Genomic DNA, 288,358 nt, shown 5'->3' with positions numbered 1-288,358 from the left:
GGGGGTGAATACATATGCACGCACCACTTTTCCGTTATTTATTTTTTATAATTTTTTGAAACAAGTTATTTTTTTCATTTCACTTCACCAATTTGGACTATTTTGTGTATGTCCATTACATGAAATCCAAATAAAAATCAATTTTAATTCCAGGTTGTAAGGCAACAAAATAGGAAAAATGCCAAGGGGGGTCAATACTTTTGCAAGCCACTGTATGCTTTGCAATTATCCATTGTTGATATTGCATACTCAAAACAATCAAAAGGTTAGTTAGACACAATCTCCCTTTCCTAAAACCATGCTGACTGTCTCCCAGGATACTGTTACCATATAGGTCATTTTGAATTTTGGATCTTATTATAGTTTCTATAAGTTTACATATAATAGATGTCAGGCTTATTGGTCTGTAGTTACTTGGTTCAGTTTTGTTCCCTTTTTGTGGATCGGTATTACGTTTGCAATTCTCCAGTCTGTCGGTACATCCCCTGTGTCAAGAGATTTTTTCATGATCTTGGTTAGTGGTTTGTAAATAACTCCTTTCATTTGTTTGAGTACTATTGGGAGGATCTCATCCAGCCCAGGGGATTTGTTTATTTTAAGAGCTCCTAGTCCCTTTAACACTTCAAACTGGATAGGAACAGGTCAACATGTGGGGCATGTTGTTCGTATCCTCCTTTGTAAAAACATTTAATATATTTTCTATTTGTTTTTCTTTGTCTGTGATTTTGCTATTTGTATCTCTTAGAAATGTAACCTCCTCTTTGAATGTTCTCTTGCTGTTATAATATTGGAAAAACTTTTTAGAATTGGTTTTAGCCCCATTAGCAATGTTTATTTCTGTCTCTCTTGGCCTTTCTAACTTCCTTTTTGACTTGTGTTTGCAGTTCCAAGTACTCTTTCTATGTACTTTGTTTTTGGTCCTGTCACAAAGACGGCCGGAGTGGGGGACATCAGACCAGAAACAGGAACCAGGAAATAAACAACAGAGAGGTGGAGTTTGGTGGAGCTGAGCGAATTGTCTCATTTAGCATTTAATAGTGCACAGACAGAAAACATACGGTTGTAAGACAAACAAAAAACACAGGACACGGCACTGGTAGCCAAAATAAAGAGACAAACAAAATGGACTAACACTAAACAAACACGGTGAGCTGGTATTTTACTGAATTGTTACTGTTATTATTATTACCTCCGTCTCCAATCCTGTTCTCCACTCACCGAACACACAACCTCGAGTGAGTAAAAACATGCAGCTTTTATGCAGCTGTACCGAGTCTCGATTGCTAATCAATCATTCAGTTGGAGTCGCGGTACAACTGCACATGAATTAATAAAGTGCAATTCCCCGTGCTCCTATATTGTTACTTTTTACTTGCATGTGAAGTGCTGTGCAATCCTCGTGCCTAAATACAAATATACATTTTAAACACTCGCGTTACACAGACCCGTTTATATCCTGTGTACCAATGACTATACACCAACATTAACACATAACACATAACACAAAATAGACACAGGGGCGGTGCACTTTGCCACAGGTCCCTTTTAAATGGTCTGTAAAATGCCTTTTTTCACGTTAATGAAGTTAGCAAGCAGTTCGCAGTTTGCACTTTGCAATTCACTATTCTGGCTCACGTTAACGCAGCTCCCTATTCCAGCCTGCAGTTCGCTATTCCGGTTTGCTATTTGTTTCTATGCCTTGCTATTGATATTTACATGGTTTTTTTTTTTTTTTTTTTTTTTGCTTTTTTGCAAATAAAAAAAAAACACGATTGTGGAGTTTTACCGTGGTTTGATGTTTGTTGGTTTTGTTTTCAATTTTCAAACAAAATTGAAAAATGAAAAGAACAAATAATATTTTCAGTTTTCTAATTTCTGAAAACGATAAAAAAAAGAAGAATAAATTGGGGGGGAAATGTAATGAGCTGATATCTATAAAGTGTACACTAAAAAAAAAATATATGGTGCAAATATTAGGAACACTTGATTTTGCTTAACTTTACAATTATTGAGGACAAAAATAAATATATATTGTGGAAATGATGAGCGGCTCACCTCTTACTAACTTCAGTCTATCCCATCTGGTAACTTGCCTGTCACTGAGGCTACAGAAGGTGCAACCTATATAGGGGCACTGTGGCGAGTACCTAACTGAGTAGCTAATTTACTTTTTTGACCTATTTCCCGACCAGCTAGAATCACCAAACTTGGCATGTGAGATTGTGGCAATGTTGCCCTGCCCCTGTGTATTTCTGTATGTTGTGTGTTTGGCAAGTGGAAAACGGGATTGGAGATGGAGGTAGTAGTAAGTATAATAGCATCTCACCGTGTTTGTCTGTATTGTTCATTTTGTTTGTCTCTGTTTTAGCTGCCAGTGCCGTGTCCTGTGTTTTGTTTGTCTTTACAACCTTTTGTTTTCTGTCTGTTCAATTACTAAATGCCGAGCGAAAACAAGCGCTCAGCTTCACCAAATTCCACCTGTTTATTTTGTGTTGGTTCCTGTTTCTGGTCTGACGTCACCCACTACAGCCGTCTTTGTGACAGAGATGTACTCGACGTCACCTGCATTCCGGTAGGGGCGCTGCAGCGAATAGCTGACCTTTTTGATTTTCTGTTTATTTTAGCAGACATCTCACTGAGAGAGAGCACAAGGAGGTAAGTGACATGGTCATACAACTGAGCTGAGATTTGAACTGGTGTCCTGCTGGTAACAAGCCTGTATCTTTAACCACTGGACCACCTATTATATCTTTGGATTTATAGATAGGTTTTACCCTAACTTGCTGCATCTTGTATTGATTTTATACCTTGCACATCCTGTAAACTTACTGCATTTAAATATTGTTCTTGTATTGCCCTGTAACACTTGTAAGTTGCCTTGGATAAAGGCATTGGCCAATTAATAATAATAATAATAATAATAATAATAATAATAATAATAATAATAATAATAATAATAATAATAATAATAATATTATTTTCAAACCACTGAGGTCAACCGAATGTTATGTAAATGTTACTGCAAAATCTATATGTAAAACTAGTTAGTCTTCAGGCAGGCAAGCACATTAAAACCTGTCTGCATACAACAGATAAAACCTAATCAAATTAACAACAACAACATCTTAAAGAATGAGCTTCAATTACACGAAAGCTCGTAATAATTAAAATCTTATCCGTTACATTCATGGAATCAGTATATTACATAGGTGGGGCAGGAAGAATAGCGCCAGGGGGAGTTACACTACAAACTACACAGCAAACAACAAAGTGCAACCAAATTGTTCATAAACTGAAATGCCTATATTTCAATGCAAGAAGCATTAGAAATACATTTCTAGAATTAGAAGCCGTAGTCAACGTGGATAGCTATGATATTATAGGGATAACAGAATCCTGGTGAACTCCAAATGATGGAGACGAGTTTAACATGGAAGAATATAGGTTAGTTAGGAAAGATAGACATGATAAAAGAGGGGAGGGGTCACAATATAAATTAAAACAACTTAGAATGGGAAGGTAATGATAACAACAATGAATCAATATGGATTAAATTAAACAAAATCTAATCTAAAGTCTTAATAGTAGGTGTCTATTATAGGCCCCCAAGTTCTGATGAATCACTAAATGAAAACAAAAAACAAAAAAGTAAGGAAGGGTTCAGTCTAATTATGGGAGACTTTAACTTCTCAAACATAAACTAGGCCCACCTGGCCTCAGACAACAGTTGAGACATTGGAATGATAGAGTTAGTGTAAGATTGCTTGTTATCACAAATGGTGAATGCCCCGACTAGATACAATTCATGTCTAGATTTGGTATTAACAAACAATGAAGAAAGGATACACAACTTACAGGTAATAGAACCACTAGGAATAAGTGACCATAATATGATAGAGTTTGTGACAAATAAAACAAGGGCAATACATAAATCAAAGACAATGGTTTACAATTTCAGGAGAGCAGATTACAAAGGCATGAACAGGAGCTTCTAAACATAGACTGGGATAGAGTACTAATAGATAATGAAGCTGAAAACAATTGGATTATATTTAGGGATATAATGTTAGAAATGCAGGATACATTTATCCCAAAAATGAGAAAAGGTAAAATTAAGAAAAATAAACCATGATGGGTAAATTCATTTATTAAGCTGGGTATTAAAAATTTTATAAAATAATATATTTCTATTAAATCAAAGGGAGCAGCCTCACAAATAGAATACATAGAGGCCTGTAGAGACTAGGAAAGTTAAAAGGGGATTAGAGAGACACGTGGTGTCAGATAGTAAACTTAATCCAAAAGGGTTTTTTCTGTATGTTAATGCTACAAGGAAAGAGGAAGTCAGTATTTTACGTGACAGCAGTGGTAAATTAGTAACTAAAGACAACCAGATGTACTTAATCAACACGGTACAAGTATTTACAAAGGAGGATTTTTACAATATACCAAGGTTCACAGAATGTACATAAACATCATTACCAGAGTTTGTTAAAGAGAATGAAGTACTAAGGGAGCTAACAGCACTTAAACAAATCCATTGGAATCTGTCCAGGATTCATATATGTTATATATTCAATAAATCTTTAAATAATGGAGCCATCCCAATGGACTGTCAAATTGACAATGTGGTTCCTATATTTAAAAAGGGAGATGAATTTGACCCTGGGAAATAAAGATCTATAAGTTTAAAATCAATAATTTGTAAAATCATGGAAACTATAATAAGGACCAAAATGGAGGAATATTTATAAAGTAACAACATAATATAAGTGAGAGCCAACATGGCTTCAGGAAGGTTCGATCTTGTTACTAGATATCTTTCAGGAGGTGACTACTAGCATGAACCAGGATAGCGCGTATGACATCATCTACTGAGATTTTCAAAAAGCATTTGACGAAGTACCGCACGAAAGGCGATATGTAAAGATTAAATCAGTGGGAATAAATGGTAAAGTAGCAGCATGGATTCATAACTGGTTATAAGATAGAAAGCAGAGAGTTGTAATTAAAGCCAGGCACCAAACTGAAGTAACGTAACAAGTGCGGTACCACTGGGATCAGTATTGGGACCATTGCTGTTCTTCATCTATATAAATGACTTGCACCAAGACATAATTAGTAAACTGTGCAAATTTGCAGATGACACAAAACTAGGAAGGGTAGCCAACTCCCAATCAGCAACTTTAATAATACAAAGAGATTTAGACAAGATTGAAGCTGTGAATAAATGCAAAGTCTTGCACAAAAGACATTAGAGGCAAGTACAGCATGAACAGTAACGAAATAGAGGAGGCTGTGTATGGGGGTAGTACATAAGGGTAGTAGTGAATGAATCACTTAAGCCAGTGGTGCACAACTCAGTCCTGGAGGGCCAGTGTCCCTGTAGGTTTTTATTCCAACTGCACCCTAAAGTATTTTATTGGACCTTATTAGAAGCTTAATTGGTCCAATTAACCAATTTAGGGTATGGTTAGAAAGAAAACCAGGAGGGACACCAGCCCTTCACGATCTGAGTTGTGCACCACTGTCTTAAGCCAACTAGACAGTGCAGACAAGCTATAAAAAGGCAAATATAGTGGATTTTAATGTAACTAGTCATTAGTTTCACATTCTAATAGAAAAGTCAGTAAGCTATTCAGTTAGCTATTCGCCACAGCGCCCCTACAGGTGGAACAGCAATATGAATGGTTCTGAAATGCAGCGGACGTCAAGTACATTTCACTTGCCAAATTTGGTGGTTCTAGCTAGTCGGGAAGTAGGTCAAAAAGGCCAGTTAGCTATTCGGTTAGCTATTCAATGAAGTGTCGCTATAGGTGCCACAGCAATGAATAGCAAGCTGGAAACACCAATGGCAAGATGGTCAGGAAGTAGGAAGTTTAAATACCCCGGGTGGAAATACGTTCCATGGTGATGTGGGCTGGGGCAAACCTGAAAACCCTCCTCTAAATCAAAAAAGCAAAAAAATGAATAGCAAGCTGGAATAGCAAACTGGATTAACGAGAGCCGGAATAGCGAATTGCAAACTGCAAACCACATCTAACTTCACGAACGTCCTTTTTTCGCTAAATGTTTTTTTTTTTTTTTATTTATCTAGATTTAGAATTGTCTACTTTTGGGATGTAACTGTTTTGCGCATCTAATACTAAATTTAAAAGAGCAAAAAAAAAAAACAGCCAGAGTTTTTCCGTGGATGTTTACTCTATTTTATTCCAAGCTACTTCTGTTAGTCTCTGTTTCATTCCTTCATAGTTTGCCTTCCTAAAATTGTGAACCTTAGCTTTAGTCATTACTTTGGGGGTTTAAAAAAGCACTTCAAATGAGACCATGTTATAGTGCGAGTTTGCCAATGTTTCTCTCACCTCTGTTTTAGTTATTCTGTCTTTGTTATTTGACTAAATAAACACTCCCCGAAGCGCACCTGATGCATTTTCCGTGATGTTCAGATGCCAGAGGATGGCCTGTTTGACCAGGTCATAATGGCTGGCATCATCACCGGAGGGGGAGGCTCAGATTTTAAGAATAACGACATTAGGAGAACCGTGCAAAATTGCGTAAGCTGCGTTCTCCCACTGAGAGCATTCAAGAAATGTATTATTTAAATTAGCGAAGTGCTCCCCAGTGCTTTCTTCCACAGCAATGTGTAAGAATCTAAAACATGATATCTTAAAAACCAAAGCAATACCTGTACATTGTAAACATCCGGTTCACACACCATATAAAGGAGCCGAGTGCACTTGCAAACTGCATAGTGAACACAAACAGACTCAGTCCTGAATTAAAATGGAAACGGACCAAAAAAAAAAAAAAAGATCTTTAGTTCTCTTGAAAACGAACCCGGTCCTTTTGCTCGCAGGTAAGTGTGAACAGCAAGCACGTTGATATTGTTTCAAACTAAACGAACCAGACCGAGTCCGTTTGAAATGGACCCAGTCTGAATGCAGAATGCTTCGAAGAGTCGTCGCCCCCTTTTTTTTTACTGGCACTTTTTTTTTCTCCCCCTGAACGTAAATGACTGTGAGGTTTATGTCAGCAGGTGTTTTTCTTCTTGTATTTCATTTTCGTGTTAAAAACGTTTGTTCAGATTCTTCTCTTATTGGTGTGAACCTCGTTTGCAGCATGCAGACTCCACTAGAATGAATGGCAATGAATGAATGATGATGATTGCAATTGCGAATGATTTATGAACAGTGAAGAGCGCTCAGGGCCCAATGACTGTGGAGGGCACTCACAGCCCAAGTCAAAGACAAATTTGTCCGGAGGCCTAGTCCGTGGGTGCCTGACGTCTACCTGCATGAGACCGGCTAAAAAAACACGAACAGTTACATGCATCCTAGTGCCACCTCCCCCGAAACATGAATGAATAATAATAAATAATTAACGCGCTCCACAGTGGCACCCTGCCTAGACACGGCCCGTCCCCCAGGGCATGTCTGTGCCAGGGGGGAGAGAGCCCAGCCTCTCCAACCCGACCACTCACCCCGCAGAACTAAATACGAACTGCTCAGCACTCAGGTACGGAAAACCCCTATTCACATATTTATTTATTTTTTAGGTGGAAACCTCAGGAAATCCGTGATCCAGGCTCTAAGCGGTTGTGACAGGAACTGGCGTTGCGGTCAGTCAGACCAGAAGAAAGCGCACAAAGGTTCCAACAGAAAGACGCGGCGTGCGCCGTTTTGATTAAAGAGAACAAAAATAAATAACATATTTAAACAAAAGTAACACTGTGCTCATAGAGCACAAAAATAAAATAATAAACAAGTCACAAACACAAAAATAACAGATACGAGCCAGGTCAGGATGGGCAATCGCCTTCACTGATCCTAGATCGTTTATAGATTTATTTTCCTGTCTCACTTCTCGCTCGCTCTCGTTCCTCCTCTGAACACCCACCTGGAGTGCAGAGAGCTGCAGGTATTTATACAGGTGGCCATCTCCCGATTAGCAACAAATGAATCACTTAATTAATTTGGGAGATGGCCACCTTCTGCGCAAGTTTTTAATGTGGATGGGGCTTCCCATCCACGCTGCAAAACAAAATGCACAGCGGTTCGCCGTCATCTATATACACAAATATAAAATGATAAACAAATACAAAATAACACAGGGGTGGAGGGGGAGACGCCATTCTAAAAATAAACGATACGTTTAAACAACAGGGCTTTCCTACCGCCCTGCTACAGCGGTCAACTCCTGTTTGCGCTTCCCAGCGCTTGACCGAAACAAAAAGAAGCGACTAGAAAGAATAACACACAGAGCTTGTATGTGCTTTCTGATTACGTATTGGTTAGGGGCGGATTCTCCTTCCAGAAAAGCAACCAAGTTTATATTTTTTTTCCCCGAGTTGTCCGTATCTTTGTTTTGAATGTAGCCTATTATTGTCCACTTTACAGTGCTTGTTGTAATTAGTGTGATACAAATGGCACTGAAGAAGGTGATGACGTAAGAAGGAGTATGACAAAAATATTAGTCATGTTCTTACATATGAAGATTTATTTTTTTATAGTTTAAGGGTCTGTTGCAATGGTAACAGAAACTGAGCACATTGCACATGAAAAAACATAAACAAAGAAATCCTGATATAAACGTTCTTTACCTTCAATGTCATCAGATGGAATTCTGAATGCAGCACAGTAACATTGATGTAAATTCCATGCTTAATAATAATAATAATAATAATAATAATAATAATAATAATAACAAAATGAGTCGAAACATTTAGTAAATGAGGCTGTTAATTTGTTTTAAGATTAGTTTGTGTCATTAAGTGTTGATTTTTAGTTTTAAAACTGATTCCCCAATATTGTATTCAATTAAGTTTAGTGTTTATTCTTCAGTGCAGGTACATAGCCTTTTGAAGAAGTGTAAATGGGAATGTGTGTTTAAAACAATTACACCTGTAAACAGAACGTGGATATTGCTTTTGGCATTCTATTTTCCTGCACGAGTAGGCCTATATAAATACACAGTGAAATGCGGATTAATGCAGAGAGGTCAAGGTTTGATGATCTCAAATAGCGGGCCTTTTTCCGAAGGGGTTGTCAATGTTGAAGGTGCATGGTGAGATAGCACAACCATACAGTCAATAATACTGAAGCAACAACAAATAAAGTACTTAACTATGACTTTACTCCAATTGCATCTCGTGCTTAAAAAATAAAAATAAGTTAAACTTGACTAAAATTGTGAAAGTCGTATTTATATTTATTTTAAGTGCCTTTCACTGACGCGGCGCGTAGGCGCAATTGAACCCGGCCGGTCCCGTTTGAGATCCTGTAGGAAGTTTCAGGATGTAATCTGAATGGGGGTCGGCCTCGGGACTTTCCAACTCTTCCCCTACCTTTTGCGAAAACAAAGTTAGACGCTTCTGGTTTCAGTTCGTAGGCGGCGCATTTTGAAAGGGACCCGTTGAAGCTATATATGAAGGGTCTCAATGAGAGCGACAAGTTAAACCATTCTCGCATTAATCGTGCTGTCTTGTACATGTTACGTCAGGCATATAGAAAGTCATGGAATTCAGGCTTGATTGTATGCCGGAGGAGGAGAAAGCCACGATGACAGACCAGGGATTGTTAGCTGCTCTAATTATACGGGACAGGAATGAAAACAAGAAAATACTGTATTGTGTTGCTTGCAGCATGGTTGCAGCTGTGGTGCTGATCACCCTGCCGTTTTATTTGTTTTTTTTCATCAAACTGGATGCAGCAGGGGCAGCTTTGGTAAGATGTGTTTAATTAACTAGAAGGGATTGTAGTGGAAACAACATTGTCAAGAGTTACGGTTGGCACTGGGGGCAGTTCAGACCAATATAACAAGCTGTTTTAGCTGGGTGGTATGTGTAACGGTGGTGGATGTGCACTGTCCACAGGATGTTTGTAAGCAAGTGCATCTTTACTGTTTAGATAATTGCATTATCATATTTTTAAAAGGGTAAACCCTTCATTCGTGTCTCTTAGCATCACAATATATACAGTAAATCAGTCTGATTTTTCAGAGGGGTTATAAGTAGCTGGTATCTTGTAAAAATAAATCCGATACTTGATGTGTGTGGATTCAATGGTTGATTTTTTTTTTTAACAGGTTCCTTTAAATATTGCTGAAAACAGTAAGTTTTTTTCATTCTTCGTTGTAAATTCTAAATGCATTGTTTTACCAAGATAATGGTAAAAATAACATGGAAGAAAAGGAAAATGTATATAAAAACTAGAAATAATAACTAGTATTTATTTAACACACACACACACACACACACACACACACACACACACACTATATATATATATATATATATATATATATATATATATATATATATATATATATATAATATATCTCATTCTCATGAAAATAAACAAGAGGTAAATGGCTCTGGTTAAAAACACTTATTTTATATTGAACGCATCATATAAAACCCTGTTGCTCTAAATATTGTTCTATACATTAACTGGCACATAGGAACTTATTTTGTATGACTTGTTTATGTTCATTGCGTCATTCATTGGTTCTGTTTGCCTTCAATTTAGGTGCACCCAGTTCTAGGATTTCCCAGCCTCGCGAGATACCGGTACCCAAAGCTCATCTGACCGGTATGAAGGAAGCTTTCACTTAATGATAGAAAGCACGTATTAACCCTTTACTGCATGCTTCATAGTCGCTCTTAGATGAGTGTTCTGCGTTATTAAAATACATTTTTAAAGCTTGCTTTTAATATGCATTGAATGATTTAAACGTGTTTGTAAAATGAGAAGTATTAGTGATATTGATCACAGCTGAGACATATTGGACAGGCCAGCTGATTAAAATTAAATTAAAATAGCAGCAAGTATTTAGGCAGGATGTATTGTTTCATGAAAGGTCTCTTGGGGATGAGAAATTCCCCTTATATCCTACAGTCCTAGATAGATGAATAAGCCAGTGTAAGAAAAGGGAAGCAAGGAGTAAATGAAAGGGCAAAATAAAGACTGGGACTGTCCCTTTGACTTTTACAGACAACATGGTCATTTTCCTGCTTATGAAATAGATATTTTGTGTATGTTTTTATAAAAAAAAAACACGAATCTCCCAGAGGCTGCAAGTTTTTTTAAATTGTTTTCTCAACAGATTATTCTGTAATATTATTATAATATATGGTGAATGACAATTTTCCTTTAAACTTTGTGTTTCAGTCTCGTTATGCGCGACAAGACCCATGTATAAGATTGCAGGTGTATAATAAGATTGTCTGTGTATAATAAGATTGCAGGTGTATAATAAGATTGCAGGTGTATAAGATTGTCCGTGTATAATAAGATGGACCTTGTAAAATAAGATTGCCTGTGTATAATAAGATTGCAGGTGTATAAGATTGCCCTGTATAATAAGATTGCAGGGATATAATAAGATTGCCAGTGTATAAGGTTGGTGATAAAGCTGCTAATCTCAACTCTGCCACCGGTACATGAACACATGAAAGTACATGAAAGCACAGCCAGTACCGAACCAAAAAACAATGGCCTGCTATGGCAAAGTGGTTAGTAGTGCGCATGTGTGTAGGTGATGCAGTGCTCCAAACAACGACAGACAACAAAGTTCATGGTCCAAATAGTTGTTTAATCTTCCTTATCACGGTTTCTCTCCGTTAAGTAATAATACTGGCTTTTCACAGCAATGTGTATCGCTAGTAATGAACCACAGGTTCAGTCCCGAAATAATACAATAACAGTAACAGTAACACCCAGGGCTCTCGAGTGGCGCATCCAGCAAAGGCGCTCCGCTTGGAGTGCAGAATGCGCCCTATAGCCTGGAGATTGGAGGTTCCAGTCCAGGCTATGTCATTGCCGACCGTGATCGGGGATTCCTAGGGGGCGGCGCTCAATAGGCCGAGCACTGCCCGGGTAAGGAGGGCTTAGGTTGGCAGGGCAATCCACGGTTCACCGCGCACCAGTGACCCCTGTGGCTGATAGTGCATCTGTGGGTCTGCAGTGGAGCCATTCAGATCTGTGTTGTCTAACGGCACTATAGGTCTGGTGGCTTCGCTGTGAATTCGCAGTGCTAAAAATGACAGATTGGCAGGAACACGTTTGGAGGACAAGTGTTCCAGCCTCTGTTTCCCGGGGGGGTGAACCGAGATAAAAATAATAATTGGGCATTCCAAACTGGGGAGAAAACCGGGGTAAAAACCATTGGTGATGACTAAATAAAACCAAACAAACAAACAAAAAATAAATAAATAAAACTCAACATGGACACGGCCTCTTCTCCAGACAGTGCGTGCTCTTGTGCAGGTGTGGTGAAAGACAACAGTAGTGGTTCAGTGTAGTGCTAGCCTGTAGCGACAGCTCCCGGTACATTTTAGCCATCTAATAAGAACAAGCAGTAACAGACAAACAAAACACTAAACACTCACGATACGTTTTTACTTTCGTTTCCTTATGGGTCCTTTCAGTAACCATAGCCAAGGAACAGACTGCATTCCCAAAACGCCCCCTGTGATAGCTTCAAATACAGATAATAATAAATGATATAAAGAAAGAAAATGCATAATACATTAAATACAGAGGAAAGTGCATAATACATGATAATAGCATGATACTTGATAAAACTCCAAATGTCCAGTTGTCTGACGTCAGCTTTTCAAAATGAACTCTGTTACTACCAGTAAATGTGTACACACACACACAAAGAAAAACCAAAACAAACAATAGCCTGCAGATTTCAAGTTTTATCGGAGGAAGACAGGAAGAAATTTGTGGAGCAGAACAATACAATTTGACACTTTCAATTTATGTTGCCATGCACTATAACAAATAAATATGCCCAAACTGTACACAAGTCTGTAATCCCATCTGTGTTCTGGTGATATTGATAAATCTTGTATGTACCTATATGTCATCAGAAACCCTCAAAGGAATTAAAGGCTTATTATGTGCTGACAGACTACATTATTATCATTATTAATTATATATATATATATATATATATATATATATATATATATATATATATATATATATATATATATATATATATATATATATATATATACACACACACATTACTATTGACTTTATTCAAGTAGAATAAATTTCCTGTAAAGGGGACTGCCTGACGTATAATGAACATTTTAGATCACCACATATAATAATATATTCTGATAATAGGTGGCTTGGAGTCCATTGTCAGAGCTTTCTTAATAGTCTATAATTGAAGAAACATGCATTTATTTTAAACACACTGTTCTATTTAAAGCACATGTACATTACTAAACTCTTATTCTAAACTAATCCTGGATAAAGGCTGAAAAGTGAGTCAAAGGTGTTACTAATAGTTTATTTTAAATTGACTGTATGCAAACAAAATCTTTTTGCTTCATTATAGCGATGGCACGCAGTTTAACAAGTTCTGAAGAAGTTGAAAACCAATTTCTACTATGGGAACACCAACATGGACAGGCTTTCCTGAAGAATGGCTTGGATTACCAGGACAATGCACTGGTCTTCCCCATAAGTGGAGATTACTTTGTTTACGCTCAAGTCACATTTCGAGAGATTTACAAGAAAGAAAAATGTGAACCTAGGATGCTGAAACAGACCATCACCAAAGTGACTGATAAGTACCCAGTACCCACAGAGCTTGCGACTGCCAGCAAGTCTGTGTGCGAGACTGGTATGTGGGTAAAGACCATCTATGTTGGTGCAATTTTTCACCTTGATAAAGGAGATAGGCTGAAAGTTAATGTCAGTAGCATTAGCTTGGTAGATTTAACTAGTGAGAAAAAAACATTCTTTGGTGCGTATTTACTGCAAAGCAGGCAGCTTGATTAAATGGCAATTAAAAACTCTTTGCCTCTTCCCTATTTCACAATTTCAAACTGTATTTTAAACATGGATGTTCAGATAATGACACATTTAGTAAATTGCTCCCAAGCTGTACTTGATTCTTATGAAGCTCAAGATTATAAAGAAGATATGACCATGCATACATATATAATTATTACATAGGCATATTAAATTTACTGTTGTTATACAACAAGTATGTAGTGTACTACATTTATCTTTACCAATTCATTTGGATAGAACAAAAACACTATTTGTATGGTATGTAAAAAAAAAACACAAATTGCATACAGATCCGAATCGTAAATGATTACAAAGTGCTTCTTGTTTTAAAGCAGCATTTAGTTGCTAAATTTGTGTGGAATGTTCTGAACTGCAGCCTGAGGGTATGGATGGGTTACCTAGCCATTACCGAGCCTTTAATACCCAACTTGACAAAGTTGTGAGGGCAGTCAGCTAGGAACTGGACGAGCACAGATGGGCGGAAGATCTTGTTTGTAAATTTTCTGATGTTTTTTTTATATGTGGTCATTTGTTCTCTTCTAACAAGTTAAAGGATCTTTAAACTTTGGATGTGAATTCTTACTTAACTATATTTATTTTGTGAATACATTAATGTAAAAAAAGTTATATTTAAAAGAGGAAATTAATATCCAGTCTACCAAACAATGTGAGGAACACATTGCTAAACCCACATGTTCTTAGTCTGGCATTCTCAATCCTAAAATGTCTATTGTCATATTGTAGGGGTGAATGATTTAAAAAATAAAAATGTAACTTGATATAGGGGTTCCACAATATACTTTGTTCCTTATAGTTTGAAAACAGCATGCACTAAACAAAGTCACAGCATTCCCTATCGGATGCCACAGTTAGACCAGTCTGTTGTGTTTTATGAATATGCAGTTCTTTGTTTGGTAGACTTGTATAAGATGTGCCAGTGCAGATACGACATCTCATCATTGTAATTATTATGTTGAGAAACAGACCCCTGGCAAATTGTGGGTTAGCTTATCTGTGGCTTTATGGTTGCATGGTAAAAAGAAAAAAAACTATTTATTATATACATATACTGCAACATTTTTTTATAAAATTTGAAGCCATGTACAAGACGTGCTTACATATTTAAGAGGATTCCTATCCAGCAATCTCTTTAGCTGAAAAGATTCTTATTTAACTTGTGAGCTTGAATCTGAGCAGTTGAAACTCAGCTATGGTGTAATAAACTTATTTGTGATATATAAACTTGTTGTGTGTGATGAACTTATTTGTGACACTATAAAAGTTAGGTTTTACAAAAATAAAACCATGATTATTTTTCAAGCCATTCCTGAGTACAATGTTCATTTGTATGATTTATAATGTTAATACGTCATGTGTAGGGGGACTCTTATTGTATAAGAAATGTCATTTCACACCGTTTGAGCAGCCAGAACTGCTCCGCTTTGCAGTCCTCTCATCTAAACTGCATGAGACGACATCTCTTAATCAATGAGACACCCTGCACACAATATAATAACTTCCATTATAAATTATTGTTATGGTGATGCTATGAACGTCACGCCATAGTGATGAAGATGATAAACGTGTGCTTCTACTGCTAAAACCCTTGTAGGTTTAATACAGTATGTAATTGTAAAAACTAGGGATGGGTCAGTGTAGTGGAATACACAATTACATGAAAATAAATTTAAAAAAAAAACTGTTTGAATAGCCTTACATATTTGAGTACATGAAAAAGCCTTCTATATTAGCTACTTGTAGAATAATTGATCTAGCAAGTGCTAAAAGATGGAAGCCAAATGTGGGTAACATTGAAATTAGAAAGCTAATTTAACTTTATGATGAATATACTAAATGCTAAATAAAACAACACAATGACCAATAAGAAAAAGGACAGTACTTAAGAACATAAGAACATAAGAAAGTTTACAAACGAGAGGAGGCTGTTCGGCCCATCTTGCTCGTTTGGTTGTCAGTAGCTTATTGATCCCAGAATCTCATCAAGCAGCTTCTTGAAGGATTGCAGGGTGTCAGCTTCAACAACATTACTGGGGAGTTGATTCCAGACCCTCACAATTCTCTGTGTAAAAAAGTGCCTCCTATTTTCTGTTCTGAATGCCCCTTTTTCTAAACCCCATTTGTGACCTCTGGTCCTTGTTTCTTTTTTCAGGCTGAAAAAGTCCCTTGGGTCGACACTGTCAATACCTATTAGAATTCTGAATGCTTGAATTAGGTCGCCACGTAGTCTTCTTTGTTCAAGACTGAACAGATTCAATTCTTTTAGCCTGTCTGCATATGACATGCCTTTTAAACCTGGAATAATTCTGGTCGCTCTTCTTTGCACTCTTTCTAGAGCAGCAATATCTTTTTTATAGCGAGGTGACCAGAACTGCAAACAATATTCAAGATGAGGTCTTACTAGTGCATTGTACAGTTTTAACATTACTTCCCTTGATTTAAATTCAACACTTTTCACAATGTATCCGAGCATCTTGTTAGCCTTTTTTATAGCTTCCCCACATTGTCTAGATGAAGACATTTCTGAGTCAACAAAAACTCCTAGGTCTTTTTCATAGATTCCTTCTCCAATTTCAGTATCTCCCATATGATATTTATAATGTACATTTTTATTTCCTGCGTGCAATGCCTTACACTTTTCTCTATTAAATGTCATTTGCCATGTTTGTCTGCCCAGTTCTGAATCTTGTCTAGATCATTTTGAATGACCTTTGCTGCTGCAACAGTGTTTGCCACTCCTCCTACTTTTGTGTCGTCTGCAAATGTAACAAGTTTCCTTACTATACCAGAATCTAAATCATTAATGTAGATTAGGAATAGCAGAGGATCTAATACTGATCCCTGTGGTACACCACTGGTTACCACACTCCATTCTGAGGTTTTTCCTCTAATCAGTACTTTCTGTTTTCTACATGTTAACCACTCCCTAATTCATGTACTTGTGTTTCCTTGAATCCCAACTGCGTTCAGTTTGAGAATTAATCTTTTGTGCGGGACTTTGTCAAAAGCTTTCTGGAAATCTAAATAAACCATGTCATATGCTTTGCAATTATCCATTATCAATGTTGCATCCTCAAAAAAATCAAGCAAGTTAGTTAGACACGATCTCCCTTTCCTAAAACCATGTTGACTGTCTCCCAGGACCCTGTTACCATATAGGTAATTTTCCATTTTGGATCTTATTATAGTTTCCATATGTTTGCATATAATAGAAGTCAGGCTTACTGGTCTGTAGTAATCTGGTTCAGTTTTGTTTCCCTTTTTGTGGAAACGGCTTTATTTTCCCTTTTTGTGGACACGGCTTTATTTTCTTTGTCCAGGTTTAACACCTGGGCTTCAAGACTGTTTCTTATGTATAGCGCTACCCCTCCTCCTCTTCTGTCCTGCCTGTCTTTCCTATACAGTGTATACCCACAAATATTATATTCGTCCCCATCACTCTCAGACAACCAAGTTTCAGTAACACATATCATACCATACCACATCATAGTTACTTGTTAGTGCAGTAGCTTCAAGTTCTAGAATTTTGTTTCTGATACTTCTAGCATTTAGATAAATACATTTAATGGTTGTCTTACCTGAGTTGTTGTCCTTGTTTTGATGCGGTCTCCCTTCTGTTTTTTTGTTGATTTCTCCCCCCTTCCTTTCTAGTTTAAATGCTTCTGAACCTGCTTGAGGATCTTTTCTCCAAGTAGACTGGTTCCCTTGTTCTTTAAGTGCAGTCCATCCCGTCTGTACAGATAGTCCTCGTTGTAGAATGTGGTCCAATGATCAAGATAGGTGAAGCCTTCCCGTGTGCACCACATCTTCAGCCATGCGTTTTGATTAATTATTTCCAGCTGTCCATATGGTCCTTTGCAAGGTGCAAAAGTTTTTTTTATCACTGGACTGCAGTTCAATGTAAAACATCTACTGTTGACTCTGTGAGTTGATGAAGTAATGCCAACATTTGTACTGACCATTTAACACTAGAAGGACCGGAGATATACTCATGCCCAGAAACCCCACAGCAGTCTTTCTGACGGCTGTGTTCAAAACACAGTCAGATGTAATTTGTTATTGTTTTTTATTGAGTACACCACCAACATCTGAACAAAATTAGCTTTGGGCAAACATATATGCTATATATATATATATATATATATATATATATATATATATATATTTTTTTTTTTATTTTTTTTATTTTACAAATAACCAGTACGTAGCAATACATTTTTTACTTTTTACTTTTCAACAACAATCGGTTTATTATCAGATGAGCAAAAGCAACTGAACAACGTAGATATATAAACTTAGAAAAAAACATTTTACAGAAGCGCACAGCACAGAAGTTATAAAAAACAAAAGTTTAACAGATTTTTCTTTTTTTCGATAAAAGGGTATTCCCTTACTTGAGTGTAAGGCTGTTCACAATCAACACAGATAATGCGCTTCTCCATGCTGCCTTTCTGCACAGGGCACTGCTGTCCGAAGTTTTATTTCTATTGCACTTGCCAACCTGGCATTGGTGTCTCTTGCAGCTCTCAGCGGGGTTGCCAGCTTCAGCTGTGGGTGCACGCTTGGCAGTCTCCCTCTGTTCCAAATGCTTCTTGCGAAGTTCCTGTGCTAACTGTAAAATATATTCTCTCCTTGGTAAATTCTTCTCTGTGCATTCTTTGTAAAGTACCCAGGAGTTGATGGCTGCTAGGTCCAATACATTGTAAAACATCTGAACAGACCGCGTTTAAAGTAAATACAGTATAATCGAAAATCTCGAAAAACTACTCACTTTAAATCCTTTGCAGTCATTTTTGTATTACTTTAGTATAAATACATGTTAATTTGGATTCATATGTTGTTTTTTTCTGACTTTATGTGAATGAAAAGACACACATTTGCCCGTTTTACCCATTGGAAATAGTGATATTTTGAAATATCACTGTCCTGGTCACAAAAGCAAAGTTTGTAGGGAATAATAGCCATTTTCTATACTTTTGAGGCATAAGCAATTAGGAAATAACACTTACTACCCAGGAACAAAAAATAAATAAAAATGTGTTACACGGTGTTATGCGACACTGCAGCTTTAATGAATATATGCAACCATGTTTTATGTTAAAACATTTCTAGAGTTAGGCACTGTACGTCTGTACACATGTATGCTTTTGCAATGTTGGATTGTATTTGTGGAAGTTTAATAATTTATGTTGATTCCTATTTTGTAAGATATTTCTATTTCGGAAGATATGTAATTCCTAGCATGCTATAGGGTAGGAACTCTCTTATTGCATTACATACCCAAGCTGAGTCAGCGAGGATGTTTATGGAGGGAGAATTGTGTCAGGTTTACCCATGCAATGGCAGCTAATTCGGCACCTTCTGTGGATGATCATAGAAATTAAACCCTTGTTTGGTTTTGAGGGCTGTATATGCCGAAACCAGTGTATCTTATACCCTCTATACAGCAGATAGAGCCGTCCACGTAAACATCCTGTCCTGTGGGATCATGTTTAGTTCCAAATGGGCCCAGATCGTGTGGTGTGGTGCTGGGTTCACAGGTCTGCGGGATACCTTGGTAAAATATACTCCCGGCCAGTATCACGGTCCCGCTACGTGTTTTACTTGTATGTCCATATCTTGTAACATTAGGCTCCACCTTGTCGCTCTGTTACTAGAAACAGCACTGTCATGTGCTCTGTCTCAGAGCAGTAGCTCAGCTGGTGAGTGGCAGGTCTTTAACACAATCTTATTAGACCTGTCATGTATACAAAGTGTTTGACAGACCAAAATATGGCTAAGAAGTGTTTTTCACTTGAGCTATAAATTTGCTCTGAGCATTTTGGATATGTAGGAGACCAGCACTGTCAGACAAATAATCACATTGAAAATGCTCTTGAATCAGGCACTCGTGTAATGGGAGTTAAAGGGCCCTCAGTTTTATCACTTGTGTCAGGTATCATTGATGGATGCATTCCAGATTACATGCACTGTGTTCTTTTGGGTGTAGCTCTAAGCCTGCCTACATTGTGGTTTGGTAGTGAATACCATGAAATGGCATTTGCGGTTATGCAATTTAATGATGAACTTTCTGTTTACTGTGCAGCACAAGCTGGGTACATTTGCTCCGTTTTTTGGGTGAGACGTTGTTGTAAGTGACTCTGCAGCTGATCTTGTAACGCGCTTTGTGATGGTGATCCACTATGAAAGGCGCTATATAAAAATAAAGATTATTATTATTATTATTATTATTATTATTATTATTATTATTATTATTATTATATTATCATCATCATTATTATTATTATATAACATTGTTTAAATTATTCTGAAGTGTAAGACTTCTTCTCATCATAAGCCTTCCGAAAACAAAGGATATATATATATATATATAATATATATATCTTATAATATATATATATATATATATAGATATCTATATCTCAGAGAATATATATATCTCACATATACTTTTAACAAGTCCCTAGGCACGGTCTCTGTTGTTTACACAAAATATTTTATCGAGAAGACAACAAAAGCGTAAAAAAAGTATTTTATTTTTTTACACATTCTCTGAAATAACATTGCATAAAACTATTACTAACACATGTATAATTAATGTCAGTAGCCACCTACAGCGCTCTGTTAATCAACCTGCTAATACATGTACTTTGTTGCATGACTAACTGAGATGATTAAAGTAACATCATAGGATGATTGTTTAATGACGGCTCGATAGTGGCTTATTGTGAAGGCTATATTGGCATCTTAAGTCTGGGGGATGAAAATAAGGTTAAACAACAAGTCGTGGACAACAAAGACAGGACCTTAGCTATACAACATATGCATGGATGGGTAAAGGGCTGATTGCTTGTATGGTGTCAAGAAAAAAATACTGATAATTTGCAGTGTTCAACTTTTTATGTCAAGTAAAATAAATCAAAACTGCAATATTCAAGTGTGCCTTTGCTTTCCTATATTTGCACAAAAATATATACAATTTCTTAGCCTTTAAAATGTGTTCCAATATATTTGATGAAATCCACATTCTTGTAGGAATGTACTGCAATATATTTTGAAAGTGACAATATATTGCCACGTATTTTAAATATATTTTTATTGCTTTGACATATACTGCAATATATTATTTTTCCGTATGGGTTTCCTTCCACAGTTTGCCTCCACTACGCCACCTCCTCAAAAAGGATATACCATGGGAGTGGACTACAGCTTGTCGCCACGCCATGCAGACTATTAATCATCAGCTCACTTCCGCCCCCACGCTGGCACACTTCAGTCTTGCACCACCCACGGTTGTTACCTGTGATGCCTCTGCAGTGGCACTGGGTGCTGTACTGTCACAGCTTCATGACGGTGTAGAGAAACCGGTGGCATTTGCTTCCTGTTTCCTCACTCCAGCTGAACAAAGTACAATGTGGATGAGAGGGAAGTGTTGGCCTACATTTGGGCAAGTGAGTGCTGGCATCTCTACCTCTACGACAGAGCTCTCACAATTCAAACAGACCATCAAGGTATCACTGCAGTTTTGTCCACTAGCGGCTCGGGACGTAAACCACTACTTAGATGGGCTGACCACTTATACCAGTACAATTATACTCACCAGGCTGACAGAACACAGTTGCTGATCTTCTGTCAACAGCAGTCGTTCCACCATCAACAGCCCAGCAAGTAACAGACACCGAGCCTGATCTAGTGCAAATGCTTCAAGCACGCCTGTCTGCGGTTGTCTCCATGGTACTGCTGAACATAAGAAAGGCTACAAACAGAGGAGGCCATTCGGCCCACCTTGCTCGTTGGTTGTTAGTAACTTAATGATCCCAGAATCTTATCAAGCAGCTTCTTGAATGATCCCAGGGTGTCAGCTTCAACAACATTACTGGGGAGTTTATTCCAGACCCTCACGATTCTCTGTGTAAAAAAGTGCCTCCTATTTTCTGTTCTGAATGCCCCTTTGTCTAATCTCCATTTGTGACCCTTGGTCCTTGTTTCTTTTTTCAGGTTGTAAAAGTCCCTTGGTTTGACATTGTCAATACCTTTTAGAATTTTGAATGCTTGAATTAGGTCGCCACGTAGTCTTCTTTTTCAAGACTGAACAGATTCAATTCTTTTAGCCTGTCTGCATATGACATGCCTTTTAAGCCCGGAATAATTCTGGTCGCTCTTCTTTGCACTCTTTCTAGAGCAGCAATATTTTTTTTATAGCGAGGTGACCAGAACTGCACACAATATTCAAGATGAGGTCTTACTAGTGCATTGTACAGTTTTAACATTACTTCCTTTGATTTAAATTCAACGCTTTTCACAATGTATCCGAGCATCTTGTTAGCCTTTTTTATAGCTTCCCCACATTGTCTAAATGAAGACATTTCTGAGTCAATAAAAACTCCTAGGTCTTTTTCATAGATTCCTTCTCCAATTTCAGTATCTCCCATATGATATTTATAATGTACATTTTTATTTCCTGCGTGCAGTACCTTACACTTTTCTCTATTAAATGTCATTTGCCATGTGTCTGCCCAGTTCTGAATCTTGTCTAGATCATTTTGAATGACCTTTGCTGCTGCAACAGTGTTTGCCACTCCTCCTACTTTTGTGTCATCTGCAAATTTAACAAGTTTGCTTACTATACCAGAATCTAAATCATTAATGTAGATTAGGAATAGCAGAGGACCTAATACTGATCCTTGTGGTACACCGCTTGTTACCACACTCCATTCTGAGGTTTTTCCTCTAATCAGTACTTTCTGTTTTCTACATGTTAACCACTCCCTAATCCATGTACATGTGTTTCCTTGAATCCCTACTGCGTTCAGTTTGAGAATTAATCTTTTGTGCGGGACTTTGTCAAAAGCTTTCTGGAAATCTAAATAAACCATGTCATATGCTTTGCAATTATCCATTATCGATGTTGCATCCTCAAAAAAATCAAGCAAGTTAGTTAGACACGATCTCCCTTTCCTAAAACCATGTTGACTGTCTCCCAGGACCCTGTTACCATATAGGTAGTTTTCCATTTTGAATCTTATTATAGTTTCCATAAGTTTGCATATAATAGAAGTCAGGCTTACTGGTCTGTAGTTACCTGGTTCAGTTTTGTTTCCCTTTTTGTGGATCGGTATTACGTTTGCAATTTTCCAGTCTGTCGGTACCACCCCTGTGTCAAGAGACTGTTGCATGATCTTGGTTAGCGGTTTGTAAATAACTTCTTTCATTTCTTTGAGTACTATTGGGAGGATCTCATCCGGCCCAGGGGATTTGTTTATTTTAAGAGCTCCTAGTCCCTTTAACACTTCTGCCTCAGTTATGCTAAAGTTATTTTAAACTGGATAGGAACTGGATGACATGTGGGGCATGTTGTCCGTATCCTCCTTTGTAAAAACTTGTGAAAAGTAATCATTTAATATATTTGCTATTTTTTTTTCTTCATCTACAATTTTGCCATTTCTCTCTTAGACATTTAACCTCCTCTTTGAATGTTCTCTTGCTGTTGTAATATTGGAAAAACATTTTGGAATTGGTTTTAGCCCCCTTAGCAATGTTAATTTCTATTTTTCTCTTGACCTTTCTAACTTCCTTTTTGACTTGCGTTTGCAGTTCCGTGTACTCTTTCTGTGTACTTTCTTTTTGGTCCCTTTTTAATGCTCTGTAAAGTGCCTTTTTTCGCTGATTTTTTTTTTTTTAATTGATCTGTTAAACCGTTTTGGCAATTTAGTTTTACATTTAGATTTGTCTACTTTAGGGATGTAATTGTTTTGCGCCTCTAGTACTACATTTTTGAAGAACAACCATCCTTTTTCTGTGGATGTTTTCTCTATTTTACTCCAATCTACTTCTGTTAGTCTCTGTTTCATACCTTCATAGTTTGCTTTTCTAAAATTGTAAACCTTAGCTTTAGTCATTACTTTTGGGGTTTTAAAAAACACTTCAAATGAGACCATGTTGTGGTCTGAGTTTGCTAGTGGTTCTCTGACCTCTGTTTTAGTTATTCTGTCTTCATTATTTGAAAAGACTAAATCAAGGCATGCCTCCCCTCTAATCGGTGCCTTGACAAATTGTGTTAGGAAGCAGTCATTTGTCATTTCCACCATTTTAATTTCATCCGTCATGCTACCCACCGGGTTTTCCCATTTTATATGGGGGAAGTTGAAATCCCCCATTAGTATGGCTTCTCCTTTGCTACTCGCATTACTAATGTCATTGTATAACAGATTATTTTGCTCACCGTCTGAATCTGGAGGTCTATAGCATGTTCCTATTATTATGCCCTTTGAATTTTTGTCTGTTATTCTGACCCATATTGATTTGGCTTTTATTTTCTTTGTCCAGGTTTAACACCTGGGCTTCAAGACTGTTTCTTATGTATAGCGCTACCCCTCCTCCTCTTCTGTCCTGCCTGTCTTTCCCTTATCTGAGTTGTTGTCCTTATTTTGTTGCGGTCTCCCTTCTGTTTTTTTGTTGATTTCTCCCCCCTTCCCTTCTAGTTTAAATGCTTCTGAACCTGCTCGAGGATCTTTTCTCCAAGTAGACTGGTTGCCTTGTTATTTAAGTGCAGCCTGTCCTGTCTATACAGATAGTCCTCATTGTAGAATGTGGTCCAATGATCAAGATAAGTGAAGCCTTCCCGTTTGCACCACGTCTTCAGCCATGCGTTTAGATTCATTATTTCCAGCTGTCCATATGGTCCTTTGCAAGGTGCCGGTAGTATACCAGAAAATACCACAGTTTTGTTTTTCTCTTTTAATTTCCTTCCTAGCTCTCTGAATTTGTTTTGCAGGGATTTTGGTCTGTCTCTTCCAATGTTGTTTGTACTGATGTGGACGACTACTACCGGGTCGTCTCCTGTTTTTTCTAGGAGCCTGTCCACGTTCTCAGTGATGTGCTTGACCGAAGCTCCCGGAAGGCAGCACACTGTTGTAGTAAGGGGGTCCAAACTGCGAATTGAACTTGCTGTGTTTCTCAATATGGAGTCCCCAACAATCATGACCTCCCTTCTTTTTGCTGTCTGGTCACCACTGTCAATAGGGTCCTGGATGTTGTTCCTTTTGCTCTCTTGTTGTTGGTTTTGCTCATCAGAATTCTGAAGTGACTCAAATTTGTTGGTTGTTTTGATTTCTGGTGGTTGTGTTTGACGAAGTTTCTTTTTTTCCCTGCTTCTGCCTACCTGAACCCAGCTGTTCTGACCTTCTATCTCCCTGGTGGCTTTCATTCTGTTAGGGGTGATGCAGACTTCCATGAATTGTGAGTGTACCAGCTCCTCAAGATCCTGTTGCTGTCTCATTTCTTCCAGCTTCATTTCTAGCATACTTACTAGTTTATGCAAGTCCTGGATCGTGCGGCACTTTACGCACACTTGGTTTAGCTCCGCTGGGTTTTCTTGGATTTCCCACATCAAGCAGGTGTCACAGATTACTGGCTTGAAGACCATGTTGATGTTTTTTTTTTTGAAGTTTAGTTTCTTCTGCAGTTGTCAACCTGCTTTCAAACTGCTTCTAAACTGCTCTGCACTTTTCCACGCCTGTACTTCTCCACATGCTCCGCTCCACTTGGAAGGGAAGCTGTTGCCCTATTACAAAGTGGACAAAGTTACCCTCCTGGGAGGACGCCTGTATCACCAGGGGTCACCGCACCCTGATTCCCGTAGCTCTGCGAGCACAGCTCTTGAGAATGACATTTAAGTGACACCTTGAGGTGGTAAACTCAAACAGTGCTGCAGGGACATTGTCTAGTGGCCAAACATCGACCAAGACATCAAGCTGATGGTCAAGGATTGTACGGCATGCCTCTTCAGCCGCAAGTGCTCTCCACCAACTCCTGCCCCTCTGTCTCCTGAGCAGTGGCCGTCCGCACTGGAAACATCTCCAGGTGGACCTCTGTGGAGAATTGTATGGCGCTCCAGCTCATGCTCCTTACCTCTTGATGGTGCATGACATGGAATATCTCTCAGCTGCGTAGTGGGTATTGAGCTGTGTAGACTGTGCCTTGGATGTATCCAGAGTAGCGAACGGGTTAGCAAGGGGCTCAATAATACCTGTCTCTGTGACATGTCTATTATAAAATGGAACTGTGTAACTAGGCTATGTATGGTCTGAAGCATTTGACTACTATAATAAATGTGCATAAAAAACTTTTTTACACAGAGAATTGTGAGGGTCTGGAACCAACTCCCCAGTAATGTTGTTGAAGCTGACACCCTGGGATCCTTCAAAAAGCTGCTGGATGAGATTCTGGGATCAATAAGCTACTAACAACCAAACGCGCAAGATGGGCCGAATGGCTTCCTCTTGTTTGTAAACTTTCTTATGTTCTTATGTTCTTATGCAATGGGGGCCTCAGAAATTTGAAACTAATGTTGACAAACACTTTCCTTTTTATCAGTTCAATGCCAGTACAGGTACTCTTTATTTACGCAACAACTAGTGGGTGGAGATGCAACATAAACGCCTTTACTAGTGAAGAACAAAGGATAGTTTGTTGGAAATCCATGTGTAATGAATGTTGTTGTTTGATAGGGTTCTGTTTAATCCTTTCTTGTCAAATTACATTTGCGTGGGCACTTGTAATATTCCCTCCAGTTTTGTTCCTCTGTATTTGGAAGGATTAAGCCATGGGAATTCCCTTTCTATTGTTTTGTTGTGTCTTTCTGTATTAATGCTTCATGCTGGAGCATGTATTGAACACACCCCAGAGACAGCGGGCCAACGGTTAATAATACCATATACTTTGAAAAATACCCTGCATCCCAGTGGGTGTTTGACTGAGCAAAGTGGTATTTAAGTTGTTTTTAAAAGACCTGCACAAGACTTTGAAATGATAACTACTGTACATTGTCATACTCAACTTAACATTGTTTTATCAGCTAAGCTGAGTATCATTTTGGAATAAAGCAGCATTTTTTAAATTATATTATGTTTTTACTAGCCTATAAGTTATGTAAATAAAAAACGTTTTTGCTGCTGCCCATGAAGTCTGCTTTGCATTTCTTTATTTCTTAGACAGCTTACAATTACAACGTGTGCGACTAGGTGTATTCCTGAAATACAGGTTGGATATAGCTGGCTAGGAGGATAAATATGGGTTAAGAATGAAAAATGGTACATGGATTAAAAAACACACCTTAAAGTACCAAGTTTGTCAACATGGCTGTGAACTCGGAGCAGCTGATTCAAATTCAGCGCTGATCTGAGACACGGGGGGGGGGGGCAGCCAACAGCACAACAGAACAACACAGCTATAAACGAGGCAGTCTTAACAGCGACAGCTGCAGAAGATAAACTAAACTTCAAGGACTATCTATAGATGGGATGGTCTGCACTTAAATAAAAAGGGGACCAGTCTACTTGGAGAAAAGATCCTCGAGCAGGTTCAGAAGCATTTCAAATAGAAAGGAAGGGGGGAGAAATCAACAAAAAAACAGAAGGGAGACCGCATCAAAACAAGGACAACAGCTCAGATAAGACAACCATTAAATGTATTTGTCTAAATGCTAGAAGTATCAGAAACAAAATTTTAGAACTTGAAGCTACTGCACTAACAAGTAACTATGATGTGATAGGTGTTACAGATATTTGGTTGTCTGAGAGTGATGGGGATGAATATAATATTTGTGGGTATACACTGTATAGGAAAGACAGGCAAGACAGAAGAGGAGGAGGGGTAGCGCTATACATAAGAAACAGTCTTGAAGCCCAGGTGTTAAACCTGGACAAAGAAAATGAAGCCGAATCAGAAGAAATGTACTTTACAGAACGTTTAAAAGGGACCAAAAACAAAGTACACAGAAAGAGTACACCGAACTGCAAACGCAAGTCAAAAAGGAAGTTAGAAAGGCCAAGCGAGAAATAGAAATGAACATTGCTAAAACCAATTCCAAAATGTTTTTCCAATATTAAAACAGCAAGAGAACATTCAAAAGAGGAGGTTAAATGTCTAAGAGATACAAATGGCAAAATCATAAATAGCAAATATATTAAATGATTACTTTTCACAAGTTTATACAAAGGAGGATACGGACAACATGCCCCACATGTCATCCGGTTCCTATCCAGTTTTAAATAACTTTAGCATAACAGAGGCAGAAGTGTTAAAGGGACTAGGAGCTCTTAAAATAAACAAATCCCCTGGGCCGGATGGGATCCTCCCAGTAGTACTCAAAGAAATGAAAGAAGTTATTTACAAACCGCTAACCAAGATTATGCAATATCTTTTTTATAGTGAGGTGACCAGAACTGAACACAATATTCAAGATGAGGTCTTACTAATGCATTGTACAGTTTTAACATTACTTCCCTTGATTTAAATTCAACACTTTTCACAATGTATCCGAGCATCTTGTTGGCCTTTTTTATAGCTTCCCCACATTGTCTAAATGAAGACATTTCTGAGTCAATAAAAACTTCTAGGTCTTTTTCATAGATTCCTTCTCCAATTTCAGTATCTCCCATATGATATTTATAATGTACATTTTTATTTCCTGCGTGCGGTACCTTACACTTTTCTCTATTAAATGTCATTTGCCATGTGTCTGCCCAGTTCTCAATCTTGTCTAGATCATTTTGAATGACCTTTGCTGCTGCAACAGTGTTTGCCACTCCTCCTACTTTTGTGTCGTCTGCAAATTTAACAAGTTTCCTTACTATACCAAAATCTAAATCATTAATGTAGATTAGGAATAGCAGAGGACCTAATATTGATCCCTGTGGTACACCACTGGTTACCACACTCCATTCTGAGGTTTTTTCTCTAATCAGTACTTTCTGTTTTCTACATGTTAACCACTCCCTAATCCATGTACATGTGTTTCCTTGAATCCCTACTGCGTTCAGTTTGAGAATTAATCTTTTGTGCGGGACTTTGTCAAAAGCTTTCTGGAAATCTAAACAAACCATGTCATATGCTTTGCAATTATCCATTATCGATGTTGCATCCTCAAAACAATCAAGCAAGTTAGTTAGACACAATCTCCCTTTTCTAAAACCATGTTGACTGTCTCCCAGGACCCTGTTACCATATAGGTAGTTTTCCATTTTGAATCTTATTATAGTTTCCATAAGTTTGCATATAATAGAAGTCAGGCTTACTGGTCTGTAGTTATCTGGTTCAGTTTTGTTTCCCTTTTTGTGATTATACAGGTGTCACAGGGTTTTTTTTTTTGAAGTTTAGTTTCTTCTGCAGCTGTCAACCTGCTTTCAAACTGCTCTGCTCTTTTCCAAGCCTGTACTTCTCCCATGCTTTTGCTTCCACTCGCTGTCGCTGGGAAGACTGCCTCGTTTCTAGCTGCACTGTTCTTCTGTTTTCGCATTGCGAAAAATGAGAGATTGGCAGGAGTGGGTTTCGAAGGACGTGTGCTCCAGTCACCGTCGATGGGGGGGTTGCAAGTGGCGAGCCAAGGATACAGATAATAATTGGGCACACTGAATTGGGGAGAAAACCGGGGTAAAAAATTGGGGAAGACTAAAATTAAAAATAAAAAAATAAATTAATAAAAAAAAAAAACTTCAAAAGATGAATAACCTTCATCAATTTCCTGTTTGATTCTAAGTTCACTACGGGAAACAGCAGCAAGTCCACCTCCCTGCCCAGTAGAGCGAGCTTTCCGGAAAAAAGAATAGCTAGGTGGAGAAGCTTAATCAGGGAAACACTGTCCTTCTGTCCAACCCAAGTTTCAGTTAAGCAGAGAATATCAAGGTTGTAATCCTGATTAACATAGCCTTCTTAGACAGAGACCTGACATTAAATAAACCTGGGTGTAAATTGTTGCAATCAAGAGCAAGTGACTGAGCAGGGATTAATGGGAATTTGACGAATGTTACTGTAGCACACGCCTCTGTGTTACTCAGCGGGTAGCGGGAATGGCAGGATAATTTAACCTGCATTTGACATGCCTCTTTAGATTCCCTCCCCTCCCCGATTCCTAGTTTAAATGCCTTGCTAGGTGGTGTTCAATGTTATCAGCTAGCCTGCTTGCCCCTGACCTATTTAGGTGCAGTCCATCTTTCCTATAATATCTCTTCTCTAAAAGCAGTCCCAGTTGTTTATAAATCCCAGCCCTTCTTGCACACACCAACCACCCAGCCAAGTATTTAAGGCCCAAATTCTACTGAATACTTCATCCTCACCACCAACAGGCAGTAGACCTGAGAGAATAATTCTGCATCCTAATTTTTTCAGCTTTCTTGTTAAGGATTTAAAATTCTCTTTCAGAATCTCAGATTTTCTGTTCCTCATGTCATTTGTACCAGCTTGTACAATGACCACAGACTCTTTCTTGTGATTTCATAATCTGTGTTCATCCAGCACGGGCTCGTCATTTCTCAGTGCTTGGAATCTGTTAGCTAGATCAATCTCCTCTCTATTTTGATTGCTCGGTGTCATCCTCCCTTTTTAAACAGTTACCCAGTCCCCACTCATGTCCTGCCTTTCATCCATATGTACCTTCTTAGGTCCCTCTACACATACAGTTCCACAGTCATGCTGTGACACTGAAGTGTCACATGGAGCAGGCCATTTATAAAGTTAAAATCAGAGTTGCTTTCAGTCTACACTAGTTACTGTTTAATTAGTGCAAATGAAAAACACTTTATTTTAGAAACAGTAAAGTCTCTTTGTAGTAGTTTGAAATGTTGCAGTACAAAGCTGAGGTATTTGTGACCTTGATTCTAAACAGGATGGAAATGCTGCGTTGGATAGCAGGAACATTTTCACATGCAGCACGAAAAGAAAACAGCTGCATTTCGGAGAAACAAATTCTATGTATTTTATTATAAAGGGTATTTTTTTCTAATCCATGTCTATGTAGTGATAAAGGATTACAGTTTTGTTTTCCTATACTATCATAATTACTTTACGCCATCTATTTGCTATTTTAGTTTCTTTGGTTTAAAAATAAGCAGTGTTTGTTCTTATCTAACCCAATACATGGTCAAAATCAATTCAGAACACTGAAGATCTAACAGTGCAAGATATAAGGACCCTCTGCATGCACTAGTTTTGCAATTTCATGCAATGAGTTGCAAAAAGCATTAACTGTTTCTGTGTTTCTGAAATGTTTTGTGTGACTGTCACTGTGTGGGTCACATCAGACCAGAAGCAGGTAATAAAACGACAGAGAGGTGGAGTTTGGTGGAGCTGAGCGAATGGTCTCACTCAGCATTTAATGAAAGAACAGACACAGAAAATAAACGGTTGGAACAAACAAAAACACAGGACACGGCACTAGTCGCCAAAACAAAAAGACAAACAAAACAGACTATACAGACAAACACGGTGAGCAGATATTTAACTACTATTCTTATCACAAGTATCACCTCCATCTCCTATCCAGTTCTCCACTCACCGAACACCCAACCCCCGGGTGGGTGAAAACATGTTGCTTTTATGCAGCTGTACCAAGACTCGACTGCTAATCATTCATTCAATTGGAGTCTCTGTACAACTGCACATGAATTAATAAAGTGCAATTCCCCGTGCTCACATATTACTTTTTACTTGCACGTGAAGTGCTGTGCAATCCTCATGCCTAAATACAAATATACATTTTAAACACTCGTGTTACACAGACCCGTTTATATCCAATGTACCAATGACTATACACCGACATTTAACACACCACACGCAACACATAACAGATAATATACACAGGGGCGGGCACTTTGTCACATATCTGCGTTCCATGTTAGTTGACATGCAGGTGTCTCACCTTTGTTATTATTATTTGCTTATTTATTATTATTATTATTATTATTATTATTATTATTATTATTATTATTATTATTATTATTATGTTTATTTAGCTAGACACCTTTATCCAAGGTGACTTACAAAGACTAGGGTGTGTGAACTATGCCTCAGCTGCAGAGTCCCTTACAACGTCTCACCCAAAAGACAGAGCACAAGAAGGTTCAGTGACTTGCTCAGGGGCACACAGCGAGTCAGTGAGTGACCCGCGGACCTGCTGGTTACAAGCCCTTTTCTTTAACCATTGGATAGCCTAGTTTAATATGAAGTTCTTAAAAGAAGGAATGAAAAGTTCAGCCAGTTTTAGTAGGAACCTGTAGCCTCTCAGCACCCACTTACATGTTGACTCAAACTACTTAGTGAGTTATACAGTAACAATAACCCGCTTGATTACCAAATCAGAAATAAACAGCCTAACCCAGAATCACTTTCACTTCCACAGTGGCACAGGTGTTGCATACAATGTTTGGATTCTTTACAACAAAGATTGCATATGTAACCCATCTGAGAAACTGATAGATGGCATAGCATATACACCTAAGAGTCATGAAACATGACAAAATAATGCAAATGCATTAGGATACAAGTGACAGTAAACCCACTGCGTCTTAACGGAACACAATCAGCACTGTAACTGAAATTTAGAGCACCCAGATTACACTGAACTAGTAGCTCCACATTCAGGTTTATTACAGTCTTGGTAAAAGGTTATTGATTGTTGTAGTTTCACAGAGTATTGGGAAATTAACTATAGCATTAAGTAGTGATTTTTTTTTTTTTAAAAGAATAGTGTATTGCATGTGCATATGTTAATACAATTATTGTATACAGTTTAATTAGGTTTAGTTTCAGTTTAAAAAGGTAACAGTTTACATTAAGTTCCTCTAATTACCGTGTTGTTAAATACATCTGTAATAACACATAATTCTACACTCAGATTTTTTTGCACAATATAATCCTTAACATAGCTTTCAAAAAGATGTACACATTAAGTCCATTGTCACTATGACCAATAGTAATTATGTGTAAGTACATGTGTATGAACTCAGTAACTGCTATGTAAATACACATTAGAGATACTTCATGTAAAGTGTTATCTTGTGGCCTTCATTCTAAACGTGATGGAAAGGCTTTGGATTTCAGACGCATTTTCACATGCGTCACAGAAAACAACAGCTGCATTTCGGAGAAACTAAATGTATTTTAATGTGAACGATTTTTTTTTTCAATCGCTGTCTATATAGTTATAGAGAATTACCTAACATCCGCATGTTCCGTTTTGACTTCTTAATGACATCGTCACCACTCCAGCATGCGTCATGGGAGCCAGGATGTTCGCCACAATGACAAAAAGGCATCGGTAAATAGGTATTTATAAACATACATTGTGAGTTTTCCCAAAACATTGGCCAGCCATTCTTTCCAGCACTGCAGCTGGTAATGACCTTCTAAACCACATGTGAGAAATTCATGAAGATGTCACATTTCCGAAATGACTGGCTGTGCTTAGTCAGATCAAGCTTGTTGGCTGCATTAGTCACAGTCTTGCATCTACCAGCTTGTGTGCACCTTGCTTTTGTGTGAATGATGCATTTGATAGTGTTGCCTTACTGTTATCTGAAATACAAACTAACCGAGGTTGTACTGACAGACTGGAGAATTGCAAACATAATAACGATCCACAAAAAGGGGGATAAAACCAAACCAGGTGACTACAGATCAATAAGCCTGACTTCTATTATATGTAAACTTATAGAAACTATAATACGATCCAAAATGGAAAATTACCTATATGGTAACAGGGTCCTGGGAGACAGTCAACATGGTTTTAGGAAAGGGAGATTGTGTCTAACTAACTTGCTTGATTTTTTTGAGGATGAACATCAGCAATGAATAATTGCAAAGCATATGACATGGTTTATTTAGATTTCCAGAAAGCTTTTGACAAAGTCCTGCATAAAAGATTAATTCTCAAACTGATCGCAGTAGGGATTTAAGGAAATGCATGCACATGGATTAGGGAGTAGTCTACAGGTAAAAACAGAAATTATTGATTAGAGGAGAAACCTCAGAATGGAGTGTGGTAACCAGTGGAGTGCCACAGGGATCAGTATTAGGTCCTCTGCTATTCCTATTCTACATTAATGACTTAGATCCTCGTATAGTAAGCAGACTTGTTAAATTTGCAGACAACACAAAAATAGGAGGAGTGGAAAACACTGTTGCAGCAGCAAAGGTCATTCAAAATGATCTAGACAAGATTCAGAACTGGGCAGACACATGGCAAATGACATTTAATAGGCCACATGTGTTCCACTATTATACCTATGAGAATATATCCTTTGTATGAAAACATTAATAGGGTGAGTGAACAAATCCATCCAAAAGTCTATTTTAGAGTTACACTGATGGAAATGTAATCAAATCGGGAGGCTGTGGGTTTCCAGGCAAGATTAAAGCCACGCTGTAGATTTTAAGAAATGTGTTTAGTTGTTTCCTGCCTATACATTTGAAGCTGAAACATTAATTAAATATGGATCAGTGGCACCATCTAGAGGTAAAATAGTGTTGTATTAATCCTTTAGTGTCTTTTATTTTATGTATTTATTTTAAATTTAGTCGTTGCCAATTATTTTTGTTATTTTCTCTCAATTTGAAATGCCCAATTATTATTTAGGCTCAGCTCTCTGCTACCACCCCTGCGCTGACTCGGGAGCGGCGAAGATTAACACACACTGTCCTCCGAAGTGTGTGCTGTCAGCCAACCACTTCTTTACACATTGCGGATTCACCATGCAGCTCCCGGGCAGCTAACAGGCAAGCCCACAGGCGCCCGGCCAGACTACAGGGGTCGCTGGTGTGCGGTGAGCCAAGGACACCCTTTGACACCGCCGACCAACCCCCCCAAGTGACGCTTAGCCAATTGAGCGCCATCTCCTGGGAACTCCCGTCCACGGTCAGCTGTGGAATAGCCCACACTCGAACCGGCGATGTCCAGGCTATGGGGCGCATCCTGCACTCACGCAGAGCGCCTTTACTGGATGCGCCACTTATATGATGCACACCTTTGAGGAGCAATTTGCTGTGGGTATGTGTGGCAGGGTAGAGCACTGCATGTAAAAAGTAAATGTATTATTATTGAAATGTATTAGTTGTATTGGGATGCCTTGTTTTGTGTTTGTGTGTAAACAATGTTTCTTATTGTTTGGCAGCATGCATGGGGTTAAGCCCCACCCCTATAAACGCGTGCAGAATGTGTCCCTCTCCGAATTGATGAAGGGATTACTAACTGGGAGATGGCCACGTGTATAAAAGCGCAGCAGCTGCTCCAGGAGGGGCAGGCTGTTGAGAATGGAGATCACGAACGAGAGAGCAGAGAGAGGAAGAAGGAGGCAAAGGATTTAAGACAAATGCTACACGTGCTGGCAGCAGCACGATCCTGGTTTTGCTTTTGTTTGAAGCAGTGTCTGTTTATTTTGGCCGCCGTGCCGTTTTCTTTTGTGAAGTGTTTGTTTCTGTTCAAATATTTTATTTAGTAAAACAAAGGAAAGAGCGCACTGGAGACTCACCGACAATACTGGTGTGTATCGCCTTCCTGGTCTGTGACGTCACCCACTCAGCCATCCTGCCGCAGTGTGCAATATCAGAGAGATCTTAACAATGCTCTTGTTGTTGTTTAAAAAAAAAGCTGAGGTTTAAAGAACCCATTTGGCATCAATTGAGCTCTCATAATAATGTCTAAACACCAGAAACATCTGAGAACATGTGGAACTTCTACATCAGCTACGGGCAAAGAAACAGGTTAATGGCTGCACTCTGTGAACCAATCAAAAAAGCAAACAGAAAGCTTGGCTATATAGCCAAAAGTGTAGAGTACAAATCTAAGAAGGTGATGTTGAGGTTGTATACTGCACTGGTGAGACACACCAGTACTGTTCCAAAGAAAAGCAACAAGACTAATCCCTGGGCTTAAAGGATTGAACTACAAAGACACAGTTGACACAGTTAACCCTAAATGATGCAACATGAACACAACACAATAATGTAACTTCCTTTAATACATTTATTAGACAGCACCTGAGCCTACATTCTGTCATCCATAACTATTAAACAAGTAATAGTGCTGAATTTAGAAAACTAAAAGAAACTTCAATTCAATTCAATTCAATGACAAATGCTTTGACTAGATGTCTTTTTCAATGTCTTCATGTCATTCTGTGCTGTAGATATGGGTTCAGATACGGTGCAATGAATAGTTTTATTTCAGTAGCCTCTGGAGCAAATTCTATGAAAGTGCATACAGACTAGTACACCACACAGAGAGAACACTTCATACCTTTCAACCCTGGACTTTCTTCAAGCCAGGTGTCCTTTCTGTACTACAGGGACCAGAATTTAATGTTCAATTCTACGTCAGGTCTGACCAGTGCGCTGTTCATGTTCACCATAACCTCCTTTAACCTGAACCAACACTTCTGACTATATCATCAAGCACACTGTTTGCCTTTCTGATTGCTTCCCTACACTGCCTGGTTGCCGTCAGGTACAAGTCTACTGCAAAGGTCTTTCTCATAACGGTTATAATTCTGTTTATATTGATGTTCATTATCATCACCTTATTACACAATATTTATATGCTATGTATAAAAGAGGAAACAACAGCTGGAAAATACATAGCGAACGAATGGCAGTATTAAATCTATAGTGTTGATCCTTTAGATAGGCAAAGTCTTAAAACCCTGTTGAATATATTCCAATGATGAACGGTGAACACTGGCACGAGCTAAGCTGATTTGCTTTAATATTATTTCTGTAAAATGTTGTTGCCAATGTTGATGTAGATGTCATGTTATAGCTATTAATATTTAACATCCTGTTAACAAGATTTTCAGTTATGATACGTTGCATTTACCTTGTATTTAAAGCCAAGGGGACACTAGTTTACATGTTAGGGTTAGGGTTAGGGTTAGGGTTAGGGTTAGGGTTCTGCAAAGTTGATTCTACTTTCATGGAACACCTTTCTACATAATTCTACAACTAATAGAAACTGTAGAAAGACATTTTGAAGTATTTTGTTTTAATACAGAATGATTACTGGTGTATGCTGTTTTTTTATTTTTTGCTAAAATGACAAATGTTGCTTGATTTTTTTCTGAACTGGTTTCTTTAAGAGTTAAAAAGATCAGCATTCAGCTAGGAAACCTAGAAAAATACTAATTGCCCCTTTTTACAGTTCTAGACACCACAAACCTTTACCCAGCATCAACAATTATGAAATACAATTTTTCTAGCTAAGTTTGTATTATTTATGTACCGGAACCCCAAGCCAAAGTCATGTAAACCAAGTTATATTTAGAATTAGAAGCCCCCAAAAGAGCAATTAAAATATAAATGGCTTTATTTCATGTCATTGTTAATGAAGACGTCGTTTAATATATGACATATATATTATATATATATATATAGATATCTATATCTATATCTATATATATATTATATATATATATATATATATATCTATCTATATATATTCTGTGTTTTTGACTCGATCAGGAGATTGTCACTGATGACATCCAACACTGGCTTCGCTGACATATTTTTTCAGCCTTCTCCCGGCGAGCTGGTCATTCATATGACTTTCCTCATTAATTTTCATTGGTTGATTTATCCTATGATGTAATTTTGCTTCTACAAAATCAGTTGCCCTTGTAGTTTACAAATCACTTTCTACCAAAAATCTCCCTCTCTACAGTTTTCTGACAACATGTAGACTAGTGTCTCCTCTACTTGAAGTCACCTGAAGTCACCAAAGGAAGATATGGACAACATGCCCCACATGTCATCCAGTTCCTATCCAGTTTTAAATAACTTTAGCATAACCGAGGCAGAAGTGTTAAAGGGACTAGGAGCTCTTAAAATAAACAAATCTCCTGGGCCGGATGAGATCCTCCCAATAGTACTCAAAGAAATGAAAGAAGTTATTTACAAACCGCTAACCAAGATCATGCAGCAGTCTCTTGACACAGGGGTCGAAAAGTGCAAACGTAATACCGATCCACAAAAAGGGAAACAAAACTGAACCAGGTAACTACAGACCAGTAAGCCTGACTTCTATTATATGCAAACTTATGGAAACTATAATAAGATCCAAAATGGAAAATTACCTATATGGTAACAGGGTCCTGGGAGACAGTCAACATGGTTTTAGGAAAGGGAGATCATGTCTAACTAACTTGCTTGATTTTTTTGAGGATGCAACATCGATAATGGATAATTGCAAAGCATATGACATGGTTTATTTAGATTTCCAAAGTCCCACACAAAAGATTAATTCTCAAACTGAACGCAGTTGGGATTCAAGGAAATACATGTACATGGATTAGGGAGTGGTTAACAGTAGAAAACAGAAAGTACTGATTAGGGGAAAAACCTCAGAATGGAGTGTGGTAACCAGTGGTGTACCACAGGGATCAGTATTAGATCCTCTTCTACTCCTAATCCACATTAATGATTTAGATTCTGGTATAGTAAGCAAACTTGTTAAATTTGCAGATGACACAAAAGTTGCAGCAGCAAAGGTAATTCAAAATTATCTAGACAAGATTCAGAACTGGGCAGACACATGGCAAATGACATTTAATAGAGAAAAGTGTAAGGTACTGCACGCAGGAAATAAAAATGTACATTATAAATATCATATGGGAGATATTGAAATTGGAGAAGGAATCTATGAAAAAGACCTAGGAGTTTTTGTTGACTCAGAAATGTCTTCATCTAGACAATGTGGGGAAGCTATAAAAAAGGCTAACAAGATGCTCGGATACATTGTGAAAAGTGTTGAATTTAAATCAAGGGAAGTAATGTTAAAACTGTACAATGCACTAGTAAGACCTCATCTTGAATATTGTGTTCAGTTCTGGTCACCTCGCTATAAAAAAAATATTGCTGCTCTATAAAGAGTGCAAAGAAGAGCGACCAGAATTATTCCGGGCTTAAAAGGCATGTCATATGCAGACAGGCTAAAATAATTGAATCTGTTCAGTCTTGAACAAAGAAGACTATGCGGCAACCTAATTCAAGCACTCAAAATTCTAAAAGGTACTGACAATGTCGACACAAGGGACTTTTTCGACCTGAAAAAAGAAACAAGGACCAGGGGTCACAAATGGAGGTTAGACAAAGGGACATTCAGAACAGAAAATAGGAGGCACTTTTTTACACAGCTAAAAGTGAAGGTCTGGAATCAACTTCCCAGTAATGTTGTTGAAGCTGACACCCTGGGATCCTTCAAGAAGCTGCTTGATGAGATTCTGGGATCAATAAGCTACTAACAACCAAACGAGCAAGATGGGCCGAATGGCCTCCTCTCGTTTGTAAACTTTCTTATGTTTTTATGTATAAACAAAAACATTTAAAACACAATGCCAGAAATATTGTGACGTGGCTAGGAGACCCAGGTCACAGATTATATTTAATTAAAGGAACAAATAATATGAATACTTTTAAGTTTATTGGACAAAATCAAACATTTAGTCACATATATACTTTGGATACTCCCGGCGCTTAACATTCAAATCAAGTGAATCAGTTAATGACCTCTACTGTGGTCATTTTCCTTGCCCTGTCTGGGTCCTTTGTATTCTGTCAGACAGACCAGGAACAGCACGCTTTCCTTCTTGTAGTGAGGAAGAGTGGAAAGGGAAAGTACCAGTGAGCTGTGTGGGAGCAGCAAGAACATTAATACACCAAGAGGCAAGGGCTTAGTCATCAGAAGCCCGGAGGGGAACTACAAGCCAGTTTCAGTACAGGCGGTATGTTGTCTGTGTACAGCCTCCCAGGCTAGGGGCAGCCCCGACTTGTTCTGCTTTTCTTGAGTGTTTAAGGAAGGCTGCAGCAGGAGAGTAGTTTCCCTATCTTGTTTGCCACTTTGTTTTCTGTAAACTGTGGCAGTGCTCTGAGAAAGTGCTTTGAGTATGAATGATGTTTAGGTGCCTGAACCTAACTATGCTGACAGCAAGGCAGATAAAACTGGGAAGCATGCTATAGCTTTTTGATTAAACAAGGCACCTGAATGTCAAGGGTTAGGGCTTTACCGTTGGGACTTGATTTGAAACCAACCAGTGAGTTTAAATAGGAAAAATACAGTTAGAACTACTCACGTTGGGCTCTTAAGTTGCAGTTCAATGCTTGGGTACTTTTACATGTTTGTGTTTTATCTCACATACTGTAAGTCTGTATCAAAGGTCTTTGGAACATGTTTGTGTTCTGTACCGACTAGTAGCGGTGTAAGAGAGGTAAGTAAATGTTTCCGCATGCAGTGGTTCCAATAAAAAAAACAGAACTTTAATTTCCAGATGCCCCCAAACAGAGTAATGGAGCATGAACCAGGGACCCTGCATACCTCAAGCATCTGATACAGGACAGAATCTGTAACGCTAGCACACAAAGTACTGCCTGTTGCAACAGCAGGACACAGATGACAGACTTTAGTGCTATGACTGGCAGGAAATATATCTTAACATGGACAGTAGTAAACATTATAGTTCCCCCTGGACAGATTCTGCAAGGTCGTTGTTTAAAATTAACATTTTATTTGAGAAGTTTTGTCCTCCAGCCTCAATCTGAACATTTTTCTTGTTTGAGCCCTGAGCTCACTGTGCCTGGAATGTGAATGTTTTGCTATTCATTTTTTAATACATCTGCTTGCCAAAGAAGGGGTGAACACTCATTGGAATAGCACAGTGCATATAAACAACAGTTTCCAGGAAAGGATTAGGGTTAGGGCAGAGGAAAGGCAGATTTCGTGATTATAGCTCTTCTGGAATCATACTGCTGATACGTTACCAAAAAACCCCATTACACATCTCACTGGATGCCAGTTACATTCTCCTGACCAATAATCTGTTGCATGGCACTTTCTATTTCAGCATGCCTTTTTTATGGAGTGTGGAAGGGGTGTGGGTAATTCACTGACCAGGAGACAGACAGGTGTATTTGGAAACACCACACAGGTGCCCAGTTTTATTTTAGACCGGTTCTTATTTCTCTCTGGCAGAGGGCACTGTTGACCGTGGGCTGCCTATCAACGATGATAGACAGCACCACGGAAATACCACAGCTGGTACACGAACAGCAAATGCACTCGCAGGTGCTCAAAGAAATAATAATGAAAACAGAAGGCGAAAAGAACAAGGGAAAATAAAACAGTAATCAAACTACAAATAAAAGGTGCTGCACTCGGCAGCGTTATCCCGGTCGCCGCTACCCGCATGACCCGGATCACCGTCCTACTCTGTCGGCTATCTAGCCTGCTCTTTTACAATACGCCAGGGTCTGCCCAAGGGTTCCCCGCTCTCTCTCTTTCTCGCTGTGAATTTCTTTTCTCCCTGCTGATTCCCGGTCCTGAATCAAAGCTTCCGCACTCTTGGTGCGTCTAAGTGGGCAGACCTGAGGAAACAACAGAGCGTTATTTTATAGGACCAACAATCACCCAAGACCCGCCTCCCAGCCATTCAGAGAGGGGGAACGTCCACACACACACTTTTCCACCTCCCCGTGTCATTGCCATGACTCACAGGCGGCTGTTGGGCGACTGCCACCCTCTTCCTGCAGCCCGTGAACACGACAGCAGAGTCAGCACAGATCTCTCCCTGTTACATATCCTTCCCCTCAGAATGACACCACCGGTTCATTCGAAAATCTTACACCCCCATGCCTTCCCGAGAGAAAAAGTCTGCGTTTTGATGCAGCTTTCCTGCTCGGTGGACTACCCTGAAGGCATAGGGCTGCAAGGCCAAGTACCACCGTGTGATTCTGGCGTTGCTATCTTTCATCCGGTGAAGCCACGCTAAGGGGGCATGATCTGTAACCAGGGTGAAGTGTCGCCCCAGGAGGTAGTACCGGAGTGATACCTGCTCAGGTATACGGTACGGCCTCTGGCGAACTAGTGCCCCCGACTCAATATCAATGTGATGATGGGCTACTCGAGTCTGCCCCGGGACTGAAGAGAACACGTCAGGAAACTCCGCCACCAGACCGCGAGCCTGACATTTCTGCGTTGGTGTCAGATTTTCAGCAATCTGTACCGATCCTTTTCTTGCCAACACAGAAAGATCAGGTCCTAGGTCCGTGACGTCATCTGCATGCGCCACTAGCAACGCCTCTGGCTGTAACCAAAGCTTTAAGAGATTGATATGGTAAATGTGTTTCTCTGTCCGTCGCTCCGGCTGGCAGATCTCATAGTCCACCTTCCCAACCTGGCGTGTAACCTCAAAGGGTCCATGCCACTTAGCCAAGAGTTTCGACTCAGAACTGGGTAATAAAAGAAGTACCTTATCCCCCGGCTGAAATGTGCGCAACCGGACTCCTCGGTTATATTGTGTCTCCTGTCTGTGCTGCGCCTGCTGCAAATTGTCATGCGCCCATTTTCCAACAGACTCAAGACGTTTGCGCAGGTCCAACACATACCGGACGGTATTGGTCGAATTGTCCTGCTGCTCCTCCCACATCTCTCTGACCAGGTAGAGCAGCCCCGGGGTCTCCGCCCATACAGCAGCTCGAATGGTGAAAACCCCGTAGAAGCCTGGGTAACCTCTCTGATCGCAAAGAGAAGAGGAGGAATCAGCTGGTCCCAGTAACGCACATCACTACGAATAAATCTGCGCAACATGTTCTTAAGGGTCTTATTAAAGCGTTCCACCAAACCGTCGGTCTGAGGATGAAACACCAAGGTCCTAATGGTCTTAATTCCCAAAAGCTTACATGTTCCGCGGATTAGCCGGGACATAAAATTGGTGCCTTGATCGGTTAGTATCTCTTTGGGAATCCCCACCCGGGAGAAAACCTTCACAAGCTCGTTGGCAACAGACTTAGCGGACATAGATCGGAGGGGAATTGCCTCTGGATAATGCGTAGCGTAATCCAGAATGACAAGTAGGTGGGTGTATCCTGCCGCACTCCTTTCTAGTGGCCCAACTATGTCCATCCCAATACGCTCAAACGGAGCTTCCACTAGGGGCAAAGGCACCAGAGGGGCTCGTGGAACGGCTCTAGGGCTGGCCTTCTGACATTCCCCACAACGCTCACAAAACCGCTTAACATCGCCATCCAGCCCCAGCCAGAAGAACCGTGACACAAGCCTTGCTTTAGTTTTATCCCTTCCCAAATGACCAGACAGGGGAATAGCGTGAGCCAGCTGCAACAAATCCTCCTTAAAGGGCTGAGGAATGAGCAACTGATGACGCACTTCACCGGTCTGGGGTAATTTATCAACACGGTACAGTAGGTCTCGATCAATTTCAAAGTGGGGATACGTGCCGGCGCGTCTGGGCTCGACCACCCGACCAATAACCACCGCCGATTGGTCAAAGAGCCTGCCCAGCACGTAGTCACGCCCTTAAGAACATAAGAACATAAGAAAGTTTACAAACGAGAGGAGGCCATTCGGCCCATCTTGCTCGTTTGGTTGTTAGTAGCTTATTGATCCCAAAATCTCATCAAGCAGCTTCTTGAAGGATCCCAGGGTGTCAGCTTCAACAACATTACTGGGGAGTTGATTCCAGACCCTCACAATTCTCTGTGTAAAAAAGTGTCTCCTATTTTCTGTTCTGAATGCCCCTTTTTCTAAACTCCATTTGTGACCCCTGGTCCTTGTTTCTTTTTTCAGGCTGAAAAAGTCCCTTGGGTCGACACTGTCAATACCTTTTAGAATTTTGAATGCTTGAATTAGGTCGCCACGTAGTCTTCTTTGTTCAAGACTGAACAGATTCAATTCTTTTAGCCTGTCTGCATATGACATGCCTTTTAAGCCCGGAATAATTCTGGTCGCTCTTCTTTGCACTCTTTCTAGAGCAGCAATATCTTTTTTATAGCGAGGTGACCAGAACTGAACACAATATTCAAGATGAGGTCTTACTAGTGCATTGTACAGTTTTAACATTACTTCCCTTGATTTAAATTCAACACTTTTCACAATGTATCCGAGCATCTTGTTAGCCTTTTTTATAGCTTCCCCACATTGTCTAGATGAAGACATTTCTGAGTCAACAAAAACTCCTAAGTCTTTTTCATAGATTCCTTCTCCAATTTCAATATCTCCCATATGATATTTATAATGTACATTTTTATTTCCTGCGTGCAGTACCTTTTTTCTCTATTAAATGTCATTTGCCATGTGTCTGCCCAGTTCTGAATCTTGTCTAGATCATTTTGAATGACCTTTGCTGCTGCAGCAGTGTTTGCCACTCCTCCTACTTTTGTGTCGTCTGCAAATTTAACAAGTTTGCTTACTATACCAGAATCTAAATCATTAATGTAGATTAGGAATAGCAGAGGACCTAATACTGATCCCTGTGGTACACCGCTGGTTACAACACTCCATTCTGAGGTTTTTCCTCTAATCAGTACTTTCTGTTTTCTACATGTTAACCACTCCCTAATCCATGTACATGTGTTTCCTTGAATCCCAACTGCGTTCAGTTTGAGAATTAATCTTTTGTGCGGGACTTTGTCAAAAGCTTTCTGGAAATCTAAATAAACCATGTCATATGCTTTGCAATTATCCATTATCGATGTTGCATCCTCAAAAAAATCAAGCAAGTTAGTTAGGCACGATCTCCCTTTCCTAAAACCATGTTGACTGTCTCCCAGTACCCTGTTACCATATAGGTAATTTTCCATTTTGGATCTTATTATAGTTTCCATAAGTTTGCATATAATAGAAGTCAAGCTTACTGGTCTGTAGTTACCTGGTTCAGTTTTGTTTCGAGTCGGAAGTCACGGGAGCGAGCTAAGAAATCAGCTCCCATGGCTTCCAACTCGGGGTCAGGTTGGTCCCGAGCAGAGGCAGTCGAGCCAGACCCCTGCGCTGGCTCTGCAACCTCCCCCCCGGACTCTTCACCAACCGCCCCCACCTGAAACTTCTCCGACTCCCTCCATTGCCAGCCCTCATTCTTAGCGATCCGACGCTCCCGTTTAGTTTTACGGGGTTTAAATCTATGGCAAAACCATTCTGGATCGAGAAAGGGAAAAATCTCTCCAATTACTTCCTCTTTCTTAGGCAATCAGGAAGACGGGGCTGTCAGAGCAGCCAACCAATCTTTAAACTGCTCACAGTCCCGTCCCAGAACTACTGGTACCGGCAATCGAGGACATAATCCTACCTGCACCTGCGTCACCTGCTGGCTAATAGTCATACACACATTTATCTTGGGATAGGAGCGGACATCCCCATGAATACATTTAATATGCACCCGTCCCAATATACGTTTATGCCCCGGTGAGACTAGGGTCTCCTGTACTAGAGACTGACCACACCCTGAGTCCAGGAGAGCCTGGGTTTTTGTACCATCCACTGTCACAGGAATAACAAAACCCAGGTGCTGAAGTGACTGAGGTAATTGAACACGCCTACCTGGTCGGCTGAGGTCACACTCCATCACGGGGCAGTCCCGGGAGAGGTGGCCCACCTCCCTGCACGTCCAACACCTCGGTGGGCTGGTTTCTCTCCCCGAAGTTTTGGAAAGAGGGGAAAACACTGGAGCCATAAAAGGGGCCCGCCGATAAGGCGTCCGCGCGAGACCCCGGTCCGACACTGCAGCAGCCCGTGGGTATCCCCACCCTGCCCCATTACCCAGGCTGGGAGCTCCCGCTGACACCCCCCGACCAAATCCTGGACTGCCCCTTCCCCCCAGTCCCTTCGCCCTTTCCGGGGCCAGTTGAGGAGGCGATCCAGTACCCACACTCCTCCCGGGCAGTTTCGCAGGCGTTGGCTCCGCTGCCTGGTACTGCTCGGCCAGTTCGACCGCCCGGTCCAGCGTGTCCGGCGCCTGCCGCTGGACCCACAGCCGAGGTCCCGAGGCTAGACACTCCAGGAAGCGCTCCACTCCAATCATTTCCATCACCCTGGCTTTGGTGTTTAGATCAGGATTCAACCAACCCAAGGCGTAATCCTTCAGCCGGTGGGAGATGGTTCGTTGGTCCTCCCCTGCCGCAAATTGCTCCTCCCGGAATTTCTTCTGGTAGCCCTCCGGTGTGGCCCCCACACGATTTAGGATGGCTGCCTTCAGCCGGGGGTAATCCAGCATGTGCTCCGGGGACAGCGTCCTCGCAGCTGCTTGAGCCTCCCCGGTGAGTTGGGGCAACACATAGCTAGCCCACTGGGCTTGGGGCCATCCGGCCGAGATCACCATAGCCTCGAACACCTCCAAGTAGGCGTCCGGTCGATCCTCGGCCGTCATTTTGGTGGGTCTCTGGATGGAGTGGTCTGGAGCTGCAGGTCTAGCCGCCCCCTGTACTGCCGCAGTGAGCGTCTGGCGCAGGAGGTCCATCATTGCGGCAAGCTGAGTCGCATCCATCACTAGTCTGCTCCTTCTATAGTTGCACTGCTTGGGGCAGTGCCAGTGAATCCCACTTCTGACACCACGTGTGGAAGGGTGTGGGTAATTCACTGACCAGGAGACAGACAGGTGTATTTGGAAACACCACACAGGTGCCCAGTTTTATTTTAGACCGGTTCTTATTTCTCTCTGGCAGAGGGCACTGTTGACCGTGGGCTGCCTATCAACGATGGTAGACAGCACCACGGAAATACCACAGCTGGTACACGAACAGCAAATGCACTCGCAGGTGCTCAAAGAAATAATAATGAAAACAGAAGGCGAAAAGAACAAGGGAAAATAAAACAGTAATCAAACTACAAATAAAAGGTGCTGCACTTGGCAGCGTTATCCCGGTCGCCGCTACCCGCATGACCCGGATCACCGTCCTACTCTGTCGGCTATCTAGCCTGCTCTTTTACAATACGCCGGGGTCTGCCCAAGGGTTCCCCGCTCTCTCTCTTTCTCGCTGTGAATTTCTTTTCTCCCGGCTGATTCCCGGTCCTGAATCAAAGCTTCCGCACTCTTGGTGCGTTTAAGTGGGCAGACCTGAGGAAACAACAGAGCATTATTTTATAGGACCAACAATCACCCAAGACCCGCCTCCCAGCCATTCAGAGACCTCCCCGTGTCATTGCCATGACTCACAGACGGCTGTTGGGCGACTGCCGCCCTCTTCCTGCAGCCCGTGAACACGCCAGCAGAGTCAGCACAGATCTCTCCCTGTTACATGGAGATATGAATAAAGCTATACAATATAAAGTATAGGGTCCAGCCATAAGAAGAGGCTAAGTTATAAAGCTGTAAAGGTGTAATCATGTCAGAGTGGCTAAGTTAAACAAGACACAATTGGAGCAAACATATGACACCAAAACACAACGTCTAACTAACCTGCTTGATTTTTTTTTGAGGATGAACATCGATAATGGATAATTGCAAAGCATATGACATGGTTTATTTAGATTTCCAGAAAGTTTTTGACAAACTCTCGCATAAAAGGTTAATTCTCAGCCGTCTCCCTGTATGCTAGTAGTTTCCATAACAGTGAATTTGCTTCCATTCATTTTTCTTGATCTTGTTAACATGCATTTTGATTAACGAGTTTCCCTTATCTAGTCATTGAGACAGGAAGTGATGTACGTGACCTGCGACAATCAAGTTTTTTAACGAGAAATGCGTTCATTAACAACCTCATTGACTCAATTTCAAAGCATTAATGGATTGATTTAATTAACAAATTTCATTTGAAAATCACTTGGTACTAAAGCTCTGTTACTGTACAATGAGTTAGATACAACCATGCTGCTTTTTGAAAATCCTGCCCATTACTGCAAGAGATTACAACAGAAGAGTACCAGACACCAACAATCTCCATATATCAAACCCAAAGAAGGAATGTGTTCCTATCAGTAACTGTCCACAAGCTTGCCTTTCAGGAAATACATAGACAAAGCATAGAAACATATAAAATAGAAAACAATACTAAAACAACACATTTTTCTCTTAACATCAACAAATCAAAACTTCCCGCTCCACCCTGAAAGAAATTCTCAAACTCAGAGACATCTTATTTAGAGCCAGTACAACATTTCCCTGAATTCAATTGGTACGTAATTATTATATATATATATATATATATATATATATATATATTATATATATATCTATATATAATTTATATATATATATTATATATATATATCCCATATATATCTATATATAGTTGAAAAGCTCTACACAGCTTCAATCTAGAGGATAATGAGATGATGGACTTTATTAACAAAGCCTGTGAATTAGTAAAGTGTGTTTTTTTCTCTCTGCTTTTAAGAATAATCAAGTTTGATTTTTATTTTTATTTCTTTACTGTTGCTAATGAAACCATACTTTTCAGTTTCAGGAATATCAAACTTGATTTTATTTATAAAAACAGACTGAAAAAAACATTATTTAAATAATTCCTGAGTTAAAGCTTAGTGAATAGGGACCGGTATGTCACAATATGGTTAGTTACCTACCTAAATGTTACCTAAAATTGACATTAACTAGTACAGATCTCAGGACATCTGTCTAGTTCATAAAACTGTAAAACACTGGAATTCTGACAAAACACAAGAGAATCTCACACCAGAATGAGGCTGTGGTAATGCACATTCCACAGAACCTTCATACACAAGAGAATCTCACATCAGAACAAAGCCTGCTGTGGTAATGCACATTCCACAGAACCTTCATACACAAGAGAATCTCACATCGAACAAAGCCTGCTGTGGTAATGCACATTCCACAGAACCTTCATACACAAGAGAATCTCACATCAGAAAAAAGCCTGCTGTGGTAATGCACATTCCACAGAACCTTCATACACAAGAGAATCTCACATCGAACAAAGCCTTCTGTGGTAATGCATATTCCACAGAACCTTCATATACAAGAGAATCTCACATCAGAACGAAGCCTGCTGTGGTAATGCACATTCCACAGAACCTTCATATACAAGAGAATCTCACATCGAACAAAGCCTGCTGTGGTAATGCACATTCCACAGAACCTTCATATACAAGAGAATCTCACATCGAACAAAGCCTGCTGTGGTAATGCACATTCCACAGAACCTTCATACACAAGAGAATCTCACATCAGAACGAAGCCTGCTGTGGTAATGCACATTCCACAGAACCTTCATACACAGCGACAGCGAGTGGGAGAAGTACAGGCGTGGAAAAGTGCAGAGCAGTTTACAAGCAGTAAGGAGAAATTGCATCTTTAATTGCTTTAATCAGAAAACACAGGACATTGGGGAAACACAGCAGCTCAAAGTCAAACAGCCGCGTGTGTTTTTCTGATAACAAGCTGAAACTCGGAGCAGCTGATTCAAATTCAGCGCCGTTCTGAGACACGGGCGAGGGGAGGAGCCAACAGCACAGCAGAACAACGCAGTTAAACGAGGCAGTCTTCCCAGCGACAGCGAGTGGAAGCGACAGCGAGTGGGAGAAGTACAGGCGTGGAAAAGTGCAGAGCAGTTTAGAAGCAGGTTGACAGCTGCAGAAGAAACTAAACTTCAAAAAAAAAACCTCAACATGGTCTTCAAGCCAGTAATCTGTGACACCTGCTTGATGTGGGAAATCCGAGAAAACCCAGCGGAGCTAAACCAAGTGTGCGTAAAGTGCCGCGCGATCCAGGATTTGCATAAACTAGTAAGTATGCTAGAAATGGAGCTGGAAGAAGTGAGACAGCAACAGGATCTTGAGGAACTGGCACACCCACAATTCATGGAAGTCTGCATCACCCCTAACAGACTGAAAGCCACCAGGGAGATAGAAGGTCAGAACAGCTGGGTTCAGGTAGGCAGAAGCAGGGAAAAAAAGAAACTTCGTCAAACACAACCACCAGAAATCAAAACAACCAACAAATTTGAGTCACTTCAGAATTTTGATGAGCAGAACCAACAACAAGAGAATGAAAGGAACAACATCCAGGACCCTATTGACAGTGGTGACCAGACAGCAAAAAGAAGGGAGGTCATGATTGTTGGGGACTCCATATTGAGAAACACAGCAAGTTCAATTCGCAGTTTGGACCCCCTTACTACAACAGTGTGCTGCCTTCCGGGAGCCTCGGTCAAGCACATCACTGAGAACGTGGACAGGCTCCTAGAATGAACAGGAGACGACCCGGTAGTAGTCGTCCACATCGGTACAAACAACATTGGAAGAGACAGACCAAAATCCCTGCAAAACAAATTCAGAGAGCTAGGAAGGAAATTAAAAGAGAAAACCAAAACTGTGGTATTTTCTGGTATACTACTGGCACCTTGCAAAGGACCACATGGACAGCTGGAAATAATTAATCAAAACGCATGGCTGAAGACGTGGTGCACACAGGAAGGCTTCACCTATCTTGATCATTGGACCACATTCTACAACGATGACTATCTGTATAGACGGGACGGACTGCACTTAAATAACAAGGGAACCAGTCTACTTGGAGAAAAGATCCTCAAGCAGGCTCAGAAGCATTTAAACTAGAAAGGAAGGGGGGAGAAATCAACAAAAAAACAGAAGGGAGACCACATCAAAACAAGAACAACTCAGGTAAGACAACCATTAAATGTATTTATCTAAATGCTAGAAGTATCAGAAACAAAATTCTAGAACTTGAAGCTACTGCACTAACAGGTAACTATGATGTGATAGGTGTTGCAGAAACGTGGTTGTCTGAGAGTGATGGGGACGAATATAATATTTGTGGGTATAAACTGTATAGGAAAGACAGGCAGGACAGAAGAGGAGGAGGGGTAGCGCTATACATAAGAAACAGTCTTGAAGCCCAGGTGTTAAACCTAGACAAAGAAAATAAAACAGAATCAATATGGGTCAGAATAACAGACAAAAATTCAAAGGGCATAATAATTGGAGCATGCTATAGACCGCCAGATTCAGACGGTGAGCAAAATAATCTGTTATACAATGACATTAGAAATGCATGTAGCAAAGGAGAAGCCATACTAATGGGGGATTTCAACTTCCCCCAAATAAAATGGGAAAACCCGATGGGTAGCATGACGGATGAAATTAAAATGGTGGAAATGACAAATGACTGCTTCCTAACACAATCTGTCAAGGCACCGATTAGAGGGGAGGCATGCCTTGATTTAGTCTTTTCAAATAACAAAGATAGAATAACTAAAACAGAGGTCAGAGAACCACTGGCAAACTCAGACCACAACATGGTCTCATTTGAAGTGTTTTTTAAAACCCCAAAAGTAATGACTAAAGCTAAGGTTTACAATTTTAGAAAAGCAAACTATGAAGGTATGAAACAGAGACTAACAGAAGTAGACTGGAGTAAAATAGAGAAAACACCCACGGAAGAAGGATGGTTGTTCTTCAAAAATGTAGTACTAGAGGCGTAAAACAATTACATCCCTAAAGTAGACAAATCTAAATGTAAAACTAAATTGCCCAAACGGTTTAACAGATCAATTAAAAAAAAAAAAATCAGCAAAAAAAGGCACTTTACAGAGCATTAAAAAGGGACCAAAAAGAAAGTACACAGAAAGAGTACACGGAAATGCAAACGCAAGTCAAAAAGGAAGTTAGAAAGGTCAAGAGAGAAATAGAAATGAACATTGCTAAGGGGGCTAAAACCAATTCCAAAATGTTTTTCCAATATTACAACAGCAAGAGAACATTCAAAGAGGAGGTTAAATGTCTAAGAGAGAAATGGCAAAATTGTAGATGAAGAAAAATAAATAGCAACTATATTAAATTATTACTTTTCACAAGTTTTTACAAAGGAAGATACTGACAACATGCCCCACATGTCATCCAGTTCCTATCCAGTTTTAAATAACTTTAGCATAACTGAGGCAGAAGTGTTAAAGGGACTAAAACAAATCCCCTGGGCCGGATGAGATCCTCCCAGTAGTACTCAAAGAAATGAAAGAAGTAATTTACAAACCACTAACCAAGATCATGCAGCAGTCTCTTGACACAGGGGTGGTACCGACAGACTGGAAAATTGCAAGCGTAATACCGATCCACAAAAAGGGAAACAAAACTGAACCAGGTAACTACAGACCAGTAAGCCTGACTTCTATTATATGCAAACTTATGGAAACTATAATAAGATCCAAAATGGAAAATTACCTATATGGTAACAGGGTCCTGGGAGACAGTCAACATGGTTTTAGGAAAGGGAGATCGTGTCTAACTAACTTGCTTGATTTTTTTGAGGATGCAACATTGATAATGGATAATTGCAAAGCATATGACATGGTTTATTTAGATTTCCAGAAAGCTTTTGACAAAGTCTCGCACAAAAGATTAATTCTCAAACTGAACGCAGTTGGGATTCAAGGAAACGCATGTACATGGATTAGGGAGTGGTTAACATGTAGAAAACAGAAAGTACTGATTAGAGGAAAAACCTCAGAATGGAGTGTGGTAACCAGCGGTGTACCACAGGGATCAGTATTAGGTCCTCTGCTATTCCTAATCTACATTAATGATTTAGATTCTGGTATAGTAAGCAAACTTGTTAAATTTGCAGACGACACAAAAGTAGGAGGAGTGGCAAACACTGTTGCAGCAGCAAAGGTCATTCAAAATGATCTAGACAAGATTCAGAACTTGGCAGACACATGGCAAATGACATTTAATAGAGAAAAGTGTAAGGTACTGCACGCAGGAAATAAAAATGTACATTATAAATATCATATGGGAGATACTGAAATTGGAGAAGGAATCTATGAAAAAGACCAAGGAGTTTTTGTTGACTCAGAAATGTCTTCATCTGGACAATGTGGGGAAGCTATAAAAAGGCTAACAAGATGCTTGGATACATTGTGAAAAGTGTTGAATTTAAATCAAGGGAAGTAATGTTAAAACTGTACAATGCACTAGGAAGACCTCATCTTGAATATTGTGTGCAGTTCTGGTCACCTCGCTATAAAAAAGATATTGCTGCTCTAGAAAGGGTGCAAAGAAGAGTGACCAGAATTATTCCGGGTTTAAAAGGCATGTCATATGCAGACAGGTTAAAAGAATTGAATCTGTTCAGTCTTGAACAAAGAAGACTACGCGGCGACCTAATTCAAGCATTCAAAATTATAAAAGGTATTGACAGTGTCGACCCAAGGGACTTTTTCAGCCTGAAAAAAGAAACAAGGACCAGGGGTCACAAATGGAGATTAGACAAAGGGGCATTCAGAACAGAAAATAGGAGGCACTTTTTTACACAGAGAATTGTGAGGGTCTGGAATCAACTCCCCAGTAATGTTGTTGAAGCTGACACCCTGGGATCCTTCAAGAAGCTGCTTGATGAGATTTTGGGATCGATAAGCTACTAACAACCAAACGAGCAAGATGGGCCAAATGGCCTCCTCTCCTTTGTAAACTTTCTTATGTTCTTATGTTCTTATGATTTTTAGGCGCACATGTGGGCCTAACTTATAAATGTAGGGGCACACACAAAAAAAATAAATAAATACAATTTTGCTCAAATTTATTGTGAATATCTACAAATCTTTTTTTCTTCCTTTCTTACGTAACACTTGTACAGTGTAATACTTTTGCATCAACAAAATATAATGGACAACTTGTTTACCAAATTAAATAATGTTTAACTGCCAGGTAGCATCTTCCTTCTTGCTTGTTTATGGCAGCATGCATGGTAGTGGGATGGTCTGGCTGACTTCTGGGTGTAGGGCTCTCTGCAAATTGCATGACATTTTGAGCACTGTGATTTAATATATTATACTAAATTATACTAAAAACCTTAATACATTTGTCTCTAAGTTTACTAGGATTCAGTGAGACAATAACAATAGACCAGTAATGATAATATTCCTTGGTCAATCCTAAATTCCTATATTATTGTATGTCCTAGAATCAAAAAACCCTGATGAGGTTACGCAAACCTCCTTCAATGACATGATTTTACAATTGGGAATCTTTCTATTACTCTGTTGAATACAGCACATGGTTGACCAAGCACAAAATGACAAATTCTGTTAAAAAATACCTGTCTCTGAATATACTAGTTTACAAGTTTCAGAAGCTGATATCAGTTTGCTGTCTTTTCTTATCCAACCACAAGGTCCAGTGAGGTCACTCAGAAACAACCACAGTGTGACTTCCTGCATCTGATAACATCCCCACAGATATTTCAGCTCTAGCTAAAGAAACCACAAACAACGGAGGCCGGCCATGCGCCAGTGAAAACACTACCCACATTGAGCTTCAAAATAGCGGAACAGGGCTGGATAAGCCCTGTCGCTGGATAAAGTGCACTCCGTTCTAAAAGGAGACCGAACAGACGTCACAAGGAACTAAGAGGCTCAGACAGGGGAGGAAAGGACAGCAGTAAATTGGAAACTGATTATATTTGTATTCTTTTCTGTTACTTTAATTCAGTTTAAGTCTACTTTTTTACAATAGGGGTTTCCAAACCTTGTAGTTCTCAATCTGCATATGGCCCAAAAAACAATTATCCCCATTTCTAAATAGGGGCTTAAAATATCTGTATCCTTTCTTTTTTTTGACAGCTGAAAGATTAAAACAAACTTCAGTGGGGCTAAGAGAGGAATGGTGTAGGAGAGACTTGAATAACCGAATTAATTAAAAAAACCTTCAAATACTGCCAATGATGCTGCCGGATTGTTTTGGTTTAATAGCATCAGGCTATTAAATAGACTTATAGAATTGAAACCAATATGAAACCTGCAATAACAGTTTTATAAATAGGGATCACTGTGTGTTGGTGACCTTTTGGATTAAATGCATGTGAAACACAATTTGTGTCCACAAGGTTTACCGAATATCATTAGAAGTTTCTGCTGCTTTAAGCTATTTATTATCTAATTGGCAAAGGTATGCACTGCCTAAGGTACCTTTACACTATATTGTATTTTTTCTTGTAGCTACACATTAGTGGTATTGATATCCTAATGAGACACGCAGGAGGACTTGTGCTTTACAAAGTGTGGCTGCTATCAATCTGCAGATGATATAGTAAATACAGCCCAGAACAACAATGCTGTAAAATAACTATCCTGCCATCGTCCGTCCTTCACGGAAGAAATGTTCTTTGTTGTATTTTTTTTTTTTTTTTGTAATATAAGGTATGCCCTGCCTACCTTCACCATCATATTTTATTCTTATATAATTGGTTATTTTGTATTTTAGATGAATTGTGATGTAAAAGATGTGTGAGTCAACACAGTTGTGTTTTATAACAATTCAATTGTAAAGTATTCTTCAGTTGACTCATTGCTGTGTGATATAAACAGGGTAAAAGGTATAGTGCTTTAATAACACTGTGACTGTAGTGTACACAATAATTCCATTCTTGGTACCTATAGTGCACTTCTGTTTGTTATATAGATCTCAAATGTCCAGTTTTGAAAGAAACACATTTAACTTTTTAAAATAAAAAACATGATATCTGGTACTACAGCAGATTTAAAAATCTGTGTTTGCAAGCCATGCTTTCATTTAGTGCTGACCTGATTGGACATTTCATCTGGAAGTGAAATTGTCTCCTCCCCTTTAATGGCTCCTTTCCTGTCATTAACCAACCAGCTGCTTCTCTTATTGACTGGCATGCTTTTAGCAAGTAATGTCTGTGGCAGAGTAGGCGGAGGAAAGATATAGTCCAGGGGTTGATGCAGGACTATATCCCCCAGAATACCAGAAGAATCCATGGTATTAATTTAATGAGGAACACATGCCTGTAGTTAAGCAAGCAGGTGTATAAAAGCAGGTCAATGTCTCTGTGTTAGCTGTCTATGTTAAGGCTAAGGCCTGTGGTCCAATGTTTATTTACACTAGAAGACAGTGTAAAGTGTAGGAAAGCATACCCTCACTTTGCCACATATGGTGGACTCCAGGCATCACTTTTTGAAAAATGAAGAGGGACTCAAGCCACGCCGGGTTCCCTACATCCTTTGAAATGAAGAGGGACTCCAGCCACGCCGGGTTCCCTACATCCTTTGAAATGAAGAGGGACTCCAGCCACGCCGGGTTCCCTACATCCTTTGAAATGAAGAGGGACTCCAGCCACGCCGGATTCCCTACATCCTTTGAAATGAAGAGGGACTCAACCCACGCCGGATTCCCTACATCCTTTGAAATGAAGAGGGACTCAACCCACGCCGGGTTCCCTACATCCTTTGAAATGAAGAGGGACTCAACCCACGCCGGGTTCCCTACATCCTTTGAAATGAAGAGGGACTCAACCCACGCCGGATTCCCTACATCCTTTGAAATGAAGAGGGACTCCAGCCACGCCGGATTCCCTACATCCTTTGAAATGAAGATGCTATCGAACTTGTTTAGCTTGCCCCGCCATGAGCAAGCTGAGCTAAGGCAAACTGCACCTGAAGACAGTTTTGGAGGACGGGGAGGACTGGGTCTACCAGCACCGGGAACTCCTTCCAGAAACAGTGGGGGAGCTATTTCTGGTGCCAGAACCAGAATTTCTGCCACCAGAACAAGAGTTGCTGCCGCTGGAACCAGAGAAGCACCATTAGCCTGAAGCACCTCTCCACAGATGACCCTGGTGTGAGTATTGTGGGGAACAAGCCCACTGCTGGAAAGACTGCCCTGACGTCTCGCCGTATTGGTGCAGACTCATACCCAAAGCCAGAGCCCTGCTGTCTCCAGAACCAGTGAGAGAAGCATCGCTGTTTCCAGAACCAGTGAGAGAAGCATCGTTGTTTCCAGAACCAGTGAGAGAAGCATCACTGTTTCCAGAACCAGTGAGAGAAGCATCACTGTTTCCAGAACCAGTTCCAGAGGGTGAAGCCCTGCTGTCTCCAGAACTAGTTCCAGAGGGTGAAGCCCTGTTGTCTCCAGAACCAATGAGAATTATCGCTGTCTCCAGAACCAGTTCCAGAGGAAAAGGCCCTGCTGTCTCCAGAACCAGTGAGAGAAGCATCGCTGTTTCCAGAAACAGTTCCAGAGGGAGAAGCCCTGCTGTCTCCAGAACTAGTTCCAGAGGGAGAAGCCCCGCTGTCTCCAAAACCAGTTCCAGAGGGTGAAGCCCTGCTGTCTCCAGAACCAGTGAGAATCATCGCTGTCTCCAGAACCAATTCCAGAGGAAAAAGCCCTGCTGTCTCCAGAACCAGTGAGAGAAGCACTGCTGTCTCCAGAACCAGTGAGAGAAGCATCGTTGTTTCCAGAACCAGTTCCAGAGGGAGAAGCCCAGTTGTCTCCAGAACTAGTTCCAGAGGGAGAAGCCCAGCTGTCTCCAAAACCAGTTCCAGAGGAAAAAGCCCTTCTGTCTCCAGAACCAGTGAGAGAAGCATTGCTGTCTCCAGAACCAGTGAGAGAAGCATTGCTGTTTCCAGAACCAGTGAGAGAAGCATTGCTGTTTCCAGAACCAGTGAGAGAAGCATCGCTGTCTCCATCACTGATAGAAGAACGACCACCGTCTCTGGAACCCGAGGGAGAAGCACCTCCATCTCCAGAGCACAAAAAAAGGACCTGCCGGCTACAGAGGAGGGGAAGTTAAAGAGACCGCCTCCACCACCACTGAGTTACCAAGAGCCAGCATAGGATAGATAGGAGTGTCCTTTATCATGTTTTCTATTTGCTTCCAAATTTGGTGTTCTTCATTATATATATATATATATATATATATATATATATATATATATATATATATATATATATATATATATATATATATATATAGATCAGATAAATTGCAAGACTTTTTTCCAGCATTAGCACCTCCAAATATGAGTGAAGTCATTTGGCCCCATTAATTTTGTGTCCTTCCAGTTGATGGCAATGAGATGTTTCGCAGTCATGCACCCCACTGATATTAATCGTTTTTGAGATCTGTCCCATGGCTTGTCACTAAAATAGTTCAAAAGAATACCTTTAGGTCCAACAATATTACACTTCCAGTAATTCTAGTCAAAGAATTGACTACCAGACACCAGAATCTCACCAGTTTTGTCCATATCATATGTATAACCCAGGGGTTTTCAACCGGGGGTACGTGTACGTGTAGAAAATAATGATCTTGAATTTTTTTACCGTATTATTTAATCTCTAAACCATGACGCATACTTATTTAAGTTTTGTTTAGCAGCTCAAAGTTAACACTAATTTAAAAAAAAAACCCACATAAGCTATCACATCCACATTTTCCACCGGTACACCTGCACGATTTCAATTGCGTGGATTTCCACTCTGATAGGTGAAGCAGGCGTCTGGTGGTTGTGCCTAGAGAGTGCTCTGTGCTGTTCATGATTTTTGCTGTTTTCAACTTGTCTATCAGTGAAGCACAGTGTTTCTGCGGTTTTTAGAAGTATAAATGCTCTGGTAAACATAAAGTCATCACAATACTTGACCGGTTTTTGTTTATTATCGCAGCTGCATTTTATTAACAGAAATAACGGCTGGTTGAACACGTGTTTGGTGTTTGATACATTTCATACTTGACACAGAAAAATTAAGGAAAACTCAAGAGTCAGAAAGTGCAAAGCGACATAAAGTTATACGAGTCCCTTTGGATCATTATTATGCAGGCTTTAATAAAAAAAAAAAGTGCATTATTGTTAGTAATTATAGTTTTATCTTGAGGTTAATGTTTTTGATGCTGTAAACATTTTAAACGGCACACATAATTATGCTGAGGTGAGATGTAAATAGTAACGTGATAAACATTTACATGCAGACTATTTTGTATTATTTATAATGACTTTGTCCAATAGAAAATAAATACGAGTGTTTCCAAAGATTCATAAATACTGCCTTTTAATTCTGTGCGTCCAAAGACATGTAATTAATCTTCAGCCAAGCCCTAGCCCTTGTTCGCTGTATTTTTCACGTACCTCTTCATAGTCGTGCATACTGATAAATCCTCTCCTGATCACTCGTTTTATCACCAAACTCCTCAATAATGCGATCCAAGTCATTATTTTATTAATGTAACATCTCAAAAAGCTCTGCAAATGTCTGTGATATTCTTTGTGCTCTGGATGCGGAAGCAGCTGTCTTCTTTGTTTGTGTCCATGTTATCTTTGTGGTTCAGGGGCTATGTGTATTGATCAGATACGCCCCCTTTTTTCGACCTCTCAGCTCCAATCGGTCTCGCTCGGCCATTGAAAGGTTTTCTCTGCTTTTTCCGGAGAAAAAATGACTAAAGACCTTTGCTTGACATATTTTTGATGATGTCTGACAGGGTCCGACATCAGACTGGGGAAAGGAAAATTGTAATGTCTGGCCTGGTCCAACATAGGACCGCAGAGGGTTAATGCTTTGTAAGTAATAAGAATGACCTTAAAATCAACCCTAATCTTACAAGAAGCTAATGTAGGGCTGCCAATACTGGTGTAATGTGGTCATGTCTTCTACTTCTTGTTAAAACCCTGGCAGCAGTGTTTTGCACAAGCTGTAGTCAGGATAACACAGATCTGGGAATGCCAGATAACAGACCATTGCAATAATCCAGTCTGGATGTTATGAAAGCATGCATCAGTGTCTTCCATCGAAAGAAAGCATCTTAGTATACCAACATTTCTTAAATGAAAAAAAGACACTTTAGTTATTTTTTCTAATATGAGGTTCGAATTAGAGATCTGGTTCAAAAATAACACCCAGATTTCTCATTTGCAGACCTCAACTTAAATGGTAAGCTGTCAACAATATCTGAATTTGTATTTTTAATTGATTAGTTTGTTTTCCACAAATTTTGAGATTTTATGCATATCCTTCCACACAGTGGTCCACATTTCAGAGGGCAACTGTTCTTTAATGTCTCTTTCCTATACTTTCTGTATTGGGCTACAAATTGTGGAGTTTGTGTTATTCAGTTTTTTTATAAATACTGGATGTTATATGGGAGATTTTATCTATAATTTCCATAAATTATTTTTCTATTGTTGTAATTTTGGGGGTGCCTGTTCTTTCTCCAAGAAATCTTGTAAGGTGAGACTAATTTGTTAGTATATTAAGTAGCCTTTGTTTGGTTTACTATATTTATGTTTCCTGTTGAAATGACATTATTGTTTTATTGTTTTATCAACAAAAAGGTGTTTTAATTTGGTGATTCCTTTGGATTCCCATCTAGCATTCTTTAAGGGCCTGCCTGCCATTACATACAATACCTCCATGTGACGAAGTGCCCACCCCTGTGTGTATTTTCTGTTATATGTTGCATGTTGTGTGTTTAATGTTGGTGTATAGTCATTAGTACACGGGATATAAACGGGTCTGTGTAACACGAGTGTTTAAAATGTATATTTGTATTTAGGCACGAGGATTGCACAGCACTTCACGTGCAAGTAAAAGGTAATATGTGAGCACGGGGAATTGCACTTTATTAATTCACATGCAGTTGTACCGCGACTCCAATTGAATGATTGATTAGCAGTCGAGTCTCGGTACAGCTGCATAAAAGCAGCATGTTTTCACTCACTCGGTGTTGTCTGTTCGGTGAGTGGAGAACGGGATTGGAGACGGAGGTAAAGATAATAAGAATAGTTAAAAAGGTTTAGTAGTAAAATATCTGCTCACCGTGTTTTGTTTAGTGAGTTTTGTTTGTCTGGTTATTTTGGCGAATGTGCGTTGTCCTGTTTTTGTATTGTTACAACCGTTTATTTTCTGTCTGTTTGTTTATTTATTAAATGCTGAGCGAAAGCATTCACTCAGCTCCACCAAACTCCACCTCTGTTGTTTATTTCCTGGCTCTGGTCTGACTCCACCCACTCCGGCCGTCTTTGTGACACTCCATTACACCACAGTGGGGTAATGGGGATTGTGTAATCTATGGATTTCCAATACTTGAGGGTGAACCATAGGGAGTCTAGGGATAAATCACATTTATTTACCTCCAAAACCCCCTGTTCTGTAATCCTCCATAGATATCAAAGATATCTTGCATTGAATGAAATATAATATTTATAGGTATCTCGAAGGCCTCCCCCCTTTCCATAGAAATGTACTAAAGAACACATTCATTTTTGTAAACCAGTTCCCATGTAGTGATAGTGGGTAGGGGGGTGGCTCACATAAGACTCATGTACTGTTAATAGCATATACCCTGTGTATAGACTCATTTTAATAGCTGATTTGAGTGCCTTTATTCCTTTAATATTCAGATTGGATCATTTTATGCCAATGGTTCTAGGTATCGTACAAAGAGCTGTGGACAGAGTAGACAACCTTGATGTGTTCCCCGTTGCAAGGAGAAGGTATATGACATTAGTCCATTAGTACAAATCCTGTTTTTTTGACGATTTATACAATAATGTTATAAAGTGATAAAATCTGGGCTTAGTCCAAACTCCTCTAATGTTCTAAACAGATACGACCATTCAATGCGGTCCAATGCCTTCTCCACATCAAGAGACTGCAGCCGCAGGAAGGGGGGAGGGTTCCCAGCATAGTAAAAAACATGCATTCATTTTCTCACATTATCTGCTACTAGTCTGTGTTTTACAAACCCAATGTGATCTCTGCATGTTAGTTTTGGTAACAGTAAGTCTAATCTTTCAGCCACTCTCTTAGTGTGTATCTTTCAGTCCAGGGTTAATAATGAAATTGGCCTCTAGCTTCCACATTCCAGAGGGTCTACAGCCTACAGCCACACCACCTTGAATATGCCTGATCTCATCCGATCTCAGAAGCAAAGCAATGTTGGGCTTAGTTAGTACTTGGATGGGAGACCACCTGGGAATACTGAGTGCTGTAGGTATTTTTTTTGATTACTTTTCACAAGTTTTTACAAAGGAAGATACTGACAACATGCCCCACATGTCATCCAGTTCCTATCCAGTTTTAAATAACTTTAGCATAACTGAGGCAGAAGTGTTAAAGGGACTAGGAGCTCTTAAAATAAACAAATCCCCTGGGCCGGATGAGATCCTCCCAGTAGTACTCAAAGAAATGAAAGAAGTAATTTACAAACCGCTAACCAAGATCATGCAGCAGTCTCTTGACACAGGGGTGGTACCGACAGACTGGAAAATTGCAAACGTAATACCGATCCACAAAAAGGGAAACAAAACTGAACCAGGTAACTACAGACCAGTAAGCCTGACTTCTATTATATGCAAACTTATGGAAACTATAATAAGAGCCAAAATGGAAAATTACCTATATGGTAACAGGGTACTGGGAGACAGTCAACATGGTTTTAGGAAAGGGAGATCGTGCCTAACTAACTTGCTTGATTTTTTTGAGGATGCAACATCGATAATGGATAATTGCAAAGCATATGACATGGTTTATTTAGATTTCCAGAAAGCTTTTGACAAAGTCCCGCACAAAAGATTAATTCTCAAACTGAACGCAGTTGGGATTCAGGGAAACACATGTACATGGATTAGGGAGTGGTTAACTTGTAGAAAACAGAAAGTACTGATTAGAGGAAAAACCTCAGAATGGAGTGTGGTAACCAGCGGTGTACCACAGGGATCAGTATTAGGTCCTCTGCTATTCCTAATCTACATTAATGATTTAGATTCTGGTATAGTAAGCAAACTTGTTAAATTTGCAGACGACACAAAAGTAGGAGGAGTGGCAAACACTGTTGCAGCAGCAAAGGTCATTCAAAATGATCTAGACAAGATTCAGAACTGGGCAGATACATGGCAAATGACATTTAATAGAGAAAAGTGTAAGGTACTGCACGCAGGAAATAAAAATGTACATTATAAATATCATATGGGAGATATTGAAATTGGAGAAGGAATCTATGAAAAAGACCTAGGAGTTTTTGTTGACTCAGAAATGTCTTCATCTAGGCAATGTGGGGAAGCTATAAAAAAGGCTAACAAGATACTCGGATACATTGTGAAAAGTGTTGAATTTAAATCAAGGGAAGTAATGTTAAAACTGTACAATGCACTTGTAAGACCTCATCTTGAATATTGTGTGCAGTTCTGGTCACCTCGCTATAAAAAAGATATTGCTGCTCTAGAAAGAGTGCAAAGAAGAGCGACCAGAATTATTCCGGGCTTAAAAGGCATGTCATATGCAGACAGGCTAAAAGAATTGAATCTGTTCAGTCTTGAACAAAGAAGACTACGTGGCGACCTAATTCAAGCATTCAAAATTCTAAAAGGTATTGACAGTGTCGACGCAAGGGACTTTTTCAGCCTGAAAAAAGAAACAAGGACCAGGGGTCACAAATGGAGTTTAGAAAAAGGGGCATTCAGAACAGAAAATAGGAGACACTTTTTTACACAGAGAATTGTGAGGGTCTGGAATCAACTCCCCAGTAATGTTGTTGAAGCTGACACCCTGGGATCCTTCAAGAAGCTGCTTGATGAGATTTTGGGATCAATAAGCTACTAACAACCAAACGAGCAAGATGGGCCGAATGGCCTCCTCTCGTTTGTAAACTTTCTTATGTTCTTATGTTCTTATGTTCTTATGTCTTTATTTGGATTTAGTAAAGGGTTATTATACCAGAGTGCATGGACCCAGGGAGTCCCCCTTCTCCATTGCTTCACTGTATACCTTCAATAATTTATCGGCCAATGGGTGGATAAAGGTTTTATAAAAGTTAGCTGGGAGACCATCTTCCCCAGGTGCCTTGCCACTTGCCAGTGTACAGATTGCCTTATCACCTCCATATAGGTGATCTCTGATTCAAGTATTTCTCTGCCCTTTTCTGATATTTTAGGGAGGTTAATTTATTTAAAGAAATTACCCATATCCATTATAGTGGAGTTGGTTTCACATTTATAAAGATTTGAGTAAAATTCTTTAAATATGTCACTAATATTGTGGGGATTTTTTTAGGCGCTTTTTATCTAGTGAAAATATAACTGGTATAATTTGGGATTTTGTTGCCCTCTGATGTCTATCTGCTAATAGTCTACCTGCCCTAACACCTATTTCAAAATATTTACTTTTCAAACAGAACAATACAGATTCTAGCTTTTTACTTAATAAATCACTTCTGTTTGCATTTTTAGTAATTTAGTATAAATCTTTTTATCACTAGGATTTGCTTATGCGTTGTTCGAAATCTGTCAGTCTTAGTATGTTTGTGTATTTTCTGATTCCTTACTTTGTTTTGGCAAGCTGTATAATTTATAAACCAGACTCTGCATGTAGCTCTATACACATGCTACACAGTTGCAAATGATTCAACAGAATCAGTATTTATATTTACTTATGTTCTGCTAACTCAGGATTTAATAAAATGTAGTTATTTAGTCTCCAGTGGGAATTATTTATGTGAGTTTGAATGGGAGGGTATACTAATTGAGGAGTGATCTGAATAAATCATATTCTGAATTTTAGATTCCCAGACATTTGATAAAATATCTTATGTAACCCAAAAAGCACCAGTTCCGGAGTAACATTTATGAGGTCTGGAATAAAATGTATAATCTTTTTCTTTAGGGTTTATTAATCTCCAAACTTAAGAACATAAGAACATAGAACATAAGAAAGTTTAGAACATAGAATATAAGCAAGTTTAGAACATAGAACATGAAAAAGTTTACAAATGAGAGGAGCCCATCTTGTTTGTTTGGTTCTCATCAGCAGCTTCTTGAAGGATCCCAAGGTGTCGGCTTCAACAACAATACTCGGGAGTTGGGTCCAGACTCCCACAATTCTCTGTGTAAAAAAGTGCCTCCTATTTTCTGTTCTGAATGCCCCTTTATCTAATCTCCATTTGTGACCCCTGGTCCTTGTTTCTTTTTTCAGGTCAAAAAAGTCCCTTTGGGTCGACACTGTCAATACCTTTTAGAATTTTGAATGTTTGAATCAGATTGCTGCGTAGTCTTCTTTGTTCAAGACCGAACATATTCAATTGTTTTAGCCTGTTAGGGCATTTGAAAGTCTGAGGAGGTGGTTTATTTGACATGTCTAAATTGGGGCTAGAAATGTAATACCATCAAGATTGTAACCTTTGTGTAACTAGCAATTACTTTGGTGATCTGAGTGAAAAGGGCACTGTGTCATTATTGGTGCATTCAATATTACAATCAGTTCATTATATAGTATAACTTCTATCAATACATGGCGACCATCTGTGTCTATGTAGTGTTCCGAAATGTAAAGGGAGTATTTTAATGTATAAGTATTGCCACCCCTCTTCTCCTACTATTATAACAAGAATAAAATATTTGTCCCACCCATTTTTGTTTAATTTCAAGGTTTCGCTTTCTGTAAATTCATCTCTTGTGATGCAATTTCTGATTTAAGCTGTGCTAAATGCCACAAAATTCTCATTAGTTTGATAGGACAATGAATCCCCTTTACATTCCAGGTGGTAACAGCTGTATTTTTCAATTGTACTGGTGTCATGGGTAATTATCTAGTAAAATAAAAAGAAAAACCATTCAGTACACAGTATTGTTAGAGCTGCTTTATCAGGATGCCTCGGGAGAAGAAAAAAAATCCCAAATAAGCAGCTGTCCCAATTATAGTAGTAGAGGCATTTCAGACGACCTTAGTCTTACTGTTTTGTTTCTAAATGAAAAGAAAAATCACATCACAGTAAAATTAAATGTTAAACACATCATTTAAAATATTTTTTGTTTATTCCTAAAACAAAATGAATGAATTAGAAATGTGTGTAGCAAAGGAGAAGCCATACTAATGGGGGATTTCAACTTCCCCCAAATAAAATGGGAAAACCCGGTGGGTAGCGCGAAGGATGAAATAGAAATGGTGGAAATGACAAATGACTGCTTCCTAACACAATTTGTGAAGGCACCCACTAGAGGGGAGGCATGCCTTGATTTAGTCTTTTCAAATAACGAAGATAGAATAACTAAAACAGAGGTCAGAGAACCACTGGCAAACTCAGACCACAACATGGTCTCATTTGAAGTGTTTTTTAAAACCCCAAAAGTAAAGACTAAAGTTAAGGTTTACAATTTTAGAAAAGCAAACTATGAAGGCATGAAACAGAGACTAACAGAAGTAGATTGGAGTAAAATAGAGAAAACACCCACAGAAGAAGGATGGTTGTTCTTCAAAAATGTAGTACTAGAGGCGCAAAACAATTACATCCCTAAAGTAGACAAATCTAAATGTAAAACTAAATTGCCAAAATGGTTTAATAGATCAATTAAAAAAAATATTCAGCGAAAAAAGGCACTTTACAGAGCATTAAAAAAGGACCGAAAAGAAAGTACGCAGAAAGAGTACACGGAACTGCAAACGCAAGTCAAAAAGGAAGTTAGAAAGGCCAAGAGAGAAATAGAAATGAACATTGCTAAGGGAGCTAAAACCAATTCCAAAATGTTTTTCCAATATTATAACAGCAAGAGAACATTCAAAGAGGAGATTAAATGTTTAAGAGATACAAATGGCAAAATCGTAGAGGAAGAAAAAAAAATAGCAAATATGTTAAATGATTACTTTTCACAAGTTTTTACAAAGGAAGATACTGACAACATGCCCCACATGTCATCTAGTTCCTATCCAGTTTTAAATAACATTAGCATAACTGAGGCAGAAGTGTTAAAGGGACTAGGAGCACTTAAAATAAACAAATCCCCTGGGCCGGATGAGATCCTCCTAGTAGTACTCAAAGAAATGAAAGAAGTTATTTACAAACCGCTAACCAAGATCATGCAGCAGTCTCTTGACACAGGGGTGGTACCGACAGACTGGAAAATTGCAAACGTAATACCGATCCACAAAAAGGGAAACAAAACTGAACCAGGTAACTACAGACCAGTAAGCCTGACTTCTATTATATGCAAACTTATGGAAACTATAATAAGATCCAAAATGGAAAATTACCTTAACAGGGTACTGGGAGACAGTCAACATGGTTTTAGGAAAGGGAGATCGTGCCTAACTAACTTGCTTGATTTTTTTGAGGATGCAACATCGATAATGGATAATTGCAAAGCATATGACATGGTTTATTTAGATTTCCAGAAAGCTTTTGACAAAGTCCCGCACAAAAGATTAATTCTCAAACTGAACGCAGTTGGGATTCAAGGAAACACATGTACATGGATTAGGGAGTGGTTAACATGTAGAAAACAGAAAGTACTGATTAGAGGAAAAACCTCAGAATGGAGTGTGGTAACCAGCGGAAGAAAGTTTACAAACGAGAGGAGGCCATTCGGCCCATCTTGCTCGTTTGGTTGTTAGTAGCTTATTGATCCCAAAATCTCATCAAGCAGCTTCTTGAAGGATCCCAGGGTGTCAGCTTCAACAACATTACTGGGGAGTTGATTCCAGACCCTCACAATTCTCTGTGTAAAAAAGTGTCTCCTATTTTCTGTTCTGAATGCCCCTTTTTCTAAACTCCATTTGTGACCCCTGGTCCTTGTTTCTTTTTTCAGGCTGAAAAAGTCCCTTGGGTCGACACTGTCAATACCTTTTAGAATTTTGAATGCTTGAATTAGGTCGCCACGTAGTCTTCTTTGTTCAAGACTGAACAGATTCAATTCTTTTAGCCTGTCTGCATATGACATGCCTTTTAAGCCCGGAATAATTCTGGTCGCTCTTCTTTGCACTCTTTCTAGAGCAGCAATATCTTTTTTATAGCGAGGTGACCAGAACTGCACACAATATTCAAGATGAGGTCTTACTAGTGCATTGTACAGTTTTAACATTACTTCCCTTGATTTAAATTCAACACTTTTCACAATGTATCCGAGCATCTTGTTAGCCTTTTTTATAGCTTCCCCACATTGCCTAGATGAAGACATTTCTGAGTCAACAAAAACTCCTAGTTCTGTTTCATAGATTCCTTCTCCAATTTCAATATCTCCCATATGATATTTATAATGTACATTTTTATTTCCTGCGTGCAGTACCTTACACTTTTCTCTATTAAATGTCATTTGCCATGTGTCTGCCCAGTTCTCAATCTTGTCTAGATCATTTTGAATGACCTTTGCTGCTGCAACAGTGTTTGCCACTCCTCCTACTTTTGTGTCGTCTGCAAATTTAGCAAGTTTGCTTACTATACCAGAATCTAAATCATTAATGTAGATTAGGAATAGCAGAGGACCTAATACTGATCCCTGTGGTACACCACTGGTTACCACACTCCATTCTGAGGTTTTTCCTCTAATCTGTACTTTCTGTTTTCCAATTGTTAACCACTCCCTAATACATGTACATGTGTTTCCTTGAATCCCAACTGCATTCAGTTTGAGAATTAATCTTTTGTGCGGGACTTTGTCAAAAGCTTTCTGGAAATCTAAATAAACCATGTCATATGCTATGCAATTATCCATTATCGATGTTGCATCCTCAAAAAAATCAAGCAAGTTAGTTAGACACGATCTCCCTTTCTTAAAACCATGTTGACTGTCTCCCAGTACCCTGTTACCATATAGGTAATTTTCCATTTTGGATCTTATTATAGTTTCCATAAGTTTGCATATAATAGAAGTCAGGCTTACTGGTCTGTAGTTACCTGGTTCAGTTTTGTTTCCCTTTTTGTGGATCGGTATTACGTTTGCAATTTTCCAGTCTGTCGGTACCACCCCTGTGTCAAGAGACTGCTGCATGATCTTGGTTAGCGGTTTGTAAATTACTTCTTTCATTTCTTTGAGTACTACTGGGAGGATCTCATCTGGCCCAGGGGATTTGTTTATTTTAAGTGTTCCTAGTCCCTTTAACACTTCTGCCTCAGTTATGCTAAAGTTATTTAAAACTGGATAGGAACTGGATGACATGTGGGGCATGTTGTCAGTATCCTTTGTAAAAACTTGTGAAAAGTAATCATTTAATATAGTTGCTATTTTTTTTCTTCATCTACAATTTTGCCATTTGTATCTCTTAAACATTTAATCTCCTCTTTGAATGTTCTCTTGCTGTTGTAATATTGGAAAAACATTTTGGATTTGGTTTTAGCTCCCTTAGCAATGTTCATTTCTATTTCTCTCTTGGCCTTTCTAACTTCCTTTTTGACTTGCGTTTGCAGTTCTGTGTACTCTTTCTGCGTACTTTCTTTTTGGTCCTTTTTTAACGCTCTGTAAAGTGCCTTTTTTCGCTGAATATTTTTCTTAATTGATCTATTAAACCATTTTGGCAATTTAGTTTTACATTTAGATTTGTCTACTTTAGGGATGTAATTGTTTTGCGCCTCTAGTACTACATTTTTGAAGAACAACCATCCTTCTTCTGTGGGTGTTTTCTCTATTTTACTCCAATCTACTTCTGTTAGTCTCAGTTTCATACCTTCATAGTTTGCTTTTCTAAAATTGTAAACCTTAGCTTTAGTCATTACTTTTGGGGTTTTAAAAAACACTTCAAATGAGACCATGTTGTGGTCTGAGTTTGCCAGTGGTTCTCTGACCTCTGTTTTAGTTATTCTATCTTCGTTATTTGAAAAGACTAAATCAAGGCATGCCTCCCCTCTAGTCGGTGCCTTGACAAATTGTGTTGTCCTGCCTGTCCTTCCTATACAGTGTATACCCACAAATATTATATTCGTCCCCATCACTCTCAGATAACCACGTTTCTGTAACACCTATCACATCATAGTTACTTGTTAGTGCAGTAGCTTCAAGTTCTAAAATTTTGTTTCTGATACTTCTAGCATTTAGATAAATACATTTAATGGTTGTCTTACCTGAGTTGTTGTTCTTGTTTTGATGCAGTCTCCCTTCTGTTTTTTTGTTGATTTCTCCCCCCTTCCTTTCTAGTTTAAATGCTTCTGAACCTGCTCGAGGATCTTTTCTCCAAGTAGACTGGTTCCCTTGTTATTTAAGTGCAGTCCATCCCGTCTATACAGATAGTCCTCGTTGTAGAATGTGGTCCAATGATCAAGATAGGTGAAGCCTTCCCGTGTGCATCACATCTTCAGCCATGCGTTTTGATTAGTTATTTCCAGCTGTCCATATGGTCCTTTGCAAGGTGCCGGTAGTATACCAGAAAATACCACAGTTTTGGTTTTCTCTTTTAATTTCCTTCCTAGCTCTCTGAATTTGCTTTGCAGGGATTTTTGTCTGTCTCTTCCAATGTTGTTTGTACCGATGTGGACGACTACTACCGGGTCATCTCCTGTTCATTCTAGGAGCCTGTCCACGTTCTCAGTGATGTGCTTGACCGAGGCTCCCGGAAGGCAGCACACTGTTGTAGTAAGGGGGTCCAAACTGCGAATTGAACTTGCTGTGTTTCTCAATATGGAGTCCCCAACAATCATGACCTCCCTTCTTTTTGCTGTCTGGTCACCACTGTCAGTGGGGTCCTGGATGTTGTTCCTTTCATTCTCTTGTTGTTGGTTCTGCTCATCAAAATTCTGAAGTGACTCAAATTTGTTGGTTGTTTTGATTTCTGGTGGTTGTGATTGACGAAGTTTCTTTTGTTCCCTGCTTCTGCCTACCTGAACCCAGCTGTTCTGACCTTCTATCTCCCTGGTGGCTTTCAGTCTGTTAGGGGTGATGCAGACTTCCATGAATTGTGGGTGTGCCAGTTCCTCAAGATCCTGTTGCTGTCTCACTTCTTCCAGCTCCATTTCTAGCATACTTACTAGTTTATGCAAATCCTGGATCGTGCGGCACTTTACGCACACTTGGTTTAGCTCCGCTGGGTTTTCTCGGATTTCCCACATCAAGCAGGTGTCACAGATTACTGGCTTGAAGACCATGTTGAGGTTTTTTTTTTTGAAGTTTAGTTTCTTCTGCAGCTGTCAACCTGCTTCTAAACTGCTCTGCACTTTTCCACGCCTGTACTTCTCCCACTCGCTGTCGCTTCCACTCGCTGTCGCTGGGAAGACTGCCTCGTTTAACTGCGTTGTTCTGCTGTGCTGTTGGCTCCTCCCCTCGCCCGTGTCTCAGAACGGCGCTGAATTTGAATCAGCTGCTCCGAGTTTCAGCTTGTTTGTTATCAGAAAAACACACGCGGCTGTTTGACTTTGAGCTGCTGCTGTTTCCCCAATGTCATGTGTTTTCTGATTAAAGCAATTAAAGATGCAATTTCTCCTTACTGCTTGTAAACTGCTCTGTACTTTTCCACGCCTGTACTTCTCCCACTCGCTGTCGCTGGGAAGACTCGCCATTGCATTTCTCAAAAGGTACATGCATTTTATATTATAAATATAATGTTTCTTCTTGAAATATATGGTTTTAGAAGATACATTTCCCAAAAATATATTCCATAACATGCATTTAAATATATGTTTGAAAATTATTATTTTTAATTTACAGAATGCTACAGTGTTTTTGTTTAATGCTTTAATATGTGTTGTTTAGTATGGGTTGTTGGCTATTGTGCTTAGTAGTAGAAAAAAAAATGAAACCCCACTATTTGTGAATATTCTTATTGTCACTATTAAAAAAAACAGGCAAACTAGTAGTCTACCCTTATACATGTTTATCATAGGGATAGGCATGGTAAAGCAGAGGTAAACATTGTAAACAAGTGGTAAAGCATATTAAAAAAACATGGAAAATCATGGTGGGCTTTCGTATGTATTATGTATTATGTATTATGTAATATTTATTAGAACCATGGGAGAAGTATGGTAAACTACAGAATTACTGTATTCTGTGTCCACTCCCCTTGGTTCATGGTGCAGTTTACTGTATTTTGTTGTAACAGAAGTACAGCTCACACTGTGATTCAAAGCTGTGCTGTTATTTGATTTGAGATCAGTTCTCAGGGTGCTTCAACACATCAAAACCAGAAGAGTACTGGCCCTCTTATAAAAGTCTACCACATACATTTTCATGGTAACTGCAGTTTTCCTATGCATGGTTACACTATGAATTTCCCATAGTTTATGAAGGTCTGACATGTTTTTAAATATGCTTTACACACCTTTACAATGCTTTCACTATGCTTTACCACACCTTTTCAATGCTTTAACATGCTTTACCACACCTTTTCAATGCTTTAACATGCTTTACCATACCTTTGCAGTGCTTTGACATGCTTTACCATACATTTGCAGTGCTCTGACATGCTTTCACTATGCTTTACCATACCTTTTCAATGCTTTGACATGCTTTCACTATGCTTTACCACACCTTTTCAATGCTTTAACATGCTTTACCATACCTTTGCAGTGCTTTGACATGCTTTCACTATGCTTTAGTGCACTTTCTAATGCTTTCACTGTGAGAAGGGTCGAAATTCAATTTTCACACAGTAAAATAAATTAAAACACAGACTTTTGGCCATGTACAAAAACATACATAACTATACATGAACATTTATAGCGCAGAGCTGGTAATAAAGGAGTAAAGACTTGACTCCCGTTTTCTCCTTGAACATGCATCTCCATTCTAAGGAGGGTCAAAAACAGCACAGTCCCTCACCTACAGCAATCGAGTGAGGGAGCACTCGGGATCACACACAGCACAGTCCCTCACCTACAGCAATCGAGTGAGAGAGCACTCAGGATCACACACAGCACAGTCCCTCATCTACAGAGTCACACAGAGCACAGTCCCTCACCTATAGTAATCGAGTGAGGGAGCACTCAGTTTCACACAGAGCACAATCCCTCATCTACAGGGTCACACAGAGCAGTCCCTCACCTCTAGTAATCGAGTGAGGGAGCACTCAGATTCACACAGAGAACAGTCCCTCATCTACAGGGTCACACAGAGCATAGTCCCTCACCTATAGTAATACTTCATAGCAGTGGTAATCTAGAGGGAACATTCGTATCGTTTTTTCTTCATGACCTTAATAAATGGGTTTAATTGTCAATTACTATCTAATTTTGTAAGAAATTAAGGAGCATTCGAAAATGTACAAATGGCCCATTCGGCCCATCTTAGCACGTCCAATTACTAGTAGCTGATTGATCTCAAAACTTTGTCAAGTTGGGTCATAAAAGATCCAAGTAATTCTGCCCCAACAGCATGACTAGGTAACCAATTTCATACCCTCACCATTCTAGGTGAGAAGAAGGGTCTCCTTCCCTCTATTCTAAGTCTATCAGTTATTTTATACGACACATAAAAGTTCAAACTGTGTTTTATTTTCGTGATGAACCATAGTGAGGCTGTGAAGCTTGGTCTCTTCTTCGCCTCAACTCCACAGGGAGACAGAGGCCTGCTGTTTTCCTTTCTTTTTTCTCCATTACTGTACCTCCTTTCACCTCACCTCAGCAGAAGTAGCACCTTCACTGTTGAGCCTTGTTGGGCCTCTTGCTCACCAATTGTCTTTCTTGTTTTGTTTTATTTTTATTTTACTCTATATGTAATTTTTTGGATATACAGAACTGAAGCTGCACCAGAGTCAAACAAGCAAGCGAGAACTTAGCAAATGGTAAAGTGGTCTCTTACAAGTTGGAAACCATTGTAGAAGCAAGTAATTAAGGGCTGCATAAATCCATTCACCTTCAGAGACCTGTCATTGGCCTCAAGATGGCTGCTGTGGTACACTTACTGATGCAGCGACACTTGGCTCTTGTTGTGGACAGGCAGGAAAACCTTTGGAGGAGAACAGCACAACGGAGAAGACCAAGCATATTCAAACCCAGGGTCACTATTTGGGGTGCTGGAGGATGCGGTGGTAAGGCCTCAATCCATAGGTCATCCTAGACCTAATAGCTGAATTTCACCTTTTTATAACCTGGTTAACGGTCCTCCCGTTAACACCGACAGCACTGACTTTCTACACTATAGAGGATCATATAGCCTCTTTGGTAGCATAACTGATGTTGGTGAAGGATTTTCCAAATAACTCAATTTCATGCCGAGTGACCTCAGCTCCTCAGAAAATGTTTGTTCTTTTCCGTGCACCAAGAGGACTTTGCTGCTTTTTCTCCGGCACATTTTTTTGTTTGGTTTGATTTTCATGCTCCATAAAATCTCTTAGAGCACCTACTGCTGTCTGTACTCCTAACTCACCTCACCTCTGGGCTGTTAGTGCAGTCACTATAGCCTAATGCACAAGCGGCGCTCATTATCATGACTGCTGCTCATAACATAGCTGAAGGTGGTGAAGGAGGACCAGCCAGTTGCTTAAGAAAGGCAGGTTCAAACAGTAAATGCAGAGAATACAAGGAGCCATTTACAGTGGGATGCATGGCCAAATAGACACCAGGGAGTGAAGAGTGAATGGACGTCACCACCATGACTGCACACGAAGAAAATGGACAGTCCGGTCCAGCAGAATGAAGAATCATTCTTAATTGTTGAACTGACTCTAAAATTGGCAAAGCCTTTTTTGTATAGCATTCTGTTTTGTAAGTCTAATACAGTATTAATATTACACAGGGCTGTCAATCAATCACAGTTAACTTGTGATTAACACATTAATTCTTTGGAGATTTTTTATTTTTTTGTAAACCGCTTGACAGCCCCAATATTAAACTGACACTTGTATTGAGCAAATCATTCTGGGTTCTCCACAAAATACCAGGGATCCAATTACACCTCGTTACATTAATACCAGACCCACAAAGCCAAAAACAAGAGTGGGTGTAAAAATAAGAGGCTGATTTAGCCAGTGCTCCATCCAGAAGGAATGCGAACAGATACAAGACAACACCTCTCCGGTGTGTGGATCCCCTGTGCAGAATTCAGAATTTCTCATTTTAAGATGTCTTGTGAATGAAGATGCCTTTGTAATACACTGGGGCTGTTATGTGAGCAAGCACTTGGGGTGAAGCATTACAATCTTTAAAGCTTACCATACTTGCAGTATTTTTCACTATTAAATACCAGCATTCAATGTGCCAGGTAGGTATTAACACAGAATTAATAAAGCAATGGCCCTATTAAAATATTTCAATCAAATCGAAGTGCAGTATACCAAGCATGAATTTAGCCTGTGACAGACCTTAAATAGTGCAGGAATAAAACTAAGTGTGTAATGGAGATGCATCAAAATAAGCCACATAGAAACAGACATGAAATGCTAAAAGGTTCCAATTTTTATTTCTCCAAAACAAAAAGTACTTTGAATTGTTCCCAGCTGAAGTGAACAAGTATCCCCATGATTCCAAGAAACGAGAGACGCACTATAAAAGCACAGCTAAAATGGAGGCAACAAATTACTGATTTAAAAAAAGATTTGCACTCAGTCAAATGCCCACGATAAAATCCTGGAATACAGACTTCAGCCACAAATTAGAGAACACGTCCTCCTCCGACCGCCAATACCAACACCCATATTTTACATCACAGCCATGGAAGAGAATATTTTTTTTTTAAAGCAAGTCTGAAACACCTCCACTATTCAGCTTGGCAATGGAGATTCTGGTTTTTGAACAGGTCAAACCAGACGAGATCAGCCCCCTGGAAACGGGAGCCGACTTCGAGGCTTTGTGTTCATTTCTTTTTTGGTCCCGCCTCGAGGGGAAGCCCAACCTCCTTCCCACGAAGCTTCAAGCCTGGGGGAAAAAACACTGACATCGGCACAACACTAACACTGTATGGAAACCAAATCAGAGAGGAATTTGAGAAAAACATACAAAGCTACAGCCAACAGTATGTATAGCCTGCCTAAACAAACCTGTTCAATAACTACTACTCAAAATGAACATGCAAGACAGTTTTTCTAAACTCTGTTGTAGCCTGTATACTAAACCCCAAACAGAGAGGTTCATTTATGATGGAACCAGTGCCTTTTCATAAACAGGTTTCCAAAAGATGAGCAATATATTAAAAAAAAAATTAAGATAAATTAAACATGGCTTGGCAAAGGTCAGCATGCAGCCACCTACACCAACAACAGGGCACCAAACCCGATCCGCAAGCAGATGAGAACATGAACTGTATACATGAACTACTGTAAATCAAGGTCGTACATTAAATATATAAACAAAAATGCTATCCACTCTCAATTAGAAGATCCAGTACCTGTTTAATAACCCCTGCCCAAATATATCCCGCGCCAGCCAGACATACTGGTCTTTGCTGTGCTGTTTCTTATCTTTCCAGATAAAATAACTTTTCACTTTAAATAACTTTCAGTACTTTTTTCAGCGTTATGAAGTGCTTCAGGCAACTCCGATCTATGCCAAGACATGGTGGTACTGGTTTCATTTTTGGAATGTCTTAACTCTTTCCAGTCAGATGACCCTATTCTCATTTGAGAGTAGCTGCTCAGACTGCTTTGCTAGTCGTCTGCCTGGCACCACATGGAGCAGTGTCATCTGGGATGAATGCCTATCAGTTACACGTTTAATGATTATATTTTAGACATCTTTAAAGCTTTTGTTTAAATTTTGTAAAATGACACCGCAATGGTAATTGTACACAGTTAATTAAATACCACACTGGCTGTGAACTGAGTGCAGAACCAGTTTGGTTGCCTTGTGCAGTGTTCCAAATCAAAAGCCAAGTCAATCCAAACTGTCGTTTTGATATTTTGCATAGGTGATTTCCTCTAATTTTTTAGGTGACGTTATTGTAATAGAAGAAAAGACTTACAAACATGTTTAAAATTACTCAAATAACAAATCTGAAAAACAGCCAACGCAAGTGTCGATCTCCACCAACAAGGTGTAAGTATTTGAATGACAGATCACTTATGTTGCAGTGAGCAGGTAAATCTTGATTCCTGCAGTGTATTGAAAATAATACTTGTTTCAAGTTGCACTTTGATGGGTGGAATTATTTCCAGGATGTAGATTTAAAAAAAAAAAAAAAAAAAAAAAAAGCACAGATGCTTATTAATTAGTTACTCACCAAGGGCTCTCTCAATCTTGCCCATGACCTGATTGTTGGGAATGGCTCGCCCACATTCATAATCTGCAATGATCTGGGGCTTTTCATTGACTTTCTATCAAGAAAGAAAACAAAAAAAAAGATTACTACAAACGCAACTTGATTAAAATATGTTAAGTGCTTGCATAAAACCTTTAAATTGGTTTTAAGTTAACCGATAAAGCATATTAACCACCCCTGTAAATCAAACAAAGCCTGCAAATCAAACAAATAATCTTATTGTTATGACTAGAGATCTGATTACGAAAATATTGTTTAAAAGTTATAACACTGTGCACCCTACAAAATATTGTTTAAAAGTTATAACACTGTGCACCCTACAAAACACAGGGCTTGAAATTAACTTTTCCATGCAATAGCCACCATATAGCTTCCGAGAAGTGTTGGGCATCTGCCCTCTCCACAGACTGCATGCGCACAAACTGCAGTCACCAGCCGTCTTGCAGAGTCATATATTTCAGCTTCTTTGTGACAGCACTATCGGCTGAACCATCCGCTATCCTAAGAACTTTGCACCTTTTATTTTTTCTTTCAGCTGCCTTCTTTCTACCTCAATGTAGTGCATAGATACTCTTGCTTGTAATTCCTAGACTTAGCCCGGTCTGTTCATCAACCCTATATTAAATATTTTTTAAAACATAAATTTAAAATAACACTATTGTCACACTTTAACAAAGGATCTGCTAAGCATTAACTTACCATGTTTTTTCAAGCTTTAACACAAGTCAGTTCATGATATAATTGATTCTGGTAAATAGTAAATTCACAAATTTTACAATACCAAATTAGAGTTTGCTTCATTTAATGCGGTTGCTAGTAAACTATAATGCAATCATCTGAATCCCTTTTGAGAGTTTGTAGCACGCACATTATGTTTTGTATTATTGAAAATACTGGATGAGGAGTAATTCAAGACAAACAGACAGCACTGCCAACTTTCTGAAGTTTTGCTGTTGTGGTTGAATTTATTTGTAAAAAGTAAATCACGGAGAGGAAGGCAGTATCGCCCAACACGTCTGAGAGGGTTTGTTTCAAACCTGCGCCACTCTCTGACAAGCTGCCTGCTATGCCCTTCACACAGAGACACTAAGTTATTTTCTTGATAGGTTATCCAGCAAAATATTTAACACATACTTAAATATCTGACTATTGTAAATCAATCAGAAAAACACATGCAAACAATGCTTCAACTAATTTAGCAGTAAGCATTTACAAGTTCTCATTAACAGCAATTTACAAAGAATTACATAATATTTATACTACCTTATTAACAGAAGCTGTTTATAAAAATCCTTTTAGATTTAATTAATATCCGAAACTAACCTCAACTCTTAAATGTGATGTTGACGAACTATGGAAAACTAGTCCTATCACTTCACAGCGCAAGCACCGCCTCCTTCTCTTTTGTTTGGTTGTCAGCAACATCACTTTCATATGTGATTTGCTAAAAAAAAAAAAAAAAAAACTTGAATGACAGCATAAATAGACCAATCGAAAGCAGAAGTTGTGGTGCTTATTGTGGTAATATTTTTTCAAGTTTCTTTAGCCAATAACATCTGTTTATTAACCCTTTGCGGTCCACTTATTCAGCGCCTGTCAGGCACGTCGGGTCCAATTTATTTTCACACAAGCAGTTTATCGTACACGCACTGTTTAGAAGTAATTTTATTCACAATAAAACATGTTTAAAAGGCATTGTATATTAACAGGACATGCAGTACTGCTTCTCCAGCCCTGCCCCATTCCTTGTTCGCCGATTTACAACATCTCTTCATAGTAGCGCAAACTGATTAATCACCTCCTGTTCACTCGTTTGATCACCAAACGCCTCAATAATGCTATCCAAGTCATTATTTTATTACTATAACATCTCAAAAAGCTTGGAAAATGTCCACGATATTCTTTGAGCACTGGATGCAGAAGCAGTGATCTTGTTTAAGTCTGTGTTATGTCTGTAGAAGGGACTGAGTATTAGACAGATTTATTGCTCAGTTTTTTTTTTGTTCAGCTTCTATCGGGCATTGAAAGCTTTTCTCTGCTTTTTCCGGAGAAAAAACGGCATAGGACAACAAAGGGTTAACGGTACAGCAGTGTCACAAATTAGGCGCAAACCACTGGCACAGAGCGGCTGGCATTCAAAGTGTTAAGTGTACAAAAACGTACCCACCACTGTGGCGTATAAGTATGTGAAATTGACCCGCCACAGACCAAATTAACTTGCGTTTGGCAGGTGTTAATTTCAATTCCAGAAACATCAGCGAAGTATCTCAAAAAAAAAAAAAAAAAAAAAAAAGGCTCATTGTATAAAACATTTACTAAACAGAAAAGCGTGTCCCTCTGCCCGAGAAGCTTGTGGTTTGACACTGCCGTATACTCACAGTGGCCAGGTCTTTCTGCGTCATCCCTTTGTTCTGTCTTCCTTGCTGGATGACTTTCCCCACCTCTAATGGGACCCTCTGATGGTGAAGCTCTTCTGTTTCCCGGTCAAGCTTGGCTGTGTTTTTGGTCACCAGATGCTGTTTGTTTTGTCCTGCAGACCCTAAACATTAAGGTCATTTTAAATTACACGTATAAACAGCAAATCCTTCATGTAACAGCAGTTAGGAGTGCCCTCCCACTATTACTTTGCTGGAATTCTCAGCACCTTTCAGACTGCATTCACACTGGGTCACTTTCAAACTGACTCAGTCTGGTTTGTTTTGCTTGAAACAGTGTATCAGTGTGCTTGTTCACACTGCAGATGCAAACTACAGTATTTTTTTTTTCAGGACCGAGTCCGTTTGTGTTCACAATGCAGTTTTCAAGTGCACTCTGCTCGTTAATATGGCATGTGAACCAGATGTTTACAATATCCTGCAAGGCATATTGAAAGATGGCAGCTATTGATGTATTGCTCTGGTTTTAGATTCTTACATATTGCTGTGAAAGAAAAGCACTGGGGGAACACGTCACTAAATTAATATATGTATTGAATGCCTACAGCAGGAGAATAATGCAGTTTGCCCAATTCTGCATGGTCCCGTCGGTATTAAACAAAGTAATTTAAGAAAAGACAAATCTATTTTACTATTTTTGTCAAGTTCGGCTTGGATTTTGGTGTCTGAGTAAATTTCTGTCAGAGCTTCAGTTTCTCCCGCTGTCCAGATTTGCATAGTGAAAAACTGGCACCTTTTTGTTTCTTCAATTCACGGACGCTGTAGCGACAATGAAACATGTTAAATTTAAAGTCCAGATTACCATTTAAACATATGACATGGTTAGAAACGAACAATATTGTGCTACCAGTCCAAAGGACTAGTACTTTTTGAAACTTGCTAAACCAGATGTAAACCTACCAGTCGTTGTGAAGTTGGAATCAACAGCTTAGAAATTTAGATTTACATTTATTTTTTTACAAACGTTCATAGATCATTCAATCACCTGTTTGCACCTCGTTACTGAGCGACTACTGTACTGTGTGCTGAGAAACTGACAGACAGCACCAGATGGGATGATCAAGGAAAAAAAATTCAGCTGTGTCACCTTGCCGACCATGAAGCTCCGCCTGAAATGAAAACCGATGACACAAATAAAATGTTTATTTTAATGAACATTACATGTGTTGAATTTACAAAAATGCTGGCTACAAATTTCTATCTACAATAACTAATGTACTGTATTCACGTACACATGCAGTCCCAATTTAAAAGACAGGTCGTTTCACTGTAGTCCTCGGGATGAAATCTTTAGCTAGGTGGCTTTATTTAAATTTTTATTAGCAGTTGGACAAAGCAGCTTCAGCAAGTACAGTAGAATCTGCCACATCTGACGGACGCTGTATCTACTAGGTTTAGATACTAATGAGAGCATAACAAATACAAAAGAAACAAGGGAAATGCAGACCTTATCAAGAAAGCTGGGAGACTTTGTATAAATGGATCTTATATTTTTAAATGCCGCAGTAACAGCTCTGCTTGTGAAGCATCCACACTATAATTTGACAGAACAATTTTTGCACTGTGCGGGACCTTATCTTCCCCCCATTGGTGCTTGAGCACGGGTCATAACCCTGTATAAATCTCTACATTTTTGTAAAATGATTACACAATTTAAAAAGTTACATGTTTAAGTAAATGCAAACTATAAACTTCACATACCGCGCAGAGGGAGAACACAAACGTCATTAAGGGGAGTTGGCATTGCAGGGGAGATGAAGGGAGGTTGGTTCCGAGTAACTTTTTTCTAAGCATTATTTGTGAATGCTCATTCACTACTGCTATACCCCATTATAAAATGGGCTTTCCTGCATTTTTAATGCAAGACTGAACGCGCGAGTATGTGCGTACATTTTTTTTTTTTTTTTTTTTTAGTTTGCCTCTGCGAGCGGGAGTTTCTAATCCTGTATGGTATACACAATCAGAATAATTAAACAAAATCCATATCCATTATTTTTCTATGGCGCTAACACAACCCAATACATTACTCTGCTATTAACTTGTAGAGCACACCGTTGCAGTTTTGTACTTAACTGTGACAATTCCAGTTGTCACAGTATGTCTGGTAATCCTAATGTAGTTCCTAAAGACATTTTTTGCTCTGCTTGTTTCCTCAGACTATGAACTAAAACTACATGCAAAACATTTACTTCCGAGTCGTTACCTTGTATAGTTTGTTTCCTATTTGCAAAAGTCCAGCAGTTGTTCCCAGTGACGTTTAGCAAGCAAACCAGACTCTGTGCGTTTGCCAAACGGATTGAAACCACCTTTCTTCGGTGGGCTCAGTAAGGTTTGCCTGCCCAAGCGGACCTTCTTGTTCACACTTCAGACCAAACCGGACCGAGTGCAGACCAAACCCCCTAAACGGACCCAGTGTGAACACACCCTTAAACTGCAAACTCTGCAAAGTGTTAAGCCAGAGAATCATTCATCAGCAAACTGTAAAACAAACAGCCTTACATACAAGCCTTTTGAAGACATGCCAGTATCTAAAATAGGCAAGACAGGCTGCAGACAGTGATATTTTAGCATGTTAAGGTTAAAAATCCATTCAAACACTAATCCATATAGTATAGCATTTGTTCTTCTGTATTTACAGAAAACAGGTCCCCTGTTTATCCTGTTCTCATTCAATTCCGAATCCCTGGATGCAACAATATGCTACAGAATGTGTTTTCTCACACATGCTTTTAAAGCGTAGTAAGATAGTTATGGAAGAAATAACTCAGGACAGGACGTAAGGTAAGACAATTCTTACTGCACACCCTGGGTGCGTTGAGAGGCAGGAAGCCATTTCTCAGCTGGCTTTTGAATAAAGTGTTACTGCTTACCTCAGTTCTTTGTTCTGACTAAATACCACAGTATATTTGCCATTTTTTCTGTAATTCTTCATTACAGAGATTGAAAAAAAGGGCTTGTTGGGTTATTTAAATGCTGTTTCAGTTGTATGTTGACATTTTTACCTACACTGTTTAGATAATTGTCATTATTAAAGTGTAGTAATATTTCAGATCAAGTAAGCAAGCTGGTCTATGATGGGTTAGAATTGTCTTGATCTTGTTAAGCCAATCACAGCAATTAATTTTTCCAAGCAATTTTATAAAACCCTGTGTAACTATGCACACCAGTAATATTGGTAACACAGTAAATATTTACAAACATAAAATGAACAGATACACAATCTTAATGAAAATATAGCCTGTAGACATACTGGAGCAGTTATTTCAGTCCTGGTAATGACTACCTAGTGTAACTATACCCTTAAAAACTGTTTTTACAAAGCAATAATGTAGTAACCAGAGCAATTTACAACACTCAAATGTTTCTAGCACTGAAATGCATAATGCACTCCCATCACTGTCCACGAGTTATTTCTGGGGCAGGAAACCAATATAAATGTAATGGCTAGTCCAAAGGATAAATTAGAAAAAACAAAATCCAATTCAACAGCAGAATAAATATCGACTAGACACAACACAAGGTGTGCAAAGCCAGTACTACTGCGTGGCTGCTCTGTACACAGCACAATCTGAGAACGGTAAGGCTGCAAATGCCAGACAGGCTCTCCACTACAGAGCAGCTTTATTTTAAACACTTATGTAACCATCTCTCAGATTGAGTTCTGTCACCAAAATTAGGCTTCCATGAAGACAGGGTCGTACAATTTATTGGTCTAGATACACTTCTTGTGAAAATATTAACCAATCATTAATTTTAGCTGCTTTGTGACAGACCAATTTGTTTTGCAAACATTTGTTGGGGAGCTTGTACTTGACGTTAAATGTATAATTTTCGGTAGCTTTTCGGTTTTATTTTATTCAGAACTGTTAATCCTTTGCTGTACATATTTTGATGCAATGCAGGGTGTGAATCCAACACTTAAGTACAGTAATGGGAATGCTGCAGGCCAGGCCCATCGCCTTAACATATCCCCTTCAACTACAGTACATACATTTTTTGGTTGTTTCGAGTTCTTCCCCTCTTCTCTGTGCCGATACAACTGCCTAAAAGACAGGAAAAGAGGAATTACAAGAGTCAGCTCAATGCATACCCATGTTGATCTTCGCTTGTCTGGTTTAAGAAATCGTATTTAAAGAGTAGGCGTGTTGAAGTGTATTAAGGTCATCTTTTCCAGGCCGTAGTTCTGGCCTTTATTTTGGGAATGTTTTGGGAACACTGCAATCAAATCAAACTGGTACGTAGCCAAGACTACGTCGGACTGTGCGTGACGCAATATTGGCAACATGATGAAAAATAAACGTAAATAAATAGTATGCTAAAAATGACTCTCTGCAATGGCGTACACAGATATGAGATAGCACATGCTTTCTTCTACATTCCACGGACTTTACGCCACCGCATTTCCACACGTAGGCCTGTGTATTCATGTATTCCTTTTTTTGTTAACTCGTGTTATCAGTAAAGTTTGAATTTATCAAGTTGTAAGCAAAAAAAAAAAAAAGCAACTTGGATTCTCAGCCGATACATGCATTAACACACTCACCCTCACAATGCATTGTAGCTTCATTTGCTAAAGTCACGTCCCAAATATTCTGACATCACCCATTGTAGGATCGTAAGGCCCCCTTCTCCTAGGAATCCCCGAGCTCCAGTGAAACCTTGCAACCGAGCTAAGTGCAGTTTCCAAGCAGCGCTTATTTCATTTGTAGTCACACTGCCCCCATGTTTACCTGTTTGGACTTCGCCTGCGCTGCGGTCGGGCCCTTCTTCCTCAGGACGGTGACAGTATCCCAGTCGCTCTCTGCCATTGTAATGTATGGTTTTAATTAACTTTCAACTAAATGCGTTTATGTGACAAACACATTCACAGCCGTTACCTTCAAACCTTGGTACACGTTTCCTCTAGCTTTATTTAAACAATTTTTGTTAACACTACTAGACCACCTTAGGGGAGGGTCTTATTTTATGCGTCATTTGGGGGAGGAACTAATAGAGTGGATAGAATTGCCGTAGTCGAACCTACCAGAAACTCTGCAGCGGTGTACATATTGGCTAAAAGTACTACAGTCTCTGCACATGTGTGAAGAAATAAAATCTACAAAGTTATACCATTATTGCTAAATATCTTTGTAAATTTAAATAAGTAAATAATGTAATACAGTGTAGATCAAAAATCGACGTGTCCCCATGGTACAGATTGTATTTCAGTGCTTCTCAAACCCGGTCCTGGTTTTCTATCCAGCTCTCAATTACTTAATTAAACCCTTAATTTAACTAATAATGTGCTTAATTAGACTTTTTTTTTATTGTTCTCAGCTCCTAGAAAGTTACAGATTTCAAGATACATATACGATTTTAAAGTTAATTTGAAATATCCAACTGTTTAGAGCTGAAAACAATGAGAAAGGTATCAAGCAGATTATTAATTGAATTAAGGGTTTAAGTAATTGGGAACTCATTTGAAATGAAAAGCAGAATACAATGGGGTCCCAAGGCCCGGATTTGAGAATCCCTGATAATGCAACTGATCTCTATCAAAAAATCATAGAAAGAGGTTTAAACCTTAAATCATATCTTATAATTGCAGTTCGAAGAGTACAGTGGCACCAAATCTGTAAAATGACTGCATATTAGAAACCGTGTCATTAAAGTCAGACATCAAAACCATTATTCAATGTCTACAATTTAGAATTATTTTTTGATAAAAAAACAATCAGACATAGATCTGTAGTATATGATATCAGTCTCAAAAGTCTGTCACTCATTTGAAATAATGTAATGTGAGAAATTCTACACAGTATTTTCATGATTGTACAACCAGGTTGCTCAACATTGGTGTTATGTGTTACCTGTGGAAAAATGGGAGCCAAAGCTACATGCTTAACTATCACTACTCAGACTGTGCTTAGAGTGTGAATCGTGTAATACATACCCCCCACCCCCCAAAAAAGGTAGAACAGATTGCAATAGACAAGATGTAAAGATGGTTGCTATGGAACAATATGTGGATGTAGCAACAGATATTACTATTTTAAAGCCACAAAAATTAGGGGGAAAGAATGAACAACTATGTTTTTTTTTTGTTTTTTTTTTTTCTAAAATGATATGCAGCCCACTGTTTAACACTGTATGACCAGGGGAAAATTTCCAGAGCCGCTCCTTCTCCACCCTCGCCCCTCAGTGATGGAATGACCTACCCACGGATATCAGGACTGCTCAGTCCCTGACCAGCTTCCAGCACCTCCTCAAGGCACACCTGTTCAGACAGCATCTGTAAACCTCACAACTCTCAATTACACTGGACTGTATGACAGCCAACCATATCAGTACTTGCATCCTCTTGTAATTGCACTCAACTGCTCCACACTTTCTGTATCTTGTACTTGATTTTAGTCTTAAAGGTAACCATATTCAAGTTTTTTGTATTTGCTCGTGTTTGAAATTGTTCTTATCCATTTATTGTGCTGACTAATTGGAATTTACTCTTATAAGCAATGATTTTTAAGTTTAATTGTGCTTAGTCGTAATCACTCTCAAAGTAATTATTTACTGTGTTTCTTATTTTGTCTCATTTGAATTTGCTGTTACAGTACTTACTACTGACTTTATTGTACTATATAACTGCTATCTGCAATGTGATACTTTATAATAAATGTAGTCACCCTAGATAAGGGCGTCCACTAAGAAATAAATAATAATAATAATATGCAGCACACTGTTTAATACTACAATGATATGCAGCACACTGTTTAATAAGGATACAATTTACATAATGGAAATTACCAGGGGTACTGTTTATAAGACTACATTGTCTTTCTTCTGTATTTTATTTAGCTTTTATTTTAATTATGACTACTGATAACTCTGACATTTTTTCCGACAATAATTTTATCTGTGAAAAATGTAAGATCAACCAGACTCTAACAGAAAATATGTTCACTGGAAGAACGTATCTCCACCCTTAGAGATATCAATAAGACTGAGAAATGGATTGATAGTTTTTATTTTGAAAATAATACATGCATCGGCCCCTCTGATCCCCCTGGTAATGGTATACAAGGGATCTCAGTTATAGCAGATACTCCGAACTGTAGCGCTCCTTGCTCCACCCCAGCCAGCCATGGCCACGGAATGAACAAGCGGCTTGACCTTCACAGCCGATCAATAGAGATCACTGGGTGATCCCAGGATGCCGGGCTGCTCACTATTCCCAAAATTTAAAAACTAGTATTGGTGGCAAAGCTTTCAGTTACAGGGCCCCTAAATTATGGAACAATTGCTATAAGGGAAGCACCAACAGTTGCAGCTTTTAAAATAAGACTGAAGACACATTTTTATAATCTATCTTTTTTTATCTTAAAATGGTTTTCTTTTATCGTCTGTGGCTTTATTGTTTCGCTGATTGTTTGTATTTCCTTCTGTTTAATCTATTTATTTATGCATTTACTCTCTTGCTCATGTATTTTCATTCACTGTGATTATTGTATTTTTCTGTTTTAGCCATGTAAAGCTCTTTGAGGCATTGCATGTGAAAGGTGCTATGTTAAATAAAGGTTGATTGATTGATTGATAATACTACAATGATATGCAGCACACTGTTTAATACTACAGTGATATGCACTGTGCAGCACACTGTTTAATACTACAATGACGCACTGTGCAGCACAGTTTTGTGTAAATTGGCTGCCCTTCATATTTTTCATTTCTTACTACCAGCTGCTCTCCTGCAATCCAGCTTTGGCCACAATAGATAGGACTACAATTGATTGGCAAGATGGTACAAATTACTGATATTTCATGAGAAACTGTAGCAAAAGTGATGACTGGGGACCATTCTAGAGTACAGATTGCACTGCAAATCATTGAGCAATGGTGTTTAAAAATTTAAACACCATGCAGACTTCAAATCAGTGCTGTTCCTTTATTTCTCTAACACAACATGCAATGTGAAGTTAACATCTTTAAACATTTACTGTTTATTCTAAAAAAATTTTTTTGCTTATTTTCCTTTTTTTAATTATTTGTTATATAAATGACATGTATATTTGTTAACAAAAATAATTTGTTTAGGGGTCCACAAGTGGCTCACCCTTTAAAGGCAAGCTTGCTTGGAGTGCAGGATGAGTCATGTAGTCACATGTGCACAGGTTCATATCCTGGCTGTGTCAAACTGCAGATCTTTGCTGGGGATACCACAGGGAATGTCGCATTGGCCTGGCCCTCCCATGTGTTGGGCAGACAACCAGTAGGGACTGTTTCACCACACCATGCTACAGTGGCCCCAAGTGGCTGGTGAGCTCAAGCAGACACTTACAGGTTTGGCCTTTGTCCTCTTGGGGACGGTAGCTAGCAACCACATGTCATGCTCCTGGGTGTAAGAGGCGATTGGCTTGGCAGATCGTCCTTTAATTCTCCTGCGCTTGTGTGGGGAGTTGCTACATAACTGGACATTCTGTATTGGGGGGTACAAACAGGGGGAAATGAATCGACACTCCAAATTTTAATATATATATATTTTTAGAAATTTAGAAATATTTTAGTTGACATGAACTGCTACATTTTCTGTAGGGGTAGCTGAACAAAGCTGTTTAATAGGGGCCGTTCAGAAATTGGCTCCTGTACGATTCAGGATGGTAAGAGGTCGCTACCAGGCACAGGACATCTCGGAGGCCGCGTCACTGTTCCTGCGCGTGCGGACCGGAGACCAGCCCAATTCAGACTGCACATCATCACCAAGGAGAGGCTTTGGCCAGCGGTTGTAACGCTTGGAGGTCTGCTTGGTCTTCCAGCTCCGGGGCTTGGTGTTCATCTGAAATGAAAACAGTAAGAACTGCATTAGCTTCTACTCCACTTGTCCCACTTTGATTTGGGTTTTTTTATGCCGGTTTTTACTCCAGGTTAGATTGCAAAAGGAAAAGGTACAACATTATAGAGCAGCCTTCTGACCAATCTTCCTTTTGAATATAGAGTGTCCCTTTCTTCACACATAATGTGCCACCTTGCTGCACTGAAACTGTGGGATGGGTGAATGAGTTACTTTTATGCTCTTTCTTTCTCTCTCTTATCCCTGGGAATTCTGCCTACAAGTGAGGGCCAATAAATATTTCCACAGAAAAGAACACTGTTCAGCAAACAATCATTGGTGGAATTTCATACCTGCAGTCCAAAGATGATGAGACCAGTGGAGAGAGTACTGAAGCTTTAAGGGACTTACAGCTAATGATACATTTTGAAATTCTTTTGAATTGCTATTTTATGCATATTTTATCCACACATTTTATTTTATTGTATATGAATTGCTATTTTATGCATATTTTATCCACACATTTTATTTTATTGTATATGAATTGCTATTTTATGCATATTTTATCCACACATTTTATTTTATTGTATATGAATTGCTATTTTATGCATATTTTATCCACACATTTTATTTTATTTTATATGAATTGCTATTTTATGCATATTTTATCCACACATTTTATTTTATTTTATAAAGCAATATTTAACAACATTATTATTATTATTGTTATTATTATTATTATTATTATTATTAATAATAATAATAATAATAATAATAATAATAAATAATAATAATAATAAATAATAATTGTCGTAGTGCTTGGAGTCAAGTATCTGATGCAAATAAGTACTCATCTGATGCCTAAACCACAAAGGCTGAGGTATCAGAACTACTCACAGACAGCTGTGTGTGTGTGTGTGTATGTGTGTGTATGTGTGTGTGTGCGAGTGTGTGTCGACACACACACCACACACACACACACACCAATACACACACACACACGCACGCGTGTGGTGTGCGCGCAAATGTGTGTGTGTGTGTGTGTGCGTGCGTGTGTGTGTGTGTGTGTGTGTGTGTGTGTGTGTGTGTGTGTGTGTGTGTGTGTGTGTGTGTGCGTGCGTGCGTGCGTGCGCGTGGTGTGGTGTGTGTGTGTGTGTGTGTGTGTGTGTGTGTGTGTGTGTGTGTGTGTGTGTGTGTGTGTGTGTGTGTGTGTGTGTGTGTGTGCGTGTGCGTGCGTGCGGGCGTGCGCGCATGTTTTCAACATCTGAGCAGAGGTTTTCCTTATTGCACATCAAGTGCAATAAGACAGGCATAACATAACACAGCTAAGAAAGAATTAAGTTCTTCAAGTCCTTCTAAAGAACATAAAAAAGATAAGAACATTTAAAAACAAAAGAAGACCTATGCTCGTCCAGTTCATAGCAGCTGATTGGTCTCAAAACTTTGTCAAGTTAGATCTTACAGGATCCCAGTGATTCAACATCAACAAGGTAACCCATTTCATACCCTCACCACTCTCCTACCCTTGCACAGCTCAGATTTTTACGACCCGTTTGCAATCAGGACCCGCAACACACCTCAACAACATTTTCTTACCTGCGACCCGACCCGATCAGTCCAGACCCGGCCCACCCAGCTTTAATAAGACCTGCAACCTGATCCGAACCCGCAACCCGCTGCAACACCGTCTTCTTACCTGCGACCCGACCCGACCAGACCCGGCCCGCCCAGTTTTAATAAGACCCAAACCTGTAATCCGCTGCAACACCGTCTTCTTACCTGTGACCCGACAAGACCAGACCCGACCCGCCCAACTTTAATAAGACCGGCAACCTGACCCGAACTCGCAACCCGCTGCAACACTGTTTTCTTACCTACGACCCGACCCGATCAGACACTACCCGCCCAGTTTTAATAAGAACCAAACCTGTAACCAGCCGCAACACCCGTCTTCTTACCTGCGACCCAACACGACCAGACCCCGCTTGCCCAGCTTTAATAAGACCTGCACCCGACCCGGAACCACAACACTCTGCAACACCATCTTCTTACCTGCGGCCCGATCCGAACCCACCCGACCCGCCCAGCTTTAATAAGACCTGCACCCGACCTGACCCGGACCCACAACCCGCTGCAACACCGTCTTCTTACCTATGACCCGATCCGAACCGATCGAAAGAGTACACAGAAAGAGTACACTAAACTGCAAACGCAGACTAGAAAATTGCAAACGTAATACCGATCCACAAAAAGGGAAACAAAACTGAACCAGGTAACTACAGACCAGTAAGCCTGACTTCTATTATATGCAAACTTATGGAAACTATAATAAGATCCAAAATGGAAAATTACCTATATGGTAACAGGGTCAACATGGTTTTAGGAAAAGGAGATCGTGTCTAACTAACTTGCTTGATTTTTTTGAGGATGCAACATCGATAATGGATAATTGCAAAGCATATGACATGGTTTATTTAGATTTCCAGAATTTCTTGAATTAGGTCACCGCGTAGTCTTTTTTGTTCAAGACTGAACAGATTCAATTCTTTTAGCCTGTCTGCATACGACATGCCTTTTAAACCCGGAATAATTCTGGTTGCTCTTATTTGCACTCTTTCTAGAGCAGCAATATCTTTTTTATAGTGAGGTGACCAGAACTGAACACAATATTCAAGATGAGGTCTTACTAATGCATTGTACAGTTTTAACATTACTTCCCTTGATTTAAATTCAACACTTTTCACAATGTATCCGAACATCTTGTTAGCCTTTTTTATAGCTTCCCCACATTGTCTAGATGAAGACATTTCTGAGTCAACAAAAACTCCTAGGTCTTTTTCGTAGATTCCTTCTCCAATTTCAGTATCTCCCATATGATATTTACAATGCACATTTTTATTTCCTGCGTGCAGTACCTTACACTTTTCTCTATCAAATGTCATTTGCCATGTGTCTGCCCAGTTCTGAATCTTGTCTAGATCATTTTGAATGACCTTTGCTGCTGCAACAGTGTTTGCCATGCCTCCTATTTTTGTGTCATCTGCAAATTTAACAAGTTTGCTTACTATACCAGAATCTAAATCATTAATGTAGATTAGGAATAGCAGAGGACCTAATACTGATCCCTGTGGTACTCCACTAGTTACCACACTCCATTCTGAGGTTTCTCCTCTAATCAGTACTTTCTGTTTTCTACATGTTAACTACTCCCTAATTCACGTGCATGCATTTCCTTGAATCCCTACTGCGTTCAGTTTGAGAATGAATCTTTTATGTGGAACTTTGACAAAAGCTTTCTGGAAATTTAAATAAACCATGTCATATGCTTTGCAGTTATCCATTGTTGATGTTGCATCCTCAAAATAGTCAAGCAAGTTAGTTACACACAATCTCCCTTTCCTAAAACCATGCTGACTGTCTCCCAGGATACTGTTATCACATAGGTTATTTTCCATTTTGGATCTTATTAAGTTTACATATAATAGAAGTCAGGCTTATTGGTCTGTAGTTACCTGGTTCGGTTTTGTCTCCCTTTTTATGGATCGGTATTACATTTGCAATTCTCCGTCTGTCGGTACAACCCCTGTGTTGCATGGATCTTGGTCAGCGGTTTGTAAATAACTTCTTTCATTTCTTTGAGTACTATTGGGAGGATCTCATCTGGCCCAAGGGATTTGTTTATTTTAAGAGCTCCTAGTCCCTTTAACACTTCTGCCTCTGTTATACTAAAGTTATTTAAAACTGGATAGGAACATGTCGACATGTGGGGCATGTTGTCTGTATCCTCCTTTGTAAAAACTTGTGAAAATTAATAATTTAATATATTTGATATTTTGTTTCTCTTTATCTATGTTTTTGCCATTTGTATCTCTTAGAAATGTTATTTCCTCCTTGAATGTTCTCTTGCAGTTGTAATATTGGAAAAACTTTTTGGAATTGTTTTTAGCCCCCTTAGCAATGCACATTTCTTTCTCTTTTTTGATCTTTCCAACTTCCTTTTTGACTTTGCGTTAGAAGCAGTCATTTGTCATTTCTACCATTTCAATTCCATCTGTCGTGCTCCCCACCAGGTTTTTCCATTGTATCTGGGGGAAGTTGAAATCCACCATTAATATGGCTTCTGCTTTGCTGCACGCATTTTTAATGTCATTGTACAGATTATTCTGCTCGGTACATGAATTTGGCGGTGTATAGCATGCCCCTATTATTATGCCCTTTGAATTTTTGACCATTATTCTGACCCATATTGACTCTGAGTTGTTTTTTTCTTCCGGATTTAACACCTGGGCTTCAAGACTATTTTTAATGTACAGTGCTACCCCTCCACCTCTTTTGTCCTGCCTGTTTTTCCTATATAGTGTATACCCATTAATATTATATTCATCTCCATCCCTCTCGGATAACCAAGAGAGGATAATCAAGGCAGCAGAGTGTTGTAGTAAGGGGGACCAGACTGCGCACTGAGATTGCTGTGTTTCTCAATATGGAGTCCCCGTCAATCATGACCTCCCTTCTTTTTGCTGCCTGGCCAGCACTGTTTATGTGGTCCTATATATTATTCCTTTCGTTCTCTTGATGTTGGTTTTGATCATATAAATTTTGAAGTGGGCCAAATTAGTTTGATGTTTTGATTTCTGGTGGTTGTGTTTGACTAAGTTTCTTTTTTTCCCTGTCTCTGCCTACCTGAACCCAGCTGTTTTGACCCTCTTCTATCTCCCTGGTGGCTTAATGTCTGTTAGGAGTGCAGACTTCCAAGAATTTCGGGTGTGCCAGCTTCCTCAAACTCCTGTTGCTCTCTCCTTTCCTGCAGATCCATTTCTAGCATACTTACTCGTTGAAGCAAGTTCTGGATCTTGCAGCACTTTACACACGCTTGAAGAATTTAAGCTACAGTAATTACCCAATGAATGTATTTTCTGATTAAAGCAGTTAAAGATGTCATTTCTCCTTACTGCTTCTAAACTGCTGTGTATTTTTCCACGACTGTACTTCTCCCACGCTGTCGCTCCTCGCTGTCGCTGTATGACATTGACCTTCTAATATGTTATTTGGGAAAGGGTCGCAGATGAGTACGCTGAAAAGACAGAAAACGTTTTGGTGATTCAAATTCAGACCTGACCCGAAAATTATTTATTTATTTATTTTTACCCACACCTGAACCGCAAACCGCGAAAAATGTTAACATTCCGACCCGAACTGTTCCTGCTTTTGCGGGTCCCCAGCGGGTAACCGACCCGATGTAGGACCTCGAGTCCTGGTTTCACTACTGCGCTTAAAGTATTGGTTAGGGTTAGCTAACTAAACAGGTACAGTCCCCTTAATCATTTTTCACAGTTCTTTTAACACTAGGATTAGTCTGGTTGCACAGAAAGGCTGCTTGCTCTGTCCTTGCCATCAACATGCTCACCTGGATGAAGACAGCGGTGTTCATTTGGAGGGTCTCCATTCTCTCGTTTAGCCTGGCCAGCCACTCCAGATGGTCTGCGATTGACAGCTTCAGGTCTGCATTGTTCTGCTGAATAAAATCAAACCCAGATTCACTGCTGGGAGACAGAGCCTGAAATTCAAAGGACAAAATGAGAGATGAACAAGTACAGTATAGACACAGCGGTTTACTTACTTGGCTTAAGTGGCACAGGTTTAATAACATTGTATTTAGTAGCAACACAAATGCTACAATGACAATAGTAACACCACTATAATTAAAGCACCTTGTTATATATTGTCCAGGCTTGAACACTGACGTGAATAATAAACAAGTAGTTGTATTTCACCTAATAGAAACTATGTCCTATGCTCTGCCTAATTAACTCTACTCTCTACATACATGCATTTGTATTGTACCCCGACAATCCTTCTCCTTCCCATAATCCCACTCTCTCTTAAAGGCAAACAGAACAATAAACTCCATCAGTCTTAAAAGCAACTATGGCTACAATAAACAAAAATAACACGCCTGTTAGCTGGCAAAGGTTTCAACAAAAGCTTCAGACATTGGAAAAGACAGAAATGTCTACAAGATGAAGCAGTTTCCCTAGTTTTACTCAGATTTTATAACAGATATTAAATGAGTTGCACATAGACCTCGTAATAGTGATCGTATTGTATCGTTCCATGAATTGAATGAGAAAAGTGTATATTTTAGGATACAACATCAACGACTAAGAAGATTACTAAAACAAATGGTGAAACGTCAAAGAAATGTGTGCTTGTCACTCCTGTTCATTAGACTAGTCACCCTGCCACTGGTACTGTTCAAACCTGAAGATTATGTTAAAACATGACTAGGCAAAGGTGGGCATGCAGCTATCAACAATAAGGCACGAAACCAACAAGCAGATGAGAACCTGAAGCATATATGGAAGCTGTTGCAAATCAAGGCCAGTACATTAGGTCTAGAAACAAAAATAGTGTCCCTCTTCCTGAATTATAAGATCTGATACCTTTTTGTTTACAAATTAACCTCTGGGATAATGTATCACTAAACAACAAAATGCTCAGCTTGTCATACAGGCCGTGTACATCTTGTGTACAGGCCGCACTGTATTTGTTTCCAGTTAGAGCACTGGGCTCTGCTATACAGTACAATTGGTTGAAAAGCAGGTAGGATTCAAAGCTATAAGGATTAAAGCCACATTAATTAAAGTCACAATATCTTTTAAAATCAACACTGGGGGAGAATAATTGTGCAACTCTGACCTGAGCCACCTTAGAGCTGATTGAATTAAAAGACTCGTATGAACTGGGCTTCCTGTTTACCTGTGTGCCTAACCAACTAAGTAATACAACTGCATGGAAAAAAAATGTATGGCATCTAAAAAAAACAACAAAACAAAACAAAACAGAAAAATGCTTACACTGATTATATTGGAAAGAAAAGTATTGTATAGAGCTGGGTATCCCTGGGTGTTACATACTACAGAATCACAGCAGCAAAAGGCAGCTGTTAGACCTGGGAGTGCAGAAAAACAAGAGGTTTATTCAGGAGGGGGCCCGATTTTCCACTGCAGCCAAATAGCCCATGTCATACATTTATAATGGAAGGGGCTATTTACCTATACGGGAGTGGAAAATACAGACAACTGTCTTCATACGAGTCCAATATAAACAAATGTAAGTAGAGCCATACAGTACGTACAGATGTGATGTTGTCTTTCACCTCTGAGGCAGAAAGACGGAGGTGCTCCAGTTTATCAATCTGTTTTTTCAGGCGATCCTCCAGTTCCTTCATCAGGGCCAAATTATCGTCGACCTTTAACCCTTCCCTCAAGGACATTATGGGGTTCTGTAAAGAGGTAGGGAATTATTGATAGGTTTGCCTGACAGTTTTAAAAGACACTTACATGATCATTTTTAGCCTTCTGAAAGAAAAAACAAATGCAAATATGAATTTTCCAGTGTTCATCAGCTGCAGCGGGCCATGAATATCACTTCAGATTTTCAGTGTTCTTAACAAATCTGGACAGCTTGAGCTGTTTTCATTAAACCATTTCAGCAGAGCTGGTACATAACCTATAAATAAACTGAGTGTTCTGGATTAACGTCTGAAGAAAGTGAAAGTTTTATTTTATGGTGTTCTTTGGAGTAAGCAAAAGGGATGGTTTTATTGTATGTAATTAAACTATATGTCATTGGAAAACGGTATCTGTTTGGCTTCCAGCTGCTAGCATGTAAGTCTGTGGCACAATTGGTTCCAGCTGATTATGTGCCTAGTTCTACCAATGCAAGCAATGTTGTGTTAATTCTATAATATAAATTGGTCCATTTGTCCAGAAATTCGTCCAGAAATTTGTCAATTCATACAGTAATTCATAAACTATTTATTAACTAATCTAATAATTAATTCATTAATTTGTCAATTCATTAATACGAAAGGCTGTACGGGCGGTGTGAAGCGTTTGCTCGGCGCTTGCTGGACAAATGGGACCAATTCATGAACTGACAAAACGATTGACAAATGAATTTGACAAATTAATGGCTGGATAGTTTTGCCAAAAACGGCGCACCACATAAAACACCAGGCTCTCTAGGTGACGTCACAGCCACAAGCGCGTAGTGGAGCTCAAGCCATGCTGTATTCAAATAACAATGCAGGCTGCGATGCGCACTCGTCCTTTAATGCGCACTCGCCCTTTAATGCGCACTCGCCCTTTAATGCGCACTCGTCCTTTAATGCGCACTCCTCCTTTAATGCATACAGATTTCTTTTTTTTTTTTTTTTTTTTTTTTTTTTGCGCCTTTACAACGCCCCATAGTGCATTGCGCACCAACCAAGGCAGACAGGCTAGCCTTTTCACTGGGTCCTAGTGCCAGCCAAAGTACTGACCTAAAGTATACGAATGAATTACTCGGGAAAATATATAAATAATCAATGGCATATTTTCTCAAATTAATAAATCGATACCCGTGTATAAAATTGGAACAGGGTCGTGTCGAGTAATTTAAAACAAGACAGGTACTCAGTTTTCGGTCAACAATACCGACATGTTAAATGATATAGTCCCGATGCATGAACTAAACCCAGTACACGCCACTGCTATACATAATACATTGTTTTAAAAATGTTGTACATATCGGTCATAAACACGATAAACCATAAAGCATACAAGCATAGGTTACAAGCAATATATATATATATATATATATATATAATTATATATATATATATATATATATATATATATATATATATATATATATATATACCGATAACAAGAAACAGACAGATCTTCACAATGAACTCATACACTTATAGAAGCGATGTTGTTGCTTGCTCCTGCACCATAACCCACAACGATACGTTTATTTCTTCAAAACATCAGCAAACTTCTAATAACTTTCACCAGGGCACGGAAACACAATATCCACATAGACTTACCAAATTACAATGCTTACTATAGTTTGGAGCTTGTAAATCAGTCCTGCTAATGAACAAGTCTGGGAAAGTTTTTTTTTTTTTTTTTTTTTTCTCACAAGAATCCTTGGAATCCCACTTTGTCCTGACGTCACCATCTGGGCTGCTTCCTGAGCCCGGCCTATAGAAAGCAGGCACATCTACTGTCAGAAGTACTGGCGTGAATCTTCTTGGAGCCCCGATTCAGTTTTCCGGAGGTCTTGGCACCGAGGCTTGTCAGGTACAGCATCGCGCTAAACCACCTGGCGGCGCACGTCAACACTGGCATGGAAGATAAGATTGTTGTTACAGGAGCCACGTATCTCCAAGTTGAGAAGACTTCCAAACAGAGAAAACATTTTCCACAGTGACTGCCTATTTCTATACAACTAACAAACACGAAGATATGTTGTTGTTTGTTTTTGTACGTTAAAAGAGTGATTCGTTATATCCAGCAACAACAACAAAACTGCACAACACTCCTATTACAGGAGTCGTGTGTTTGTGTGTGTGCGTTGACAACCCAATGTTTACATTCCTCAAAGGTTATTTAGCTGACCACTTGGAAGTTGGTTACTTATTATTCCCGGTTCCTTATTCGTTTATCTCATTTACACATATTGCTCAATTAATATATTGCTACTATTTAAAAAATAATCGCTCCTTCTTAAAAAAAAAAAAAAAAAAAAAAAAAAAAACGAAAATATTAATAACAAATCTGTATCAGCAGCATAGCGGTATCTATTATATTACCCGCTAGTTTTGCCCCATTTACACCCTTAGACGTCTTGCTCACTAAATATCGAGGTATCCATAGATAGGCTATCGTCTCCTCTTTGCAAAAACACTAAATATTTCAGTGAGCAAGTCATACCCACGAGCAGCAGCACTCCAAAGTGTAACCAATAAAAACCCATAGGAATCCCTTTGCTCTTGTTGATAGACGTGGTGAAGTATATGATGCTAAAGTTGACTTATTCGGCCAGCTTCTTATTCGCATTCCAGTTTATTTGCATTCCAACTTCTTAATCGCATCCCACAAATGTAACACAAATTGAATAAGTAATTGGGCTATTGCAGGAGTTAAATCTTTTTGGACCACTTATTTCAAAGCTGATTCTCACACAAGGTGAATCCTCTATGTCACCCATATGTATTTATAACTGCCCAAAACGGATTTTGATACGAAAACAGCGGGCAAACATGGCACATATTGCAAGTTGGCATGTTATCCAATTAATGCAAATTGAATAAGTAATTGAGCTATTGCAGGGGTTAAATCGTTTTGGGCCACTTATTTGAAAGCTGATTCTCACACAGGGGGAATCCCTCGCCCACCTGTTTATCCCGGCCCAAAACTGATTTTGATACAAAAACAGCAAAAGTCATCAAATAATCCGCGTCGTCATCATTTGCAAATACTAACTCAGTTTCTGCGCTCATCCAGTCTAGTAGTAATGTGTTATAATTAAATCTAATTCTGGATCTTGTCATATATTTTCGTATGTCCATAAAGATATAGTAACATGTTTTGAGTTCACACCTAGTTACTGTAGACTAGAAGAGCGCGGAAACTCTTACTGGGTTCTTATCGTTTTGGTGCGTTTTTTCAGAAAATGCTGTTGCTGGATTACATTGAGCAGCAACATTTTCTGAAAAAACGATCCAGTAAAATTAAATTCGATCAGAAAATATGGGATTCTAAACCGGATCACTGTTATCCAGAATAAAAGTTTTTTTTTTTTTTTTTTTTTTTTTTTTTATTAAGAGTTGCTTGCTGCTCTGTTTGAAGGCTCTTTGACAAACGAGGTTTCCTCAGTTGTCATTCCGTTTAAGTCAAATTTTACTTCAGGAATTGTGTAATTTATTCTGTGTTAATGGGTTTTGTGTGTGGTTTTTTGACACCAAATGTAATTCAGTTTATTGATCTATTTTTATCTAGCAGTGATATGTTTTTGATGTTTTTTGAACACTCATTCATCCTACCCAGATCTAATAAAGATGGCAGGTAAATTATGAGTTCAGACAGGGTGGCCAAGACTTATGTCTATGGAGAGTCAGACAAGTCGGCACCCCCTGTCAACTCAGTTAAATCAACTGGAATCTTCACTAGTTCTCTCTGGGCTGAATATTTGATAAATAAGTATAATTTAATAAACTGTACAGTTAAACTAAATGAATCAGTAAATAACATTGTTTCAAATGAAGGGTGCCAATACCTCTGATAGATAGGTAGGATATTAATATTATACATTGACATAGAGGATTGAATGCATCTGATGATGATTGAATGCATCCATGAATAGCAGTTGAATAACAAAAACAAAAAATTATAAAATGCTTACATATACAATTACGTCTTAACAAAACATTTTATTCCGTGTATATTGCAGAAGACGCTGCACCAGATGTACACCCCTTCAAAAAGTAACCAAAGCAATACATTTAAAATTTTAAACGGCTATTATCAAGATTTGTGTATCTTCACTCTTGTCTTTTGAAATGGGTGTCAGTGACATTTGTACAGTAATTTTTTACGCATGGTTTATTTTCTTATAAGAACATAAGAACATAAGAAAGTTTACAAACGAGAGGAGGCCATTCGGCCCATCTTGCTCGTTTGGTTGTTAGTAGCTTATTGATCCCAAAATCTCATCAAGCAGCTTCTTGAAGGATCCCAGGGTGTCAGCTTCAACAACATTACTGGGGAGTTGATTCCAGACCCTCACAATTCTCTGTGTAAAAAAGTGTCTCCTATTTTCTGTTCTGAATGCCCCTTTTTCTAAACTCCATTTGTGACCCCTGGTCCTTGTTTAATATACAGTATGGATATGCTGCACGTAGTATTCATTAGTGTAAGGTGTTTCCCTGCATGTTTTGTTTCTCCATCACAACACAGGCTTATTTTGTTTTGGAAAAAAAAAGTGCAACAAGTCACCTTTAATTGTATGGTCAGGTGACATTTTTTTGACCGTCTTGAAGACCCCGGAAGACGTAACGCCGTCGCTGCAGTAGAACACCTACCCAATTAAATTCAGCAGAACAAACAGTTCGCAGGCTGGTTCAGAAAATATACTTTCGCATTAGGTTAATATGCGCTATACAAACGAACTGCAATAGGTGTGTGTTTTTGGAGCAGGTGATGTTTTTGTATAACCACGACACTGTAACAGATTTTGGGTGTGTTCACGACACAGGGTGCGTTCACGGAGATCAGTATGAGCAGAATCTGACCAATTTAGCCAATGGGTGTGTTCACGGAGATCATTCTTAAAACATCATTGGCTAAACTGGTCAGCTGTTTGCACAGAATATGCCCAGAATAACCCAACGAACGCACCTGCAGCTTTTCCTACATCTGCGCAGATTCTGCGCAAAACCTGTCCAAATTCGCCGTCTGTGTTGCCTCATCCGGAAAAGTCACCAGGTCACGCATCAACGGGCTTCCGCGGCGGCACGGCTGCGCAGATTCTCAAGGGGTCCTGCGCTGGAGCAGCCGCTGCTGCAAAATAATAGCGGAGCGTCAGCTGACAAAGAGGTGTGAGGCAACCATATACGACCCTCAATCCACATGCTGCTCCCACCTAGGCAGGGGGTGTGAATCGCCTCCGAGTCATGCCATTTTCCTATGAATTACAAACTAGATATGGCAAACTAATACAGATACATAAATGATTCAATTCTGAAACAGTTCAACAATAAAATACTATGCGTGGATGTTTTAGTGATATATTTATACATTATAACGTCATTATATTTACGTTGTATATGCATTTTACCTGTTCTACTGTATACAGTCTCACAATGTAAACTCTGAATAGTTCATTGTGGGAAATCTGGAGCTGAGCCTTTGAGGAGAATGCAATGGGATATACACCAGAATGAAGATGTCAGGTCACTTTGTGCTTTAATTCAACTTCTAAAAGGAAAACTTCTCAATAGCCCCATAGATATACTATTGTAAATAACACAGCAAAGCCAAAATCCAATTTGCCTTAGCCTTGCTTATTATTACTCACACCAGCAATATATGCAGAAAGCGAGTGAGTCTAAATAATGAAATGCTAAATTTGTATTATTGTTTTCCTTTCTTGTTTGGTGTGGTGGAAATGGGTTTCTAAGATTACCTTATGACCCATGCTTTATGTAAGAATCCCAGATCTGCCTGTTAGAATACCACTCATTACTTTATGCGACAGCACAACAAATACGTTCGTATTATTTCTTTATAGCAATTACCATATTTTCGGAGGATGGTGTGAAATATAAAGCAAGTGGAGCGCGAAGGAAGCTTCGATCGCATCCACTCCTGCCATTAGAATTTCTCTGTGCTTCGCCTCCATGTGTGATTCGTGTGCGGCGCAGTTACTCTGCCAAAGCTGTGCACACGCCGTGACGGCGGCTGCAGACTCAGAAGCCTGCAATCTAACTGGCGAAACAGTCTCACTAGCACGCCCCTTGTGTCAACCTACCATCAGCTGATCATTTATATCCGTTTAAACTGCAGCAGCAGTCGTCTTGGGATATAGATGAAATAAACCGTGTGTTTGTCAGCTGTTACGATAGTTGTTATTTATTTAAAACATAAATTGATGGTGATTGGCGGGATAGTAGATTATGATTCGACCACCTGCACGGCATTAACATTTCAAACACTGACGGTCAAGGCTGCTGTTTTAGCTGAACGTTTATTATTACATTTGAAAAACATGTCTGGACCAAATGGAGATCCCAACGTTTCTATAGGAGTAGACGAAGAAGAGGAGTTTAGCGAAGAAGGTAAATCTAAATTGTAGTTTTCTTTCTTGATATAATATATTCTATTGTAATATGATAAGGTTTATGGGTTATACCTTATTGATATTTATTGCTTTTGTTTAGAAATACAAGGGCCAACGCGAATGACTGACTGTCAGTCAGATGATCGCAAATTTGTCACGACTGTAGTTAGAATTCGGACATGCGCCGATTTACTTTGCATCAGCAGGGTTCCTCAAATGAAGCAGTTACATACCGTACATAATAAACAGTTATTTACCAAATAGGGTTCCCTTACGCAACGAAAATATATTGAGAAATATAATGTAATATATTGATTAATATATGTAAATATATTGAAGATTACAAAATGTATTATATAATATATGCCAATATATTTGCACAATTGTACAATATATTAAGCGTACTCTAATTTTATTTTTTCTTACATGTGAATACTTTTAAAGTAGTTAGTAGTTATACAAATGCAAAAAAAAATCCAAAACAACAAAAAACATTCAAGAATGTTAAAAACTAAAATTACAATGTATTGTTTGTCAATATATTTACAAGATATTTTTTCCTTCCATAAGGGTTTGCTTAGGCCTCCTTTTGCGTTTAAACGTTATAAAGTCATACATACTCGTACATATTTTAATTCGTGTTTTTTGTTTTGTTTTAACTTACATGTCTGTGTCGGTATTTATTTTATTCATTTAATTGTATTCATGTTTGTACAAGTGTCACACAGTGCCTGAACACAGCAGCATTTCAGTAGGACTGTGTAAATATTCAAAGAGCTTCTGCCCTGGATGTCTTGTTGAAACTGACAGGATCTAGTTCGGATTTGCCAGTCTGGATCACGGGGCTGAGCAGTAAACAGGCTAGCAGGCTGTATCCTGAGTAAACTAAATAAACCCTGGAATGGACATTCTTGAGTACTGTGTTAGACATTTTAGAATGAATTGATAGAGACCTTTGGGGTGTATGAAGTTTAAAAACATTCAATTCTGTCATATTTCCTGTGCGTTCACCCCGGTGTCTTCTCAAGAGTATGCAGCAATCAACGCCATGCTGGACCAGATCAACTCGTGCCTGGACGACCTGGAGGAGCGCAACGACAGTCTCAACACCAAGCTGAAGGAGCTGCTGGAGTCCAACCGGCAGGCGAGGCAGGAGTTCAGGCAACAACTAAACGAGGGGCTGGCCCAGACTCCGCCATCACCCCCACCACCATCATCAGAGCAGGGGGGCAGGGAGGAGCACTGAGGAGCAGCCCATGAAGCTGCCCTCTCAGCCTCCAAGGACCAGAGGAGTCAGTGAGGGAGAGCAGGACTTTGAGTAGAAGCTGGGTGAGGCACCAGCAACAGAAAAGAGCAGGGGTAAGTTAGGCTTGGTCCTGAGGTTCAGGGGGCAGAAAATACCAATATACTTGCCAAAGACAAACAAAATAGCAAGTATATGATAAATGCATTGTTAGTTCAGCAACTTCACATTCCAGTATGTGGCTAGTACTGCATCTACAGCTAGTAATATTGTTAACCCTGCTCCAAAAACAACTTTGACTTATATATAGCGCCTTGTCAAATACAATATCTAAAAGAGATGTAAACAAACCAATCATAAAATCAGGACATAAACTCCAAAACCAGATTTGGCTATAAAAGCTTCTCAAGGGCTTATACCAAATGCGAGAGTGAACAGATACAGTGCTGAGAAAGTTTGTGAACCCCTTAGGATTTTCACATTTTTCAAACCTAAAATGTTATTAGATCTTAATCCAATTCCTAATAATAGATAAAGATAACCTGATTAAACACATGACACAAAAACATGATACTTTTTCAACATTTATTTGTCGACAAATGATTCAATATTCAATATCCGTGTGTGAAAAAGTATGTGAACCTTTAGATTCAGTAACTGGTGGCACCCCCTTGAGCAGCAATGTGTTTCCTGTAACTGTTGGTCAGTCTCTCACATCAGTTTTGAGGAATTTTGGCCCATTCCTCCTTACAGAACTGCGTCAACTCGGTGACATTTGAGGGCTTCCTTGCATGGACAGCTCGCTTCAGGTCTTGCCACAACATTTCAATGGGGTTTAGGTCTGGACTCTGCAGCCATTCTTTTGACATCATTTTGTTTCAAAATACATAGAATTGGTTAATATAAACCCTACTGGATATTTAAAAAAGACTGTTTTTGATTCAAGAAGGCTATCATGGTAAAAGTGTGGAATTTCCATAATTATCATTGAGGATCACAAACTTTTTCTCGGTACTGTAAGTCTTTTTTAAACATATCAACTGACTGGCAGCTCTTGATGTCAACGGTGAGGTCATTCCCTAGCACAAGAGCTGGGGGGGATAAAGGAACGACCAGCGAGACCAACCCGTTTCACATCAGAAACAACCAGCAGGCCAGCCTGGGAGGACCTAAGGGTACGAACTGGCTGGTAAGGACAAAGTAATTCAGTGAGGTGAGCAGGACCAGTGCCATGAGCGATACGCCAGGAGAAGTAGTTTTAAAAGAGATTTGATACTTGATAGGAAGCCAATGAAGTTTAGGCAGGACTGGTGTAATGTGGTGGTACTTTTTCATACCAGTCATGATTCTGGCAACTGCATTCTGAACTATTTGTAATCTATCAGTTGCTTTGGATGGAAGGCCTGCAAATAGGGAGACAATAGTCAAGCCTAGAGGTTACAAATGCATGGATCAAAATCTCAGCATACGTGAGAGAGAAAACTCAGGCAATCTTCCATAAATGGGGAAAAAAGGATTTGACAACAGAAGAAATATGTGCCTCAAAAGACACTGGTGTCTAAGTGTACCCCAAGGCTCTTTAAAAAAGCTGAAGGCTGCAGTAGATGCCTGCACAAGGTCAGCTATACACAGTCACAAGAATAAGCACAGATTAGAAAAATTATTCTGAAATTAATAAATCCAAAGTTATTGGATACTTTTCAATTCGAAACCAAGATCTAACCAGGCCTCCCTCTCACTCCAAGTCCTTCAAATCTAACCAGCAGGCCACACTGTTCCTTAGCTCCCTCTAGGCCTGTCTTGTAGTGAACTGTCTTTGCTGTGAGAACCCCTGGAGGAGTGTCTGATTCTCAGACTTTCAGTAATTGTTCAATTCAAAACTATTAAACCGATAACGGTGTTGTGTATGAAATCCTAGTATAGGTCATATTTATTTTAAAATGGCGTCTGTTCTTAATTGTCCAGGGTTAGTTACATGTAGAGAATATATATTTTAAAATGCTTAATTAATATCTACGTTCTGTATACACAAAGTTTTGATATTACAAACCTCAGTATGTTTGTATATTACAGGAAAGGCAGCAGCTATAAACTAATCTGCTATTTAAATATTATTTAATAAAGTAAATTGATACTTAAATTTTTCTTTGTGGATCTAGATTTTTTTCCGTGGATCTAAAGTGTATGTTTTTAGCCTGCATCAATGTCTGAAAATTCCTAGCCCACGGGGGAGTATACTGTGGCATCGCTGGACATTAGCTCCTCACTTGCAGCAAAAGAAACATAAAGTGATTGTCCTCATTAAATGCAAAAGTTAAGTGTAAATGTATTGTATCAGATTACGTCAATACTGCATGTGTTCTGATTTTTTCAAAGAAAAATGAATTTGGTACTAAATGGGTTGAGGCTAGGACTTTTGAAACACCCTGTACAAGTATGAATTGTAATTTTAAGTCAAATATCTGTACTGAGACAATACCTGGCTTTTACATGTGCATAAAAGTGGTTCGGCATTGTGCTGAAAATGTCTAAGCATGCTGTTTTGAATATTAATAAAGCAATATATTGTCTGTGATTTCTTGTGACAAACTTTTTTTATAATGTTTGCAACAAAGATTATTCTGATCTATTTGTAAGATTGATTTATTGCCTGGCAGAGGACAAATGTGTTGTAATTAGTTTTAACACAAATACATTATCTGATGTTGTGTGACATTGTAATAACTGGAGGTTCATAACTCAAGGGGTAATATGACTAAATATCCATTGCCTTGAGTTTTCAATGGTATATTAAAACATATTTTGTTTGTGCATTTCTGAAAACTGTCAAGTTAAACTTCCTAAGCTGATTGTATTAGATTTTAAATGTGAATGCACTTTCCATTATCTCTTACATCTAATCTAGACAATTTAAACAGCAAACCCTCCACCCTTTTTGCTTATTGGGTCAGCAAAACTGTGTAAGTGATGTCAGACGACGAGATCTGTAGTTCTGGGGAAACTTGTAAACAATGCAATCACATAGACAGGCGCTTCCATTAGAACTACAGCTCCCATCTATCGCATTGTAAGTGCAGTTTAAGATTGCATTTAATAGACTCGCCTTGTAACTGCAGGTTAACACCAAAAAAGCAGTAAAAAACACATTGCAACTGCAGTTTAACAGTAGCCTGTAATATAATCACATTGTAACTACAGATTAACACTAGACTACAATGTAGTAAGATTCCATTGGAACTGCAGTCTAACTCCCACTGCAGTAAAAAATACACTGCAACTACAGTGTAACATTACATTTAATAGAATCAAGCTTAAAGGCCTTCCGGCCAGAATTAAAGGGGAAAAATAGACTATCTGCATGTCACTCAGGCCTTTACCACGGTTGCTACAGCACCAGTGGTCCATGATGAATGATGTCCCTTGTGTCTTCTGGAAAGAGTTGCATGTTTGATCTCTCACCTGAAGATAGCAGTCGGCAGGTGCTTGTGTTGTCAGGTTGCTTTGGCTGCTTGCGTGGGCGTGGGAATGGCGAGTTTGGGTTAAAACCCATACGCCACATTTCCTTGCTTTTGTTGTAATGAGTTCAACCCTAACTGCTATATTAACTTAGTTTTTTGCAATGTGTGTGTGTGTATATACACACACACACACACAGACACACACACACACGTGACGACAGTAACGCCAGTAGCTGTGTTCACACGTACTGGGAAGCTCCTGTCTGCCCCTGCTCTCCTAGCAGGATTGCTTAATTTGAGTCAGGCAGGTGTATGAATTGGGTCATCTGACTCGAGAATTTAGGGAAATATTTGTCACTGACTTCGGTGTATTTGGTGCAAGATAACAGGAAGTGCATCTCTGTCTCGACCTCTCCCGCTCAGTGACAGCACAGAATTTGGTTGCTCTTTTTACGTATGGGGATCATTAGGGGTAAGAGGCCCAGTCCTGCCCTACACGTGTTATTTGATGTGTTCCTGTGAACCTGTAGTATGATTTTACAACATTCTAAATGGAAAGTTTCAGTTGGGCTTTTGTCCCAATGTTGTTGATTAAAGTGAGTTGACCCCATACTTCACTGCCATAATGATGGATGTGCTGGATTATACTATACATTTTTTTTATCCATACTTTTATTGGTGGTTTGATTTTACAGAAGCTGTTCTTTATGGCATAGAAAGCCCTGCACGCTGTTTCTTTTAATGCATTTATAGCCAAGTTGAAGCTCCCCGATGCACCGACAGTCAGCCCCAGGTATGTGAAGCTGGTGCTTGCTCCAGTTTGGTGTTGCCCAGAGTGTAGCAGTACCGGTTTCCCTGACATAAGGTTTCCTTGATGTAAGACCATAACTCTTGACCAGGTTTACAAACAGTACTGCTCTAGCAGTGCCAGGCTCTGCAGGACCCCGCTCTGTGGGTGACAGCAGGACCAGGTCATCTGCATAGAGCAGGAATTTAATTTCTGTGCTGTGTAGAGCGAGACCAAGGACTGCACACTGTTCCCTGCTCTCACTCTACACAACACAGAAATTCAACTGTAGCCAACTCATCGATGTAGTGTTGGGCTCAGACTGCAGTCCTGTCTCGCTCCACGACCTTGTATGAATAATTCTCATTCATATTCTCTCTCTCAAATTTGGATCCTTCATAGGAAGCAATTACATATGTCAATAAAAAAAACAAAAAAAACATGGAAAAGAGTTAATACAAAAATTAAGGCAAGTTCGATAAAGTACATTGCCAACTTTATATCAATCCCTACAAGTATGCCAGGTTTCATGAAGATCTTCCTTTACAACAGTGCCTATCGAAAGTCTACACCCCCTTGAACTTTTTTCACATTTTGTTGTGCCAGTGCCTCACAGTTTTTCATGCATTTAAATGAGGATTTTTTTCCACTTATCTACCATACTCTTTACTGTTAAGGGGAAAAAATTAAAAATACAAAACTGAAAGATCATAACTGGATAAGTCTCAACTCCCCTGAGTTAATACTTGGTGGAAGCACCTTTGGCAGCAATTACAGCTGTGAGTCTGTTGGGATAGGTCTCTACCAACTTTGCACACCTAGATTTGGCAATATTTGACAGTTCTCCTATACAAAAAGTTCAATTTTAGTTCCGTCAGTCCACAAAACATTTTGCCACATGGCTACAGAATCTCCTGAATGTTTTTTTGCATACTTTTTTTGCAACGGGATTCAAGGTAGGATTTCTTGAGTAATGGCTTCCTTCTTGCCACCCAACCATACAGGCCAGATTTGTGGAGTGCTTGGGATATTGTTGTCACATGCACACACTGACCAGTCTTGAAAGTCTGTAGCTCTTGCAAAGTTGCCATTGGCCTCTTAGTAGCCTCTCTGATCAGTCTCCTTCTTGCTCGGTCATCCAGTTTGGAGGGAGTAACAATAATAGTGGTTCACAACTGGAAGGATGAACTCACTGACAAAGCTACACCGATCTCCGTATATACTGTACACTTTATATTTACATGCTTATTATTTAAACCTTTCTTTTTTTGACCAGGACCAGGCAGGGTCTTGGTGGTGCCATACACCTTCCACTTCTTAATAATCGTCTTGACCGTGCTCAAAGGAATATTCAAGGCCTTTGATATTTTTTTTATCCCCATCCCCTGATCTGTGCCTTTCAACAACTTTGTCCCGGAGTTCTTTTGAAAGCGCCCTGGTGCTCATGGTTGAGTCTTGCTTTGAAATGCACTTCCCAGCAGAGGAAACCTACAGGAACTGCTGAATTTATCCTGAAATCATGTGAATCACTACAATTTAACACAGGTGGAGGCCACTTAACTTGGTGTGTGATTTTGAAGGCGATTGGTTACACCTGAGCTAATTTAGGATCCTATTATAAGGGGGGTGGACACTTATCCAACCAAGCTATTTCAGTTTATATTTTTAATTAATTTTCTACAAATTTCTAGAATACTTTTTTTCACTTTGAAGTTATGGGGTAGGATGTATGTGTAGATACATGAAAAAAAAACAAACAATATTAATGCATTATAATTCCAGGCTATATGGCAACAAAAGGTGAACATTTTGAAAGTGGATATTGCTTCTATAGGCACTGTAAATGTTTCTGAAGAAGCAAACCAAAATTAATAAAATATAATTTTTAGTTACCACTATGTCCACTGTGGGCACCCAGCGACAAGGACATCAGTCACATAAAGACATCAACAAAAGAAGCCTTTTGTTTTCTAAATTTGTGGCTCAGAAATGAATAGTTCACTTGACTGAAAAACAAATATAATATGTAATAAGGTGAAAATAACAGTAGAACCCCACACACAAAAAGACAAAGAGAATATTCAAACTTTTATAAATTAAAATTCTTCAAATACAGCAAAATTAAAAATCCATACTTTACAAACTGTTCTAAAAAACACACACAAAAAATAAGTTTACAGTTATTTCCAGAAAATACATTCTAAAAAAAGAACACAGTTTTTTTTATCAGCTTCTAAATTCTCATTCTTCTACATCCCCCCCCCTCCCCCCATCCTCTCTCCTGGCCATGTCTAGGGCAGTGGCTTAGCTTTTCTGTGGACCTCTCTAAAGTCAAGTTTTACCACACCGTGCCTGACAATACAGTGCTTTTTCAACAGCAGAGCTGCACTTCAGCTGGCTCGCAGTGAAATAAGACCTCATTGCAATGCACTGTAGTCACTTGGACAGTACAGTTAGTACCCTGCACATTTTCAAAGGGTTCGTTTTCTCGTTGGGGTTGTGATCACCAATTATAGTAAACTAACAAAATTACAAATGTTTTTGCTTCAGACTCACTATTTAAAATGCAGCACTTTCCTCACTATAGGAGGAATACAGCCATTATGACATTAGTTTGAGTAAAACGCTACTTCGCAATGAAGTATATGCTACAAGAGTAAGGAAAACAACACAAATAGGAACCGTTTACATGATCTTTTAGACTTGTCTAAAGGCCCTTTTATTAATTACGATTACAAAGAACCATCTGCTTATTTCAGAAGGTGAGTTTCTCTCACATGATAGTTTTCATTTGCAAAGTGTGTTTTCTCAGGCCAAAAGGAGTACTTTGGAACAGGATGCGAACATATAGAGAGAGTGAGATTGATAAAGACATTAATTTATGACCATGTGTGTTCCAGCATCAAGTGTTGCTAGCGAGGCTGCGTTTAGTATTGCCGCTCGTACACTTGAGAATAAGCCACTTTTCTAGGAACAGCAATGTGAAATGAAGTGCAAGAATATGGAACAAGATTCATTTCATGAAAGGCACGGGATCGGCAGCAGTGGAGACTGGTTTCACAGACCCCTATCAGCACTAATTTTTGATTCTGCTATCTACAGTACAAGCAGGTAGGGGCAGGGTTACCGTAGCTACCCTACACTGCCTTGCAAGAATGGGGCAGTCTCCAAATCAACCCAATTCCTGGCCTCCCTTATCTCAAAGGCTTACGAATTAACTATACCATGTGAATGGTTTAAACCAGTTGTTTTTTCAGATTTTTAGGTTATGTTTTTTTGTTTTCAAACAAATTAAAACACCACCACTTTGGTGTTACAACACTGATATGATGCTTAAATGAGTACACTGTAGAAAGTGGACCCTGAAGTCTCGTGTGGGACGAGTGGAATATGATCTCCAGTGCTTTAGCATGTGAAGCCATCATTCTAGCTGGAAATTAATTTGGTTTTAAAATATCTAGAAATGACCCCTTCACCTGCCTCCCCATTTTCACAAAATTTATCGAGATCTCCTAGTCCGTGTTGAGCGTCTCTTGCTAACGTTGGCTCCTGCTCCACGGGGCTGCCACCCAGCTGGCCTCTCGCTCCCCTCTTCCTCCCCCTCTTTCTCTGCGCTGCTTCCCTCGCTTATCATGTTCCCTGGCTCCTCCGTTTCCCCTTTCTCCTCCACCTCAGCTTGGGGTCTGTCCTGCTCTCCCTCTACATTGTCTTCATCTTGCTCCTGCACAGGCCACTCAGTCTGGGGAATGTCCTTGCACTGTTCAGGATTTCTATCCATTTGCTCCTCAAGCACTTCAGATTCTTTGCTGATACAGTCATTAGGCGAGCTGCTCAAGTCTAAGGCTTGTTCCCCAAGTGCAGCATCCTCTTCCAACAGAAGGATGTTTTTTGTTTGAGAGAGCCCATACAGACTGGCTGTACCAGAGCTTGGTCTCTTAGAGATAGTTTTGACAATGTTTGTGCTGTCAATACCACTTTTGATTGGATCTGGACTGTCAAAGACAATTTTGACAGGATTTGGGCTTTCAGAGCCTGTTCTATCGGAAGGCATGCTGTCTGAATTAGTAGTACCATAGCCTTGCTCTCTATTGGTCCCACTGAAGTCTGCTGGGTCCATTTCCAATAGGTTGACTCCAGTTTCAGCTCCCAGTTCCTGCCCAGCCACCTGTAGTGTGTCATCTGGATTCTCTTCCACTACAGTGCCAGGCTCCCGGGCTTCGGCTGACTCGAGACTCCTCAATGCTCTGTACTTCTGTCAGGAGAAATTAAAACCAGGTTAGAAAACAAAGAAAGCACTCCAACTCAGTTAGACTAGAAGAATCTCTTATAGAAAAGCTGTAAGGTCAAAACTGCAAAATTTCAAATCCTCCTTAAATATAATATGCTTCATATTAAGTGAAAACAGAGTTTTTTTTTTTTTTTTTTTTTTTTTTTTTTTGAGTATCAGTTCAATTACAGCACTAAAGCACTGCATTTGAAATCAAAATAGAACAACTGCATGGAAAATAGTATAACAGGTCAATCATTGAGGGCTTTTCTTTGTGTATCATTGTTCAAGCTCAAAGCATAGAATAAAAAAGGCAGAAGGTTCTGACCTGCAGGTTCTGGAAATGCATCAGTGACTTGCAGTGAGAGAGCCTGGCCGTGGACTCGAAATGGTAGAATTTGTGGCACAACCTGCAGAGGAATCCAGCTACAGGGACCACGAAACTGGAGCCTGAGAAAATATGAGGGAAGGAAATTAAACCAAAACAAAAAGCCATTTACGAGTCTATCCATTCTGTTACGAAAAAAAAACAACTCTATAGCTATGGCCAAATGTTTTGCATCACTATATAATTAACTCATTTTGCTTCATAAAGTCTGAATAATACTACATTACCATATTGAATATATTTCATTATATTCTTAATAAAAAACTACAAGAAACTGAAATCTGACATTTCAAAATCTAAAATGAAGTACTGTGCTACTATTATGGCTTCCGGTAGATATTTCCGCTATCATTTTGTAGTTTCTTTGATTGCACAATGTTAAATAAAAAACACCATTAAATAAAATAATTTAGATATTTTATTTATGCTTCAATCCTAAACTCAAGGAAATGCAAAACATTTGGCCATAGCAGTATCGTGTGATACATACACAGACAGTAAGGGGTGTAAAAAACATCTGGGTGGCCAAATTCAAGATGGCCACCAAAAATCTCTAAAATGGCACATCAGCTCATAGCTGTTTGGTGTCCAAATGGGGGTTTTGAGGGTCCAGGAATTCATGTGTTATAACAAACATGTTCTTTTTTTAAGCCAAATTTGTGTGTGTGTGTGACAAAGTGCCCACCCCTGTGTATATTATCTGTTATATGTTGTGTGTGGCGTGTTAAATGTTGGTGTACAGTCATTGGTACACAGGATATAAACGGGTCTGTGTAACACGAGTGTTTAAAATGTATATTTGTATTTAGGCACGAGGATTGCACAGCACTTCATGTGCAGGTAAAATGTATAATATGTGAGCACGGGGAATTGCACTTTATTAATTCACGTGCAGTTGTACCGCGACTCCAATTGAATGACTGATTAGCAATCGAGTCTCGGTACAGCTGCATAAAAGCAACATGTTTTCACCCACTCGGGGTTGGGTGTTCGGTGAGTGGAGAACGGGATAGGAGACGGAGGTAGAAATAATAAGAATAATAGTAATCGTTAAAAAATAGAAGCTCACCGTGTTTGTTTGTTAGTCCATTGTTTGTTTTGTTTAGTCCGTTTTGTTTGTCAAATTATTTTGGCGAATGTGCCGTGTCCTTGTGATTCTCTTTGTTACCACTTGGCTTGATTCATGCGCCCTTCACAAAGACAAATCTGCCCGATTCCAGCCTTGCTGAAGCACCCCCAGATGAGTCCAATTTTCAGCTTTGCCCAACACCTGTCGTCTAATGGTTAGACGGAGACCTGGAGAGGCCTACAAGCCACAGTGTCTCGCACCCACTGTGAAATGTGGTGGAAGATCAGTGATGATCTGGGGGTGCTTCAGCAAGGCTGGAATCGGGCAGCTTTGGCATGAATCAAGCCAAGTACAAGGTTGTCCTGGAAGAACACTTGCTTCCTTCTGCTCCAACAATGTTCCCCAACTCTGAGGATTGGTTTTTCCAGCAGGACAATGCTCTATGCCACACAGCCAGGTCAATCAAGGTGTGGATGGAGGACCACCAGATCAAGACCGTCATGGCCAGCCCAATCTCCAGACCTGAACCCCATTGAAAACCTCTGGAATGTGATCAAGAAGAAGATGGATGGTCACAAGCCATCAAACAAAGCCGAGCTGCTTGAATCTTTGCGCCAGGAGTGGCATAAAGTCACCCGACATCAATGTGAAAGACTGATGGAGAGCATGCCAAGACGCATGAAAGCTGTGCTTGAAAATCAGGGTTATTCCACCAAATATTGATTTCTGAACTCTTCCTAAGTTAAAACATTAGTATTGTGTTGTTTAAAAATGAATATGAACTTATTTTCTTTGCATTATTCAAGGTCTGACAATACTGCATCTTTTTTGTTATTTTGACCAGTTGTCATTTTCTGCAAATAAATGCTCTAAATGACAATATTTTTATTTGGAATTTGGGAGAAATGTTATCAGTAGTTTATAGAATAAAACAAAAATGTTCATTTTACCCAAACACATACCTATAAATAGTAAAACCAGAAAAACTGATAATTTTGCAGTGGTCTGGGACTGGGATTTATAATTAACCAAATAGTAGTGCCACCCTTCCCACTCTCATGAATGCCTGTTCATGCTAGCAATGCAGCTGGAGTCGCTGTCCTTGGTACTGCTGCGGATGAAGCAGTTTGCATGGCTGGCACGCCTGCAGCTGCTGCAGGAGACGATACAGGCAAAGCGGCTGACACTGCAGCGTTAAGCTCAGTGGGGGTAGAGATAACAACAGGCTTCAAATTTAAAACGCTGAATATTGTAGGTTATATTCAAAATAAAAACATGTACTGTAAAAAGGCTTTGGCGGTTCTAGGAGGGCGAAATTATAACTGTCTTATTTTCACAATCCTGCCTTTCAAATGCTGTCAGGGTATTTAATGCATGTATTTGGGAAAAGTCATAGATGGACAACCGCATAACTTTCAGATATGCAACGTACTTTATATCTAAAAAAATAAATAAATAAAATGTATGCAGCAACTCAGCATGAACCTAAAAATTATCTTAAAATAAAAAGATACTGAATAATTTAATCATTTAAATTGAAAACTAAATAATAACCTTACCAACTAAATAAAAATGAATTGAAATGCTGAAAGTGAAACAACACTGCATGGCAGAAGAAATCTCTCTTGTTCTAAATAGCAAGGAGAAATCTGACCTGTCACAAGCAATGAAACATCGTGTGACAGAGGAATGCCTCTCAATAGTCAATCCTAATGGAACTATGATCAAAGTGAGCTAAAAAGTTGAATCTGTTTCCACTACAGCCCGTCAATAGCTACACTGGCCTGGTAGACACGGGATTAATTTACAGGCTTGCCACTCCTGCAGAGTATAGAGAAACGCATGATGAGTCTGACTTCACGTGGGCAGATTACGCTTACAAGCTTCCAAGACCCTCTTTGTGAATGATCCATATGACTTGCTGAAGCTTGGGCATCAAAATGGGACAAAATTAAGAAAAAGTCAACCCAGAGAACACCCCCCGACTGTGATTCACATGATTTGAAGTGAGAAAACTACCAGGTGTACATCTTCCTCATCTATGATGAACCTGATGCTCCACATGCTCTCCAATACACAAAGGCACTGCGACCAAAGAGCCTCAGGGATATTGTAGCCCAGACAACGTTACAACAGCAATAAGGCTTCGAACATTATGGAAATTTGATAATTGTACAAATCAGACCAATGTTACCAAACTAGAGCTTTTCAATTTAAAATGTTACTAACTGTACAAAGTAGATTCTGTAAATATAAAAGTCGGCTTATTCTGACACACATTACATACTTAAGTTTGAAACACAAATTTCAAGTTTTGGGGGTGGGGACATTTGGCAGTAAGCAGCCATTATTTATTATTGTGTACATTTGAGAACATGTTGTCACAGTGTCTTTGGCTTCAAATAAGAACATTTGTTTTATAAGAAATTAATTTGACCCTCAAAACCATTTGGTGTCCCATTTAGATACCAAACACAGCTTTATATGACAATTATGAGCTGAAATATGCCATTATGTTTGGCAGCCATCTTGAATTTGGCAACCTAGCAGCAATTTCTCACATTTGTGGGTCCCCCACCCCCATCTTTTTTTAGCACTATTTATTTATATAAAAACCAGCTTCAAACCTTTGTCCCCGCAAATTGGTCATAGAATCCTATTCCTTTTCCTTTACTTTAGCATTAATCCCGTTTACAGGGACACTCACCGTACTGTGTCTCTGAATCATACTGTTCATCCTCGGTCAGCTCCTCTAACATCACCTCTCTCTGCAGAGACACAATGCAACCCAGCATGCAACACTCACTTAGGAATATTTTTGAACACATGTAAAACTGTATATAGGTTTTATTTTGGCCAGGCAGAAATCTCCCAAAGCATACTTTAACCACCATTTAAGACTGTTAGAGGGTGTTATCTCATTAGCAGGATGAATGTTTCAATACCTGTGTAACAAAGAATCTGTAAAAATCTAACTTCAGTAACAACTGTATAAATCTCACAAGAGTCACATTACCCTGTTATAACTTAACGTTTTACCCACGCTGATCCCAAAGAACACAGCATATAGTTTTGATGAAGATATGATTAATCACTAAACAGAGACCCTTGCCTGCCGGCTGTCAGCCCCGAGGGTCTCCACTGAAGACTGCTCCTCTTCCTCCTCCTCCTCACTGAGATCCTCCTCGTAGTCTTCCTCTCCCTCGAAGCAGCCGATGGCATCCACAGTGATCAGCTCCTCAGGGTTCTCTGGACCCCCGTGCTCCCGGGCCACGCTCCGCAGCTGCAGACAAGCACAGAGATCTCTGTGCCATTTTTCCTTTCAAGACTGACCTAATCAGAGAACCAGAACCAGTACCGAAGACGCCAATTTCCACATCCTCATAAGCACATCCAGCGCACAGGAAGTACCTGCGGTTCGCCTTTCAACCTCGTATGAGTTCCTTGTCTTGCCATTTGGCCTCTTCCTAGCTCCATGTGTCTTCTCCAAAGTGCATGGAAGCTATTTTGTCCGAGACAAGAGTACTTAACTATCTAGACGACTGGCTAATCTGTGATGAGATTAACAGAAGTAGATTGGAGTAAAATAGAGAAAACATCCACAGAAAAAGGATGGCTGTTCTTCAAAAATGTAGTACTCGAGGCGCAAAACAATTACATCCCTAAAGTAGACCAATCTAAATGTAAAACTAAATTGCCAAAATGATTTAATAGAGCAATTAAAAAAAAATATTCAGCAAAAAAAGGCACTTTACAGAGCGTTTAAAAGGGACCAAAAACAAAGTACACAGAAAGAGTACACAGAACTGCAAACGCAAGTCAAAAAGGAAGTTAGAAAGGCCAAGAGAGAAATAGAAATGAACACTGCGAAAGGGGCTAAAACCAATTCCAAAATGTTTTTCCAATACAACAGCAAGAGAACATTCAAAGAGCAGGTTAAATGTCTAAGAGATATAAATGGCAAAATCATAGATGAAGAAAAAGAAAAGCAAATATATTAAATCATTACTTTTCACAAGTTTTTACAAAGGAGGATACGGACAACATGCCCCACATGTCAACCAGTTCCTATCCAGTTTTAAATAACTTTAGCATAACCAAGATAGAAGTGTTAAAGAGACTAGGAATTCTTAAAATAAACAAATCCCTTGGGCTGGATGAGATCATCCCAATAGTACTCAAAGAAATGAAAGAAGTTATTTACAAACCGCTAACCAAGATCATACTACAGTCTCTTGAGACAGGGGTTGTACCGACAGACTGGAAAATTGCAAACGTAATACCGATCCACAAAAAGGGAAACAAAACTGTACCAGGTAACTACAGACCAATAAGCCTGACATCTATTATATGTAAACTTATGGAAACTATAATAAGATCCAAAATGGAAAATTACCTATATGGTAACAGGGTCCTGGGAGACAGTCAACATGGTTTAGAAAGGGAGATCGTGTCTAACTAACCTGTTCGATTTTTTTGGAGGATGCAACATCGATAATGGATAATTGCAAAACATATGACATGGTTTATTTAGATTTCCAGAAAGCTTCTGACAACGACCCGCATTAAAGATTAATTCTCAAACTGAACGCAGTTGGGATTCAAGGAAACACATGTACATGGATTAGGGAGTGGTTAAAACCTCAGAATGGAGTGAGGTAACCAGTGGAGTACCATAGGGATCAGTATGAGGTCCTCTGCTATTCCTAATCTACATTAATGATTTAGATTCTTGTATAGTAAGCAAACTTGTTAAATTTGCAGATGACACAAAAATCAGACGTGTGGCAAACACTGATGCAACAGCAACGGTTACTCAAAATGATCCAGACAAGACTCAGAACTGGGTAGACACACGGCAAAGGACATTTAATAGGGAAAAGTGTAAGGTGCTGCACGCAGAAAATAATAGAGCATTATAAAGATGGGAGATACTGAAATTGAATATGGACTGGCTCACGTATGGCCGCCAGGGCTCCTATATGCATTTCCACCGATTCCAATGCTCCCCGCCTTCTTAGAGAAGGTCAGGGTAGAGCAGGCGACAGTGATCCTGGTCGCTCCTCGGTGGCCTCGGAGGATATGGTTTCCGAGCTTGGTGCAGTTGCTGCATGGTCAACCGCAGGAGCTTCCCCTGCGAGCAGACCTATTATCCCAGGAAGGACGGCTTTGGCACTGAACCCCAAGCTCATGCAGCTATGGGCTTGACCCCTGAACGGGAACGCCTGTCAGACTTCGGCCTCTCGACGGCAGTGATTTCGACCATTCAGAGTGCTAGAGCGCTCTCTACTAGGTCGCCTTATACATACAAGTGGCAGTTGTTCCAAGATTGGTGTCTGGCTGGGGACCATGACCCAATATCTTGTCCTATTGCAGTGATATTACAGTTTCTACAGAAACTGTTAGATGAAGGGAAATCTCCCTCGCCATACCAGTTTGCCATGTACGCATTGACGGGTTATCACCGGGTTGCCATTTTCTGGCATCGCAGTTCCTCAAGGGCGCAAGACGTTTGCGACCTCCAAGAACGACCAGTTTACAGTCATGGAGCCTTGACGTGGTGCTAGAAGCCCTTACCAAGGCACCATTCAAGCCTCTCCACACTGTGGATATGAAGCTCATGTCTATTAAAATCGCGTTTCTGCTGTCGGTGGTATCAGCCAAACGCGTCAGCGAGTTACATGCACTGTCGGTGCATCCATCATGTACTCGTTTCGCAGGAGATGGTTCTAAGGTCTTCATGCGTCCAAATCCAGCCTTTTTACCAAAGGTCATATCCCCGTTTCACATGAACCAGCCAGTCGAGTTGATGGCATTCCATCCTCCTCCTTTTTCTTCCCCAGAGGAAGAATGGTTACACATGCTCTGCCCTGTGCGGGCACTGAGGTGTTATATTGACTGTACAAAGACTGTGAGGCAAACAGAACAACTGTTCATATGCCATGGTTCTAAGACCTTGGGTCAGCTGTTGTCTAAGCAACGCCTTTCCCATTGGATAGTGGATGCTATTAAAGTAGCTTATGACTCTGCAGGCCTTCCACCACCGGGGCAGTTGAAGGCGCATTCCACTAGGGGTATGGCGACATCCTAGGCCCTCTTTAGAGGGGTGTCGGTGTCTGACATTTGAGCAGCAGCCAGTTGGGCTACACTGCATACTTTTAAGAGGTTTTACTGATTGAACGTGCTGGATTCCTCTGCTCCACTATTTGGAGCATCTGTACTACACTCTATGGCACCTCAGGATGCCAATATGGTGTTTACTACTCCACCTTAGGACAGGTGTGATTGTGAGCATAGACACTGAGGTGCAGCTCCACATATGCCTAGATGTACTGCCTATGCAGTTGCGTTATGACGTAAGTCTGTCCTACTGCCGAGAATCCTCCCTCGCGACGGCTTGGGTACACTGTTACCATACCTTGATGGTTATTTTCAACTTGAAAGGGAACGATGGGTTGCGGATGCAACCCCGGTTCCCTGAAAGAGAAAATAACCATCAAGCCGCAAGGTCGCTCCAGAAGCCTTCACGGCCTGAAGAGCAAAAGAGGAAGAGATGTCCTATCGGCAGCTTTGCTATAAAGCTCAGCCAATCCTACTGCCTGACGGCAATATCCCATACCTTGATGTTTTTTCTTATATGTAAACAGATAGTACTGTTTATACCATGAGATGCAACCAATAAGAGGGATGAAAATCTCACATTCCAATGCACAGGGTGTCAGTGGATGTTTAAATTGAACACTGGATGCAAAGAGTAGGCTACTAACTGCACTGAGCGTAGAAATGTTAAAACATATGTGCATTAGTCAGAATCATCAAGAAGTTAGACATGTGAACTTACAGTAGAAATGTTGAGAGTTTACCATGTCTAAGATTTAAACTCCAAGCTCCAGCGGTTTTCAGCTACAGTATGTCAATGAAGGGGAGTGTGAAACCCAAACATCAGACCGAGACTCAATCTGAAGATGCACTGGAACCATAAAGGAACTGTTTTGTGGGGCTATTTTGTGTTTTACAAGGAGCTTTGTAGGCAGTGATAATTCCCTCACGACACACAGACAGATATCTCCTCACCTCCTCAACTTTGTGCTTATGTTCCAGGGACTTCATGTGCTCCACGAACTTGCGTGGTGTCCTGAAGTGGCACTTGCAGACCGTACAGAAGGGCCGGGACGAGTGCTTTGAAAGCTGGACACCAGAGGAAAACAACAATGGTTTATCAAAAATTATTCTTGTGCTAATAATGCCTCTATGAATCTGCAGAAACTGCTGTCTGAATCTGTCTTCTGTCCCAATCAATAGGTTGTTTTTTATTATTATTATTAAGTAGTAGTCCTGGGACAATAACTGAAACTTACACCACTTGAAATATATTCAAAAATTACCATATTCATATTACAGAATTTATAAATTAAGTAACAAAAAAAAAATCCTGCAAAAGAAACCAATTTATAAATGATGTCTGAAATAAATAAAGCACCAGTTCTAGTGTTTATCTCCTTTTTTAGGTAGTTTACTGGGGTGCCACTGGGTTTATTACAGAAAAGTATTTATTGTATTGTGGTACATAGCTTATTAGAGTTAAATACAAAATAGGAAATATTCAAACAGAACTAAACATTAATATTAACAACAAAAGAAAACCCTCAAATACATTTATATTCAGGAATCTTTCTGCTCCTGAAAGCTGACGGACAAATACATAGCAATTCCCCACAATTACTATTTGGTCCTCGGCTTTTTCAAGTTGGTAACGGTGTTGGACTGTGTGGTTCAGGAACAACGGTTAACAGGTTTATAAAGACCACATGCAGATTTCACTTGTGATCCAATTTAAACGGAAGCCTCCAGATGTGTGTGACTAATGCATTACCCCAGCCTCTCTACACAGTCTCTGGTTACCTTGTGCTCCTTAGTTCTGCGATGTGCAATGAGATCTCCTGTGAAGTAAACCTGACAAGTGGTGCACCAGCGCTGCAGGGCGTGTCTATTCTCTCTGAAACACAAGGTCAGGTATTACTGCTGGGGGTGAAACAAAATGTACTTGCATAGATGGTATTGTGATAGCTTTACTGCTTGCAGTCCATTAAATGCTTCCTGAATGGTGATTAAATGTGATTTACAGTCAAGGCAATTTGTTTAGAAATTACTGCAACCAGCTCATAGTGCTTCTCTACCATAGTCGCTAAACAAAAATAAAGTGATCCGCAACATGAAAAGTAGATCACTGTGACCTACACTCACCGATTGAGATGAATGCACCCATATACTAACACTTTTACATGCAGAATATGTAGAGAACTGCTTTATACAATGACATTAGAAATGCGTGTAGCAAAGGAGAAGCCATACTAATGGGGGATTTCAACTTCCCCCATATAAAATGGGAAAACCCGGTGGGTAGCATGAAGGATGAAATTGAAATGGTGGAAATGACAAATGACTGCTTCCTAACACAATTTGTCAAGGCACCGACTAGAGGGGAGGCATGCCTTGATTTAGTCTTTTCAAATAACGAAGACAGAATAACTAAAACAGAGGTCAGAGAACCACTGGCAAACTCAGACCACAACATGGTCTCATTTGAAGTGTTTTTTAAAACCCCAAAAGTAATGACTAAAGCTAAGGTTTACAATTTTAGAAAAGCAAACTATGAAGGTATGAAACAGAGACTAACAGAAGTAGACTGGAGTAAAATAGAGAAAACACCCACAGAAGAAGGATGGTTGTTCTTCAAAAATGTAGTACTAGAGGCGCAAAACAATTACATCCCTAAAGTAGACAAATCTAAATGTAAAACTAAATTGCCAAAATGGTTTAATAGATCAATTAAAAAAAATATTCAGTGAAAAAAGGCACTTTACAGAGCATTAAAAAAGGACCAAAAAGAAAGTATGCAGAAAGAGTACATGGAACTGCAAACGCAAGTCAAAAAGGAAGTTAGAAAGGCCAAGAGAGAAATAGAAACGAACATTGCAAAGGGAGCTAAAACCAATTCCAAAATGTTTTTTCCAATATTACAACAGCAAGAGAACATTCAAAGAGGAGATTAAATGTTTAAGAGATACAAATGGCAAAATCGTAGATGAAGAAAAAAAAATAGCAAATATATTAAATGATTACTTTTCACAAGTTTTTACAAAGGAAGATACTGACAACATGCCCCACATGTCATCCAGTTCCTATCCAGTTTTAAATAACTTTAGCATAACTGAGGCAGAAGTGTTAAAGGGACTCTTAAAATAAACAAATCCCCTGGGCCGGATGAGATCCTCCCAGTAGTACTCAAAGAAATGAAAGAAGTAATTTACAAACCGCTAACCAAGATCATGCAGCAGTCTCTTGACACAGGGGTGGTACCGACAGACTGGAAAATTGCAAATGTAATACCGATCCACAAAAAGGGAAACAAAACTGAACCAGGTAACTACAGACCAGTAAGCCTGACTTCTATTATATGCAAACTTATGGAAACTATAATAAGATCCAAAATGGAAAATTACCTATATGGTAACAGGGTCCTGGGAGACAGTCAACATGGTTTTAGGAAAGGGAGATCGTGTCTAACTAACTTGCTTGATTTTTTTGAGGATGCAACATCGATAATGGATAATTGCAAAGCATATGACATGGTTTATTTAGATTTCCAGAAAGCTTTTGACAAAGTCCCGCACAAAAGATTAATTCTCAAACTGAACGCAGTTGGAATTCAAGGAAACACATGTACATGGATTAGGGAGTGGTTAACATGTAGAAAACAGAAAGTACTGATTAGAGGAAAAACCTCAGAATGGAGTGTGGTAACCAGCGGTGTACCACAGGGATCAGTATTAGGTCCTCTGCTATTCCTAATCTACATTAATGATTTAGATTCTGGTATAGTAAGCAAACTTGTTAAATTTGCAGACGACACAAAAATAGGAGGAGTGGCAAACACTGTTGCAGCAGCAAAGGTCATTCAAAATGATCTAGACAAGATTCAGAACTGGGCAGACACATGGCAAATGACATTTAATAGAGAAAAGTGTAAGGTACTGCACGCAGGAAATAAAAATGTACATTATAAATATCATATGGGAGATACTGAAATTGGAGAAGGAATCTATGAAAAAGACCTAGGAGTTTTTGTTGACTCAGAAATGTCTTCATCTAGACAATGTGGGGAAGCTATAAAAAAGGCTAACAAGATGCTCGGATACATTGTGAAAAGTGTTGAATTTAAATCAAGGGAAGTAATGTTAAAACTGTACAATGCACTAGTAAGACCTCATCTTGAATACTGTGTTCAGTTCTGGTCACCTTGCTATAAAAAAGATATTGCTGCTCTAGAAAGAGTGCAAAGAAGAGCGACCAGAATTATTCCGGGCTTAAAAGGCATGTCATATGCAGACAGGCTAAAAGAATTGAATCTGTTCAGTCTTGAACAAAGAAGACTACGTGGCGACCTAATTCAAGCATTCAGAATTCTAATAGGTATTGACAGTGTCCACCCAAGGGACTTTTTCAGCCTGAAAAAATAAACAAGGACCAGGGGTCACAAATGGAGGTTAGGCAAAGGGGCATTCAGAACAGAAAATAGGAGGCACTTTTTTACACAGAGAATTGTGAGAGTCTGGAATCAACTCCCCAGTAATGTTGTTGAAGCTGACACCCTGGGATCCTTCAAGAAGCTGCTTGATGAGATTTTGGGATCAATAAGCTACTAACAACCAAACAAGCAAGATGGGCCGAATGGCCTCCTCGTTTGTAAACTTTCTTATGTTCTTATATTATAACAACTTCTCTTGTAAATATTACTTCACAAGACTCGCTTGACTCTGCTAGTCGTCTGTTCAGAAACACAGTCGGGTGCTTTTTTTTTTTTTTTTTTTTTTTTTAGGTGTTGAATTAATTGATAGTGATGGTATTTCATTTTGCCTTTAGACACTGAACTAAACATGTGAATCTTCAAACGATGCCATACTGGAATGCATGTATTAATGCGTAGAGTACTTGAATACCAAAAAGATCGTCTACATATTAAAATAATCGCGAGTACTTGAATAACTCGATTCATTATCCCAGTACTAGTTTGCACATCTCTAGACAAAACACTGATATGTTGGTAGTCCTACTGTACCACACAGAAAGCTATATTACAGTTAATTACCCCTCGCATTCCAACCACCTTTTACTTAACAGCAATGATATTAAAATAATCACGTCTCTCAGAGTAAAAATGTATGTGGATGATACAATCATTGATATTTATTCGAACGATTATATTTTGTGTGCCCAATTAAATCAATCGCAATCTGTAGGCTTAACTGACAGCCCTATTGAAGAGTAGTTTGAGCAAGGTGAAGTTTCCTCTTTCCATAAACGTTGTTCTTACCCATCTGTCCTGGACTGGCTGTGCCCCTGCAGTGACTCCTTCACTTTGGGCAGCAGGGTGACCAGGCAGGCGTTGCTCATGTGCTGGATCTCCATCATGCGCTGCTGGTGGGCTAGTCCATTCATGTGGCTCTGGAAATTCTGCAAGAGTACAAACAGAAGAAGGAATAAATGGAGAATTTTGGTGCTGATAAATTGTGCTGGCAGCACAGATGTCTGATTTTACCTTATTTATGCCAGAGTTTCATCATTTTATAGTGAAGCGTTCAAGGACTGTATTTTTATAAGGTAATATATTTTTCATATAGATACAGGGTTCGAAATTAACACCCGCCAAACACGGGTTAATTCGGTCTGTGGCAGGTCAATTTCACATACTTATACGCCACAGTGGCTGGTACGTTTTTGTACACTTAACATCGCTCGATTAGCGATCATCGCTGCCATGCAGTTTCTACTTTCTATCGGCAAACGCCTTGCTCAACTGCAGTCACTGACAGTTCAAATCAACTGAACTTTGACCTCGTCACTGACCTTGTTGCTGTGGTTATTACAACGGCAAAATGGATGAGTGGTTGTTTGTGGAAGCTGCTCAGTGTTTATACCTGTGTATATGCAGTCGATAGAGGTGATTATAAAATCAGATGAAAAAGGAGAACGCATGGGTATCAATTGCTGAACAAATGCAATCAACTTGTGAGTATTTTAACCTTGCTGAAAGCAACCAGTGAAGTTTTAATTTTAATACAGTGACTGCTGTTTTAAACATTTTGTATATTACGAAGTGCCTCACGTCCAACACATTGTTGTTATTATTATTAATATTATTACTGCGATACAAGATTTCTTTTTCAATGTAGGACAGTACGTGCAATATTTTCTGTTTTGCGTACTACAAACTCTGAAAAAGGGATTCAAACGATTGCTAATAAACTATAATGCAACCACATTAAATGAAGCAAACTTTTATTTAGTATTTACGATGAACAAGGATACAATTGTGTCATGGAAATAGTGAATTTGAACAAAAGTCTGAAGTCTTGGAAATGGATGTAAAAACACATTTGGTTCGACACTGCTTTTATTTTCTTTAAAATGCAGTATGCCATGCACTGAAAACCCAAATATGCGAGCGTAGTTACTGTAAACTCTCAGTTGTACTCTTCACATGCATATAGCGCTTCTTCATTAATTTTTTAAACAAAAAGTGGGCTTGCATCTTCAAAAAATATTAATGAAATTTCATGAAACTTCTTTTCATACAGTGTAGCTAGTGTACCCAAGTAGTCAGTTGATAATAAATACTCACTTTCTCTAAAACTAAACATTGCTAAACAAAATACTTTAGATTGTCATTGAACATCTTTATTTCCTACAAACTGTACATAAAACGAGAGGTTTATCCGTTTCTGGTCTTTGTGCTGATCTTTGTGATGCCCTGTTTCTTGGACACATTGCTGCCTGTGTGATTTGACTTTTAAACTCTGTTTTTTGTTTTTGTTTTATGTTTAAAAGAGGCAGTGCTGTCGGTTACTCAAACAACCAATTTAAAGTGTACCTTTCAGGTCAGACACACCAATACATTTCTGTATTGATTTCATCAGTAGAAATAAAACAAATTATGCGGTTACTTTTTAATAAACAAAGATATGATGGATTTTGTGTGGTATATGGCCACACCCACTCAATCGCGCTGGCCGGAAAATAACCGGAAGTTACGTACGAAAGGGTAAACACACAGGGCGACTGCCGCTGAAAACACTGAAGATGAAATTGAAGTCCAATTCATTTTAGGGAACAATTATCACTCCTCCAGGTGTCACAGTGCGAGAGAGGCCTTTCCGGATCCGAGAAAGTCTGCAAGGCGGCGTTAGCAAAGAGGTACGGGCGATGCTCGAACTTGGGGTGATTGACCCTTCCGGGGATCGGTGCAGTCCGATTGCGATAGTCGCCAAAAAGGACGGCACCAACCGCTTCTGCGTTGATTTCCGTAAGGTAATCGCTATTGCCAAGTTTGATGCATACCCCACGCCTCAGGTCGATGAGCTTCTCGACGACGGCCAGGTTCATCTCAAGTCTGGACCTGACAAAGGGATACTGGAATATCTCATTAATCCGTAGTTCACAAGAGAAAACTGCATTTTCTACTCCTGATGGTCTGTTCCATTTCATAACAATGCTCTTTGGGCTACATGGTGTACCCACTGCCTTTCAAAGACTGATGGGCCAGGTCTTACACCCACATCGTGAGTATGCAGCAGCGTATATCAGTTACCTACAGCTCCACCTGGCCACAGCATCTGGCTACAATCACGGCCGTCCTTCAGTCTCTAACGGTAGCCCGGCTGACAGCCAACTTCAGAAAATGTGCTTTTGCCAAAGCAGAAACTCAATATTTGGGATTTATTATGGGAAATGGACAGGTGAAACCCGTTGCCACCAAAGTCCAGGCTTTGATGAACGTGGCAAACACTAAAGTCACTAGAGTCTTCCCAGCGACAGCGAGTGGGAGAAGTACAGGCGTGGAAAAGTACAGAGCAGTTTTGAAGCAGAAAGGAGAAATTGCATCTTGAATTGCTTTAATCAGAAAACAGAGGACATTGGGGAAACACAGCAGCAGCTCAAAGTCAAACAGCCGCGTGTGTTTTTCTGATAACAAACAAGCTGAAACTCGGAGCAGCTGATTCAAATTCAGTGCCCTTTTGAGACATGGGCGAGGGGAGGAGCCGACAGCACAGCAGAACAACGCAGTTAAACGAGGCAGTCTTCCCAGCGACAGAGAGTGGAAGCGACAGAGAGTGGCAGAAGTACAGGCGTGGAAAAGTACAGAGCAGTTTCGAAGCAGTTTGAAAGCAGGTTGACGGCTGCAGATGCTCGGATACATTGTGAAAAGTGTTGAATTTAAATCAAGGGAAGTAATGTTAAAACTGTACAATGCACTAGTAAGACCTCATCTTGAATATTGTGTTCAGTTCTGGTCACCTCGCTATAAAAAAGATATTGCTGCTCTAGAAAGAGTGCAAAGAAGAGCGACCAGAATTATTCCGGGCTTAAAAGGCATGTCATATGCAGACAGGCTAAAAGAATTGAATCTGTTCAGTCTTGAACAAAGAAGACTACGTGGCAACCTAATTCAAGCATTCAAAATTCTAAAAGGTATTGACAGTGTCGACCCAAGGGACTTTTTCAGCCTGAAAAAAGAAACAAGGACCAGGGGTCACAAATGGAGTTTAGAAAAAGGGGCATTCAGAACAGAAAATAGGAGACACTTTTTTACACAGAGAATTGTGAGGGTCTTATGTTCTTAAAACCAAGTCCCAGGTGAGGTCTGTATTGGGGTCGGCCAGTTATGACCAAACATTCATCCCAGAGTATGCCACAGTGGTCAATCCCTTAGTCGACCTCACTAAAAAGATGACTCCACATTTGATTAAATGGTCAGGAGAATGTCAGGGGGTGTTTGACACTATCAAGCAGAGACTTTGCCAGGCTACCACCCTCATCACACCAGATTTTAACAAGATTCATCCTCCACACCAACGTTTGGATGTTGGTCTGGGGACGGTCTTGTCCCAAAAGGTACATAGAGTAGAACACCCCATCATGTACCTCAGTAAAAACATGCTCCCCCGGGAGCGCAACTAATCCGTGGTTGAAAAGGAGTGTTCGGCCATTAAATGGGCTACTCACTCTTTACAATACTACCTGCCTGGACATTCATTCGATCTCGTCGCAGACCACGCCCCACTCATGTGGTGAAGCACAATGAAGGACAGCAATGCCCGGATAACTTGGTGGTATCTGGCATTGCAGCCCTTCATGTATCATATGATTCACCGTGCAGGGAAAAACCACCAAAATGCAGATTATTTTTCCTGGGAGGGGGGTGTAATGAGAAAAGTACAGCTCCATTCTCATCAGTGGGATATGAGACAGAGAAAGAATGAATCTCACTAACCAAGGGGACGTGGCTAAGCAATCTGTTCCTTTGTTATGGTTGAGAGAGAACCGCTGAAGGAGAATAAAAAGAAGAAGTAACCCTGAGTGTTTAGTGTTGGTTTGTTTTGTCGTTTCTAATTGTACTCATTTATTCTTATTAGACAACACTTCACCAATGTGCACTAATAAATTGTATTTCACCACTCACTCTGGACTTGAGTCGTGTTTTCTCCAGAAAAAAACGAGAAAACCTTTCAATGGCTGAGTGAGACCGATAGGAGCCGAAAAAAACCAAACAAAAAACAGGCACGGATCTGAGCAATACACATAGCCCCTGCATCACAGAGAAAACATGGACATAAGCAAACAAGATAGCTGCGTCCACATCACAGACATTTGCAGAGCTTTTTGAGATGTTATAGTAATAAAATAATGATTTGAATCACATTATTGAGGAGTTTTGTGGAAAAACAAGTGATCAGGACTATTATGAAGAGATACGTGATAAATACAGCGATCCCTACCTGCTGGTTGCAGCAAGTGATGTTGCAGATGTAACAGTAGTATTTGGATGCTGCTTCTGCATCAGTGTCACTGTTCCTGACTGCACTCTCTAGTGACCTTGTGCTGATGGCTCGGCTTTCACTGCTCTGCTGGATCGTCACTTTGAGAGAGCCGCCAGCACCCAGGACCTGGGGGAGAAGGAGGGGGTAGTCATTATTGCTCAGCAAACAACATTAATATGAAGGTAAAATTAGACACTAGGGCTGGAACAAACATCTGAATATTCAAACTGCTTGACCGTATCAAAAAGATATAAATGTATAAGAAACTAATGTTTAAATAAATCTACACATTTTGCAGTACAGAAGTGTGTTTCTCCTTTCTTTAATAGGGTTGTAACTGGTTTATTTTACAGTTAAGAGATTTTTACAATAATATGGTGGAAATTATACTTTTGTTTTTCAGCTAATTAAAAAATGAAAGAACATTTCAAAAATGCGATTGTAAGAGTAATTTAATAAATACTACTGTTCCCTTATACACAGTGCAAACATTTCTTCTTGTTTTAATGTTTATTAAAATCTTAAGCTTAGTATTTATGATGATTGTTTTCATTTACATTTTTAGTTGCATACATTTGGCATCTACATGAACTGGTTAAACGATTTTAAGGTTTAAAAAAAGAATGCCAACGAAGCTTACCCCCATCTACATAACCTATCCCATAGACCCCTTTTCTCTTCCGCATTCCACCTCTCCTCTCCCCTCACCTCAGCAAACTCCACTGCCTCGGGTTCAGCTGCAATTACTCCATCTTCTGTAAGAATGCACTCTGCAGCCACTAGCAGTTTCAGAGGAAACAAGGCATGAGTTAATATAACGCAAAAGAGATAATCTGTGAGGGCTGTTCCAGTACAGGCTTTTGTTTCAAAAGGTTTTACTGTATTCATTTTAATTTAAGTGCAATGTACAGTTCTTTCTAAAGTGGGTCAGGAAAGTGATGTTATCCATTTTCCTTTGGCATGCATCTTACATTTTGTCTTGCAGGTGACATTTCAAGATAGGGGTTGGAAGTAGATAAAGTGTTAAATACTATTACCAAATACATCTGCATAAGCACTTCTCACCTCCTGAATCCCTTTCTCCCTCTTCCTTGGAAGTTTCGTCTTCAGCATTCTGTGCATGCTGCTCATCAGCAACAGACTGCTCCCCTATTTGCTCTTCAGAACTAAAAGATTAAATAACATGAAGCATCAACTTCTATTTGATTTTCTATCTAAATCATAGAACAGTGTAATAACAGTTTTATATGTAACAGGAGATGCGAGAGACCACCAGAGATGCATTGTGTATCACTGTACCTCTCTAGTCTTTGCTTTTTAAATGCTGGTTCCTCCTGGTGTTCTGTTGAAGGCTCAGCCTGGCTCTCTGGATCTGCAGCCCTTTCATCTGTAGGCAGAGAAAACATAACTATGCCTGGGTTCACTCTTTCCATCAAACTCTACAGAAGACAACAGGGGTCAGGCACAGAGAGGTCAAATACAGGTAAAAAGGGTAAGTGCAAGTTGAATGGGATACAGAGAAAAGGAGATTGAGGATGAGTTATAATGGGAATCAGAAAAGGAGACTGAGGATCGGTTTGACTGGGGTTTGGTAGATACAAATGGGATTTGCCTTTAACCTCGGATGCTGCTTTTTTGTAAATGAGCCTTCACACTGCAAGAGCATGAAGTGTCCCAAAAGTGTGCTCCAGGACAGAGCTGAGTTCCATTCCGTATAAAGGTTTCCCATAATTAAAGCATACCAAAGTGTAACAAAGCACAGTGCAAGCATGGTAAATCATAGGGAAGAACAGTAAAGCATATTAAAAAACATGGCACACAATGGTAAACCATGGTGGAAAACTGAAAAATTACCACACAGATTTAGTGTGGTTAACTTTTAATATGGGTCCCATTGATATTTTTAAAGGTATAGCTTAAGTTGTGTTGTTTTAAGTAAAAGACAATATTCACACAATTATACTTTTTAATTGTTCCTTCCTTCCTTCCTTCCTTAAAAACTGCTGATCTAGTCTGTGTTACAGATATCTAGGGCAGACAACTAGAACTGAAGAGCAGCTCCTGAACAGCTCCATCTAGTCTCTCTCTATGTGTAGAGTAGGTGGGGCTGAGCAGAGTCTACATTGGAGGAGCAACAGAATCCAGACCCACTCGACATGATTTCAAATTCCATCAAATAGTAAAAGGAGGGTAAATGTAAAACAAAGCATTAACATTACACGAAGCTACTTACAGGGAGTAAGGGATGAATGAGAGAGAGAGAGAGACCGAGTAAGCAGCACTGTAAAGCACAGAGAGCTATGGTAAAAAGCATGGGGGGGGGGGGGGGGGGGGGGCGACTGCAAAATTACTGTGGTAAACCTTTATAAGGGATTAGTAAAACAAAAAAATATTTTACCAAGTATAAACACATTACATACAGGTCACCACGATCTGCTTCCAACAGGGCACCAACACAATAGGGTGGGGTGTCAGTGGATGATTTGCTAGCACCGATTCAAGATAACATATTTCTGCAGATACAGCCTTTAGCACTAGAAGCCCTGTGGCAGTCATTTTGGTGCTTTCTGGTTTTAAAATGTAATTTTCTCTAGTTGTGTAACACAAATGGGGCTGTGCGTTCACATACCTTTCTGTCCGTATGTATTTAATATTCTCAAGGCATGAAACGTGGGAGATAAAGGAGAAATAAAGGAGATATGTTACATTATACCTAAAAGCCCCGGGTGCAGTCACATTGATTGCCACACAGAAAACAATCATACTGTGATTATAAGAACGGCATTCTACTTTATTATTTTTATTTACTAGACTGCAATGTGCTTAGCTGTAACTGGATTAGTCTCTACTCTCTGCCCGAGTGAATGAATGATAGTCTGTTGTTTTTCAAAGGCTAGCACCTGCTTGCCAGCTGTGCTGTTTTGGTCAGTCAGTTAGTATAGGGACTAGTGAAAATAAATACCAGAGACCATGGAGTTTTACAATGCAAGAAAATATGGAGTTGATGTTTTGGATTTTAGACTGCTGCAGGGCTTTTAAGTATGAGTTTATCTCCTAGTGTTTGCCAAAGAGTAGTTTAATCAAATCTATGGATGCCTCCAATGGATGCAAAACAGAAATAGTGGTTCAGAACAGTCCCTCCTAAAGCTAACTTCACAGCAGCAGGTACCTCGGTTTGCAGCTCTCTCGCTCTGCTCTCCCTCGGCTCCCCCTTCCTGCCTTGCATCACTGGCTCTGGCCTGGATCCTCAGATCCATCTCCCTCTTTCGGTCATGAGCTCTCGCAAAATCCTAGAGTCAATCAAACAGACACAATGTTAATTCAAATCTTAAAACTAGCTATCAGTCCAGGTACTGTGGATCCCTTGACCAGATAAGATGGCGTCTTTTACACACCACAGTGGTTTACATGAATCCTGCATACTCTTCAGCAAAAACTTCCTGCTTTTACTGCCACTCATACTGAAGCAAGCAATTATGTACCATACACCCCCCCCCCCGCCACAGCTGTAACTGCAAAATCAGTGTAAGGAAAAAGATGATGATCATAACACATCAACAGTATGTGCAGAACAGTAAGAACCAGCAATGAAATGTTGAATGACAACAAATTCAAAAATTGAAGCGTGTATGCGGTTACAGAACTTTATTAAGAAGCGCATTACCAGGGTTCTCCCCAGGCAGTTTCAGCTGGGCAGGCCGCCCGGATAAGTGACTGTTGCCACTAGGAATGTCACTGTATCAAATTGACGGTAAGGTAACCGTCAAAAAATATACCAAGGTTATCGTCATACCGCAGTGCAATGCAATTTTTTGTAATCCCTTTTTTTAACAAGAAAATTATGTTTATCAGTTTGGATGGCATCCTATTAGTTAAGAGAAGCAAAGTGTTACCTAGTAATAGCCAATCGAGTGCATTTTAAGAAATGCAGTGCCCGCCCACTGATCTCTCAGCAGAGTGCAAAGCTTAATGATGATTTAATGAGAAGACAGCTCCTGCAAATTATTATTATTTTTTTGACTGCATGTTAACAGCAACAAACACAAAGGAAAGAAGTTAAGGTGGTATGACACCGTTGCAGTTAAGCAGCATTTTTTTTTTTTAAATGGGAATAAAATTGTATTATTTTTTTAATACATAAAGCCAAAATCCCTAGAACACAACGAACTCAAGGAAACAGCAACATCTTTACAATACCATTTAAAATAAAAACAATGCAAATGTCTGTAGCATCTTAAGACTTAGTTATACAGTAGTAAACAGATGTTTTGATCATCTGCATTGGTGTGTGCTTACTGCATTTCTCTTGACCAATACGATAGATAATAGCTACTACTGTTATTTCTTTGGTGTGGTAAATTAATAGGAAGGCAGTGAATAAGGTACAGTGCCTATTCTTGCTGCTATTTGAGTATTTGTGTTTCATTTACTGACAATCACATTTGCTAGTGATCATTGTTTAGTAGGGCGGTTTATATTAAATATGATGTCACTTTTTTATAGCCTATTTATAGCATGATAATCTCATGCATGGCAGTTTTCAGAACTTGAGATGTCAGTGTCCATTAGATCTAATGAACACAGTGGCTCACCGATGGACAAACGGTGAATACAAAAACGCGTCCATATCAACTTTAACCGGGTGATATATGTTATGATCATCATCTTTTTCCTCACACTGATTTTGCAGTTACAGCTGTGGCGGGAGGGGGGGTGTATGGTACATACATAAGAACATAAGAAAGTTTACAAACGAGAGGAGGCCATTCGGCCCATCTTGCTCGTTTGGTTGTTAGTAGCTTATTGATCCCAAAATCTCATCAAGCAGCTTCTTGAAGGATCCCAGGGTGTCAGCTTCAACAACATTACTGGGGAGTTGATTCCAGACTCTCACAATTCTCTGTGTAAAAAAGTGTCTCCTATTTTCTGTTCTGAATGCCCCTTTTTCTAATTTGTGACCCCTGGTCCTTGTTTCTTTTTTCAGGCTGAAAAAGTCCCTTGGGTCGACACTGTCAATACCTTTTAGAATTTTGAATGCTTGAATTAGGTCGCCACGTAGTCTTCTTTGTTCAAGACTGAACAGATTCAATTCTTTTAGCCTGTCTGCATATGACATGCCTTTTAAGCCCGGAATAATTCTGGTCGCTCTTCTTTGCACTCTTTCTAGAGCAGCAATATCTTTTTTATAGCGAGGTGACCAGAACTGAACACAATATTCAAGATGAGGTCTTACTAGTGCATTGTACAGTTTTAACATTACTTCCCTTGATTTAAATTCAACACTTTTCACAATGTATCCGAGCATCTTGTTAGCCTTTTTTATAGCTTCCCCACATTGTCTAGATGAAGACATTTCTGAGTCAACAAAAACTCCTAGGTCTTTTTCATAGATTCCTTCTCCAATTTCAGTATCTCCCATATGATATTTATAATGTACATTTTTATTTCCTGCGTGCAGTACCTTACACTTTTCTCTATTAAATGTCATTTGCCATGTGTCTGCCCAGTTCTGAATCTTGTCTAGATCATTTTGAATGACCTTTGCTGCTGCAACAGTGTTTGCCACACGTCTGATTTTTGTGTCGTCTCCAAATTTAACAAGTTTGCTTACTATACCAGAATCTAAATCATTAATGCTTGCTTCAGTATGAGTGGCAGTAAAAGCAGGAAGTTTTTCATAGAAAAATGGTTGCAGTTTCAAAACCGTGGCAGTTTATACTGCGGTTTCCGTAAAACCGGTATACCGTGACACCCTTGTCGCCGCCCAGCTGAACAACCCCTACGCGCCTGTCTTAAAGATGTGAGGTTTTGCATAGAAATCTGGAAATGTTATGGTTTGATTTATATGGAATTCAGTTACCACCTTTGGTAAGAATTGAGGATTAATCCTGCACACAATCTTGTTTTAGGACTGAAAATATGGCACGTCAATAACCAGAGCCTGGCGCTCGCTTACCCTTGCCGATGTCACTGCCATCAAGAACGCCATTTTTCATGTCAGATTCCTCATGTCACAAGTTGCCAAGATGTTTACCACTTGTTCAGATACCCCCCTATCCCTCAATTATTACCGTTGAATCTCCTAGCAGCAAGTTGTAGAAGTGCTGGATTGTGGTGTAATAACCTCCCCCTGTTCTGAGATAACAGGTCAGGGTTTAGTGAAAAGTGCATGGGTCTTGTCTCGGTTAGTTGTAGAATCTCTGAGAACCAATACCTCTTGGGCCGGTAGCGGGCTACTAATTTGAGACTAGCTCTGTCTCTTCTTACCTTCCTGAGTACTTCTGGGATTAGAGGTAAGGGCGGGTATGTGTACATCAGGTAGTTTGACCATGAAATAGACAGAACGTCTGTTGCTACTGCTGCATCCTGGTGAACAAGGGAGCAAGAGAGGCAGCTGGGTATTTTCTGCTGTTGCAAACTGTTCTATTTTTGGGTGACCTAGTTCAATGGATACCCACTCTAGGATGTTAAATCCTCTACTCATGGGGTGCCATTACCCTGCTGAATATGTCTGCCACGCCACTGTAGAGTCCTGGTAGATAAGTTGCCTTTATAGAGATGTCCCATGTTCTGCACCAGTTCCAGATGCTCATGGCTAGAGTCCACAGGTCCCATAATCCTGTCTCCCTGATGGTTTATGTACTTTACTGCTCTGGTGTTGTCTGTGAGGATCAGTACTGTTTTTTGTTTCAATATTGGGGTGAAGTGCTTTAATGCCAGGGAGAGTGCCAAGAGCTCCAAATCATTTATGTGGCAAGACTTCTGCTTGGGTGACCAGGTGCCTTGGACCTGAGTGTCTGCCAGGTGTGCTCCCCACCCCAACAGGGAGGTGTCTGTATATAGATGGAGAGTAGGTGGATGTGGAGTTAGCGGCACCCCCATGGATACCCGAGGTGAAAGCTGCCACCATCTGGCTTCTGTGGCTGCCCCTGGGGATGCACTGGAAGTCTGGCAGCGTGTGGTTCCAAGAAGAAAGGAGACACCTCTGCATGTGTCTCATATGTAACGCCGTGTCTCTTACAAGTAAGACTGATGCTGATATGTGCCCCAGAAACTGCCGATAGGAATGTGCTGTTATTCTGGCTCCTATTTAGAAATGTTTTGCGATGCGTCGGATTATAGAAGCTCTTTCCTCTGTGAGGAAAACTCTTGCTACCATTGTATCAAACTGAGAGACTGTGTTGGGGTTAGAGACAGCTTCTCTTGTTGACCAGTAAGCCCAAATCTTGAAAAAGGCGGAGTACCTTGTCTTTGTGTTCCAAAGCCTTTTCTCTGGAAAGAGCTCTTACCAGCCAGTCGTCTATGTATGGACAGACGTGACTGCCCATGCCCCGGAGATGTGCAGTTACACAGCCATCTCCTCGGTAAACACCCTGGGGGCAGTGAATATCTAATCTACCCTGGGCAGACATGGTGCAGAAGTTGCAGATCTTTGTCAAACAGCCTTAACAGGCCTCCAGAACACCTCATGGAAGGGGAACCCTTCAAAGGCTTTTTATCCCTTCCATCCAAGATGCTAAGGAAGTCATCCTGATCTGCACAGGACAGGGTTTGTACTTTTTTGAGAGAATGAAATCCTTCTCAGTACGGCACCTGCATCTGTGTATATGGGAGAGGGGCCGTCTTTATACTCAAAGACCTCCTTCTCGGGGGCGGAGTCAATGATGTCATCTTCTCCTAGGGTGGGGGCACCTGGAAAGTTTTGCTCCTGTGTACTTCCGGGTGCAACAGTACCAGAACTTGCTGTATAACCTACAGGCTGTAAAGGATGAGACTTCTTTGACTGCTCATATTCCTTTAGCCATTGAAAAAAAGATCTTTAGGCACTGGTAGCTGCAGAGGGGATGGTTGAGCCCTGGCTGCTGGAGCCTCCGTAATGTGGTCGCTGATTTCGCCGATTTGTCTCTCCCTGCTGCTGCGGGAGTGTGTGGATTTTCTCGTTCGTTTTCTGGGAGGAGAAAAACCTGGACCCTGTTGTTCCCTGCGGCTGCCTTCTCTTTTAGAAGTAGAGGGTGCAGAACGACCTTTATCAGATCGGTGGACCACCAAAGGGGAAGGAGCTTCCTTGTGAGTTAGAGTGACTGACATGTCTACACACCTTAAACAAAATTGTGTTAGAAGATGGAGAAAGTGAGGAAGCACACTTAAAACAGATGGAAGGCATTGAAGCAGAAAATGGAGAAAAGGGGAAGAGAAAAAAAATACTAACCGTATAACATTTTTTCCCGAACAAAAATAACAAAGCACAACGCATGTTAGTCCTTACCCAAGCAATGCAGGAGAAATTTGGACGACCTGACTTGGATACGAGGTGGGGGTTTTATGGAGGAGGAGCATGTGTTTGGCGCAATGAGGACTACAAAAAGGATCTCTGGGAAAGATCTGGTTCTTTCTCCTGACCCAAGCGACATGGGGACCAGAAGTTCACGTTGTGTGGAGTTCATCAGACGATGCACATCACTTTTCCCTTTCCAGCCATGCTTGCTGTTGTAGTCAATGCTGTTTTTTCAAACTGTAAACCTGACACTGCGTACATGGATTAAATTGCCAATGTACACTACAGGAGTAAACGCTCAGTAACGAGGTGCAAACAGCTGACTGATCGATCTGTCAAGCTTTACTACAGCAAAGTGCTGTCTTTTTTTATTGAAATATATGTGAATGGCAAGGCAACAAGGTGAAAACAGCCAATTGGTGGATTAGTAAAAGCGATTACTACAGTATAAGCAGTGCGTTTGTTATTTAAATCTATGTGAACAGTACATAATGAGATCCAGACAGCTGAGTTTGCCCAAAATATACGGCGTGCGTAACATGGTATAAACTATGCCTTTGTTATTGAAATCAACGGGAATGGCAAATTGTGCCTGCAATAACCCTGAACGGTGTAAGTGGTGGATACTATATATATGCAAATATGTAAGCGTGACATACAGATGTACAGACTGAAAGACAACCCCCTGTATCCCCAGAATATTACTTACGCTAAAAATATCAAATTTCGTGACTATTTGACAACCAGTTGCCCAGATACATGGAAAAATGTTTGAAATCAACATTACGTACAACTACCTCCACTACATCCCCATTCGCAGGGGAATAATACACCCTCACCTTGCTGAAGTTCCTGTTGTGTGGGTGGTAGTGGTGACCAGGAAAGCCCATACGTGGGGTCTTCATGGAGACTCCCATGGGAGCTGGTCCTAGAAGAGACGGTCCTGCCCCAGTTGGGAAGAACTGCTGGAACTGCTGGAACTGTTGGAACTGCTGACCGTTGACGGCAAAACCGCGCAGGTTTCCTGGAAAACAGGGCACAGAGGACGGGTGAGCAGGGCTGGTAAAACAGCGCACAGCACCAAAGACAAGTTCAACAGGGGTCATTGAGGTTCGGAAAGTCATAATGTCAATATAATGAATCTAAAAACTGTTTTATACATTGACGCTAGTAACTAACTTCACAAGCTCAAAGATTCCTGCATTCTAGACAGACAATTAACATGAATTATCCACCACAAACACATTCATGCATAAAAACTTTTTTTTTTTTTAAACTGATGTGTAAAATTATTTTTAGACAAATACAACATTTTAAAAAGTCCTGCGTAAAACTTCCTTCATGTGGCAATATATATATATACATACATATATATATATACATACATACATATATATATACACACACACACACACACACACACATTATATATATATATATATATATATATATATATATATATATATATATATATATATATATATATATACTATTTTTGTGGACTGTAAGTTATTAATGTATGTGTGCATGATATGTACTCTACCAGCGAATTATGAGCTGGCAGATTGAGGGAAGAGACTAGAGTCTTCAATCCACAACAGCGACCCTTAACTTGCCAGTTTAGTACAATTGTATGATATTAGTTTGTAACTTCATTTATTTAAACAATTTGAGGTATCCTCTATGGAGGAACAGTAACTTCAAACTCTTCTGAACATGTAGCAGAAAATAAATCAGGAGGTTGAGCTTTCCCTTAGCAATGATTTAATTATTGAATGTACTTAGTGTAATACATTGTTGGACAAAACAGTGCAACTACTGCATTACCATTGTATGCAGTGTATGATGGTTTGAATTGTTCTTGAGGGATAAGTGAGCATTCTGCAACGCTTAAAGGATACCTATAGTGGTAATGACTATAGAATAACTTCACTAGAAAACATGTGTCTGAAAACTTGACAATTTAAATCCTGTGCTTGGCCACTTTACAATATAAAAACATTAAAACAACTTTAAGCTTCTATGCATTGGGTCTCTCATATGGCGCACAGGATATGACGTTGTGTCGTTGATTTCTCTATTTCCAAACACTGCTAGTCTATAGCTGCAGCTAACACAACTATCTGAGATGGCATTTATCGTATTATGGATGACAAAAGTAAAATAGAAGGGTTTATATGAACCGTTGAGGCCTGACTGCCCCAGTTTAACTTTGTCAGGTAGCGATAGTGAATATTCAGACAAGGATAAGAGGACGAGTCTGTAACCAGTCTAATCCAAACAAAAAAAAAAAGCCAACGAAGGCAGCTCCAAATACTTGGTGCACTTTTAAATGTGTTTCATGGAAACATTGCTGCAATTACTTTTGTCTATGTGTCAAATATTATTATAAAAAAACCTCCATACCATGCACATTTAAAGAAAAATCATTCTAGATTTGTACTTCAAGGCACACAGCCTACACAGAGAAAAACACTGTGTATTGTAACTGGTCGAGGTACATTTATTACTATTATTATCATCAGTAGTAGCCGCTTACAGCCCTATACATGGGCGTCCACTGAGTTAAGGGGCAAGGTGTTTAAAAGTAGTCGGGTAACGTGGTTTTACATAATAATTCTTCTACGTAATTTTATTTAAAGAAGATGCTCAGAAATCGTATCCTGCAAAGAAGTAAATTACCAAAAAAAAGAAAAAAACACAGTGGAGCTCTCAGAGAGTAGCTCATACCCAAACGGCAATGAACAGTGGAGCTCTCAGAGAGTAGCTCATACCCAAACGGCAATGAACAGTGGAGCTCTCAGAGAGTAGCTCATACCCAAACGGCAATGAACAGTGGAGCTCTCAGAAAGTAGCTCATACCCAAACGGCAATGAACAGTGGAGCTCTCAGAGAGTAGCTCATACCCAAACGGCAATGAACAGTGGAGCTCTCAGAGAGTAGCTCATACCCAAACGGCAATGAACAGTGGAGCTCTCAGAGAGTAGCTCATACCCAAACGGCAATGAACAGTGGAGCTCTCAGAGAGTAGCTCATACCCAAACGGCAATGAACAGTGGAGCTCTCAGAGAGTAGCTCATACCCAAACGGCAATGAACAGTGGAGCTCTCAGAGAGTAGCTCATACCCAAACGGCAATGAACAGTGGAGCTCTCAGAGAGTAGCTCATACCCAAACGGCAATGAACAGTGGTAACCCTATAGCCTCCAAATTGACTCTGATTATCAAATTTAGACGCGTGAACGTCAAGTACAGAGTAACATTATTTAATCTAATTAGTAATAAGATACCTTACTGGTCCGGGTTTCTTTGCGCTCCTGGCTGTTTGAAAGTTTGAGTTCTTTAACGTGGCACTGCCTTTCTCTTCCTGTAGTCCGCACATTGAACGCGCAACTTATTTCCCACCAGCAAAAAAAAACAAAAAATGATCTCATCACCCTAACAGATGACCTCTGTACTTTTGCGTACCACTAACATAGAGTTAAGGTAGGGCTAAGGAAAGGGTTTAAAAATAAATAACGGAGGGAGCTCCCGAGTGGTGCATCCGGTAAAGGCACTCTGCATGGAGTGCAGCATGCGCCCTACAGCCTGGACGTTTCCAGGCCAGACTAGTCCACTGCCGACCGTGGACGGGAATTCCCAGGTGGTGGTGCACAATTGGCCCCTCCCCACCTGGGGACACGGAGGGCTTAGGTTGGCCAGTGTGTCCTCAGTTCACCGTGCAACAGCGACCCCTGTGGTCTGGCCGCGTGTCTGAAGGCTTGCCTGTAAGCTGTGTTTTCCTCCGACGCTGTAGCTCTGAGGTAACTGCATGGTGGGCCTGCAGTGTGAAAAAGAAGCGGTCAGCTGACAGAACATGCTTCGGAGGACAGCGCGTTTTCGTCTTTGTCGCTCCTGAGTCAGTGCAGGGGTTGTAGCGATGAGCTGAACCTAAAAATAACCGTCTATTCCAAATTGGGAAAAAATGAAAAATACAATTGCTAACTACTAAATTAAAAAAAAAAAAAGAAAAAAACCCAGCTAGATTTTCTCACTGTTTATTATTTAAGGATGTTTAATTAAACTATTAACAATTAAGATTGCATGTTCACTTCATTAATCTGAAATAGTTACATTGGAAACATAATATAAAAATGTTGATACAATAAGTAAAAGCAGATGTTATGGTTGTAAACGCAGATTTTGAGATGGCATGCTTTTAACAAATGCGCATCTTTAAAGGCTAGCGCGACCTCTGCATCTCTAAATGGTCAAGCAAGTTAGTTGCGTTACCAGAGTATCCCAAACATTAATGTCTTTACTTTCTTTCTTGCCGTCTTACTTTAGAAAATAATTGCCAAACATTGGAAGGCATTGTAGTTCGGTCGACACAGTATATGTAATTGTAGCAGAATCCTCTTAACTTGCTCTGTTACTTTCTCCTGCCTGCACAGATCCAATCCCATCAGTAAACAAGCAAAAAGGGGCGAGGCAGGGGAAGAAGGTGAGCTCAATCGCATACAGATTCAGAGTCAGACCTGAGGGGAGCAGAGAAGCTCTGTGCTTAAGACAACCATTAAATGTATTTATCTAAATGCTAGAAGTATCAGAAACAAAATTCTAGAACTTGACGCTACTGCACTAACAGGTAACTATGATGTGATAGGTGTTACAGAAACTTGGTTGTCTGAGAGTGATGGGGACGAATATAATATTTGTGGGTATTCACTGTATAGGAAAGACAGGCAGGACAGAAGAGGAGGAGGGGTAGCGCTATACATAAGAAACAGTCTTGAAGCCCAGGTGTTAAACCTGGACAAAGAAAATAAAGCCGAATCAATATGGGGCAGAATAACAGACAAAAATTCAAAGGGCATAATAATAGGAGCATGCTATAGACCGCCAGATTCAGACGGTGAGCAAAATAATCTGTTATACAATGACATTAGAAATGCGTGTAGCAAAGGAGAAGCCATACTAATGGGGGATTTCAACTTCCCCCACATAAAATGGGAAAACCCAGTGGGTAGCGCGAAGGATGAAATAGAAATGGTGGAAATGACAAATGACTGCTTCCTAACACAATTTGTCAAGGCACCGACTAGAGGGGAGGCATGCCTTGATTTAGTCTTTTCAAATAACGAAGATAGAATAACTAAAACAGAGGTCAGAGAACCACTGGCAAACACAACATGGTCTCATTTGAAGTGTTTTTTAAATCCCCAAAAGTAATGACTAAAGCTAAGGTTTACAATTTTAGAAAAGCAATCTATGAAGGTATGAAACAGAGACTAACAGAAGTAGATTGGAGTAAAATAGAGAAAACACCCACAAAAGAAGGATGGTTGTTCTTCAAAAATGTAGTACTAGAGGCGCAAAACAATTATATCTGTAGACATATATTTGACATATATTAGACATTAGACATATATTTGTAGACAAATCTAAATGTAAAACTAAATTGCCAAAATGGTTTAATAGATCAATTAAAAAAAATATTCAGCGAAAAAAGGCACTTTACAGAGCATTAAAAAAGGACCAAAAAGAAAGTACACAGAAAGAGTACACAGAACTGCAAACGCAAGTCAAAAAGGAAGTTAGAAAGGCAAAGAGAGAAATAGAAATGAACATTGCTAAGGGAGCTAAAACCAATTCCAAAATGTTCTTCCAATATTACAACAGCAAGCGAACATTCAAAGAGGAGATTAAATGTTTAAGAGATACAAATGGCAAAATCGTAGAGGAAGAAAAAAAATAGCAAATATATTAAATGATTACTTTTCACAAGTTTTTACAAAGGAAGATACTGACAACATGCCCCACATGTCATCCAGTTCCTATCCAGTTTTAAATAACTTTAGCATAACTGAGGCAGAAGTGTTAAAGGGACTAGGAGCTCTTAAAATAAACAAATCCCCTGGGCCGGATGAGATCCTCCCAGTAGTACTCAAAGAAATGAAAGACGTCATTTACAAACCGCTAACCAATATCATGCAGCAGTCTCTTGACACAGGGGTGGTACCGACAGACTGGAAAATTGCAAACGTAATACCGATCCACAAAAAGGGAAACAAAACTGAACCAGGTAACTACAGACCAGTAAGCCTGACTTCTATTATATGCAAACTTATGGAAACTATAATAAGATCCAAAATAGAAAATTACCTATATGGTAACAGGGTCCTGGGAGACAGTCAACATGGTTTTAGGAAAGGGAGATCGTGTCTAACTAACTTGCTTGATTTTTTTGAGGATGCAACATCGATAATGGATAATTGCAAAGCATATGACATGGTTTATTTAGATTTCCAGAAAGCTTTTGACAAAGTCCCGCACAAAAGATTAATTCTCAAACTGAACGCAGTTGGGATTCAAGGAAACACATGTACATGGATTAGGGAGTGGTTAACATGTAGAAAACAGAAAGTACTGATTAGAGGAAAAACCTCAGAATGGAGTGTGGTAACAAGCGGTGTACCACAGGGATCAGTATTAGGTCCTCTGCTATTCCTAATCTACATTAATGATTTAGATTCTGGTATAGTAAGCAAACTTGTTAAATTTGCAGACGACACAAAAGTAGGAGGAGTGGCAAACACTGTTGCAGCAGCAAAGGTCATTCAAAATGATCTAGACAAGATTCAGAACTGGGCAGACACATGGCAAATGACATTTAATAGAGAAAAGTGTAAGGTACTGCACGCAGGAAATAAAAATGTACATTATAAATATCATATGGGAGATACTGAAATTGGAGAAGGAATCTATGAAAAAGACCTAGGAGTTTTTGTTGACTCAGAAATGTCTTCATCTAGACAATGTGGGGAAGCTATAAAAAAAGGCTAACAAGATGCTCGGATACATTGTGAAAAGTGTTGAATTTAAATCAAGGGAAGTAATGTTAAAACTGTACAATGCACTAGTAAGACCTCATCTTGAATATTGTGTTCAGTTCTGGTCACCTCGCTATAAAAAAGATATTGCTGCTCTAGAAAGAGTGCAAATAAGAGCGACCAGAATTATTCCGGGCTTAAAAGGCATGTCATATGCAGACAGGCTAAAAGAACTGAATCTGTTCAGTCTTGAACAAAGAAGACTACGTGGCAACCTAATTCAAGCATTCAAAATTCTAAAAGGTATTGACAGTGTCGACCCAAGGGACTTTTTCAGCCTGAAAAAAGAAACAAGGACCAGGGGTCACAAATGGAGTTTAGACAAAGGGGCATTCAGAACAGAAAATAGGCACTTTTTTACACAGAGAATTGTGAGGGTCTGGAATCAACTCCCCAGTAATGTTGTTGAAGCTGACACCCTGGGATCCTTCAAGAAGCTGCTTGATGAGATTTTGGGATCAATAAGCTACTAACAACCAAACGAGCAAGATGGGCCGAATGGCCTCCTCTCGTTTGTAAACTTTCTTATGTTCTTATGTTCTTAATGCAAAAAAGAACTGCAGATTACAAATGTAATTAAAAAAAATAAAAAGCTTCCCTTTGCTAAAGCCTTTACACAAAAACGAACCACAGGCTTAATTATAGATATTTGTCAAATGATACGATGGATCGCCTCAGCCTTAAGATTGGGTTATTTTATATGCATTCTGAGAGCCAAAAAGGTCAAAGGTCAAATTTCAGGGTAATGCATTTTAACAAGACCAATATCTACTTACATATTTGTCTTAACCAATTTTCTCTGACTGTACACTGAATTTTGTTTATGTGAACTTTAGCAAAGACATACTTTGCATAAAATAAAGGCTTTCTTTAGCCTTCCATGGCATACAGAAAAAAATATGGTGTCCTTTCAATTTTACAGCTTTAAAACATTTCTTTACATCTATTCTTTGAAACAAAACAAAACAAAAAATGACAAATATCGGTATAATAAATTATATGCAGTAAAAAGCACTTGTGAGTAAGGGTCAGTCAGCATGCAGATTTCCTACTAGAAATTAGTTTTTAGGAATTTAGAAATGTTCTCTACATCTGTGTGCTGCACAGTTACTCTGTGTTAAGCAGTGTCAGCCCATTCTGTCCATTTTTAACCACCTTTTACACTTACAGGCAGCACATTTCATGTTGACATCGTAGCAGGATTTCTGAGAACTGCCTGCTGTAGAGTGGTGGGTTCACTGCTGGTACATGTGTGATCGAGGACGTTTTTCTAAACAGAATCTGATATAAAAAAAACACCTAGATGGAAAATTTCCTTTCACTCTGAGTGCTGCCATTGTCTTCATGCACGCTGTCAGAACTGCCGTAAATAATACAAAACATGACGCAAAACGTATGCAAATTACCAAAATGGTAATAATTCATCACGCACACATGACCTTTCCTTAGCCCTACCTTAAATTAACATAATATTCTTCTTGGGAGTTTACTCAACACCATCTGTGTTTTTGTTTTTAACTGTAACTCCCCTTATAAAATGACCCCGAGCACTATTTAATGTGTTTGGTTTCTGAATTAAAACAGGAGAAACTGTTAGTTGTGAAATTAATTCGTAAAGGAGAGGCGAAAAGCCCTAATACTTGTGTGTGTGTGTGTGTACAACTTGGAACCAAAAACAAAAGTAAACAGAAAGAGTTCTTGGAACTGCAACACAAGTCAAAAAGGAAGTTGGAAAGGCCAAGAGAGAGATAGAAATTAACATTGCTAAGGGGGCTAAAACCAATTCCAAAATGTTTTTCCAATATTATAACAGCAAGAAAACATTCAAAAGAGAAAAAGTATTGTCTAAGAGATACAAATGGCAAAATCATAGCAAAGAAAAAAACTTTTGTCTGCTGGTTTTCATTCCAACCCTTTGCTGTGTGACATTTTCTTCTTCTTGTGGGCAAATATTGTTGGCATTGCATCAGGTTTTAGCCTCGTCTTGAATTCATACCCCAGAAGCTCTGCCTACATATTCCTTTCGTAGCATTCAAGTTCAAAGTGGTCCTCACACATGAAAGAATTTCGACCGAATGGAAAGGTGTCAGTGTATGCCTCACTCTCAAATTACGTAGTGTTTTCTTTTTGCTATGATCACCCGTTCTGAATTAATAGACTTTGGCACACACAATAACTTTGTCTTGTTTTACACTTATTGTTCAAGCACCCCAAAGCTTTGCACTCAGTCATGTCACATGCTATGGGTTTTCACCGCTGTATCCCATAAACCCATGCACGCAACTTTTGATCTATCAGGGAAATCAATGACTTGAAATGACATCGCTGCCTGAAAGGCTCCAATATGTCAGCTGCCAAGTGTTACTTGACCCAGAAAGTGGACAAAGAAATTGAAAAAAAATCGCTAAACACATGCCTTGATAACCAAATCAGTGCAGAAAGAAGCATTTATTGGACACACTGAGCACAAAGAGAGCTTTTTTATTTTTGGGTTCAGGTACCCTTTAAGTCCAGAAGGGAAGATGAAGATGGAAATCTGCAGCAAAGCCTGTTCTCCGAAGAATCATTTGAGCAGTTTGTGCGCTCTTGCATGCCAACTGAACATCTAAAAATCAGCCATCAGAGCTACATAACACAGGCATTTAAAATGTGTACAGCGACAAACAGATATTTTATAAAAATAAAACTGTTACTGTATAGATGTGGTTGAGCAGACTAGGATCCTTATACAAACTAACAAGGCAGATGGACAGTACCTTGCATCTGCTGCATCAGCAGGGCACCCTGAAGCATGGGGTTAGCGCTGAGAAAGGCTGCCTGACTGGCAGAGCAGAGGTTCACCATGCGGGGGGCTGGAGGCTGACGCGGCGGCTGCATCGGCCTGAGATAGAGACAAACCAGAAAGAAAGAATTAGAGAACCATCGACGCCAGAGCTGGGAGAAAATCCAAACTAAACAACTTTACTGCCCTCTGCACATGTCCCACTATCCTTGTACTGTGCTAAACTGTAACTACTAAATGTCTGGGGTCAAAAGACATAAATCTCCCATGCAGGCTTCTCTTGAGAGCCTTCTGTAAACAATGGCAAAGAAAAGGTCATTCTTGCAGGAACTGGATATAGCTGGTGTGTATGATTTGTTCAGCTTTACTGAAATAAGTATTGTAAAAAGCTATTATGTAGTCAACATTTGTATTAGCTGTGTAACAGGACTGTCATGTGTTTTTCAGCAAAGACAATCAGATAGAGTCGCCTATCACATTGCTTGTCTGTCGCCACTGGTGTGAAAGGTAGTGTCACAGCAAAAGTACCATTTTAAATCGCAGGACAAATTGCTTTGCGTTCGGAGTGTGGGGTCCTTAAAGGCTGCTACCCACCAGACGTGATGCGACAAGTAAAACTGTGGCTTGATGCGACAATATTAATAGAATCTATACTTTTGGTAAGGATCTTTCACCACAGGCAACACCACGGCGATTGGAGCGATGCAAGATAAATAGGAATGAATCCTAGTTTTTGCGATTTGTCCTGTGACAACTAGAGAATTAACCAATCAGAGAACAGCTTTAATGCACATGGTCCAGCAGGGTGAAGCAGTATCCAAAATGACGGCGGAAACAATAATACTTAACGTTGAAAAACTACCCAGAGCTTTATGACAAACGTCACCACAATTATAAAGACACAGATTTCAAAGGCAGTACATGGGAGTCCATTTCGAAGGAACTGGATAAGCCTGGTGTGTATGATTTATTGCCATATATGTTGAAATACCTTCAGAGAAGACACTCATAATTGCCACATCATGTTGATGAATATGTACCAGTCTTGCGCATAGTTTTGTCAATAGCAATTTTGAACAGTTATATAGATCTGGCAATTTTCAAACCTATCGCATTGCCTATACTTGTTGTTTCTGAGTGTATGGTCATGTTGCTGCGAAAGTATCTTGTCGCCCAATGAAAAATCACATGATGTCTGGCAGCCTTTAACCCGGGGACACACTGCCCAATAGCGAGGTTATGAGACCACAAGATGGTCTCATTTGAAGTGTTTTTTAAAACCCCAAAAGTAATGACTAAAGCTAAGGTTTACAATTTTAGAAAAGCAAACTATGAAGGTATGAAACAGAGACTAACAGAAGTGGATTGCAGTAAAATAGAGAAAACACCCACAGAAGAAGGATGGTTGTTCTTCAAAAATGTAGTACTAGAGGCGCAAAACAATTACATCCCTAAAGTAGACAAATCTAAATGTAAAACTAAATTGCCAAAATGGTTTAATAGATCAATTAAAAAAAATATTCAGCGAAAAAAGGCACTTTACAGAGCATTAAAAAAGGACCAAAAAGAAAGTACACAGAAAGAGTACACAGAACTGCAAACACAAGTCAAAAAGGAAGTTAGAAAGGCCAAGAGAGAAATAGAAATGAACATTGCTAAGGGAGCTAAAACCAATTCCAAAATGTTTTTCCAATATTACAACAGCAAGAGAACATTCAAAGAGGAGATTAAATGTTTAAGAGATACAAATGGCAAAATCGTAGAGGAAGAAAAAAAAATAGCAAATATGTTAAATGATTACTTTTCACAAGTTTTTACAAAGGAAGATACTGACAACATGCCCCACATGTCATCCAGTTCCTATCCAGTTTTAAATAACTTTAGCATAACTGAGGCAGAAGTGTTAAAGGGACTAGGAGCTCTTAAAATAAACAAATCCCCTGGGCCGGATGAGATCCTCCCAGTAGTACTCAAAGAAATGAAAGAAGTAATTTACAAACCGCTAACCAAGATCATGCAGCAGTCTCTTGACACAGGGGTGGTACCGACAGACTGGAAAATTGCAAACGTAATACCGATCCACAAAAAGGGAAACAAAACTGAACCAGGTAACTACAGACCAGTAAGCCTGACTTCTATTATATGCAAACTTATGGAAACTATAATAAGATCCAAAATGGAAAATTACCTATATGGTAACAGGGTACTGGGAGACAGTCAACATGGTTTTAGGAAAGGGAGATCGTGCCTAACTAACTTGCTTGATTTTTTTGAGGATGCAACATCGATAATGGATAATTGCAAAGCATATGACATGGTTTATTTAGATTTCCAGAAAGCTTTTGACAAAGTCCCGCACAAAAGATTAATTCTCAAACTGAACGCAGTTGGGATTCAAGGAAACACATGTACATGGATTAGGGAGTGGTTAACATGTAGAAAACAGAAAGTACTGATTAGAGGAAAAACCTCAGAATGGAGTGTGGTAACCAGCGGTGTACCACAGGGATCAGTATTAGGTCCTCTGCTATTCCTAATCTACATTAATGATTTAGATTCTGGTATAGTAAGCAAACTTGTTAAATTTGCAGACGACACAAAAGTAGGAGGAGTGGCAAACACTGTTGCAGCAGCAAAGGTCATTCAAAATGATCTAGACAAGATTCAGAACTGGGCAGATACATGGCAAATGACATTTAATAGAGAAAAGTGTAAGGTACTGCACGCAGGAAATAAAAATGTACATTATAAATATCATATGGGAGATATTGAAATTGGAGAAGGAATCTATGAAAAAGACCTAGGAGTTTTTGTTGACTCAGAAATGTCTTCATCTAGGCAATGTGGGGAAGCTATAAAAAAGGCTAACAAGATACTCGGATACATTGTGAAAAGTGTTGAATTTAAATCAAGGGAAGTAATGTTAAAACTGTACAATGCACTTGTAAGACCTCATCTTGAATATTGTGTGCAGTTCTGGTCACCTCGCTATAAAAAAGATATTGCTGCTCTAGAAAGAGTGCAAAGAAGAGCGACCAGAATTATTCCGGGCTTAAAAGGCATGTCATATGCAGACAGGCTAAAAGAATTGAATCTGTTCAGTCTTGAACAAAGAAGACTACGTGGCGACCTAATTCAAGCATTCAAAATTCTAAAAGGTATTGACAGTGTCGACCCAAGGGACTTTCTCAGCCTGAAAAAAGAAACAAGGACCAGGGGTCACAAATGGAGTTTAGAAAAAGGGGCATTCAGAACAGAAAATAGGAGACACTTTTTTACACAGAGAATTGTGAGGGTCTGGAATCAACTCCCCAGTAATGTTGTTGAAGCTGACACCCTGGGATCCTTCAAGAAGCTGCTTGATGAGATTTTGGGATCAATAAGCTACTAACAACCAAACGAGCAAGATGGGCCGAATGGCCTCCTCTCGTTTGTAAACTTTCTTATGTTCTTATGTTCTTATGTTCTAATACACACACACACACAAGGTATTCCATTGGTTTGTATATGATGTATACTATGACAACTATTAGACAAAATATTTACACAATACAGTACTTAAACAGGTGGAATAACCATGATTTATTTATAATTAAGAGTTTTCATTAAATTATACCAAATAACATTTTTATTTACAATCAAGGGAAAACATAATACATATTTTGTTGTTCGACACAATATGTTCCCTACAATGTAAATAAAAAACGTGATTAGGTATAATTAAATTAAAACACTATTAATATTAATCGTGGTTGTAGTGGCATTTTTTGTGAAATATTGTATAAATATTTCGTCTAATAGTTAAAAAATACAATATGGGTCTGTGTGCATGTATGAATGTTGGGGGTGTAAGAGAGAGAATACAGGCATGTCTCCAGTCACCTGGGTTTCACTATCACGATGTTGACAGTATTGTCATCGACTTGGCCCACTGCATATGTGACTAGAGAGAACCAGGTTAATTAGTGATCAAAAGCGTATATAAATGAAAAATACGTCAGTCTTACTGAGTAATTAATTAAAACACAAATTGAAAAAAATCTGCACAGCAACAAACACTGACACGTTTGCTTTTTTTTTTTTTTTTTTTTTTTTTTTAACAATTACTAGATCTGCCACTGGTAAAACCAACAGGTCGTGTACATCATCACTCTTCAAACAACAACAAACAAGCACACATTCATATCCAGTGTAGACCTCATAATATTTTATTATTTGTGTACAGCAGTAAGTATATCTCGACCATCCACTGTTTTTTTTTTTAATTCCTGTTAAAGGCCTTGAATCCTGAGGCTGGATTTCGAGCTCTTCGTCTTACCGGCCTCCTTGGTGGTGGTGTTGGTGGTGATGCGGCGGTGGCTGTTGTTGCTGTTGGAATAGATGCTGGAGCTGCCGCAGGTGCTGCTGGTGATGGTTAAACATCTTTGTCTCTGTGCCAAGTTTTCCTTTGAAAAATATTAAAGTGACACGTTTTCAGTATGTTATCCACAATAAAACTGAACACGCAATGTATGTTAGGTATTTAAAATTCTTACTTTTTTAAACGTTTAATTTATTTTACAATTAACCACACAAAACTTAAACCCAGCAGTTTGTTGAATGGCACTTTCTATTAGCCAAACGAACACCCATTTCACAGAAGGCATATATTGAAAACAGTTCAGTAATATCTGATGTCAGGTCTGTATTAAAACTGCACATCAATGACAAACAGCGTTGATTTAAAAACAATACGATTTCCCGTATATGGTAATTGACATACACTTCTTGCTTTATTTTTGTCATGCTTTAATTTTAAACTCGATTAGAGTACATACGTTTAAAGGGCTAAGCTAGGTTAGGTAACCTGCATTTCTCACGCATCGTTATGCATTACATATTTTTAAAATGAACCTACAGCTGCGCCTCTCTTGTTGGTACCTTGTTCCTCAGGCTGCGACTTTGTTTGTAGCTAACAATACTGTAAAGACGACGTTTTCTAAGAGCTACAAACTTGCACACTGCCACCAGGCGGACTGGAGGAGGATTGAAGGCCTCTGGGCAGATGCAGTACACGAGTTTGGTGAGGCTGGTTCGTACTTCTGTCGAAGGTGAATGCGGTACGTCAGGTGCAGACAGCTGTAAAAGCGACGTTGTGGTTCATCCGCCCTCTCAACCAACCGAGAATCTGAAGGGAGACATTTCAGATTTCAGCAGGGGGGCGGGCGACTTAGGCCTCTGGAAGCTCTTGTTTTTTTGTTTGTTTTTTTGCAGATAAAAACTAAAAAATCAGTTTTTTTACGGGAGCATGTTATGTCATTATTCCACATTTTTTTTTTTCTATCAGACGATAACAAAATTACCAACAAAGGACAAAGACAAGTTTTAAAGCTGAGCAACGTGCACCTGTGGTGTGCAGACCCAGTGCCAAATAAAACCTTATCTTTGAGCTTTGACTTCTGAACACACACGAGATAATATGCTGTAGTAGGCTGAGATATTACTGATCCCACAGCCTTGATATATCAAGTCTTAACGCAGATGGCAGTTACACAGTTTGATAAGTTAGTAGAGGTAAATCATTTTGTTTTATAAAATAAACTATACTTACCCCTGCAGTGATTGTTTTTGTAAACTTCTTATCATGTCCCAAATTAAAGCATTTGTGTTCATCCATGTCTCACCCCTCCCTTTAGATAAGTAATTTAATTTGTTTTTAAATGTATTCTTTTGTATACTGTTGGCTGTAAAAAATAACCACTGCAACCACTGTATTAGTTTTATTGATATTGCCTTGTAATGCATGTTTTACTTATCAGTACTAACTAGCAGTAACACAGGGCAGTGGGGTCCAGTAATTTGTGTTGGTTGAAGGGTGTCACAGTACCGCAGAGTTTGAGAAGCGCTGCTGTAGAGCAGCTGTTTTTTGCCAGGTTTAAAAAGTTCTCCTGATAACACATGTTTTTTTTTGTTTTGTTTTGTTTTTCAGATGAGACTCAAGTTCATTAGACCACAGTACAGTTTATATTACATTTACAAATAATTATCTCAAATGGAAGTTTTGGAAATTATTAAGACATATGTTTTTCTGTTTAGTTTTGTTTATTTTTTGTTGAGTGTCCAGTTTGTTTGTCTTGTCTATCTTTTAGGTTACATGTATTGTAAGGGGAACGGGTCACGTCGTTAGTTAGTATGGGAAAGGGGAGTGAATAAGTGTGTAAATGCATGCTGCTGCTGTCCGGGGATGCACTGGCTAAGCCCATGCTTCATCTCTCCCAGTTAGCAGCGGGAAAAAGGGGAGCTGCAGAGTATGGGCTTGATTGGTTGAGCTGGACAGCAAATGAGGAGAGGGTATATAAGAGGGTTCATGAGCCTGTAGGGGAAGATAGATCCAGTGAGAGTCTGTAGCGAAAGCGAGAGAGTGAGATCATAAGAGTTTATTATTTTTGGTGACGTGATTTCTGGCCCCAAACAGGAATTCTCTGTTGGTAACGCAATAAATCTTGGATTCAGGAATTCACCACTGTCTTCCTGCCTCATATAATTGGCCAAAACAAGTTATATTGGTATACAGAAGCAGGATTATGGCGAACGAAGAGCTAAGATGACTAGGATCTGGAGATCTGCCATGCACGCAGAGGATCAGTGCGTCATCAGCGTCGATAGCAACAGTGAAGGTAGCGCTGCAGAGGAAACGTCAAGACGCGTTAAGCAGGAGGCAACGTCACGGTGGGACAGAGTGGGGCAGAGCAGAGGGCACCAACCATGTCAAGGAGAAAGTGACATCTCCACGGGGCACAAGAGCGACAACAGTTGCAGGATCAAAACAAAGGGGCCTGTATCAACAACTCCACCTATGATGGTGAGGCCGAATTCAGTTTGAATTAATGACAAAAGTAGAAGGATGGACAGATAAGGAAAAAGCCTTAGGCATTGTCACCAGCCTTACCATACCTCCAGTTTAATGGTGTAGCTCACTGTGAACTCTATGAAAGCATGTTGACACAATTAAGTGACTGTTTTGTTGAGATCAGGGTAGCTAGGCCCTGAGATGGGCCCTGCACAGACTGGGGGGACGGAGCAAGTGTGAGTGACAGGATGCAGGGGGCAGGCCGAAGTATGGTAAAAGCAGGCCGCTATGATGGGACATCACCATGGAAGGCATACCAGGCCAAGTTAAAGATAGCAGTGCTCACCGATGACTGAGAAAGCTGGCCAGCTAGTGGCAGCCCTAGAGGGGAAAGCTGCAGGTGCTGCTAGATCTTGGCCCAGACGAGCTGGACAGTTATAATGTTCTCACCACAGCCCTGGACCGCCGCTTTTGGAGGGTAGAGTCTGTTGTCGGCCAGTGCCAACGCTGGGCCACACGAACCAGAGGCCCCGGAGAGAAGCTGGGCATGCTTGCTGCCGATGTCCTTTACTTGGCCTGGAGGAGGTACCCAGACTACCAGACTACCCGCCAGCCACACAAGGGACTTACCCATGGAGGCCTTTGTCAGTGGCCCTGTGCCAGCCCTCTCCTTAGAGTTTGCTTTGGCCAACACAGAGCGGGTCAAGGTTGTGGTTGAGGAGGGTGAGCGTGACCGGGCCTTTGGGGGGAACCAGCGAGAGGGGAGAGAACAGACTGACCACTCCCAGCCCACTGTACGCCAAGCCCAGGTCTTGATCCGGACCACATCCACACAGGCCCTCCACACGCGCCTGTGCTGGAACCATGGCAAACCCGGGCACCTACAGCAGCAAAGCCCCTCCACCGCAGCCCTACCCTCCCGCTTGTCACCGGGAAACGCCAAGGGGGCCCTGTGGCAAAGTGCCCGCCCCTGTGTGTATTTTGTGTTATATGTTGTATGTTAATGTTGGTGTATAGTCATTGGTACATGGGATATAAACGGGTCTGTGTAACACAGGTGATTTAAAATGTATATTTGTATTTAGGCACAAGGATTGCACAGAACTTCACATGCAAGTAAAAAGTAATAATATGTGAGCACGGGGAATTATACTTTATTAATTCACATGCAGTTGTACCGCGACTCCAATTGAATGATTGATTAGCAATCGAGTCTCGGTACAGCTGCATAAAAGCAGCATGTTTTCACTCACTCGGGGTTGGGTGTTCGGTGAGTGGAGAACGGGATTGGAGACGGAGGTAATAATAATAAAATAATAACGTAAAGTAAAATATCAGCTCACTGTGTTGTTTAGTGTTGTTTTGTTTGTCTGTTTGTCAGTGCCATATCCTGTGTTTTTGTTTTTTACAACCTTTTTATTTACTGTTCTGTTAATTCATTAAATGCTGAGCGCAAGCAAGCGTTCAGTTTCCCCAAAACTCCACCTCTTTGTTAATTTCTTTGTTCCTCTTTCTGGTTTGACGTCCCACACTCCAGCCTTCTTTGTGACAGGCCCCCATATTTACAACCATTCACCTGTGGCACACACAGCTGGGGCCCAACCTCCAGGCTGGGAGAGGGTGGCCCCCCTCTCTCCTGAAACCACTGACAGCAGTCTATACAGACTGGCCGTGGTAGTCAGGAGAACCACCGCAGGGGACTTTTGTCATGTTTCACTCCAGATTGAGGGGGCCCTCTGCACTGCCTGGTTGACATTGGCTCCACAGTGACCCTGGTCCACACCATTGTGCTCCCAGAGGGGGTCTGGCTGAAACCCACAACGGGTTAACTCTATACAGTTACAGAGGAGCTGAAGCCGATAAAAGGTAGATGCAATCTGGCCATACAAGTGGCTGGACAGAGAGTACACCACACTGCCTGCGTAGCAGCTGTCCAAGACCCCTGCATACTTGGTCATGATTTCCTGCTCTACACGGGTGGGCAACTCACCTCCGAACTGGGACATTGCACTGTGACAACCTGTTTGTATTTTCTGTTATATGTTGCGTGTGGTGTGTTAAATGTTGGTGTATAGGCAGTGGTACACGGGATATAAATGGGTCTGTGTTTCATGTGTGTTTAAAAATGTATAATTTTAGGCACGGGATTATACATCACTTCATGTGCATTTAAAGTATTTAATATGTGAGCACGAGGTTGCACATAATTAATTCATGTGCTGGGATTCAAGTGAATAATTCATTGGTAATTGAATCCCTGCACAGCAGTATATACAGATGCACGTTTTACTCACTTGGGGTTGTTGGGTGTTCGGTGAGTAGGGAACGGGAGAGAGAGGAGGAGAAACCAAGTAGGAGTTTAATTTCAATTACTATTACGTGCTGGTGGGACCCGCACGATACTTGTTTATTTAAACTCACCGTGTTTGTTAGTGTGTCTATCTGCACACCGTTTAAGTGTTAGTCCGTTTTTGTTTGTCTATTTATTTTGGTGTAAAGTGCTGTGTCCTGTCTTCTGTTTGTTTAAACCTTTTATTTTCAATAAACCGGCGCAAGCAAGCGTCTTCATCATTTCACCTCATCTGTCCTATCTCTATTCATTTCCTGGTTCTGACGTCACCACTCAGCCGTCTTTGTGACATGCACTTACATGGGAGCCCAGCCCTGAACTTGATCTATCCAGAGAGGCCAGCCTCTCTGCACCGGGCCAGGAGACCACAGCCCTCCCCTGGGCCCCACCTCAACATGCCTGTTAGGCACCACCAACCATCAGGCCAGCACTCACTGACCCTGTCGACAACCCCCACTCCCAGGGGTAACGCAGCCTTCCGACAGGCTCAGTGCCGGAGAGAGGACTTTAAACTCCGTAGCCCTCCATGCCAGCCCAGGGGACCTCAGCTGGGTCCCAGCCGCCATGGACGGGGACCCTCCTCTTTCAAGCCCACATCAATACCAAAGATGACCGTGCTAGCCCCCACCTCGCCTGCCCCAACCCCAGGTCCTAAGTAGGACCCCACTATTTCCACGGTGACCACAGTCTGGTGCCAGAATTGTGAGGGGCTTTGCTCGGAGCAACAAGCCCAGCTGTGGGAGCTGTTACTGACCTACCACCATAGCTTCGCTGTGAAACCTGAAGACACACCTGGTCCAGCATTACATCGACACAGGGATGGCCGGCCATCAAGCTGCAGCCATGCCGCCAACTGCTGGCCCACCAGGAAGCTATAGAGGAGGTGCTGAAGGAAATGCGGAAGGCTGGAATCACTGAGACCTCACCTGCTTCTGTGTCGACTACAGGTGCCTGAATGATGTGACAGAGAAGGACTGCTACCCCCTCCCCCACATCGACGAGTCCCTGGAGCTGTTAGAGCCGAAGTGGTTCTCCTCCCTTGACTTAAGGAGTGATTACTGGCAGGTGGCCCTGTCCCCAGCTTCCCGACCAATGACCACCTCCTCTGGCTGAGGCCTCTGGCAGTTCACCATGATGCTATTCGGACTTTGCAATGCCCCTGCAATGTTCGAGCGGCTCATAGCAAAAGTGCTGATCGGCTTGCCCCACTACAGAGTGCCTGGTCTACTTGAACAACCTGCTGGTCCAAGGGAAGACCTTCCAGGTGGCCATGGCCTCCCTGCGAAAAGTGCTCCGACGAGTCAGAAGCAGGGCTGAAGCTACACCCTGAAAAGTGGCAGTTATTGAGCAAGGTTACCTTCCTGGGTCATCGAGTTGGAAAGGACGGAATCAGTATGGAGCCCTGCAAGATCGCAGCAGAGACTGACCCATCCCCATCAACCCCCGTCAGCTGAGAGGCTTCCTTGGAGACTTGGAGGATGGTGCAGGGCTTTGCCACCATCGCTGCCCCCCTACACTGCCTCCTGAATAAAGGTGAGCCCTTTGAGTGTACCCCAGAACAGCGGGAGGAATTAGACCCCCTGAAGATAGCCCTGTGTCAATCCCCCATGTTGGCACCCTCAGACCCCCACTCAACCTTCTTGCTGGAAACTGACATGAGCAACAAGGGGATTGGAGCTGTCCTGACTATATTCAGTTATAATTAGGATTCTAAATATATTAACATTTAGTAATTCTTTCATATATTTGATCATGAAATAATTTGACATAATATCATTACTTCATAGTCAATTTAAACAGAATTTATCATACAATCGATTTATGCACCATGGAATTTCATAAGTTGTTTAGATAATCGCCCTTAAAAGTGAAGAAAGTTGAACAGTCTCTCAATGAAGATTAGTATAGCTTTCTCCACGTTTTTAAAAGCGTTTCCGTTTAGAAATGAGATCTAAAGTTGTAGTCTTCTCTGCGCTAGTTATTCAAGAGATTTGAAGAAAAAAGATGGCCTTTACTTCAGAACTACATGTTCCACAATGCAACAAAGCCACACACCAAATTGTTTCCTCTTCCTGTATCTTGCAGTGATGTTTTTCCAGCAATTCGAACAAATTTTAAAAGGAAGAAGTTGTTTTCTTGTTGTATCCAGCAGCTGTGTTTGTTCCGTGAAGTTGGAATGTTGAGGATATTGTTGTGTTGACAGAGATTCCATCCAATTGTTTACACATTGATGTTTTTGTGTAGCTTTTCCTTTAAAGAGACAGCTTAAGATGTTTTAATTTTGAGATTGGACATTCTTTTCTTTTAAGCAATAGAGCAATAGAGAGAGACTGTTTTCCCATGATGCAAGCATTTAAATTAACTCAGAAAATGGGGAGCACAGTGTAATTATCGAACCACAGAAGAGTTCTCATTAGCATATTTCTCCTATTTATTTCAATGATTGACTCTTAAATGCAAGCAGTATTAAATCATAACTTCACTTCCATCTTCATTCAGACAAAACGTCGTAAATCTTAGAAAATGCTTTCAGTAACTTTTAATATCTTTTCCCCAAGTTCCAAATTTTTACTTGCGAATCACATTTCTATTATCTTGTTATGATTTCACACAATGCAGTATCAAATAATATTATTTGGTTATCAGAACATAGCTAACTAATGTTGATCTACTTAAACAAGATTTATAGCTCGATTACAACATAATGTAAGAAAATGTATGAATGAGAGTCCATTCAGCCCATGATCTGGTTCCTAGTAGCTGTCTGATCTCAAACCTTTGTAAAGCTGGGTCTTAAAGGATCCCAGTGATTCAGCTTCAGCAACATGGCTGGTAACCCATTCCATACCCCCACCACTCCCTGTGTATTGGTTATGGTTAACTTCATCAACACCTATTAAAATGTCAAGAGGGAATTCACTCAACACAGGAGACAGAATGTTTCTTTGAAACACCTCTGGGGTGCATTGTTTTATTTTTTGCAGTAGAAGGTGCCGTGGCCCCAAATACCAACAGTGGTAAATGGAGTAGCAGCAATGGTATGTGTTTTTTTTTTCACAGCCCCGATTCCCCTCGCAGGTCCTGAAAATAATAGACCAAAACCAGAAGGCAAAAGCAAAAAGGAAAATAAAACACAGTAACCAAACTACAAATAAAAGGTGCTGCTCCTTGCAGAGTCCCGCAGCCTCCACTATCCAGCATGGCTTAGGTTTCAGAGATACTTTGATGGTCCCTCACTAACACTCACAGGATTGCCCAGATTTTCCCCAGCTAAACTAATAACGTGCCACTAGAGGTACTTAGAAACAAAGACACTGATTCTGTGCAGCGGCTGTACTCTTCCGCTGGGCTTGCTTGCCCCTCCCTCTTTCTCCAGACACTGACTGTCATCATTTGTAATCCAGATTTCCAAACAGAACTCCCCTTCTGTGGTTTCTCCTAGAAAGGGCAAGAGCGATTGAACTGCAAAGCATCACTTTTATTGGTCGAGCGACCCTCCCAAGACCCACCTCTTGACCACACAGAGAGAGAAAGAGATGACACACCCTCACCACCCTCTCTCTGTTGACAGGCGTATCCCACAGGGCTCCCCCCCGCAGGATCATATATGCATCAAATAGCCAGCATAGACCTCACCCTTCTTTCAGGACTCTGGACAGAGCCTAAAGACATGAAACAGGACACAAATGCCATTTCAATTTCTTTGTTACATTCCCCTAGCTGTTTTATGGTGTTTGCAATCTGAGTGGATCTGGGATTTATTGCTCCCATATTGAGTTATTATAATTATCTTTCTCTAAATCTGCTTTTACCTGCTGTGAGGGGCTTTGACTTTGTCTAGAGCAACAGAACCCAGAACCATGTGATTTTGCAAACACATGAAATAGTGCAGGAAACTGAAAAGAAATTAAAATGACACTGGAATCTATTGATTCTTTGAGTATGTGCAAGATTTAGTTCAGCTCACTACCCCTAAGCATTTACCATTCACTAAGCTTTAAAACTAAACTCAGTACCAGCTTCAGTCAGTTTGCTATTAATTTGCTTTTGCTACCAATTGCACCATTTTATAAACTAAACTGCCATGCAAAGAGGGCCTAATTTCCTCAGGAATTGGCAATATAGGAACAAAGCCACCAGTGCTGAAGTTTTATTTTAGCCTTGTTCAAAAATTCCAACCCAACTAAACATGCATTTCAACCTAAAGAAATTGTGTGTCAGTAACATGTAAACTAGATATGAGTGTTTCTGTGATTAAAAACAATCCACTAGCATATTATAATGTCACTTCTGAATACTGGGGGAAATTTGTACCCTTGTGTCTCTCATAACACTCAAGTGCCCATCACTCTGTGAAGTACCGGGGAAGCCACAGGATACATTTCAAGGTGTTTAAATTAAACTTTGTTATAACAGGGCTCAAGCTACTGCATATGATTAAAATGTACCATAATGATTAGGGAAATCAATATTCTGCCATCACAGCTAAAACATTAAAAACTGTATTAAGATTAATACAGATTAATAACTATAAATAATTTATTAACGCCTGCATTTACTTATTGCAAGGGTAGTTTTCGTCAACAGACCTTATTTTGATGGAAGGCTCCACCTAAAACTACAACTCCCAGAATGCTTTAAAGACAGAAGTGTTTGCGTGCTCCTACTTGGACACCTCCTGGTGGCCATTGGCTTGGCTGCGCGTTCACAACCCTATCTGACAAGTACGGAGATCATCCCAGTCCTAGGGAGACAGCAGAACCGTAGTAGAGTGGGAGGCAAGAAGCTGCATTTTACCGTGAGTGGATACTGTCAAAATATAATCAATGAAGGTGCTCACCAGAATCAAATAATCGTCGGCGCAAATAGTTATAACAACCAGAGAAAAACATAGAACAGGAGAAAAGCGTTTTGCAAGGAGTTTTCCCGTTTGTTTCACCACTGACAAAGAATAGGCTATTTTGCAAAGATGGGTAACCGAGGGATGGAAGATTTAATTCCCCTGGTAAATAAACTCCAGGATGCCTTTTCTGCAATCGGACAAAACGCCAATCTGGATCTCCCCCAGATTGCGGTGGTTGGGGGTCAAAGTGCTGGAAAAAGCTCGGTTCTGGAGAACTTCGTTGGGAAGTAAGTCATTGTGCTTGTTTATTTCAGTAACATTTTCACAAAGCAACAACCTTGTGTCGTTTTTTCTAACTTGCGGATAATCATTAAAAATAGGATTTTCAAATTATCAGTAATAGAGGAAATAGCATTAACGTTATGTGCTAATCTTTTTTTATCATAGGAAGAATGATTATAAAAATATAGCTAGGAACAATACTAATGCAGAGATTAGTGCATAGACGATGTATCTTTACATTGGCATCTCCATTTTTGTAAATAATATGGAGAATTAAATCACAAATATAAAAGTGTTTTCTGTTTGTGATTTTTATGTTATATGAAACTATATCTGACATTGGAATTATTTAGCTAGAAATTGGTCTGATTTATTGAGTTTTTTTTTTTTTTTTTTTTTTAAATACAGAACCTTGTAACTGATTCAGAATCTGACTGCTGTAAGAGTGTTCTGTTAGTATCGAAATGTATTATCTTAGAATGACACTAGGTTATATGGCTTTGCAAATGGGAGCATGTAAACGCCAATGATGATTACCCGTATCTCTGATATCCTGAATTTTATATCTTATACCGCCATCAAACAAAACAAATCCTTGTTTGTCCCCGATCCAAAACAATCATAGGGGTACCCTTTTCCATCCCAGGTACCCCCAAAACACGCACAGGTACAAGACTATATTTTTGGATCAGCGCTTGTTTTTGCACAAACCCCGAAGCTTAAACAGGCGTAAAATTGTGTACGTGGGCAGATGGTCGAAATAATAAGTCAAAATTAAGTCAACATGGTGTGTTGTATATATGTTTGTCTTAAAGTGGTTACTCGGAATTGCACTGCAAATTATATTGATGCTATTCAGCATTTCTGTATGTCTTTATAGAAAATGTCTATACGGCTCCTCAAATGCAATTACGCAGAAAAATAAACGTATGCAGAATTGGTTATGAAAAAAATGACGAGTAATAAACATGAAGCAAGGTTTGTTTTTTCTTAACCTCGTATATCTGTATTACGTATCACTTGTTATTGACATCGCCTCTGCTGTATGCACTGCTATAACCTAGTTAATATATAGCTGCCATTTTGGTTATATAATAGCAGACAGCAATTCAATTCCTTGTCCAGCTCTGACCTTCACTGAATGGCATGATGCGTAACAGTTATTGTCGCGCTCTTGTTTAAAACGCGAATTGAAATGATTGTGTTTGTACATTTTCAGCAGCTGATTGCGGCAAACTGGCTGGTGTGGTGTTTATTATTGGTATTATAACCGTAATGCCTCTGCGTTCAGCGCTCCGTAACCATGAGTATCGGAGAGAGGGATGTTCCTGGCACTGTCACAGTGGACGTACCTTGCTGCAGCATCACGGAGTGCGCTGCTCTCTGCTCGACTCACAGACGGTGTTTGTGAGGCAATAGCAGGGGAACGCTCTAGTCGGTTAGCGATTGTACGCAAGCGTGTGTTAATGTGTTGAATAAAGATATCTTCGCTTAAGCATGTAGCACTGAGTACCATACTGAGTTGTCTTTAATGGAATGTTATTGGTTTAGTGGCGTTTCTGTGCATTATGTATGGTATTAAGGAATAGTGATACATTGCCTAAAATACAACATACTATAACATAGCTATTTAGTAATTATTACCTATTTATATACAGTTATATACATACACAGTAATAACAGTGTCAAAAGAGATAGGGCCACTGTGGCTTTAGAGTCCTCTGAAATTGTTCCTCGATGATTACCAGCTCCTCCAGGGACATGAGAATCTGCTTCTTCTCATTATACAACACATTGAGAGCCTGCTGTATCCCCTCTCTCGTCGTCTTATACAACACACTGAGAGCCTGCTGTAACCCCTCTCTCATTGTCTTATACAACACACTGAGAGCCTGCTGTAATCCCTCTCTCATTGTCTTATACAACACATTGAGAGCCTGCTGTATCCCCTCTCTCGTCGTCTTATACAACACACTGAGAGCCTGCTGTAACCCCTCTCTCATTGTCTTATACAACACACTGAGAGCCTGCTGTAATCCCTCTCTCATTGTCTTATACAACACACTGAGAGCCTGCTGTATCCCCTCTCTCGTCGTCTTATACAACACACTGAGAGCCTGCTGTAACCCCTCTCTCATTGTCTTATACAACACACTGAGAGCCTGCTGTAACCCCTCTCTCATTGTCTTATACAACACACTGAGAGCCTGCTGTATCCTCTCTCACATCATCTTATACAACACACTGAGAGCCTGCTGTAACCCCTCTCTCATTGTCTTATACAACACACTGAGAGCCTGCTGTAACCCCTCTCTCATTGTCTTATACAACACACTGAGAGCCTGCTGTAACCCCTCTCTCATTGTCTTATACAACACACTGAGAGCCTGCTGTAACCCCTCTCTCATTGTCTTATACAACACACTGAGAGCCTGCTGTAACCCCTCTCTCATTGTCTTATACAACACACTGAGAGCCTGCTGTAACCCCTCTCTCATTGTCTTATACAACACACTGAGAGCCTGCTGTAACCCCTCTCTCATTGTCTTATACAACACACTGAGAGCCTGCTGTAACCCCTCTCTCATTGTCTTATACAACACACTGAGAGCCTGCTGTAACCCCTCTCTCATTGTCTTATACAACACACTGAGAGCCTGCTGTAACCCCTCTCTCATCGTCTTATACAACACACAGAGCGCCTGCTGTAACCCCTCTCTCATTGTCTTATACAACACACTGAGAGCCTGCTGTAACCCCTCTCTCATTGTCTTATACAACACACAGAGCGCCTGCTGTAACCCCTCTCTCATTGTCTTATACAACACACTGAGAGCCTGCTGTAACCCCTCTCTCATTGTCTTATACAACACACTGAGAGCCTTCTATAACCCCTCTCTCATTGTCTTATACAACACACTGAGAGCCTGCTGTAACCCCTCTCTCATCGTCTTATACAACACACTGAGAGCCTGCTGTAAACCCCTTATTGGCACTGTAGTTCTAAACAGCATCGAGGAAGTGAATGTTTTCCCTAGATAAGAGCCATCAACCAAACATTTAAATGTTTTGAGAAAACATAAAAGGGTTCACCTGAGAGTGTTTTTTTGCTGTTGAAACAACGGATTGTGCTGTTGAGACACAGACACAGCAGCTTATTACAGACAGAGGCACAGCCTGTTAGTAAACTGCAATATCCAGGCTTTCACTATGCCACTCGAGCCTATCTGTACAATTTAACGTTAACACTAGATTGTACCTTTTCAGACCTTTCCAAAAAACTCAGTCACAGCGTGTGTCACTGGCAACACAAAAGTTACTTAAAACATTTCTAAGATCGATAGAATCAGTCAAGTGTTTTTGAATATGGAGGAAGAGGAGGTGGTTTAAAAGTTGTGCTGTTATATATTATATTTATGTAGCGCTTTTTGTACAAAAGTATCGCAAAGCACTGTACAATACATAGCATAAAAAAGAACAAACCACAGTACATTTGTTTAGCAATACACACATACAACTACCACAGCCGGACCATTTAAATAAGCAATTTAAATAAAACTACCCACAATACAAAAGCAGCAATCTTAAAGTTGCTTTAAAACCGACTAAGATAAGAAAGCCATTTTATAAAAGTGCTTTTTTTTGTTTTGACTTGAAAACTGTAACAGCCCCAGCTTCCCTGACAAACGAGTGTTGCTTTTGTTGACCCTAGGAATAACCAGCAGCCCCGCCTCTTGTGAAAAAAGGGTTAAGTAGTTTTTATTTGGTATAAATACCATTTTGATTATATTTTCCACAGAGACTTATAAAGTAAGAACCATCTGAAATGTAAAATCGTTTTACAAATGACAAGGACGGGGTCGCCGAGTGGCTGACCTGGTAAAGTCATGCAATCAGAGTCATGCAATCAGAGTCATGCAATCAGATCATGCAATCAGGTGAGCACAGGTTTGTGTCCCGGCTGTGCGAAGTCGTTGGTCTTCGCTGGGGATTGTGGAGGAAGTGTCAATTTGGCTCTGGTGCTCCCGTGGGTAGGGAAGCAAAAATGGCAGGGACTGTTTCTCCTCATCGCACTACAGCGGACCCTACTGGCCAGGCATCTAGTGAGTTCAGGCTGACACCTACAAGGCTGGCCTTTGTCCTCAAGAGGCCAGTAGCTCGCTGACATCCGCTCTCGAGTTCCTGGGTGTAAAAGATGAAACTGACTTGGTCGTGGGATTGCATACAACCTCAATAATTCATAATAACTGTTAATGAAGTAAGTTACTTGGTTACAGTATGTGTTGATTCCCTATCAAGTACGAAATATAACCATTACCCATTTAACCCTTAAGGACCGGGATCATGGTAACACGGTCATACTGAAGTGAACTTCTAGGACCACGATCGTGTAAACAAAAAAAAAAACAACAACTTTGTTTTGATGACTTACAGGGCCACTGTACTTTGCAGTACAGGCTCGAAAGTTCACTTCCTGACAGTCTTTTTTTCGTGTGACGTCACTGAGAGGGGCACTTAGTGTTTAAAGGGCGGAGACAGTGTACAGCACCCAGACAGGGACAAAAGCAGAAACAAAACATCTCAGGAACTTGTTTAGAGTTAATAAAAGGGGAAACAGATTCAGTTCTTTAAGCCTGTCTGCATATGACATGCCTTTTAAACATGGAATAATTCTGGTCGCTCTTCTTTGCATACTTCCTAGAGCAGAAATAACCTTTTTGTAGTGAGGTGAACGGAACTGAACACAATATTCCTGCTTTGTTTCAGGAAATAAATAAGAACAGAAGAACATCTTGCTCGTTTGGTTGTTAGTAGCTTATTGATCACAGAATCTCATCAAGCAGCTTCTTGAAGGATCCCAGGGTGTCAGCTTCAACAACATTACTGGGGAGTTGATTCCAGACCCTCACGATTCTCTGTGTAAAAAAGTGCCTCCTTTTTTCTGTTCTGAGTGCCCCTTTATCTAATCTCCATTTGTGACCCCTGGTCCTTTTTTCTTTTTTCAGATCAAAAAAGTCCCTTGAGTCCACATTGTCAATACCTTTAAGAATGTTGAATACTTTAATAAGATCGCCGCGTAGTCTTCTTTATTCAAGACTGAACAGATTCAATTCTTTTAGCCTGTCTGCATATGACATGCCTTTTAAACCAGGAATAATTCTGGTCACTCTTTCTAGAGCAGCAATATTCTTTTTGTAGCGAGGTGACCAGAACTGAACACAATATTCAAGATGAGGTCTTACTAATGCATTGTACAGTTTTAACATTACTTCCCTTGATTTAAATTCAACACTTTTCACAATATATCCAAGCATCTTGTTGGCCTTTTTTATAGCTTCCCCACATTGTCTAGATGAAGACATTTCTGAGTCAACATAAACTCCTAGGTCTTTTTTATAGATTCCTTCTTCGATTTTGGTATCTTCCATATGATATTTATAATGCCCATTTGTATTGCCTGCGTGCAGTACCTTACACTTTTCTCTATTAAATGTCATTTGCCATGTGTCTGCCCAGTTCTGAATCTTGTCTAGATCATTTTGAGTAACCTTTGCTGCTGCATCAGTGTTTGCCACACCTCTGATTTTTGTGTCATCTGCAAATTTAACAAGTTTGCTTACTATACAAGAATCTAAATCATTAATGTAGATTAGCTTTCCGGAAATCTAAATAAACCATGTCATATGCTTTGCAGTTATACATTATCATTTTTGCATCCTCAAAAAAGTCAAGCAGGTTAGTTAGACACCATCTCCCTTTTCTAAAACCATGCTGACTGTCTCCCAGGATCCTGTTACCATATAGGTAATTTCCCATTTTGGATCTTATTATAGTTTCTATAAGTTTACATATAATAGAAGCCAGGCTTATTGGCCTGTAGTTACCTGGTTTGGTTTTGTCTCCCGTTTTGTGGATCGGTATTATGTTTGCAGTTCACCTTTTGGTACAATGCCTGTGTCAAGAGACTGTTGCGTGATCTTGGTTAGCGGTTTGTAAATAGCTTCTTTCACTTCTTTGAGACTATTGGGAGGATCTCATCCGGCCCAGGGGATTTGTTTATTTTAAGAGCTCCTAGTCCCTTTAACACATCTACCTCTGTTAAACTAAAGTTATTTAAAACTGGACAGGAAAAGGTCGACATGTGGGGCAGGCATGTTGCCCGTATCTTCCTTTGTAAAAACTTTCATTTTCAAAATTAGTCATTTAATATGTTCAGTTCTGGTCACCTCGCAAGGGACCTGAAAAAATAAACCAAGAGTCACAAGTGGAGATTAGATAAAGGGGCATTCAGAACAGAAAATAGGAGGCACTTTTTTTACACAGAGAATTGTTGGAATCTGGAACCAACTTCCCGGTAATTTTGTTGAAGCTGACGCCCTAGGATCCTTCAAGAAGCTGCTTGATGAGATTCTGGGATCAATAAGCTACTAACAACCAAACGAGCAAGATGGGCCAAATGGCCGCCTCTCGTTTGTAAACTTTCTTAAGTTTCCGTAATAAAACCTAGCAAAGTGTAATAATGCACAGTTAAAGCATGGGTAACATTGTAATGTCCAATGAGGTATGAAAAAGCCTGTTAAAAACATGGCAAAGATGTAGTATAATAGGGAAAAGCATGGAAAACTGCAATATTTTCATTAAGGGTGGAGGCATCCTGTCTGTCTGTTCATACGTCACCCTTACATTTACACATATCCGTGCTTGTTCAATTGTGATGCAATATGGTTATGATGTTTCAGCATTGGTCATTAATACTAGCGTGCCAGAGCTTTGGACTGTCTGCAGTTATCTGTCTGTCTATCTTTCTGTATGTTTAGGTATAAAGAAAAGATACCAATTTTTTAAATATATTCTGCTCTTACATGTTAACTGTTTTTACGTCTTGTTTTCTCTTTGCTTTTGGAAACGCGTGTACGATATTCTGCCCCTGTCTCTTAGTAAACAAAATAAATGTGCTGTGGCTCTGGACAGGATCTCAGATCAATATCCTGAATGAGGAGGCCCACCTGGCTGGTCCAGGATCTCAGATCAATATCCTGAATGAGGAGGCCCATCTGGCTGGTCCATCTGGTAGTTTGGAGCAGGGTCTTGCAGACACACCATCTGTCCTGGGTAGGGCAGGGGAGAGACTGTAGGTGTGAGCAGAGACACTCAAAATTTAAAAGGACGTATTCATACTGTAATCACTATGGGTTATTGCACTGTATTTTTTTAAAATGATGCAATAATAAAGCTATTCATATTGGCTCTGTCTAATTGAAATTGTTATGATTTATCTCACGAAAGTGTTTTTCCAAAATCAAATAAATGTGGCAGCCTTTGTTTCATTTTCCATCGTGTGTAAATCCTATATTTACTGAAAATGGGTTTCTTGGGATGATCAAGTCATTTCCCATAATGTAAAATTTTTAATATTACATTATAGTTTTGAAAATGAGAACCAAATACCACAGAAATAACACCTGAATATCTTATGTTCTTCATCTGAATTTAGCAGTGTTACTTCTTGTGGATGGAATTACTTATATTCATTACATGTTCCATTGTAACAAGTGATCACATGTATAAGGCATGTGTTACTCGCCCTCCAAGGGATTGTGTGAAGTGTTATTTCATGCATGAATGAATGCCCTATACACTTGATCAACATCAATAGGTTACAAAGGACCATTTTATATCATAGAAGTATATCTAAGAAACAGTATCAAATCATTACATTAGTGAAAAAAGAATGATTCAGTATTGGAGCAACATAACTCAGGACCACTGCATAAAATAGTAAGGGTAGGGAAATGTACAAAATATATTAAATTACATTTTAAGTTACTTGATTTTTTAAGACCTATTTTGTGAGAAACCAACTCTCCATGATAGTAGAAGCTGGGAATGTGTAATAAAGCACAGTGAAAGCATGGTAAATCATAGGTAAGTATTGAAAAAGCCCAGAGACGGATGTTGTAACGCAATGTTTCCCAGCCCCGCTCCTGGCTGGCGGCACACCGTGTCTGCTGGTTTTCATTCCAATGCAGCACTCACTTGCTTAATTGAACCCTTCATTGAACTAATAAAGTAATTAACTGGGCATTTTCCCATTATTTTCAAGCTCTTTGTTGATATGGTACAATTAAGTAATTGAGCGCTGCGTTGGAACGAAAACCAGCAAACACGGTGTGCCACCAGGAACAGAGTTGGGAAACACTGCTCTAGCATATGAACCCTTTCAGGGTTAATGTCTTTGCGCCGTATGTTAACACATGCTGTTGACAATCACGTTGGAGCACTGCCGGAGTGCCCCACGCCGCTGGCAGCGTTTCCACTGCCAGCCTCGCCACTGCCGGAGTTCCCCAGCCGCTGGCAGCGTTTCCACTGCCAGTGTCGCCACTGCCAGCCTCGCCACTGCCGGAGTGCCCCACACCGCTGGCAGCGTTTCCACTGCCAGCATCGCCACTGCCTGAGTGCCCCACGCAACTGCCAGCGTTTCCACTGCCAGCCTCGCCACTGCCTGAGTGCCCCACGCCACTGCCAGCGTTTCCACTGCCAGCCTCGCCACTGCCTGAGTGCCCTACGCCACTGCCAGCCTCTCCACTGCCTGAGTGCCCCACGCCACTGCCAGCATTTCCACTGCCAGCCTCGCCACTGCCTGAGTGCCCCACGCCACTGCCAGCGTTTCCACTGCCACTTCCACTCTTTAACTGTTTGAAGCATAAGAAAAGATCAGAAAACAAATCCAATTACCAAATCAGCAATCAATTGAATCTCATTATCGAACAAGTATCAGTTAGGAAGAAATGTTTTTGTTGATAAACTACTCAAAGTGTGACTTGGTAAGATAATAATCCACAGTTTCTCCTGCCTAACAGCACTCGAAAACAGTGAATTCAACAATTACCAATTCAACACTTAGCATTGTGTATCACTGTCACAAAGATGGCCGGACAAGAAAGAGGTGGAGTTTGGTGGAGCAGAGCAAATGGTCTCGCTCAGCATTTAATAAATAAACAGAACAGCAAAATAAAAAGGTTGTAACATACAAAAACACAGGGCACGGCACTGGTAGCCAAAATAAACAGACAAACAAAACGGACTATACAGGCAAAACACGGTGAGCGTCTTTTTAACGATTATTATTATTCTTATGATTATTTTTACCTCCGTCTCCAATCCCGTTCTCCATTCACCGAACACACAACCCCGAGTGAGTGAAAACATGCTGCGTTTATGCAGCTGTACCGAGACTCGACTGCTAGTCAGTCATTCAATTGGAGTCACAGTACAACTGCACGTGAATTAATAAAGTGCAATTCCTCATGCTAACATATTACATTTTACTTGCACGTGAAGTGTTGTGCAATCCTCGTGCCTAAATACAAATATACATTTTAAACACTTGTGTTACACAGACCCGTTTATATCCCGTGTACCAATGACTATACACCAACATTAAACACACAACACGCAACATATAACAGAAAATACACACAGGGGCGGGCACTTCGTCACATATACCCCCCCTGTGCAAAGCACACATGGCCTCAATGGCCACCTCCCCCCTTAAAATCCCCAAAGTCTCGCTCAAAGTCCTACCTGAACCCAGCTGTTCTGACCTTCTATCTCCCTGGTGGCTTTCAGTCTGTTAGGGGTGATGCAGACTTCCATGAATTGTGGGTGTGCCAGTTCCTCAAGATCCTGTTGCTGTCTCACTTCTCCATTTCTAGCATACTTACTAGTTTATGCAAATCCTGGATCGCGCGGCACTTTACGCACACTTGGTTTAGCTCCGCTGGGTTTTCTCGGATTTCCCACATCAAGCAGGTGTCACAGATTACTGGCTTGAAGACCATGTTGAGGTTTTTTTTTTTTAAGTTTAGTTTCTTCTGCAGCCGTCAACCTGCTTTCAAACTGCTTCTAAACTGCTCTGTACTTTTCCACGCCTGTACTTCTCCCACTCGCTGTCACTGGGTAGACTGCCTCGTTTAACTGCGTTGTTCTGCTGTGCTGTTGGCTCCTCCCCTCGTCCGTGTCTCAGAACGGTGCTGAATTTGAATCGGCTGCTCCGAGTTTCAGCTTGTTTGTTATCAGAAAAACACACGCGGCTGTTTGACTTTGAGCTGCTGCTGTGTTTCCCCAATGTCCTGTGTTTTCTGATTAAAGCAATTTAAGATGCAATTTCTCCTTACTGCTTCTAAACTGCTCTGTACTTTTCCATGCCTGTACTTCTCCCACTCGCTGTCGCTTCCACTCGCTGTCGCTGGGAAGGTTGGTGGTCTCCCCCAAGATCTCCGGCAGCGAAACTGATGCGGGGAAGGTGGTCTCCTGACCTCTCCCCTCTTTATAGCCAGCAGCTCCCTCTGTGGGGACTCCAGCCCCCAGAACTCCTGCAGCGAAACTGCTGCAGGGGAAGGTGGTCTGACCTCTCCCCACTTTGTAGCCGGCAGCTCCCTCTGGGGGGACTCCAGCCCCCAGAACTCCTGTAGCGAAATTGCTGCGGGGAAGGGTGGTCTCCTGACCTCTCCCCCCTTTTTCATAGCCGGCAGCTCCCTCTGATGGGGCTCCGGCCACACTGACCTCTGCGGCCAAGCAGAGCCGATTGCAACCCCTGGCGAAGCAGTTCCAGCGACCCCAGGTGATGTCGAGCGACAGGCAGCCACAGGCGATGCGGAGCGACAGGCAGCCCCAGGCGATGCGACGCAACAGGCATCCTTGGGTGAAGCGATGCGACAGGCATCCTTGGGCGAAGCGAGGCAGGCATCCTTGGGCGAAGCGAGGGAGGCATCCTTGGGCGAAGCGAGGCAGGGAGTCAGGACAAGCTGGGGTGCGGGTGTTGGCCCTCTTCTCAGCTACTGCAGCCGGGCGGTTCTTCCCCGTGCTTCCCTCAGCAGCCTATGCAAGAGCTGCGGAGGACCACCAGCATCTAGTCCTGGTCCTTCTGGTGAAGGGAGAGGCAGCTCCTGCTCCTCTCCCTCTGATGATGATGGATGCAGAGGCAGCTCCAGCTCCTCTCCTCGTGATGGTGGGGGAAGTGATACCAGCAGGCATTCATCCTCTGCTGGTGGGAGAAGTGATTCCAGCAGGCATTCATCCTCTGCTGGTGGGGGAAGTGATGCCAGCAGGTATTCATCCTCTGCTGGTGGAAAGGGACCCAGCAGGCATTCACCCTCTGCTGGTGGACAGGGACCCAGCAGGCATTCACCCTCTGCTGGTGGACAGGGACCCAGGAGGCATTCACCCTCTGCTGGTGGACAGGGACCCAGCAGGCATTCATCCTCTGCTGGAGGAGGAGGCAGAGGCAGCTCCTGCTGCTCTGCTCCTGGCGGTGGAGGTGGTGGAGGCAGAGGCAGCTCCTGCTGTTCTGCTCCTGCCAATGGAGGTGGCGGAGGCAGAGGCAGCTCCTGCTGCTCTGCGCCTGCCGGTGGAGGTGGCGGAGGCGTGTAGTCTCCTGGCGGCAGAGGTGGGAGCGGCGTGTAGTCTCCTGGCGGTGGAGGTGGGAGCGGCGTGTAGTCTACCCTTATTACAGGGGACTGGTGCGGCTCTCCCTCACTTGCAGAGGATGACAGCAGTGGGGTCTCTCCCTCTGGCACTGGAGACGACAGCAACGGCTCATCTCCCTCTGGCTCTGGAGACGGCTCCTCTCCCTCTGGCTCTGGAGGCAAAACCAGCAGGCATTCTTCCTCTGCTGGTGGAGACTTGGGTGGTGGACGCTCTGCCTTCCTCTTCTCCTTTCCCCTTCTCTGCCTTCTCCTCCTCTTCCTTTCCTGGGCCAGTTCCTCCTCTCCATCTTGGTAGGGGCAGCGGAAGGGACAGTTGGCAAACAGATGGTCCTGGTCGCAGAGGAGGCACCCCGGCGATGGCTTGTTAAATCGCCGTGGATGTCTGGCCATTAGGCGGCACTCCTCCTCCCTGTCCTTCACCTCTTTATCCTCCTTCCATCCCATTTTATTTATTTATATATATTTTTTTGTAATCCTTTTTTTTTTTTTCTCAAAAACTGCGGTTCCTGCTGTAGTCTGACGCTTGGAGGCGCTGTTGTCCCGGTTCTGACACCACATGTCACAAAGACGGCAAGGGTGGGTGGCGTCAGACCAGAGACAAGAAATAAAACAACAAGAGAGAGGTGGAGTTTGGTGGAGCAGAGCGAATGGTCTCGCTCAGCATTTAATAAATAAACAGAACAGCAAAACACAGGGCATGGCACTGGTAGCCAAAATAAACAGACAAACAAAACAGACTATACAGACAAAACACAGTGAGCTTCTTTTTAACGATTATTATTTTTCTTATGATTATTTTTACCTCTGTCTCCAATCCCGTTCTCCATTCACCGAACACACAATCCCGAGTGAGTGAAAACATGCTGCTTTTATGCAGCTGTACCGAGACTCGATTGCTAATCAATCATTCAGTTGGAGTCGCGGTACAACTGCACGTGAATTAATAAAGTGCAATTCCCCGTGCTCACATATTACATTTTACCTGCACGTGAAGTGCTGTGCAATCCTTGTGCCTAAATACAAATATACATTTTAAACACTTGTGTTACACAGACCCGTTTATATCCTGTGTACCAATGACCATACACCAACATTAACACACAACACACAACACGCAACATATAATAGAAAATACACACAGTGGCGGGCACTTTGTCACAATCATCCTTTACATAATTCATTACTTTAGGGCAGTAATTACCACCACAAGATGATGACAATATTATTTACCCACCTGTTATTTCATATCTATTATATGTATCATATGTATTCTATGGTTCTTTGAATTGTGTTTTGTTTTGAAGTTTCTGTTGTTCTGCAGTTGAATTTCCTTGTCCTCATTTTTCTCTTGTACTTGCAGTGACAACCAAAAAATGCAGCTTGTTATACAACTTTAAAAAGTTCTGACATAGGAAGGGGTATTTTGCACATATATTTTTTTGCATGTACAGACATATCAATGCGAGGATTTATTTCTTGCAATAAAATGTGTTACCATGGTGTGGCAAGATGGCTTACGTAGTGAAATGGTCATCCAAAGCAAGGGGATTTCAGTCTGAAGCCCAAGTCAGTTAAAAGTCTGAAATGTGTATAACACAGTGTTAGAACACTGGCCTGAGTATAAAAGTGTCTTTGTTAGATGTTCTCTGAGTTAACTAGCATGTTACCTAATTAACCTTTTGTCACCAATTATTGTTAACAGGTGAGGGTCCATGATTACTATAAATATAGGTAGCATAGGCACATGTTTGTTAGTCCTGAATGTAAGGGAGCAGAAAATGGCAAAATACTCTTAAGCAAAGAAAAAAGACGGTCTGTAATTACTTTAAGAAATGAAGATCAATCTTTAAGACAAGAACTTTGCAAGTGTCTGTAACTGCTGTGACCAAGACCATCAAACGATTTTAAGAAACTGGCACTCATGAGGACTGAACAAGGTCAGGCAGGCCAAGGGTGACCTCAGAATCAGAAAACAAGTTCATTTGAGTCACAAGTCTACGAAATCCAAAATTTAGAGACAATTTTCAATTTTCTTGAACATTGCTTTGATACTCCTTATGTTTTGTTTTGTATATTGTAACGTGTTTCATTTTCAAGTATTTACAGAAACGTGTACGACGTAAAACATTGTCAGTTTTGAAGTGTACTCATGCTTTTGACTGGTACTGTGCATGTGACCATCTCAAAATTAGTAATAAATTAATCAATCTGGAGACGATCACATTCTGTACAAGTTTTGGATGGGGACGTTTAACCCCATCCATGCAGCAAAACAATTAACAATAAAATAACATGTTTTTTACACATATAAACAATACATTCAAATAATAATACAAAAACATAGAATACGCACAGGGGCGGGATTTACAAAATATGGTCCAATATCCGCACGGCAAACAGACTAGAAGTGCTGATTTTGGACCATATCTAAACACACTGGATTGTGTTAGTGAGCTTATAAAATGGCACTGCATTTTATAGCTATGCAGTAAGCAATTGAAAGAGAAAAAAATCAATTAGCACACAAGTAATTCGAGACAATTGGTACAGTAACCTTGGTACTGTTACAGAGGATTCCACCTTAAAAGAATCGGTAGTGATTGATTAAGATTGTTTTTTTTTTTGTGATGATGCTTTTACACTGAAAATGAAGCCCTGAATCTGCTGTTTCCATGACAAACAGGCCTGTTGAACAGGATGCGAAGACAATACGACAATCAGACCCCCTTCCGTTCTTATTCTCTCAAAGCTCCACTCTGGTAGTTGAACAGCTTCCAGAACCAGGAAAGGAACAGTGTGGGGGGGGGGGGGTGGGGGGTGGGGGCTGTGCAGACAGTAAGCACACATACTACATGGTGTTAAGCAGATATGATGAATGCAGGGCAAAAAGAGATCTTTTAAAAAGGAATCATCTCTGTGCTGATAATTACTGCCGTGCTGAATGATGAAGAGGATTCAGACTGTGCTGAATATATCCAAGTCAATTATTATCTACGAGGTGGTGGTTTTATTCCTGGAGATGAAAGCTTGGCTCACACGTGCTTTTGTTGAGCTGTATGAAATCATATTGTCAGTCAGCTTACTGGAGTTAAACATCACTATCTGTGGCTGGGCACATGCCTAAGAGAATGTCTCAAACACTGTACAACAGTGTAGGGGGAAAAAGTGAATCAGTTATTACATTGTGTGTAGACTGTCATTGTATAGGAGATGTCATCTCATGCAGTTTGAGCGAGAGGACTACAAAGGGAAGCTGAGTGGTTCTGGCTGCTCAAACTGTGCAAGATAGCACAAGAAGCGATGCGTCGGCATTATCTGTGACAGCAGCTCTTCACCCTACACATTGCGCCCTGTTACATACATAGACTCACGTTGCAACCATGGATACAGTCTCTCCCGTTACTCCCTAAACCGCTTTCTGTCACTTCCCCAAACTTACAAACTTCCTTTATTTAAAAAGCCACCCAACCATTTGTTCGAATCAAAAGGGTTATTCAAATTAAGAACAAACAGAAGGGGGTTATTGTCTTTTATTTGAAAATTGGAACATCTTAGATTGCAGACTTAATCCTTGTTGAGGTCTGCTGTTGTTTTTCTAGGAATTTGGAGTGCTTTCAAAGAAAGAAATATTAAAAAGTAAAACAGGCTGATTCCTTAACATTTCCTTTACAATTGAATTGAATTCCAAGTTCCTGTTGTTCTAGCAGAACCTCTAAAGTCATTCTTGCACAATGAAGGCAATGTGTGTCCAGCAAACAATTCAAAACTACAGAAAAGCAGCAAAGCAGAAAGCTTTATTTATTTAATTCACTTAATAATTATTAATACAAAATTATACTAAATTATAACTAACTAAAACATTGGAAAGACTTCATTATTATTTTTCATATGGGCTGAGGTACAGTTATAGCACTTATCCATGTATTATACAATCTTTGAATGGACTGAGGTTGTAATAGTAAAGCAGCTGAAATGCAGTGTAACATTAGGTTACTTACCGTAACCCTGGCTCGCTAAAGTCGCTGCTTTAGAGAGGGCATGTCCTAGAGTCCATATACCGTGACAAACAAAGAGCTGGTCAGAATGACGCAGAGCTCTTGTCCTATCCACATAACACCTTAATTCCTGCACCAGGCAGAGGAAGTTCAATCTCCTATCCTCCAGACTCCAGTTCCACAGACTGGTTCATGTGGAGGGCTGTGATCCTTAAGGAGGAAAGCAGGGTTTGTACATAGTGACACTCTGCTGGCATCGTCCCAAATATGCATACAGGAGCTGTGCACAACAGCGCCTGCAGCTCACTGACACGCTTTTGGAGGTGATAGCCAAGAGGAAGACTGTCTTCATAGATAGATACTTCAACTCTATGGAGTGTATGGGCTCAAGTGAGAGCCTCCTGTACAATATCAAGGCTCCATTCGGGGAGAATGACCCTCCTTGAATGGCATAATCGCCGAGCAACCTTGAGAAAACGGGTTGCCAAGAAATGTGCACCCTGAAATATGGAATCAACAGGGGCATAGCATGCACAAATGGCTGCCAAATACACCTTCAGTGTAGAAGGTGACCTACCAGCGTCAAGCAGTTCTTGCAGAAACTGCAAGATAACTGGCATAGGGCAAGAGACTGGGTCGTGACCCTTAGTCTGACACCAGTTCTGAAAATTTCTCCACTTATGGGCTTATAACGACTAGTGAAGCCTACCCTAGCGTTCTGCAACATGTCCATGATGGGTCAGATAGCCCTAGGGCTGACTAACTGTCCCGTTCAGGGGCCAGATCCAGAATTGGAACCTGCCTGGTTCCAGATGCCAGAGAGTGCCTTTCGAGGCAAAGCAGGATCTCCCAGGGCTGGTCTTGTATGAGCTGGCACATGGGCAAAAACCAGACCGGGGGGCCACTAGAACTGTCACCTTCTCTAACCAGACCTTGTCTAAGAAGGCTGGGAGCAGCAGTATTGGCGGGAATGCGTAAAGGAGTGTCCTGGTCCACTCGTGGGCTAGGTCATCGACATCGAGAGGACCGCCTAAGCAATAGAGGGAGTACCACAAAGGGCGGTGTGTCATTTCCACTGAGGCAAAGAGATTGACCTGCGCCTTCCTGAACCATTGCCAAATGCACTCCACCACCTGAGGGTGGAGCTGCCACTGCGACGGATGCTTACCCTCCCTCGAGAGGAGGTCCGCTGCCCAGTTTGCTACTCCAGGAAGATGCGTTGTCCGCAGGTTCCTTTGTGCCCAAGTCAGGAGCCAGAAGGCAATGTGATGTAAACCCGGGGACCAAAGGTCACCCTGGTGGTTGACATATGCCACTGCTGAATTGTTGTCCGTCCGGACCAACACATGTGCCCCTTGTAGCACCGGGAGAAAGTGATGGAGAGCAAAGTATACAGTCTGAAACTCCAGCATGTTTATGTGCAGGGATGTCCAATGGCCTGACCAGGTGCCGCAGACTCCTCTGCCTTCCCAGACTGCCTCCAACTCAAGCTGGAGTTATCTTGAGCGGCAAGCCAGCTTTCAGCACAAATGCAGGGGAACTGCAGTCGACTTGGAGAAGCTCATTCAAAAACACATTTAGTAACACAGAGGTCTTACCTTACAGTAGATGAGAGGCAAACTAGAAAATGGTATGTTGGTGGTCATCTTCGAATTGAAAGGGAACCTATGCTTTCCAAAGTACTCTGTTGAGTTCGGTTCATTTTCTCACTATGTCTGGTTAACACCAGCTGGATTATTGCAGAGTTAAAGAATGATAATTTAGATAATTTAAAAGAGGTCCCTGTGCTTTCTCAGAGACTGAATCCTTGACTCACTGTCTGTCTTTCAAAGAGACTGAACTATTATTATTATTCATTTGTGTGGTGCCCCTTTGTATACAAAGATATCTTGCCTGATGACATGATGGGTCACAGTGGCAAGATGCACGTTCAAGGTCCCAGACACCTTGTTTTCGTACGTCAGGTGAGCAGGATCTTCAGCGCTGCGTTCTTCGGTATGAGGTGGCACATGGGCAGTTGTACCGACCGGGTGACGTCGATTGAACTGTCGCCTTCTCTAACCAGACCTTGTCTAGTGAACTCTGCTGGATCAGCAGTATTGGCGGGAACAAATTAAAGGACCTGCAGCTCACTGATCCGCTTGGGCGAAGATTGGTACTGACTGCATTACGTGGTATGCGTCGCAGTTCCCGCACAACACCAGGGGACTCTTCACAGTTGTCTATGAAGGGATTTACAAGGGTGGTGAACCCATGCCTTCCAACTGGACCATGCAGGATCATTTGAGGCTGGTCGCAGTCTTCACTGCAGACTACCAGGACCCTGATCTGGGATCCAGACTGACCCTGCCAGCGAGAGCCTTCAGTGAGTGGTCTGACACTTAAAGCACTGGGATTTCAAGACTGATCCGTGAGGGGCCAACAGAACATAGGACTTCTACCACGCTTTGGCACGGAACAGTGGGAGGTCTACTCAGGAAGGATGATCCCAACGGAGGCTCCTGGACTGAGTAACAAGCTATGAACGACTGGACCACTGGGTGCAAACCCGATTGTTGCAAGTGGCAACCTTGTGCCCTGCAGTACCCGTTCATCTTGCTGATCACCGAGTGAAGAATCCTTGTGATGGTATTGGACCTCCGTGAGGATTGCAACGCTTGTCTTTTCCAGGACCAACACTCTCCCTTAATGGCCGTTGCCCATCTGAGGACTTAACTGTGGATGTGCCACTGCGACGGATGAGAACCGCCACTCAAACGGATGCGATGCCCTTTGCCTCGGCAGGAGGTCCGTTGTCAGCAGGTTCATGATCGAGAACGCAACTCTCGCAAGCTCATGTTCAGAAGGCGTTACAATACACGTTGTCCTAACAGCTGAACAGGGAACCTATGCTTTCCAAAGTACTCTGTTGAGTTCGGTTCATTTTCTCACTATGTCTGGTTAACACCAGCTGGATTATTGCAGAGTTAAAGAATGATAATTTAGATAATTTAAAAGAGGTCCCTGTGCTTTCTCAGAGACTGAATCCTTGACTCACTGTCTGTCTTTCAAAGAGACTGAACTATTATTATTATTCATTTGTGTGGTGCCCCTTTGTATAGTTTTATGATTTATAGTATTATTATTGTTTGTGGTGCAGGCGAAAAGCTGCAGCCATTATTGTTATTGTTTTATTGTGATTTTAGAAATGCTGCTTCATAAGTCTCATTTTATTATCACAGACTTAATTTACAAATTAGCTCCACCTACAATTTGCCCATGTATATATAATTAAGGTTTGACACTCCTTAAAATGCATTAGTGGTGGAGTGCATTGCGTGGCGGAGCGCATTGCGTGGCGGAGCGCATTTTGGCGGTGCTAACACAGCCTTAACTTGCCAAAGTGTCATGATACATACGGTGCAATTTTAAGGCCATCGCAAATGCTTGATTCATGCTTTTCACAAATCCTTTGTGTGGGGGGAAAGGGACTTAGGAGTGTGTAACTGTGTGTAAAACTGCGTGTAACTGTGTAAACTATAGTGAAGGCGAATGCCTAGCTGGTATTGCAGCGCTTCACTGCAGCTTCTTGGCTCTGAGTCTCTAATACCTGCTGGTAACAGCTTAGGCAGTGACGTCACCCTGTCATACAGAGACATTTTATCAAAAGAGACTTACAGAGACCAGAGGGTTAACTAGCATCAACAATGGCTGCAGAGTCACTTACAGTAGGACCTCGGTTTTACATTTCATCCGAAGGACGGTGCACAAGGAGGTTAAGTGACTTGCTTAGGGTCACACACAGCGTGGCTGGGCGGGGATTTGAACTGCAGACCTGATATCAAACCCTTTTATTGAACCACTGGACCACCAAGTGGTTAAATTAAAGAATCCTTGACTCCCTGTCTAATGTCATTCTCAGAGACTGAATCCTTGACTCCCTGTCTAATGTCATTCTCAGAGACTGAATCCTTGACTCCCTGTCTAATGTCATTCTCAGACACTGAATCCTTGACTCCTTGTCTAATGTCATTCTCAGAGACTGAATCCTTGACTCCCTGTCTAATGTCATTCTCAGAGACTGAATCCTTGACTCTCTGTCTAATGTCATTCTCAGAGATTGAATCCTTGACTCCCTGTCTAATGTCATTCTCAGAGATTGAATCCTTGAATCCCTGTCTAATGTCATTCTCAGACTGAATCCTTGACTCCCTGTCTAATGTCTTTGTCCTCTCTTCTTCTGCAGGGACTTCCTTCCCCGTGGATCTGGCATTGTCACCCGGCGTCCTCTTGTTCTGCAGCTCATTAACTGTCCAACAGGTAAATCTTTTTAAAAAACAAAATTGTTGGGTCTCTGAGTGGCTCAACTGGAAAAAGCTTGGCAGTGTGGTGTGCAGAGTGAGTCAAACAGTCAAGGGAGTACAGGTTTGTGTACCGGCTGTGCCAAGTGGCTGGTAACTGCTAGGGATTCGAGATGGAACGCCACATTGGCTCTGGCGCGCTACATGTTAGGGAGGCAAAACCAGTTAAACTAATTTAGCATACATAACCCTATATCAGTGTACAAACCCAAGCAGTGCTATCTGAAATATGGTCAATGTTAATTTCTTATTATTTTCAGCAAATACCATAGTGGATGGTAAAACTGTGACAGCTTTGCACATACAGCAAGCTCTATGAAGTTGCTTTGTGTAGCACTCACACATATATATATATATATATATATATATATATATACTTTCCTGCTTCCATGTATTGTGGTTCAAACATGCACAAATAATGAATTTCTTTACTATAACCATTGCACTGAATAGCTCAGAACCAGAGCTGCTCATACACATTCTGGTTCATTTATCTGAACCTTCTAACAGGACTCTGACTCCATGATACAGTTGTAAGCATGTGCGCTTACATCTGTCTTTTTGGGTAGCAGTTTCAGATAAATGACTGCCTACTCAAGAGCTTGCCCTGTATAAATACCTTCACATAAAGTGGATGCAAGAGCACAGTCCTCTAGATTTCATGCCTTTCACAGAGCTATGAAAGCCGTGGGATTAGAGTGGAGAGACACGGCGTCTCAGGAGGCAGCTCTAGAGTGGAGAGACACGGCGTCTCAGGAGGCAGCTCCAGAGTGGAGAGACACGGCGTCTCAGGAGGCAGCTCCAGAGTGGAGAGACACGGCGTCTCAGGAGGCAGCTCCAGAGTGGAGAGACACGGCGTCTCAGGAGGCAGCTCTAGAGTGGAGAGACACGAGTTCTCAGGAGGCAGCTCCAGAGTGGAGAGACACGGCGTCTCAGGAGGCAGCTCCAGAGTGGAGAGACACGAGTTCTCAGGAGGCAGCTCCAGACTGGAGAGACACAGCCTTGTTTTGTTGATTGTTGTCTGCCACTGAACTAGCTGTTGATTTGGTGCAAGCAGAGGGCTGAGTTGCTCCAGCATTCACCCCAAGGCAGCCTGTTTATCAGTTTATTCAGATATGTTTACACACGGAAAGCCTCCCCCCCCCCCCCCCCGCACAGCGCTCGCTGATGACATCTACATAGATGTTTGTTCGGATAGCTGCTATACAGTGCACTTTTTTGATTAGTAAAAAAAATCTTTGAGTTGGCAAGTTGGTTTCAAGAAGAAGCTTCTGTTTCAGCTGCTAACTAGATGGAATTGAATTTAAATAGGACTCTCCAATCCAAAAGAAATGGTACATAACATTAGCAACTAGATATTAGTCTGTTGTGTGCGCTGTTTATCAATCACCCTTTATGTTGTGAGGCATTGCTGGTACAGATTATGACCCCTTTCTCTAGAACCGCACTGCAGAAGAGCCAGACTTTGTGTGTTTATCTTTTTAACGTGTGTGTATCTGGGCTATGACAGCAATGTAATGAAATGGAGGCTTAATGCATACTGCTATGAGCACCTGACTACCGTGTCATCTACACTTGTGATCATAAAGCTTTAGACTAGGGCTGCCCAAATACATTTTCAGAGTAATTATGACTTCTTAAAAATGCATACATTTCACAACAAAAAAGCTCCCTTTCCCTCATCTATTCAATTGAGTACTAATCAATGGCAATTCACTTTTGTACTGAGTGATTTAAAAGCTACATGGAACAGAATGTTCCTTTCACCCAGGGCTGACATTTTTATTGCCGTTGTGAAAATAGCAATTGCTACTGATTCGTCAATCAGCACCTTTCCCCAGCCCTGCCTTAAAACTGACCAGTATTGTATACTGGGAGATGTTTTAGGTTGTCGAGTTTAATCAGAAGTTATATTTTGTACAATCTACAATCCCATAATTCACTGCAGAGATGTTGCTCACAGTGGGAGAGCGTCACATTTCTATGAAAATCTGAATAAAGGTGAATATGGACTTAACCTGTTCTGTCATTAATAAACATGCACCAGTGAAGAAGTTTAGAACTAAAAATCATTTTAGTCCCTGGTTTGATTCTGAATTGTCTATTTTAGTTCAGCAAAAGAATCTAGCTTGGCTTACAGCGAGGACTACCTGGTCACAGGCCGACTAGCTTTCCTTTAGGCAAATTTGTAACAAACATACACAGGCAATAAGAGAGGCAAACTTGACTTTTATAAGCAGCAATTTTCAAGCTGTGGATCTGATTCTAAAAAATTATTTTAGGCTATTCATTGTTTGGAGAATAAATCCTCTTTCTCTCGGTTACCCACATTGTTGTTAACAGACAAATTGCGCATGGCTGATTTTTTTCAATCGTCATTTCAAAGTAGGTTGCATATTTGATGCAGCTACAGTAAATCCTATAGCTAGCCCCAATCTGCCAAAACTTGATTCTACTGATTCTGTTGTCTGTCCTTTTAGTTTTTCATTACACACTATTACTGAAGCTGAAGTGTTGGAGGAGCTGCTTAAAATTTACCCTAAAAAGTCAGCTGGGTCTGATGGGTTGGATCCCTTCTTTTTAAAAACTTCTGCTTATATAATTTCTGCACCTATAGCTAATTTGTTTAATCTTTCGCAGAGTTATCTATGGCATGGAAATCTGCTGCCGAGATACCCCTTTTTAAAGGGGCAGTAGATCTGCTCCTAATAGCTATAGGCCAATTTCAATTTTGCCTTGTTTGTCTAAAGTTATGAAAAATATTGTAAATAATTAGCTAATTAACTTTTTAGAGACTAATAATATTCTTTCTGATATGCAGTCCGGTTTTCGTTCTGGACATGGGTGTATTACAGCTACCTTGAAAGTACTGAATGTTATAATAACTGCCTTCGACAATAAACGTTTGTGCAGCTGTTTTTATAGACTCAGCTAAAGCATTTTACTCTTATTCTTTTAAATAGACTGAGTGACATTGGTTTAGCTAAGGATTGTCTTGCCTGGTTTCAGAACTACTTTTTTGTTCGGGTTCAGTGCGTTAAATTCGACAGATTTACTTCTCAACCCCTAACTGTTACAAAGGGTTTGCCTCAAGGCTCTGTTTTGGCCCTACCCTTTTCTCTATTTATATAAACAATGTGGCCCAAACAATAGGCAGCACCTTCATTCATCTTTATGCAGACAATCCCCAGTTGGCTCCTCCATCACTTCAGTAATGCACAATCTGCAGCTTAGTTTTGTTGATGTCCATCAGGCCTTTTCTAACCTTCGTCTTTTATTGAACTCTAATAAAACCAATTTTATGTTGTTTAATATAAAGAACCCTGTTGGTGCAGGAAATCACAAAATTGTTACTTGTGATGGGTCTGAACTAGAACAAGTTCCATCCTAGAAGTATCTTGGAATCTGGGTGGATTGTGCACTGACGTTCAATACACACATTAATACTTACAATCTAAAGCTCAGTCCAGACTTGGTTTCTTATACCTTAATAGGGCTTGTTTTACTCACTCAACTAAACATACTCCAGTTCAAATGACCATTCTTCCCTTTTTTTTAATTCCGGTGATGTCATTTATAGAATGGCCCCAGGAGCGCTCTCGGAAGACTAGACATTCTTTACCATTCAGCCATTAGATTTGTTACTGGTGCACCATTTCATACACATTACTGCGATCTTTATTCTTTAAGTAATTGGCCTGCCCTGCACACAAGGCATCTAACGCCTTGGCATCTGTTAATTTATAGATGTTAGGTGAAGTTCCAACCTACCTGCATAATCTACTGCATGTTGATCTATCTTCTTACAATTTACAATCATGTGACTTTATCAAGTTGGTAATAGCGAAGGTCTGTACAGTCTTTGGTCGTAACTCGTTCCAATTTTCAGCAGCTAATGACTGGAGCGAGTAACACCGAAGGCTGAACCTAGATAGTTTTATTTCAGTGAATGTGTTTAGGCGCAGATTGAAAGAGTGTTCACTGATATCTGGGCTTGCTGACATGTTTTTTTTGTGTGGGTTGTTCTTGTTGTTTTTATATCACTGTTTTATATTTGCTGTATTGACGTTGCCTCTTAGCCAGGGTGCCATTGTAAATGAGAATTGGTTCTCAATTTACTTACCTGGCTAAATAAAGGTTAAATAAAAAAAAATAAAAATAATTGTGTAATTGTGTAACAGTAATTGTGTAGACAAGTGAAAGCTTTGTTTTGTGTTGTGTAATTTGCCATTTTTTAAGAAGTTTTATTTTATTTTAATCAATGCATAGCAACTTAAAACACGTTTAAGAGATTTACTCTGAGAATCTGCACATTAAAATCCACACTTTTACCATCACAGGAGACAGAATACATCATGCCAGTGCAAAACACCACAGTGCCCTTTACACTTATACCTTCACTATTATAATATCTGTGCAAAGGTTCCCTGTATGCAATGGAAACTGAGTGAGCCGCTATTGGAAATATTCACATGTTATAATTTATTAAATAGCATTTTATTCATAAAAGCTAAGATAAGGCAGATACTTGCCAGAATTTATAGCATCTATACTGTAGTATACCAACATCCTGTAACACCTTGAGGGGACTGAACTAATACTAACACCGTGACTGAAAAAGTAAAAATACACATACATGTAAAGTATGGATGAATATAGTAAGTAGGCTCCAGAGAAATCCAAGCTTTTATGATGTCAAACTGGGGCTGGAGGAGGTGGTTTTTTATCTTGGGTTCAGCAGCCCTGGAGTTCTCTTCTGTGGAGAGCCTGGTGTGGTTTGAGAATGTGCTTTGAACACTTTGCTTGGATACTGATTAATGCTGTGCAGCAATTCATTTTTCATCAAGTTTTATAACTAGATCTGTCTTTTATGTTACGGATTTATTTCACATTAGCTGTTTTTTGTACATGTCAAATTGTACTGAAACTCCAGCATTCCTTGAGACTAGTTATAGAGGGTATGATGCAGCTTGGGATATGTGGACTCGCCTGTGTGTCCCTCCATACGTGTGAATGCCATGCTTACTCTTTTACATATCTCACAGAACTGCTAATCCAGTTAACCTGAAATGTGGTCATGATTCAGTTCTTAGCAACTGATCTGTTGACATACAGTGATTTTTGTGGTATCTGATAGCCTGATATCTCTAATGTATATATTTATATGTACTGACTTATTTTCTAATAAGTTTTCCCTTTCTATAACTTTCCAATGCCTCTGTTTGTCTTCTTTATGTGCAAGGCATGATTACTTCTCATGTCGGAATAAAGAACTAGAGGAGCCACACTCTACAGGGGAGCACATCTACACCAGTATCATGTGTTCATGTTTAATCTCTCCCGTTCTTTCTGACAGAATATGCGGAGTTCCTGCACTGTAAAGGGAAGAAGTTTGTTGATTTTGAGGAGGTCCGGATGGAGATTGAGGCCGAGACTGACCGCATCACTGGGAGCAACAAAGGGATCTCCTCCGTCCCCATCAATCTGAGGGTCTCCTCCCCCCACGGTAGGCTGGTTACCAAAATTATGTCCTAATAAGAAATGAAAAGGTGGAGGTCCACCTGGTAACGTCAGTGTGGTCTATAGGGTGAGTAATACAGTCAGGGGAGCGCAGGGGTCCCAGTGCCCTACCTGGTAAAGTATGGCAATGTGGTGTGCAGGGTGAGTCATACAGTCAGGGGAGTGCAGGGGTCCCAGTGTCTTACCTGGTAAAGCACGGCAATGTGGTGTGCAGGGTGAGTCATTCAGTCAGGGGAGCGCAGGGGTCCCAGTGTCTCCCCTGGTAAAGGCACGGCCACTGTGGTGTGCCAGAATGAGTCCCCACACGTCAGGGGAGAAGTCAGTCCCCTCGCGTCCCCAGGGTCCCAGAATGGACCATTACGTGCCGTTACACCACACGCCCACTCAGTGGTGTCAGTCAGGGGAGTCCCCAGGGTCAGGGGATGGAGCGCAGGGGTCCAGTGTCTTACCACACGTCCCACGGGCAGTGTGTCACAGACAGTCGTGGTCACCAGTTCGTACCGTAAAGCACTCAGTATGTCAGTCCCCTCACGTCCCCAGGGTCACAGAAATGGACAGTTTCGTGCTGTCACACCACACGTCCCACTCAGTATGTCAGTCCCCTCACTACGTCCCCAGGGTCACAGAATGGACCATTTCGTGCTGTCACACCACACGTCCCACTCAGTATGTCAGTCCCCTCACGTCCCCCAGGGTCACAGAATGGACAGTTTCGTGCTGTAAAGCACACACAGTGTGTGGTGTGCAGGGTGAGTCATACAGTCAGGGGAGCGCAGGGGTCCCAGTGTCTTACCTGGTAAAGCACGGCAATGTGGTGTGCAGGGTGAGTCATACAGTCAGGGGAGCGCAGGGGGTCCCAGAGTGTCTTACCTGGTAAAGGCACGGCAATGTGGTGTGCAGGGTGAGTCATACAGTCAGGGGAGCGCAGGGGTCCCAGTGTCTTACCTGGTAAAGCACGGCAGTGTGGTGTGCAGGGTGAGTCATACAGTCAGGGGAGCGCAGGGGTCCCAGTGTCTTACCTGGTAAAGCACGACAGTGTGGTGTGCAGGGTGAGTCATACAGTCAGGGGAGTGCAGGGGTCCCAGTGTCTTACCTGGTAAAGCACGACAGTGTGGTGTGCAGGGTGAGTCATACAGTCAGGGGAGTGCAGGGGTCCCAGTGTCTTACCTGGTAAAGCACGGCAATGTGGTGTGCAGGGTGAGTCATACAGTCAGGGGAGTGCAGGGGTCCCAGTGTCTCACCTGGTAAAAGCACGGCTGTGTGGTGTGCAGGGTGAGTCATACAGTCAGGGGAGTGCAGGGGTCCCAGTGTCTTACCTGGTAAAGCACGGCAATGTGGTGTGCAGGGTGAGTCATACAGTCAGGGGAGCGCAGGGGTCCCAGTGTCTTACCTGGTAAAGCACGGCAGTGGTGTGCAGGCAGGGTCAGTCAGTCAGGGTCAGGGGAGCGCAGGGGTCCCAGTGTCTCCCCTGGTAAAAGCACAGCCGTGTGGTGTGCAGGGTGAGTCATACAGTCAGGGGAGTGCAGGGGTCCCTGAGGGTCTCCCCTGGTAAAAGCACAGCTGTGTGGTGTGCAGGGTGAGTCATACAGTCAGGGGAGTGCAGGGGTCCGTCTTACCTGGTAAAAGCACGGCTGTGTGGTGTGCAGGGTGAGTCATACAGTCAGGGGAGTGCAGGGGTCCCAGTGTCTTACCTGGTAAAGCACGACAGTGTGGTGTGCAGGGTGAGTCATACAGTCAGGGGAGTGCAGGGGTCCCAGTGTCTTACCTGGTAAAAGCACGGCAGTGTGGTGTGCAGGGTGAGTCATACAGTCAGGGGAGTGCAGGGGTCCCAGTGTCTTACCTGGTAAAGCACGACAGTGTGGTGTGCAGGGTGAGTCATACAGTCAGGGGAGCGCAGGGGTCCCAGTGTCTCCCCTGGTAAAGGCACGGCAGTGTGGTGTGCAGGGTGAGTCATACAGTCAGGGGAGCGCAGGGGTCCCAGTGTCTTACCTGGTAAAGCACGGCAATGTGGTGTGCAGGGTGAGTCATACAGTCAGGGGAGCGCAGGGGTCCCAGTGTCTTACCTGGTAAAGCACGGCAATGTGGTGTGCAGGGTGAGTCATACAGTCACCTGGTAAAGCACGACAGTGTGGTGTGCAGGGTGAGTCATACAGTCAGGGGAGTGCAGGGGTCCCCGAGTGTCTCCCCTGGTAAAGGCACGACAGTGTGGTGTGCAGGGTGAGTCATACAGTCAGGGGAGTGCAGGGGTCCCAGTGTCTTACCTGGTAAAGCACGACAGTGTGGTGTGCAGGGTGAGTCATACAGTCAGGGGAGCGCAGGGGTCCCAGTGTCTTACCTGGTAAAGCACGACAGTGTGGTGTGCAGGGTGAGTCATACAGTCAGGGGACAACCCTCGACCTACAGTCCTCCAGAGCTGTGTGGGGAATTTGCTGCAATGAGGGGAAAAAATGATTGGACATTCTAAATTGGGGAGAAAATCAAGGGTAAAATAATTGGGCACATAAAAAAAAATCATGTCTGTTATAATATTTTTTTTTTTTTAATTATTCACTGTAACATGAATTATCAATACAAAAAGGCATAGAACATTCCTGTCAATAGGTGGCACTGCTAGAATACAAACATACATAGGAGTAATTTTAAATTGCAGTATGATATCACAAAATATTTGGTAATTTTATTACAGTATCCTTATTACTTACGGTCTGTGTGGAATGGAATTAACTTATTTTACTCTTTGAAGGATAAACAATTTATTGATTTCTTAAAGATTTAAGCGGACAAGTGGATTTGATCATCAGAAAATATTTCGAGCTGCAGCCTGACCAAACTGAAAAAAATATCTCTGTGAAATGTAAACTCTGCCTGAGAATATATATTTTTTAATTTCAACTCTAAGTAGTTCACATTTTTTTCAAAGTAATCATTTTCTGCAACTAGTTACTATTAGCTTGTAACTGTAACAGATTACTTTTCGAAAGTAACTTCTGGTGATAGAGAACTAAGGTGTACTGCGTGGTTCTGGAGCTCTAGCACTTGTCAGTGAAGCCATATTGTGCACCAGGGGCCAGCAGCATTAAACAGCAGCATTACCTTTCCCCTCAGTTTTCTTAAACTTTATAATGAAGGTGTTTTATACAGCCCCTGACTCTCAGAAACCTCTTATATTCAGTATATTGATTTCACAGTGTCTGTCTATTGTCCTGTCTCTCTCCCCTAGTCCTGAACCTGACCCTAGTGGATCTACCTGGGATGACGAAGGTGCCTGTGGGCGACCAGCCGCCCGACATTGAGCACCAGATCAGGGATATGATCATGCAGTTCGTCACCAAGGAAAACTGCCTCTGCCTCGCTGTGTCTCCCGCCAACTCGGATCTTGCCAACTCCGATGCTCTCAAGATTGCCAAAGAAGTTGACCCACAAGGTATGAGGGGAGAGGAGCTGGTACAGATGGGGTGTGTGGGAGGGGTGGTGGAAGTAATTAGGAGAGTGGGAGAGGGGGGGAGAAGAGGCACTGGTACAGAAGGGGGTAAGAGGCATTGGGAGAAGGGGAGAGGAGAGGGGAAGAGGTATTGAGAGAGGGGGAGAGGAGGAGAGAAGAGGCATTGGCACAGGAAGGGGTAAGAGGCATTGGGAGAAGGGGAGAGGAGGGGGAAGAGGTATTGGGAGAGGGGGAGAGGAGGGGAGAAGAGGCATTGGCACAGGAGGGGGTAAGAGGCATTGGGAGAAGGGGAGAGGAGGGGGAAGAGGCATTGGGAGAGGGGGAGAGGAGGGGAGAAGAGGCATTGGCACAGGAGGGGGTAAGAGGCATTGGGAGAAGGGGAGAGGAGGGGGAAGAGGTATTGGGAGAGGGGGAGAGGAGGGGAGAAGATGCATTGGCACAGGAGGGGGAAGAGGCATTGGGAGAAGGGGAGAGGAGGGGGAAGAGGCATTGGGAGAGGGGGAGAGGAGGGGAGAAGAGGCATTGGCACAGGAGGGGGAAGAGGCATTGGGAGAAGTGGAGAGGAGGGGCAAGAGGCATTGGGAGAGGGGGAGAGGAGGAGAGAAGATGCATTGGCACAGGAGGGGGTAAGAGGCATTGGGAGAAGGGGAGAGGAGGGGGGAAGGCATTGGGAGAAGGGGAGAGGAGGGGAAGAGGTATTGGGAGAGGGGGAGAGGAGAGGACAAGAGGCATTGGCACAGGGGGGGAAGAGGTATTGGGAGAAGGGGAGAGGAGGGGGGGAAGGCATTGGGAGAGGGGGAGAGGAGGGGAGAAGAGGCATTGGCACAGAAGGGGGTAAGAGGCATTGGGAGAAGGGGAGAGGAGGGGGAAGAGGCATTGGGAGAGGGGGAGAGGAGGGGAGAAGAGGCATTGGCACAGGAGGGGGTAAGAGGCATTGGGAGAAGGTGAGAGGAGGGGGGGAGGGGGAGGGATTGGGAGAGGGGGAGAGGCATTGGCACAGGAGGGGGTAAGAGGCATTGGGAGAAGGTGAGAGGAGGGGGGGAGGGGGAGAGGAGGGGAGAAGAGGTATTGGCACAGGAGGGGGAAGAGGTATTGGGAGAGGGAGAGGAGGATGGTGGAGGAAACATTGGGAGAGGGGGAGAGGAGGGAAAGGTGGGGTAAGAGGCATTGTGAGAGATGTAGAGGAGGGGGAGAGGCATTGCGAGTGGTAGAGGAGGGGGAAGCGTCATTGGGAGTGTTAGAGGAGGGGGAAAGAGCCATTGGGAGGGGTACAGGATGGGGGAAGAGGCATTGGGAGGGGTAGAGGATGGGGGAAGAGGCATTGGGAGGGGGAAGAGGCATTGGGAGAGGGGGGTGAGGAGGGGGGGAGGCATTGGGTGAGGGAGAGTAGGGGGGAAGATGCATTGGGATAGGGAGAGAGGAGTGGGAGAGGATCGTGGAAGAGACATTGGGAGAGAAGGGAGAAAGGATGTGGGAGAATATTTTAATAAAAATGTTTTTAACTGTTACTTGAAATTGTATAATGTGTTGAATAACAAATAATGGAACTGTTAATTGCAATATAATTTACATTTCAAAATGGAATTTTGCAATGTAGTGCACTAACTATAAAATTTAATTAAACATTGTTCACAACTGTAACATTTAATGGACAGCCACAATTTCCTCAGTTAGCCCCAATGGCCATTTCCAGATCAGATAGCTTTTACCATATGAGTGAGGGAGAGGGAGGGAGGGAGAGAGAGAGAGAGAGAGAGAGAGAGAGAGAGAGAGAGAGAGAGAGAGAGAGAGAGAGAGAGAGAGAGAGAGAGAACATTAACATTTGTAACAGTTCATGAGGTACTAATAGAAAATGGAAGGTGATGCAGTATCAGGGGCACTGTGGTGCAGTAGATGAAGGTGTATAACTGGAGTGTGTGTGTCCGTGCATGTGTATGTGTGCGTGTGTGCGTGCATGTGTGTCGATCACAGGTCAGCGCACCATCGGTGTCATCACCAAACTGGATCTGATGGACGAGGGCACAGACGCTCGAGACATCCTGGAGAACAAGCTGCTGCCACTGCGGAGAGGTAGGTCCGGGACTCCCAGGCCCCACGTCTCCCCTGCCCTGCGGGATTGCACTATAACAGACAACGAACCCTCTTCAAACAGGGGTTTGTTATTAAAAACCTGAAAGTGACTCGACTACTGTCGTAAAGTTTGGAAAACAAGAAGCTCAACAGCGGAACAACATTTTGTGAAGTCAGTCTCCAGACACATGCTGTTATAGAGGACCTTCTCAGGTGTCACCTGTTACAGCATGGTTTAGTATGCACCATGTTGTCATTCTCCAAGGATGAACAGTGCAGAACCACGGCATGATTGGGCCGTTGTTTTCTTTTGGAGATAAAGGACTTTGGCCTCCAGTGTAGTCCATTCAGCTCATTTTAAGAAAAAACATCCCAACATAAAAAAAGAAAAATCGATTGAGATAGATATTTTTCTTCTGAAGCTTCAACTGGATATTAAACATGGTTATTAACGCTCTGATAGCTGTGTGTGTTTTCCAGCTCGGGATTGATGATTGGAAATATGTTTTAAAAACTTGTTGATTCCATAAAACTAGAAGTTAAATACGGAAATTATAATAATATTTAATTATAAGTGCAGTTATATGTAAAGAAGAATTTGAATGCACATCAAAAAAAAAAAAAAAAAAAAAAAAAAAAAAAGTCAGAAAACACTTCAGAATGTTATTTTTTGATTAACTATTAACAGTTAACTAGAGGGCTGCCCTTTACAAGGCATCCCTTTGTGCCTCGGAGCAGGTTGCAGCATGGTCAGGGCTCCCATTTGCCCCACTTACATTGTTGTTTTAAGACAGAATACAAACCGCACTCCTGTACGCACACTTCCCCCTTGGTTTCCATTCATTGTTTGTTTGTTAATGTTTTCTCACTGAACCCACGAGCCCCCCCTCAGCTCCGTCACTAATTATCCCACACAGGTGGGTAAAATAAAATTCCTTCAGTCACACATCTGGAATAAAACGAACAGCTTTTATTTTTGTCTGTAAAATAAAACTGCTGAGTTGTGCAATAAATATTCTTGTGGGAAGTCATATCATGAAAAGGTTTAAGGTTTTCCATTCTACCCAGGAACACTTCGTCATTCATGGTTCCCCGCCCTTATTTTACTTGGAAAGCTTTCCAGATTTAATCAACTAGAAGCATTGCTTTGCTGATTCATGTCTGTCTGCTAACCATAGTAAAATCATGTTCTACTGTATAATAGGCAGTGGTGTAGTCGAGCCAGAACGCTGTTCCACTATGATTTTCTATAGCTAGCAGTGGTGCAGTCGAGCCAGAACGCTGTTCCACTATGATTTTCTATAGCTAGCAGTGGTGCAGTCGATTCAGAATGCTGTTCCACTATGATTTTCTATAGCTAGCAGTGGTGCAGTTGATTCAGAACGCTGTTCCACTATGATTTTCTATAGCTAGCAGTGGTGCAGTCGATTCAGAACGCAGTTCCACTATGATTTTCTATAGCTAGCAGTGGTGCAGTCGATTCAGAACGCTGTTCCACTATGATTTTCTATAGCTAGCAGTGGTGCAGTCGATTCAGAACGCTGTTCCACTATGATTTTCTATAGCTAGCAGTGGTGCAGTCGAGCCAGAACGCTGTTCCACTATGATTTTCTATAGCTAGCAGTGGTGCAGTCGTGCCAGAACGCTGTTCCACTATGATTTTCTATAGCTAGCAGTGGTACAGTGGTGCCAGAACGCTGTTCCACTATGATTTTCTATAGCTAGCAGTGGTGGAGTCGATTCAGAACACTGTTCCACTATGATTTTCTATAGCTAGCAGTGGTGCAGTCGATTCAGAACGCTGTTCCACTATGATTTTCTATAGCTAGCAGTGGTGCAGTCGATTCAGAACGCTGTTCCACTATGATTTTCTATAGCTAGCAGTGGTGCAGTCGATTCAGAACGCTGTTCCACTATGATTTTCTATAGCTAGCAGTGGTGCAGTCGATTCAGAACGCTGTTCCACTATGATTTTCTATAGCTAGCAGTGGTGCAGTCGATTCAGAACGCTGTTCCACTATGATTTTCTATAGCTAGCAGTGGTGCAGTCGATTCAGAACGCTGTTCCACTATGATTTTCTATAGCTAGCAGTGGTGCAGTCGATTCAGAACGCTGTTCCACTATGATTTTCTATAGCTAGCAGTGGTGCAGTCGATTCAAAACGCTGTTCCACTATGATTTTCTACAGGTAGCAGTGGTGCAGTCGATTCAGAACGCTGTTCCACTATGATTTTCTATAGCTAGCAGTGGTGCAGTCGTGCCAGAACGCTGTTCCACTATGATTTTCTATAGCTAGCAGTGGTGCAGTCGATTCAGAACGCTGTTCCACTATGATTTTCTATAGCTAGCAGTGGTGCAGTCGATTCAGAACGCTGTTCCACTATGATTTTCTATAGCTAGCAGTGGTGCAGTCGATTCAGAACGCTGTTCCACTATGATTTTCTATAGCTAGCAGTGGTGCAGTCGATTCAGAACGCTGTTCCACTATGATTTTCTATAGCTAGCAGTGGTGCAGTCGATTCAGAACGCTGTTCCACTATGATTTTCTATAGCTAGCAGTGGTGCAGTCGATTCAGAACGCTGTTCCACTATGATTTTCTATAGCTAGCAGTGGTGCAGTCGATTCAGAACGCTGTTCCACTATGATTTTCTATAGCTAGCAGTGGTGGGGTTGAGCCAGAACGCTGTTCCACTATGATTTTCTATAGCTAGCAGTGGTGGAGTCGATTCAGAACGCTGTTCCACTATGATTTTCTATAGCTAGCAGTGGTGGAGTTGAGCCAGAACGCTGTTCCACTATGATTTTCTATAGCTAGCAGTGGTGCAGTCGATTCAGAACGCTGTTCCACTATGATTTTCTATAGCTAGCAGTGGTGCAGTCGATTCAGAACGCTGTTCCACTATGATTTTCTATAGCTAGCAGTGGTGCAGTCGTGCCAGAACGCTGTTCCACTATGATTTTCTATAGCTAGCAGTGGTGCAGTCGTGCCAGAACGCTGTTCCACTATGATTTTCTATAGCTAGCAGTGGTGCAGTCGATTCAGAACGCTGTTCCACTATGATTTTCTATAGCTAGCAGTGGTGCAGTCGTGCCAGAACGCTGTTCCACTATGATTTTCTACAGGTAGCAGTGGTGCAGTCGATTCAGAACGCTGTTCCACTATGATTTTCTATAGCTAGCAGTGGTGCAGTCGTGCCAGAACGCTGTTCCACTATGATTTTCTATAGCTAGCAGTGGTGCAGTCGATTCAGAACGCTGTTCCACTATGATTTTCTATAGCTAGCAGTGGTGCAGTCGATTCAGAACGCTGTTCCACTATGATTTTCTACAGGTAGCAGTGGTGCAGTCGATTCAGAACGCTGTTCCACTATGATTTTGTATAGCTAGCAGTGGTGCAGTCGTGCCAGAACGCTGTTCCACTATGATTTTCTATAGCTAGCAGTGGTGCAGTCGATTCAGAACGCTGTTCCACTATGATTTTCTATAGCTAGCAGTGGTGCAGTCGTGCCAGAACGCTGTTCCACTATGATTTTCTATAGCTAGCAGTGGTGCAGTTGATTCAGAACGCTGTTCCACTATGATTTTCTATAGCTAGCAGTGGTGCAGTCGATTCAGAACGCAGTTCCACTATGATTTTCTATAGCTAGCAGTGGTGCAGTCGATTCAGAACGCTGTTCCACTATGATTTTCTATAGCTAGCAGTGGTGCAGTCGATTCAGAACGCAGTTCCACTATGATTTTCTACAGGTAGCAGTGGTGCAGCTGAGTCGTAACCAGGCTCACGTGCAAGTACGAAGGAAAGGTCCTTGTACAAGTCATTGACTGGTCATGGTGACACGCATGTCTCCCTAGGGAATTATAATTAATCCATGAAGAAAAGAATCAAGATTCAAATATAAACTGACACCTGGACAGCTGATTAGTAAAAGGTTACTTATTTCGTTCTATGGGTTTCAAATACATATTTTTCAGTAACAAAATAAACTTTTTTTTTTATTCATTACAGGGTTAAGGATACACAGCATATTTTTCCAAATTAATTCTCTGTTGCCTCAATTTAAAAATTTTCTTGTTTATCACTTTCTCCATCTTGCCCTGTAATCCAATCATTCTTATTTACTAAAATCTGTATTGTAGTGGCATTCCTTTGCCTTCAGATTTAGGACTACAGCCCTGATAATAGGCAGGAGTTTCTCCTCTGATAATAGGCAGGAGTTTCTCCTCTGATAATAGGCAGGAGTTTCTCCTCTGATAATAGGCAGGAGTTTCTCCTCTGATAATAGACAGGAGTTTCTCCTCTGATAATAGACAGGAGTTTCTCCTCTGATAATAGGCAGGAGTTTCTCCTCTGATAATAGGCAGGAGTTTCTCCTCTGATAATAGACAGGAGTTTCTCCTCTGATAATAGGCAGGAGTTTCTCCTCTGATAATAGACAGGAGTTTCTCCTCTGATAATTGACAGGAGTTTTTGCACTGATAATATGCAGGAGTTTCTCCTCTGATAATAGACAGGAGTTTATTTACCTTGATGTTTGCAATCAATAGCCAGCACTGGTTTATCCTCGTTTAACTGGTCATGCAAATTTAAGGGACTTTAAATCGTAAAAGAAACATAATAAATGCAATGAGAAACATTTTCACTACACATCTTTTTCAATGTCTTTAATGTTGAAATGAGTTTTGATCCACACACTTCTGTTACTGGATTATGAGGACTTCACCCCCAGTTCATGAAGTGTGTATGATCTTATCATGACCCGTTAAGATTAATGTGCTGATTTTGCACATAACCTTGCAGAGATGTAAATGGCTGTAGTTACAAGCAAAGCCCGTAGGGAAAACACAACAAAACATACAATTAAGAGTAGAAGAACTTTTTAGGTTTTTCAGTTTTGATCAGTTTGGCACTATGCAGTGTTTAATAGATTCAGGGACTGTAATGTTAGTTGACGAGCTTGTGTGCTGGTTTAAGAGCAGTCACTTTTACACCCGTTCTGAAGTCGGGTGGCTCTTGAAATAATACTACTCTAACCCTTTAAATTACAACTGCAGTCAGTCTGTGCTGGTGCTTTATATACCAGTGACGTATCCTGTACAGACCCAGTAAATGTGTTCCAGTTCCCAATTCTTGTTGTTCACCAGCTCGCAAGCAGTAATATTCAGTGTACAGTATTCAACTGCCTTCAAGACTAAACTCCAATTGTTCATTAAAATGTTGTTAATTTTGCACCAGAAACTACCCCCAACACACATTTTCCATTTCGATCCAAACTATATCCTCACATTCGGGTTTCTGTTTCTCAGTGGAAGAGTGTGGTATGTGTAAAGCTCTGATGAATGGAGCTCCCTGGATCACTGTGGTACTCAAGGGCTGTGTGTGCACGGTGAGCCTGACTGTGCTGTCTCCTGTCAGGGTACATCGGCGTGGTGAACCGCAGTCAGAAGGACATTGATGGGAAGAAGGATATCCAGGCGGCGCTGTCAGCGGAGAGGAAATTCTTCTTGTCCCATCCAAGTTATCGACACATGGCCGATCGCATGGGCACCCCTTATCTGCAGAAAGTGCTCAACCAGGTAAATGACTAAACAGCAATATCAATTCAGTCCTGCAGTTTTGCTGTAGTATTGCTTCATTGTTCTAATGCAGTCATATGACATTATCTCCCAGTTGTATATCTTATAAGCAGGGCTTGGCACCATGTCGAATGTGATGGACATTTAAACAAAATAAATCTTGGCCACGGACAAACAAAACAGAGGTTCTGTACAATTATGTGTGTGTGTGTGCAAGACATATTCACAGCCAAGGACAATGATAACTCTTGCCACAGACATGCATGTAGGGACAAGTTGCCAACCCCTGCTTATAAGCAACACTGAATGACCTCCGCTCTTTTGTTATTTTTCCTACATTGTAAATATTTTTTTAACCCGTTTCTTACCTTGTGTTCTGAATGCTTTTGAGTTCTATTGTGATTTTTTTTTTATCATTTTTGCTCAAACTGGCTGCCATTTTGCTTGCAGATCTGTATTGTTTTGTTGTATTTTTAGCTTTCTGATCTTGAGAAACCATGTGATAATGTGACCTTTTAACTCTGTTGACTGGACCTGTTTCATGGTATAGTATAGTACAGAAGCAGGTTGAGTCATTTCAATGAAGGGAGTCTGTAATAAAGGTTCTGTGCTCCTCCCCCCAACAGCAACTGACCAATCACATTCGGGACACACTGCCCGGGCTGCGCAACAAGCTGCAGAGCCAGCTGCTGTCCATCGAGAAGGAAGTGGAGGAGTACAAGAACTTCCGCCCAGACGACCCCTCACGCAAGACCAAGGCACTGCTGCAGTGAGTCCACACTGCTCCCTGGGGCGGCTTCATTCGCTCAAAACAATGAGCTTTCAGTCTGGTTTCAGAGGTGTAGCTATATGAGTTTTCAAAATGTTTTACGTCATGAAGAATTATTTTGCTTAATAACAGAACTTAAATGAATAATTTATAACCATGTAGGCTGTCGTGTATGTACAACAACATTTTCTTTAGTGTGGGGATGATGTTTTAGCCAAAACAGAGACATTTTTCTTTTCTAAGCCATTAGGGGTCATTCAGAAGTCAATAAATAGGATAAGGGGTATGTTAACTGGAGTATGCCCAGTATCTTATTACTGCCTGAGTTTCTCTCTGTATCCCCACTTCAATCTCCCTCTACCCCTCTCCCAGGATGGTGCAGCAGTTTGCGGTGGATTTTGAGAAGAGAATTGAGGGATCAGGAGATCAGATCGACACCTATGAGCTTTCAGGGGGAGCCCGGATCAACCGTATCTTCCATGAACGATTCCCCTTTGAGCTGGTCAAGGTATGACATCATATACCGTGTTTTCACATCCCAAACCCGAGCTGGAAACTGTTCTCAATGGACATACTCCAGTTCAGAGCTCTGCCTGTGGGCACGGTGCTGGCTGTGGGCACGGTGCTGGCTGTGGGCACGGTGCTGGCTGTGGGCACGGTGCTGGCTGTGGACAAGGTGCTGACTGTGGGCACGATGCTGGCTGTGGGCACGGTGCTGGCTGTGGGCACGATGCTGGCTGTGGGCACGGTTTTGGCTGTGGGCACGGTGCTGGCTGTGGGCATGGTGCTGGCTGTGGGCACGGTGCTGGCTGTGGGCACGGTGCTGGCTGTGGGCACGGTGCTGGCTGTGGGCACGGTGCTGGCTGTGGGCACGGTGCTGGCTGTGGGCACGGTGCTGGCTGTGGGCACGGTGCTGGCTGTGGGCACGGTGCTGGCTGTGGGCACGGTGCTGGCTGTGGGCACGGTGCTGGCTGTGGGCACGGTGCTGGCTGTGGGCACGGTGCTGGCTGTGGGCACGGTGCTGGCTGTGGGCACGGTGCTGGCTGTGGGCAAGGTGCTGACTGTGGGCACGATGCTGGCTGTGGGCACGGTACTGGCTGTGGGCACGGTGCTGGCTGTGGGCACGGTGCTGGCTGTGGGCACGGTGCTGGCTGTGACTATGACAGTGGAGCAGATTGTTTGCTTTCGATCAGTTTGGTATCAGATCTGAGGCATGGGTGCAGGGCGAGTGGATTACCCTGATAGCTTGTGTTTCTCTTCTCTTTCAGATGGAGTTTAATGAGAAGGAGCTGCGCAAGGAGATCAGCTACGCCATTAAGAACATCCACGGTATCAGGCACGTATCTCAGGCTTCTTGGTCTCTCTCTGCCCCTCCTTGTCTTTCTGTCTGGCTGTGAAACAGTTCTCAAGGTTTTGTCACCAACTACAGGGCCATGTAGATAAAACTACCTCCAATCTCCTTTTGAGCATTGTTGTGCCTGGTCAGGTCTTGTTGGGATGCCTGTAAGGAACACCAGGTGTAGTGATGTTGAGAACTCAGTAGGGGGCACCCTCTATTCTCATACCCTTCATGTTTATTTTTTATTTTTAACCTTATGATTAAAATATTTTAAAAAATGGATCACCATGCCCTTCATGCACATGTACGTTTGTAATGCCTCTCTAAATACCCCCAGACTCTGATACTCACTATGCTAAACAATATCCAAACCAAGCTTCTTTATAATTAAATGAGTGCTCCTCTAGATATGTAAACAAATGTAAGACAGATAGACAGACAGGTCTCTCCATATTCAGTACATCCGGAAGTCTGCCTCCACTGTATCTCCAAGCAGGAATAAGAAGAAGAAGAAGAAGAAGAAGAAGAAGAAGAAGAAGAAGAAGAAGAAGAAGAAGAAGAAGAAGAAGAAGAATTTTATCACAGTATATGGCTTGCAGTCTATTCACTGTACAAAGTCATATACAAAAGAAAATATACAAATCTATGTATTCAAATATTTCCATTCATAATATTGGAAAATTGACCTTGTCTTTAGTCAGTTGTCAAGCAGGAATACACAGTTTAAACTTTATATAAATAAAGGCTACCATGTTGAATAAAATTGGGGTTATCATGAATTGGTAATTATGCTATTCCAATTAAATAAGAAATATTCTAATAACCCTATTGTAAAGTCTTTCCTTAATACTGAGACAAGCTAGTGGTGGATCAGCGGGGTGTCCCTCCTGTCTGGGGCTCCTCTACCCCTATGGAGCTCGATCTCTTGTAATGCATTCCAGTGAGTCATGGTGACATCACTGCACAGACAGGCCAGGTCCTCTACTAGGGATTAGTGACAGGGATCAGCACAGTCACAAGCACACTAACACTCTATATGCTGAATACAAGCCCAAAAAGAAGCTTAAATTCAACGATACTTTTGACTAGAAGTATTTTTTAATGTCTTCAAAATAAACTTTGAAAAAGTCTTCTAGTGATGTTTGCCATTGAATTCTTTTAGTATGTCTACAATTGCATGTTTCTCTGGCTCCATTTACAGCTAGCTGTATTAATCACCCAGGCCAGTGTGTCTTTGATTGCCATGAATATTAAATATTGCAATTAATATTGCAATGCATGTTCATGTTTTTTTTTTTTTTTTTTTTTTAACAATTATTTTTATTAATATAAAAATGTTCTTCCAATTTGGAATGTCTAATTATTATTCAACCTGGCTCACTGCTGCAACCCCCGAAATCACTCAGGAGAAACGAAGACGAGCACTCGCGTCCCCCGAAATGAGTGCCGCCAGCCAGCCGCTTCTTCTCACTCTGCAAGCCCAGTACAATACAATGCATTTGCCTTGAAAAGATAAAATTACAGATCACTTTTTTTTTTTTTTTTTTTTTTGGTGGCCCCTACAATAATATGAACTTTCATGTTTATAACTCATTTTATATTCTAATTAAGTGATAGTATTTCTTGGCTTATGACAGTATGTGCTTGGATAGACATAATGCATACCCAAGGCTCTAATTACCAACTATCTCTGCAACAGTTCAACCGTACACATGGAATAATCCCATGAATATTTATTGAAACGTTTCTGGCAATTGTGGGGTGGTGGAATAGACACATCATTAAGCCCTCTATAAACCTCCTCTTTGAAACACTGAGTGTGTATACAGCTACAGTAAACCATGTCACTGTGGTTCTTCACCTGCTTTTACCAGCCAGTTGTTACCTAGATTACAGTGTGTTCCAATGCAAATTGAACAGGGTAGAGGCTGGGTGTGAACCAGAGACCTCACACACCACAAATGAGAGTTATAGAGCTTTTAACCTCATCACTCTAAGAGAGCGTCTTCACCACTGTGCAAGAGAGCGTCTTCACCGCTGAGCCAGGCTTGTTTTTTGTCTTGCCGACACAGGACAGAATCTTTAACAACAGTGCATTACACGACACTGCCCATTACAGAAAAGAGCAGCCACCTTGAATAAACAGCCATCTGTCCAAATGAGTCCCTTTGGTGGCCAGTTAACTCAAAGTTCATTGCACATAGTCGGCCTTGCTTTATCAGGACGCATCAGGAGATATAAAAATATCCTGAATATGCTGCTGTCCCAATTAAACGAGAGGCACCTGAGATGACCTTAGTCACACTTTTTTGTTTCTAAATGAAAAGAAAAATAATTAAATCACATTATGATTAAATGTTAAATACATAATTTAAAATATGAGTCAATAGTTTTGTTTTTTTAAATTTATAAACTAAACTAACCTAAGTGTTTTTTATTTCTACATGAAATCACATTTTAGCATAAGGAGAGACCCGCGATGTTGACACGCCAACTTTCTTTGCAACAGCAGCCTGATAAACCACAGGAGACTCCAGCTGCTCCAAGACTTCAACCTGGTTTACACAATTTCCACATGCCACAGCGTAGTCACACACTCACAGCACTGCGATACGCAAACCTGTCATGCTCTGAAACGCGATCTCCGTTCATCATTTCAAAATACTGCATCCCAATTAAAAGAAGTGTCTCTGCACTTCCAAAAGAACCTGATTAAGAATCACAAAGTGAGCACAGGAGTGGAACACCCAGGCACCATAGCGGTTCAGCCCAGTTCTTACCACAAGACCCTCATCGGCTGATATCAAAGAATGCACTTGGACAGGATGCAAGAAACATACTCAAAATCAGCAGGACCTAAAACCAGGGGTGGCCTTTTAAATAAGGAGTACAGTTTTAAAATCAGTTGGAGAATTGGTTTGAGTCAGTGTGGTATATGTTAGTATTCTAGCTGTACCTTTACCTAACATAAACCATCGTCCAAAGATGACAGACTTACATATTATTACTTTAAAAAAAAAATGTGATGGTGATTTTGATTATCGCTATAACACTGAAGCAATAGGAATAGATCAGCAACAGGGAGTTCTTGCTGAATTTGCCTCCATATCTCGCAGGAGTGCCAGAGCCAATGAGACACTCCCTGTGGAATACCCAGTGAAGACCGGTGACTTCACACAACCAGGACGCAATCTGTAGCGTGTTCTTCAATGTTTATACCTTTTAGGCTGGTGTTAAAAGCTGCATATGCTATGTGTTTCCTTAAACAATTGATTTAAGAGATTGATCTAAGGAAAGTCTTTCTTGGATATCAGATGTTTTATATAAGTTTAAATACCCCCCCCCCCAAGTCACAACAGAACCAGTGAATGATGCTGATAACCTCCAGCTGCTGCAGGTAGTAGCAGTAACATGCCTATTTACTTCACAGAGTGACAGCATGGCAAAGGGCTTCAAAATAACATACTGTTGCCTGCAGCTGAAACTACTTATAGATAACATAAGCACACTGCAAAGATCTAGTTTCTAATGAATGTGCAGTTTCTAATTCAGACAGAACCTTCAAAATTTAAGAACTTGAACTGTAATATTAATTGTAATTGTCTACAAGAAGTTTTGGTCTGCTTTACTTTAAACATTTGCCAAACTAAAGCAGGTGTAACACGTTACCATACCACAGCATGGCACAATCCTGCAGATAGCCCTCATAGCTTCCAAATCTAAATTCCTCCATTCTGATTCCTCTTTCTTTATTTAATACAATATGATGCCCATTGTTCTTCCATCAGTTAAGTCCATAGGTGCCAACCGTCCCTCATCAGCTAGAATTCTTGAGGGTGAGACAGTCCCTCGTTTTTTGTTTAGCATTATAATGGAGTGAATAGGGGATTTTTATAACCAAAAACCCAGTGAAATGTTCTCTTTGGTGGCTGCAGGGATTCTACATGAATATTTTGTTTTTGATTGAAACTCCATGATTTCATACAAACACAGTCCTCACTTTGCACTACCATGGAGATACTATACCATTGTCATAACGGAACAAATTACTGTTTAATTACTCTATATTTAAGTCATTCTATAACACTGTAACACAATTTTTGTTCCTGGGTAGTAAGTGTTATTTCCTAATTGCTTATGCCTCAAAAGTATAGAAAATGGCTATTATTCCCCACAAACTTTGCTTTTGTGACCAGGACAGGTAAATTTCAAAATATCGCTATTTCCAATGAGAAAACGGGCGAATTTGTGTCTTTTCCTTCACATAAAGTCAGAAAAAAACAACATATGAATCCAAATTAACATGTATTTATACTAAAGTAATACAAAAATGACTACAAAAGATTTAGAAGTGAGTAGTTTTTCGAGATCTACAATTATACTGTAAATTTCTTTAATATAAATACATGTTAATTTGGATTCATATGTTGTTTTTTTCTGACTTTATGTGAACGAAAAGACACAAATTCGCCCGTTTTTTCATTGGAAATAGTGATATTTTGAAATTTACCTGTCCTGGTCACAAAAGCAAAGTTTGTGGGGAATAATAGCAATTTTCTATACTTTTGAGGCATAAGCAATTAGGAAATAACACTTACTACCCAGGAACAAAAAATAAATAAATAAATTGTTACACGGTGTAATTATCTGAATTCCCAAAAATCTTTAAGAAATGTACCCCTACCGTGGAAGACAAACAAAAAAATCTTGTAGTTTTTGTGACGTTGAAGACAACGCCAGATTATAATTTAAATGACTACTAACCTTTCCTTGGATATTTAAATAGTCTTCCAGAGTACAGGAAGACTGTTTAAATATGATTTAAAGTTTCCTCTTGATGCCCTCGTCCTTGGGGAATGCAGTTATCATGCTGCCATTTACACGTTGCTTTGTGTTGTTTTTCTGTTTTCACGTTTTGAAGTAACATCTTTCTTTTCCCCGGCCCTTCCTCCTGGCGATGCTAGAACTGGTCTCTTCACTCCGGGCATGGCCTTTGAGACCATTGTGAAAAAACAGATTACGAAGATAAAAGAGCCTTGCCAGAAATGTGTGGACATGGTCATTTCTGAGCTAGTCGATACCGTTAGGCAGTGTACCAAGAAGGTAACCTCCCCTCCCCCGCGTACACACCCAGTCTCCACCTGGAGTGCATGGGAGAGCGGCATGGCCTGTGTGTGCTGCCACAGGGACCATGTGAAAACTCCTTGCTTCACATGACGAGACGGGGACTGGACACTGCACTCATGTGGCGGCTGAATCTTGCACACAAATTCATGAGGAGATTGTTTTTTTTTAAGTAATAATATGTAAGTCTTTCATCTTTGGATGAGGATTTATGTTAGCTAAAGGTACAGTGTTGCTTCCTTATTTCATTAACTTAAAAATGTGAAATATTGGAAACAAAGAATAAGTCAGAAAATATAGGACTTTTACAATTTGCTGTCATCATGGCCTAACCGTGAATTGACAAGATTAGTGTATATGAAATATCGAGGGAACTGCACTACCAAGGCAGTCCTGTTAGAGATAAGCAGTTGTTCAAAGATGCAGTGTGTGTGTTCTGTGTTTTTTAAAGCCAAACACATGAAAAGATATTCCTCACTGAGCTTTTAATGTTACCCCTGCTACTGGTGTAGAAGGGAGGTCTGGGTCAACTCCAGATTGAAGAGGATGGCAGCCACATTAACAGCCACTGTCCAGTCACCATCTCCAGGAAGGACCACTGTTGCACCCCGAATGGGCAGCCCAATGGGCTAGAACCAGTATCTGTATCCACATACATCTCAGAAAGACTGTAATCCTAAAATATATTATAGCAGATTTTGGAGCATATATCAAATCTATAACTGCAAATTGTGTACAAACAGGATCAATAGCCCATTGGCTGTCTTTGTTTTTGAGCGACAGCACATATCTCTGGGCTCACAGCTTCCCGCTGTTGGCATCCAAAATAGGGGGAGCACAGGGTCACGATTTAAAGAAGGGGTAACCTTTGCCTCCCATTGAATAGCTTTTGGAGAAACCAATGTCTCACTTGCCTTTTTTCTTTGTGCTGTCTTTCCCTCTCCGTCTCTTCCCCTCTCTCTTTCTATCTTTCCCTGTCTTTCCTCTATTGACACTGTGCTTCCCCCTTTCCTTTCTCCCTCTCTCCTGTGCCTCTCTCTTTTTCTGCCTGACTCTCCCTGCAGGACGGGACTCTTTACCCCAGACTTGGCCTTTGAAGCCATAGTGAAAAAGCAGATCCAAAAGCTGAAGGAACCCAGCTTGAAGTGTATAGATATGGTAGTGAGCGAGCTCACCTCTACCATCCGAAAGTGTAGCGAAAAGGTAACGACAAGGATGGGAGCCCTGTGCGTCCCTCTTAGGGTAGGGGTAGACCAATAGCAGGACATTCAGAGAGGGGGCACTTGTTACACCCACCCCAGAGGCACAGACAACAGACCTGCAGCCAGGATGTCCCTTTAAAAGTTTCCCACAGGAAAAGCAGTGTGATATTGGACAGTGAAAGCATAGGTAAGCACTGTAAAGCACAGAGGTGTATGATAAAGACATTAAAAAAACATGGCAAACCAGGGTAAGCTATGCTCGTGCATAGTATAACCAGAGCAAAAGCATTGGAAAACTGCAAAATTACCATGGTATACTTTTATATGGGGTCCCACACATCACAGATAGGGATTAGCATAAAATCAGAGTACTAGTTTAACACTTGTTATAAATATCCTTGGATTGCCACTTTGTAATTGTTTAATAGTAGCTGTCTTGCTCTTGTGATTGGTTCTTAATTTTAAGATTTTAACGTATTGCCTTTATAAAATAACTTATATGCAATGTTTAGTATCTAAACAAGTCAACCACATTTACAACAAAATCATAATAATAAGTATATTCTTAATGTGTTAGTCTTTAGATCTACTGATCTGTCTGTCTGTCTATCTGTCTATCTATATATATCTATCTGTCTGTCTGTCCTTGTATCTGTCTGTCTAGCTTTCTAGTCTTTTACCATTTCTATCTCCCTTTATCTGTTGTGATATCAGTGGTCTATTCAAGACTCATTTGTCAGATGAGAGACATGAAATTGCATGAAATTATTTCATTTGTTTTCTTCCTGCTAAGGCACACCAATAACACACCTGGTTATTATTGATAGTGGGCTACATTCTCAAAGCTATTTATTTTAATATGTCATAGCTCAATTTTTCAGGAAAAATACTCCAAGTAATATTAACAAACTAGAAAAAAAACAACTAAGGCACTTCTGTTAAGAACATGCATGAACATGAGGTCGTCATTCGGCTAATCAAAGCTCGTCCAGCTCCTAGCGGCTGATTGATCTAAAAACTTTGTCAAATTGAATCAACAACAGGACAAGGAACCCCTACCATCCCCACTCCTACCCTAATTCAAGGATTGTAAGTAGGTTGTTTCTTGTTAGTTGTTGTTAGCAATTGGGAATTACCTGCTTTGAGAATCTAGCCCAGTGTTTCTGACTAGTATTATTGTGAGCCAATCATGAGTGACCAGGGCAGGATTCAGTTTTCAGCAATGAAAAGGATGGCCTTTTACACATTGCTTCTCATATACATCACATTATATACACTTACACTTATAAACAAAAGCCAGAACTTAGAATTGTGAATTATGCTAACTTTACTTTATTGAGCCAAGCACCCATTGTTGTGGTGCACATCAACCCCAATATGGAACAAGATAGTCAGGGCATCACTGTAGACAGCTATAGGTGCCTGATGCAAGGGGTCGTCACAGCCTAGCACCAGTGCCAGCCCTGAAGGTGACTCCTTCACAGTGGAGTCAGTAGTGGCAGACGAGTTCACAGTTTTGAAGGGGTCAGCTGTCAACCATGTTTGGAAGGATCCTTCGATTTTCTGTTGAAATAAATATGACTGCCTTTTTTAAATCTTTAAAACTTTGCTCTCCATAGATAACTTGCACCATTGTTTTCCAACAGGATTAATAAGAATGCCACAATTTTCCCTTAAAATACCTGAAACTGGTTTAGTGCTTAGATTTTAATGGCTGCTGATTGGCACTTCTTTAGGACAACCTAAATAAATGTGAATTCTGTGACACCCACAGTTAAATGTGTCTTCATATGAATTGACTTGTGGTTTAGACTTAGGTCTTTACTCCAATGTGCAATGAGTTACAAATGTAAAAAGAAATCCAGACAGAGATTCATTACATAGTACTTTGGGGTAACGATTTATACATCTCAGCCAGTGTGAGTATAAAGCTCAGAAAGCAATGCCCATACTGGTACAGTATATACTGCCCTTCTGAAGAGGGGCATTTGTTTGGCAATCTGACATTGAAATAAAGAGAACAGTGAATTGGCTTAGGCCCCTTATACTGGAACATACAGGATTTGTACAATTTACTGCCTAATAGATAGTTCACCAGATTCATGGATAATCAATAGTCAAATATTGAGGGAGCGCTGTACTTGATTTACAACATAGGATACAAATACAGTGCCACTATTGCATAGAGAGGGTGCAGGTTCCCATATTCCTAAGCTACAGCACAGTGATCCCAACGCAGTTCTGTAGCTCGGACCCCAATTGAGAAGCAAGCCCAGGGGATTACAGTTCAAACACAGCTGCTATTGGTCTATCACTACCACAGACTTATCTTTAGTTGTCATTTTACTTTACTGTTTCTTTTAAAACCAACAAATATACTCAAACCCTTAAGCATTTTATTTTGCATTTACTAAATATGCAGTTTTCTTTTGCTAAACTTTTTTTTTTTTACCCATTTCTGTCCATATCTATTCATTTATATCCATATCTATTCATTTATATCCATATCTGTTCATTTATTGAAGTTCTGGGAGATTTGTTTATCTCACGTTGACTAACAGAGGCATTTTATACACTATTGCTTCTTCACTGGGTAAAAGGAGTCATGTGATGTCCTGTGGATTTTGATGAGATTGGTACTGAGTACGGCATTTGGCTACTGCTCATTCGTTAGGTATTTAGGTGACAGCACAAGAGAAGGGAGTGTTTAGAGTAATTGCTTACCTTAAATAAGGACATGCAGACTCTTTCTGGTACACTTTTACTTCTTGTGTCAACCCATTACTTAAAACCTTGGTTAGCACTCATTTAAGGTGCAGTGTGACAGAGCTGGAGAGCTGAGATTGCAGTGTTTAGACTAGTATTCATTATCAAAGTGCAGGGCTGGAGAGCTGAGATTACAGTGTTTAGACTAGTACTCATTATCAAGGTGCAGGGCCGGAGAGATGAGATTACAGTGTTTAGACTAGTGCTCATTATCAGGTGCAGCGCTGGAGAGCTGAGATTGCAGTGTTTAGACTAGTGCTCATTATCAAGGTGCAGGGCTGGAGAGCTGAGATTGCAGTGTTTAGACTAGTGCTCATTATCAAGGTGCAGGGCCGGAGAGCTGAGATTGCAGTGTTTAGACTAGTGCTCATTATCAGGTGCAGCGCTGGAGAGCTGAGATTGCAGTGTTTAGACTAGTGCTCATTATCAAGGTGCAGGGCCGGAGAGCTGAGATTGCAGTGTTTAGACTAGTGCTCATTATCAAGGTGCAGGGCCGGAGAGCTGAGATTGCAGTGTTTAGACTAGTGCTCATTATCAGGTGCAGCGCTGGAGAGCTGAGATTGCAGTGTTTAGACTAGTGCTCATTATCAAGGTGCAGGGCCGGAGAGCTGAGATTACAGTGTTTAGACTAGTGCTCATTATCAAGGTGCAGGGCTAGAGAGCAGAGGATGGAGTAGTTAGTACTTATTTTTAGAATGCAAAGTGCTGGAAAGCTGTTTTAATGTTAATTGCAGTATTACAGTATCTTATCCATGCAAACCTCACCGCTGTTTAGATACTTACAGTAGCTACTCTGGACCCCTAACTTTTCTCAGGAGGAGGAAAGATCCTGACTCCATGGGTGGCTGGAGTGTGGGTGTGGGTACCTATTTATTTATTGATTATGAATGTAAAATCCACAGGAGACCACATGTGCAGTTCTGTCCCGTCCCATCCTGTTTCCTGTCTCTGTGTTGGTCAATCCTCTCCTGTGCCTGCCTGCCAGCCTGCCTTTCTGTCTATACGATTTATTCAGATTTTAAACTAATAACCTGGTACCCTTTTGGTTTGTGCATGAAAAGCATTGGTGTGCAAGGCTGTGGCTACTTTACACTGGCTGCTGGATGTTTAGTGAAGGATCTGTACTGAAGCTGCAATGCCTCTCCTCACTGTGCTTCATTCAGCACTTTAGCTTTGGTTTGGTTTTGATTAGACTGAAGGAGAGAGAACCTCAACTGTATTTGTTTTACTATTAGCAGCATTATCATTGATCTTATCACAGACTTGTTAAGCACAATGCAATAGGTGTAGTTCAAACCACTGCTTCTTGATATATCACTTCCTGTGCTAAAGGTCAACTCCATGGACTGGTGACACTTGTAGCCATGGGAGTGAAGCTGAAACAGGAAGTGATTCTGTATCAGGAAGCAGGTATCAGGAATTAGTTATTAGTATAAACAGCAAGAAACAAAGAACAAAAATATTTAACACAACAATCAGGGGAATAGTGATAATTGCTAATGCTTATGATAATCAAGAAATTATGGAAGTGTGCCTTTGCATGTATCATGAGTGCAGGAGTGTTATAATAGCTGTAAGACCCCACAGTGCATGTTATTAATGAGAGAGGTGTTATATAATAGCTGTAAGACCTCACAGTGCATGTTATTAATGAGAGAGAGAGAGCTGTTATATAATAGCTGTAAGACCCCACAGTGCATGTTATTAATGAGAGAGAGAGGTGTTATATAATAGCTGTAAGACCTCACAGTGCATGTTATTAATGAGAGAGAGCTGTTATATAATAGCTGTAAGACCCCACAGTGCATGTTATTAATGAGAGAGAGAGAGGTGTTATATAATAGCTGTAAGACCTCACAGTGCATGTTATTAATGAGAGAGAGGTGTTATATAATAGCTGTAAGACCTCACAGTGCATGTTATTAATGAGAGAGAGCTGTTACATAATAGCTGTAAGACCTCACAGTGCATGTTATTAATGAGAGAGAGCTGTTATATAATAGCTGTAAGACCTCACAGTGCATGTTATTAATGAGAGAGAGGGAGCTGTTATATAATAGCTGTAAGACCTCACAGTGCATGTTATTAATGAGAGAGAGCTGTTATATAATAGCTGTAAGACCTCACAGTGCATGTTATTAATGAGAGAGAGGTGTTATATAATAGCTGTAAGACCTCACAGTGCATGTTATTAATGAGAGAGAGCTATTATTTAAAAGCACTATAAAAGTGCTGTATGTTGGACTAAGGACCTCATTTATTACCTTTGACGTGGAAGAAAATGTTTTGGGGAAAGAGAAAACAAGTGTAGAGAAGTTGACAACTTGACTACAATCCAAATAAATATCCACTTGTCCTGGCAAATTTCCATAAAACATAATTTCCCATCTAAAGGTAATTGAATTTGAAATTGGTTGTTGAAAATGCTGAAGTATATTAAGTGTGGTTAAATTGCATGCTTTAGCAGAGTGCAATCCAGTTCAGAAATGTTAGAGCACACAATTCAGAGTGAGATTCCCTTGTGATTGCTTATGTGTCTATACTGTGCTAAAAGGGTTAAATGGACATGCAGTAAAATATGTTTTTAGATGTACTTTTCATTAGGGGTTAAAGCACAATTTAAAGCACTTCCATGAGTTCATACTGTTGTCATATACAGTAGGTAAGTGGAGGCATTGCAGCTTTCATCATTTCGCATGCTATAACAATTTGATGCTGTGTTTGCCAATTAGAGTTTACTATCTCTGTCTATCCACTAATATACTACATGTATTTAGATTGCTGAAGGTGTTAGGTATACCTTAAGCATTAACATGTTAACCCCACTAATCAGATCCCTTAGTACATATCTTGGTACCTCTGGATAGATAATCATCAGATATTTGTAAAACATTGTGGCAGAGCAAAGCTCTGCCATTTAGAAATTGGCAGGGATGGGGTTAATTTCCCCTACCTTTCTGGGTTTATTATGTTCAGGTGGCTGGGGTTGATTAGTTGATTAGGTTAATTAATGATCAATCAGCACCCAGCCACCTGACATAAAAGGAGGCCTCTGCTTCCTCATTGAGGAGGAGGGAGCTGAGGAAGTAGGTTGGTGTTTGTGGGGTTTTTTGGTGAATCCAGTGAAGGCATTGCCCAGCCTGGAAACCTTAATTTTGTAAGTTTTGCTTTTTTTTGTATTGCTTTATTTATGTTTAAATCCCTTTATTTTTGCCCTTGTGCATTTTTATTTTGTGTATTTATAATAAAATTAGTATTTTTTTTTTAACTGCAGGCTGTCTCTGGGCCTCTATCCACTCACCAGCCTGCCACATTTGGTGTCAGAAGTGGAATATAGTGCCTCTGGGAGGCTTGGAGCAGTACTGCAGTGTTTTTTTTTTTTTTTTTTTTTTTTTTTTTTTTTTTTTTTTTTAAAAGAGCCTCCTGGAGGTGCTATATCCCACTGCTGACACCAAATTAACCCCATCCCTGCCAATTTCTAAATGGCAGAGCTTTGCTCTGCCACAAACATTTATAAATGTATAAATGTAATATTTTGGATAGCACTGCATAAGATCAATCACTCAGTCACTATGTAAATGAGTTTGTCTGACGTGCCACAATGTGATGGTACTTATCCCAGCGGAGCAGAGCTCAAGCAATACAGAACACTGGTGATAAATAGGACCAGTGTTCTGTCTTGCTTTGAGCAGCAGTAGTCAGCCAGGGATTGTGCGCCTGGCTCCCTGTAGCACCCCCCGACTCCCCTGGTTTTCCACGGGTCTGCCCTTCTGTCTTTCAGCTGGGACAGTACCCCCTCCTTCGAGAAGAGATGGAGCGCATTGTCACCACGCACATCCGAGACCGCGAGAGCAGAACCAAGAACCAGGTGAGTCACCCAGCCCCACCATGAGGTCTGGATAACTGTGTGGCTGAGGGACTGGGAGGAAGCTATGTGATCTAATGGTTAATCTAGTGTTAATGAAAAGTAAACTAGAACCATTCTTTAAAACTAAATGTAAGAAACGTAAGTCTATGGTTTTCTTAATATTATAGTGATTTTTTTAATGTGCTTATTTTTCAGTAAGCTATGCTGTTATTGTGTGGTCCGCTGAGAAAAAAAAATAAATCAAGCAGTCAGTGAACAAAAAAGATTGAAAAGCACTGGTCTGGTAGTTCGAGCTGAGAGTCTTGAAGGGATGTGGTATAAGCTAGTGATAAAATCTGAAGGACTAGGAGAGAGGCAGTGTGGTCTGTCTGTTAGAGATGAGGGACTGGGAGTTGTTGCGTTGTGGTTAGAGCTACACTTCAAGGAAAGTGGTTTAATATTAAGGACAATAATAGGACCCTCTGTTTTCTCCCTTGAGTTAATAACAGTGTCTGTCTGTTGATAGGTGATGTTGCTGATAGATATTGAACTGGCTTACATGAACACAAACCATGAGGATTTTATTGGATTTGCCAAGTAAGAGAATTTATTTATGTACCAAGTCATTATTTCTCAATATTCCATTCTAATGAATACAATACTATTTAACTGATCTTTAAAAATCAATGTCAGCCTTCCTAGTACAATCTAGCAAAACAAAATCTAAACAGTGTTTCAGTTCTTAATGGCAATAATACACACTTGTACCTAGCTGCAACTTCACTGATCCCTTATTCAACGATAACTTTTCATTTCAGATACATGTAGGATTTTTTTTATTTATACTTTTATTTCTACTTAAATAAGAATGAGTTTTCAGTGTTTTTTGTCTGTTTTATTCATGCTCAGTGCCCAACAGAGGAGCAGCCAGATGAGCAAGAAGAAAGCCGCCGGCAATCAGGTAAATAGGAATCAGCCGTGAATCTGTGGCAGGCTTTCTGAAGCTGCCCTCTCCGGGTCACTCTGGGCCAGACTGATCTGAGGATGTCCCAGCATATAATCAATCTGAACTGCTTCCCTGTGTTCAGGGGGGTATTTTATAAGCTCAATAACTATTGTATAATTTGTTGTGCCCTGTTGTATATTATGGCTTTGTTAAAGTTAATGAACCTGGAGATCCAGCCTGGTAAGTCAGTGCCTGGCTCCTCACTAATAGGGGTGGCCTCATGAGGTCAACTAGCACCAGCCAATGGTCCACCCTAACCCTGTGGGAGCACAAAAGCCAATGCAGGCCTTCTGTCCTAAGTGGGCCCTCAGCCAAGATTGGCAACTTGGCGTAAGCAGGAACCTCACTGGCAATGCTCACTCCAAACCGCAGTGCCTTTACTAGGGAACTCACTGGGATACCAATGCCATTATACTTACTGTTGCAAAAAAAGTGCCACCGTTTTATTACAATTTCCTGGTTTACCTGATGCATTCCCCTTGGTTTACCCTTGATTTGCATTCAAAGTCCAGCAAGACCGATCTTCTACTGCTTTGTTCTTTTGCTTTTTCTAATAACTCTCTTACCCCTTCTCTTTGCTTTGCTGCTGTTGCCATGGCAACCCCCTCCAGGATGAGATCATGGTGAGTAGGCGGAGCTTGTGCAGTGTGTGTGTGTGGAGAGTTTCAGTGCTCTGTCACTAATCTAGTTGAGAGGCTGCTTTGAGTTCCTCATCCTGTCCTTTAACTTTCTCCCTTTTCTCTTTCATAATATCAAAGCATTGTTGAAAATCATTTACACTAGTCAGGGAGTGAACTTCTTTCTTTAGCTCAATTATAGTAGTAAAGTGCTTTGAAGCTGTGACAACTGCAGCCTTGTCTTTTTTCTGTTAAAAATAACATGTGTTATTACAGCTACCACTTGATTACCCAAACCCTGTATTATCCAAACACGTGTCATACAGTGTGGTACAGTAAAGATATTTAATGCTACTTACATAGTCTAAAACTCTGGACTATCGCAACAAAATGAATACCAGACATGATCATATAGCGTCTCCCGTCTTGCCAGCGTGGATTCCAAAACCTTTCGTATTTTTATTTTGGAAAATCAACTCACCAAGCTAAATTCATAAAAAAAAAATTGTCAGATTAACTTTTTTATGAGATTTTTGGAGGTATAAGCAGGTTATTTTAAGTATTTACAATTATAAAATTAAAGATAGCATCAGTTTTAATTGAGTATGGGAGAAACTATGAACTGGACTTTGCAGTATGTATTAAGTGAAGTCAAATTAAAAGGCAGAACTGTCTAGCATCTCACAAAGTGTAAAGTGAAATAAGAATCACATATGGTTACATTCAAAATATTTGGCTTGATACTGGATTTATGCTCGCATTAAAGAGAATCACATGTTAGTAGGATAGGAATATTTGAGACTATTAGAAATCTAAAGACTGCAATACAGATTAGAGTACATCTGTAAGTGAGATGTGGAATTTCCTGTGTTTTTGAATAGTTATACACACATGGAAAAGAAATATATCTGAACATTTTGTGTTTACCATTCCGTGATCTCTTAGTGTTCCTAGTGAGATATAAAAACATAAGAAATTTTACAAACGAGAGGTGGCCATTCGACCCATCTTGCTTATTTGGTTGTTAGTAGCTTATTGATCCCAGAATCTCATCAAGCAGCTTCTTGAAGGATCCCTGGGTGTCAACTTCAACAACATTACAGGGGAGTTGGTTCAAGACCCTCACGATTTAGGTCTTCTCTGAAGACTGAATAAATTCAATTCTTTTAGCCTGTCTGCATACAACATGCCTTTTATACCAGGAAAAATTTCTGCTCGCTCTTTGCACTCTTTCTAGAGCAGCAATATCCTTTTTGTAGTGAGGTGACCAGAACTGAACACAATATTCAAGATGAGGTCTTACTAATACATTGTACAGTTTTAACATTACTTTCCTTGATTTAAATTCAACACTTTTCACAATGTATCCGAGCATCTTGTTAGCCTTTTTTATAGTTTCCCCACATTGTCCAGATGAAGACATTTCTTCAACAAAAACCCCTAGGTCTTTTTCATAGATTCCTTCTCCAATTTCAGTATCTCCCATATGATATTTATAATGTACATTTTTATTTCCTGCGTGCAGTACCTTACACTTTTCTCTATTAAATGTCATTTGCCATGTGTCTGCCCAGTTCTGAATCTTGTCTAGATCATTTTGAATGACCTTTGCTGCTGCAACAGTGTTTGTCACTCCTCCTACTTTTGTGTCGTCTGCAAATTTAACAAGTTTGCTTACTATACCAGAATCTAAATCATTAATGTAGATTAGGAATAGCAGAGGACCTAATACTGATCCCTGTGGTACACCACTGGTTACCACACTCCATTCTGAGGTTTTTTCTCTAATCAGTACTTTCTGTTTTCTACATGTTAACCACTCCCTAATACATGTACATGCGTTTCCTTGAATCCCAACTGCGTTCAGTTTGAGAATTAATCTTTTGTGCTGGACTTTGTCAAAAGCTTTCTGGAAATCTAAATAAACCATGTCATATGCTCTGCAATTATCCATTATCGATGTTGCATCCTCAAAAAAATCAAGCAAGTTAGTTAGACACGATCTCCCTTTTCTAAAACCATGTTGACTGCCTCCCAGGACCCTGTTACCATATAGGTAATTTTCCATTTTGGATCTTATTATAGTTTCCATAAGTTTGCATATAATAGAAGTCAGGCTTATTGATCTGTAGTTACCTGGTTCAGTTTTGTTTCCCTTTTTGTGGATCGGTATTACGTTTGCAATTTTCCAGTCTGTCGGTACAACCCCTGTGTCAAGAGACTGTTGCATGATCTTGGTTAGCGGTTTGTAAATTACTTCTTTCATTTCTTTGAGTACTATTGGGCGGATCTCATCCGGCCCAGGGGATTTGTTTATTTTAAGAGCTCCTAGTCCCTTTAACACTTCTGCCTCAGTTATGCTAAAGTTATTTAAAACTGGATAGGAACTGGATGACATGTGGGGCATGTTGTCCACCTCCTCCTTTGTAAAAACTTGTGAAAAGTAATCTTTTAATATATTTGCTTTTTTTTTGTCTGATTTTGCCATTTCTATCTCTTAGACATTTAACCTCCTCTTTGAATGTTCTCTTGCTGTTGTAATATTGGAAAAACATTTTGGAATTGGTTTTAGACCCCTTACCAATGTTCATTTCTATTTCTCTCTTGGCCTTTCTAACTTCCTTTTTGACTTGCGTTTGCAGTTCTGTGTACTCTTTCTGCATACTTTCTTTTTGGTCCTTTTTTAATGCTCTATAAAGTGCCTTTTTTCGCTGAATATCTTTTTTAATTGATCTATTAAACCATTTTGGCAATTTTTAGTTTTACATTTTAGATTTGTCTACTTTAGGGATGTAATTGTTTTGCGCCTCTAGTACTAAATTTTTGAAGAACAGCCATCCTTTTTTCTGTTGTCTTCTCTATTTTACTCCAATCTACTTCTGTTAGTCTGTTTCATACCTTCATAGTTTGCTTTTCTAAAATTCTAAACCTTAGCTTTAGTCATTACATTTGGGGTTTTAAAAAGCACTTCAAATGAGACCATGTTGTGGTCTGTGTTTGCTAGTGGTTCGCTGACCTCTGTTTTAGTTATTCTGTCTTTTGTTATTTGAAAAGACTAAATCAAGGCATGCCTCCCCTCTAGTCAGTGCCTTGACAAATTGTGTTAGGAAGCAGTCATTTGTCATTTCTACCATTTCAATTTTGTCCGTCGTTCTTCCCACCGGGTTTTAGAATTTATATGGAAGTTGAAGTTTGTAACGATCACTCTGCACAATTGAGAAGCAGTTGTACTGTCCTCCCTAAGGAGATACTACTGGCCCAATATCTATTGCTAACTAAGTTGTCAAGACTGACAGATAGCAAAAACAGGGATGTCGGAGGTGTCAATTTCACGAACAAACTGTTCATTGTTGTAAACTATAATGTAATAAATGAAATATAAGCACAACAACTTATTGCAGAGAACATTTAGGGGAAAGTACAGGTGAGTAAGAAAGTAAAGTGAACTAAACAAACATCCAAACTAACACAAAAGCAACACACTGACAGGCCAAAAAGACAAAGGTGAATGAATAATTATACAGGGGAAACAAATTACAAAGACAGTCTTGATGGCAATGGATGATGAATGAAATTTAGGGCTAAAAAGTCCAGTTTAGCAATGCACATATAATCCAAAATAAAAGAACAAAACCAAAATTACAGGAACCAAAGTAAAGTAGGAGAAAAAAGCAAACAGAAGAGGAATAATCTCACCACCAAATAAAGTCCCAAATAGAGTCCTGTACTAATGATGATGGATGAAGGTTGATGGAAAAAAATAGCGATCGTAGAAAATAGTGAGTCTGAGTAGTACCGGGTTGAATGGTGAACAGCCATTTTAGAAAATATCAGGAGGATCAGGAACAAAATGGTGACTGAACACACTAACAAAAACAAACCCTAAACAGACCTTGACCAGCAACTAAACTTAAACAAGTAACAGTGTAAACAAAAAAGAAAGGTTTAGACAAAGTACAAGATTTTAACAAAAGAGTAAATGGATGCACTTGTATTTATCTAAAATAAAGTTAGTTACATTGTAACTAAGTAATATGCTGTTATTTGTAAAATGGATTCCTCACGAGAAAAGGGAGTTCTCTCCTGGCCTAGCCAGCCAGCTTTAAACTGTTTTGGCTTCCAAGGAGCTCTGAGATTGGAGGAGTGGATATCTGAATGAGCCAATGGGAGGAGAGGATGAACAGAGGGTGATAGCAAGGAACTATGGGAAATTAAGTTTTAACCTGGCCAGGCTACTGACCCTAATAAAAGGGAAAGGTGCGTGAAACTTACACCCACTTTATGGAGCAAGTGAATTGCTACAAGTTGAAATCCCCCATTAGTATGGCTTCTCCTTTGCTACATGCATTTCTAATGTCCTTGAATGTCACCTTCCAGCCAAGGGGATATGCAGCAATTTATATTACACAATTTATCTAACAGATTTTTCTGCATTACAGTTTATCAACGATATGGTATAATATTATCTTACATGGTGGTACTTAAACCCAGAAGCCCCAGCATTCTTTACTCATAACTCCAGCCTAATGTACACAATGCCACAACATTGCATTAGTGCAAATCCCATGGGTTTCAGATACGCAGAAGTAATTTAAGAAGTAATTTAAAAAAAATCTTATTCGAGTTTATTTGAAAAAAAAAAAAAAAGTTTTCATGTATTAAGACCCATAGTCCAGAAATTCCACAAAGTTTTTAAAAAGTGGGACTTGTCACGGACTTGCATTGCAATCAGAAACATCACGAGAATGCTTATTTGGGGAGTCAGATAACATCTCTTTCTACCAGTGGTCCTTACGATCAAAGCAGTACCCATTGACAAATCCAAAGCTTTCCATACATTACAGTGCAATGCAATTATTAACGATGCTGATTTTGCTTGTACGGTGCTCCCTCGTTATAGCCAGACCTTTAGTGATAAGATGGTATGGTAATGACTTTCATTTCCCCAATACTGCTATTTCACTAGCACTTGCATTCTTGTTATAAGGTGGGATACAGATTACACAGCAGTCTAGAGGGAACAATATACTACAGATATGGTTAGATTCTGTTGAATAATGTTACTTAAATAAGTGGCATTTCGAAATCTAACTTAAATTACTATTATGGCTTCCGGTAGACTTTTGCAATATAATTGTATAGTTTCTTTGATCACATGATGTTAAATAAAATATCTAAATTATGTTCAATTTTTTTAACTTTTTATTATGTCTCAATCCTGAAATTTTAGGTGCTGCAAAACCTTTGATTTCCCCCTGATCTGAACCAGGCTTCACACTACCCCGTACACAGAGGGGCTGGCAGCAGCTAATTTTTTGTATAAGCAGTGGTTTACCTGTGTGTAGCAAAAGTTTCTCCCCTACAAAAGTCTACTGTGTTATACTATAGTAAAAGCATAGCTGAAACAAAGTAAAGCACATGCAAGCAAAGAAAAATAGCTTGTTTGACCATGATAAAACATTGTCAGATGAGGGGAAAAAGCTGATTTTTCTTAGGATGAATTAAAGCAGACTTAAAGGTTAACATATTTACTAGCACTGTCAGACAGGTGCTTGCAAAAATGAAAGACAGATGACCAAAACAATCTGACCTCACTAGACCTGGAAGGATTTGTAAACTGTGTTACTGTCTCTCTACATTCTGTTCTGCTTCCTGTCTGGCCCTTTTCAACCAACAGATTAGAGACGGGGAGAATACTAGATGTGAAATGGAGGGCACTGATATTGAGGAGTGGGTGAGAGCTGTGTCTTGTGTCTCTATGTCTAATGCCATCTTTTTCCCTCTACAGGTGATCAGGAAAGGCTGGCTTACCATCAACAACATTGGCATCATGAAGGGAGGTGCCAAGGAGTACTGGTTTGTGCTGACGGCCGAGACTCTATCCTGGTACAAGGATGATGAGGTCAGTGCATATCTAACAGATCTAAATTATGGTTGTGTTTTCTTTATGTGGCAACATTTGTTTTTCATATACTGTACATTTGCATTCATGTGATGTGCATTAGGTTGTGATGTGCAGAGGTTCTCTACAGCTATGGCCAAAAGTTTTGCCTTGCTATAGAATTCACAATTTTTGCTTCATAGTCGAATGAAACCTGCTGTATAATGTTACTTTAACATATTGAATTACATACCCCTTTGTAGTTTTTCATATACATAAGAAAAAATTAAATGTGGCATTTAGAAGTGTAACAGGAAATACTGTACTACTATTATGGTTTCCGGTTGACTTTTGCGATATAATTTTGTAGTTTCTTTGATTACACGATGTTAAATAAAATATCTAAATGATGTTGATATAGATTTTGGAAAATTGTCTCAATCCTAAAGTTCTAAGGGATGGAAAATGTTTGGCCATAGCTGTACAATACAGACTCTTAGTAGGAGAGCTGTGGGATCAGACATCCCCACAGCAATTATCTTCCTGCTAGCCAAGAAGAAATGACCCATTCACCCAACAGCATCATTCAAGATGTCCAGGTTGTTTGAAAACAGTCTGTAATTTGTGTAGTTTTATAAACTTGACAAGTGGAAGGTTGATGTCATTCTGAGAAGCCGTGGAAATTGGGCGGCTTTCCAGTTTGACGTTTCTCTTACGCAGCATCAAATCAAGCAATTCCTGAAATGTAAGGTTCTGCAGAACGTGAAGGGAGACACAACACAGGGATGGGTTAGCTTTTGGGAGGGAACTGAAGTAACAATTTCTATGAACCATAGTTTTACTGAAATAAAGCAAGGGGCTGAAACCACACACACCCATTAGAAACACAGATACAACAGACGGGAAGAAAACATGTACAGTAATTTGTAATTTATTAATTTGAGCATCTCGTCCGGATATTTTGGTGTTTGGAAGCTTCTAGATGTATGCAAGCCCTTTTTGCTGTTCTGGGTAGGGTTAGGCTAGATTGCTTTTTGCTGTTGTGGGTAGGGTTGAATTTTAGAATAATATAGTCTCAAGATGAATAATAAATGCACATATGTTTTTATTTATTTCATTTTTATTTATTTTTTGGAAAGGGGGGGGACAAAAAAATGTCATAGGCCTACGTTTAATTAAAATGTTTGTTTGAAAATAAATGACCTATGTAGGTTGTAATGTTTTTTTTTTTTCTTAATTCATTCTGTTATATGATGGCTACAATATGTTTGTATTGTTTACATACATTTAGGGGCAACACAAAAAGCACAGTTTATGTTGAATGTTTATTTTCCTATATTATGTGCCAAAAAAAAAAAACAGTATGAAAAGTGACATTTTTCATGATGTGACGTCACTCAAACAATGGCTGAAGAAAATATACCCTACAGTTGAAACACATTCCAGTGTTAAAATAAGATATCTATAAACACTGACAATATTGCAGCTAAATATGTTTGCATTGTTCATACAAATCCTACAAACTGTAACTCGCTGTCACTCAACAACGGAGCATTTGTAAAACAGAATTTGTTGTATCCAGTAGTGTATAGAGAAACCAGTCTAACCCAGTACCACATGGAACAAGTGTGCCAGATAAGTGTGCTGGTTTGTAGAGGTAGCAACTGTAAAATCTAATACTGTACCTAGTAAAAGGTATAAATGCTACAAATGATTTGAACTCTTTGAAAGTCTAGATTACAGTACATACAGTAGGATCACTGTCCATTTACTTGATTTATAAAGAAACATCACGGGACGTGATGCCAGATTTCAACAGTGATGCTTACATTGCTTTTAGACAGACAAGACTTACAATTTCGTAATCCATAATCGTCAGGTTTCGGGTTCTAGTGGGTATCTACCATTATTTTCATGAAATGACCCCATAATGATGGCGATACAGAATGCCGGTTTGTACAGGAGAGGAATTAAACAGGTTCCTGTCTCTTTAAAAAAAGAAAAAATGTAAAAAACATCAATGGATTTTCTCATTTTGTGTATAGTCTACAGTTCTGTTTGGAACTTTGTCTGTTATAGTTTTGTATTTCATTTGTATGTTGTGTTAATGTTTTTTAAATGTGAATTTGTAAGCACACTGTATAACTAAGTTTAAAAAAGGACCCGTGTTACCTAATTCAAGTTCTACAGCCTTTAAATGATTGTGTTTTTATACCATGTTAAATTGACACAGCCCCTGCAATTTTGGGCAGGATTTGAGTGGCATTGTGAATTTTTGTTTTAGTACCAACATTTATCACAAGGTGGCAAACAGCAATTAGATTTAATCTGCCTGCAACTGCAGTACCAGATATTATTATTAGTTAGCAGATGCTTTTATCAAAGGCGACTTACAGAGACTAGGGTGTGTGAACTATGCATCAGCGGCAGAGTCACTTGCAACAATGTCTCACTCGAAGGACGGAGCACAAGGAGTTAAGCGACTTCCTCAGAGTCACACAATGAGTCAGTGAGCTGGGATTTGAACCAGGGACCTCCTGGTTACAAGCCCTTTTCTTTAACCACTAAAACACATGCTTGCCATAATATATATGTATTTATTTCATAATGAAACATTACAGACCTTTGTAGCAAGTGAAAGTGCATGGAATGTAAGATTTATGAACTTTTGTGGTCAACCACAAGGATATTAACAGCATCAGATTTAAATACCATTGCTATTTAGCCCTAAATCTATATTAATAACATCACTGTTTAACACTATTTATCCTGCTTGTGTTTTTTCCCCTGCCTGCTGATTTACATGCCCCTAGTCAATCTAAATACAGCTGACAAAACAGGGGAAGAGGTCGTCAATAAAGCAGCTTTACAAGCTGTAGGGCTCAAGATCACTGCTGTTTGATACTTAAAGCAGACTGCCTACTCTTCAAATAACATGAAAGAATTTAGTAAAAGACTAACATTTAAAAGATTAACAACTGGTGTAGTCTTCAAAGACGTTCTAAAGAAAACCAAGACTTTTATTTGTCTTATGCCCTATTATTGAAATCAATCTATTTTCTTAGCTCTATTAATAACATTAGCACTGGTCCCCTAATCATTATGAGGTCGACTATTTTGACGTGATAGTTTTCTACTTTCATTTGAGTGTATACAGATTAAAGATAGGGTTGCCACCTGTCCAGGTTTGACCTGGACAGTCCTGGAATTGGCATCTATCTCCGGATGGCAGGAATTAACAAGCCTGCCAATGTGCAGTTTTAAGTGAAAGGCATAAGAAACACCAACCTTCCTTTTAATATGTTATTTGACATACATTAGTTGCTTAAAGGATGTCCACTACCTTATTAGAAATGTACTGTTCAGTACTGATCTGTACATTCTACAGCGAACATATTCCCGTGATGTAAACAGTCTAATTGAGTTGTTGTAATCTGTGACCCCAGCGGTCAAAACAACCATGGCGGCTAATGCAAAAACAGTATCTTCCACAGCAAAATGACGACCGTGCCTTATACTTAGAGTTTGCGACCCCCTACTGTGCACCCTCAGTGAGCAAGCACACTTTGACGTGATTTGACCAAGTTTTTTTTCCTTTTAAGAAAACTTACTTACATGTTACCAATCAATAAGCTACTAACAACCAAACGAGCACGATGGGCCGAATGGCCGCCTCTCGTTTGTAAATTTTCTTATGTTCTAATTAAGAAAATATACATTTTCAATAGTTTGTTCAAAATGCTGTACTAATAAGACATATACAGTATTTCTATGTTGTTTGCATATACATGTTTCATTAAATACTCGCAGTTAAAACAGTGTATATGACATATTTGGTATAGAAGAGTATCAGAACTTTGTATGGGGGTTAAAAAAAGAAAAAGCTTTTGTTCTACGAAGCGTCAGTAACTGGACTAAAGGACAATGCTGTGTAAAATTAGGGTGATGAGGGACATAGGGTTCCAAAAGATCTTTAAGGTATGGAGGTACAAGACCATTTAAAGCCTTATAAATTGGCAACAACACCTTAAAATCTATTCTAAAACTAAGTGGTAGCCAATGCAAAGATGCCAGCACAGGGGTCATATGCTCTCGCCACTTGACCCGAGTTAAAGTTCTAGCTTTTGTACAAATTGAAGGTGAGAAATAATGTTGTGGTTAGTCCCAATGAAAAGACCATTGCAATAATCAAAGCTAGAGGATATAAAAGCATGCATTAATCTCTCTGCATCCTGCCTGGAAAGAATTCCTCTCAGTTTTGCAATATTTCTTAAATGAAAGAAGGACATTTTTGTAACATTTTTAATGTGTGCTTCGAAAGAAAGTTCTGTATCAAATTTAGCAACTAGGTTTTTTACTTCTGCCCTAAAATCTGTCCATCAGTTAAAACGTCAATCAAATGTGTATCTTCATGTTTTCTCTGAGGCCCCAGAATCATCACTTCTGTTTTGTCTGAATCTAACATTAAAAAGTTATTAAACTTCCAGTTCTTAATGTCAGCAAGACACATTCAAAATGTTAGCAGCAGATACATGGTCCTGTTTAAGGGACAGGTAAAGCTGAATATCATCAGCATAGCAGTGGAAACTAACGCCATGTCTACGAATAAGGGTCACCCAAGGGTAGCATATAATATTGTATGTAAGGACTGGGAATCACCCGCTTAAGTGTGATCTCTGTTTTAGTGTAGAAATATTTCAGAAAAATTGGTTTTATTATTATTGACGTGTAACATGCTTAATTGTTTTTAACCGATTTTTCAGAAATATTTATATGAAATCACTGAACCGTCAGTTTATAACATATTTAATTGCACAATAATGAAAACTTTATTCATCTACATGGGATTTTAAACTACTTGAAAACTGAACAGAAATCATTAGAGTTTGATTGCAAGTCCCAGTGCTGAAATATCAAGAGCACAATACTGTGTATACTGCATGATTATTGATTTGTACTGCGATCTGGTGGTATTGTGTTAAACTGTATTACAGTATACTGTAGTTTTGATAGACCACAGCTGACTGAGCAATATGTCTGGGTTTGGTCTGTGGAAAAGGTGGCAACCCTAATTCAAGATCACTGCTGTTCCTGGTTTACCAAACTGAGGTCTTTGGAGGCTGAAAGTGAAGCTGGAAAGTGACCCTCACAAAGGAAGTGGTTGGTACTGTACCCGGAAGAAGAAAGTGAACATTTGCTTTTGCTACAGTGTGGTGCTTGAAAAAATGGTATCGCCCCAATTAGAGTAAAAAAAACCAAAACATTTTGAATATTAAGGGCACCTGTAACAATGTTGTTAACATGATTTTCAACCCTTGGTTGTGACTTCTTTAAGAATACAAATTTTATACCAAAGCTGTCAGGTGCTAAGCCCAAGAGCCCCACTAAAGGAAGGGAAATAATGAAAAGTGGCCTGACGTGCGCTTCAGAAGCTGCCAGTCTCCACTGTCTCCTTCAGTTAAATATGAGGACTGGTTTTCATAACCTGATTTTAGTTTTAAGAGGGGTGTCTGGTTCGAAGGTTGGTTTGTTAATGAACTCCATGTGGCGAGTAGGGGGTGCTGTGTGTTGGTCTCTTTCATCTCCCTGTTAACAAAAGCCTCTCTGAAAGACCCCTTTCTAAATGAGTAACACACGCGGTTAGGCAGGAACCTCGCTTTCCCCTCCTGGGCTTTTAACCTCCACGGCTATTTATTTTTAAAGCTGGCCAGGATTGCGGCTGTGGGGCGCTGGGGGACCCAAAACTAACAAAGCACGACTGAGGAAAAATGGGCCATTGCTTTTCAAGCGGCTCTTTTAATGGGAATGTTTCCCTTGTGTTTTACCTTTACCTGTGTTAGGGAGTTAGACTGTCAGGCCTTGTCACCTTAAACACTCCTGGTCCTTTACATATAAACACAGACAAACGCACACACTCGGACATGCACATCAACTGATAGAGATTAATAACTCCATTTTCACTTTATTAGTTTTAAAAAATATATAAAATGTGTTCTAAGATATTTAGCACATTTAATAGAATATTGGCTAGGATGTCAATATTTTTGTAATGCCTCTACCCACTCACACACTTGATTGTATTCAATTCTGGTGCATTATGTTGATTCTTGGTATATTGTCATTTGTTATTTCTAAATGTTCATTTATTTGCACTTTTAGCTTGTTTTGAAGAAACAATTCATTTGAAAGAGTCAAACAAGAATATTGATGTTTCAGAATCCCTTTAAAAAGCTTATTGGATTGGTATGTTTGTATTTAAAATATTAACCAATGGAAACTGCCTGAGTTTATCAGAAGTAGTTTTGGGTGGAACCTGGCAGAAGAGTTGTTGATTTGTCACCGGGAACAGGCCCTTCTTCTCAGCATAGACAGGCCGGCCACAGTGCGTATTGGAACCACAGTCCCACAACCAACACAAGGCAGCAGGGAAATGCCCTGCCCAGACAGTAATGATAACCTTCAGTGCAGTGACTGGGGGTGGAGGGAGTGGCATCTGCTTTCCATTACCAGGCATGCCAGCCATTTGAATCAGGCCGCTGGATCCTCATAAAGACAAGTACCAGGATGAAGCCAGAGCTGAAGCGCTGCCTGCATTAAGGGGGGCTTTGAGTGCTTCTTTACAGATCACCTGAACAGGTGATTCGAATCCCTGGATGTGATAAGGAACTGTCTCAACAACAGGGGTCCAGACTTTCAGAGAATGGAAACTTTAACACACACACACACATATTCACATGTCTAAAAATAAACACAAAAATAATGTATTGTTCTGGAAAAAGTCTGTGAGTCAGTGTTCTGCCATTCATTACTAACACATGGCTCCACCCTTTTGCCTTGTGCAATCATTCCTGTGGTTTATAGTTAGTTAATATTGCTCCTACTATTGTGACCCACTTCTTATTGTCATTCAATTAAAATTTCCTGGGGCTAGAATGTAATGGGAGTCAATTAAATTCAAGATAATTCAAGTTTGTTATTTATTTTCATTTTCTATCATATAACTAATTTGCAAAAGTTGATGTACAGTATTAAAACATTCTGACATACAAGTATTTGTCAGTAATTAGTGCATAATGCCTTTTGTAACTATTTTGATTGTGTTACTGGCAGTCAAATGTTTTGCTCAGTGAACCATGTATTCGTACTTTTTGGGTCTTCCAATCTTGGGTTTGTCAATTACAGATGATGTGTCTCTGTACTTGCTGATTGTGCTTCGGCTACCGCGCCTTGCAAATCGAGTGATGCAAGCTATTTCACTCAAGGTTGCTATGGTAGTAGAAAAGACTAGTGTAGGCTTTGAGTAAATTGTTGATGCTCATAATGCACCAGAGTGGAAAAATGCAACATGTCTAAGACTTTTACACAGCAGTGTATTTTTTTTCATTTAAAAATATCTTGTGAGCTATGTAAGAATCCAGCATAACTTTGAGGACGATTCCATCAGCTGTTATCCTTTCATCCTTGATTTTAGCAGCATTTTATTGCTGTTTCTTCTGTTGATCTATAGCCACAGTGCCTCCACCAGGCAGACCCAAACACGCAGCCTGTGGAGCCTGAATCGATGTTAAAAACAAATGCATCTTATGAAGTGAAAAGCTGAAGCTGGAAGTTTTGGGGTTAAAAACATGGTTACTTTGTGTTGAATGTGAGTTGTGTAACATAAAAAATGAATGATGCTAAACTGTCTAGACAGCAACATGCAAAAATATAGAGTTTGAGTGAAACTGGAATAAGCAGTGAAGCGGACAGCGCTGTAAAATAAGTGAAAGGGCTGCTCCAGAGGTGGGATCCCTCATCCAAACCAACTTGATAGTAGTTTGAGGAAGAGTGCTTACTACCCTGTTCCAAAATGAGTAAAAAAAAAAAAGCCCCTGGATTCAAAGGGGCACTGTGGCATACCGCCGTGAGTCTTAGCGTAAATACCTGGAAGCTGCTTTAAATTAGAGGCTTCATTTACTCTTTTAAGATGAATGACTACTACTATAAATACTGAATGCACGACCATTTTGCAGTTTGAGTTTACGATACCTTTACCATGCTTATATCACGTATTTACCATTCTTACCATACATGTGCTTGTACTACGGTTTAATTTATATGGCTAACTGTTGGGGGATAACCCACTACATGTAATGGGTTACTGTAATGGGATTACATGTTGTAGCTGTAATGATTCCAGGTAACAAAATGGAGGAGCATTTATGAAAGAAATAACACAGTTACTTTTTGTAACTTTAAAACAAAAAAAAAGTCTACGACTAATTCATAATGCAGAAATTAAAAAGCACTCAACAGTACAGGCACACGCCTGCATGGGACATCAACACTCTCCGTATCATCCCGGCCCAGGGAGCTTGTGGGCTCAATAGCTGCATCTCCAAAGAATATTTTGAGCTGCAGCCTGACCAGATAAGAAGTATATCTCTATAAAATGGAAACTGTGCCTGAGAAGTAACTAAAGTTTGTAACTGTAACTACTGTAGTTTTTTCCAATGTAATTACCATAACTAGTTAGAATTTTGTTGAAGTTACTTTAATGGATTACTTTCCCAGCGCTGGCTAACCCAAATGTCTTCCTCTTCAGTGAGGGCAGTACTGAATGGGTTAACAAGGAGATTTCGCAGGCCTTGCTTGAACTCTGAGGCACTTTATTATTGTATGCAATGCTCTACAATAAAACCTGGCAGTCCTGCTTGATTCATAGTGGTCTGCCAGACAGCCAGCTAGTCTGATCCCAGCTGTACCATAGAACTACCGGAAAGCCAGTTATGTCAGCCCCATAAATAACTTAAAGGAAAAGTGGATACAGTTTCAGCAAGTTGATGAAGAGCTGTAGAGGAAGGTTCTGAAGTGCTGTTTTTATTAACCACTGTTTGTGTGTGTGTTTATATACGGTTAGAAATATACACACATGATATACAATGGGGTTTGCTTAGGCTATTTCTCACATTTAAACTCCACGAGGAGCACTGGTCACCATGGTGTATCAGTATTGTACAACACACAGAAAATACACCTGATAGCACTGTTATGTAGTACGATATTAAGGTAAAGGACTGCACCTTGTGTAGTTAGTCTTGTCAGGTGTAGTGGAATCATGTCGGACATACTTTCAGATATTGTTCATGAGGTTATTCTCTTTCTAGTACACAACGGTATAAAATACATTTTGTAAACTCTTATGCTATGTGGTTTCACTTTTACACAATGGTTTTGTCTTCATAATAAAACTGAGAAGCTGGATCTAGCTTTCTAGTTAGACAGAATTCTTGCCATTTTAATTAACTATGATCTAAAACTCAAATCTACAGACATACTTATCAGTTAGGCTTTCGGATATCTGTGCATTTTTAAAGCATAAAATAAGTAAGCATAGGTATACACTGTAAAGTACACAGCTGGTAAAGCATGCGCGCATCACAAACCAAGGTAAATGCATAGTAAAGCCATGGAAAAACTGCAAAACCACTGTGCATGTTTATTGTGGTAAACTTTTATAAGGGGTTTGAGACATATATAACATTGCCTGAACAGTTATAGGGCTGTATTCTGATCACAGCGCAAATGCGAGTTCAATCGCGAACATGGCTTTCCACCGATTCTGTAGTGCATAAATGGAGTTAAGACGTAAAAAAAAAAAAAGGTATTCAGAAGACATGTTGCGCCGTTGAAGAGCGCCTGTCCCATTGCCATGGGTCAGCATAAATTTCAGGGCAGGGTATCATTAACATTCGCCGAAGCGATTCTCATGACAGTGCAATGGGGTCCCAAATAGACAACTGAGCTCTGTGTTAAGACCCACTGAACCAGGTTTATTGAGTGGTGCAATCAGGAACTAACAACTGAACACACTATAAAAAGCAAAGTATACAAAGTAACAACTGCGTATGTTTGTACTGACGTAAAAAGAGGAAATCAAAGAAAGGAAAGTAAAAGAAAAAAAGGAACCGAAGACGTAAAAACAACAAAATGTAAGAAATTAACTAAATGAATTTTTAAAAATCCACTTTTGCAGTTGCAATGTAGTACTACATATATTTTCATGAGGACTGTAGCAATTTTTATTTTCATGGCAATTATTACAAGTGAAAATATTTCCGTACAGTATATGGAGAGCAACATAACAGGAGCACCACTTCTGTATCTGTCCTTCCTTTCCCTGGTTGTTGCTTGTGCTGTGTGTGCATGCGTGTGTCATGTGCAACTGTAAATGAACTGCTGTGTAAACTTGACAATGTATTTGCTTTGTTTCTGTGATCGAAATAAGTTAAATAAAATAAGGTTTGGTTGCCTAATAATGTATGAGCTTAACTAGTTTGAAACATTATAACGAATTAGAAAATGGACCGGAGATTTCCTTTAACATGATTGGTCAATACAAGGGCTTAAAGCTTTGATAAACGACGTTGAATATTATCTTCCAAACTATGTTTAATCACTGTTCCAAATCAATCCGCCCCGAAAATACCGAAATACAGTAGTCATGTATTTTACCTTTTGCCTGCTTGTTGAAAGAAAGTCTCCGTTCTTGTAGTGCACATTCCAGTCAAATTCCAGTCATTTTCAGAGATAGCTGGGGTAGGGGAGGTGGGGGGATTTGTGTCAATAGGGGCAAACATAAGCATAGTTTGGAAGCTTAATTGAAGGTGTGATGAACAGGCAAAAAAAATGAATACTGTCTTGCAGTGGGAAATAGAAAACACCATTGGTCAGAGACCCCATAGGTATCCAAGATGGAACGGATGGCGAGAGGATTTGGAAGGTGGTGAAGGCTTAGGAGAGGAGCGGTCCAAAGCAGGGTTAAAAATGCAATTAAAGTCTCCACCTAAGATAAGATGATGAGAGTCAAGATCTGGCAATGAAGACAACAGGTTAGAAATAAACTGGATATCATCAAAATTGGGAGCGTAAACATTGGCCAAAATTAAAGGCGTAGTTTCTTGTTACAATAACATAGCGGCCACTATTATTTCAAACTATTTCAAATAGGCCTATTTTAACTATTAATTATATACCGTATGTTCACAAAATAAACGTTATCTGAAGGCTGAAGGCTATCTGGATGAAGGATTTTGTCAGTAGAAGTGCAGATGAGGGAGAGGAACTATGAAAACTCTGCAATAAAAGCAGTTATTCTTAGGTGGACAGTAGATAACAGCAGAGGAGAGGGGAGCTTGATGAAGAGATGCTCAAATGAAGAAAAGGCTGGCAAAGAAAGAACTGAAGAAGCAAGCACAGAATTAGCGATATCAGCAGTGCCCCTACCTCGGCCAGTGAGGTGAGGTTTGTCAAAGAGGGAATAGCTCTTTGGGGTGGCTAGATGCAGCGAGTGCATGTCGTTTACAGAGTGCCAGGTTTCAGCTAGACAGAGAAGGCCAGAATTGGTATCAGTTACAAGTTCGCTGAGAAGCAGAGATTTGTTAGTCAGAGAAAGACAATTGAAAAGGAGATTTTATTTATAGCAGGTAGCATAGGGGAGAAGGAGTTGGTAACTGAATGTGCAGCAGCTGGCGTTCTAAGACACTGATTGCCAATTCACACTATCCTGGAGGCCTGTAGTCATATACTTAACACAAAACTTTCATCAACCTCACAATTCAACACACCCAAACACAGTCTGGATAACTTAATTACAATTGTTTTAATATACTAAATTCCACTTATTTCAGTGCCGATTCAGCCAGCAACACGAATTCCAGCCAGAGGCAGAAGCAGAAGCAGATACAACACGTGTTTGCAAACTACAGTCATACATACTTGCACACACAGAAATACACACATATACAGACACAAATACATACAATATAAGGTAGTATACATAGGATCAATAATACTACCAACAGAATTGCCTTAGTTTCTCATTTCAGATGCACATAAACATACGCGCAGCAGTCGTATTAGTGAAGGGAAGAGAAAGGAAGGGTGATAAAATAATAATTTAAAAAAGCATTAAAATCCTGACTGATCGGGTATATAAACACAGCCAGATGCCTATCAGGTATTGAAAAACCGTGACACTTCAGTAGTTTTATTATTCCCCGATATTAGATATTGTAGCATTTTGGTGTCATGGTATACCGTAGGTATTGATATACCACGGAACACAACTTCTTATGGGAATCAGAATATCAGGAAATGGCTATAGAATGTTCAGAACGGCTTGGTCGAATGGACACTGGTTCTAGTGCTGTAGTTATTCCACATACTGTTAATGTAAATAGTGGTGGCCTGCATTTCTTAATACTGGAATGTTTCCTATATTGGGGTGTGCATGACATTAACTGTACGTAGCTTGTTATAAAAAGGGGTCTGGAGTCTTTGCTTGTTCTGCGCTGAAATCATACAGCTCCTCCAATTGTGAGAATGGGGTACGGAAGACAAACTCAATGTTTCATATTAATATTAATTAAATGTTAATATAATAAAGACAGATGGAATTTGTTTTAAAAACATTTTTTTGCATGTAAACTTGTATAACATCTGGAAGAAAACCCAAACCAACACAGTGCATCTGGAATTGAGATTTTAGGCAATCCTTAAACTAAAGGCTTCAAGTTGGGTTAAAATAAAACAAATATTCTTAAAATGCCAGCACATCTGGAGTTTAAATTAAATGGGAAGTCTCAGCTAAGGGTATCAATAAGGAGCTTTCTATTTGTGAATTCCTTCAAGGATAGGCTGCAGGTATTGTCAAAATGAATTGATATTATTAAAAGTACAGGCAGTGGACAAAAAAATGGAAACACCTGGGTAAATGAAGGACACCAAGTATATTGAAAGCAAGGGCTTCCACACAGGTGTGGGGCTCATGTGTTAATTAAGCAAATAACATCCCAGCATGCTTAGGGTCATGTATAAAAATGCTGGACAGGCCTGCTTGCCTGTAATTATGGCTGCAAGAGGAGACCTCAGTGACTTTGAAAAAGGGGTGATTGTTGGGGTTTGGCAGGAGCTTCAGTGACCAAGACAGCTCAACTTGCTGACGCTTCACGAGCAGCGGTGTGTAGGTGATATCGCCATTGAACTCCGAGAGAAAGACAACATTAGCAAAGAGCAACAGTGGGCGGAAGCGCACGCTCCAAAATCGTGCTATCTGTGCATTAATTTGAAGTGCAAGGCAAACCAGGCGAGCAACTGCAGATTAATTGACCAAATTTCAACCTGGGGTGCGAGCAGCCAGTTTCATCAAAAACAGTCCGCCGAGAACTCCACAGAGTGGGATGCCATAGTCGGGTTGCAGTACACAAACCGCTCATCACACCTGGCAATGCACGATTGCAAGTCCAGTGGTGCAGAGAGCACAGGCAATGGCCTACCGAGCAGTGGAGAAATGCGATGTGGTCAAATGAATCATCCTTCACCATGTTCTGGACAAATGGACGAGTGCGTGTGTGTTAGCAACCTAAAGAACCCTACAGCCCTGAGTGCTTAGCTCCAGCAGTGAAGGGTTCTGGTGCTTCTGTAATGGTGTGGGGTGCATTTTCCTGGCATGGTTTGGGTGCACTCATTCCCTTAGAAGGCAAGGTCAATGCTAATCTCTGTGAGTGATCATCTTCACCCCATGTTGCAGCATTTCTTTCCTGGGGGGGGGGGGGGGGTATATGTGCAATATATATATATATAGACAGAGAGAGGAGATAAAATAAAATCCCTTTCAATTATAAAATTAAAATTTTGTTATTCTAAGTGTACAAAGATTAAATAAAAAAGACATCTCAATAAGCTATGCATGGTTTATAACACAGTAAATAAAAAACTAAATCCTAGCAGCTATTAAAGAGAATTTTACATTAAATTCCATTTACAGAAATGTACATTAAAACAGAGTATTAGGATACAGCAAGTGAATTGGAAATACGTATTTTAAAATGGAAAACAAGTTAATACAACGTTAAAGCATTCTGAGGGAATAGATTAAAGTACCTGAAGCAGAAAATCAACAACTTGAAAGCGAGTTTTAATGAACGTGCTTGTAGGCCTGCACTGAGGGAGATGTTTCTTCTGAAAACTCATAAAAATAAACTGCCACCAGAGTGAGGAGAATACAAAGAGAAGAACCAGGAACAGCAAGAATACCCTGAGAGAAAAGATTCATGGAATAAAACACTGTCAAGAACCAGTATTAATACCTTCTTTCTGTATTTAAGGGATTATTTTCAAAGCTTGGTAAATTGTGTTGAGTAAATCTTTGCTTGTAAATCTCTACTGAAGTGCAACCTACATTATGTGTTCAGTTTACAGAAACAGCATCACTAATTCACCACAGAACATTGATTTAAAATACAAAAGCAAAACAGATTATTCTTACAACACTGAGAAAATTGAGAACATGCAAATCCCCTCCAACCAAGTTTTGAAAAAAGCCCTGTCGCTAGTTTTTGTAGTTTTCCAATGTTTATTTCTTTTAGAAGATTTGCTGTTGCCTTATTAACTCAATAATAGAGTTCAAAGCAATTTAACACAAAGAAAATGTGGCTGTGATTTTCTGTACTTTTGGTCTGTGAAAGCTAGCAGACATGTGTCAAGGAAATTGAACAATAGGCTCTATTCATAAAATGTAAAGTTCTAGTTTTCTTACTTTTACATTTGATTAGGTTTTTTTAAAGCATTTTGAATAATGAAATACTTTTTGTAAACCATCTTTTCTCGTTTTAAAAAGGGTTTGGGTTTTAACATTCTGTGTTTTCTTGTACTTGGAGAAAGTTGACCATTTTAAGTCATTCCACAAGTGGTGTGCAGGGGTCTGAATAGCTGTGTATAAGCAGCATTATCAAGAACGTGTTGTAAGAGGGGACTGGACAGATTGATTTATAAAATGCATCTCTAAAATGTTCCAAGTACACAGCTAAATAGATTTTAAAAGCAGCGGCACAATTAGAAAATGTAGAACGATAATCATCTATTTCAAACCATTGCAATCATTTGAGAAAAGGAATAATAACTGACAGTGAAACATGTACTTTAGATTGTTAATATCATTTTTGTATTGCAATTAGTTTCAGAACACTTAAACTGCATTGAAGTATTTAAACACATCAATACAGACACTAATAAAAAGGGAAATTATGGAAAAGTTCATTTTTGAAGCTGCGACTGAAACTTTATTCTTCCTTTTTTAAAGCCTTAAAAATGACGGTCTGAAGAACGGATGGGGTTCAAGTGGAACTTTATTATTGAAAAAGGGACAAATTAGGAAGAGATGACTTAAAGAAAAAGAACCACCTGTTTATATATATATATATATATATATATATATATATATATATATATATATATACATATACAGTACTGTGCAAAAGTTTTAGGCAGGTGTGAAAAAATGCTGTAAAGTAAGAATGCTTTCAAAAATAGACATGTTAATAGATTATATTTATCAATTAACTAAATGCAAAGTGAGTGAACAGAAGAAAAATCTAAATCAATCAAATCTGTTTTGGTGTGACCACCCTTTGCCTTCAAAACAGCATCAATTCTTCTAGGTACACTTGCACAAAGTCAGGGATTTTGTAGGCATATAGTCAGGTGTATGATTAAACAATTATACCAAACAGGTGCTAATGATCATCAATTCAATATGTAGGTTGAAACACAATCATTAACTGAAACAGAAACAGCTGTGTAGGAGGAATAAAACTGGGTGAGGAACAGCCAAACTCAGCTAACAAGGTGAGGTTGCTGAAGACAGTTTACTGTCAAAAGTCATACACCATGGCAAGACTGAGCACAGCAACAAGACACAAGGTAGTTATACTGCATCAGCAAGGTCTCTCCCAGGCAGAAATTTCAAGGCAGACAGGGGTTTCCAGATGTGCTGTCCAAGCTCTTTTGAAGAAGCACAAAGAAACGGGCAACGTTGAGGACCGTAGACGCAGTGGTCGGCCAAGGAAACTTACTGCAGCAGATGAAAGACACATCATGCTTACTTCCCTTCGCAATCGGAAGATGTCCAGCAGTGCCATCAGCTCAGAATTGGCAGAAAACAGTGGGACCCTGGTACACCCATCTACTGTCCAGAGAAGTCTGGTCAGAAGTGGCCTTCATGGAAGACTTGCGGCCAAAAAGCCATACCTCCGACGTGGAAACAAGGCCAAGCGACTCAACTATGCACAAAAACACAGGAACTGGGGTGCAGAAAAATGGCAGCAGGTGCTCTGGACTGATGAGTCAAAATTTGAAATATTTGGCTGTAGCAGAAGGCAGTTTGTTCACCGAAGGGCTGGAGAGCAGTACACGAATGAGTGTCTGCAGGCAACAGTGAAGCATGGTGGAGGTTCCTTGCAAGTTTGGGGCTGCATTTCTGCAAATGGAGTTGGGGATTTGGTCAGAATTAATGGTCTCCTCAATGCTGAGAAGTACAGGCAGATACTTATCCATCATGCAATACCATCAGGGAGGCATCTGATTGGCCCCAAATTTATTCTGCAGCATGACAACGACCCCAAACATACAGCGAAAGTCATTAAGAACTATCTTCAGCGTAAAGAAGAACAAGGAGTCCTGGAAGTGATGGTATGGCCCCCACAGAGCCCTGATCTCAACATCATCGAGTCTGTCTGGGATTACATGAAGAGAGAGAAGCAACTGAGGCTGCCTAAATCCACAGAAGAACTGTGGTTAGTTCTCCAAGATGTTTGGGCCAACCTACCTGCCGAGTTCCTTCAAAAACTGTGCAAGTGTACCTAGAAGAATTGATGCTGTTTTGAAGGCAAAGGGTGGTCACACCAAATATGGATTTGATGTAGATTTTTCTTCTGTTCACTCACTTTGCATTTTGTTAATTGATAAATATAAACTATTAACATGTCTATTTTTTAAAGCATTCTTACTTTACAGCATTTTTTCACACCTGCCTAAAACTTTTGCACAGTACTGTGTATATATATATATATATATATATATATATATATATATATATATATATATATATATATATATATATATATATATATAATATATAAAGCAAACTTGAACTAAGATTTATAATGGTTCAATGTGCTATACAATACATATATACATATGTACTTACATACCTAAGGTACATTCATACATTTGTTTACAAATGAGAAGATGCTAAATGTATTTAATGTTAAATGTTCATATGTGGACTAGAAACAATATATGTATTTTCATAAGTAATAATAAACACCATTTCAGAACTAAAACAACAACAAAAAAAAATCTGTATACAGTCTGTACCGTGAATTTCAATTGAAGGGGATAAAACAAACTTAAGTTCTACTGCAGTAGAAAAACGCCAGAATAGTGTATAAGGATGTGAGTAAGCAGGAGTGTGACCCTCTATAAAGGTGGGGGCCAGGGCACGCACAGATCTGAAGAAAGACAGCACTGGGACTCCTTGCAACACTTTTAGGTGCACAAGAACCTTTTCTAAGCATAAATCATATGAAATACTACAACTGCAGCTACAGTAATACCTGTTTGACTCACAGGGGTCTTCACAGAGCTGCAGCGAGGAAAAGGCTCTCCTTTTTGATACATTTAGAGGGAAATAAATAAGTGACAGTATAACAACTATTGTCCATTGGAACTAACAAAATGAAAGAAAATGAATGAATCTGATAACACAATTACATTACACAGTATACAACAGCAGCTAATGTGTTGCCTTCTCCAGTGTATTGGATGGAGATATATAAAAACATTTTGCTTGTTCCAAAATATGGCTCAGAATATTTCATATCCAGGGTTTAGAAATTAGTGGTACATTTAATTCTATACATAGATAAAAAAGTACAGTGTTCCATTGATATTTCATATTTCAATAATTCACGAATTCCTTTGATTCTCTGTTTCAGTTCAATTAATTTTATTTATATAGTCCCATTCATACCACAGTATCAGTATCAGCACCACAGTGCTTTAGATGTTCATTAAAACAGAACAAGAGTGTGCAGTATCAGGAAATGCAGTAGCAAATACAAAATACAAGTAAATAATTATAATACTGATAAAAATAACAACAACAAAATAAAACAAAAACAAATTTAATAAAATAAGAACAATGGATAAAGCACAATCTCTAAAAACCCACTGAGTGGCTACTTTGTCATTTTTTGGTCCATTTTTAACTGGCATCTACCTGTTATTTAAAATTTCTCTTTAACTATATTGTTATGATAACTTACTCTCATTTTGTTTACTGTAAGTGTAATAAGTCTAAATGCAGCTGTTAATTCTGCAAACAGAGCTCTTCAAATGCTTTTGTGATGCGTCAATATAAAATAAGAAACTGAAGCCTAAAAATGATACATTTCTTGGTGGTTTTTCTTCCCCACAGTGACGATAAAGCAGCTCCATTTTCCAGTGTTGAGCTTCATAGCCGACATGAAATTTCACTACTCTGATTAAGGGTGTGTCTAACTGGACTGTCCTCAAAATAAGACACGGCAGTTTGTAACGAAAACAAAGGATTACATTTTATTTTTGTGCATAAATATTGCTTTAGAATGTATCAAATTACATAAATACAGCTTATGCTCTGATTTAAAAAAAGTGGTACTTAATGAGTAAATCAGATAATGAATACAGAGGGAGTTCTGTCCTATTGCTTTTTATTTGATAGTCTTGAAAAGCAACCTGCATTATTAAAATATTTCTAGTTGTATATGATGAGAGGCAGGGTGTGCGTCGGGCGTCCTTTTCGCTTCCCCCTCGAGCTCCCCCACACAGCCTAACCAATGTGCAGACTACTGTACAACCAGAACTTCCTGAACAGGTAGTCTGAACACTGGGCAGGCGGGGCGGGCCGGTGTGCTGCCTCCAGGGATCGGGCAAGTGGAGAGTCCAGGCGGAGCAGAGCACACACACACACACACACACACAGCCACTTCACTGTAACAATTGGGATATGGAGACTGCCAACCCCCCCCCCCCCCCAAAAAAAAAAAAAAAAAAAACTTAAAAAGAGGGCCATTAGAAAACAACAATATCATTTCATAAAATCTGTAAGAATCACAAATAACTTGTTTATAAATTATATGTTCTCCAATTTAAAAAAGACATGACAATAAAATACTATCTGACAACAGAACGAGGTTATGATATTCATACAGATGCAATTATTTTCTTTTGTGTGCAATTTTTCATGTTTAAAAAAAAAAAAAAACACCTTTTATTTAGCTTTTTACTTTGAAAGTAATATTGGTATAGTTCTCAAACAGCCCCAAACTGAGTCCTGCTGGAAAAAAAAAAACAATGACTTTTCAAAGGAAACAGATGTCCCAAATTTGGCTGAGCCTCATTTTTAGGGCTCTGTCAAGTAGACAGAACCCGTTTTGAAGATGCAGCACTCTTAGTGTTTGCTATGTACTCCAGGATATAGCAATTGTAAAGCTTAGAATACCTAGCAAAGCACATGGACACTAAGGTATCTAAAAATGTGCAAAATGTGCTTGATCAATTTACAGGGCAAATGAACCATGGAAACCATTTCTATGGGATTTTCATACTTTGTAAATGATAAACACTGTTATATAGCATGTTTTTTCAAGATTACTCAAAATATTATCTTGATTTTATATTTCTGATCCGAGTTTTGCATTAACATTTTTTTCGTTTTTTTTTTGTTTTGTTTTGTTTTTTTGCACAAAATTCAATTTAAACTCAAATCAAGAAAAATAGGCCACCAATTGTCCTTTTTTTATTACATTAAAAAATAGATAAGTTATCACATAGTTTTTAGCATGGGTTACGCCAAGACTGCAAGGCACGTTTATTCCATACAATTCACAAAGAGTCCAGTTAGGTCCACAATGGTATTGCCTGTCAATTCCCCCCTAAAGAAAGAAAGAAAGAAAGAAAGAAATATATAACTTTTGCTGAAAATAACAAAAAAAAAACATTAAGGTGTCTTTCTGGAGCATTCTTTAGTGGTCAAATAGTTATAGACCACCAGCTTCCTTTCTTACCCAGTCCCCAAACCAGAAGAGTGTCTTCACAACCTGAAGGAAAGATGTTTCAAGCCATGGTTGCATCTATCTTTCCTCTTTATCTGAAGCTGTAGATGTCCATCTAGTTTTCTTTAAGCCATTCTAAGAATTTAAATTAAATAAATAAATAAAAAAACACTGTTTGGCGGGTGTTACAACTAGTTTAAAAACAGAAAACCTTGTGGAGATAAAAATGAAATGAAGTCGCCCAAGCAGAGGGGAGAAGTCAGTCTCCATCCATCCTTAGCAGCAGCCCTGAGCAGATTCCGGATTGACGTGGCAGGGTACTGTAACGAGCTCTGCTGGGTGAGGAGGAGTGGCTTTCTTCTTTTTTTGGGGGGGAGGCTTCAGGAAGTAAGGGTCAGAGGTGAACAGGAAGTGAGACATATTAAGTTGCCCTGTAGGGGGGGTGTTGGTGTGTGTGTGTGTGTGGTGATTGGGGGGGGGGTTGACATATAAGGGGCTCCAAGACTAGCCGGTTGAGGAATGTCAGACTTTCTTGGCTCATGTGGACGGTTGTAATGGTTCCAGATGTACAGCCCCATGGTGTGCTGCCTTGTCTCCTGTATTTTTTTTACTTTTTTTTTTCTTGTAGGGGGTGTTTAACACTTATTTCCTTTCCCTGTCCTGCGGCAGGCTGAATAAAGAAGCCTTTTTCTAGGCGATGACTCTGAGCCTTCAACTTTCTGGGAATGGGGGAGGGAAGCACTTTAGAAGCAGACACAAAGACTTCCTTCGCAGGTTTCAGGAGGAGATGAATAAGGCCTTCCTACAGGAGGTATTGTTGCATGTGGATGTGGGCATTGACACTGATGGGTTTTGAGTTTGGTAAGAGTTCGTACCGTACATGGTTAAGAACTAGCCAAGACTTCAAATCTACTCCTTGATGTCGTTTGGTTATTGGTCAGTTAGTCTGTGGTCCAGTACAAATGCCCTTGTCAAGGACACGGCATTCAGTCCGGATACTTCTGCTCCTCACCATAAAACCACCCTCACTAGTCCTGAAAAATGTCCACTGCTGTACATGGGTACAGTGTAGCTGTTGGTCTCCGTATACCTTATTCTGTCACACGCACTGCTTCAGTGTAAAGAACAGTGAAAGTAAGCCTACAGATATTCCATCGATGTGGAAATCCATTCTACAACTCAAACGTGAAGCATGTCCTTTTGGGCCAAACCATACACGTTTCCTATCAATCGTTGGGACGTGTGATTTGTGACGTTTGCAGCAAAGACTGTTGTGAGCAAGGGCGATTAGTCTATTTTGCTACACATAGACCAAGCTAGTTGTCTTCTTGGCTGATCTCCATTTCCTGATTCAGAACACAGTTGTTCTTGCTTTTGCAATGTCAGACATACAGTTTACATACCGGCCAACATTTTGAAAACAAATAAATGCTGTAGATTTCTATGGGAAAAAACCAAAAAAAACCAAAACAAAACAAAAAAAATATAGTATAACGTGTAGGGGCATATATATATATATATATATATATATATATATATATATATAAGTATATATATAGTATACACACACACACACACACACATACATACATACACACATTTTTTATTTATATATTATATTTTATAAAAAATATGATTCTGTTTGATAAATATATATATATATATATATATATATATATATATTATATATATATATATATAACAGTCGGATGTGCAACTTTGAGTTACCTTTGGTGGCCCATATATTTATTTTAGTAGGCTACATAATGCATAACCCAGAGATGTTTGCTACAATACAACATTTTGACATATGATTATACTATTTTTAAACTGTGTTTTTTTTTCAATGTTCAGAAGAGTAGGGGATTAATAAATGGTAACATAAAAAATAAAAACATCTTTCTTAACGTTTTTTTCCCATTATGGTCAGAGCCAGTCAGAGCCAGTCAGAGCGGCATTTCCTTTCCAAGTACAAATATACTGGAACTCTCTTTACAGGTGAGTTAAAATAAGTTCAGTACCTTTGGGTCCCTTTTTCAAATGCGCACTTACTGAGATTTTTAATTGGAATATGCATCCTTATTAAACAGCTTTTAAGTTTAGAGCTGCTTCTGTCTAACTGAGGTACATAGGGGTGATTCCTTGGTCTAGGAACAAATAAAACAGACACAAGGGCCAAAATGAACAGTTATAGGCTGGGCATGTGCCTTCACGACAACTATGAAACAAAACACAGTTACACAGTTAGACACACACACACTTGCATGCGCACGTGCACGCACACACGCACGCTCACACACACTTCTAGGCGTACAACACTCCTGTGGAAGAAGCCCTAGCATTCTGCAGTGTACCGACTACTGCATCTGAGAGCCCTAAGGTGGACAGATGGTCCCGTTCAGGAGCCAGATCCACAGCTGGAGTCTGCCCAGTTCTGGGTGCCTTTTGCCTGGCTGAGGAGATCCATGCGCAGCTGGGATCTCCCAGGGCTGGCCTCGCAGCAACTGGCAGAGGTTTGAGAATCAGATTCTCATGGGCCATCTGGGGGCCACCAGGAGAACTTTTGACTTGTCTCCTGACCTTCTCGATGAAGTCTGAGAACAGTGATTTAAGCGTGAAAGCGTACAAAAGCGCTTTGGGTCGTTCATGCTCCAGGGTGTCGATGCCTAGTGTACCTCCACAGCTGGGGAGGGAGAACCACAGGGGGGAATGGGTTTTCTCTGCTGTGGCAGAGATTGACCTGGGCTTCCCTGAAGCATTCCCAAATGCGCTGCACCACCTGAGGGTGTAGTCGCCATTCTAACGGGTGAGGACCCTCCCTCGAGAGGAGGTCCACTGCCCAGTTCACCACTCCTGAGAGATGGACAGCCCTGAGGAACAGGAAATGTCTCTGTGCCCCAATCAACAGCCGAGAGGCTATGCGGTGTAACCCCGGGGACCGAAGCCCTCCCTGGTGGTTCAGGTACGCAACTACTGACCTGTTGTCCATGCAGACAAGGAGATATTTGTCCTGGAACACAGAGAGGAAATGTTGCAGCGTGAGGTGAACTGCTTTCCCAGACCACCCCCCAACCGGAGTTGGATGCGTCTGTCATCACCACTTGACAGTTGTGTATCATACCCATCCTTACGCCTTCGCTCAGGTGAGAGACTTGCCTCCACCAGCGCAGTGCTTCCCAGCATAGGAGAGACACGATCAGCCAACGGTGTCTTTTGCACTTGGGGTGTAGCTGAAAGGCATTGAGCCATGCTTGTAACAGTAGCATGTGAAGTAACCCCAGCTGTATGGCTGATGAAGCCACAGCTAACAGACCCAGTAGTTTTTGACACAACACCAATTGTACTGTGGATCCTTGTTGAAAAAGGGCCAGACAGTTGCGAATGGCAGCTACTCTGTCATCCGACAGGTATGTGTGACCATCTGGAACCTCCTCTCTCTCAAGAACCTGTTTAGGTATCTCAGGTCTAGGATGGGGTGAAGGCCGCCGTCCTTTTTTGGCGGCAAGAAATATCTCAAGTAGAACCCCCCCCTCTTTGAGAGGTGTGTTCTACAAGACGGATGGTTTGTCTGAGAGCTGGATGTGACCGTGATCCCCCGAAAGGGAGGAGGTCCCAAGTGGAATTGCAGTGTTGTAGCTGTTGTTGTGCAAACAGGTGGGCCTGAGGCAGCAAGCCTTCAGGGCCCTTGCTGAGGGTCCTGAGACTGGGGCAGAGGCTGTCTTGGAGGCTGCCTGGGGCGGTTCCATTGGAACTTCAGCTGCATAAGCCTTTTTTAGGTGGTCTTCCGTGAGCTTGCATTGGCTGTTAGGGCATACAGGATCCTTGGGCAGGCCTCCTACAGGGGGGGCTCACACTAAGGCCGCTATGGTGGAATCCACCGGTGGGAATTGTGTAGCCCTAACGCCTTTTCAGGAACATAAAACAGGTAAACATCAGTTAAAACAACTCTCCTACCCGTGTTCCACAATATAAACTAGTAAAAATCGGTATCCATAAACAACTTGAACAATAATGTAATATTAACAGTACTAACATCAATAAAACAAAACGTTATAGTCACAGCTTGTGACACTAGTAAAAGAAACTTACTTAACTGAAACCATGCCAGGCCAAATGAAGGAATCGTGAAAAATAAATTCTGCACTGCACAGTCAATTGAAATGAACTTTGTACATCCAACTTAAACATAAAAACTCCCTTTTCACCAGCACAGTTTTAAAATGAATAAAGTCTGCTTTGATTGTAATAAATGCAGACATATTTTTCCAAGCTGGCAACAGACATTGAGGATCGTTCTGGACGTTGTAGAAAATGTAAGACGTGTGTGTGTGTGTAACAACAACAAAACAGATATAAACTGGGAAACCTTCTCACGCGCATTCTTTCTCAGTAAGGGGTGTTGGTAAACGGGGTTCAAAATTCCCGGCCAAAAAAACTAAAAAACTGCCTGAGTAAATTGTAAATAAAATTGATCTGCGATCAACTATTTCGTTGATTAATCAGTCCAATTAATCTGTTAATCGGAGCAGCCCATATATATATATATATATATATATATATATATATATATATATATATATATATATATATATATATATATATATATATATAGTTTCTGATTCCGGGGAAGTGGCAAGCCGACTTCCAGCAATGAAGTTGCAAGGGAACTGTAGAAAAACTCTCTCTCTCTCTCTCTCTCTCTCGCTCTTAAAAGAGTCAATCACACAAGTGGAAAGAGATTAGTATATACTCACCCTGCCTACCTGTTCATGAAAGGCAAAAGAGCCTGAAGTCTACGTGCAGTGGCTATTTATTACCTCAGGAGGCTGAACTGAGGACATCACTCCATGGAGGGGCCTATCAGCAGCTTTCATAAAAAATGCTCAGTAAATCTCATAAGTATTGTTTTGGTGGTCATCTTCAAATTAAAAAAGGGAGCACAGGATTACAGCACTTCTACTGGTACAAGCAAACAACCCCTCTCACCAAGGGTATCAAAATCAACATTTCGGATGGGGTCCTCAGTCAGGATGCATGTTGTCATGGGAGGGCCTTGAGCCAAGGAAGTTTTGGAACCCCTGGGCTCACAAATGGATTCATTTGGACATACTGGCCCAGACTATAATGTTTATCTTATGATATCAATCTGTCAACACCTGAGTCGTTAACGCTTTATGAAAAAGATTTTGGTGCTGCTGAATTTTAGTTCTTTTGAGGAACAACATGTTACAGATAAACCAGACACAAAACCCTATAAGAGCTTCCCATCACAGCTCCAAGAGAGAAACCCAATGCTGACCTGAACACCCTCTGCCTGCTGCCCTGTCCTGGTTCTCTCTGAAGCCACCTTGTGAATTGGTGATGAAAGGCACATGAATTAGCATGCTGTGCCTCTTGTAAAAGTTTAACATTGTAAAAGCATAGTATAGTAAAGCACAATTAAAGCATGGTAAAGAATAGGTAAGCATTGTAAAACCCAGAAATGGTACAGTAAAGCATATTGAAAAACATGGCAAACCACAGTAAATATTGGTATATTATAACCATAGGAAAACTGCAAAAGATTGTGCAAATCTACTATGGTAAACTTCTATAAGGGCAATCTACTGCCTCAATTAAAGCAGGAGTCATTTCTGAGATGTTTGTTGGAGATGTAATTCTCATGATCTGGCTATTGATTTTTAGAGAACAGATTTGATTTGGAAAGCCAACACACACAGGATATAAGATTAAACATAGAGATGAATTGATCCAGTCCACCCAGAGGGCCTCTTACACAATCTCTTTCAGTCTTATTTTGGGTCCCAGTGTTTGCAGGTGCTGGGTGGGGATGAGGAGGAAGGTATGGCAGGGTGTGCAGTGGTCTTGCGCCACCTCAGCAGTTTCTGGCAAACAGAGTTTCACGGGCAGAATGGAGAGCAGTTTTTTTTAGCCCCAGTTTCTCTCGTTTTCAAACTTGGGTTATAGGAGCCGTTCTGCAGGTAGATAAAGTCTACAAAAAATGTTCATATTCTGGTATTTTATAGTTTCTGTAGCATGCCTGACTTCCCTTCAGTATCAGATGACATATGTTGGCTAGTAGATTACATGGTTTTTCACGGCATCTTCAGTTAAAATACGGAAGGAAGGGTTAAAGACAGTTTCAGTGTTACCATAGTAAAAGGGTATGGTAAAGCCCAGAGAGGTGTAGTACATCATAACAGCAAACATGGCAAGCCGTGGAAGACTATGGTAAATTTGAAGTGTGAACCGCTAAATTACAGTGCAGATGTACTGTGGTAAATTTTTATAAAGGTTTTAACTTGAACATGTTCAAATGAGGAGGATAAGCTTTGTCATGATTGGCTATAGTTGTTTTTCTCTGAAAGTGTTTAGGTTATGTCATTGATGAGTTTAAATGTATTCTTTTTTAATTTTGTTTTTTAATAGTACAGTCTTTAGAGTAGTTTTATTAAAGTGTTACGCCTGTTGCCATAGTCGCAGACCAGCAGCAAACAAGTCTGAAGTCTTGAGTGAAATGTACAAAACAGGCGCCATGCTATTTGCGACTTTTTTAGGCGATTCAACCTCAGATGAATATGTATTTATGGGTGTTCTTGCATAAATTTGCAAAAGGTGGGTGGAGATCAAACCCGGGTTCTCACATATTATAATGAGATGTACGAAAGCTACAGACAATTGCGACACATCTATCTTTTTTAATTTTTGAAAGCATGTTTTAAACAGTGTCAGTTATTGCTGTCATTTCCCAGTCAACCTTTTCTCATGCATTGCCGGTTGTGCTCAATGCATTTTTGAGGACAACAGCGAAACACATCTTTTTCCCTAAAACCAGGGAGGAATAGACTGCACAAATGCGTCCCACTAAGCCCTCCAGTTCATTCTGAGCATCTGTATAGGTATAGGAAACCCACCTATTCTATTAATGTGCAATTTAGCACTGCACCCCTGACTAACTTAAATAAAAACGGACATTATACATTTGCTTTATAGGCTACTCATGATAATACAAATTAGTGGTATAATAAAAAATGTTTTGCTAGTCCCTTGAAATTTGTATTAACGGGAATTGACTGTCCTCCTGAAAGTATCATAATATGTCAATGCGGCACCATGAACAATTTTGTGTTAATTGTCTAGACTGCCAAGTTAATAATAATAATAATAATAATAATAATAATAATAATAATAAGAATAAAAACAACAAAAATAAAAATCATTTAGTTTCAATTTGAAATCATCTTTTGTGTGTAATGCAGCAGCCTGATTTATTTTGTTTGACCCTAGCGGTAGCCTACAGGCTAAAGTAAAAAGAAATGACTCAAGGTGTTCATTTGACTGTTGGTAAGTAGGAAGTCCCTGGTTCAAATCCTGGCTCACTCAGTGTTGTTGACTCTGCAGCTGATGCATAGTTGCCTTGGATAAAGGCATCTGCTAAATAAACAAATAATAATATAGATTAGGAAGGGATTAAACTGCCTTTCATTTTTATATTTTTGTAAAATAGATACATCTTAGTACACCTACCCTTAGTGTAAAAAAATATTCATTCAATTCATACAACATTCAATGTTATAAAGGTGGGTAAAATGTTTAAAATAATTCTAAATTATGTTAACTTAAGTCTCTATGTCAAACTGAACAAACTAGAGGCGAACTAGAAGACACGAATGCTAAGTATGTTCAGAACGGAAGTGAGAGGCCCATTTTCAGAGTAATCAAGGTATAGAGAGGTTTATGACTTCAGCATGCTGAAGGCAAGGTACTGGCCAGGAACCACATAAAATACACTTCTATAGAAAGTGAATGTGCTGAACTATACATACTAGGTCGTCCACAAGCAGCCTTGAGAAATCCTTGGCACAATTACTGCAATCAGTGTCCTTGCTATAGCTAAGGTCCTGATACAAAACTAAAATGCTAAAGCTGTATGAGGAGGTGACACTAAGTAGTGAGTTTGTAAAAAACAAAAAAAAGGAAAGACAATGGCCAGTCATTTTTACTCGATTGCACAATTCTGGTAAGTTAAAAAATACTGCATGTAAAGTGAGACGTCATTAAAACTGGAATCTGCCTACGTGGTTGCTTATTGGTTTTGTAACGATGCTAATGTCTTTTAAAATTAGATTTTATAATTAGAAAAAGTATTGCTTCATGCATTTCAATATATTTTATTCATCCATGACTATTAAATGCTAAATTTAGAAATACTAAAAGAAACTTAATACATTTTTCAATGTGTTCACGTGTTGTCAAAATGTTTGTCAATGTACTTAAGAAGTTTCTTCAAGTAAATTATGCATCATACAATATCCCATTTCTAGCTTTATTTTTGTCTTTGGGATGTTGTCTTCATGTGAGTCCAAACTCAAAAGGACTGTCTTAGAGAGAGAAAAAAGGTTTTAAAAAAAATCAAATTTTAAAGTCTGTATGGAGGATTGAGATAAGAAAAAGAAAGAAAAAAGTCGAAATGTGCCACTGGCCTCCTCCCAACACAAAGGCGTTTCGATAATGAGGGGTTAGCAGTGAGCGTATTGTTTCCAGATGTTGCCTGCATTAGAAGGAGCCTTTGAAGCAAACCCCAGTTACCAGCACTTTTCAATCAAGCTTTACTGAAAGAGAAACCGAGGCAGACATTTAAAGAAACAACACCCTTTCACTCATAGCTGTCGGCTCTGTGTCAGAAACACTGTTTCATTTACAAACTCTGTAAAGTGAATCTAATATAGGAATCGCTGTCAGTCTTTGATTGGGAGTGAATTTCTTAGTTATAAATGGATTCTTCAGTTCAAAGAACATGGATTCATGTGAGAAATTCATGAATGAATTAAGAAATTCTTTAAGACTATTTTGTATTAGACTTAGACAAGGGGTTATGCACGGGAAACTTTTTACTTTTGCGGTGTTTTCCTGGGATGAATGACTCAGTCCTGATTTAAAACAACATAAAACTTCTCTTTATTCACAACTCAGTACTAGTAAGCAAAATACAGTATTGCGATCAACCCTGAAAACATATCATTTCCCAACAACAGTTGGGAAATGATATAAACATCATTGTGTTACTCATGAAGCAAAAAACAGAAATGTTGCTGCAACCTGTTGCTACCCCAAGCATCAACTGCAGTACTACCCATGTCCCTCTGCAGTGAACATGCTGCTTTCCTATAGGGACATACCTTAATAAAGGATTCATTACAATGCCCATTTGTATCTGTCAATGAGTTTGGATCTTGACTTCACACACTTTGGCTCCCATATGAGTGAGTCCTTTCCAAATGCCCTTCAGTGGCAATATAGCAGTCATGTACTGAGGGGTGACAGCAGCACAAATTGATTTGACAAATCACTATAAAATGATATGAACCCTTCATCAGTCAGTCATTAGCTGCAGTACCATTTTACTATATCAACCCCAGAGACTGTGTGATGTGCATCTGTGCAAGATTCAATCCCATCGGTGAGATTAAAAGCTTTATAATCACGAATGTAGACAAGCCTGGCTATTTTGCATAGTGGTTAGGACACCAGTTCCCACCCTCAGCACAAAGGAATATTCACTAGAAACTGTCCTCAAGGCATTGGATGATGCTAAAGGATTAGGGATCGGGTTAGGGTTGGGGTTGGATTTAGGGTTAGGGATTGGGTTAGGGTTAAGGTTTTACTGTTAGTGTCAGGGTTTTGGATCGTGTTAGGGTTAGGTTTAGGGTTAGGTTTTAGGGTTGGGGTTAGGATTAGGTTTCAGGATTGGGGTTGGTTTAGGTTAGCGCTTAGGAAGTGAAAGGTAGAGGGCTGGACAAATTTCCTAGAATAATCTTATTTTCCAATGCTATATAAAACTGCCATGAATTGGGCGTAAATGGCAAATGTAAGGTGATTTTTTATTGGATAACTTATTGCATGAACTTTTTTCTTTAAATTGATTGGCTCTTACTTAATTTTCAGTGATCTGAATGACCTTCCATATTGGTCCACATCAATACATGTACTAAATATTTGAAACGTGTAAATAACATGTTTTTTATTGAAGGCCTTCTGGGTCAAAAATGCGTTATTTAGTACATGTTTTAAAAATGTAGTGCATGTTCTAATTTTACTTTAGTACGTGCTGTAATTCTAATTATTACATGTACTAATTTGGCCAATCAGATCACCAAAAGTGAAATGAGAACCAAGGAATTTAAAGAAAATAGTACGTGTAATAAATTATCTAAAAGTCACCTAATATCTGCAATTCCCGCCCAATTCATGGCAGTATATGGGTAAAGTCTATTATGAAACGGAGTGTTATAATGCAGCATTCTGATTGGCCAATCAATGGTTCTAAGCTGTTATATAATCCCCAGTATAGTAACTGTTGGCTAAATCATTAGAACCCTGGCACTATTGTATCACTACGCCTATTGAAATAACAGTAATAAAAATAAAACACCTGTCAAAATACCTGTCAGTCATGGATTATGCCACTGAAGGCATCGCTTTTGAGCTGTTTGCACCGATGACAATCAATAAATGGGTAGAAATAGAAGCTGCAATGGCTTATATTTGCAAGTCTCCCAAAAGCGAAGAAAAGAAAAAGTTAAACTGTCACGCTGAGGTACAGAACTGTTACATTGATATGCTAGAAAAAAATAGAAATGAAATTAATACCACCAAACAAAACAGTTGGGCTGTTACATGCTTTAATGACTGTCTGTCTATGAAAAAAAAAATACCTATTGAATTTACACAACTAACAAAAGAAGAGCTAAATAATATCCTTAGAGATTTTTATAACACAGTCCGAAACTGTAAAGGTGAGCAACATGGAATCAGCAGCTATGTTGGGCTCTGTGCTGGATTGAACAGATATTTAAATGACCCCCGTTAAATTTATCCTGGTGTCTAATGAGCGACACAGAAGTTCAACAACCTGTTTGTGGGTACAATTAAAAAACTTAGACGAGAAGGCCGGGATAAAACACAACATCATCATGCAATAACTGAAAGAGATTTTCAAATAATCAAACATTCTGAAGCCCTGAACCCTGACACAGCTGTTGGTCTTGTGAGTAAAGTTTGGTTTGACGTCCAGTTACATTTTGGATGCAGGGGAAAAGAAGGAAACAGACAACTACTGGCAGATTCTTTTGTTATAAAAACAGATGAAAACAGAGTTAAATATGCCACCATGACCTTTAACGAAAGTATAAAAAAATCACAAAAATCCCTACAAACAGAACAAAGAATGTCACGCGGATTCATGACTGAAGGCCCGGAAATCGCCTGTTTCCAGAATCATTAGAGAAGTACTGGTCAAAACTTACAGCAAATCCACTGCCTTTTATCTTCACCTTAACAAAGGAGAACAAAACATGTTTCATTGTCGCGGTCTATGGTATAGGCTAGAGCCAATGGGAGTGAATTACATAGCAACAATGTTGCCTAGAATATGCAGAAAGGCGGACACCACACAAATATACACCAATCATTGCATCCGCTGTACTGTAATACAGAAACTGTCCAACGCTGGATAGCAAGCGAGAGAAATTATGTCCGTCAGCGGTCACAGAACGGAGAGCTCCCTGCAGAGTTATTGGGAACAAGCAAACTGAATAAGCAGACAGTGGTATTAGATGAAAAAGCCCAGGGTTTATTATGAACACAGATGAAAAACAGGCAACACAAAACCACATGGATAGTAGTCCTAGTCCAGAACACAAACGGCACAACCCTGGTTCAAAACAGTTCCAAATAAAATCAATAGTCCAACATTGGTAAGGGAATCAAGGTAGGATACAAACAATGCTCCATACAGACAGTTACAACAGGGAAGGCAAGCTTGTTTTCATTCAGGTTCCAAGTTGTTTAGCCAAAGGTCAGAGTTCAACTACCAAATCCAAATCGGGTGCAAGCAGGAAAGACTATTCTCTATAGCCCTGTTCAGTGATGAGGCATCAAGGACCAAACCGTTCCAGCGTGACCTTCAGATCAAAAGAACAAAAAAGAGAATGAAACAAACAGCTGCTGTCCTTATATAGGACAGCTGTAGGGGAGCTAAGTGGCTGGGAACAGAGATTCGAAACGGAACCGGAACAATACATGAAAACAAGACACAATTTTTCATGGAACAGAAACAAAAAATTGAAACTAAATGCATTTATTACATTCTGGAATGAAAACAATATTCAAGATTTTGTTAATCAGTTAATCGGTTAATAAGGTTTTTTGGGGGTTTTTTCAGTCCCTTTCAGCCAATTCTCTCTGTCTATTTCCATTGTTTTCAAACATACAATAATTTGAATAAAGCACGCTTCCCCTGGTCTTACACCTCAGTGGTCAACGACAAAGCTTTACATCACAGCCAGCCAATGAAATTCAACATTACGTTTAGCCAGCGAGTCAAATAGCCCTATATTTGCCTTCAGTTCGGCTTCCTCCTTGCATTAATGATGTGATCAGTCTCATATTCGCTCAAAATAAACAGGTACTGTTATTAACTTGATTATTAAGTTATGTACACAAAAAATAAGCTGTAAAAGTATGTGTGGCAAGTGAAGTGCTTTGTAAATAATTAGGGGTTTGCTAGTTATATTCCTACGAGATTAACGATTCATGATTGAATTGTTCAGTGTTTCATTTGCATTGTTATATCCAAAAGTAGTATGTAGAAAAGTTGCACGTGTGTGCATGTTACAATTGTTGTATGTCTTAGTGTTACAATTGTTGTATGTCTTAGTGTGAAGTGCCGATGATAGCAATGTTCCTGAGTGCAGCGGTGTTCAGTGCAGGGAGCACCTTGGTGTTCAGAGTTTTCCTCCTGAACACTTGCCAGGGATTTTTTTGTAACAGGATTTTGAAACTAGTTTGTATTTGTATATGTATAAGTACATGCAGAAATTGAGTATTTATATAACATGCCTAACAATGAGATTCCTGTGCTTGAATCTTCACTACCAGGTCAGCAAAGAATGTTGTCATTTTACGCATTGAAAGTTGCTGATGGCAAAGTTTCTTTTGTTTAAAATTGTTTCTTTTTTTTCACATTCTCAATGCTTTATAGATAAATGGCATCTCAATTTTGCAGGTTTAAGAGTTTTGTTTGACAAAAGCTCCTGACAAATAATGCCCTGGGGCTCGGGCTGTCCCCGGATCCAGTAATTGTGAATGCCAGTGCTGGTCCCGCAGCCGTTACTTCGTGAAGCAAATTCATCTGCCCATGACTGATGCAATTTATTGCACTCACTCTGCTCGTTGTACATATAAAAAGAACACGGGGTATGAAGATGAGGCGGGTGAGAAGCAATTTGAAAATTTAAAAATGATCGGAGAGTGTGCAGGATGTTACTTAACACTTCTGGTGGGCTGTGATGTATAAATTAAATGGAATTGGTGGCGCACAGTCGGTAGGATTTATAGCATTTTGTTTAAATAGGACAGCATCAAGAATAGACTGTACACATTGTTACCAGAAGTAGTGTTAACAGAATTTTGGCATAGTGTTATGAGCTATATACCTGGCTGAATAAACAGAGCTAAAATTGATCATTCACACTACGGTACAGTTCACAAGTTAAGCTACAAATATAGCCTCTTTTTGTTTCACATTAACTATATGTTGCTATATGCAGCTAACCTCTCCAAAAACATATTGAAATAATGCATGGTGTATTCCTATAACCCTGGCAACATTGTAGCGGCAGTGGCCAACATTTTTGGGTGTTCACACCTCAGATGGTGGTGGGGGTGGGGGAGGGGGGGGGGGGGGGGTAGGTCCAGGGGGTCAGCCTCAGTGGTAGAAGCACTGTCCAGTAGATCTGTTTCTTTTGGTTGTTCACACTTCAGGTGCTGGTGAGGGTGTGGGGGGTGGGGGGTGAGGTCCAGGGGGTCAGCCTCAGTGGTAGAAGCACTGGCCAGTGGATCTGTCTCTTGTTGGAAGCAATACAAAAGTTTGCTCTGCAATGTCTTATTGTGGCAATTTTTTTCCGATTACTTTATTATTTAAGTCAGGCATGTCAGCCATCGTGTCTTTTTCAGTTGATAACATGGCTAAAGCATTTAATCGTTCAGTTTTCATACTGTTTCTCAAGAAGATTTGTACCGCTTCAGTGTTGAGAAACACCTTTCTGCCTTTGCTATAGTCATCGGAGTGGTAATAACTATCTTCAGTAGTTTTGTAATCTCTGGAAATGTTCTGTCCAAGTTGTTATATATCATCAGTTATACTTAAGAAACACAACTTGGACCCTAAAGGCCTCAATAATTAAAGGCCAAGCTCCAACCTACCATTCTTAGATAAGGTTTAGAGAGAGTTGCTGCAATTCAATTACAAAAATGTCTAACTCTTAATGGTGTATTATAGAGAAGTTTCAGTCTGGTTTCCGTGCTGCACGCAGCACCGAGACGGCCCTTGTCAGAGTTGTGATCTGCTTTGACTCGAGCTTTCCATCAGTTTTAATTCTTCCAGATCTAAGTGCAGCCTTTGATATTGTAGGTAAATCTAGGTTTTAAGGGTTTTTTTTTTAAAGAAAACAATGGTAAAAATAATTTTCTAATAGCTATAGTGCCCTGTCGATGATGGCTCTAACGTGATTGTTGACCTTGATTTTCATTAGTGCCCTCGCCTTCGGCTTGGGATACATAACTCACAGTCAACTATCTTATAGTAGAGCCATCATTGACAGGCACTATCGCTTAAATACTTAATGCATTTTCAGCATTTTTTAAATCTTCTCTTTATGCACTGTTTTGTAAGTCAATACATAAGGAAGTCTTACTAAGCATTGAATTGCTTGAACTGTTTCCTCTAGTACACCATCTGGGAAAGCTACCTGATATTCATCAAAATGGTCACTCTGCAGCAATTTTGCAAAGACAAGGTGTTTCTGAAAGCAAACCGTTCCTTTGCGTTAGAGGTGATTATGTCACAAATTTGCAAGGCAGCTGTGTCATAGCCTTCTGTAGCATTTGGGCCCCTTTATCTTTTTAACATTGGTGGCAGATTCCCCGGGAGGCTGGAATCCAGTGTTGTAACAGATGCTTGGATGTCCTGAATGCTTTGAACAAATTGAGTTACCGCTTAATTTAAGGACATAAGAAAGTTTACAAACAAGAGGCCATTTGGCCCGTCTTGCTCGTTTGGTTGGTAGTAGCTTATTGATCCCAGAATCTCATCAATCAGCTTCTTGAAGGATCCCTGGGTGTCAGCTTCAACAACATTACTGGGAGTTGGTTCCAGACCCTCATGATTTAGGTCGCTGCATAGTCTTCTCTGTTGAAGACTGAATAGATTCAGTTATTTTAGCCTGTCTGCATATGACACTCTAAGTAGCGCTTCCTCTAGTGACACATTCTAGTACAGCACATATACTTGAATTACAATAACCCCCATTTAACTAACACATATCATAAGACATAAGAAAGGTTACAAATGAGAGGAGGCCATTTGGCCCATCTTGCTCGTTTGGTTGTTAGTAGCTTATTGATCCTAGAATCTCATCAAGCAGCTTCTTGAAGGATCCCAGGGTGTCAGCTTCAACAACATTACTGGGGAGTTGGTTCCAGACCCTCATGATTCTCTGTGTAAAAAAGTGCCTCCTATTTTCTGTTCTGAATGCCCCTTTGTCTAAACTCCATTTGTGACCCCTGGTCCTTGTTTCTTTTTTCAGGTTGAAAAAGTCCCTTGGGTCAACATTGTCAATACCTTTTAGAATTTTGAATGCTTGAATTAGGTTGCCGCGTAGTCTTCTTTGTTCAAGACTGAATAGACTCAATTCTTTTAGCCTGTCTGCATGTGATATGCCTTTTAAATCCGGAATAATTCTGGTTGCTCTTCTTTGCACTCTTTCTAGAGCAGCAATATCTTTTTTATAGCGAGATGACCAGAACTGAACACGATATTCAAGATGAGGTCTTACTAATGCATTGTACAGTTTTAACATTACTTCCCTTGATTTAAATTCAACACTTTTCACAATATATCCGAGCATCTTGTTAGCCTTTTTTTAGCTTCCCCACATTGTCTAGATGAAGACAGTCAACAAAAACTCCTAGGTCTTTTTCATAGATTCCTTCTTCAATTTCAGTATCTCCCATATGATATTTATAATGCACATTTTTATTTCCTGCGTGCAGTACCTTACACTTTTCTCTATTAAATGTCATTTGCCATGTGTCTGCCCAGTTCTGAATCTTGTCTAGATCATTTTGAATGACCTTTTGCTGCTACAACAATTAGCAACTAATTTGGGAGATGGCCACCTTCTGCACAAGTTTTTAATATGGATGGGGCTTCCCATCCACGCTGCAAAATTATACAAAAACAATAAAGAAAGCAGATGGCGGTTCGCCGTCACATATACACATACAGTAAATAGTAAACAAAAAACACAGTACAGGGACGGAGGGGGAAACCCCATTCTAAAATAAATACTGTACAGGGCTGCTCGCCCTGTTACATATCTCACCCCCCCTCCCATGTGCAACGGCCACCTTCCCCCTCAGTCTCAATGTTCCGGAAGAGGGGTCTGGAGTCATCCATGAGGGTGGCCATGGTGGGAGGTCCTCCGTCCCCAATGTCTCCCCAGCTGGTAGCTCCCTCTTCCAGGGCTCCAGCCACTGCTTCTCCTGCCGCAAAAGTGCTGGTCTCCTGAGCTCCTCCCCCTTCTTTGTAGCCGGCAGCCCCCTTTTCTGAGGTGCCGGCCCCGGTGCTTCCTGCGGTTCTGGAGGACTAGTAGCGGCCCCAGGCAGTGCAAGCCACGCAGCGGCCCCAGGTGGCACAGAGCTGGCAGCGGCCCCAGGCGAAGCAGAGCCCTCAGTGACCCCCGGCGAAGCAGAGCCCTCAGCGACTCTCAGCGAAGCAGAGCCCTCAGCGACTGCCGTCGAAGCAGAGCCCTCAGTGACCCCAGGTGAAGCAGAGCCCTCAGTGACCCCAGGTGAAGCAGAGCCCTCAGCGACCCCCGGGTAAGCAGAGCCCTCAGTGTCCCCCGGCGAAGCAGAGCCCTCAGCGACCCCCGGCGAAGCAGAGCCCTCAGCGACCTCCAGCAAAGCAGGACCCTCGGCAACCCCAGGCGAAGCGGGACCCTTGGCAACCCCAGGTGAAGCGGGATCCACAGAAACACCAGCTGAAGCGGGACCCTCGGCAACCCTAGGGGATAAAAGAGTGACACAAGCAGCCCCAGGCGATGCGAAGCACCTGGCAGCCCCAGACGATGATGAGCAACAGGCAGCCCCAGGCTATGCAGACGTCGCATCCTTGGGTGGTGCAAGGCAGGCATCATTGGGCTGCGTGAGGCAGGCATCCTTGGGCGGTGCAAGGCAGGGCAGCAGCGGACCCTCAGGAGGCGACGGTGGGAGGAGAACCAGGCCTAGCTGTGGTGCGCGGGGTTGGCCCTCTTAGCAGCCACTGCAGCCGAGCATTTTTCCCCCGTGCTCCCCTCAGCAACCTATGCAGAGGCTGCTGAGGTCCGTCAGATTCCTGCCTTGGTCCCTCCAATGCTGAAGGAAGAGGCCGCTCCTGCTTCTCTCCCTCTAGTGGGGTTGGAGGCAGAGGCAGCTCTGTAGCAGGAAATGGCTGATTGCGCTGTGAATCACAGCGCAGGTGATTGCATTGTTCAAACACTGTCCTCACTGCTCCACTAGCAAAATTCCACCTTGTTTGAGGAGCAGTTGGTAGTCTTTTTTTTACAACTTCATCCAAAACAGCAGTTTTCTTTGGAGATCGAGAGAAAAAAGTTGAAAAACCAGAGAGGGTCTGGAAAACAATTCGATCCCCTGAAACTTGACTCGCTGCTTGTCCCATTATTAGATTTAATTAATGGGCATAGCAATGAACGTAATGTGCATTTGGATATTTTTCTCTAACTTCTGGACTGCAGCGTTTATTTCAGACAAACATCGCATTAAGTTATTACCTTGAATGTGAGGATATCAACCCACGAGAATGTTGACAAATGTCTGCAGAGTATACACTGTTACCCAGTTAAAAATAAAGTCTGCAAAGTGTACGCTGTTACCAGATAAGGAATTCTGCAGTGTATACACTGTTACCAGGTAAAGAAATCTGCAGATTATACACTGTTACCAGGTAAAGACTTCTGCAGAGCATAGTGTTGGAGCAAAAGTGGTAAAAGTACATTTGGCATGGTTTTGAGTAACAGCTCAAGAATGGTTTGGACTATAGCCACACTTCACAAATAGAATGCAAAGTACTATACTGTAAATTTGACAGTCTGGATTTAGGGGTGAGATTTGAAAAAAAAGATTCGACACACAAAAAGTGTGTATTGTGCATTGTGTATTTATTTTTTAAGTAACCTTTTTTGAGCTCTTTCATGCACAAGAGCACTTTATTTTCAGAGCTTCCGAGATACTGGTATTGTTTGTGTGTTTATGGATATGGATTGTTTATGGATAAATAAAAGTGCTGGGTGGGGGATGGCTGGCTGCGTGAACGTGTGCAGACTTGCTTTGGGATTCACTCCCCCACTCCTGGCCAGACAGGAAATTCACAGCCCTCCTCTGCAGCTGTGAAGCGGTCCCTGTTGAACACACAGTGCCAGCAGCACACATCTCAGCTCCTCTCCAGTCCTCTTCTTGTTAGTAGTTATGTAACATTAAAAGGTAGATTCAAATAATATTTTCTCTGGGTTTTTGACGTGGGGAGGTTACCATTACTTTTAAACCTTTCATACATGAAATATTGAAAATAGCTCAACAAAAAATAGTTTTGCACACATAATAAATACATTTTAATTGAAAACATTTTTTTTCATTGCATTCTAAGGGGAAAATGGCATCCTCATATGAAGCTGTCATGCATTTGCAACTTCCATATCTCTCCATATATATTTACAAGAGATGTATCCATCTCCGTATGAGATCTCATAAAAGGGTTAAACATTCAATAGTGCTAAATATAGAAGTAGTCGAAGAAACTTGATAAATTCAATGACCCTACGAGTGGGAATTATGTTGTGGTACAGGGGTGTGTCACAGATATCTTGTGTGATGATGTCAGACCAGGAAGACAGATACAGAGGACTGGGGAATGGAATCACTGAGGCGCACGTTTAAAAATAAATAAACAAAAAAGTTTAACAAAAAAAACACTGAACAAAACAAAAGGCACGCTGGCCAAAACAGACAGAGGGTTTCAGCACGCATAGCAGTTGTTATTTTTAAGTGTTCTTTTCCTTTACTTCCCAACTCTCATTCCGCCTCTGAACACACTACCCTGAGTGAGTGATTCGTGGCTGCTTTTATCTACAGCTATGCCGGGACTCCACTGCTAATCAGTCATTCACTTGAATCCCAGCACAGTCTGCATGTGAATTCATTGTCAAACACCCGTGCCCAACTACATATATACATTTCAAATCACCCATGCTACACAACCCAAATTATATCCCCTGCACCAATGTGCACACACCAACACTAACACATCACATAAAACATAAAATACACACGGGCAGGGTATCCACCCTCAGGGTGCTATTTTGTTAACTTGTTAGTTGTGCTGTTGCTTGTTGCTCTCTTGTTTTGGTAGCGTGTAACACGGATATACACACGTGCAGTTTGAAATCGTGGTCGTGTGCAAGGAGACTGGATCTGGACGCTCAGAGCTTGAATCATATCTGTTGTGCAAATCTGATGGCTACCGATTCGCTAGTGTTGCCAATATACTGAGCTGTCTTTATGATGGTTGTAATATTGTTTGTGTTTGTTTGTTTCTAAGTATATGTTAAAGTGCTTTCAGCTGTATTCACAAGCTGCTGTTCAGTTTGTTGCCTGCCATACACATATGCAGGCTAGATCAACCAAGGGGTCTTTTTATATATGTCAGCACCATCTAGTGGTCAGCTATTTTGGATCATTTTACTGTGCTGGTGATGTGTCTATGACAGGCAACTACAACTGAAGACCAGCTCCTGAACTCATATTCGAAGGACATTAACACAGAAAAATTAAAATACAATATTTGAATAATTGCAAAAACAAAAGCTCAGAATTATTACAAACATATGAGAGACTTAAAAAGAAAGAAAACAAAAAAATATGCTGTATGAGCAGTTTGTTATGAAACTTGAACGAACGTTCTTCCTGGGTTTTCCCAGTGATGTACAGTATGGAGGAGCCTGTCTGTACGTCACGTGCTGTACATTTTACATCCAGTTCTCCTAGCAAAGAAAATGGTAAACTTTGCTCATAGAAAGAGAAGCATGTCACCCTTTAGTACAAAGTAACTGCACTATAATAACATTGTTACACTTTTAGCAGTATGCAGCACTGAGCTGTTGACACTGTTCTTGTTTTTGGAAGCATCTTTGTTCTTTAAGTATCACTTGCTGAACTATCTACAGAGCCCATGACTTTTATAACTGTATAATGTTGACATTTCTTTTTTAAACATCATGATTGAGCTCATTTCTATTCACGTGGTCTGGGCCATTGTGGAATAGGAGGATGAATATTACCATGATATCATTTCCTTGCATAATTTATGCGTTTAGGAACATATTTAAGCCAATATAATAATAAAAAGTCTGATTAGCTCCATGAAGTAGCACTTCATCTAGTGACACAATCTAGTACTGCACATGTACATGAATAACAATAACCCCCATTTAACTAACACATATCATAAGACATAAGCAAGGTTACAAATGAGAGGAGGCCATTTGGCCCATTTTGCTCGTTTGGTTGTTAGTAGCTTATTGATCACAGAATCTCATCAAGCAACTTCTTGAAGGATCCCAGGGTGTCAGATTCAACTACATGACTGGAGAGTTGGTTCCAGACACCCACAATTCTCTGTGTAAAAAAGTACTTCCTATTTTGTGTTCTGAATGCCCCTTTATCTAATCTCCCTTTCTGACCCCTGATCCTTGTTTCTTTTTTCAGGTTGAAAAAGTCCCTTGGGTCGACACTGTCAATGCCTTTTAGAATTTTGAATGCTTGAATCAGTCTGCCGAGTAGTCTTCTTTGTTCAAGACTAAACAGATTGAATTATTTTAGCCTGTCCGCATATGACATGCCTTTTAAACCCGGAATAATTTTGGTCACTCTTTCTAGAGCAGCAATATCCATTTTGTAGCGAGGTGACCAGAACTGAACACAGTATTCTAAATTAGGTCTTACTAATGCATTGTAAAGTTTTAACATTACTTCCCTTGATTTAAACTCGCCACTTTTCACTTTATATACGAGCATTTTGTTGGCCTTTATATAGCTTTCCCACATTGTCTAGATGAGACATTTCTGAGTCAACATAAACTAGATCTTTTTCATCTTCTTCAATTTCAGTATCTTCCATAAGGTATTTATAATGGAGATTTTTATTGCCTGCATGCAGTACCTTACACTTTTCTGTATTGAATGTCATTTGCTCTGTGTCTGCCCAGTTCTGAATGTGTCTAGATCATTTTGAATGACCTTTGCTGCAGCAATTGGTTCGCTCTGCTCACACTCTGCCCCCAACCCAGGGCCGTATTAAACAATATGCCAATAACGCCATTCGCCATAGTATGCATAGGACCCCAAAATATGTGTTAGCGTAGAGACCCCACGTCCTTTAATCCCTGAATGTATGAGAAACAGATTTGAGATGTTGTTGTATGTATTGTGCAGGTATTTGCAAACTGAGGGAATATAGTAACAAATAAAAGCATAGGCGATTTTCCTATTTTACTTCTATTTTAATGTACAGTGCTGTTTCAGTGTGAACTGCCTATGAGAGCTATGCTGTGTGAGTCTACGTTCTGCAGCAATACCTCTCTCAAGCTTGCGGACACTCTTGTGTGCTTCTACCTTCTGTGCTTGGCAAGGGAAACGTGTGCTTTTCAGTTCTTTTTCAGGAAGTCATGTGCAAATAAGCTATTTTTTTTTTTTATCATGAAGCATATAATGCACCTACCCAAACCTTTCACTCATGCCCAGCACCTGGGTGTGCATTTGTATACCTCTTCCAGTTGGTTACATTAAATATCTTGGCAACTATCCATGATGGAAACCCACATAAAACGATTACCGACTGGTAAAATAACCAGCCCGTAGTTTTATAAATTACGTTTTAAATACTGCCCGGTAATTTTTTTTTACTGGTTGGAAATTACCACCGTCTTTTATGAATGTGGGCATACTGTATTTTATTGTTGAGAGGAGCTAATATGTACTCTTGTTATTTCTTCTGCAACCATAAAAGACTGTAGTACTTTTTACTATGATAATCCTGGAAATACAGTGCATTAAAATGTTACATATGCTGTAATTCATAATTGCTTATTTACAACTGCTAATAAAAACACAGTTAAAAAAAGGGCGACTTTTTAAATTCAAGGTTCTGAATCATCTCTTGTTTTCTCAAGCCTGTTCATTGTATCGTACAGTTAATCAAACCTTCTGCTTTAACACTGTCTGTGATACCGGACTGACCCCCTACCCTCTAGGGCAACACGTTCACCTGCACCCCACAGCTCCTCCTGCTCTGCCTGTCTGACATGTCTTTTGCTCCCCCTACAGGAGAAAGAGAAGAAGTACATGCTCCCTGTGGATAACCTGAAGCTGAGAGATGTTGAGAAGGGATTCATGTCCAGCAAGCACATCTTTGCTCTCTTCAACACGGAGCAGAGGTCAGTCACTGTTTACATTGTTGACCAGCGATTCCCAGGCTGAACTGGCGGTTCCCTCACTGATTCGAATATATGACAATACCAGCATATTGCCGACAATCGCAACACAATGGATTTAAAAGAGGTATTGCTGCACAGTGGTCGTGGTGTTGTGCTGTGGTATCAGAGTCAATGCCTTCATTGTAGTGTCACTGCTGCATTGGCATTGCAGATTGTTTGGGAAGGGCAGATAGCCACACCTGGTGTCCTCCTTCTCCACTGTCCTTATTGGGTTGATTTGAAAATGTGTGTCCGCCTTTATAATTATGGGTGAATGAAACTCAAAGCAGTTTTAGATGTCTGTTTCTTCAATATGCAGTCTGAGTTGTCTTTGTAGTTATATTTTAGGTGGGTATCGATGTGTCTAGGTTATGTAACATTGCTCGGGACAGAAACACTAAGGGTTTCTTCAGGTTGCTAAGGGAGAACCTGCATCAAACAGTCATGACGTCAACACTTCAGTAGATGAAAGGCACCCTGTTGCGTTATGATAGAACAAACCTCATGAAAGCTTCCCACATTAAAAGCATAACAAAGTGTAATGAAGCATAACAAAGTGTAATGAAGCATAGCAAAACTTAAACTGTTTTTAAATCATGGCTGAATTCAAAATGAATGACTTCAGCACTCAGAGGAAGTGCGCAAGATATTCAGGTATTATTCCTGTAGCATTCAGCCGGAATTAATTATTATTATTTTAAAGAGTTACCTCTTAACATTAATAGAATAGTACAGCTGTACAGTAATTAATTAACTGTACAAACGGGATGGGGAAAGAGAAGGCTAAATATCAGTTAATATGCAGTACGTGTGTGCTGTGTGTGAGCCTCCCTCCCACTCCTCTCTCTCCTCAGGAACGTGTACAAGGACTACCGGCAGCTGGAGCTGGCTTGTGAGACGCAGGAGGACATTGAAAGCTGGAAGGCCTCGTTCCTTCGTGCCGGGGTCTATCCGGAGCGCATCACGGTACGGCCGAATTGGGGGAGCTATATATCTTGATATCTTGCTCAAGTGATACTGTACTGTTATTTCTTGAGGGTAGGTTTTAAAGCAAACGTGCCTTTCTGAAATAAAAACAGACATCGATATTATAAAACTAGTCATAAACAACAGAGTTGCTGATATGAGGAATTGAATTAATGTTTTTGATCGTTTCATATGCTAATTGTATTTCTTTCAGAAAAATGGGGGCACATTTGCACTGTTGATGGTGTCCCTTATCAGGGTTAGAAACTAACAATATTGTGCTGCTAGTCCAAAGGATTAGTACCTTTTGAGATTTGCTAGTCCTGATGTAAACTTGCTAGTCCTCATGTGAAGTGCCTAAGTTGGCATCAATAACAACAGTTGGGGTCCCTTAAAATAGGCTTAGATTTTATTTTGCTAAAAAATACACACCGTTATAAATTTAGATTTACATTTTTTTTTTTTTTTAACAAAGCACCTTTGTAAACGCTCATACAGATCGACCAATCACCTGTTTGTACCTCCTTACTGAGCGGCTACTGTACTGTGTGCTGAGAAACTGACACTGACTGCACCGACTGGAGGACGAGAGAAAAAAACTTCACTAAAGTTCCAATTTAAAGACGTTTCTCTGTACCCCTGAGGATAAAATTGTTAGCTAGGTGGCTTTTTTATTAGCAGTGGGAGAAAACCGCTTCAACAAGTACAGTATCTACTCGGTTTAGATACCAATGAAGAAACGAGGGACGCGCATATCTTTTCATGAAATCTGGGAGACTTTGTATAAAATGATTTTATATTTTAAACGCTGCAATAAAACCCAGCGCATTCACGGAACCACTGCCTCTGTACCTGCTATGAGTGATTAAAGCCTGGTTTTCAAACAAACTCATTACTGCTCAACAGTACTGTATTTGTATAAGAAAAGTGTGTTTTAAAAAAAAAGTAATTTCAGCTTTCAATCTCTTGAAATATGCTGACGATAATGTAAACAACAACAACAATCTACAGACAGCGAGTCCCAAGCTTTAAATGTGTTACTGTTTATAGATAAGAACTCAACTTTGTTTTGAATATATTGTGTTATTATGTTTTAAGAAACATAATACGATAATGTTTATTATGGTAGTTGTTTATTAGTTTTAAAATGTTTAGTAAAACGTGACCTATTGTTAAAACAACCGCCCCCCTTTGCTAATGACACCTGTATAAATCTCCACATTTTTGTAAAATGACTTTACACTTACTTCAAAAGATGCAACGCATTTCAGTAGACCTAAATTCAAACGGTAAACTTCGCATCCGCACAGAGGAAGAATGCGAACGTAAAACGCCATCGTGTGTTGTTGACATTGCACATGAGATTAAGGGAGGTTTTAGTACCGAGTGACTGTTTTCTAAGCCTTATTTGTGAATGCTTATTCACCACTGCAACACCCCGTTAGAAAAGTGACTTTTTTTAACGCAAGACTGAACGTGAGAGTACATGTGTTTTAGGCACTCGCCCAGAGAACTATTGAGACACACACACACATCTGTATCTGTTATTTCTGCATAGATCATTATTTGCAATGAAAAAGGATTCCTTAAGGTTTGTTTACAGAAGGGAGGTAAGGAATGTTACAGTGCACTGAAACATTGTGTAACACTGATTTCCTTCCCATTAAAAATAATGATCTAAGAAAACATAACAAAAGAGAAATGCCACTAGACACCTCTAAACGTATATTAAACAAGTGAGAAATGAAATATTAGGAACATGTCGATAATTTAAAGTATCCCTTAAATGTAACTTTCTTTAAAAAAAAATATATATATATCATTAGCACCAGAATACCATTACTTCTGTATGTAACCATTGAGCATTTCCTTCTTTACTAGACCTACCATTCACGGTCCAGTAGTATTAACTGTTTTAAGGAATATTTACACACATTTGTTTTTATCATATTTGCAATTCATGAAACCATTTCCGACTAACAAAGAAGATTATAGGAGGCTGTGTGGGCCAGTGGTAAAAGAAAAGGGCTTGTAACCAGGAGGTCCCCAGTTTGACTCCCTGACTCCCTGTGTGACCTCGATCTAATCACTTAACCTCTTTGTGCCCCGTCTTTCAGGTAAAATGTTGTTGTAAGTGACTCTGCAGCTGATTCATAGCTCACACTGTAAAGTCGCCTTGGGTAAAGGTGTCTTCTAAAACAAAGAAATAATTAATTATGCTCAACTTTTTTTTAATCTAAGATAATTTTCATAAGAACATAAGAACATAAGAAAGTTTACAAACGAGAGGAGGCCATTCGGCCCATCTTGCTCGTTTGGTTGTTAGTAGCTTATTGATCCCAAAATCTCATCAAGCAGCTTCTTGAAGGATCCCAGGGTGTCAGCTTCAACAACATTACTGGGGAGTTGATTCCAGACCCTCACGATTCTGTGTAAAAGGTGCCTCCTATTTTCTGTTCTGAATACCCCTTTGTCTAAACTCCATTTGTGACCCCTGGTCCTTGTTTCTTTCTTTCATAAGCACTCTCTAAAAAAAGTCCCTAAAACCTTTAAAACAGTCTTTTATAAAAGGACCCCAGCTGATAACAGGGAGGATCACAAGCTCACAAGTGTTGTGCTTGGTCTTAGTGACTAGGACTTGTCATTACTGTATTGAACAGGGCAGTATGTACAGTACTAAATTGACATACTGTTTGACTCTGTTGTTGAACTCTGATGTCATTTATTTTTTATTTTTACTTAAACCAACTAAAAACAAACTTTTTTTTTATGCCACTTGGAAAATGACAGGATAAGGATAAAGTAAGTGTTTTTTTCCTTAATGAATGACAGTAAATTAGCCAGCTATGGCAGTAAATAATTTCCCTGCTGTATTTTGGTTTTTTGTTCCTTTTTAAAGTTACAGTAAATGGGTTGTTCCATTCCCACCTCTCTCTCTCTTGCTCTATCTCTCATTAATTTGCTGTGCATTTTCTTTTCCATAAAGACATATTTGTTTAATCTTTTGCCTGCAAGTTGCTTTCTGCATGCCTTTCCTGCACCTGGTGTCTATGTGTTTATGGTGTACATGAAAAGCTTTGTAATTGATCTAGGAAATAAAAAACAAACAGTTGATGTCAGCAGTGGATACATGAGAGAGTAGTGGGCTGTAGTCTTATGATTTATTAACACTCACAGAACATTTTAAATAACCCTGTCTGGAACATCCACTTGAGGGACCATGGAAAGAAGTTTTCAGAGCATGGATTTTAAACATGTGTAACCAGGGTTTCAAAAACAGTTTCCTGACCCGTTATCTTTTTTTTTTTTTTTTGTTGTCCTAACTTTTTTCCTTCTTAAGCTGAGCAACTATTCTGCCAATAGGAATGTTATTTCTGAAACACAGGAAGTGAATGGGGAAACCAACAACTCCCATCAAACATAGAGTATAGGCAGGGTAATTGGGCCTCACCTGAAAACAAGTGTTTTTGAAGTCTTGGCTATTAGCCCTTTAGCTTACACACATGATGACTCACAGACAGGGATTTCTCACATGTTTGTTAGAATAGCTGACAGCTGTAAAAACATTGTGATTTTCCTCAAAAACAACTTGAAGTGCCCTGAAATATCTCAAAGTTAAAAGCAATCCTTATCTTCAGAACAGTGCCTGCATTAAATATATATGCTTGCTACACCCTAGACTCTCTGGCAACTTGAAGCATAATTGGTACAAAATCAGCAGAGAGGTTAGACTGCAGCTACTCTACATTGCATCTGATTTACCAGCTTTTGCTCCAGTGTAGTTAGCTCAGTTTTCTTTAAGGAATTTAACACTTTAAATCTTAGATCCAGTACGATCACTGTTGATTATTGAGTAATCACCATAAAGGGGGACTGGCTGCACACACACTGGGGACAAGTATGACATCTCAAGCCAATGTCAGATCCCCTAACCACCAAGCTTTTACATTATCAGTCCAAACACCACCCACCCCTCACAGGGCGAAGTAAAACTAGTTTTATCCAGAATCATTTGAGAATCAAATATTGTGCTGGATTAGACATGCAACGATTTACAGAGCGCGCCAAATATATTGCACTAATGAATGAATTATGTTGTAAATAGGAATTTCTCTGTATGGGTCCCCAAGTGGCTCACGTGGTAAAAGCACTGCCGTGTGGCTTTCAGTTCTTCTGAGCTGCTCTGGGAACCTCTGTGGTGAGGGAACGTAATTTAACTTTCTACATTGGACAGAAAATGGCGTGTAAAGTTATTGGAATTTGTGTAATGTAGAAACCATTTCATACTGAACAGTACTGAATAAATATTAAAATAATGTTTTTTTAAGAATGTAGACATTGTTACAACAACACTATTACATTTTACAGTACTGTACATTCACTGCTATTATATTGTGCTGCACTGTAAATAAGGTTTTCTTTTTTTCAACAAAGTAAAAACAAGCAGTGCATGCACAGCCTGTAGACAGAGGGCCACATATATAGTCAGGTAGCCAAAAGGTTCAGTGTTCGTTTGTGTAACCCAGTTGTATCCCGCTGGTTTTGTAAAATTAACAGTTCCAAACTTTTCACTATAGAAGAAGCTTAGTAAACACACTGTACCTGCAAATGCAGATCACTGTACTATTCATACTGAACTAAAATGTAGTGCAAACTACTTGCTGTTTTTACCAACTGATTTAGAGCTGGCATCTAGAGGCAGGCTGCACCCTTCTAGTCTACAGCAGGAGTCTGCAGCTGTCGTAGCTGTGGTGCTGTTTCACACTGGTTGTCTCAATGTGTGTCCTCCCCAGCAAAGCGAGTCGGAAGAGAACGACTCAGACAACTTTATGCACTCCATGGACCCCCAGCTGGAACGCCAGGTCGAGACCATCCGCAACCTGGTGGACTCCTACATGGGCATTGTGAACAAGACTGTGCGGGACCTCATGCCCAAGACCATCATGCACCTCATGATCAACAGTGTAAGTGCAGAGCTTCGGCTGGATGGTATCCTGCTATGCACAGCTCAAGGAACAGCAGAGTGTCATTTTTATGGGGTCAACCGTCCCCCCAACACCTGCCCCTCAAACAGTAAAAGAGGCCCTGTAGCCAGCACAGATCTCCCCGGTCACAGTCACACCTACATTTTTGCATATATTTGGAAAACCACTTATTAAAGTATGATGGAATTATTTAAGTTATTGGGAGTATCAGTTTGGTATATGGTGGTCTGTCTTTCTGCTCATCTGTTTATCAAACTTACAGTTTTTCATGTATCCTGAGAACACAGTAAGTTATTCCACATACTGAAAATCAGTCATTTTAATATACTTTACCATGAAAATAACATCGAACTTTCTTACGTAGTGACATCTAGGTCTTAAAGAGTAAGCAGCGGGGTTCAGAAAAACAGCGTTATACACCCCCACGTGTTGCTACAACTGTTTAAATAACATACCTGTAATTTTTCTTTTCATTGTTAACATCCTGACAACTTTTTATGCTTATAATTTTAAAGTCTGTTTCAAATCTCTTTTCAAATTGTCCGCTCTAGTGCACTGGGGTTTGAGATCTGTCCTCTAAATCACTGCAGGAGGAACGATTTAAAAGAAAAAAAACACAAGAAGTTCTCTAGCTTTTCTGTTCCGTACCACATCAATGTGGGCAATAATGCTTACACTATCAGTGCACTAGAGCGGACATTTTAAAAAGAACTTTGAAACAGACTTAGAGTTATAAGCATAACATATTGTCACAATGTTAACAATGGAAAGATAACTTACATGTACGTCATTTAAACGGTTGTAGCAACACGTGGGGGCGTGTAACGCTATATTTTTCGGAACCCCACTACTCTCTCTTTCAGTACCACTTGTCCAATTTCCATTAAATTATTTATTGCCATTTGAATGTACAACCGTGATGTAGGGTGTATGTTAAACACAATTTATTTAAGCTACTGGCATCATCCTGGGAGTTTTCCCATATAAAAAATATATATAGAATATACCTGTACTGTAGTATGCATCTATCTAATTAAAAGCATTATTTAGATAAACAGTGAAAGTCTACAATACAGTACAGAAAACAGTATGTATACATGTTTGTTGTGAAAAAGATACCTTGGTATATGTTAACAAAGTCATGTGGTACATAGCGATATTATACAATAATACTGTAGTATATTAGAACATAAGAACATAAGAAAGTTTACAAACGAGAGGAGGCCATTCGGCCCATCTTGCTTGTTTGGTTGTTAGTAGCTTATTGATCCCAAAATCTCATCAAGCAGCTTCTTGAAGGATCCCAGGGTGTCAGCTTCAACAACATTACTGGGGAGTTGATTCCAGACCCTCACAATTCTCTGTGTAAAAAAGTGCCTCCTATTTTCTGTTCTGAATGCCCCTTTGTCTAAACTCCATTTGTGACCCCTGGTCCTTGTTTCTTTTTTCAGGCTGAAAAAGTCCCTTGGGTCGACACTGTCAATACCTTTTAGAATTTTGAATGCTTGAATTAGGTCACCACGTAGTCTTCTATGTTCAAGACTGAACAGATTAAATTCTTTTAGCCTGTCTGCATATGACATGCCTTTTAAGCCCGGAATAATTCTGGTCACTCTTCTTTGCACTCTTTCTAGAGCAGCAATATCTTTTTTATAGCGAGGTGACCAGAACTGCACACAATATTCAAGATGAGGTCTTACTAGTTCATTGTACAGTTTTAACATTACTTCTCTTGATTTAAATTCAACACTTTTCACAATGTATCCAAGCATCTTGTTAGCCTTTTTTATAGCTTCCCCACATTGTCTAGATGAAGACATTTCTGAGTCAACAAAAACTCCTAGGTCTTTTTCATAGATTCCTTCTCCAATTTCAGTATCTCCCATATGATATTTATAATGTACATTTTTATTTCCTGCGTGCAGTACCTTACACTTTTCTCTATTAAATGTCATTTGCCATGTGTCTGCCCAGTTCTGAATCTTGTCTAGATCATTTTGAATGACCTTTGCTGCTGCAACAGTGTTTGCCACTCCTACTTTTGTGTCGTCTGCAAATTTAACAAGTTTGCTTACTATACCAGAATCTAAATCATTAATGTAGATTAGGAATAGCAGAGGACCTAATATTGATCCCTGTGGTACACCACTGGTTACCACACTCCATTCTGAGGTTTTTCCTCTAATCAGTACTTTCTGTAGGGACAGTACTGTGGTAATTGTAAGTTTACTTTTGTGTACTGCAATGTGTACTACAATATATTACAAGGTAATACAGTAAATAATGTAATATTCAACAGTATGTACTATACTATTCCATGGTATTCTATAGATTATTTTGTGTGATTTTCCAAAGCAGTAAGCCTGTGTCACCCTGTTTGTGTGTGTGTTTTTCCTCCAGACCAAGGAGTTTATCCACGCTGAGCTGCTGGCGTCCCTGTATTCCTGCGGAGACCAGAACACTCTGATGGAGGAGTCAGCCGAGCAGGCCCAGCACCGTGACGAGATGCTGCGCATGTACCACGCTCTGCGGGAGGCACTGAGCATCATTGGGGATATCAACACCACCACCACCAGCACCCCCACACCCCCGCCCGTTGACGACTCCTGGCTGCAGGTGCAGTCGCAGCAGTCTGGCAGGAGGTAGGCCAGAGTCTGATGGTTTCCCTAAAAGTCTCAGGCTAGCTATAGGAAAACCACAACAAAAGACCTGGGTCAGATTCCGCACACTTCTTTTATTGCTCTGAGCACACTCTTAAACTCAGGGGAGATTCTTAAAGAGGACAGAGATGTTTGGGATCCTGTAGTGGATTGTTCTGCACTGGGCATGCTGTATGTCTAATTAACTTTTAAATAATCAAGAAAATCACACAGACTCATGCAATATGAAGTTTTAATGAATCAGAGCAGTATTAGTACTCCTTTGGTTTATTAAATGCTTAATAAATCTCGGCTAGAGTTTGCCAGAAGGCATGTGGGAGACTCTGAGACCAAGTGGAAGAAGATTCTATGGTCTGATGAGACCAAAATAGAGCTTTTTGGCCTCAATGCTAAGCGCTATGTTTGGCGCAAGCCTAAACATCATCAATTTGCACATCATCCTGAGGACACCATTGCTACCGTGAAGCATGGTGGTGGCAGCATCATGCTATGGGGATGCTTCTCTGCATCAGGGCCTGGAAAGCTCGTGAAGATAGAGGGCAAAGTGGATGCAGCAAAGTACAGAGAAATCCTGGAAGAAAACCTGCTGAAGTCTGCAAGAGACTTGGGACTTGGGAGAAGTCTTGTCTCCACCACAAGGTGCACCTGTGTAATGATCATGCTGTTTAATCAGCTTCTTGATATGCCACACTGTCAGGTGGATGGATTATCTTGGCAGAGGAGAAATGCTCACTAACAGGGATGTAAACAAATTTGTGCAAAAAAATTGAGAGAAATAAGCTTTTTGTGCATATGGAAAATTTCTGGGATCTTTTATTTCAGCTCATGAAACCTGGGACCAACATTTTACATGTTGCGTTTATATTTTTGTTCAGTGTGTATATATATATATATATATATACAGTGCTCACCCTTTATAACGCTATAGTGGGGAGCCATAGTTACAAGACTGTGCTGTTTGTGTTCTGCTTTATAACAAGTATATATTCCTATAACGGGGCGTGTTATATCTATCTATCTATATAAAATGAATGAGAAAAGTGGAGGGGCAAAATATACAGTTTGACCCTTCTGCCGCATGGGTTAGGTGCCTATGTATGGTGCTGCAGACTAGGAAATGATCCAGTCTGCCCAGTAGATTGCTCATAGATCATTAAAGAGAACTGTAAAGAGGTTCAGGATACATTTTCTTAGGGGTTTTACTGTCTCCTTTTTATGTATGATGTTTGTAACCATTCTATGTCGTTCTTATCACAATTACCCAACTATTGTGTTTTTTAACTGATTAAAATGATGGGCTAAAGAGTTGACTAGGATTTCAGGAGCTGCATTTCTGTTCTGCTGTAGTTGCCTTCCATTGAGATATGTATCGTAGGCTAGGTCAGCCAAAGTGTCTTTAAATGAGTTGTGCCAGCCCAATCTAGAGCACTGCTGTGTGAACGGCAAAACAGAAGGAAAGTTGAGTCCAAGTGGAAGAGGAGCGTTTCACTCAGGGAATTCATGACGTATTGAAGTGACCCCTCCCTGTGTTTGTTTGTGTTGCAGGTCTCCCACCTCCAGCCCCACTCCACAGAGGAGAGCCCCAGCGGTGCCCCCTGCCCGGGCTGGCTCCAGAGGCCCTGCCCCCGGACCACCCCCTGCGGGGGCTCCACCTGTCCCCTCCCGCCCCGGAGCATCCCCTGACCCCTTTGGTGGTGCCCCTCCTCAAGTCCCCTCACGACCCAACCGCGCTCCCCCTGGCGTCCCCAGGTAAGAGTCTGGGGCTACGGCCTGTACTGTATCTGTGATGCTCCCCTCAGCGATCTCCAGCCTCAGCCAGGGCCACGGCAGTACATCTTAGCAAGGCTCAGAACAGTTTTGCTAAATATTTCCTCGAACTCCAGCCTTTAATAAAAGTTATAGCCCCTTCACACACCTAAAACATCCTGAATTTAAATGATTACTGACACAAGAGCAGTGCATTTCTCACATTACACAAAAATGTTGATTGGACCAACTTCTGATGAGAAAAACTGGTGAATTACATAATGGTTGCTTCCAGTAAAGACACTACATTCGACCCTCCTATCCCTAATATATTGAGCTAGTTACCTTGGTTACAGTCATGTGCAATAGCCAGGGTCTTAATGCCTGCACTCAAACCAAGCAGATTTATTTAATCAAAAACTGCAATATGATATCTTCTGCCTTCAAATGAAGGTATTCAAGCATCATGTGAAGAGATTTGCTGTGTATTAGAAGAGAGATTCTATTAAAGATGGAATACCTGGAAAAGGCTGTTGTAGAAAGTACAAACTGCGCGTACATAAAATAATTTATTATATTACAGTTCTTATGTTACCATTAATTTCCTAATTCAATATGCTTTTATAACCTAAGAATGATTGTTAATAGTTGTGTAAAGAGGGACTTTATAATGCTCCCTTTTTAACAGAGTTCAAATGCAAGTCCTAGATGAGAAAGGTCAGCTAAAAACTAAAGCAATCATAGGGGCCCAGGTTTGGTACAGTAGTCTCCGACTAAGAGAACACCCTTGGGGAAGCAAGTAAAGTGTTCTTTTACCGTAGTGTTCTCTAAGACGGAGTTAGCCACCAGACACAATATGAATCAATAAATATATAGATACATATGTATTACTTGTCATGATGCACGTGCATCAACATATGAAATGAATGGCAAAACAACAGGCATGTGTATGTTAAACAATTTTAATAAAGTAAGAGACAAACTAACATTAATAAAACTAAAGCAAAACAGCACGGTCAAAAAGCTGTAATCGTTATGTTCTATGAAAATTAGCTGGCGGGTGTGTTTCAGGCTGTCACAGTGGCAAAAATAATGGGCGTTACTTAACATTAATAAACTAAGTGTTGCAGTGCTTGCAAACCAGTTACAAACGAGTCGGACATCTGAGTGAAATGCACTAAACTAGCTCAGTGCTTTTAGCAACCTTTTATACAACACTGCAGCAGCAGTTTTTCTTTGAGGTTCAGTCTTAGATGAATATGTAATTATGGACCTGCATAAATTGACACAAGGGGGCGGAGATAGTGCAAATGAGGGTTCTCAAATATTATAATGAGATGTACTAAAGCTGCCGGCAATTGTGACACTTTCAATTGCATCAATTTGTTAAGAACCTTTGAAAGCAGGTTTTAAACAGTCGTGTACCTGTAATTGGCCTTGTTTTTTGAGAGTCGCGGGTTGTGCTTGTTTTGGGCTTGTGTGAAAGGCAATGCTGCTTTTTTTTTTCTCGTGAGACTGTAACCTTCCCCTTCTGCTCACAGGCAGCCACCGATTCCTGAACACCTCATTTTGTTGTTGACAAGAGTTTGTGCAGGATACAGCCGGCAGTGACAATTTTGGAAACAAACTAATGCTTCACTTCAGTCCGTTTCGTCAGTATCAGCCACCTCACTTTCAAGTGCCCACTACCTAAGTGTGGTGTTGAATGCTCTTCAGCAGCTGTCAGCCATCCGGGCGGGTAGGGTTTCTAAGCCAGGTAGTACACTCAGCATCACCTGATCCCCTATATGCTGTATTGCTGAATGAAAGTGTGACAGGCTGGCAAGTGGATAGAGGCCCAGAGACAGACTGCAGTTCAAAAATATATACTTTTATTATAAATAAACACAAAAATAAAAGGGCACAAGGGCCAAAATAAAAGACATTTACAAAAATTTGCCAAAAAGCAAAACTTACAAAATTAAGGTTCCCAGGCTGGGCGCTGCCTTCACTGGATTCAAAAAATTCAAAAATCACAAACAACAAAACACCAACCTGCTTCCTCAACTCCCTCCTCCCGAAATGAGAATCAGAGGCCTCCTTTTATGTCAGGTGGCTGGATGCTGATTGATCTTAATTATGTTAATCAACTAATCAACCCCAGCCACCTGAACACAATCAACCCAGGCAGGTAGGGGCATTTAACCGCATCCCTGCCAATTTATAAAGGGCAGAGCTTTGCTCTGCCACAGAAATGGATACAAGGGATCTCCACAGTTTACAGCCATGCTGATCTGTAATACCTTTCGGTCAGTTTCATTTTATGCCTCCGAGTTTATTTTGAATTAATGACTTGTAAGATAAATTAGTTGAAACAGTATTCGCTGCTATTGACAAACAATTTTGAAAAAAATTTGGGCAAGAGCAGTTGTTACTGTGGATTCCAAGATGGCAGAATGTAGTGACTGAAGGGCGATTTTATGGTTAGCAGTGGTCTAATTCACCTTAACGGTAATGCGGGAGGCATTTTTTTATTATTGTTTTTTGCTGTGTCTGGACTGTCATGTTGTAAATGTCTTGTGGATTTACATTTGTGTATAAAACCACATAGCATTAACTGCAGTATGCCCTTGCATCTGTACTAAAGCAGCTGTTTGAGAATACTGTTGCTGTAAAAACTACGCTAAAGTTAAACACAAAGAGCAAGTGAGCTGCTTAAATGTAACTGAATTCATTCCTGTCTTTTTTTTGCTCCCAGCTATGTCCAAAGACAACGTGTGTCTGCCCTCCACGTTAATAAATATAGTTGAACTGGATGTCATGAGCCAGCTCGATTGCCCAAAACAGAGTAACAAGCATCCAACAAGTTGTTGATGTCCTCTCAGAACTGACCAAATAAAATTGCAAATGAAAGTACTGACTGTATTTTATTTGTTTGTATCTTAATATTTAACACAACAGTAAATCCAACACAAATTAAAAGAAAGGAGAGAATCTCAGACGCATGAGACTTCTCAGATTGCTGCTGTCCAATTGAAACTCGTAGCTGAGGTAACCTTCACAGTTGCCAAGTCCGCTTATAATAAGCGCAGCTGGGCTAGTTTTTTGAGAGTCGCAGGTTGTAATTTGCATTAACACCCACTCTAACATGGGTTGTGCTTGTTCTGGGCTTGTTGTGAAAGGTAGTGCTGCTTTTTTTTTTTTCTCGTGAGACTGTAACCTTCCCCTTCTGCTCACAGGCAGTCACTGATTCCTGAACACCTCATTTTGTTGTTGACAAGAGTTTGTGCAGGATACAGTTGGCAGTGGCCATTTTGGGAATGAACTCATGCACTTCAGTCCGTTTCATCAGTATCTGCCACCTCCCAGTGAAGTGCCCACTACCCGTATTTGCCTAAGTGTGGTGTTGAATGCTCTTCAGAAGCTGTCAGCCATCTGGGCGGGTAGGGTTTCTAAGCCAGGGTAGTACACTCAGCATCACCTGATCCCCTATATGCTGTATTGCGTGAATGAAAGAGATATAAGGGAGCTCCACTGGTTTTCAGCCATGGTGATCTGCAATACCTGTCAGTCAGTTTAATTTTATACCTCCGAGTTTATTTTGAATTAATGAGTTGTAAGATAAATTAGTTGAAACAGTATTCACTACTAACCACACCCCACTAATGATATTTGAAAAACAATTTGGACAAGAGCAGTAAAACACATTATTAACCAGCCAGGCATGAGGTATTTTGCTCTATTACAGCAGCTTAGATTCACTCGTGTACCAGTTCTCTGCGCACGGAAACCACATTTTCACAAAATTTAACTAGTAATCTTCAAAAACAGCACAAGTACTTACGCATGCTACTTTACATATCAACCCCCACCTTGTTTGCATGGCATCGGGGGAAAAGCCTGGTTTACTCGAGTAAAATAAACTGAGCGAACGGAAACCCAAAAAAACATTCTACACAAGACATTTTTCTCGTGTAAATGTCTCGAGCTAAAAAAAAAACTTGCATGGAAACACCATGAATATTTTTATTAAGATAAAATATGTTTTTCACATTTACAAAAATAGAATATATCAAATGAATCTTTTCTTCAGAGCATCATAAAAACAGAGGCATATTAGTTACCAACTACAGTCAGCATCACAGCTTGTAAAGCACTGAAAGGCACCTAAACAGAATAAAACAGTCCAATGAGTTGCAATATAAAGAAAATAATGAGCTGTTATGATCTGCAATAAATTAATCTGATGTTTAATATTTAAACTATTTATTTTTGGCTTCAGAGTTGCTACGGCATCAGTAAATTAAAGAAAAAAATAAACTCCCCGTTTTTCACTGTGGAAATCTGGTGATCCTAAACTACATGGACAGTGCGAGAAACTGAAGCTCTGCTAGAAACTTTGGTCAGACAGAAAATCTTGCCGAACTGGAGAAAACATACAAAAATAATAAAATATATTCCGTCTTTTCTCAAATTCCTTTGCTTAATGCTGACATTAGGAGAACCGTGCAGAATTGCGTAAACTGTAAACAAAAAAAAAGATCTTAAGCTCTCATGAAAACGAACCCGGTCCCTTTGCTCGCAGATCAGTGTGAACAGCAAGCACGTTGATATTGTTTCAAAGTAAACGAACCAGACCGAGTCCGTTTGAAACGGGCCCAGTGTGAATGCAGCCTATTTGTTTAAAAAATCAATTAAAAACAAAAAAAATGAAGTGAAATAATAAGAGTTATATGAAGCTGGTCAGGAGTTTGGGGAAATAAAAATCGATATTAACAAATTCCAGTAAATTCATAATGCACTGTATTGGAAAAAGAAAACATGTAGCACCAGTATCACACTTTGCAGTCAGTTAACTCTGCTCTGAGTTGATAATGCTTTACAGTTTTACAATGGTGTGGGTCTGTAAAAAGCACGGTTTGAACAGTGTGTGTTTCTCTTTAACTGTAACCCTGCCCAACGCCACCATATTGATTCAACATTATTTTTTCAGAATTACTGTCAGTGACCCATGAGGACTAACGCTAATGGTACGTCTTGTGCTTTCATACTGTGGGTATTTACCGTCATGTTGATGCATGGTTCATGCTACGGGTGACCAGACATCCCAATTTCACCGGGACAACCTCTTTTCCCACCAACTGTCCCGATGTCCCGACATTTTTCTACCAAAACTTAGTCCCGGTTTGCAAGATTGCACTCCTGCTACTAGCCGTCACTCCTTATGTTAATGAGGTAAACCATCATCAAGCATATTAAATGTGTTCCAGAATCAGATTTTTCGCACAGGTTACTACACTAAATTAAAAGCATGCAGAATGATAGAAATGAAGGTTGGAAATCAATGCGTAGGTTATAACATCTAGTTAAACATGGCCTCAAATTAGCAAGGGAAGGTGCAGTCGCTGTGCAGCAATCAGAGGTTGTTGTTTTTTGTTACTTTAATGTGAAAACAGGAATAGTGATAAAAAAACAAAACACAAACAAACTTTAATCTTTGTGTGCCGGTTCGAGCTTTGGAGATCTGGTCACCCTGTTCATACTTCTCTTCCATATCTCCAGCCCCCATGCCCCCTCCTTTTGTGGCCTGTTTTACTTTCTCTTTAGTGGTGTTTAGTGGGAGTCTATGTTACGATGCTGTAACTGTGTAGGCTTTTCTATGGCCTGTGCATACAGTGTAAATGGAGGTGTGTGTTCCAGGTTGTCTCCAAGCATTAGCATCAGCCCTGGCTGTTGCTACAGGCATCTTAATGTTGGCCAACACTTTGAAAATGAAAGCACAATAACATAGAGCAAGGAAGTAACAGTAAATGAATTTAGCATGAAATGAAAATGGCAAAGGGATGAAACTGCGTTGTGGATTCAAGTTCTTGACATGACTGGCCAGTGCTGTGTCCCATTAACCCTTATCCTGGTTAAGTGGATGTCTAGTGATGGATTCTCATTTGGTCATTTTTTTTTTTTTTTTTTAAACAATCATAACTACAAGCCAGTCCCGCTACAGGTGTATCCAGAGTAACCATTTTAATACATCTACTATACAAACAATGCTTAAGGGCAATGCTCACGAGCAACAACTGCATGCAATCTGCCTGAGACCAAACCAGGTGACCAAGGTCGGAAACCTTCAGTCGTCACAGAAGGAGGAAACTTGGGTCAAGTCAGGTCAGGTGGTATTTGACCTCAGAGTGGTGGGAATTTGTTTTGCACAATGCTATGAAAACTCTTACATGGTCAGACAGAACTCTAGTAATTTCCAAACCAAATGCATTGCGGGTGACAGTTGTCCTAAACAGTTGCCCGTGTATCCAATGTTTAACAGTAACTGTGTAAATTTCCATACAGCCAGCTTTGTACACAAGCGCCATGACTTAGAGGCTAAGGGCTGGAGCATGCTTTGCGACTCAATTTAGTCTTTAAACTAAAAAAATAAAAAAATAAAAAAATAAACTTTCATTGGCTAAATAAGTCTCAAATATGCAGTTTTGCAAGAAACACATGCTATAGCAAATATATATTTGAATTTAAACACATATCTGGTGCAATTTCTAAGCCTTGTTCTCAGGAATTTGCACTTCCTGGGTCATTTCACCTCAGCATTGATCTCTGGATCAAAGCATGTTACTGGCTAAAAGCAAGTCAGTCAATAGGGGGTGTAGCTGGTTGGTTAATGACAGGAAAGAAGCCATTGAAGGGGATATAAAACTAACTGAAAGCAAGGCTTGCAAGATGTCTTAAATCAAGTGCAGTAGCACAGATCAGGCTCTAAAATAAGAGTGCATGTGTAACCAACGATAACAAATCTGGATATCTGGACTGGTATAAAGAATGGAAGCACAACCTGCAAGCACTATGGAATTCTTCTCTTAGCTACAACCACTTCAGATGTTACAGAACCACCTGCAGTGTTCAGAAGAATCACACTTCTTTACCTTTGCTGCATTCCATATTGTTGCAATAGCACAGTCATTAGTCTTGAGATTTGTTTATTCACACATCATAGCTAAATAAACTAAGAAATTACTTTTTTTCAACTTTTACACGGAGAAGCCACCAGGAGAAAATATGGTTTTCTTTTAAACTTCGCAGTGCATCCAGATCATTCTTCCTCCTGCAACAATTTCTTGTAAACTTTGCAGGGTGTTCTGTACATTTTAAAAGGCTGAGACTAGAATCTGCTGTGTTTCACTCAGCCCAGGATAACATTTTAATTGTGCGGCTGCTATTCTTATAGCGGCTATTCAAAAGTACCAAATGACAATAGAAAAAAAGGCCTTTGCATGTACACTATGCAATCCTTTTTAAACCTCAAAAGACAAAAAGGTGACGGCTGGATCAGACTTGAGACTAAATAATACCTTACATAACACAATGCATGCAACCAACTAACTCAACAGTAAATGTACTGTGCAGCCCATAGCCTTCTCATCGCTCTCGTGCCAGCAGCTCCCATGTATGTTTGTTTGTGTTGCTGGTCTCTGCCAATGACTGGCCACTTCCCTCATTTCCTTCCATTTCATCTCACCTGTTTGTCATTTCGTGACTCTTTCTGAAGGGGAAGTCTGTCCTAAAAGAACAGATATCCTGTTTCTAATGGTAATATGAAATGCTTTGGACTTCTTGGCACTGATAATGCCAATAATGACATTCCCCTTCACTAATCCTACATATTCAGGTGAATCTCTTCTTCACTTCTTTAATGCTCTAGTTTCTATCTACTTGCTAAAGTAACTCTGAAACTAGCGGATGCTTTGTCCTGAAGGTGCCTGGTTATTGAGTCATTCCTGTTTGTTTGAGATCATGTGCAGATTACATTAATATCTGTTACCTCTGTATGCATTGGAAAATCACTCACTACTGCTGTGGAAAAAGTGTTCCTAAGAAGGATGCCTCTGTCAAGAAGTGTTGCAGACCCCTTGAGGCATGTTACAGGCATCCGATACTCTACTCTCTTTAACATGTGGTGGCACGAGAACATTGGTGCCATTATTTGGTGCGCCTGAATCTGTAAAGTTTCTTTGTTCTGTGTTAATGATAGTGGCAAATGTACTTTATAATCACCCTTTAACTTCTTGAGGTCCTGCCTTATCTTAGCGCAGTGTGTTAAAATATGTCGTCGGAAATCACGTTGCAACCTCACAAGACTCCTGTCGAAGCCTGTAAATTTAAAGTTGTGTTCAGAAAAACATTTTTAACTTGGCCTCCAAATTGAAGTCAGAGCATTTCTTGTTTGTTTTTTTTATTATTATTATTAGTAGTCAACAATTGATTTTACCCTGTTTTTCTCCCAATTTGAAATGGCCAGTTGTATTTAGGCTCAGCTCAGCGCTACCACCCCCACGTTAACTTGAGAGCAGCAAAGACGAACACACGCTGTCCTCTGAAACGTGTGGTGTCAGCCAACTACTTCTTTTCACCCTAAATCAGAGCATTTCTAATGCAAATCATTACAGCCTCCCCCTCGCGTATTATACATAACAATGTAATACAGTAGAACCCCAGAGTTACGAACACCAAACTTATGATCTGACCGGTCTACCGAACCCCCACTTTCAACCGGAAGTATGCAGTCACTCAACCATATGTGCAATGCAACCAGATAGGCACTCCTGCATGTGCTGATCTGATGTATTCAGAAAGGTAAGTCAGATGTCAAAGCAAGTATGGGTAATTTTACTGGGAACATTTTAGTTTTAAACAAAGTGCAGGTTTTTTTTTCAAGCCAAAGGAGGCTGAATGACTGAGCGAGCTGCACAAATGCATTTTGTTTAAAAACAAGCATAATGTTAACCCAGGTTTTCCTGGACATTTAAATCTGTGTTTTTGCTACAGTTACAATTTCAATGATAACTTCAGTTTAGCCTTTTTCCATAGTACTGTTTTAAAGACTTTAGAACCGTAACAATATGAATATTGCATTACAGTGCTGTATCCTTGCATTGTTTTTCAGATTGAGGCTGTAGATAGCAGGTGTGCAAATTTATTAAAACGGTTGAAAACTAATTTTCAGAGTTACAGCCATTTCAGACTTATGAACAAGCTCTATTCCCAAGGGGTTTGTAACTCTGAGGTTGTACTGTAATTGGGTAGGAAATACAGATTTAAGGTGGTCCACAAGGTTCTCACTCAAGATGCTAAAGTCATTCGCTGACATAATTTTCTCGTGAATGGACAAGAAACTGCACTTCCCGGATATGCCAGTGAAACAGTATGAAACTGGACAGGTATACTGCACAGCAGGCCAAGGGAAGATTACATTATACTTCAGAGCTCCTGGGTGTGAAAAGGCAAACAGCTTGAGCATGGGACCTTCACTTGCTGCGGTGAGGGAACATAATTGGACATGTTAAATTGGGGAGAAAATCAGGGGTGAAAAAAAAGTTTTAAAAATATATTTTTTTGTTATCTATTAGTTTTAAAGTGTAACTGTGGAAATCTTTTATAAAAAAAATAATAATAAAAAAGGTGCTCCTCAGCTTGAAGAAACCTGAGAACCTTCATCACAATTACATTAACAATATTTACAATCCATGTATATTTGAGAAGTTAAAAAATAAAATGAAAAAACAGATTACAAAGTATTGCAGGAGCTTGTTGTAGATCCTTGGCATACTGATGTTGGAGGAAACAGTTCTCTGTTAGATCCCTTCTCCTGTTGCGGCCGTAGTGCACAGAGGAGCTTAGAAGTTAGTCTGATTCCTGAGGGGCTCACTTGGTGAAAGCACAGCCACGTGGTGTGCAGGGCGAGTCATACAGCTCAGGTTTGCGTCCTTGCTGTTTGAAGTAGCCGGTCACTGGGGATTCCGAGGGAGCATCGCATTGGCTCTGGCGCTCCACATTCACTTCGAGAAATTCAGTGACACACATTCAACTAAAGACTAAGGAAATTGAAAAAGACTTTGTCGAAACGTTTGTCATTGAATTGAATACGTTTCTATTTGCAATATGAGATGTACTGTCACACTGCTGAGTAAGAAAAGTGTTATAAAGCCAAAACATGGCAAATGTGTAACATAACTGAGATAACCTTGGCAAACCTGCAAAATGACTGTGCTAATGTAACTTGGTAAACTTTTCTAAGGCTTATAGTTATGTATGAAACATTTCCAATAATGTGCAAGTCTTTCATATTGGAAAATGGCAATACCTATAATGTAATGGTTTGATAGCTAAACAGCTGGACAAACCCACCCAGCAGACGTGAACCCAGCGAGAGCTTTGCCTAAAGTCTTTGTAAGTGTGCTGTGATGTAATTTCCTGTAATGTTTTGACAGTGTTTTGTGTTTTCTGTCTGTTTCCTGTGCTTCTCCACAGCCGGAGGGCCCCTGCATCACCTACCCAACCCACAGTTTCCCGGACAACAGAGCCCCCCCTCTTAGACTTCTAACCACGAGCATCTGCCTGTCCCCTATGGGCTGCAATAGATGCCCTTAGCCCTATGCTCTGACTGTGATGTGCAGTTCAACCCACCTACCGTTTCCCCAGCACACACAAACTAACAAGTGTGATACATTCTCGTCTAGTGTAGAGTAGATAGTGTTTACAGCGTGTCTCCTGATACTAGCCAAGTGTTTGTATTTTGTAGAGTAGATTAATTGACTCCTATCTAATGAAAAAGGTGTAGTGTGAATTACGTCCAGACTATATATATATATATATATATATATATATATATATATATATATATATATATATATGCATCTTTGTGTCACAGATATTAAGGTTCCCGTGGTTACCAATATATATATATATATATATAATGTGGTGTCATCGAGCTGTGATATGTCCACTCTTGGACTTTGCATATTGACCGGAATGTTACTCAAGCTTGTGTCGAAGTAGATAGCTTTTCAGAATGACAGTTTCAACAACTGAAACATGAAATGCTAAATAAATACATTGAATCATGTAACTCATTTTGTGTTTTGCATTGTCTAGTTTCAAAATCAACAAATTGTGTACTGCATATCGTTCTCTTGGGAATTGTGCAATGAAGTTGTGTGTGTGAGGGTGTACTCACTGTTTACAGCTATCAGTGTGACAGAATTTGACCCTCTCCCCTCACTGCTCCTCCCCAGTTGCCTGGCTCATTTATTGCAGTTTAATAAATGCAGACTCTTTACACTTACTCTTGACATTAATGGCCGACAGTAATGTCGTTCACTAGTTCTACAACCAAGCTTAAACTTAGTTGTGTTCTATCCCTTTAGAATCTGTTTTTGTTTCTTGTTTTTATCTTAATCTCATTGTTTTCCCAACCCAAAGATGCAGTATTTCCTTTGTATATAATAATAATAATCTTCATTTTTAATATTGCTCTTTTCACAATAAAAATTGCCGCAAAGCGCTTCATATGAATACTACTAGAGCGCTACTGCAGTTTTCAGTTCTCTTTTCTAGACCTGTATACCTAGAACTGTATCTGCAGTGTTAAAGATGTATGGCTGGTTTCGCAGCCCCTGATCAGCACTAATCTTGCAATACCTATTGTAATGTTAACTACTGAGATGTTTATCAGGATCTGTGAACCAGTTAAAATGATCACGCTAAAGTTAAACACGCAATGATTCTACACACAGCCCAATACGACCAGTTAAACCAGTGGCTTCAAGCCCCGACAGTTCTACATGGGTTGCTATTTGGGATATAAGCAAAAGGAATACTGCTTCTTTGTATTTTATAATAATCCTTTATGTTATGCCCTGTCCTTAATTCACATACCAGCAAATTAAACTAAATCACTCCATTGGCACTAACTTATACCCTTTGTGAAGACAGTAATGATTGGTAAAGTAATCTAATGGGGCTTTAGTTCAACTAAATGCCACTACCAACCTTGCTTTTTGCAGTGTGGACAATCAAATATTGTAGATGTCATTGATCATGTTATCTGGATTTACAAGAGGAAATGACAGCTTCAGTCTACAAAACACTGCATTTGTCAACAAACTATTTAGGCCAAAGAATAGCACGATTATGCTACACTTAAACCTTGGCCTGGACTGCAGTAGCGATCAGCCCATCTCAAATCTTACAATACACTATAGCATGTCAATTGGTTAAGTTTTATTTCTAAGGGAAAAGCACAATTCTCAATGTGAGCGCCAAAACTATATAAAATAAATCAAGCCATGTAGACCTTTTTCATAAAAAAATGCAACTGCATGAGAGAAAACTGCATGTTTTCTGTATGAAGTTACTGCACAATAAATAGATGTTAACCCGTAAATCTCTGTGCGAAACAGACAAACCCAGTTGCTTGTGTAACCAAACCGATGAAGGGTTAGAAAAAGTGATTTAGTGGCTCCTGACTGGCGCATCCAGTAAAGGCACTCCGCCCAGAGTGCAGGATGCGTCCTATAGTTTGGAGATCGTCAGTTTGAATGCAGGCTATGCCACATGGCCGGGAGTTCCCAGTGGGTGGCACACAATTGGTCAAATGCTGTCCAGGCGGGGAGGGTTTAGGTCGGCTGGGGAGTCCTTGGCTCACCGCACACCAGCGACCCCTGTGGCTGGCCGGGCGTCTGCAGGCCTGCCAGTATGCAGTTCAGAACTTCATGGTCCTCCAACACTGTAATTCTGTAATGGCTTTGTCTTTGTCTCTCCCGAGTTAATGCAATGAGCCGGCTTGAATAATTGGGCATTCCAAATTGGGAGAAAATCGGGGTAGAATAATTGGCGATTCTAAATTTATATTAAAAAAAAAAATAGTGGTCTACCTAATTACAAAACAACAATGTAATACTGCAAGACAATAACATTCCTTCTATGTTTTATTTCTCAAATGTATATCAACAGAACAAATAAATTGTTTCATCTAAAAGCACCCTCTAAAAACATCTATACAGAGATATCTAAAACACTGAAAATGAATGCTGGCAGTGCAATATTAAGGACACTTGTTTTTCATTTGTTTCTTTTGCACCAATTGTCTTTATTTCTTCCTGCTTCTCTTTTACTGTGTTCTTTTTTCTTTTCTCCTTTCCTCTTGTTGTTTTTTCCTGTTTCCAGCCGACCAAGCAAGGGCAGCTCATCCCGTCCAGAGAGCCCCCTGCCTCCACTCGAGTCTTAATGCAGCTCCGCCCCCCCGCCCTCTCTCTCTCTCTCTCTCTCCATGCAAAAAGGGGGGCGGCATCACCAACTACCAGCCTAGCGGAGTGCTTTCAAACCAGCGCACCCTGCGACCTATCCTGTGTCCTTTTCAGTGATGTACCAGCCCTCGACACATTTCTAAATAAAATGTGGTTAAAAATAAAACATGCTGAAGTTTCAAGCTGGACACCACTGACAAGGGAGCGATTTCTTTCACCACACGGGAAATGTCACTTTGGACGGCAGGACTGTGTTATTTGTGTGGGTGCTGGGATCTGTTTTGTGGAAGTGTTGTACATTTATAACAGATTGTGTAACCTTATCATATTGTCTCAATAGTGTATCATTGCCGTTGCACAGAGACCCCACAGGTCAATCTTAAAACTGCTTTAACCCTATGTGTGTCGTCCAGACCAGCCTATCAACAAATCAGTTGCATTCTTCCTGTTAGGAGAATGGTATGGCTGAATGAATTACCAGATTTAAGTAAAATGCACAATGTCTTTCTAGGTCATCAAATTAAACGGCCAATGTGCTGGATGCAATCTAACAAAGGGTTAAGGTGATGATGTTGTTGGCTTGGGCAATACTAACTGTACAAAGCTTTTTATTCTGCTGCTTTCAAATGTCTGCATGGCTGTCAAATGCTTGGGGACCATTTTAATCTCCCAGTGCGATGTTTTCTGAAAACCGTATGGTTCCATGTTTACAGTGGCAGAGATTTAAAGATTCATTATGTAAAAGTCAAGAAACTTTTGATACACTTTCCTTTAGCAACCTTAGTTAAAATAAAAATGAAATCTAATGATATCTGTCATATGTGGATTTGATTTTAAAACAAACTACAGTACTATCATTACAAGAAGGTACATCACAAGAAGGTAATACTAAGTTTTACTGAAGAAAGAAGCCACAACGATTGGTAATGTTAATGGTTTTAAAGGGTTTTGCACCGACGTACCTTAGTCTGACCTATCTTAAGTGAGTACAAACAGGAGCATGGACGACCCAGTGGGAATCAAATCCTAAATCACACTGGAATATCAAGAGCCGAGAACACCTTTACCAATGCCTCAAATATCTGCAAACATAGAATACCTTGCCTTATATAAAGCATTGGGTCCTCATTAAAAAAAAAAAATAAATAAATAACACTCTGCCTTCTCGTAAAGTGTCATGAACTATGTGAAATACTGTTAACAAACAAGGACTCAAATTATCACTGCAGAGTCTCACATGTTTGAATGTTTAAATGACCACTACTGGAGTTTTGACTTGGCCTCTAAAGTTTCTAGCACTTCAATACTGGGTGGTGATGATAGGGAGGGTGTCTATCCAACACTGAGCTGAACAAACCAGCATGTCTTGTTAACTGTTGTACCCTATTCCCCTTCCAAACTTAGAAACAACATGAACGTAGTTTAACAAGGACACATCTTAATTGTGCTGTGTATCTTCGTGGTGCATTTACTGGCATTGTGCTTCCATTGTTTAGTAAGATACAAGAATAATGATGATAATTAAGTGATTATGTTGAATTAAATAAAAAAGTGAATAAAAAAACTACATGTTACATAAAATGTGGGATGACTTTTTATTCCGTATATTTTATTGTTTCTGACATAGTGCAGAGATGTGAAGAGTTTGGATTTCTCCTTAACGAAAGTGGATGTGTACTGTGTCTTATTGCTGCTGATTAGATGATGGTTATCATATCTGTAATACACGGAACTCCTTTGTAAAGAAATACAATTTTAACAGCCCGTGCTATACCAGGGCAACAATCTGTTTAGATTATTTTAATGGTGATTACTGCCATGCAGTATTCGGTCTTTAATATATTGACTCTTACCCTGGAGGAAAGGGAAATGTTTCTGTAACAGATCAAATACATGGGGCAGAATACAGATGTGTTCATTTAATCCACAATACTCCACTATAGCTCAGTAAATTCCCCTCCATACTTCTCCTCCAAGGAAAAAAGTTCATTGAGGATCCAGTAGGATCCCCACACATCTTGGTGTTGCAGGACTCCTCTGTCAGCAGCCAGATTGTGGGGAAGCAAACAAAAGGTAAGCAATGCTGCAGTACACCTAATTAAAGCAACTCAAAATACTGGCCATGTCAGTATTTTGAAAGGGTACACAGAGCGACCAGAATGATTCCTGGTTTAAAAGGCACGTCATATGCAGACAGGGTAAAATAATTGAATCTGTTCAGTCTTGAACAAAGACGACTACGCGGCGACTTAATTCAAGCATTCAAAATTCTAAAAGGTATTGACAGTGTCGACCCAAGGGACTTTTTCAGCCTGAAAAAAGAAACAAGGACCAGGGGTCACAAATGGCAGATTAGACAAGGGTATTTCAGAACAGAAAATAGGAGGCACTTTTTTACACAGAATTGTGAGGGTCTGGAACTAACTCCCCAGTAATGTTGTTGAAGCTGACACCCTGGGATCCTTCAAGAAGCTGCTTGATGAGATTCTGGGATCAGTAAACTACTAACAACCAAATGAGCAAGATGGGCCGAATGGCCTCCTCTCATTTGTAAACTTTATGTTCTTATATATAAAGACTTCATTCTGAACAAAATACAAAAGACTTTTTTTTTTTTTTTGCTAAATAAATCAGTTTCAACAGTATACATTTAACAATATAAAACTTGAAAAAAAAAGAATTGTTTCTTGTTTTATACCATTAAAATGATCTTATTCCTCTAAGAAATTGTCTTTCCCTTTTGTGCTTGCTTCTAAAAATGGTCCATTGAGTTAGAGGGCAAAGTTTGCCCATAATAAAATAACTTCAAACAGTAATGGAACTGCTGCTAGTTATCTTTTGCTAGTTTTATAATACATACCATTTTACTTAATGTTGGGACAAGTTTTGCACTTGCTTCAGATTGGTCATTATTTTATGTCCGACAGTGTGCAGAACGACGGGGAGAGTAATACAAGGAAAAATATTTTAATTACCTTAAGATTTCAGGAGCTTAAAGTAATATGGCACTGGCTGCAAAAAACCAAAATGACTGCGGCTACTGTCATTCTTATGCACAAAAAGAGTTTACTTGGTTTGACAAAAAGTTTAATATGAAAAAGTTGAAAAT

The 288,358-nt window shown here is 40.2% G+C and overlaps 6 protein-coding genes, 2 long non-coding RNA genes and 1 other non-coding gene across 27 annotated transcripts; 4 read left to right on the top strand and 5 right to left on the bottom strand.

Annotated features, from left to right (window-relative positions):
• The first annotated feature begins 9,344 nt into the window (after positions 1-9,344).
• Positions 9,345-15,744, top strand: LOC121307048 (tumor necrosis factor ligand superfamily member 15-like). Its single transcript, XM_041239132.1, has 4 exons — positions 9,345-9,722; positions 10,084-10,108; positions 10,527-10,589; positions 13,360-15,744. Exons 1-4 carry the CDS (start codon positions 9,513-9,515, stop codon positions 13,803-13,805), a joined length of 744 nt encoding a protein of 247 aa, XP_041095066.1. The 5' UTR covers positions 9,345-9,512; the 3' UTR covers positions 13,806-15,744.
• Positions 15,745-61,040: 45,296 nt separating this feature from the next.
• Positions 61,041-61,159, top strand: LOC121307088. Its single transcript, XR_005948270.1, has one exon. It is a non-coding gene; the product is annotated as a 5S ribosomal RNA (ribosomal RNA).
• Positions 61,160-74,222: 13,063 nt separating this feature from the next.
• On the bottom strand, positions 74,223-83,428 carry LOC121307077 (endothelial differentiation-related factor 1 homolog). 2 transcript variants are annotated; one of them, XM_041239191.1, is made up of 5 exons: positions 83,209-83,426; positions 82,470-82,521; positions 78,422-78,582; positions 76,005-76,098; positions 74,223-74,704 (listed from the first exon to the last, which is right to left on the bottom strand). In XM_041239191.1, exons 1-5 carry the CDS (start codon positions 83,284-83,286, stop codon positions 74,643-74,645), a joined length of 447 nt encoding a protein of 148 aa, XP_041095125.1. In that variant the 5' UTR covers positions 83,287-83,426; the 3' UTR covers positions 74,223-74,642. The 2 variants fall into 2 exon arrangements, 1 of the variants encoding a protein (XP_041095125.1); XR_005948268.1 differs by lacking the exon at positions 74,223-74,704 and adding an exon at positions 77,367-77,487 and having other exon boundaries at positions 76,013-76,098; positions 83,209-83,428.
• Positions 79,463-82,460, bottom strand: LOC121307078. Its single transcript, XR_005948269.1, has 2 exons — positions 80,682-82,460; positions 79,463-79,587 (listed from the first exon to the last, which is right to left on the bottom strand). It is a non-coding gene; the product is annotated as an uncharacterized LOC121307078 (long non-coding RNA).
• A 3,542-nt stretch (positions 83,429-86,970) lies between the features above and the next one.
• On the bottom strand, positions 86,971-96,485 carry LOC121307038. 5 transcript variants are annotated; one of them, XR_005948265.1, is made up of 5 exons: positions 96,177-96,485; positions 94,420-94,566; positions 92,689-92,838; positions 92,234-92,355; positions 86,971-87,287 (listed from the first exon to the last, which is right to left on the bottom strand). XR_005948265.1 is itself a non-coding variant. In XM_041239110.1 (4 exons), exons 1-4 carry the CDS (start codon positions 96,333-96,335, stop codon positions 87,123-87,125), a joined length of 600 nt encoding a protein of 199 aa, XP_041095044.1. In that variant the 5' UTR covers positions 96,336-96,477; the 3' UTR covers positions 86,971-87,122. The 5 variants fall into 5 exon arrangements, 4 of the variants coding, with proteins under 4 accessions (XP_041095044.1, XP_041095043.1, XP_041095045.1 ...); XM_041239110.1 differs by lacking the exon at positions 92,234-92,355 and having other exon boundaries at positions 94,441-94,566; positions 96,177-96,477; XM_041239109.1 differs by lacking the exon at positions 92,234-92,355 and having other exon boundaries at positions 96,177-96,456.
• Positions 96,486-100,663: 4,178 nt separating this feature from the next.
• On the top strand, positions 100,664-102,711 carry bbln (bublin coiled coil protein). Its single transcript, XM_041239193.1, has 2 exons — positions 100,664-100,953; positions 101,984-102,711. Exons 1-2 carry the CDS (start codon positions 100,767-100,769, stop codon positions 102,199-102,201), a joined length of 405 nt encoding a protein of 134 aa, XP_041095127.1. The 5' UTR covers positions 100,664-100,766; the 3' UTR covers positions 102,202-102,711.
• A 5,931-nt stretch (positions 102,712-108,642) lies between these two features.
• Positions 108,643-150,965, bottom strand: LOC121307074 (cip1-interacting zinc finger protein-like). 3 transcript variants are annotated; one of them, XM_041239184.1, is made up of 16 exons: positions 150,871-150,965; positions 150,292-150,418; positions 145,948-146,072; positions 137,160-137,344; positions 131,215-131,335; positions 129,345-129,432; positions 129,111-129,211; positions 128,754-128,824; positions 128,004-128,171; positions 123,542-123,681; positions 120,070-120,163; positions 119,242-119,355; positions 115,274-115,450; positions 114,875-114,935; positions 111,039-111,160; positions 108,643-110,695 (listed from the first exon to the last, which is right to left on the bottom strand). In XM_041239184.1, exons 2-16 carry the CDS (start codon positions 150,393-150,395, stop codon positions 109,943-109,945), a joined length of 2,424 nt encoding a protein of 807 aa, XP_041095118.1. In that variant the 5' UTR covers positions 150,396-150,418; positions 150,871-150,965; the 3' UTR covers positions 108,643-109,942. The 3 variants fall into 3 exon arrangements, with proteins under 3 accessions (XP_041095118.1, XP_041095121.1, XP_041095120.1); XM_041239187.1 differs by having other exon boundaries at positions 115,280-115,450; XM_041239186.1 differs by having other exon boundaries at positions 150,791-150,883.
• An 8,893-nt stretch (positions 150,966-159,858) lies between these two features.
• On the top strand, positions 159,859-286,798 carry LOC121307062 (dynamin-1-like). Of its 12 annotated transcripts, none has more exons than XM_041239169.1 (23): positions 159,859-160,282; positions 179,987-180,060; positions 185,458-185,607; positions 188,842-189,045; positions 191,035-191,133; positions 196,549-196,709; positions 197,336-197,478; positions 197,851-197,986; positions 198,747-198,814; positions 203,782-203,920; positions 211,691-211,777; positions 212,283-212,353; positions 212,666-212,717; positions 213,374-213,385; positions 219,168-219,281; positions 261,674-261,783; positions 262,677-262,788; positions 265,579-265,590; positions 267,582-267,752; positions 270,174-270,415; positions 271,979-272,182; positions 277,152-277,188; positions 285,170-286,798. In XM_041239169.1, exons 1-22 carry the CDS (start codon positions 160,122-160,124, stop codon positions 277,171-277,173), a joined length of 2,544 nt encoding a protein of 847 aa, XP_041095103.1. In that variant the 5' UTR covers positions 159,859-160,121; the 3' UTR covers positions 277,174-277,188; positions 285,170-286,798. The 12 variants fall into 12 exon arrangements, with proteins under 12 accessions (XP_041095103.1, XP_041095094.1, XP_041095097.1 ...); XM_041239168.1 differs by lacking the exon at positions 203,782-203,920 and adding an exon at positions 205,006-205,144 and having other exon boundaries at positions 159,860-160,282; positions 285,170-286,796; XM_041239171.1 differs by lacking the exons at positions 203,782-203,920; positions 285,170-286,798 and adding exons at positions 205,006-205,144; positions 282,473-282,560 and having other exon boundaries at positions 159,860-160,282.
• Positions 237,117-239,559, bottom strand: LOC121307064. Its single transcript, XR_005948267.1, has 2 exons — positions 239,189-239,559; positions 237,117-239,056 (listed from the first exon to the last, which is right to left on the bottom strand). It is a non-coding gene; the product is annotated as an uncharacterized LOC121307064 (long non-coding RNA).
• Positions 286,799-288,358: the final 1,560 nt, after the last annotated feature.

This window comes from Polyodon spathula, chromosome 52 (assembly GCF_017654505.1).
Source record: "Polyodon spathula isolate WHYD16114869_AA chromosome 52, ASM1765450v1, whole genome shotgun sequence".
NCBI classification, from domain to species: Eukaryota; Metazoa; Chordata; class Actinopteri; order Acipenseriformes; family Polyodontidae; genus Polyodon; species Polyodon spathula.
The sequence above is the reverse complement of the archived record's forward strand: the minus strand, read 5'-3'. Positions and strand labels throughout refer to the sequence as shown.

Coding starts and splice junctions, on each gene's coding strand:
- LOC121307048 (XM_041239132.1), top strand. CDS start 9,513: ATGGAATTCAGGCTTGATTGTATGCCGGAGGAGGAGAAAGCCACGATG. Junction 10,109..10,526: donor TTTAAATATTGCTGAAAACA/GTAAGTTTTTTT, acceptor CCTTCAATTTAG/GTGCACCCAGTTCTAGGATT. Junction 10,590..13,359: donor ACCCAAAGCTCATCTGACCG/GTATGAAGGAAG, acceptor GCTTCATTATAG/CGATGGCACGCAGTTTAACA.
- bbln (XM_041239193.1), top strand. CDS start 100,767: ATGGTGATTGGCGGGATAGTAGATTATGATTCGACCACCTGCACGGCA. Junction 100,954..101,983: donor AGAGGAGTTTAGCGAAGAAG/GTAAATCTAAAT, acceptor TGTCTTCTCAAG/AGTATGCAGCAATCAACGCC.
- LOC121307074 (XM_041239184.1), bottom strand. CDS start 150,395: ATGTTTAACCATCACCAGCAGCACCTGCGGCAGCTCCAGCATCTATTC. Junction 129,433..131,214: donor CGAGAGAGCTGCAAACCGAG/GTACCTGCTGCT, acceptor CTCTGCCTACAG/ATGAAAGGGCTGCAGATCCA. Junction 119,356..120,069: donor GCAGAACTAAGGAGCACAAG/GTAACCAGAGAC, acceptor TCTGGTGTCCAG/CTTTCAAAGCACTCGTCCCG.
- LOC121307062 (XM_041239160.1), top strand. CDS start 160,122: ATGGGTAACCGAGGGATGGAAGATTTAATTCCCCTGGTAAATAAACTC. Junction 185,608..188,841: donor GAGGGTCTCCTCCCCCCACG/GTAGGCTGGTTA, acceptor TCTCTCCCCTAG/TCCTGAACCTGACCCTAGTG. Junction 219,282..261,673: donor CCTGGTACAAGGATGATGAG/GTCAGTGCATAT, acceptor CTCCCCCTACAG/GAGAAAGAGAAGAAGTACAT.
- LOC121307038 (XM_041239109.1), bottom strand. CDS start 96,335: ATGTGCCTGCTTTCTATAGGCCGGGCTCAGGAAGCAGCCCAGATGGTG. Junction 94,567..96,176: donor TTTACAAGCTCCAAACTATA/GTAAGCATTGTA, acceptor ACCTCTTTACAG/AACCCCATAATGTCCTTGAG. Junction 87,288..92,688: donor ACACCGCTGTCTTCATCCAG/GTGAGCATGTTG, acceptor TTTTCATTTCAG/ATGAACACCAAGCCCCGGAG.
- LOC121307077 (XM_041239191.1), bottom strand. CDS start 83,286: ATGGCAGAGAGCGACTGGGATACTGTCACCGTCCTGAGGAAGAAGGGC. Junction 76,099..78,421: donor CGCAGAAAGACCTGGCCACT/GTGAGTATACGG, acceptor CTTTCTTGATAG/AAAGTCAATGAAAAGCCCCA. Junction 74,705..76,004: donor CAAGATTGAGAGAGCCCTTG/GTGAGTAACTAA, acceptor TTTTTCCCCCAG/GCTTGAAGCTTCGTGGGAAG.